The sequence below is a fragment of the Silurus aristotelis genome (genome assembly GCF_946808225.1).
Source record: "Silurus aristotelis genome assembly, chromosome: 24".
Lineage (NCBI taxonomy): Eukaryota > Metazoa > Chordata > Actinopteri > Siluriformes > Siluridae > Silurus > Silurus aristotelis.
In genome coordinates this window covers 2,714,774-2,965,274 of record NC_139597.1, presented here as the reverse complement: position 1 = coordinate 2,965,274, position 250,501 = coordinate 2,714,774, and the positions used below count along the sequence as shown (strand labels likewise).

Genomic DNA, 250,501 nt, shown 5'->3' with positions numbered 1-250,501 from the left:
CCAGGTATCTGCGTTTCTTTATTGTTAAAGTTGTATATTTAACTATTTAATAGAATATAATGCAATTTCAAAAACATATTAGTAGGGGATCATTTCAGTTCTCGTCCCTTCGCCGTTTCCGTATGGAAAATATATATATATATCCCGTCTCGCTCACCCCTAACCCACAGCCGAGTCTCACTACTCATGTGCACGTCTGACCCAGGAGTGTTCAGGCCCCAGGCTGTAGCGTGTCTGTCAGTGTGAGAGACGATGAGGCTTTTCTTCGGTCTGTAGAGTGGCTTAGGTTTAACACCGAGCATGGCAGTGCCCTCATACATCACTCTTTAATGTTGTAGAAAGGCTTGTGAGTGGGAGCCTGATAGCTACAAAGGCTCTTAAACATACGGGGGGGTGGTGTTAGTGTTGTATTCCTGCTGTCTGAGAATCGAGTCTATAATAAGGAGCAAAAAGACGAACCCCAGCCTGTGTGTGCGCGCGCGTGTGTGTGTGTGTGTGTGTGTGTGTGTGTGTGTGTGTGTGTGTGTGTGTGTGTGTGTGCTGTGGGGGTCTGGTTGAGGTTTTGTGGTTCACACATGGTTCACAGGGACTGAGCTTAGGCTCAATAACCAATCTTAAATAGTTGAACATGAGAACACACAGGGAGGACAAGGATGCACTGGCCTGTTGTAAGTAGAGAAGAATGTGTGTGTGTGTGTGTGTGTGTGTGTGTGTGTGTGTTCACACACTGTAGGGAGGCCAGTCGATTTTGTGTTGTGCAGGTGTGCTGTTGACGGTTTTATCTCCCGAAATCGGCTTCGGAGTGGTTTCCCAGAGCCAGACGAACGTCAGCTCCTCATTCCTTTTACGCAGCTCAAACATTTCATTAAATGAATCGATGTTCTAATCAGCCTTCCTACGCACCGCATTCCACAGATGACAGATCGACAAACACAGAAAGGGAGGAGACAAAATAAATATCGGGTCTATAGCGTACGACGACTATCAACAAGCTCCTACTCGCTCCAACCTTCTTTCCATCCAGCCGTCCATCCGTGCATCTACTTTTGTTTCCAGTTAAGTGCTAGAAGTATCCTCATGAATGTGAATTATATTTTTGAGAATGCTGTGTTTTGTTTGCACATAAAGCAGCTCTCCACATCATCATCATCATCATCGGTATATAAAGCAGCTCGATCAAACTACGCCGATTTCTAGACACGCACAAATTGCAGGCTTTCACCTGTCAGGAAGGAATGGAAAGCGGATCTGAAGGTCATTAGGAGCTCGGTCCTGCTGTCACACTGCAGATCGAGGGATTGGGGAAGAAGGAGGGGGTGGGAAGGGTGTCATGGGGTGGCTGGATGAGTGAGTGGAATGCTAAAATCCTAAACGGCAGGATTCCTTTTATAATCCTGTTTCGAACACTGTCAGAAAGCCTCTTGTGTACAGGTTTAGCATAAAGTCTGGAGCGCGGCGATAGCTACGGGGTAAAAAGTCTTAGCGTGTTCACACACTCGCGGTCTACATTACACCCTGCAGATACACTTTTACAAAGAGACCGAGACAGACAGAGACAGAGAGAGAGGATGAAGACAACTTGAGGATCTCCTCCAACAAAACCTGTCAATGTGAAGAGCTCCGACACACACACACACACACACACACACACACACACACACACACACACACACACACCAGCATGCAATCCTGAGCACAGACACAGAACAAAATCTGTATGAATAAACAAATTTCTAATTTCTATGTTGAAAAGCTGAAATGCATGGAAATGAGAAACACTGGATGCGTCTTCCTGCACAGCTCTGTATAAAGAAAGACGTGGATATTCATTATTTTGGTTCACACACACACACACACACACACACACACACACACACACACACACACACACACACACAGACTTCCATTCCCATTCGCCGAGTGTTCGGCGTTTGCCGTTTGACTGCGTCCAGATAAAAAGTTACACAAACACTGTATCACAAAATGTATCACAAAGTGCACAGACCGAGAGAGAGAGAGACCCTCTGACTTTATGGAGCGACTCCACATCCTGACATTTACACGAGTAAACACGAAGCCAAAAGCAGACATGAGCATTAACATGATTATAGATTCATAATAACACCGTGACAGCAGCTTGGAAAGATGTTCACATTGTATAGCGCAACCTACTGGTGGTCTGAAGGCTCTGGCATGGAGAAGCTGGTGTTGGATCTGATCACAAATGTTGAGCTATTTTATGAGTTGCTCAGAAGCTCCTAGTTTTATAGCCATAAAGACTGTAGAAAGAACATCACTTATAATCACACACTCCAGTGTTCATGTTAGTTCTCACTCTCCAGTGTTCTGTATTGATTAAAAGACTATAATCACACTCTTGATGTCACCCAAATGAGGATGGGTTCCCCTTTTTGAGTCTGGTTCCTCTCAAGGTTCTTCCTCATAACATCTAAGGGAGTTTTTCCTTCACCAAAGTCGCCACGGCTGCTCATCAGGGATAAACACACACCGTTCACCTTCACTGTTGATTTCTGTAAAGCTGCTTTGAGACAATGTCTGTTGTGAAAAGCGCAATAGAAATAAACTTGACTTGTGTGTACAGAACTTTATTATGATGGTTAAAGAGACATTGTTCTGAGGTTCTTCTATAGAGAGGTCTTTCCAAATCATGTCCAATCAATAAACTTTTCTACAAAGAAACTCAAGTCAAAGTGTAAAAACATCTCAGCAATGATCAACAAAACTGGAAGGCACCTGAGCTCATTTTCAGCTGTTCTTTCGCAGAGTCTGATTGCGTATGTGTACGTGTTCTATTGAGGTTGGTTTAGTTTTAAAAAATTTGTACACACATTTCCAGAATTCTGTTTTTCACTTTATGGGCTACTGAGTGTGGATTAATGAGAAATAAAATCAATATGAATGAGCGGAGTATCAGGCTGCAACTTTGAAAAAAGTGATGGTGGTCATTAAATACTATACACAGTGGTGTGAAAAAGTGTTTGCCCCCTTTCCTGATTTCTTATCCCTTTGCATGTTTCACACTTTAATGTTTCAGATCATCAAAACTAATTGAAATATTAGTGAAATATAACACAAGTGTACACAATGTGCAGTTTTTTAAATGAAGGTTTTTATTATTGAGGGAAAACTAAATCCAAAACGACATGGCCCTGTGTGAAAAAGTGTTTGCCCCCTAAACCTAATAACCGGGTTGGGCCGCCTTTAGGAGTAACGACTGCAATCAAACGTTTGCGTTCATTTGCGATGAGTCTGTTACTGCGCTGTGGAGGAACTTTTCACACAGGGCCTCAATAATTAAAAAACTTCTGTTATCTTTTACTAATATTTAAGTTAGTTTGATGATCTGAAACATTAAAGTGTGACAAACATGCATAAGAAATTACACCACCTTTTTCACACCACTGTATATATATATATATATATGCTTTTAATGATCTTAAGAACAAAACACTGGTCAGGAAATGATCAAGAATTCAGATCCTGCTGTCATCCCCGGTTTCATTCATCAACTTGGGCTCTTGATGGATTTTTACTTTGTGTTTAGAAGATTAAAAAAGTGATTTCTCCATTTCTAGCTTAATGGTCTCACAGGAGAATCCCAGTTTGCTTTTGTTTAATTCATGCTGATTTGGCAACCGATGGACGTGATTAAATGTTATTTGCAATATCATAAGCGTAATATTTGTCATGTGACACCCACATATAAATATATATATATATATATAAATTATACTAGATTATTTCTAACACCTTATTTTACACCATCTAGCTTCAGAAACACTTCTCCGCATGCATGTCTTAGTTTCATCAAATATATTCCAAATAATTATAATGCGACTAAATAAATTGTATAATCACCCATCTTCGCATTTATAACGTTCATAGCCCACACACCTTCATACCTGAAACCCGAATCAGGTGTGTTAAACTGGAAACGGATCGAATGCTACGAGAAAGTTAACAAACACTTTTTACATTAGAGGTCAACATGCTGTATAATGAAATACTTATAATATCATCGAATTTTCCCCTAAACCACCAGACGGGATGCAGATTTCTCCATCATAATCATCTGTACATACTGTGTGTAGAATTCTAGATGGTTCCATTCCAGAGGTTTCAGGTCAGTGTTTGGTTACAGGATTAGATTTTAACTCAAAGTCGGCGAAACAACAGTGTAGATGTTTTTTTTTTCCACTGCAGAAAAGGAGGCTGTCACTAAACTCGGATGGCTTTGATTAGAAATTAGTTCAGGAGAGGAAAAGTGTGTGTTCAGAATGAGGAACATCTGATTCTGAAAGTCTTGTTTCAAAGAAAACACAAGGATTTGCTTAAACCTGTAACCTAAATAGCACACATTTCTCAGTTCTCGGATACTAAAACACACACACACACACACACACACACACACACACACACACACACACACACACACACACACACACACACACAGAGTCCTTCATTCACTTTTTGGTTTAATTATAATTCAGTACAATCCGACAATAAGTCTGGAGGTCTGATTTGCCCGCTGGGGGGGGTTCGGTTCTGATCCATGGTGCAGTGTAAAAGGGGGATCAGATTCAGGGGGATGTGGATTAGAAAGTGAGAGTAGAAAAGTTTAGAGTAGAAGTTACGTTGAGCGCGCGCACAACGCGAACCGCTTTGACCACACACACACGCACACACACACACTGCATAGAAGATTAAATGGTGTACAAGATGAAAAACTTGTTAATAAAGTGTTTCTGAACGCACAGAATCTGGATCTTACTTGGTTCAGGAGGAACAGGAGGCGCGTCGTGGTTGTGCGCCGTTTTTCCAAAACTTTCTCCAAAGATCCACAGCTGGTCTACAAGATCTTCAGCGCTTTGAGACGGAAGCTGAAGAAAGAATAAATGATTCTCCTAGAAAGCTCTTACTAAAGCTTCTTTTTTTTTTTTGAGATGTTTGCCAGCTTTGTGTTTTCTTTTCTTGTTTGGTTGGAGGTCAGTGCGCCAGCAGGCAGGAGTTTGTGGTGTCAGTTGTTGCGCCTCAGCTCCGGCTCTGGATCTTCTGCAGTCCTGTCCTCTTTCCACGTTCTGATTCCCCACTAAAGCCCACCACAATCAGCTACTACCACGCAACAGGTGGAAACACAAAGGTGTGAACTTTCAGTGTTGGAGTTTGGTGAGGAGCTCTCCTGGCGCGCTCCCGAGAAAAAACACATTTACTCCGGGAACCAAAAGAACTTCAAGACTCATCTGATGTTCTTTCCGACCATCTCACCAAGCGATGTTCAGCCCCTCAAAGCAGCCTGTTCGATCTCAAGTTCCCCAAAGTGTGTGTGTGTGTGTGTGTGTGTGGAGCCGGGATAAATGCGCGTCCCCGCTTTCCAGCGCTTAGAGAACTGAGAAACAGATTGAATGGGTTTGGATTTGAGAGTTTTGTGAATAGGCCTGCCCTCTTCTTCTTCTTCTCCCTCTCTCCCTCTCTCTCTCTCTTTCTCTCACACACACACACACACACACACACACACACGCTCTCTCTCTCTTTTTCAGGTCGTGTCCCAAATCACACACTACTGCTCTAAAGAGGGTGAGTGTATAGTACTCATGGCCTGCATATGGTGCGCACTAGTTTGTTCAGTGGGGTGCAAAACCTTGGGAAAGAGAGAGAGAGAGAGAGAGAGAGAGAGAGAATTTAAAAATGAAACATTTCTGTCATACACATTATATAACCTATTTATCCACTTAAACACGAGAGATCCTGAAAGTAAAGTGAGATAGATAGATAGATAGATAGATAGATAGATAGATAGATAGATAGATAGATAGATAGATAGATAGATAGATAGATAGATAGATAGATAGATAGATAGATCATAAGTTACATTTATTTTATGATCTATTTCTCCACTCAAACATGAGAGAGAATGTAAAAGAGAGCTCGAGTGAGGGAGTGGGAGAGAAAGAGGGAGAAAGAGAGAAAGATAGCGATGGGGAACAGACAGACAGACAGACAGACAGACAGACAGACAGACAGACAGACAGACAGACAGACAGACAGACAGATAGATAGATAGATAGATAGATAGATAGATAGATAGATAGAAAGGAGAGAGACAGCAAAAAATTGAGAGAGAGATAGAACGTTTTATAAGTTATACACATTATATGGCTTATTTCTCCACTTAAACATGAGAGAGACAAAGGGAGAGATAGAGAGAAAGAGAGAGAGAGAGAGAGAGAGAGAGAGAGAGAGAGAGAGAGAGAGAGAGAAAGAAAGACAGAGGTCCTGAGGTATTTGTGTTTAATACGAGGCAGGAGCCAAAAAGGCTTCACGTGTGTCCTAAACTATTAGGATGTAGGACAGAGACGTGGAATGACAGTTTGGGGGAACCTGTAGATTAGTTTTACATCCCATAGACACATTATAAACACAGCGGTGTGTGTGTGTGTGCGTGTGTGTGTGTGTATACTCTATCAGTATAACACACACACACACACACACACACACACACACACACACACCTTTTTGTAATGTATAATTATGACTGATTTAAAGGTCTTGCAGTCTGTAGGAAAAAGCTTTCATCCAGCAGCCAGGGTTCCTTGTTTCGCTCCTTCAGGAAGAACTTTGTTTTTTTTTATTTTTATTGCTTTAGTCGTTTAATGTTTTATTTTGCTTCTGTGTACTTCCCTGATGTTCGGATCGGAATGATGTCATCTTAGAGCACTTTGAACCACACTACCTCTTGTCTCGTGATGTATAAACACTGTACAGGTGACTGGAAAACGTTTTCCCTGGAGGTGCACACCACTAGTGCTGCCACGTCATGGCTCCAGAATTCTCCGTTTTTGTCTGTGTGGACCTTCACACGTTCTTCATGTGATCTCCGGTTTTATTTCCACCTCCCGAAGACAAGATGCTAGTTGGCCTGGCTCTGAATTGTCTCTTGGTGTGAATGTGAGTATTAAAGTGTTCATTGTATTTCCATACAGCACCGTTTAAGAAAGTTACAACCCTTAATCATCCAAAGAGCTCTTGAGGAACCCTTCAACTTTCTGGGCATGAACACCTTTTGCCACTTAGTTTTGCTACTTTAGGCTACGAAGGACGCAGCCCTCGAGAAGCACTGCTTTACGTCATGGCTCCGTGAGTGATGAACAACAATGAGTCTTTATGTGTTAAGTTCAGATAGTTACTCATGTGGTTTAACAGGTGTAGATACACAGACAAGTCAGACAGTCCATGTCCACACACAGTCAGCGGTGAATCACAGCAGGCCGTCTTATCAGTCACATCCTTCTTGTATCATTACATTACATTGTTGAAAGATTTATGATCAAACTCTTGATGTCACCCATATGAGGATGGGTTCCCCTTTGAGTCTGGTTCCTCTCAAGGTTTCTTCCTCATATCATCTAAGGGAGTTTTTCCTTGCCACTGTCGCCACGGCTGCTCATCAGGGACAAACGCACACCATTCACCTTCACTGTTGTTTTCTGTAAAGCTGCTTTGAGACAATGTCTGTTGTGAAAAGCGCTATACAAATAAACTTGACTTGACTTGACTTGACTTACATTTATGGCATTCAGAGGGTTGTGGCATTCAGAGGGTTGTGGCATTCGGAGAGTTGTGGCATTCAGAGAGTTATAGGATTTGGAGGATATGGAATTTAGAGGGTTATGGGATTTGGGGGTTATGGCATTTGGATGGTTATGGGCCAATGGAAGGTTATAAGCTTTGCTCAAGGGCCCAGCAATGACACCTTGGTGGTGAACCCATGACCTTCAAATCCAACACCTTTACCACAGAGATAACACTGACCTTAAGCGCTCAACAGAAGCGCATGAAAATGGCTATAGGGGCGTTCATAATATGTGGATTTAGATGATAATGATGACAGGATAAGGGATGCAAGATATGCTTCTATTTATTTATTTATTTATTTATTTATTTATTTATTTATCCATTAGCATTTAAAAACTTCACAAAAAAGATTTTACTATTAAATATCTAAATTATTATTATTATTATGATCATCATCATCATAATTATATCCGGGATCCTAAATTTAGTAACCGTCCATAACAACACATGTATCATAATAAAAACATAAAATCAGTAAAGGAGGAATTGATCATTTGAAAGTCCAAGGAAACAAAGGACACCCATTGTGTACAAACCGCTTTCTTCTCAAAAAGATCAGGGGAAATGAATCAAAAATATTCACCAAGAAACTTCATATCTCAGCCATTTTTCATGTACGAAAATCCCAGGAGATCCATAGTTTCCGAAACACTGAAACCCATCTCATGTGGCAGAACCACGCCACAATCAGCCCCCCGAGATCACATTCACGTGTTCTGATGTCTGATGTGAACAGAAACTGTGGGCCAGAAATAAATTATTTCCGTTGTTCTATTGGTTTCGGATGGAACCACAAGAACATCCTGAAGAGCCTTTTAAATTCCTGAACATTCATGAATATACGCTAACATTCATCAATAATCAGTGGAGAAAAGAACATCGTGAGGTTTAGATCTTTCACAGGTTTTAAGTTTCATAAAGGGGTTCTACTTCGAAGCTTTGTTGGGATCTACACAAAACCATTTTGTTCGGGGACAAGCTGAAGAAACTTTCAAGAACTAAATTTTTGTCTACCCCTGCCAAGCCCCTACCACCACCACCACCACCAAGATCATACTGATATAAAATACACAAAATTCATAGCATTGGAGTTGATTTTACGTGAAGAACTGCGAGATTCTGAAGTGGTGTTGATGGTTTTCTGCCCGATTTAAAGGGACAGTACGAGCAGACGGATTGAACCTCAGGTCTGGAAAATCCAGCTGTGAACTGGAAAAGAAAAAAAAGAAAACACACCAGCAGCTCTTGGCTGCGCTGCCTGCCGACAGATTGATTTTTGTCATTGTTATCTTTAAGAACTGTAAAAATATTTACCCCCCCCCCCACCGCCCCACCGATGGGGACCTCAACACCCCCTAAATCACCTCCTACCCCTCAGCTCTCTCCTTTTATTCTCGCTCTCTTTCTGCTTGGCCTGAAATGTATAACATCCCCATTGTAACCTTTACATTCATGGATATACAGTATGTTTCTTTTATGATACTCGGGGAAGCTAAAAGCTTTTCCCATCTATCCTTTTCCCATTATTTTAATACAGATTTGTTTTTTTTTCTTCTTCACTCTTCTCTCTCCCCTCCTTTTCTCCCAATCAGTGTGTTTTTGGCCGCTATGGTTGAAACCACATCATTTCCACGCCCACACACGGTCCTCCTTATCCTCGCTCGCGCTCTCCTAAAACCAGATGCAGAGACGGGCTGCTATATATACACACACTTTAAACAGAGAGAAGGAGACCTCTGCAGCACCCTTCAGTACGGTTAGCAGGCTTTCGCAGGGCTGCACGGGTAGCGTGGCTATCGAGGACACGCAAAAAAAACCCCATACACGCTCCTTTTCTCTTGTTCAGCCTGGGAGTGATTACGTGCACAGAGAAGATTTTCAAGGCAAAGAAGCACAAATTTAAGTTTCTACATCAGTGGCCGTTTTCCTTGTGAACCTTTTCAGGATCAAAGTGTGTGGACACTAAATTAAACATCCCATTCCACATTTAGTCCCCTTCTTTTCTCTCTTTTCTCCACTCTTCTGAGAAGATGTTCCACTAGATTTTGTGGATATTTTTGTTCATTACAACAACACAAGGGTTATTAGTAAAATCCGGTAGTGATGTAGGTGAGATGAGGAGGTTCCTGGGGCACGTTCGTTATCTTCAATAGAGTCGAGGACAGAGCTCTAAAGCAGGAGATCTTTAATACACTCCCAACCCATGTAAGACATATCTTCATGGAATTGTCCTGCTGGAACGGGTTCGGGTCTTTAAGTTTAATTGGAGGGAATATTTCAGGACACCACGTCCTACACTATTGTGAGTCTCCAAGTTTGTATTTAACAGTTTTGAAAAAAGACCACATACTTCTGGTAAACAAAAAAAAAACAAAAAAAAAAAAAAGCAAAAAAAACCCAAAGGGGTCCCAATACTTTTGACCCAAGTGTATATTATATAATAAAATTAATTTACCTGCATATCACCATTTGTGTATGTTTCATTCATTTAGATTTTTCAGGGTCTTCAGGTGTTTCAGAAGTTTCTTCATACTCAAAATTTTTTTTAAATAAAATTAATAAAATTCATCTCCATCAAGAAGGTGCAACGATTCCCGAATGAACCGTCTCTCGAGGTTCTGTTGGTCACAGGTGTTATGGACGGCGTTCTTAATTTTGTTTAATTCATGCGAATTATCTTCATGATTTCATGGACTGGTCTTTAATGTCTAATAGGTTTCATAATTAATACAGAAAACAAAAAAATATACTTCACGTGGATGTTTTATTTTCGTATTTCCTTCAGTATCTTCAGTGTAAATAATAATAACAATGATAATGACAATTAAAAAATATATTTATAAATAGAAATGATAATTGGAAAAAAGAATTGGAAAAAATTAAGCAAAAATGTAATCAAAAATTAAGGGTGAAATTACATGCAAAGGAGCCCGAACGTTCCTCTGAGGGGTCAAAAACAAACGTGTTTGAGGGCCGTGGGCTGAAGATGACTGCGGCATTTAAACCAATATATCAGAATGGAAGTCTATAATGAGTGAATAAATGGAGAACATGATTCTGTAATCTGTTTATTTAATGCAGTTTCAAATTATTTTTATTTGTGTTGCGCTTTTAACAATGAACATTGTCTCAAAGCAGCTTTACACAGAAAATGTGGTGATAAAAATGTACATGTTCTTTATAAGTGTAAGTTTGTCCCTGATGAGCGAGACGGTGGCGACTGTGGGGAAGGAAAAACTCCCTGAGACGGCATAAGGAAGAAACCTTGAGAGGAACCAGACTCAAGAGAGAAACCAGTCCTCATCTGGGTTGCACCGAATGTCCATTTATTACAGATTCACAATATTGAGGTGTGCAGTGATAGTGATTAAGTGCAAACTGTAGTCCTGAGTCAGTGTAGCAGACTGTTGACATTAACTACAGTGTAAATCCTCAAAATCCTCCTTAATGGATCTTCTCCTGACTTTACTAGACTTTAGATGCGATGACACGAGTCTGTAACACAGACGAATCCCCTGTGAGGCGTAGCGTCTCCCTGAGATGAGTAGGAGAAATGGAATGAAACCACGAGGGTGTGGGATGAGGTCCTGTTAGAAAACAATATGAGATGGGATCGCCGATACGGAGGATCTGGACGGCCAAAACCGTTGCTGTGATACAAAGTGTGTGTGTGTGTGTGTGTGTTTGAGACCTTAAAGGAAGTGAAGGACATCTTTAAGCACCCGGCCTCTTCAGGAGATCAGTCCTATCTTCATCTCATCCTCACAGAGGAATGTGTCGAGTGTCGAGACCTGAAAAAAGAAACAAGTGCAAGACACCTCTAAGGCAACATACACACACACACACACACAGATTTATATTGTATAAAAGTAAAGGCTCGATAAGAAATCAGTCACACAAGAGCAGACGGCCCTGGTGAAAACAACACGAGTGTGTGTTTGTGTGTCGGTATGGCAACAGCGTGCAAAAAAAATAAAAAGAGCGAGACGGCAGATAATGAAGTGTTTATATTTACAAAAGATGAATACATTATGCCTAATTCGTTCTCTTTTCAGTACACACATCTCCAGAGCTTCCACTAGGAAGAAAGAGAAGAAAGAAAGCAGGAAAATAACCCAATGAAACCCAGGTCATGTAGGTGATCGTTTTGAAAACATCTTTTCCTTTATTAAATGTATTAAATTAAATTGGAAAGAGTTTTGGAGGGTGGGGGTGCGGGGGGTTGCAGGGGTGGGGGTCGATACCCTCCAGGACTGCGTCTGTGTGCTGGAGGAAAAAAAACAACAACATGAAAACTATAACAAAAGATTTGGATTCTACAGAGCCCTGATCAGTGCACTTCACAATGTGTGGTCTGATCTGTGCATTCTGGTGTTCGACACGTGAGACAGAATCCAACACCAGGGCTGCACACGTCTTTGGTTTTTCAGACTTCGCGACTCCTTCGGGGTTTCGAGCGCAAAGTGTTCACAGGCGCGTCAACTAAACGTGTGGAGAAAAAAAACAAAAAAAAAAACATGCACGTGTCCTGTAAACGTGTGCAGGGAAATATAGGGGCGGTCAAAAGTATTGGGACACCCTGCATTTTATAGAATATCAACGACCAGACAGAGAAGACGGCGTTCATCCTGCGTCGAGTTCCAGACATGTGATCTGTTCAATGTGTGTGTGTGTGTGTTTGTCTTTTTTGGATTTTGAACGAAACAAAACATCGAACTACTCTAATGATCGTTAACGTTAGATATCGTTCTCCTGCTCGGAATTTTCCATGAGTCCGGATCTTCACAAAGTGCTCATGATGTACGTGACATGAAACCGTAATACAAGACGACCCCTTTTCAGGCTTCGCGTCCTTCCTGAAATGAGTAGAAGAACAGGAAAGTATCTGTGATGTAACGCAGCACTGTTCCTGTTCTCAAACATAATCTTGTATAGTCAAAAGTATTGGGACACAAGGCTTTTTCCAGCCATACGTGGTTCTTCATTGAACTGCTACCGCAAGTTTGGAGGCACACGACCGTATGTCTGGGTGAAATTTTCACTTCTTGTGAACTAGGAGACCCAAACCTGTTTCAGCATGACCCTACTTCTCTGTCCGCAAATCCAGCTCCATTGATAGGAAGTGTGTTGAAGATCTCGAGTGGCTTGCTACAGAGCTCAAACACTATTAAACATGATGAGAACGCCAACTGCACCCCCTGGTCTCCTCACCTCACCTAAACCAGTACTTCACATGATCTTTTTTTAACACCCTTATCCAGGGGTCTCCAATCTTTTCCAGAAAGGGCCAGGAAAGATTGAAGACCCCTGCCCTTGTTTATGAATGAGCTTATAATAAGAGCAAATGCAGACTTAATGTGGAATGTAGATGTTAAAAAAAAAAAAAAGGAAAAAAATGCTGAGGTGTCCACATATTTTTTGTCCATAGAATGTATTTAATCGAGAGCGACTCAAAGGGTGGGAACAGTCGATCAGTCGTTTCTTACCCCCGAGCGTTAACCAAGGAAATAGAAAAGCTTCGTAAACGCAGACCTGCGATCCGGAGTCACAGTTTTAAAACCGTTATTAAGGGTCGAGAAGCGACATAGAGCACAGTCGTGGAGGGAGGACTTTCCCAAAAACACACAACACACTTACACAATAGTGATAATAAAAATAAACAGTTTAAATTTGACATGTTTGAACAGGCAGAAAAGGAAAAAACAACCCCAGATTAAGTACATAGCGACGGTACATCATCAACCACACGGTAACGCGTTTCAGAATGTGTGTAACAGCATTTATTTGACACTTAGAAAGTATTTGAGACACTTTTTTTTTTTTATCATCTGGGATTTGTTGTGTAAGATGTACGGCATTTTGTTCAGACGGACGTCTTCCCCTCCTCGTAGACGAGAGCGTAGAGGAAAAAAAAACACACAAACTCCGACATCTCACAGTTTAACTCTATTCATCTCACTTTATCAGCTAATATATAAATATAGATGCACGTGTGTGTGTGTGTGCGCGTGTGTGTGTGTGCAGGAGAGTTCGAAGAGTGCGGGGCAGAATTTCTCCGGCAGTGTTTTCACGCCCGAGCAAATGGACTAAATAAATCCGACGCTCAAAAAAAGACGAGCGTTGACCTTCGGCGTCACGTATTTGGGAGGGTAAAAAAACCAAAAACAAAACAACGTTTGACAGCGTTGATTTTTGTTTCCCCGCACGTTCGTTTCTAATCGTCCCCACCCCCCGCGATACCGTGGACTCTCCCGGACGCATTAAGGAGAGACCTGACGGTTGCACTCGACGCTGATAGATGATGGAAAAATTCCACCACGGAACGAGGAGACGGAGTACGGCGTCGCTTCGAATACGCGCCATTGGAGAACATTCCGAGTCTTCGCCTCTCTTATCGTACGCCCTTGGCGTCGAAGTGGGGGGAGAGAGGGGAAAAAAAAGAAAAGAAAAAGAAACCCCCGAAAACATAGCAAATACCTCGCTCGTGATTATTATATAAAACATTTGACCTGCTGCTTATCCGAATATACGCAAGGCACCGTGACGTAAAGTGCGACGTGTGACTTATAAAGAAAAAGTGAAAAGAACGAATGGCCTCTGGAGTGTATATATATATATATATATATATATATATATATATATATATATATATATATATATATATATATATATATATATATAATGTAATAGAAGCCCCCCCTTCCCACACACATATACACACACACACACACACACACACACAACAGAATATCTTTTACATTTACAGCATTTGGCGGACGGCCTCATCCAAAGCGTCTTAAAACTAAAGCAGGGCCTTCGTCAAGGGTCCAGCAGTAGCAGCTTGGTGGTGCTGGGATTTGAACTTGTGACCTTCTGATTCCAAAGTCCAAAACACTGCTCTACAACCTCCCACAATATCCTCTCAATATCCTTTCTCCCCTCCTATACCTTCACGTTTCTGATCTCGTTTTCTTAGTGAATAGGAAGGTGACTGGAGGATCAGCGTAAGAGTGCACCTCATAAATCCTTGCTGTATAAGTGTGTGTGTGTGTGTGTGTGAAAAAGTGAATGTGTAAGAGCGAGCATGTGCCTGTGTTTAGTCTAAGCTCCGATACTCAGCCACAGCCCTAAAAACGCAGCTCTATATTTCAGACACTGGAGACGACATCAAGCCAAAACACTGGATTGCACTAGTACGTGTGTGAGAGAGAGATAGACAGACATGAAAGCAAAAAGACGTAAAGGTAGGTGTGTGTGTGTGTGTGTGTGTGTGTGTTCTGTCGTATATCAAGGATTAATTGTGGCCATAAAAAAAAAAAAAAAAAAAAAAAAAAAAAAAAAAAAAAAAAAAAAAGAATGTAATAAAATCATTAGCGTTTGTGGCGTGCCCAGGCGCGAGGGCGTGTCCTGGGGGTCCTGCCAACACGCAGTAAAGCGAGGCATCGATACCTACCGCATCAATAAACGCTGGCATGAAGGAGCCTCGTTAACCCTTGGATCGTTGCCTATTAAATATACAGGAATATAGTTTGCACCATGATTGAAATTTTTGTCCTTTATTGTTTTAATTACATTTACAAAAAAAACTAAAACAAAAAAAAACTCCATTAAATTTATAATCAAAAAGTGGGTGTGTCTATTTAACTGAACAAAAGTGGGCGGATCCACTTAAACAAAGGAAAGGGGGCGGATCCACTTAAAGAAAAGTGGGCGGGTCCATTTAAACGAAGTAAAGTGGGCGGATCCATTAAACCGAAAGAAAAGTAGGCGGGTCCATTGAAATGAAGGAAAAGTGGGCGGAGTTAAAAACGAAGGAGGGTTTTTTTTGGTTGCTTTTGCTGTTGTTTCATTGACGTGCTGAATGCAAATGAAATGCTTTTTTATAATCTCTACCTCTGTTTGGTACCTGTGATAAAGATGAAGGAACATCTGTGGAATGGAAAACGCTTATGACCTGATTTAAGGTGTCGAAAAAAACAAAAAACAAAACAAAAAACACGACGCACAAACTATCGCGATTAAACAAAAGTAAAAGACTTTGGATTCCAAACAGTGAGGGGTCGCTCGGATCGCTCACGTGAGCAGCCTGATTTCACACGTTTGCTTTAATGATACTGCTGTGTTCCTACTTGAGGGTGTAAAATAAAAATTGTGTCGATGCAAATAGATTTAATTAGCGATTGTTCTGCGGACTGAGTGTCACTTCAGGAACAGCAGCTGTGTGTAGGAACAAACACAAACCAAAAAGAAGATATTACACGCTGCACATGCGTTCCTTCAATTAAAGGAGACACAAAACCACCAAAGCCAGCTCCATGAAGATATGATTTACATGGGATGGAGTGGAAGATCTCCTGCTATAGAGCTGCACACCAGGCCCCCTCACATCACCTCCATCAAATCTAAAAATCTAGTAAAACAACATCTCAGAAAACTGGAGATAATTGTAAGAGCAAATGGAGACTAAATGTGGAATGGTGATGTTCAAAAAAGATCTTATGGTCAGGTGTCCACATTATATATGATCTACTGAACTGAGGGAAATGAAAGGACCCCACCCCCACCCCCATACGTGAAATATTTCCATTTCCATTTACTGCATTTTATCCACGTTTTACAAATGAGCATTTCCGGGATAAGAGCTTTGCTCAAAGGCTTATCAGCGGGAGCTTGGTGGGATTTGAACTTGTGCCCTTCATATCCAAAGGTCAACATCTTAACCACTGAGCCCCCACCTACCCCAAATCCCAAAAACGTGCTCAAAACGTGTCTGTGTAAAACTAAATGCAATATTTTTTCTTTCTTGGAAATTCTCCGTGACTCACTCTGCCATGCCAGTCTGTGTTTGAGTTTAGTCAGAAGTCCAGCCCAGTGATGAGTTTTCCTTATAAGGGAACGTATCTGTCTCTGTGTGTACGAGGTTGGTGGCATGACTGTGTGTGTGTGTGTGTGTGTGTGTACGTGGGTTAATAAGGGAGATAAAACTTCAGAGATCACAGGCGTGGCAATATTCCACACGGCTTATCGAATCGCTGGAGAGGACCGGGCGGAAAAAAAATAAAATAAATGAGAGAAGAGCAAAAAGAGCAGAGTGCGAGTTAACGCCTAGTGTCATCCACATCCCTCTCTGGACTTTAAAGCGTATCCGAGCGATCGATGAGGCAATATTTATGACGAGCTGACCCTGCATTCATCGACACCCTTGGCCTGGAGATAGAGACTCATATAATCATAAATGGTGAGCGGATTCACCTTGTGCAGGGAGGGGGGGGGGTGTCTCTCTCTCTCTCGAGAGAGAGAGAGAGAAAAAGAGATAACAAGGAACATCAGAACAAACTCATCGTTAAAGGAGTAACAGGGAGAATAAAAAAATAAAAAAAAGAAAGTTATTTTTCGACAACCAAATGTAAATGTTTAGGCCACTTTTATATGATCCACTCTCCTGCCCTGAGCCTATAGTTCCTCTATATATATATATATAAAATGTATATTTATATGTAGTTCTCTGTATTTAAACCAGCTTACATGATATAATTACAACACAATTTCTCATTTCTGACTCGAGCAAACAGTAACGGTATTAATCCTAAACAAAACAAAAGTTTCTGTGTTTTCTGGGACATTTTTGTAAATGAAACTCTATAATGAAAAAAAAAACCCCACTTAAGTAGTAACAGTATATTGGATCGATCGAATTTTACGATCGAACGATTTGAGCGAATTCATTCGACTCGTTCGACGTGAGTTAGGAGGAACGGAACGAGAGGGTCGATGGCGAGTCTGCGTCCCATGCAGAACAGATTTATGGGCCCAGGAAGAGAGAACGAGAGCAAGAAGAAGGAGGAGGACAAGAGCCTCTTCAGACATGAGCACTTGTTAAGGGTGAGATGTTATGGTTTCACTCGTACTGATGGACTTAATGGACTTCTCCTTTAATACCGCACTTCACCGTGTGTTTATGCGTGTCCGAGTCGGCCGTAAACTTGTGGGGTTTTAAACAGTAAACCAGAAAAAAAGGGGGGGGGGGGGGACGATATGTAGGTGAAGAGAGACAGAGTCGGGAGAAGACGGATGTAGGGAACGACCCCCGCGAGGCTCGTTCAGCCGTGCCCCCGCGCTGATGTGCTGTTCATCCCAATTTACACTCCAGCTCCTGTCCTTCCTGTCTGGAGTGTCTGGGTGGAGATGCACAGATGTCCTTGAGCTCGCAGCAGTGAGACAGGAAGCTGGACGTGCTGTATGTCTGGATTTTTCCCAAACCAAAAAAAAAAAAAAAAAAGAGGGTTTAAAAAAAAAAAAAAAAAAAAAAAGGAAGAGCACACTGGTTCAGCACGACTCCTCCAGTGCGTTGACGACCTGCTCCAGGATGTCAGGGCAGTGGTCCGCGATCTGCTGCAGGACCGAATTGGCGTACTCCTGGAGCTCGGCGCTCTCTCGCTCGCACTGCTCCAGCTCCGATTCCAGCTGCAGGGGGAAAGAAGAACAACAACCGGCTTAGTCTACACGTTCTACTGTTTTATTCTGTGTGCAGGGAATCAAACACTCGGGCATGTTGTTACGGGATAAACTTTGATCTGAAGGTCGCAAGTTCAAATCCCAGCCACAGCAATCTGCCACTCCTGGGCCCCTGAGCAAGGCCCCTTTACCCCCAATAGCTGCTTAGTTGTATAAATGAGACATGCGCTCTGGATGAGGATGTCTGCCAAATGCCATAAATGTAAATGTCAAAAACATCTGGATGGTGACGCCGATTATAACATCGTGCCCCGGAGTGTTTTACTCCTCTTACACTGCAGGGTTTTTTCCAAATATTTAAAGAACAATGTATGCTTTTCATCTGTTTTGTACATTTGACCAAAATCATCAACAGAAAATCTGTTAATTCATGACATACACAAAAGTGCTTCAACGTAAATACATTTTGACTGCACTAATTTTCTGAAAAATGCTAAATAAATAAATAAATAAATATCGAAAGCTGAACGGTAGCTCACTGTTTACAATGTTGGGCTTCTGATCTGAAGGTTATGAGTTCAAATCCCAGCACCACCAAAGCTGCCACTACTGAACGTTTGAGCATGTAAATCTAAATATTAATGAAACCCTTTAAGAACTCAGAAAAACATCATCTGGAGAAATGAAAGTATTTCACAGGGTTCTGAGGGTCAGTCAGGTTTAAGATTTTCTTTCCATCCACAAAAGCTTCATTCGTGCAACTCTCACTGCCCATCTCTCTTCTGCCCTACAGTGCATTATGAAGTTCCCCGTGAACGTGAACGTCTGCGTGCCGGAAAACAAATAAAGAAAGTGCACGAGAACAGATGAGGTGCAAACAAGTTGGAAAAGAAGTGCGAAGTTCAGGAAGGTGCGAAGCAGCGGTCGTCCGGGCGACGATAATCTTCTTCACCTGCTTCTGACGGTGGAACTTCCCGTTCACACCCGATGGTTAAATATAGCGCTGAAAAAGGCCGTCTCTGCAAAGCGCATCGAACGCAGGCCTCGCTCCCGGAATCCGTTTCACCGCTTTTTACTTTCCGCTCGTAACAAGGATTCGAGGCTAAAAAACAACTATTTAATTGGGTTTTTTTTCACGGCATTCAGGGCGCTAACGATAATCACAGGTGTGAACGTCATTAAAAGATGACGGACGATTTTTTTCCCCGCACGATTTCTACGCCGACTTGGACCGAGAAGGGGAACTGAAGGGCCGGGGATACGCAATGCCAAGTGCTCTGGGAAGTATGTTATAACAGGAGCAGGTGCCTTAAACTGGCATATTCTATCTCACACACACACACACACACACACACACACACACACACACACACTGCTGAGAGAAACACTCTGGGCACTGGTAATAAATCAAAGTAAAAAAAAAAGTCTTTTTGCGCTGGGAATGCACCAGAATTCAAGCACAAGTGGCCAAGCAAATTAATAGTAAATAAATAATAAAATATTGGAAAATTAATAATTTTTTTTATGTCGTTAAGATATTAAAATAGTTTCCATAGGAAATGAGGCACTTATAACTTTTTCTTTTTTTATATTTATATGTAGTCTTATAATTTTAATATACAGAATAATTATACATTTAATTATTACATATTTACAGTATTTTATATATATATATATATATATATATATATATATATATATATATATATAAAAATTATATAATATATATAATAGACAATAACAAAAAGGTTAGAATTATATTATAAAAAATATATTAAATATATGGAATGATATAAAATATAATAAAGACGTGTGTGTGTGTGTGTATATATATATACATATAAAAATAAATTATTTTATTATTCGTATTATCATCATTATGAATGTAATTTTTACCATATAGCCTTTTTTCCCTCCCATTTTTTTGTCTGTCGTGTCCTACATTTCCCTCTCAGTTTTTCCTTCAGTCGTCGCTCATCACTCAGTAGGACCTTTATATCTTCCGCCTCACGTTTCCCGCCCAAACGTACCTGGGTCGATGTGAACAGGCAGAGATTTGAGGTGCTCCAAAAGTAGATTGCGAATAAAACAAACCCCGCAATGGCGTTTTCTTTGGCCGCCCCTGATTGAACGAGGTTAATGATAAAGACATCTGTAACAATAACCACAGCGCGTATATTCATACATCATAAAGCGCACTTCCCCTTTGTGTATTTTTCATACGTGCGCCCGGATTGGACGGCCCTTCGCAATTAATAAAGCGAAACAAAGTTGCGGTGGTTCAGATTGCACGACGCAATGCTACCTGTCAGAGCAGTGTTTGTACAACTGCAGGGTGAATACGCCTGAGCAGCAGCGAGAATGACAAGCATCCATTCCTGACACACAGCTAGTGCTAACGCTACGCTTCACTTGCTCGGGCTTGAGATGGGGGGTTGGGGGGGTGGGGGTTGGGGGGGGGGGGAATCCGTGACGGATATGCCCGGGAAAGCCTTTCCAAATCTGGGCCTCTGTGGCAAAACGAAATAGGGAAAAAAATGAAAGTGGGCCAAGAATGGGGCAGGGCCAGTTCTAGACTTTTGGATTAAAAAGTAAAATGTATATTTTTTTGCCTAAAAAAATTTATAATAATAATAATAATAATAATAATAATAATAATTAAAAAAAAAAATCACTGTAAGTTTCACTGTACATGGAAAGACACTTGTGCTAAACTCGCGCTTCCCCACAGCGGTAAAAAAAAAACCCAAGCAATTTTACATCAGTGGTACGACCTGCCAATAACAGAAATCTGGTTGGATGTTGCATCTTGGTCTCATTTATAGTCGTAATAAAGCAAATTATATTTGGACCAGCAAAAGAAAGAACTACAAAAAAATAAAAAATTAAGACCTGTTAAAAAATTATTTAAGACCCGGAACTGCGAATTTATCATCTAAATCAACTAAATTGTTGATTTTTTTATACTTTTTAAGACTCCGCAGAAACCCTGTGACCCAAACCTTGGGATCATGGGACACGTTAGAGGGGGAAATAAGGACACTGAAGACAGGAGCAGGTACAAAGGAGAAAGAAAGAGTGGAGTTGTGTGGTTGTGTGAGGAGAGTTAATGAGGCTCATCGGTGCCTGATATACGGCGGCCCAAGGTGAGGGTGAGGGGTGCAGTCATGCCGTCTATCCAAGCTCCATTAAGAGCACAGAGCAGGAAGCTAGAAGCTGGAAGTGCTACAGTCGAGGCTGTGAATTATAAAATAGCGATTAAAATATATATAAATTTAATCACTTAAACTGATGGCTCTTAGTGGACTAGATGGACACCTGACTTTTCCACCAATTTGTGGTTCTTCTTACAAACTTGCTAACATAAATTTTCACTTGAACTAGGAGACCCAAACCTGGTCCAGCATGACGATGCCCCTGTGCACAAAGTCAGCTCCATGAAGATCTGCTTTACATGGGTTGGAATGGAAGATCTCCTGTTATAGAGCTCCAACCCTATGAAACGGTAACTGCACCCCAGGCCTCCTCAGCTACGTGACTTTACTAACGCCCTTATCAATCTCCACAAACTCTAATGGAGCATCTTCCCAGAACAGTGGAGGTTTTTATAATTGCGAATGTGGAATGGGCTGCTCCACAAACGGTCCACATGGCGTGTCGCTCTCCTCCCTGTTTATGGAAGTGATGCAACTGTTCTATTTACGCAAAACGTTCTCCGTAAATAACTTACAAGATTTCCCACGTGTGATTTATTAGCGAATTAGTGTCGCGTTTATGATCTTGGTAAACGTTTTTACCGACTGAGCCGCGTTATAAACACGGGCATGGGATCTGATAGCAATGGCGCAATTTATAAAGGAAAAAAACAACCGAAAGTGTTTATTAATCCTGAAGAACGTTGAAACTTTGAGGCTAATTATCACAAAACAGAACATCCGTCGTATGGAAACAAACCTTTTGCTAGACACTGATTAGGACCAGAGTTCAGGGACGAATGATTTTTGAAAAAAAGAATCTCCACTGACAAGCTCATTTCTTCTAAGATCAGTCTAAGTCTCAGGGAAGGGAGTTAAAGTGAACGAAGCTCTTGGGTGAGAGCAGAAACGTTGCAGGGCTGCTGCTGCTTCTCTCCACTTTACTGTGTCTACTTAGTAAAGATCCTCTGAAAAAACAGAGCAGTAAAGATAACACAGTTCTTTAGATTAGAAGAAGGTATCTGTCTCTTTATCTGTCTCCCAAACTGGTTTCCTTTCTCAGCCTTGACCCTAACACATCCCCCCCCCCCCCCCCTGAATTGGGGAGAGGACGAGAGGAAAAATGGGGAGCGAAATAGAATGAGAGGATGTATTTTCCTGTGTGTGTGTGTGTGTGTGTGTGTGTGTGTGTGTGTGTGTGTGTGTGTGTGTGTGTGTGTGATACACTGTTATCATAGAGGTTTCTTATCAAGCGTTATCACACCTTTACTGCTAGGGCGCACTCTGAGCCCCAGATAAACAGCGCCTGGGTTATAACGAGCGCGGAAAGAACTCGACTCTCTCCCACGGAACAGGGGACGAGAACTAGAGGTCTGAAAAGTACGTACAGAAATTCCTAAATGAACGAGACTGTCCATGTAACGCCCGAGAAGATCCAAAAACGTCAACCACTTGGCCCATCCTCGTGGTCCTGACTTCCCTGACATTTGTCTTTCCACCTTCTACCCCAGAGAGAGTGAAAAAGAGGACGAGGAAAAAAAAAGAAAAGAGAAAGACGTGGATATAAATTAGGCCGTGAGCTGAGTGCTCCCCTGGCATGGCGGTTAAATGTTAAATCAGAGGTATGAAGATGACGACCATGGGCAAGTCCTGTCCTTGGCTGGATCCAGACTGAGTTTCCATCAGTGCCAGGATGGAGTCGAAGGAAAAGGGGAAGACGGGGTCTAGGGGTCTAAAAATCTGCAGATCTGCTAAAGCCATTAAATCTCTTTCAATGAATATATAAAGAAATTTGTAGAAAAGTGACAATGATTCTCAGAGTCAGACATTTTCAGATTAACTACATTTTAAACTAAGAGGGTTTTTTTTTTGTCTGTGTAAATTGCTTGCTTTTAGAAAGAACTCCCACTTCCATTTATCCCCACATTCAACAAACTTAGATGAGGTCACTGCAATCTTCTTCCCTCATTCTGTTGAAATCCCCTCTCCCCAAGCCAGAGCACTAAACGCTCCCCAACCCAGTTCCTTTACTAGCGCCGGAGAGGAAGAGATATCTCTACGGTCTGTCAGAGGGTCTCCAAGATCTCCCAAACGACACCTCAAGTCTTCATCACCAAGGGGCCAGCTCAGGTACAAGGGGCGACAGGGGTCAAAGGTGAATTCAAAATTTCAGAGTTGAGAAAAGAATTCAAGATCTGCATAATTAAATGGTTCGTAGGGGGCAGCACAAGGCTGCACGCACAGTCACAGGGAGCACAGGCCTTCATAATCCGAAGTGACAAAAGACATCGTCCTGTGTACATGGAAAGCTGTGCGACTGGTGCCATTCTGACCACGTGTGCACCCTGTCACCTCACACGTGAGTCTCTCGCCTGAATCAACGCAATCTCACTTCCGCACACACCTTTCCCGCCAGATTCAGCACAAAGGTTGGCGTTTTGACACCGTTGTGGAGATCCAGCATGAATCGCAGGAGGGGCTTGACGCGTTTCGGAAAAGTAGGCTCGCAGGACACATTCCAGAAGTGGCAGGAAGAATGGGGGACTATTTTGAAGGTGATAGTGTGAAGACATGGATAAATAAAGTACTTGCTTGTAAGCAGTGCGAGTCTCACTCAAGTCTTTGGAACAGGCGACCATATATACACACACACACACACACACACACAACGTATATTTTATGACGAATTGAACACTTTAGACTAAACCTAATGACGCTCCCTGTGAGAGAAGAAGGGACTCGGTGGAGACTGGACTTTGCCCTGACAGTGAAGGGTTGTGGTTGTTGCACTAAAGAGGACTAACCGCATCTGATTGGAAATGCCTGGAGAATGAGGTCCGGGCTGATCTGTGCAGCCCATCAATCAAGTCTAATTGTGTTTCTAGGCTAATGTGGCCAGGAGCGGACGCACAAGTCGCACCCGATGCCAACCACAACGCCGGATGAGGTCAAACCCGTTCGGTCGAGGGCAGTTTGCGCAGAGTTTCAAACACAATCACGACAAAAGCCTGGCTAACTTTTGCACACACACTCACCACATAATGACGAAAGTCCGCTTTTAGATTTTTTGCTGATTCTGAGTCTGAACCGAAAGGCGTACGTTCGTGTCTGTGATTGCGAAGAAGCATTTTTCACCACTGAGGTCACGTTTTTTTTTTTTTTTTTTTTTTTTTTTTTTTAAGTGCACTGAGAGAAAAGAGGTAGAGAAGGTTTGGGTTCATATTAAAAAAAACACAACAACAACAACAAAAAAGAACACCATTTGATCAAGATCGCACAAAATGATTTCAATTCCCGCATGCACTTCAGGGATGGAGAAGGTAAAAAGTTTAAGACGGTTCTCTGCATGACCTGGCATCCCAACACCATGATGCTCATTAGATTTCAACATTTCTTCAGGAAAGGATTAAAAAAAATGTTTTCGAGGTCGAGCAGGAGAGGAACGTAGGCTTGAGACGGTAAACAAATATCGTGCAATTATACAGTGAGGTCCGAAAGTGCAAACATTTGAATACAAATGATTTTATCAGCAACTTAAGTAGAAAATAGAGTTTTAGAAATAGTATTTGCCATTTTGCATTGGTGACCTCATGCACTGCAACACGTGTGCTTCAATAGAGGAGATACAACTCATAGAAAATTTTGACTTGTTATGCAGGAAGTTACATTTAAAATATAAATAATGTTTAGTAAAGAATTTAAATGAAAACAAATCCTAACATTGGGTTCGGTGTGGCTTCAGTGTGCCTGTAAATGTAATTCGTTAGTGTACATAAGTAGCTTTTTTATTGTATTTTTTATGTATCTGTATTTTACTGAAGTATTTCCATCTGGGGAGGAATTTTTTAACTGTAACTTCACTACATTTCAAAGTCAAATATTTGACTTTTTACTCAACTACATTTTGTAAAAATCAATTAGGATCGAGCGCACGCTCTGTTTTGAACTTGTTTTGATCAGCGCTTGGTGTATCTTTTGATCACCAACATTCAGTTCAACATCAAGTAGAACATTTAGAGAGGAAAAAAACCGATAAAGAAACTCCAGACTCGAACTCGCCACAACACACGTGACCTCATTTACACAATTTTTTAAAGGTTCGTAATTATTTTGATAGAAATCAGTGTTTGAGTCATTAATACCATTCAATTAATAGATCAGTGTGCTGAGAGTCACATTCGAGTCTTTTCACATAAACTGAGGTGATTAAATTAAGAGTCTTGTATCAAAAATGATAATAGGAACATTATAGTTATAATAAATCACAGTACTTTGGAGACATTTAAAGACAAAAACTTTCGTTTTTTTTTTTTTTTTTTCACTGAAGTGAAAATTTAAAGGGACACTTTCACTTTTTACTGGAGTCACATTCAAATTTTTATTAAATCTCTACTTTTACTCAAAAGCATGCTTTGTCTATTCGTCCACCACTGCATAAAAAACATGATCTTCATGGAACTGGCTTTGTGTGATGCTGGAACAGGTTTTGGGTCCCCTAGGTCAAGTGAAGGGAAAATTTCTTGCATCCAAAAACGTCCTACACACTTGTGCACCTCCAAATTTGTGCTAACAGCTTGGGGAAGAACCACGTCTAGCTGAAAAAGCCAGGTGTTCCATTACTTTTGTTCATATAGTGCATCATTCAGCAATACTTGTGATGCATGTATTCTGGGCGAGTTTCAGTGTTATTAGGTAGAAAAAAAACCAAAAAACTTAAGACTGTTTAAGATCATATCTTCTGAATAAGCTGACAGAGCAGCACAGAGCTTTTCCTCCTGCCAATCATCAGTTCCTCACTGGGCAGAAGTTTCAGCGCTGCTCGTGGCACTTTAAAAAGGACTTAACAGCTCACTACAGATGTGTAAAAATCCATTACTCAACCATGGGGGTTCATAAATGTCTTCTCTGAAGTTGACCTAATGGTTTTTATTAATATGATAGGCCTTGTGTGTGCTTTGGCGCGACAAATACGGTTGCTGACGGACTAAGCCAAAGACAGCGCACACACACACACACACACACACACAAAAAAAAAACCACCATGAGAGAAAACCGGAGCGATTCAAGAAAAGATCGAATGTGACAATTTTCCATGTCCGGCTTGGACAGAAATAGGCGTCGGAGCAGAGACGTGAAGCGGATGCCATGTTTGTTGTTAACAGCGGATATTATTCGACCAACACAATGACCCCTTTACGTGCTGAGGACATTTTGCTGGCTTTATGGAGAAAGAAAAAGTTGTGGACACCTGACCATAAGACTGGTTTGTGCATCCCATTCCACATTTAGTCTCCATCTGCTGTTATAATCACCTCCACTCTTCTGGGGAGATGTTTTTGTGGAGATTTGTGCTCATTCAGATACAAGAATGTTAGCAAACTCAGGGACTGACGCGGGTGAGGTGAGGAGGCCTGGGGTGCACTCAGCGTTCACATTCATCCCAAAATTGATCAATAGAGTCAAGGAAAGTGCTCTACAGCAGGCCGCTAAAGATCTTCCACCTTCCACCATCCTATGAAAACCATATCTTCATGGAGCTGGCTTTATCATGTTGGAACAGATTTGAGTCTCCTAGTTCCTAGACATCCAATACAACCATGCAGTCAGCATTCACTTTCATCATGTTCAATAGGATGGAAGTCAGAGCTTGAAAGCAGGAGATCTTCCACTCCTGGGTGAGAGTGAGACTCTCCTGGGGAAGGTACATTTTTTATTGCTACCGCTTCCAATGAGATGAGAAAGTGGTTCAAATTTGAGCCTGGTTCCTCTCAAGGTTTCTTGCCATCGCAGGGAGGTTTTTTTCTTCACCACAGTCACAAATGGCATTGGGGATAAACTTACAATTATAAGGGACAAACTTAAAGGCACTAAACTTTCTTTTACACAACTTTATAATCGCTTTGAGACAGAGTCTATTGTCAAAAGCGATCTACTAATTCAAATGAATGCAACTGAACATCGGAAGCACAACTGGCTGGAAAAGTACTGGTCTCAATAATTTCTGTATCAGAGCAGATCAGCTAACGTTCTCAGGAATCAGTAGGGTTGGGTTTGGGCTCGGTGGTATGCAAATGACACGTTTTTCACGCTTCTCATGTGGATATTTTTTGCACAAAATAAGTTTGCTGAACGTGTAATATAATGCACAGTTCGCTGCGGCCTTGTTTCTGCCATGTTTACTCCCATTTCCTGCCTGTTTAAATTAGCCTGCATTTTACGCTGCCCAGGATTCATGGCCCGTCAGCCAGCAGCTGGCCACAACAGGCATCCGGTAGCAGACTGCACTGGGAACAGTCACGTATCCTACCACCGCAGCTCGCAACCGCTCAGCCGGGGAGACACTTTCACACCAGACCTTTTCAAGCATCTACTCTGAATCCCTTGTTATTGGTGTTCTTACCCAAAACAGTAGGCAGGATGTTTGCAGCTTGTACAGAAAACTGTTGAACTGGATACTAAGCAAACATCTCATGCAGAGAAAAAATATGTTCATGCTCTCCATCAGCTATAGGAGATGCATGCAGGAGAACTTCTGTTTTCTGGTGTGACACTGAACACCATCAGAGTGTCTCTGACCCTGTGTGATGTACGATAGAGAAACCTGTATTCACTTAAAGGATCGTTCCTGAGTTAATCAAAGCAAATAAAATGTGGCTCTGAGAGACACAATTGATTAGGCTTTTTCGGATTTGGTAGCGTGAAATGTTCCCTTCACTTGAACTTCACTAGGAGACGCAAAACCTGTTCCAGCATTACGATGCTCCTGTGCACAAAGCCCTGCTCCATGAAGATCTGCTTTACATCGGTTGGAAGTTCTCTTGGTGTAGAGCTCTGATCTCAACACCTTTGGGATGAATTGGAATTGGATCTTCCCGAAAGAGTGGAGGTTACAGTAATAGGACATGGGGAGTAAATGTGGAATGAGATGCTCAAAAAGCCGTCTTACAATCAGGAGTCTACTAACATTTGTCCATTGAGTGCACATCGCTGACTACAAGTTATTATCTAACAAAATGATGTGCAGAAAAACGTCCAGAAAATGTGCTTTAAATGGAAATATATAAAAAAAATAAAGAAATAAAACTTGGAGCTTATAAACAGGGTAAAAATTGGTATCGCTGCTTGTGAAAGTCATAAATGTTCTGTAATAAGTTGCAGACCCACACTTAAGAACTGTCTCCAGGAACAATTGATCCCACTTCAGGGTTAAGAGTACACTCTGCGTGTTTGGCTTCCATGTCCTGGTGAATACTTTCTTCTTTTTTTCTCCGTTCATCCCTGATTTTTTTTTGTTATCGTCTCTTTTACTTGGATCCTTTGCAAATTCTGGACCTTTTTTCCCCCATCTTACAACTTCTTTCACATCTTTCGAACAGCTTTTTTGGATGTTCTCGGTTGTGATGTTTCTCCCCATGTTGCAAGGGGAGAAACACATTTGCATATAGACAGATGGATGGATGGATGGATTCATAGATAGAGAGAAGATAGATAAATCGATAGATATAAGAGAGAAGGCAGACAGACAGACAGACAGACAGATAGATGAATAGATGGATGGAAAGCTATGAAAAAGAAAATAGATAGATCGATAAATATAAGAGAGAAGGAAGACAGACAGACGGACGGACGGATGGATATGGTGGGGGTTATTGGATAGATAGATAGATATGAGAGAGAAGATAGATAGATGAATAGATGGATGGAAATCTATGAAAAAGAAAATAGATAGATCGATAAATATAAGAGAGAAGGAAGACAGACAGACAGACAGACGGACGGACGGACAGACGGATGGATAGGGTGGGGGTTATTGGATGGATAGATAGATATGAGAGAGAAAATAGATAGATGGATAGATTGATGGATAGATATGAGAAAGAAGATAGATAGATCGATAGATAGACAGACAGACAGACAGACAGACAGACAGACAGACAGATAGATAGATAGATGGACAGCTATGAGAAAGAAAATAGATAGATTAATAGATATAAGAGAGAAGACAAGACAGACAGACAGACAGACAGACAGAGAGATAGATAGAGAGATAGATAGAGAGATAGATAGATAGTTAGATAGATAGATAGATAGATAGATAGATAGATAGATAGATAGATAGATAGATAGATAGATAGATAGATAGATAGATAGATAGATAGATAGATAGATAGATAGATAGATAGATAGACTCTATATGGATAAATATAGAAAAAGAGAAGGGGGGGTCGTTGTTCAACTACATGACAGAATTGATCAACATCACAGAACACAGAATCGGTTCAGATCGGCTGAACTGGCGTCCACTAGATCATAAAAACTTTAATTAGATTTACTCTGTACACAAAAGGCTTTGTTCTGGTTTTGGTACATTTAATTCCTGATTTGACAAAATGCACTTTGGGGAGCTTATTATCTCTGCAGGACTGCTGTTTCACTGTGTGGTTCATCTACTCCTAAAACCCTCCAACAACAACGACAACAAAAAAAACATCGGAGAGAAAAAAAACAAAACAAAACAAAAAAACCCCACACAGGCACGTGGAAGGAGGCCATAAAACCGGCACTGACCACAACAGAGAAGGAACAGACAGTCTGGATGAATTGAGTAAATGCAGGGGTGTGAGATCATAAAAACAAAAAAAGTGTTTAGATTTACTGTGTGGATCCTGCTGCAGAAAATCTCCAAAAAAAATCCACTTGCATTATTTATGCACCACTAGATTCCACTATGCTGCATTAGAACTCATTATATACTATATGGACAAAAGCTTGCAGACTATAAGATGTGCTTTTTTTAAGCGTTCTATTCCACAATCTGGTTCCCATTTGCTCTTATAATAACCCCTGATCTTCTGGGAAGACGTTGTGGAGATTCATTTAGATACACAGACTGTTTGTAAAGTCAGGTACTGAAGTAGATGAGGTGAGGAGGCTCTAAAAAAGGAGATCTTCCACTCCAACCAATGTAAAGCAGATCTTCATGGAGCTGGCTTAGTGTAAAGGGTGATTTTCATGTTGGAATAGGTTTGGTTCTCCTAGCTCAAGTGAAGGGAACATTTCATGTTAATACATCCAAAGACGTCCTAAACAAACTTTGAACTTTGAGAACTGAAGAAGAAACTTTGAGAAGAACAACATCCTGTACGGCTGGGAAAGACAGGTGTCCCAATACTTTTGTCTGAATAGTGTATGTTCACACCCAGAATATAAAGGGTGGGGAACATTTGGCAACCCAAATACGTTTTATAGGCTTTTAAATTAAAGATTAATGTGTGGGTGTGTAATTTGTTTGGATCTCTATGGAGTTTCACTCATTTCACTCCTGTACCCCATGAAAAACAAATACACAAAGTATATATAAAATAAAAACAAATAATTATGCAGTCTTTTTTTTTTTCATGTCTCCAGGCACTCATGTGGATTTTAAACTTGACGGCAATAGAAGTGTATCTGTTCCGAAGCCAACTGACACCTAAGAAACACTTTGGTGTGAATTAGCCTCTAAAAATGTGTGTATTGTGCATGACATCACAATATGGATCCATTCCAGAAATACAACACGAGAAAAGCAGCCACAAATTAAAATGACCTGTTGGTCTCGAGGTACTCTATTAGAACAGCCAGAATTTTCCGATTATAAACACAATATTACGCTAGTTCAAAAATATGTATCTCTCTATAAATCTATCCTTCCATCCCATCCATATATCCAGTTGCTGTGTACCTGTACTATGCAATGTAAAAGGTCTGTCTGTCTGTCTGTCTCTACAAAGCTCAGGCTTTAGGCACTACAATAAAGCACATCCTCTTCTGAAACCTAGTTAAAAAAAAAAATGCTCCAACGAAAAATCTTAAATCTCCTGAATCTGGTTAAGACCACACACTGCACACACTGCTGCTCTGATGAAGCGACCGGGTTGAGTTGCACATCTCCTAACCAGCACGCCACTTAAAGTGCCTATCAAAATTCCTTCTTCTGATGTATCCTTAACCCTTGATAAAAACTTCATGTGGGAATTACAGCAGATCAGAAGACGGATGATGTACGGTGATCGTATTCTTAGCCGCTCAGGTTCCAGCGCTCTGCTATCGGAGCTCCATTATGTCATGAAGCAGATACCGATCTTTAATATAACTGCAGTATACGGTAATAAAGCATAATAAAGGAAGGACAATAAGCCAACAGACATAAGGGGATGAGTTACAAGTACGTAGATGAGGAGCGAAGTCAAAGAAGATATCAGTCAGACAACCAGGCTTCTTCCAATCCCCGCATCTGAAACTGATTCTGCGATTAGAGGAAGACTCAGAATCCGTACAGCCGAATCTCACCATAGGTTACACGCCTTGAACTGTACATATGGTACGCACATGTGCGGTATCTAACACGCGGAGGTACAGAGGACATTTTAAAGTGTCTGAATTGGCAGAAATTGAAATCTCCTTGTTTTAGATTTTCCAAAGGAGACCTGGCGAGTGTGTCTGAGGAACACGGTGTGAGCGGTGGTGAGCGTCTGCGCTAAACGTGACGTCGCAGTGGTAAACAGGCAGTGGTAAACAGGGAGCGGTAAACAGACAGTGGTAAACAGGGAGCGGTAAACAGGCAGTGGTAAACAGGGAGCGGTAAACAGACAGTGGTAAACAGGGACAGTGGTAAACAGGGACAGTGGTAAACAGGGAGCGGTAAACAGGGAGCGGTAAACAGACAGTGGTAAACAGGGAGCGGTAAACAGGCAGTGGTAAACAGGGAGCGGTAAACAGACAGTGGTAAACAGGGACAGTGGTAAACAGGGAGCGGTAAACAGGGAGCGGTAAACAGACAGTGGTAAACAGGGAGCGGTAAACAGGCAGTGGTAAACAGGGAGCGGTAAACAGGCAGTGGTAAACAGGGAGCGGTAAACAGACAGTGGTAAACAGGGACAGTGGTAAACAGGGACAGTGGTAAACAGGGAGCGGTAAACAGGGAGCGGAAAAACAGACAGCGGTAAACAGGCAGTGGTGTAAACAGGCAGCGGTAAACAGGGAGTGGTAAACAGGGACAGTGGTAAACGGGCAGTGGTAAACAGACAGCGGTAAACAGGGAGTGGTAAACAGACACAGTGGTAAACAGGGAGCGGTAAACAGGCAGTGGTAAACAGGGAGCGGTAAACAGGCAGTGGTAAACAGGGAGTGGTAAACAGGCAGTGGTAAACAGGCAGTGGTAAACAGGGAGTGGTAAACAGGGAGTGGTAAACAGACAGTGGTAAACAGGGACAGTGGTAAACAGACAGTGGTAAACAGGGACAGTGGTAAACAGGCAGTGGTGTAAACAGACAGCGGTAAACAGGGAGTGGTAAACAGGCAGCGGTAAACAGGGACAGTGGTAAACAGGGAGCGGTAAACAGGCAGTGGTAAACAGACAGTGGTAAACAGGCAGTGGTAAACAGGGAGTGGTAAACAGGGACAGTGGTAAACAGGGACAGTGGTAAACAGGGACAGTGGTAAACAGGCAGTGGTAAACAGGCAGTGGTAAACAGGCAGTGGTAAACAGGGACAGTGGTAAACAGGGACAGTGGTAAACAGGCAGTGGTAAACAGACAGTGGTAAACAGGGACAGTGGTAAACAGGGCAGTGGTAAACGGGCAGTGGTAAACAGGCAGTGGTTAACAGGGAGTGGTAAACAGACACAGTGGTAAACAGGGAGCGGTAAACAGGCAGTGGTAAACAGGCAGTGGTAAACAGGGAGCGGTAAACAGGCAGTGGTAAACAGGCAGTGGTTAACAGGCAGTGGTAAACAGGCAGTGGTTAACAGGCAGTGGTTAACAGGCAGTGGTTAACAGGCAGTGGTTAACAGGCAGTGGTTAACAGGCAGTGGTAAACAGGCAGTGGTTAACAGGAAACGGTAAACAGGCAGTGGTAAACAGGGAGCGGTAAACAGGCAGCGGTTGACAGGCAGTGGTAAACAGGGAGCGGTAAACAGGGAGTGGTAAACAGGCAGCGGTAAACAGGGAGCGGTAAACAGGGAGCGGTAAACAGGCAGTGGTTAACAGGCAGTGGTAAACAGGCAGCGGTAAACAGGGAGCGGTAAACAGGGAGCGGTAAACAGGCAGTGGTTAACAGGCAGTGGTAAACAGGGAGCGGTAAACAGGCAGTGGTAAACAGGGAGCGGTAAACAGGGAGCGGTAAACAGGCAGTGGTTAACAGGCAGTGGTAAACAGGGAGCGGTAAACAGGCAGTGGTAAACAGGGAGCGGTAAACAGGGAGCGGTAAACAGGCAGTGGTTAACAGGCAGTGGTAAACAGGGAGCGGTAAACAGGCAGTGGTTAACAGGCAGTGGTAAACAGGGAGCGGTAAACAGGCAGTGGTTAACAGGCAGTGGTAAACAGGGAGCGGTAAACAGGCAGTGGTAAACAGGGAGCGGTAAACAGGCAGTGGTAAACAGGGAGCGGTAAACAGGGAGCGGTAAACAGGCAGCGGTAAACAAAGTATGTAGTTAAGTAAAAGAGAAGACTGTAAAATGTGACTAAAGTAAAAGTGTCCCTTTTAACCTTCACTTGAGTAAAAGTATTTACATTCAAATATACTTGCGTATCCAAAGTACTGTGGTTTATTACGACTGTAATGTTCCTATTATCAGTTTGGTCACTAGACTCTTTGCATCTCGTTTCACGTGAAAAGACTCTAATGTGACTCAACACACTGATCTATTAATAGAATGATATTAATGAGTCAAACACTGATTGATTTCTATTACAAAAGCTACTTAATTACAGTACAAATATACAGACAAAAGTATTGGGACACCTGACTTTTCCAGCCATATAATATATGTTTCTTCTCCAAACTGTTACGACGAAGATGGAGGCGCACACATAGTCTTTGGATACATAGGATTTTCGCTTTACTTGATTTAGGAGACCCAAACCTTCTCCAGCATGACAACGTAATTGAGCGCACTCCAGCTTTCCTCACCTCACCAACACCAGTACTGGCATTTACTCCTAAATCTATTAGAGCAGCTTCCCAGAACACTGGAGGTTATTATAATATTGAATGGTCAGGTGTCCACAAACTTTGTCCATGTAATGTATGCGATATAAAAATGCTATCAATGTGAATCACTTGTGGAATCACCAAAATCACCAGTTAACTGATCGTTCAATCTACTGGTGTTTCAGATGAAGCTGATTCATAAGAGGATTCTATCAGAAGCACCTCTTGAAGTAATAACACAAGCTGGCACAAAAAAAAACAGAATCTCCTTCTTCGTTCTGATTTTAACCCCAGCAGGTCTCCTCTAAAAAGCCGGCCAAAGCTCTGTCTCAATTAAGTCACCGCAAATAATTCACTTTCACAGTGATGACAGGGAACCGAGGCCTGCTGTTTTTTTTTTTTGTGTCGAGCGCTCGCCTGTGATCTCTCCTATTCAATATAAAAAAAAAAAAATAATAATAGGAAGAACATTTCTTAGGGATGAGAAAAGTAAAAAAAGTAAAAAAAAAAAAAATAAACAAAAAAACTAAATTAAAGCATTTGTTATTAAGCCAAATGGATGTCATCGGGTAGCCTACATGTAAAAAATGCTTTTCAATAACGTAAAGTCGAGCCAAAAACCTGCCAGGAAGACGGTTTGACTGTGCTGAGAAACACATGAGCATTGTGCAGCGCTTGGCAACGCTGCTGCGTATCACTCTTCCTGAAGAATGAGGGTTGTTTTAACATGAGTATAATGCATATATATATATATATATATATATATATATATATATATATATATATATATATATATATATATATATAGAGAGAGATTTTCAGACAATTTATTTTTTATGGCGTTGCAAAAGTTTCAAAATGGATGCAAGATCTGGAAAATATGCCTCTGGAACTACAGAACCTACGTTACTTACTGTCTGCAGACAATTTACTTGCTGAATAACGGCTTAGAAAAGTGAGACCGAAAAAAAAAAAAAAAAAAGTTTTATCAGAGCGAGATGAAATCTTTCACGTGACATTTCCTTCTTGGCCCTGCTCGAATCTGCTCTTTCAGCTTTGTGGAAAAAAGTCGCATCTGTAAGAGTTTTTTTGAGAATTGAAGGCTTATAAAGCCGATATATTGGACTATTTATTTTCTGTAGGAACACATTTTACCCTATAAAGAGGCCTAATGGCATTTACACAGCCACTCTGATGCACAAAGCCAATAGGAGATTTATAGGCAGTGTGCTTTAGTGTCAGCTAGGGGCTCACTCACGGGCCAAGCCAGATGGATTTAATAATCGATGACGGCAAACCCGAGTATCTAAAGCTGAAGGAACCTATGCGGTACCGCGTCCACTCATTGTGCACATGGAATAAATGGCGTGATGCCCGACGATCGGTGCGAAACCGTCGCTCACCTCCTCCAGGCTCATCTTCTGAAGCTCCTCCTCCCAGGCGTCCCTCTGGCTGCGGTGGTAAGCTGAGGGCGGAGCCAGGTCCTGTAAGATGTGGGGGTCTCTCTCATGACAAAGGGCTGTGAGGTGGCCAATGTACAATTTCAGCTTACTGCGGTTCTGATTGAGGTCTATGAGAGGGGGAATAATCTGTACAAAACACACAAAAAAAAGAAGAGAAGAGTTCCGTTAGCAATACGATCCAGCCGATATACGTCCAGTGTGCGGCAACGGGTTCCAAGCAGGAAGCACGTTTAAGAAGCCAGGACACAAATGGAATATCGGTTACCATATGTGACCGGTACGGGAGAGCCAGTTTTGTAAAAAAGCAATAAACAGTGACACGACGTAAACGATTTCAGATGATGAAGAAAAAATGTGTAATATAAAACACATTACCGTATCACAGTAAATCACAATCACATAATGGCGCAATCAAAATTCTTGGTGGAAGAAGGAACTGAAAGAAGTGAAAATATTTTTCCGAGACCAGAAACCTTATCGTACATCATCGCTCAAGTTTGATTTGTAATTGTACAAACATTCCACACAATTACGGACTTTTTCTGATTGTCCTGTACTGCGGCGATAATGGGGAACCTTACGTAAACACAAGCTCAGCCCCGCAGTAAGTGATTCAAACTCAGCGCAAAAAGGAAACACACATCCGTAAAGGATGCATGAAATTTTCATTTGAACTCGGAGACCCAAACCTGTTCCAGCATGACAATGCAAACCCTGTACACAAAGCCAGCTACATGAACATCTGCTACACAGGGGTTGAAAGTGTGTGGAAGATCTTCTGCTAGAGACCATCCCAGAAGAGTAGAGGCTACTTTAAAAGAGTGGTATCAAAACGTTTTGAGACTAGTGTTGTAACACGCCAACAGATGGCAGCATGAGGCTGCACGCGCAGTCACAGGGAGCACCGACCTTTATAAGTCAGTGTGCCAAAAGACAGCGTCTTTTGCGAGAGCGGGAGCCGTGTGACCGGTGCTATTCTGACCATGTGCATTACCACGTCTGCTATTCCGACCACGTATAAATATATATAATGACCTGCCATACGCAGCCGATCTCACATGTTGAGTGAAATGTACACTCATTCAGACCATATGTGCCATGGAGTGCCTTTACATGGGCTTTTATAAGAAGTGAAGTTTGGGTATAAAAGAGATGCTCGGCCCAACACATTCTTCATTCCTGACTCCGTTTGATATTCTAGCACAGAGTAAAAGAGAAAGATGGACAAAATCCTGCCGCTCCAGAAAGGAGGGAGGGAGGAAACGAGAGGTGTGGGCAGACAGGAGATAGTGTGGAGTCATGTAACAGGATAGGCGTGCTAACGTACACCCAAAACTCGGCCTGCCAGAAGCCTCCTAACTGCCTGGCTCAGGCTTTTAAGAGATTGAGTGTTGCATCTGCTAAACACTCGCTATTGTCTTTGGACTGCTCGACAAAGAGAGGATCGTTTCCCTGAGCTTCTGCATCCAAGATGTGGCAAGAGAAGATTGACAGCTTCTCATCCTTTGTTAATGAAGTAGAGTAGAACTTGATGTCGAGTAGATGCTCCTGGCAGGCTTCATTTATCAAGCACACATTTATTCTTCAAATTGTTCCCAAGAGCGTTTACAGGAGAAATATGGTATTCGGGAAAATCTATCAAGTTTCGAAGAACCTTCGGATCCTAACAGAGAATATTAAGTTGGAAGAAGTACCTCACTGGTTAAAATGTTGGTGGAGGTGGTGGCTTCGTGGTTAAGGCATTAGACTTTGGATCTGAAGGTCATAAGTTTAAATCCCAACCAGACATATTTGAGCCCCTGAGCAAGACCCTTAACCCCATAGCAGCTCAGTTGTATGAATGATAAATGTATGTCGCTCTGGATAAAGGAGTCTGAGAAATGCCATTATTGTAAATGTTGGACTTTTTAATGGAAGATCTTGAGATCAAATCCCAGCACCGCCAAGCTACCATTGTTGCACCCTTAAACAAAGCCCTTAACTCTCAGCTGGCTCAGGTGTATAAATGATACCATTGTGAGTTGTTTTAGATAAAAGAAACTGCAAAAAACCATGAATGTAAATGTAATGTCAGTGTATGAGTTTTATATATATATATATATATATATATATATGATCACATATATACATATACACTTACAAGGTGGTATCAATGTGTTTTGTAACACACCAACAGATGGCAGCACGAGGCTGCACACACCGTCACAGTGAGCACCGACCTTCATAAGTCAGTGTGCCAAAAGACATCATCCTGTGTACATCAGGAGCTGTGCAACTGGTGCTATTCTGAACACGCGAGTTACCATGAACAGCAAGTTAGAACGCCCGGTCACCGAGCTCTCCTAACACGTGAGTATCTCCCCGGAAACAACACAACCTCACTTCTGCACTCACCCTACTCACCAGATTTGGCTCATCTGGACTTCGGCCTCTTACTCGAAGATCAAGATTAAGCTGAAAGGTCGCTGTTTTTGACACTATTGCGGAGATCGAGCACAGAAGGTGATCAATATGCTTCGAAAAAAGACTTCCTGGACACATTACAGGGGTGGCAGGAACGCTGAGAGCACTGTATTATATATATAGACTTTTAAACATAATACATATACATTATACATAAATGTACTTATTTTTTAGTCAGAAGTTAATCCATAAATGAGACTGTGCTCTGAAGTCTTCCGTTCTCTGCTTCATCATCATCATTTTTTGGAATTTTCAATGTGCATTTTATGGCCCAAATAAAAGCTACTTTTGCACCGTGAAGACAATTTACTTAACAGTTGCTCTTTCAGCACATGCACAGAAATATATAGAAATACTTGTGCAAATCTGTCAGGTTTCATTAGATTAGGCTTCGGTAAAACTTTTTTTTTTTTTTTTTTTTTTTACAGAAAACTGCATTAAAAGCTTCATAACGAGGCCAAGGGTTTGGGTTAAACAGCAAAATGTGAGGCAAGTGGGACAGAGGGATATAACACAAACAATGAACTGAAAAGCTAAAAGAAAGAAGCAAAGAAAGGTTACTTGCCACCAGTAATAATGTGCTCCTTTGAACTATAAGTACTTCAGCTTTACAAGACCGTATGAAAGTTGGGTTTTTATTGATAGCTAGGAATAATAGCGTACATGTGCGGATTCCTGACTCTACCCGAATGCTAGGTGCCATGTGCTCAGCCTCACCTAAAAACCTCAATCAGGGATTTATTTACCAGTCCAGGTAACACATGGAGTATATTTAGGACCAGAAGAGAAGAGATTGAGGATTTTAGGCAGGAGGATAATAAAAGACCTAAACCTCTTTAACTGAAGTTCTCCCAAAGCCAAGCTCTTAAGTGCAAAAAACAGACGCCTTCAAATCTCTTTAGCTGTAGCAGCCTCTTATTCTTTCCCCTCTCTCTTAGACAAACATTCTAGTTCACTTGAAGCATTTTGTTCCTGCAGGGCCAAGAAAATTTGTTTCCACTACAACTTGTTCCTCCTATAGCTTTAAGTAAGGAGGAAAGGGATCCATCGCTCATGCTGAAAACAAATGTCCTCCCGAGTGCTACGCCATTCTTCTAGCCGAGCAACAGCCGACCCGCTTCTTCTCTCCAGTGATAAACAGCTCAACAACACCGTAGCATACTGTGCTAGCATGTATAGTACACGCAGACGAGTGGATCGTTCCAGAAACGCTTCACGAGGATGGATGAGTCCTGCTCTTAAGGACGAAGGCAGTTATATTAGCAGTTAGCATCAATCTCACCGGTTGGCAGACGTTTTCCGGTCGCTGGAATTTGTCATCGGTGTTTTCGCTAATGTCATGTTATTCCGTTGAATTTAAAAAGCTTCGGTGGTGAAGCGAGGCCATAAATAACGGGGAAAAAACCCAACAACAAATATTATGTCCAGGCGGTAAATTTATGATGTTTTTTTTTCCCTCCGTTCAAAGGAACGTTTGTCGTTTTGTGTTAGTGTGTGTGTATGTGTGCATGTCTTGTAAATAACATTGTGGAAAAATGATGTAACACGATGGTCAGAATTTCATCTATCTTTATTCGGTGCTGTCTCCGCTCAAGTCCGTTCGTTCTCCACAAAAGTGTATTCAGTGTCTATTAGACTGTAATCCAAGATCGCAGATGCTGGCTTTGAGTGCTTCCCACAGATGGGTGAGGTATACGGGCAGTGAACCGGGGAACTGCGCTTTCGAACGTTATTCCCATTTTCCTGTCACGTTCTACTTTGAAAACCGCACAGACTCTTGGCTGAGAGTCTTTTGGCTTGTGGGTAGTGGATACTTAAGTATACTATAAGTGCTACTATAAGTGAGGAAGATGAAGTAGTCGCCTCTGGTTGTACAAAAAAATTGGACACCGAAACTCCGATGCGCTCTCTAGCTTTTCCAACATCAGAACTCCTCGAAGGAATCTTGCGCAGCCACTACTTCATTATGTCGTCTCTAAAAGAAGCTGTCTTCATGCTAGATGCCGGACTGAAGTACATGTCCACACGTACCTGGCACTGTCATACCTCGGAACCTCCCCCTACCTTTTTCCAATGGCCATGAGAAAAAAGAGCAGGGCGCTCAACACAGAGCCAGCCTCGCCGTTCTCTTCCCCCTTCATCAATCAGCCGTCAGTTCATTTGGCGCTATTTGATACCCGTGCTGAGAAGGATCTCGTGGATCAATGCTGTCAGTCAGGCAGTCCATCAGAAAGGAGCCTTACGATGGCTTCCTCCACATGGTCGAGAGCAAGGGGAGTCCCAGTGCGACAGAAACCCAAACTCCGAAGTCGGCCTACAAGGTGGGGGTGGATCTGAGGATCACAAAAAGGGGCCACCATATAGACCTCTTGGTTGCACAAGCCAGACCTTAATGCACATCCTTTCCTTATGGCTGCGACTTCTTTTGGGATATCCGCTTACAGCCGCACAGTGCTACTTGGCTAACAGAGGGAAAAAGATAAATGGATGGTCGACTGCAAAACCTAAAACCTGCAGGGCTTGACGAAGCCGGTGGGCCTGTGATCATTAAAGACATCTGATGAAAAATCTCTTCTCATTTCTAAGACTTTGTAGCCTTTTTAACCTATTTGGTGAGACGTTTAATTCTTGGAAACTGAGAGAGCCCTCATCCTCCGTCTCACTCCCGCTGGCAAAGAGATGTTGTTTTGTTTATGAAATTTGAGAAAATTAGGTACTCTTTAACGATCTAGCACTATTTATTTTTTTTTGCCAAACTCTGGCAGCCCCTTCGTGAAAAGTTCTAAGCTTTTCAGCCTGACCCTGTTCTATGTGATTGAGTCCCCTCTTGGCCCCCAATTCCCAGCCTAGTTTTGGATACGATTTATCTATAGCTTGGTCAACACACTGTAGAACTGTATTTGCTATATGTAGGCTTGCACTAGTGTTTTTTTTTGTTGTTTTTTTGCAGGTGGTGAAAAAGCAAACAACAAATCGTCATTGTTGGATATACAAGTGAGTTTCTGTAAAAAAAAAATACGGAAAATCAACTTACAATGGAGCAAAAAAACTCAAAGAAAAACGGCCAACACACACACTAGCGCACACAAACGTTCTCTGTTTCGCTCTCCAGTCTTGACCCCCTTACGTCCACGGCAATCTGAGCACAGAGCACAGATGTGGAATGGAGATTAAGAGCAGGTGAGTTTGTCTGTCTTCCGATGTGGTCGTATCGTATATTTGAGCGCCTCCACCTTTCTGCGCTGCCTCTCTCCACAGCTTGCAATATGCCTCTATTAACCATGCACGCACACAATCCATTCCTTTGCACAGCCTTATAGAGCACAACACACACACACACACACACACACACACACACACACACACACACACACACACACACACACACACACACACACACACATCAGCAGCATTCATTTTCTTTTAAAGACACAAGATTTATGTGTATTATGGTTTGGAGGCTGTAGTTTTTTACGAACTCGGAGCCTCGTCACCTATTTATGCAGGCGTTTTATACGAACGGCATTAGATTTATACACTTAGGAGTGTGTGTGTGTGTGTGTGTAAGGGGTTTTATGGCCACTGACATGCGCAGGCTAGAGCTGATTGGCTAATATAAAGAGCAGGCCTTTAATAGTACAGCAAGAGAGTAGAGAAGCCAGGGCAGGTCTGTGTTGACTCTGGAGAAGTACAGAGGGAAATTTCACTCCCGACTCGCAATGTCCCTTCCATAGCGCCAATTAAACAGACCATGAAGTCTGCCGTCTATAGACTTGTGTTCCATTCGTTTTGTGCGATGTGTTTGCTTCATAACAATTAGTAAAAGGTAGGATAGTCTGCCAAGATGAAATTTTAAGCGCTTGCCAAAAGGTAGGAAAGGCTGTTTGGGATTACATTCAGCCTCAGGAAAAGATTAAGTAAGTGTTGGTCAGGGTTAAGACCTTTGAGGTGCCACAGGTTAGGGTTAAATAGGTCAGAAAAAAAACAAAGAGATGGCACACGAGGTGGCATTAAAAATGTTCGAGACTAGCTCTGTTTACAAGAAAGTACTTTATTTGTTCAAGTTGATTTCTAGAGCGCTTTTCACAATGGACATTGTCTCAAAGTAGCTTTACAGAATTTAAGAATGAAAAGGAATGATGTGTGTTAATCCCTGATGAAGCCTGGGGGCGACTGTGGTGAAGGAAAAACTCCCTTAGGTGTTATGAGGAAGAAACCTTAAGAGGAACCAGACCCAAAAGATGAACCCATGCTCATTTGGGCGATATAAAGAGTCTGAATATAAATCGTGAAACAATACAAAATCGATGTTTCCACACAGCAATACAGCCCCCATCGTTCCTGCCATGTTTCTGGCGGGAAAACTCTCGGTGACAGGGTACGCTGGTGGTAAAGCACGTGTGCAGAATAGCACCAGTCACACAGATCCTAGTGTACACAGGATGCTGTCATTTGGCACACTGAGTAATAAAGGTGCTCCTGTGACTGTGTGTGGAGCTTTGTGCTGCCATCTGTTGCCGTGTTCTAAAACTAGTCTTGAAACTTTCAGAGACCACCTCGTACAGAGAGGAGAAAAGTTTTTTTATATACTGATAATTACGTATGCTATAAAAAAAAATCATAAAACAATGTATGCACTGTTATATAACCATTTCTGGTCCTGCACCAAGGTGGAATGAACTTCCCCTAGATGTCTGAACAGCTGAGTCACTGCCTATCTTCAAACAATGGATGAAGAACTACCTCTTCGTCACACTTTTATGAGAACACCCTACCATTACATCATTATGAGGACACCCTACTGTTAAACCCAAATGAGGACACCCTACAGTACCATCACACCCAAAGGAGAACACTCTACAGTACCACCACACCCAAATGTGGACACCCTACAGTACCACCACACCCAAATGAGGACACCCTACAGTACCACTACACCCAAATGTGGACACCCTACAGTACCACCACACCCAAATGAGGACACCCTACAGTACCACCACAACCAAATGAGGAAACCCTACAGTACCACCACACCCAAATAAGGACACCCTACAGTACCACCACACCCAAATGAGGACACCCTACAGTACCACCACACCCTACAGTACCACCACACCCAAATGAGGACACCCTACAGTACCACCACACCCAAATAAGGAAACCCTACAGTACCACCACACCCAAATGAGGACACCCTACAGTACCACCACACCCAAATGAGGACACCCTACAGTACCACCACAACCAAATGAGGACACCCTACAGTACCACCACACCCAAATGAGGACACCCTACAGAACCGTCACACCCAAATAAGGACACTCTACAGTACCACCACACCCAAATGAGGACACCCTACAGAACCGTCACACCCAAATAAGGACACTCTACTCAAATGTATTAGGATTTCCTTGAACCAAATGGCTGAAACCATCTCCAGCATGACAATCACACATGGTCAAGATCTCCACATATACATTACGTATTCTGGCTCTGATATATTCTTAGAACACATTCTTACTCAAGGGCCACGTTTCAGCTCTTGCCCAAAACTCTTGATACGTCTGCCCACCCTGCTACACAGGGACACTAATGCATCATGTTCACACAAAAACTCCCATGAGCACTTCAGAGACAGAGGCCTCTGGAACATCTCACAATGAAATAGAAAACGGAAAAGGAAGATGAAACTAGCTCTTTATCCTGAGGTCAATGTAGAATTCCCACCCCAGTACAGCCACTCATCACCATGAAACCCCTGCGGAGAGGCAGGGAGAAAATAACGTGGGGAGAACCAAAGGAAGAAGCCCCTTACATCCAGGGGCAGATGCATGTAACAGACCAGACACACAGAGGTGCAGAGGGTATAAAACATGACCCAGGCAGGATTTAGATCTAGATGAAGTGAGTGGTAGGCTCAGTAGGCCGGATAGACACACAGCGAAACTGTGCTGAGTGACTGACAGAAACATAGCGAGTGTGTCAGCGTGGCGAAATACAACCTCTTACACAAGGATGTATATCCCGCCGAGTAGCAAAGCATCCGACAAGCGTAAAGCACACATGCGGATTCAGCAAAGCAGAGTTCAGCCAGTTGTTGATAATCATATGCTAGGAGAAGGAGGAGGAGTCAGACAAAAGAACGGGATAAGCAGGGGTTGAGTGATGACGAAGTGAAATAGATGTGAGAATGGAAAAAAAGAGATCGGGGGAAAAAAAAAAAACGAGGGTGGAACGCTTCGGCTCTCCTTCCTTCTCCATTCTTCTTCATCTCTCATGCTCATGCTGTCCATGGATGGTTAAGTGCTAAATGAGCTGGGAGATTTAAGATGACTGTTGTACAGAGGAAGCTGAGGCCTGTGCTGGTGCTCTAAATCACACCAACTCCAAGTCTTGACAGAGGGGTATGGGTTGGGAGGGGCAGCTTGTACTGCCACATGCCTCCTGTACACATGCCTGGAAGGTTTTAGAGTCAGTTGATGGGCTGTTGGAAGTTTATTAGCAATTCAGGGGGATTTCAGGATTTCGGGTACAATTACAAAGCAACTCAGGTGTTCGCTGACTTGGTATTTGTCTTGTCCACTGATTCCGATGATCTTTTTTGTCTCAAGTAGAATGGGGCATAGTCGTTCACCTCCCTGCGGTGTCCCATGGAAAACCTGTACCCTCTCGTTAACACTTCTGGAGGAGAGTGGGTATAAGGGCTAAGAAACGACACAGAAGGCCACTGTAAAAATACGAGCCAAATTCTCTTGCTAGAGGGATTGCAACCCAGTAAGAGTCTAATCTCACGGGACAGATACAAAGTGCCGATAGAAAAATGCAAAGAATACGAATCAACTCAATTTATGTGAAAAGACTCTAACGTTACTCTCAGTGCTATTAATAGAATGATATAAATCAGTCACTGATTGAAATCTATCACAATGATCATGAGTCCAAAAACTGCAAAAAAAAAAAAAAAACCCTTCCCAAAAAAACAAGCAAAGTGTTGTGGCGAGTTCGAGTCAGGAGTTTCTCTCATCATTTATTCCTCTCAAAAAATTCCTCTCCTGGTTCTGTTGAACAACAATCAAAACAAGTTTAAAACAGAGTGTGCCCTCAACCCTGATTGGTGGTTTGCGGGGAGCTTAAACAGTTTTTAATCCACAAATAAAGAGGAACGACTGTTTTCGCAAAATATAGTTGAAGTTAAAGTAACCAACCCCAGCCACTCTTAGTGCCGGTCCCAAGCCCGGATAAATGGGGAGGGTTGCGTTAGGAAGGGCATCCAGCGTAAAAACATGTGCCAAATCAAACATGCGGCTGATCCGCTGTGGCGCCCCTTAACGGGAGAAGCCGAAAGAAAGATAGTTAAGGTTAAAGTAAAAGTCACCCCAAATGGAATTACCTCAGTAAACTACAGATATGCGAAAAAGCTACTTAAGGACAGTAACAAATTACATTTCATTCTTTTCTGTTCACTACTGGTCTTGGATTTGATCTTCATTTACTACTCAAATCTGACTTTATTACCATGAACAAAATGATCAGTCAAGCCTAAAGCAGGTAGTAGATTATATCTGTAATTTCAACATTACAATCCTGATTTATTGCCGTGTTCTTCTCATGCAGCTGCCAGAGTTTGTCAGGTTTTGAACAATCAGATATGTACGTAATCAATCTGGTGCCACGTTAAATCACACAAGCAAAACTATTTAAAACAAGTATTTACACTTTACTGGCCACAAGTTTCAGAATCCTGAAAACTGCTGTATGACTGTTTATTTACAATTTAAAAAACGTTCGGGAACTGGGACTACAATGAGCTGTCTGGCAACACATACAGTCCTGGTTTGAAAAAGATTTATAGCATTTAGAGTGGAAAATAAACACCGTTTGTAATGCTAGATTTATGATGCTAGCCTGCAAATGGAATTGCAATACGTTAGTCTTCAATAAGCGATAGGCAAAAAAAAAAAAAATCCATGCATTAAAGTTCATTGTTGAGGTTGCCATCTGATGGATGCTTACGTGCAGGAATGTTTGAGGCAACAATAGGCTTAAGCCATCATAGCAAACATTATATTAATTACAGCCCAAATCCATAATCGTAGTTCTTGAGTTTCACTATCCACAGTAACCTCATGGATGTTCAGGTTGTTTAAGTGGAGAACAGCAGCAGCAGCAGCAGCAGCAGCAGCACTCCATCCAGAAGTAGGGCATTGTTAAATTAGACAGGTCCAGAAATAATAAACGGACAAAATCAGTGGTATTGCTGAGGATGGAGCCGCCAGGAAAGAGGAAAAGAAGAAGGCCAAGGAGGAGGTTTATGGATGTGGTGAAAGGAGACATGCAGGTAGTTGGTTTGAAAGAGTTAATTAATATTCTATTAATAGATCAGTGTGCTGAGAGTCACATTCGAGTCTTTTCACACAAACTGAGTTGATTAAGTAAAGAGTCTTGTGATCAAAATGATCATAGGAATATTAGAACTGTACTTTGGATACTTAAGTACATTTGAATGTAAATACTTTTGTACTTTTACTCAAGTGAAAGTTTAAAGGGACACTTTTACTGGAGTCACATTTTACCGAGTGGATCTACTTTTACTCAACTACGTGGTTTGTGTACTTCATCTACCGCTGTTTAATACTAAAGTAACCCGACTAACAATTAATTCTCTCACCTATAATCAACAGCTGGGGAGGAATAAAGCAACCGCGCTGTCGAGGCCATGCCCTCCAATGTACGTTTAATTTGTGGGGATTTTCCACTGCTCATGGTCACGGTCTATTATTTAATGATATTATGAGTGATTTCCTTTCCCAGCCTGGAGAAGGAGAGCTGGTGGGCCAGATGCCTGGGGAAAAGGGCTCCAACATCCGCCTATTAACACATCCTGCAGTGTGGCACCCCGTGCCAGAGGCCCCAAAAAAAGTTCCACCGTCACAAACCTCAAACTTAACCGGTTCGTCAGCCCTGAATGTCACGTCTCCGCCGCGTCCTGCGAGTTCATGGGGTTCAAAGGAAGGATTTTGATCATTTGTTTCTCGGAATTATTATTTATGAAAGAAAAACAACAACCTGCATGTTCTGACCGCAGTTGAACGTTTTTAGTCGTGTCATTATGTGATCTCCCAAGCCAAGAATAACGGCAAGGATCGATCTCGTGGTAGCGCTAAGCTAACAAGAAAGGAAAACCAAACAATTTTTTTTGATCCCTTAATACCAAGGGAATGTGTTTTTCTCGACGATGAAACACCAGTAACACGGTGGTTAAACTGGCTACGACAATCTGTTTTCCTATTTTTACTCGGCACATCCTTCAATTGTTGACATCCAAGAGAGAAACCAGAAACGTGTTTGTGTCATTAAATTGTATTTTCCTTAGTTGACGTATCCCGGAGGGACGAGCCAAAGCCTTTGGTTTTTGCCGAGACCTTAAAAGTGAGGGAAAAGTATTCCGCAGAACGGCATCTTTATGCCAAGAAGATCTGAGAAGGGGCAAAACACACCAGCAGACAAAAGTGTGCCTATGCACGGGAGGCAACGAGATAACGGGAAAAAGAGGGAGAGAAGATTAAAGTGCTGAAGTTTAATATCTAAAGTCAGGGAGAAAAAAAAAGCTCGGAGGCCCCTTCAGAAATGAGCAAAGCGTGTCTTGCTCCACTTTTCCATGCGATTAAGGAGATAAATATCAGCCTGAGAGGTGTTGAACGGATTGCTGTGCTATTTATAGATGCAGGGAAAAAGTCGGATTGGAGATCTGAACAGCGTGAAAGCAGAATGTTAGGGGAGATAAAACCATCGCCGAAAATGAAATGACAAGTGTACATGCAACTAAGCGCGCACACAATTTCTAGCCAACTTGGCAGAGGACCTCACACTTCGCCCCAGGGAAAACGCAGACGTTCTGAAACTGAAGTGCCACGGCGAGTCAGCCTGATGTTCAGCAGGGACTTTATTTATATAGATCTTGGAGCACAGCTCGGAATTCCAGAGAGATTTTGAAAGTTCTAGTCAGGATTCCAGAGAGATCTATAGACTCCTGAGGATTCCAGAAAGTTCTTTTCGTAGTCTTTTCTGGATCCCAGAAACTTTCTAAAGTTTGATATAGGAACCTGAGATATATTCCGGTTTACAATGAGAATTCTGAACTCTATTCAAGATCTCAAGAACGATTTTTAGTTTATGTTTAGAATCCTAAATCAATTTTCTGGAGTTCTGTTCTCGATCCTAGATACATTTTTTAAGTTCTGTTCTTGATCCCTGGGAGATTTCTACATTCTGATCAGGATCCTAGGATCCTAAGAGAGGTTTGGGGAGTATCATTCAGGATTCCAGAAAGATCTATACATTCTCCTGAGGATCCCAGATTTTTTTCAAGTACTTTTCAGCACCCTAGAAACATTTCTCGGTTCTGGTCAGAATCCCAATAAGTTTGGAGTTCTAGTCAGGATTCCAGAGAGATCGATACATTCTCTAGAAGATCCCAGAGAGTTCCTTTCGGGTTCTTTTCAGGATCCCAGAAATATTCTGACGGTTAATACGGGAAACTTGGACATATTCAGGTTTCCAGGATGATTTCTGATTTCTATTCTGAACTTTTTAGGATCCCAGAGAAAATATTTGAACTCGGTTCAAGAGCTTAGGTTCTGAGTTCTATTCAAAACACCAAAAAGATTGTGGAAGTTCGTTCAGGAGAGAATTTATGAGTCCAAGTTTTGCAGAAGATGATTCCGAAGAGACTGTGCAGTGGTAATAAAAAAAAAAATGTGACCACACAGAGGACCAAACTCATCAGATCACATTTAGATTATCAATCCGTCCGCAGAGGTGGTGTGTGGTTCCGATTCAGAAGTGTCAACATTGCTAAAAAGAAATAAGATTCACCACAAAATCACTAGCATCTGTTGGTGGATGAGACAGATGGGTTTTTTTTTCCCCCTCTGTAAATGTGCGTCAAAGCAACTGTAAAGCAGCGAGGCACATGCTTGGTGTGAGAGTTACTGAAATAATAAGCAGCTTCTCCGTTCTTTAACCACAGAATCAGCGTGAAGCAAAAAGTTACTGCAACGAAAAGCAAATCTTTCATGTTGCGCATACTTTCCCCTTCACTGAACTGTTTTTTTCCCTGCCGGGCGAATTTTATTTGCATTTTGTCTGACTGTTGTTTTGTCTTAAAAGCCTGAAAGAAAGCAGCAGTTTACCAGTGGCTCCCGTATTGTCATGGCAAGCGGTTTACCATTCTGTCATCACAAGCCAAAATGGAACACTCAACGTCTGTCAACTGCCTTCGTCTTTCTGCGCGCCGTTGTATACGACAGAAATTCATTTCCCTCAGATATCATCATTGATGATTACATTTTTCCCTCCCCGACTCCTGAGCAACCCGTTTACGCCGGCGTTTTAGTGGCACGTAAAAACAAACAAAAAAAACTACGCTTACGAGAATAAAGTCGCAGCGCTAAAAGAACGAAGTCAAAATCACGAGTATTAACGCTGCATTTTGTGACCTTAGAGGGCGCTGTTGCTCAAATATGTAAATGATCCTTTTCCGTACAGTTCAATTAGCGCATCTGGTTCTCCATGATAACAGACTGTTCTTCAAAGTGCGTTCAAGGTAACGTGTACTTCGCCAGGTGCGTTTTCAAACAGACATAGCAAACTTTTCTGGGTCACCGATTTTAAGCTGCATTTGAGCAAATTTCCCTGGTCATAGAATTTGGTGTAAACGCAGACACACCAGTCCTTCAGCCGGTACTGCTACGACTTTTTTTTTGTAATCTTAGTTCAAAGCCGTTGTACACATTTGATGGACGAACTTGGGGAAAAAAAAGAAAAAGGTTCAGTGTTACAGAAGGAAAGGAACAGCAGAAAGTGTGCTCCATGGAACTCGTGCCCCTTAAAAGCCCAAACAGAGCGAGGGCCCCACAACGGTCTACCCTGCTGTCTGCACCGGGCCCACGGAGCCAGAGGCCAGCTTTTATATTGGACTCATATGGAAGGAGGAATGTTTTAACAATGACCCCCTGCGATTTCCCGACTAACACGTGTGTTCAATTTTAATCGAATTATCCATGAGTCAGAAAGAGAGAGAGAGAGAGAGAGAGAGAGAGAGAGAGAGAGAGAGAGAGAGAGAGGAAAAAGAGTCGGACCGGAATAAACAATGTGAGTACAAATATAAATCACATAGGTTTATATAAACGACTATAACAGAGCTGTTGAAACCGAGCGTTACTGAAAAACAAACTGTACACTAGTCCTTTCATTGCTATAATAATGAGGGTGGCTATGCTTCTGAATGAGTTCAGCAGAGGGCAAAAATGCTGACCACCAGTCCAGAGCACAGAGTACCCACTGACCCATGCAATAACAAGCGATGGCCAAGCTCCGTTTTATACTTTTCTATACAAATCCACGGTCCAAGCGGTTCGTAATGCTGAGGGTCACCCGAGGTGAGACGAGGTGAGATCCCGATGAAGTATTCATTACTTATATAACTGCTGTGTTCTGGATCCGTGATGACTGAGTCACTTTCAATCTCTGTGACAACCGAAGCTGATGACTTCATGTAGCGGTGAAATGGGGGACAAAGACCAGATGTCAACAATGTGACGGTGCTTCTTTAGCAGGGAAAGAGAAAGACCTTCAGACCTTTGGCGCTGGAACGACGACTGAGCTCAGACCGAGCGGTCAAAGTATCGGGCTGCTCATTACAGTGCTCGAGAACGTATAATTAGAGCTGAAGGTCAAGGAAAGATGCCAGGAGGAGAGCTTTTTGTCCAATCGTTTTAAGACCACCGGTAGTGATTCCTATTACAGATGTAACGTGTGCTTAGATAAACGTGTATTGCCGGCTTGGGGTTCTTTAAAAACGACCGATGAATCAAACAAAATGTGTCGCCTGGCTCGATAAACAGGAACGCAACATCAAAGTATGATAAGAGGCATGCTTCTGAAAAATAGATAAAACTAAAGGGGACTAAGACTCGAACCAAAACACAATCAAAAGTCCCTGGAGAACGACGGACAAAAGCAAGCTACAAGGACGAGGTGTGTCTGGTTGGTTAAGCATGGATGATTAAGGGCCTTGCTCAAGGGCCCCAAAGTGGCAGCTTGGTGATCCCGGGACTTGAACCCCCGACCTTCCTTACAGTAACCCTAAGCCTTGACTACTGAGCTCCCACTTTCCCAAGACTTGCAACACACTCTGGTCTTTTATTACCTCTGAGTATGAAGAGTCCTAGCGAGACACCTGGACACATTCCCTGTATAAACATCTGCACGTTAACTAAACAGCTGCGGTCCCCATAAACCAGGCTGTGACCCAGAACTAGCTCGTAGAAGAGTTTCAATACAGTTCTAGAAGAAAAGTCTATGAGTCTATAATTTTTTGTGTTTTGACCTTAAAAAGTCACAAAAATGTCCATATATCACAATCAAATGTAAATAAAAAGAGATTATTTCTAAAAGGTAACTAGTCTGTGTTGTGAAAAATGTTGGAGACCCCTGTACCAGACTGTGATTGACCAGCGTTCATCGCACCAAACACAGCGGACATCAGACTTCTGTGAAATACTGAGGTGAACAAAGATGAATTAAACGGGACCACCTGCAATCCGATATGAACAACAACAAAAAAGCCCCCGAGTCGTGATTCAGTAATTACTCATGCTAATCGTGCATGTGCACCAGAACTTTCCACATCTGGAACATTAGCGAGAGCACGGTTCCCTGAACTCGGGTCTAAATGTATTTACAGGTTTTGTGAAGTAATAGAAGTGAAGAGCTAAATTAGTTCGACAAGCGCGGCTTTAGCGCAGGAAGTCGGGGATCTAATAGAAATTCCGCGTTGGATCTCGTTAGAGCGAACAGCTTAACAGGTTTGTGATGTATTAGAACTGCTGCATTAAGTAGAACATTAGCAGATGAATCGATTTCTTTTCCTGGAATATAACACAGTGAGTGTGGGAAGCAGTCCTGCTAACCAGAAAGTTAAATATAAAGCAGGAATGCACACAACATCCTCATTGCTAAGAAGACAGATGAACATTGCTGCATGAATGGGTGCAGAGAGAGAGAGAGAGAGAGAGAGAGAGAGAGAGAGAGAGAGCCAGAGAGAGAGAGAGAGTGAGACAATGACTCAAACCTCTGGCTATATGGAAACAACAGCACAGGTTTTTTACTAATTATATTTACGGTTACAGTAGAGAATAATCCAGACTTGCGAAACATATTTATGTGTGTATGTAAACATATTTATGGCATTTGGTGGATTGCTCTTATCCAGAACAACTTCTCATTCATACAACTAATTAGCTATATGATTAAGGGCCTTGCTCAAGGGCCCAGAAGTGGCAGCTTGGTGGTGTGGCTGGGATTTGAACTCATGACCAAGTCATTGGAAGTGTGTGAACTCGAAAAAGAAGAATGCCGAATGCACCCCTGGGCCTTCTCACCTCATCTACCTGACTTTAACACCCTTGTGAACGTAAATCTCCATAAAATCGAGTGGAACATCTTCTCAGAAAAATAAATGTTGCAGGGATGTACAGATTGTACATAATCTTATGGTTGGGTGTCCGCAAACTTTTGTCTATAGTGTAACTTTAAAAATGTTAAAATTAATATTTTAGATTGTATACATCCAAAAGTGAACCAGGCTTTAGAAAGATTAATGCACCAGGCCCATGTGTGTGCTTTCTATGATGGATAAAGCAATACATTGATGGTATTTGGCAGATGAATTCATCCAGAGCGACTTACAACTGAGTAGCTGAGATTTAGGAGTTTTGCTTTAAGGGTCCAGCAGTAGCGGCTTGGGGGTGCTGGGATTTGAGCTTGTGACCACCTAAGGCTACAACCTCCCCTCCTTACCTGCATCGTACTTGCTCACAAAACAGCAGTCAAACAGCAAAAAACTAAATGCATATCCTATAGGTGCTGTAATCTAAATAACTGTTAACCTCAAGAGTTTGGGATATAAAACACATTCTAACATACACACAAATCATAAAGCACATTAAATAAAAAATAAAAAAGCATAGACAAAAGTTGACCAACCGTAAGCAGGATAAAAAGCACACACAAAAAAAAAACCCAGCAAGAAAAGAACTGATCTCAAGGCAGAAAAGAAACATGGAATGCCGGACAAACACCAATCGATGATGAGGTTGAAGAGAATGCAAGAATGATGGAGGAGGGGGAAAAAAGAATTGAAAAAGAAAGAAATTCCAGCTGGCATTGAAGAGATTTCTCACCCGTCTGAACAAAATGGCAGGAAGAGAGCATCTGGATGGCTATGCCCAAATGCCCTCCTCATCGTCCTATCGGGTTGTGAACGAATGCGGACGTAATCCAAGGCAGCATGGGATTGAAAGAAGAGTTAGTTAGCAGGATTAGTTGGAAAATATTCAAAGGAAATGCTGAAATTCTACAAATGGAGGAAAAAAAAACAAAACAGTAGAACAAATCGTTTTTCTAGGGTGGTTCCGGATTCACAGTGACTTAACAGTACCTGAAGTCTAGTGTATGATCTAAGCTCTGTTGTCCGGAGTCTGGTTCAGTCTCTAGTGCTGGAGTGTGATGGTGTTCGTATGCGAGTCGGACATGTGGAGGTGAATAATGAGGCCCAGCAGGACAAACTCACAAGAAGGCCTACTCCAAGTGTTATCTTGGCAATCAGAGACCAGCAAATGAGAAGAATCTGTGACAGGGATGACCCAGGATGTAATAGGATGTGTGTGTGTGTGTGTGTGTGTTCCCCCAAGCACTGACTGGTCTCTGTATGGGCTCAGCAGATCTGACTATACGTCTCCTGGTTTAAACAGTGGACAGTCGTGTGTGTTGTAGTCTGGGAGATGTAAGGCTTTTTTTCTGGATCAGGAGGAGGACTGGACAACTCTGAGGGAGATCTCCGACAGTAAAAGCAAAGTGTTTTGGCGGTAAAATAACGATCGATAAACGTCAAAATAGCTGGCTAATTAATCACGAATCTTCGCTGACTCTGGAGTACATTATCTGATGCGGCCAATCGGTTACACAGTTTGAGGCAGTAGTGAGTCACTGGTGAACGATTCGTCCATTTCGAACGAGTCTTTAATGTGACTCGGAGGAACGAGTCGTCTCAAAGAGCGATTCATTCATTTTCTACTGCAAAGCATCGCAAGATTTTGGCATGTTATGCACAGGAAACAGAACCGAGTCGTTCATCTCTCGACTCTTCTATTCCGAGTGTGTGTGTGTGTGTGTGTGTGTGTGTGTGTGTGTGTGTGTGTGTGTGTGTGTATATATTTAAATAGTATAAAAATGATTGGAATAATAGTCAAAGTTAGTGCTTGTTGGGGAGCTGCTAATTGAAAAAGTAACATTTTTTTAAAAATTTCTGATCAAAGGAACAAAAACCAAATAACAAAAACAAAAGATTTGTTCATTTCGATTAACGGGATTCAAAGAACCGAGTCGTTAAAATGATCCAATTAGAGATCTTTATTTATTTATTTATTTATTTATTTATTTAATGCTTAAAAATGTACCAATAATAATAGAAAAAGAAAAAATTAATAATATAAAATATATATATATATATTTAATTAAATAATTAATATATATATATATTTTTTTATTTATTTAATTATTCATTTATTAAAATATATGGCATTAAATTATTCCAGTCTACAGAGAAAAGACTCTATACAGCCACATATTCTAACCTTTTGTACACCACGGAGCAGAATTGTTTCGAAAATGTTCATATGTACTGTAAATGTGGACACGGGCTCTTGAAAAGAAATATCATGCAATATACAGTACTTCTTCTCCTCCATTGGCTAAACCTTTTGGGGGTCTCCACATCCCCTCTGTCCTCTACATCAGAATCTTTCAAACTACCTGCATGTCTTCCCTCACCACATCCATAAACCTCCTCCTTGGTCTTCCTCTTCTTCTCAGCATTCTTCTACCCATATCCCTTTTCTTCACATCTCCCATATCTATAGACATTTTCCTCTCAGAGGTTTCAGGATCTTCTCCGAGGCCCAGGCCTGCGTTGCATCCCGGTAGTTGGGGAACTCATCTTTATAGCATATGCACTGTATATGTTAAGTGTGTGTGTGTGCGTGTGTGTGTGTGTGTGCGTGTGTGTGTGTGTGTGTGTTTAATCATGCTTAGCTGTTTTGATGTGCCTTCATATGAAATAATATGAGAGATTGGACATGAGGGGCTGCATTTTATTGGATGTGAAAGATGTTTATGCTTTCTTCTAATGAGTGTGTGTGTGTGTGTGTCTTATAAAGCAGATCGAGGCCTTGAGGGATACATTAAACTTTATAAACAGAGCTGATAAAAAACAAAAAAACAAAACAATAAAAAAAATGCGTACGTCAAATCAGAAACCCGATACACCGAACCGTACACAGAGAGCAGGACAGCCAGTTTCCCTGCAGAACGGAATTTTATACCTGAAGGAGGTTGAAACTGGACCACTCACCTGATCTGGAGAGGGTTTGTGATTACTCTGGTCTGAATTCGAAGAAGTCTTCAGATGGTCATCCTCGTAATTATCGGCCATCAGTTTCATCCGGTTCTGCGTCTGGAGAACGGGGGAAAAAAATAAATAAATAAAAGCAGAAAATCAACAAAGAAAGTCATTCCAAGACCTCACACAGACTGAAACGGTTTCACATTCCTGATCCGAAAATGAATTCAGCACACTCTTTAGGCTTTTAAAAACCCCCTGCAGGATTACAGAACAGAAACCCGGAAAACATCGGGAACCTCTGCGTGAGGATGTTTGTTTAGGACCGGCGCTTGGCTTCCACGTCTCCGCTGAGAAGAACGTCGTCCTGAAAGATGGACCTGAGATCGGGAGTGTGTATTGAATGCTTACAGCCCTCAATGGAACTCATAAGAGAGGTGTGAAAGGTTTGAAACGAGGGTCTCCAGAGTGCAGGAGAAAGAGCAGAACGAGAGAGCGAGAGAGGAGGAGGGGGAAGATAAACATGAATATGCATGATTTAATTATACCGTGCCTTCAAGAGTGCAATCATACGTGCTCTGAGGTAGAGAAGATGAATGAAGAGCAGATGGGGTTCGCGTTTGAGCCGCTTTAGAACTCGGCTGGGTTTTATTGATCTCAGACTGACGGTGGTGCAGGATTTGTGTACATTTCAGATATTGTCCCTCTAGATTCATATGAACCGGATTAGCTGAAGTACCATAGCGAGGTGTGTGTGTTTGTGTGTGTGTGTGTGTGTGTGTGTGCGCGCTATTTTCCACTGCTAACAGAGACTGTGATTTATATTGGCAAGCCAACCATCACTCTTGCCTCTCCGCTGCACAGACATGAACAAGAAATAAAATGAATCAATAAGACATTAGAATGGAATGAAAGCCAGGCTGAGGGCCACCCCGCCTCGCCCCGCCTCTTCCGGGCTCCCAAGAGTGTTGTCTGGTTCGACCTCACCCAGAATGTGATGGTTCGGCTCCCTCTGTTTAGTTTTCGCACCCCTTTTTTCCCCTCCCTGCAATTCCCACTCTCTCCATCTCACTCCCTCAGTGTTCCCAGAACAAGCCTGGCGTTAATGGTGGTGAGCACTAAGTTCAGATGTTCTGTCCTTCCAAATGCTCCCTAATGTCTGAGATGGGACGGGGACGAATCTAAAAAAAAAAAATCCATTGGGGAGGAGGTACAGGAGACTGAAAATACGGGCAGGGGAGGGGACGATATAATGCAGGGATTCTATTTATTTATTAGGGGTGTAACAGGAAACAAAATTCACTTCGGTTTTTAACTCACAATTTCGGCACGTTAGAGGAAAGAGATGCAAAACATAAAACTATTTGCCGTTTTGATTAACTTTCTTATTATAAACGGGAAAGGTGGTAGCCTATTGGATAAGTTATTGGACTTAGCATCCGGGGGTTGGGGGTTTGAGTCCCGGCAATACCAGGCTGCCAATATTGGGCCCTTAAGCAAGGCCCTTAACCCCCTATGGGTGCTCAGTTAGGGGAAGCTCGGATGAAAAAGCAGCCGTTGGGCGTCGGTGCTAGCAACCCAACACGTAACAAAATTGGTACGGAAATGGCAAGTAAGCAGATCAAACCTTGGCGCAGGAGGATTTATAAAAAAAAAAAAACGAATAAAAAAATAAATACATTTTTTTTTTTTACATTGGGCAAACATCAACAGATATATATATAAAAAATACATTTAATTAACGCAATACACTTTTTTAATATTAATTCTATTTAAATTGACAGTGACATCACTAGAATACTGTGATAAACATGATTTTTATTGCGCATGTTTTACTATAGTCTAGCGATAATGACATTCTCTATTTAATCAATATAATAAAATAACAAAAAATTGCTTTTTTTTTTCATTTATACAATTTTATTTTTATATATTTTATTTTTGCAAGTGTGAGTGTTAAATGTGAGGTGGGGATTAAACAAAGTTGCTGTCCGCCACTTAATATATTCGCGAGGGAACTCGGATTTTGATTATATGCGCGTAAAAGGGGTTGCATTCGGTAAACCTCTAACATTAACATTTATTATCCAGATTATTCAGAGTTGCTTACAACTTGCTCAAGGGCCCAGCAGTGGACTTGGGACCTTTCGATTCAAAGCCCATTGCCTTAACCGCTAAGCAACCACCTTCACCGACCATCTGTACTTTGTGCTCCAAGTCTAAAGTAAAAGCATGATATGGATGAGAGAGCAAATATACACCTGAACCCAGCGCTGAAGATTCGAAAACCATCAACACTTAGCTTTAGGATGGCCAGGATAAAAAAAAAAAAAAAAAAAAAAAGAAAAATACTTTGAAAGAAACCTGTTCCAGCCTTTGGCATGTTAGTCGAGCTCTGAACAAAGCTCATAGGACCAAAAGTCTAGTCATCGCATAGTGGAGAAAAAAAAATCATCACAGATAGCGTGAAGTAGCGTCTCTATGAAAGGGCTCTGATTTTATGAACAAATTTCCACTCAAGATCATACATTTGGGTTAAGGGCCTTGCTCAAGGGCCCAGCAGTGGCCACTGGGATTTGAACTCCAATCCAAAGTCCAATGCCATAACCACTGAGCCTTAACACCTCCTGGTTTTACATTTAAGGCATTTGGCAGATGTCTTTATCCACAGCGACTTACAACCGAGCAGTTGAGGGTTAAGGGCCTTGCTCAAGGGCCCCAGATCCAGAGTCCAGTGCCTTAAGCATTGAGCCATCACCTCAAATCTATTCTATTTAATTCTATATAATACAGTTTCACCCTCATGGTTTTCTTGTGGCGCAATATTTGACTGAGAAGGAAAAGTGTTCAATGCTGCAGTAGGGGGGCACATGGAAGATGTTCTGGTAGCTTGTAGTGGTCCACATTTCAGCCACATACTTAAACACGAGACTCCTCCATTCCTCCAAACCGAAGAACATTTCCCGAAGCAAAGTTTCGTCCAGCAGGTGGCTTCATCTTCTACGCTTCAGACAGACCCTCGAGGATGCGAATGAGTTCTACGAAATCCACTTAATGTTTGCACAAACTCTCCGAAAACATGCCCCCCCCCCCTTTACCACACGGTGGGCAGAAACTTGCGTCGTGTCCGTTAACAAGACCCTCAGTCGCAGATCAAAGGAGGCATTGAATGACTAATCACCAGCTCCACTTTTCCAACACCCTGCACTCAGCAGCTTCACACCTTCCCACCAAACCCTGGAGACGACCATTCTTTCCTTTTCTCCCCCCCAATACACAGTGCAGAACACAGCTGCACATCAAAACCCAGAGGTCCTCTCCAAGATACAATACTGAGCCCAGTGTACTGTAGGTCTATATTCATTACCCTGCGAGGCAGAACTGATCTTCCTTCACTACAATTTGTTCCACATGCTGTCAGCTCAACAGTTCGGAGGCTTGTTCTACACAAACTCCTATGCTGAAATGAACTCGCTGAGAAAGTACAGGCTTTGGAAAGCCAGAAATGTAAGGAAAAGGAATGTAAGGGTAGATGGAGAAAAAAAAAAAAAAAAAAAAGAGAACAAAAAAACTGGGGAGGGAGTGAGCGTACACGGAGCACGGCGGCCTCCAGAGCGCACATCACTCACTCATTTGGAAAGTTCATACTTAAAAAATAAACACAGAGAATAAACTGTTTGCTTTTAAGCGCTAGAATTACGAGGCCTAAGGGAATTGTAGCACCTGTAAAGAACTAGCATCTATTACCGAACGGAGAAAAATAATGACGGATGTCAGGAGTTTACGAGAAAAAAGAAAGAAGAAAAGAAGAAAAAAGGTTTTATTATTTATATCGGGTTTGGATGCATTGAATGCGCAGACGTTTTTAAACGGAGAGCTCCCACCCCCGTCATACGGTTCCCTAGCGAGGCTTTATTAGTTAATGCGGGAGAGTTTTCGCGTTTGAATTATGTCGATCTTCTCGTTTAAGGAAAAGGACTGAAGAGTTATCAGTAGCAGTAAACGGTCCTGACAGGAAAAACGTTGCTGCATTGAAGATACATCCAAGTTTCCCTTCATTTGAACTAGGAGACCTCAAATAAATGTGAACACCCTTGTGGCTGAATCTCCGTCCATGTACACTCCAAAATCCAGTGGAACATCTTCCCAGAAGAGTGAACGTTATTTATAAAAATGTCGAACGGGATGTTCAAAAAGGAGCCCGTAGCAATCTTACGGCCGGGTGTCCACAAAACCTTTGTGTAGATATACGAGCCTAAACCCGATGACCTTCTCCACAACACGCTGAAAGACAAAATATTCTTATCATCTCGTCTCATCTTTCTAGACTGATGATGTTAGCAGAACACGGCTATATTTTAAAATCACCCTCAGAAGATCTTCAGCGTGTAATCTGGCATGGAGAACGCGATCATACATCTTCAACGTGTCTCTTATAGAATCATCTCGTACGGACCTCTGCTGCTGTATGCTGCGAAACTGCCTTTGACTTGCAACTTGACAGCTACTTACAGGAAGTTTAAAAATATCGGAAAACTTTAAAGCGCTTAAAAAAAGTTTACCGCTGAACTATTTTTCAAGGTTAAATTAAAATGCACCTGTTAAGAACATTTATTTTTTAAATTAATAGTGCTTGAAATTGAGTGCAGACACCAGACGGGGCTCTGGGATACCATCTGTTACCATCCATTATACATCTACGATACCGGTATGGTTTGTGTGACCTACAGGAAACTTTCTCGGATGAAAGGAGTCTCTTTCCACTATAACGCCGCAAGAGAAATTCGACCTGTACCCGAACTCCAAAATAACTGTCTTCTTCATTTATGTGTTGTGAGAACAGGTGAGGTTTGGTATACGAGGTGGTATCAAAAAGTTTATAGACTCGCTCTGTTCACAAGAAAGTGCTTTATTTACCTATTTTTACGCAGTCACCTTTAAAATGGTCCCCTTGCACACCAATACAGCGCCCGGCGTTCCTAAATGTGTCCTGGAAGTCTTCCTTTCGAAACGTGTCAAACACGTTCTGCGTTTCGCGCCAGATCTCCGCAATGGTGTCAAAAAAACCCAACGAAAAACCAACGGTGAGCTGGATCTTTATCTTCGAGAAGAGGGCGAAGTCCTCAAGAACCGAATCTGGTGAGTACGGTGGGTGCGGAAGTAAGATCATGATGTTTCACGTGTGAGGAGTGACTCGGTAACCGAGTGCACACGTCGTCCGAATAGCAGACGTGGTAACGCACGTGGTCTGAATAGCACCAGTTGCACAGACCCCGATGTACACAGGATGACGTCTTTTGTCACACTGACTGATAAAGGGCGGTGCTCCCTGTGACTGTGCGTTTAGCCTTGTGCTGCCATCTGGTGGTCTAGTTTCATCTTTTTTTTGTCACCTCATGTTGTTTTCTTAAAAAGAGGACAGGGGTCCAACACACATTTTTCTTTTAAAAACTCAATGCATTTCCAGTCCAGCGTTTTGACCTTCCGTCCACACTGAGACAGGGTTTTCAGCCAATGAAAACTTTCTGTTGGTAGCTTTCTGAAAACGCTCTTCAAAGTGGATACATTTGAAAACGCTGCTTTTGAAAAATTCCGTAGGAACCTTGAGAAAAAGGAAAGTGGGGGCACCGTCCGTTAAGTACTGGAGTAAAATATGGCGATGATGTGGTCCGGAGACAAATTGCTACAAATGTCTGGCCTTTGAGCTCGGCCAATGATCCGGTATATGACATCATGCCTGCTGTATATCTATGACTTATTTGGTCCGAGCGGCCGGTCATGTTCGAGCCACGCTCTGGAACTGTGGATAATGAAAGGATGTGGGAGAGAAGGATAAAGCAGACAGAATGAGGGGGGGAGAAAAAAATCTCATGTTGTTGGGCTTCAGAAACAAAGCGTGTATGAGCCGCTGCAAAGATTACAGAGGAATTCGGGGGAAAGTTCATGGGGAGATAGCGAAGACTCCGGTTAATTGTTGGGCCGTAATGTGTGGATATGTACAACACACTTTTACAGGAAACAGGACTCCTGGTCTCTGTGGCTTGTGTGTTTTCATTGGTTCGGCTCGATGCCTTGTGCTTTTACAGGAAGTGAGCTCTGATATAACATTGGTAGAATAAAGCGCTGAGAAGATAAACATTCACTTTATATCATCCACAATCGTTACATTTTGCTCAGGTTTCGACTGAGTCACCTGAAGCTTTGGATGAAGACCAATTGCGTGGTACACCGACATTATTCCTGGCGCTTTTTTCATACTCTTTAGCTTTCAGGATACATCAGGCTCTCGTTAGAGTTCTCCATTCAGAACGGAGATAGCAGCTGGCAGGAACTTTGCCCGCACGTCTCTGGTTTCAGTCTTCATCTAAAGAACTTACTCTTTCATTTAATCTAATCGCTTGCCTTCACCAGCATTCAAGCGCTTTATTTTTTTTATTGCGAAAGAGAGAGAGAGCTAATTGAAAAGGTGCGGATTCATAATTTCACAAACTTCCCTAAGAAATAAAAGGTTAATCTTCTAATTGGGGTCAGAACGGCATCTTAATGAGAGCCTTTCTTATCCGCAGGGAGACATCTGACCCCCTTCACGGCATCCCGTGACCCAGAGAGAGTTCGTGACCTCATACTAAATTCCTTTCCCCCCCTCCTTTTCCCAACCTTCTTCTCTTCCCCCACATGAAGAAGACTTTAATAAGGACAGTAATTATGCAAACCGAAGCTGTAATTCAACAATGTCAAGTCGGGGCAGTTTGATGGTTCAGGGTGTGCTTAAACAACCGGATCATGAGCTTCCAGGACTGGCAGGGATTGATGGAGGTTGATAGTCTGTGAATGAAGGGTCACCCGGTGCCGTAGTCACGTCTGACCGCGGTTGTTTGTGAGGTATTTAACCCCTAACTGCTCCAGGGACACTTGAGAAGTCGACCTTCTGCTCTGACCATGTAATTACTTCTCTGTGCGAGAGAAGATCAAGACCAATTATTCCACATAGAGGCTTAAAGAATGGCAAATGGAGATGTAAATCAGGATAATGCTGCATAAGTTATAGCAGGCTGGTGGTTCTCTAAATGGGGGCCACAATATACACGAGATATGTTGATATGAGGGGTGTTCAAGTCAAACCGGGACTTTTGAGTTTATAAGATAAAAAAATTTGAGTAGAAACTGCAGATATTTTTTGACATACTCCCAAGTTACATTTCATTTCTTCACTTATCCCAGCGTTTAACTGAAGCCTGAACCATCCTGGGACAGCCGGCTTCACTACGCCGCCATCAGGGAACCAACACGACCGGGATCGTCATCTTTAGGTCAAGTTTATTTCTAAGAATTTAACAGTTACTGTAAAGGATGTGTGTTTATCCCTGATGAGCAGCCGTGGCGAAAAACTCCCTTAGATGTAATGAGGAAGAAACCTTGAGAGGAACCAGACTCAAAAGGGGAACCCATCCTCATTTGGGTGACATCAAGACTGTGATTATAAATCTGGAAACAATACAGAACACTGGAGTGAGAACTAACATGAGCACTGGAGTGTGTGATTATAAGTGATGTTCTTTCTACAGTCTTTTACAGTCTTTTGAGTTTATGGAACCAGGAGCTTCTGAGCAACTCATAAAATAGTTTAACATTTGCGATCATCAGATCCAACACCAGCTTCTCCATGCCAGAGCCTTTAAACACTCAAGGAGATCCAGTGTCCAAACTCTACATGAAGTGGAATCCAAACGACGCTGGTACGTCTCTTGATGTTTGCGGGGGTTGGCATCTACTTCTTTAGAGGTCCACAATGTTCATAAGGTGGGACGTGACCGTTACACCATTCAAACGTCTCATCACTGTACTATGAATGAATGAATAAATGAATGATGGAAACTAAATGTCAATCTTGTCTCGAAAGAACAACGTATGTCCTTCAAAATGCATCGAACCGAACGCCCTGGACTTACTCGCGTCCGTAATATTTGGCGATCTTAGTTTTAAATTATGATTATTACGACGACGACGACATTGTTAAATATTGCATAAGCGTTTTGATGATGTAAACGGCTTTCGACTGCCCTCTTCATGTTTATGTCTGGATTTCAGTGTTCCATGGAGCCATAATGGGCCACCGTAGAAGCCAAACGTATGAATGGTGGTACTTATCCTGCTTATTAATAAGTGAGTGAGGTAGTGGCTGTATAAAAGCGAAAGTGCGCAAACGAGCTCAACATGTCTGGAAAAGTCGAATATATATATTTTTTTATTAATCCTCGTTTAAAGGTGCACGTTTAACTCTCACCCAGGTCTAGTTTTATTTTTTTTAAAGGGTCTCAGCTCGGGCGGTTTAAAGACAGAGGAAGGGACGCGAACACACCATTCTGCGCTGACTGTATTCATTAAAACATATACAAATCGCCTGTTTTAACCTGCTTCTTTTCACCACCTCCTGTTGGGCTGCACAGGTTTTTTTTTTTTTTTTCCACCCAAACCCGACAAATACTTTCCTTCCATTTTAAATGAATGTTAAATAGGCAGCCGAAGAATAAACACCTAAGACATGTAAATGCATTGGAGGTAAAAAAAAAAACAAAAAAAAACGAAAGCAATTTATCTGTCTGTATCGAGACTATTTAAAGCAGGAAGATGGCACGATGGACCACGAAAGACATTTAAGTCCTGACTCGCATTAAGATGATGTGGAGAACAGATTTCCTGCTAGTAACAGAATGCAGGTGAAGAAAGGTGGGAAGAAAAAAACCCCATGAAATGAACCAGCATTTGAGGAGGTTAACGTTCTTTCGGCATGAGTGAAAATCAGGTTCATGTTGACTGAGAGAGTTTGTTTCCTCTACAGTGACTTGGTGTTGTAGTGTCGTATATGCGTTTGGAAATCCGAGTGTCGAAAATAAAGTAGAATTGTCCAAGCGTTTCCGTGACGCATCGCGATACAGGACGTGGACGATATTGCACCGCCGGAGAACGTAATCGATTAAAGTCTACTGACGGCATTTGTCGGGTACGCGCTTCTCATGCCAACTTCAAATGGCAGACGGAGGTAAAACAGTGAAGCGAGTGCTAAAAATTAAGAGCACCCAGTATGATAATATCCGAGATCTGAGCACATTTCGTTTTTTATGAACAAACCGGACAAGACGCATGCTGTGTATAAAGAATGTCACATATAAATAAAATACCACTAAACACTTAGCTAATAAATATTAATAACAAATATCCGGATATTTTGTTTTTGGCCTTCACACAGTAAATCAGCTCAGCGTCTACTATTGTATGATATAGAATTTAATATTTACAAATTTTTTTAACCTTTACATATTTTTTCAAAACCCGTACTACACTATATGTAAGTACTTAAATACAGTATTCGACAGTTTCATGTGCTTTTAGTATTTACTAGTGTTTATTAGTTTGAAATGCACCTGCTGTCTGTTGTGTTCTGCAGTTTTGTTTCAAGTTTTATTCAGGAAGCAATAGAAGGGAGTTTCATGTATCTGACTGCTTGGATTCATTGATGAAAATGCAGCCATGTGCGGTAATATGATAAATCGAGGATGCAAGGCGTCGTGATGCATCGTAATAACGAATCGAACGGTTGAAGTGATAATTATAATCAAACCGATTCGTGAAACCAGCGAAGATTCACTCCCCTATTATACAGTTTGGATTATTAAAGCGGATTCTTCCCAACGTTTACCAACTTAATTCCAGTTCTGGCCTTTAGGGAGACACTTTAAACAACCAGGAGGAACATTAATCTATTCTTATTCATGCAAATGGGTGCTACTGTTTATATATACATACATATACAGTAAACACAGTGTGTGTGTGCGTATAAGTACGTTTTGACTTTTTTCTTGATGTATTTTGTGAAGTTTCTGATTGTGATGTTTTCTGAAGCTGAATAAGAGTCCAAAGAGGCCATGCATCATAATATTTTTTCTTTCTCATGATCTCGCCATAACACAAGTCGCTTTCTCGTGTTATCGCTACAGAATTTCTAGCCATAATAAAATCTCTCATCACGACTTCATTTTCTTGTGATCTCGACACAAGATTTGTTTCTCGTGATCTCGACATAGAAAAGTTGTTTTCGAGTTAATTTTCTTGTGATCTCGAATTACGATTTTTCTCGTTATCACGACTCGATTTTTGTGTATTCGCCATAAGACCATGTTCTAGAGGCATCGTGGATGATCGCATTTGCTTTGTTTTTTTTGTTCAGGGACTTGTTTAAACTGAAATAGCTCTGTGTCTGTCAGTGACTGACAACTTATAAGGCACGAGATTTTACAATTACGTCGTGAGAAAACGGGTTTTTAGGCTGCGATAATGAGAAAACAGCATCTGTTGTGCTGAGAAAATGAAGTCATGATAATGAGAACTTTTGCGATCACGAGAAAACTTTTATTATGCTGTGATTTGCAGCCTCAAAGGCAAATTTTCAATAAAAAAAAAAAGTAACTAATGAATGAACTCACCACCTAATTACCCTGAGAGAAAACGACAACTGAAACACTATCAGAAATGTCACTTACACAAATATTCAGTTTCCCCTTTACCTCAACATTTTTACTGCTATTTCTGCAACGGTAGAAAAAGAACCCCAACGCTCTGTGAGTGTGTTATAGTGTCGTGAATCCTATAATCCTGTGCATCAGCTCACAACATATTTCTTATTAAGGCACCAAAGATTCATTCAATTATACAGAGCGGGATTTTATTTTGTCGAGCCTAATGGACTATTACAGTGAATCAGCCCGAGTGCACGCTGGTGTCTCGGAAATCTCATGACGTACTGTCGCCTTTAAAAGCATGGGGTTTTTTTTGGGGGACATTTGTATCCAAGTGCTGCCTTTTCAAACACTTTCTTTCACAGATTTTAAACAGGAAAGCATTAAAGGAAAAAAAGAAAACTCCATTCTGGTGGATGTGCATATTAGCCTTCAGCGCCAATGATTTATTTAGTGATGATTAAATTTTGAGTCGAACTTTTTAAGGTTCTTGCATTAATATGTTGGCGTATTTTCATTTAGTGACAATTTCTTGCATTTCGTTGATGCAGGAGGTTTTTTTGGACTGTCCAGTTCTCTCACCACCTCGTCTGCACGCTCCTCTAAAGTGGATTAGCTGGTTGTCTTCGCTATGTCACTAATACCACACTGAACTTTCCTGGAGAAGGCTGAGTGAGGAAAGAAGCAAACCTCCTTTATACTCATCACCTATTAAACTCTATGATAGCTGCTTACATCTGACTAACTTCTGCACCAATGACTAACTTCTGCAACATCTGACTAACTTCTGCACCAATGAACAAACCAGGCACCAAATCATTAGGAGACCCAAACCTGTTGCAGCATCACAAAACCCCTGTGCACAGAGCCCGCTCCGTGAAGATCTGCTTTACATAGGTTTTGAATGTGTGGAAGATCTTCTACTATTAAGCTCCAACCCTATTGAACATGATGAATGTGTACACTGACTGCACCCGCAGGCCTCCTCACCTCACCTCACCTCACCTCACCTCACCTCACCTACCACATCCGAACCTGACTTCACTAAAACCTTTGTTTCTGAATGAGCACAAATCTCCACAAAATCTTTCGGAACATCTTCCCAGAAGAGTGGAGATCATTATAAGAGTAAAGAGGGGAATTCATGTGGAATGCAATGTTCAAAAAGCAAAAAGTTGTTGGGAAAGTTGATTTTAACGAGTCGTGTGTCAACCGAGACGGCGTGAGATTTATTTTCACTTGCACCGCCGGTAAAACGTAGAACGTGCGGTTAGATAGCGAAAATTCCGCGCAACGAGGTAACCGCGATGCGACAAAAGTGTAAATAAAAAGTTTACAAATGTACCGCAAATAAACGGCAAGCGGTCGCGTCCGAAGGAATAAATCCGATCGTCGGAAATGCTTCATCGTAATGCGAGCTGAATGGAACATTGTATGTTCGCACGACTCGCTCAAACAGCCGTTTCGCTGCTGGTGTTTTGAGGTCTGAATGTTCCAAAAACAGCAGCTCTTTTTGGCCCGCGAATGAGCAGCGAGATTTGCCCCCGAGTCCAAGACAAATCCAGCACGGATGGCTCAGTAAGCCTCGGGGCTCAGGCACAACGCTGCTGGATCAGCCTCAGGCCTCCAACCCAACAAACTCCCTAATGAATCCAATATTTGTTGTTTTTGTTTTGCCCTCTTTTCCCCCCTTTCCATGCTTAACCGCCCACCCCTCCTCCTCCTCCCCGTCGTTTCCTCCAGGCCCTCGTGTGCTAATTTAAGGACTCGGCTCAGTGTAGCCACAGCTGGGCCACGAGGCGCCTGCAGCCCTGCCCATGCACCAAAACGCCTGCATTTTCAGCCCAATAAAAGGATGCTTTCAAACATGGACAGCTCTTTCTCTCTAGGGAGCAATTCTAAACCAATTGGACACACACACTTTTACTTTTCCACACTCCCCCCCCCGCCCCCCTCTCTGCTGTGTGGTAGCCTTGGCAGAATCGAGGCATTTCGACATTTTATGTTTTCTGCGGCTTTCTTTGGGACAAAATGGTTTTATTCCGCCAGCGTGTGCCCAAACCATGGCTCTGCTGAGGACCAGGGAAAGAAAAGGAAAAAAAAAAAAAAAAACCTAAAACAGTAGCCATGTCAGGACCATCATCTCCACTGTGCCCACTTTACAACAGCTTCAATAATGTCCAGCCCGTCTGAGGCATGGCAGCAGATGATCGGGAAACAAATCTTCTGACAGGATGTAATTACCGAACCTCCGTCCATAACTTGTGCTCAATCTGAGGTTAGTTATAAGCAGACTTATTAACGTCGTCTCAGGAGTCCTACAAACACTAATCGGCTGCATCATTAAAAGCCATTTCCTTTCACATGCGGACGGAAACAGAGGGCGAGCGGTCATGGACAACAATAAAAATAATGATAATAAGAAGAAGAAATGTTAAGACTGAAGGCGGTAAAAGAAAACTGATTTTCTTCCTCTCTTTCTGATGAGCCATGAGTTTCGGCTCTTCATTACCGGAGTATCAGATTTTTTAATTTATATTTCCAGGAAAATGAAAACGCTTTTCATTATAACTTCATATTAAACCTTTCGAGCACTTGGTACAAATTTTAAAGGCCAGAATGTATACTTTAGTTTCCTGCACTTGCGCTCTTATAATAACTTAATAAATATTTTTTTCCTCTTTATATCCTCATAATCGATGTCGTAGACTGTTGGGAAGATTCACAGAGTAAGAATTTCATTGTATGATTAAACAGACTTCTTATGATAATCAAACTCTTGAATCTTGAATCATTTCCGTGGACTCTATTAAGATTTTTCAGATTTTAGTCCCGTTTAAAGAGCCTAAGCCAAATGTTGACCCCACCATTAACCCTGATCTTTCACTTCAAACTGAATGTGTGTTTTAGTACCATTATTTATTTCTTGGACATTTAGAATTTTCAGTAGCTACTTCCATCTTACAACACGTGATATTTTGGATCTACTGTGTTTTGTGCTTTGTGTGCAGGTTCGACTCCCGGCTGGCGTTTCAGCCTGCGACGATCTGCTTCGATCCCACTTTAACATGATGGCATCAATGAATGGCAACCATATTGAAAGAAGAGGAGAACAAAATAGAGGGATTAGGAGAGGAAAGGATGAGGGTCACCCAAAACGAGTCTCCAACCTTCTCTGCTCTAAAACATCCCTAACCCAAGTTTGACTGTGGGGGTGAGGCAGTCTGTTCTTCAGTTAGAGACAAAAATGTCACATTTCGATTACAAAAGATCAGACAGAACATTGATATTATAACATTATGCCTGGTGAAGTGAGGAACACTGATTATCTTCATCATGGCACCTGTTAGTGGGTGGATTTATTAGCCAGCGAGTGAACATTTTGCCCTCAAAGTTGACGTGTTGAAAGCAGGAAAAATGGGCGAGCGTGAAGATTCGACAAATCGTGACGTCTAGACGGCTGGGTCTTGTGGAATGTCTATTAGGCCTTGCTAACATCTTGTGACAGACCAGTGACAGGCACTGTGTATAAACCTCACGTTTTTGACGCTGTTTTTTTCTTTTTTTCTTTTTTCGTATTCTTTTACGTCTTTTAGATATTTTACACAGCGACCTACATATCAGGAGTCACAATTCAGTTTCACTGTATAAAAGACAAAAAAAACCTGCTTTCTTCCATTTCATTTTTATTTTCCATCCCATTCAGTTTCACTCTGTTTCATTCCTTTTCGTTCGGTTTTATTCCGTTCCGTTCCGTTCTCGCTTCCTTCCCATTCCGTTCTGTTCCAAATCTTTTCCTCCCCATTCCATTCGGGACTTTTCCATTCCGCTTCATCCCTCCCTTTTCCATTCTACTCCATTCTACAACACAGTAACAGTCGATCCGAAACTCGCACATCCTCCGTGTAGCTGGTAACCAGCTACTAAACGAATGAATAAGTCGTGTCTATAGTTATACATTTTGCATATATATATATATATATATATATATGCAAATATAGTGTCATGGAACTAAACGGACCACCGGCTCAGCACACTTCGGCTGTTCCAGCACATGGTTTTAACAAAAAAACACACAAAAAAAAAAAACAGACCAACACCATTCCTCTTTCCCTCTGAACCATGTCAGATCAGCCACAGTCCATTAACCATGCACACTGCCACATACACATTCCTCACACCTCACGCAATACACACACACGTCACATGAAGCATTCGGTGGCCCTTGAGAACATATATAGCTTACACAAACCAAACACTCGCATGGAGCCTGAAACGACTACTGATATAAGAAATGTGAAATCCCTACTGTATACCCACACACACACACACACACACACACACACACACTGCATTCTGACATACAGTTAACATGGGAAAAGTCAGGAAGTCTCTGCTGTGATCCATCAGACGGAGGCTGAGCATTATGACGCAGACCACACTAACCATCCCACACCTCACCTGTGAGACAGAAAGAGCAGTGTGCAGCCTGAGAGACTCGCTCGGCCACTGGGGTGTCATAAAGACGTCAAACACGAACAGGAGGGCCTGCCGAATGATTAATGTGCTGCGTCGGGCTTTGGCTATAATTCTCCGGATTAATGCGGCTTCTTCACTGTGTGGAGACGGTAAAGATTTTATATAGCGAATATTTCACAGACGCGGGTGGGAGTACGATACAGGCTGGAGGCCAAGACTGCTTTTAAAAAAGTGACAAAAAACACAAAAACCTGCTGTAGAGATCTTTCTCCTACATAAGCTCAGCATCCTGTGGTAATAACGTGGTTATAGCTCAGATGTGAGACTGGTATTGCAAAACCAGACTTTTCTAGCCATGTTTGGTTCTTCTCCAAACTGTTTGCACAAACTTGGAGGCACACGATCGCACAAGGACGCGATTTACTTTCCTTTACTTGAACCAGGAGACTAGAAGCCAGCTCCATGAAGATATATAGGATGGACTGTAAGATCAGCTGCTATACAACTCTATTGGGATGAACTGGAAAAGACCTGGCTTTACTGACACAGTTGAATCTGAACGACATCAAAGCTCTACAAAATCTAGTGGAACATCTTCTCAGAAGAGTGGAGCTCATTATAACAGCAAATGGAGATGGAAAAAAAAAAAAGCAGCACTATCCGATCTTATCAGGTGTCCACAAACTTGTCTTTTTGTATGTTTTATTATATGAAATTCCTGCAGCAGGAGCTCATGGATGATCCATGTTACACTTTGTGGACACCTTACTATTAACTCATAGTGACCTCCACTCTTCTGGGAAGATGTTCCACTAGATTTTGTGAAAATTTGGCATGAGGGTGTTAGTAAAGTCAGGTGCTGATGTGGGTGAGATAAGAAGGCCATCGTTTTCACTAGGAACAGCAGGAGATCTTCCACACACTTCCAACCCATGTAAAGCAGATCTTCATGGAGCCGTCATGCTGGAACTAACTAAACACTCATACAGTTGTGTGCCTCTGGATTTTAGGTGAAGGAACTGCATACGGCTGGGAAAAGCCAGGTGTCCCAATACTTTTGTCTGTATAGTGTATTTAGTTCTGAATGAAAAGGAACACATTTAGTACAGAACCTGGAGAAAAGTAAAGAAAAGTAAAGAAAAGAAAAGAAAAGAAAAGAAAGGTAGAAGCTTAGAAGTTAAGGCATCGGTCTCCATTGGAAGGTCATGAGTTTAAATGCCAGCCACACCAAGATGCCAATCCGGGGCCCCTGAGCAAGGCCCCTTGGCCTTAGCCATAGCTGGTCAGCTGTATAACTAAGATCAATGTAGGTCGGTCTGGATGAGGGTGTCATGCCAGATGACATTAATGTAAATATCACTGTGGAAAAATGTACAAAAATAAATAAATAAATAAAAAATTCCCAATATAAACATGTTCAAATTAAACCACTTGGGGGGAAAAACAAACAAACAAAAAAAAGAAACGATGCATTGATAATTTTTTTCTTAAAAAAAAAAAAGGAGTAATTCCGGATATTTCTATTTAAAATAAAAATTAAAAAAAGGGCAGAGGTTCCCGACCTTTGGGTCGCGACCCCACACGGTGTCCTCCGAAATGCAGATGGGGTCTGAGGAGATTTTTACCACGTTACAACAATTGTGCTTTAAACACAGCAAACACAGTCCGCTAGCCTGGAGCACGTTTCCTGACCAGAACCCCGAACCCTATTTGACACCAGACCCCGGCGGTGCCGCTCCAAACCGCTCTCTCGCCCTCCCCCGAGCTCACAAAGCAAAGTTCTGCATTAGAGTGCATCAAGAGCATCGTTTCAGACAGCAGCACACTTCATGCCACTGATTACAATACACCCGGGTTCTGATTCGGCCCGATACCAGGACAAAATGGTGGATCGGATATCGGAGTGGAGAAAAAAAAAACACGTTCATATACTGTACAATCCTCTAACAAGACCGGACAGAAGAAAATGGAAAAGGTTGGAACTGGTTTAAGAAAAGATTTTCATTGGAACGGGAAATGTTTACATATAAAGAGACATGCCTGTGTTTTTGTAAGAGCTGTTTTTTTATTTGATTTATACTTTATTGTATTTGAAATGTGAGTAATTTTTGTGTAAAAGAGTTTAACTTAATAAACTCAACTGTGGTTTTGGCGCAAGTCTGTTTTTTTTTGTTCCCCTTTTGTTTTAGTGTTTAAGCTAATTTTTATTTTGAAAGCGGGAAAAAAAATAAATAAATGGAGCGCTGATTTAAAAAATATATAAAAAAACACCGATCAGGCGAAACATTCTGACATTGAGCGCTGAAGTGAATAAACACCGATGATCTTTTCATCATGTTAGCGAGGAAACGTTTTGTCCTCAAAGTTGACGTGGTAGAAACAAGAAAAATGGGCGAGAGTAAAGAATTTGAGCGAGTTTGACAAATTGTGACGTCTAGACGTCTGGGTCAGAGTGTCTCTTGTGTGATGTTCCTGGTCTGCAGTGGTCAGAATCTATCAAAAGTGCTTCAAGGAAGTAACAGTGGTGAACCGGCGACAGGGTCGTGGGCGGCCGAGGCTCATTGATGCACGTGAGGAGCGAAGGCTGGAGCGTGAGGTCCGATCTAACAGACGAGCTCCTGTTGCTCAAACTGCTGAAGAAGTTCATGTTGTTTATACTCCATGGGTCAGGAATGTTTTAGCAGCAAAAAGGGGACCAACACAATATTAGGCAGGTGGTCAACTGTATATTATACAGCATAAAGTATAAAAGTATATAGTATTAATGTATTTAATATTACATTTATATAGCCGTAGTTCTTTGCTCCCATTGGCTGGTTTGGTTTGGTATTTATAAGCAGATCCCTGACCAGAAACTAAAGATTGCAGTGAGATTTGTTCTCTGTATAGTTATAGAGGTTATACATTGTAAAGGAAATGACTTCCTCATTTATTTATTTAGTATATAAGTTTATAATAAATACTTGAGGACTTGGGCTCATACTGCGGAAGTGGTGTTTCAGTGGTTAAGACATCCTCAGCAACCGCAAGCTTCCCCTGCTGGGCCCTTGGGTATGGCCCCTTAACCCTTAATCTGCTCAGTTGTAGATTGTAGCTGTATAAATACAACACATTTTATATACACATATGGAAGTTTCCCTTCACTTTACAGAAATCTTAGTGAGGTGTACATCTTAACTAGTTACAGTTTTAGTGTTTTGTGTGTGTGTGTGTGTGTGTGTGTGAGACCCCTCTGAGGGTTTATTGGGACCTGAGGAGAAGGTGAGTAATGGTAAAGCTGATATGCCAAATGGATGTGAGGTTGTACATCTGCATCATATCGGCGTGCTCTAATCATCGCTCGATTCCGTTTCGTTTTTCATCCATTTGATCCCCAAATTAATGCATGAATGATAATTAGCTGGAAGAGGAAACCGGTTAATGAACACTTTTCCATGAGGTAACTGTGAACTCCACAGCGAGAGCTCTTACTGATGCTGATAAAGCACGCTCTTCTCCGAGCCGAGTGGACGTCGGACTGTACTCGCGATCTTACCTGCTGTTTGAGCTGATGCACCAGTCGGTCCTTCTCCCTCTTCAGCAGAGCCACTTCATCCTGAGTCTTCTTCTTTTTAGAGGAGGACAGCTCCAGGAGAGCGATGTTGGCATCCTTCTCGCTGATGGCTGCCAGCAATGCCTCCTGTCTGTGGAGAGAAAAAAGAAAGAAAGAACACACGATCAGTCATTTCACCCAAACAAGAACCCAAACGGGCGTGTTGAAGTTCCACCCAGCAGTTCCATCAGGGTGGGTTTCCCAGTGGTGGTGCAACAGAAAAGCGTATCACTGAGGAATTTTGATGCCAGCTGGTACTACAGCAAAAAAATCTAATGTTTTAACCCAAAAACAGATCAAGTCCCTTTTAGAGATGGTCTTATAAGAGCCCCTTCAAGAGAGAAAGAAAAACCTCCAAGAAACAACCCCCCCCAAAAAACTATTTAAAGATCCTCAGTGGTTAAGGATCTGGGTTCAAGACCCAGTATTGCCAAGCTACCCCTCTTGGGGCAATTGATTAAGGCCCTTAAACTTCAGTGCTCCAGGGGCGCTGTATCATGGCTGACCTAACATGACGTCTGAAAGTGGGTTAGGATGTTGGACTTCTGTTTAAAAGGCTGTGAGTTCAAATCCCACCTCCACCAAGCTGCCACTGCTGGGCCCTTAAGCAAGGCCCTTACCCCTCAAATGCTAAGTTGTATACCCGATATAATTGTAAGTCACTCTGGATAAAGGCGTCTGCCAAATGGTGTAAATATCATGGATATGCCAAGAAATAATTTATACATAAACGCACTTATATATTTGTATTCCCTAAGAGAAACGTCTCCTCAGGACAGAGCAACAGAGAACCGTGCATCACTGGTGGTCTTGTGAGGCTGCAAAAAAAGGGATACATTAGAAAACAGCGTTTTCGTCTGGAAAACAAAAAACAAAAGACGCGTTCGATCGCTTCCCGAAAGTCGCTCATCCCCACTGAAACGTCTGAAGAAACTCGGATCCGTTTTCGCAGTTTGCACTGCGTTTTCAAACGTATTCACTTTGGAGAGCGTGGAACGCTAAGTTACGACTCAAAACGGCGCCTCCGTGTGGACAGGAAGCGGAAAAAGAAAAATATGCATCTTCTTTATATTCTTAATTATATTTATTCATTCTTAATAGAACTAGAACTTCTTGCGTTTAAGTTCACTGACAAAAATCTATTTGAACGTATGGGGCTCATTTTTCATATACCGCCATTTTCCGGAACCACTAAGGCAGCTGTGTTGGTAGGCTCCAGAAAACTTCAGTATGAGTTCTGGGATCAGGTTCAGTTACAGAAAGAGAGGAGGAGAAAGTGCAGCGACACGCCGCTCGACCTCTCTGACAGCGGCGATGGAAAAAGCTGATAGCGGAGGCAGGGGAACGTGTGCAGCAGCGGTGGCGGCCATGATGACTTCCAGAGTAGCGGCGGTGAAGCTGAGAGAACACCGTCAGCTCAGTGTGTGTGTCGAGCCTGATCCAGCCTCTGCTGTTTTCCATCACAGCGGGCTTCTTCTGCGACTCTTTCCTCGCCGCACACATCTCCGCCGCAGTCCTTTCAATCTCTCCATTTCTAACCATGACCTCGCTTCCTGCTTTTCAGTTTATCCCCCGAACCCCCCCCCCCACCGGTCAAAAAGTCATAACTTTGTATTGTCAATACATTTTCTGAAAATGCGTCCAGTTTATAAGTTCACTTGAGGAAATCACTGATGGGAGAAATTCCTTATTATGATACGACACGTAACCTTTATACGTTTTTTTTTTTTTTTTTTTTTCGTGAAATTTTTTACAAATATTTATTTCAGAAAAAATGTTAATGTATGGACAAAAAGCATGTTGGACACCTTATTATAAGATTGGTATGTGTATCTTCTTTAACATTCTCTTTGCTCTTATAATAATTTCCAATCCTCTGGTAAGATGCTCCTCTAGATTTTGTTCCACTGAGCTGCTCGATTGGTCCTGATGCCCTATCCCTGGATGGAGTTCTCTTCAAGTAGAGATCACTCTTTGCAGCTAGGGATGGTGTCCACATAAGCAACCTAAAGATCTGTGAAGTTCCTGAGCAACTTCAGAACTTTGAGGCTGTATTTGGACTGTTATAAATATCTCCATCTACTACAATAACTGTAATGGACTGTAATGAATGGACATTCGGTGCTACTCGGATGGGGGTGAGGTTCCTTATGAGTCTCCCAACGTTTCTCGAAGTCTCGGACAGATTTTCCTTTGCCACATTAGTCCACTGGGCAACTCAGAGTTAAACTTATAGGCACTAACCATATAAATTAATATTTTATAACCTATTTATTTTTAAAGCTGCTTTAGGACAAATTCCGCTGTTAAAAATGTCCTACAAAGAAAAGCGTGGGTGAAAAATGTCCAGTAAATTTCCAGAAACTTTCCGGAACTTGCAAATATTCAAAGTTGGAAATTTACCAGGAATTTATAAGAATTTATTAGAAATTTGGGCAAATGTATATGAACTGTATCATATACAAACAAACGTTTTGTTTGGTCATCAGCTGACATGCATGCAGACTAATACAGGTTTTAAAAAATTAAATTTTGAAACAAATGGATGTAATATTTATGTAATTTATGGGAATAATCGCAAAAAATGTACTTAAAATTTTACATTATTTTGTGTTCATGAGTGTAGAAATGATGTGTGTTATATTATGGAGGAACGCACAGTGCATGAAGGGGGCGTGGCCTCAGTAGGGCAGAAATTCTACTGAAATTGCGTTAAATCTGGTTGTTTAAACAAAAATGATCCTGCGAGATTTTTGTTCCTACTACATTTAAGATCCGTGTTAATGGCTAACCTGCAATTTTGTAAAATCCCATATATTCTCATTAATTCCCATGGAAAGTTTCCAGTCTTGGAAATTCCTGGAATTGTGCAACTCTAGTCGGCGTTCACATTTATTTAAATTGTATTTATTATATTTATTAAAATATTTAATTATTTACATGTTCAACAGGGTTGAAATTTAGAAGCTCTATAGCAGGAGATCTTCCACTCCAGCCCATGCAAAACAATGGGTTTTAAGTCCAAATCTCATGTCACAGGATCCAAAGACGTCCTACACAATTGCGTGAATTCATGGTAGCAGTTTGGTGAAGAACCACGAACGTCTGGAAAAGTCGGGTGTCCCATTACTTTTTACTGCACTGCATATATTTTACGTGCCAAATTAATCCCACGTTATTTTTCGGGTTATTTATTAGGAAGGCCATATCTATAAATATATATAAAATAAAATGCATGCGTACGTATGAACTAATATTTCGACATTTGTGTGAAGTTGTGGACAGGGTTGTAAATTAACACATTTTTATTAAAGTTAATACCCGGCCATCCATTAGAACGATGACCAGATTGTGATTGTGAGAAGTAACAACACGAATATAAAGTCTGGACACACACACACACATTTACACGTGAAACGTAACAATTAAACGTGTCTCGTTGACGCCGTGTGTCTATTCTCTCACACACTCCTAAACAGGGTCTTAACCCTCGTCACCATTTGTGGTCAACGGTCTCTAATTAATCCTGCATTTGTTTGAGTTCAATCACTTCAACCATCAAACAAAGTAAAAATACGGTGGTGTGTACACAAACACACACACACACACACACACACACACACACACACACACACACACACACACACACACACACACACTTAACCCAGTGCTGCCAAAACCACATTGCTGTAGTGTAAACTAATATACGAGCTCTGGAGATGTTCCAGCCTCCGCCTCACCAAAAGCACGTTTCCTCAGAACCGCCTTTTAATACACTGCCCTCCTGACTAGCAACACTCATTACGTTCAGCTGCAGACCACAGGCACCAGCCGAGCTCACGTACAGACCGTTTACTCAGGATAAACGGAGCTCCGTTTCTGCTCCACGGCCTCTCGGTGCAGCCGTGATGAGCATCCTGCAGCATGAGCAGATAAAAGGAACGAGGCGTGAATGCTAACCATCGACAAAAAAAAAAAAAATGTCTGAAGGAGAAACCAGAGGACAGAAATATGTAGCTTAAACACCCAAATACTTATTTCTGTCACTTTTTTTTACCAGGTGAAATTGTACATACACTATATGGTCAGAAGTTTGTGGACACCAGACACTAATATATAAGTTATATATTATATTCACGTTCATAATAAAGGTGTTCAATAGGGTTGAGGTCTATATCAGCTTAAGATCTTCACCTCCAACCCATATCTTCATGGAGCTGGATTTGTGCCCAGTGGCGTTTGGGAACTCCTGGAAAATGTTCATACTCCCACATCTAAATACGTCTTGTGTAATTGTGTGTCTCCAACAGTTTTTGCAGTAGAACCACGTGTGTGAAAAAGTCAGGTGTCCCAATACTTCTGGCCATATAGTGTTTCTAACAATATGCCCTGTTTTCTAAGAGACTGTGTGTTAGATCTTTGTCATAATTAAATATATTTAAAAATGTATTCAATTGTATTAAAAAAAACAAAAAAAACAAAAAAATCTAAATAAAATAAAATATAAAGGCATGTAAATTAAATTAATTGTTCCAATCAATGTTATATATATATATATTTTTTATTTTTAAACACAAAAAACCAATTACATTTTAAAATTAAATGCCAGAAACATAATTTCATATTTTTATTTTAAATATATGTTTTACTCATATCATATTTGCATTCAATAATAACGATTAGCTTTGAAAATAAAATTTCCCTTCAGTTATTAATCGGGGTTGAGGCACCAAAATCTATTTGGAAATTTTCAGACTGTGGGACAAATAAAGAAAAAAACCTCTCATAGTTTTTCCGGGTTCCAGTCCACTGTCATTACGAGAGCGGCCTCTAGAGGGGAATCACTGACGCCGCGTGCTGTTTGTTTTTACACGCGAAACTGCGTGCTGCACGGAGAGCGCTATATTATATTTATTATTTATGATTTATTAATTGTAGAATTATACTTAGTAATATAGTAATATTTATTTCCTTCAGCACATTTTCATGATTCAGTACTTTTTTGTAATAAAGTACAAACTCTATTACACTTTCGGTCGACCTCTAGTTATTAACGTAGCCTATTTATTTTTGTTAGATTGACCCACCAATCATACGAACAGGCAGAAGTCAGTAAGTGTTTTGATTTTAATAACAATGAATAGGAAAAATTTCATTATGATAGCAATAATGCTCTTTTAATAAGCGATATAGCTCTTGCAAAGTAACGCTCATGTGTACGGTGCAGAACAACATAATAAACTAATCCAGCGTTAGGAGGCGCAATAATAAATGCATTTCAAATCATAATAAAATCTCCACAATAATACTGGTAGTCACTCCTGCCCATGTCATTTTCTGTTACAGAAACCCCCCCTCTCACAGAGAAAAGTTTGGGGACCCCTGGTTTAGACTAAACACCATCTCATATCTAAACCACACGTCGGTAGGGCGTCGGCACCGAGACATTCTTAGGGAAGGTGGTAACTCAGTGGTTAAGGCATTGCATTCTGAATCGGAAGGTCATGATTTCAAATCCCAGCACCACCAAGCAGCTATTGCTGGGCCCCCGGAGCAAAGCCCTTAAACCTCAACTGCTCAGTTGTAAGTCGCTCTGGATAAGAGCGTGTGCCAAAAAGCCATAAATAAATTCTCTTCTCACCTCATTGAGATGTTCGGTGAGAAGTCAGGAGTCGGGTTAGGGATGAGGAATTTGGAAAAGAAAAACAACAGGGTGTAAGAGAAAAGTCTGTAACGCGTTATCGCGGGAATCGATCAGCAGGTGAGTATCTGATACTGCCTCATTTGGCAGGTACAAATAATATACAGATATACGGTGCAGCTGGGGGTTAAAGAAACCGATAGGCTGGAGATTGGATTACTTCAATACATCTCACTGGACTTGATTTTAAAGGACACTGTGTGAGTGTGTGAGAGACAGGAAGAGGTAAAGGTGAAATATCGCATCTGCTCTCTAGTAACAGGAGGGATCTGGCTCTCAGCTCTCTCACCGGAGAGAAACCGCACGGCATATTTAAGACTTATTAAATAAACAGATCCACTCTTCCATCATTAAAACTAAAGCTGATCTACGAAGAGCGATAAATTTGACTGTGGAATCAGTCTCACACTACGGGGCTTCACACTACATGCTGTGGCACTGCGAACCTAGAAAAGTTCCGAGGAATAGAACAGAGATCAGATGCTAAGCCAGAAAACACAGAGCTCATAGCACAGAGAACAAAATAAACCCAACATGGAGGTGTGGCTTATTCTGAAGTCAAATCTGATTGGTGGAAAGGTGATGTGTTGTACGGTATGATTATACAGCACTCCTAGTAATACGTTATTGTTTCCATATACAACAACCTGCTGTTAGTTGTAAAGAGGCTAAACCGTTGTTGGTTGCCAAGGAAACGCATGTGTTTGCTCATACTCGCACTAATCAGGACAACATGCTCTTTCGTTGTTAACTTGTTTAATGGACGCGTTTAAAATCTGCCTCCGTTAATGGAAGGAGTCTCCAGTGTCAGTACTTCCTTACAGTCAGTTTTCCAGCATGAGACAATCTTCAGGACAGACGTCTTTCAGTAACATGGTAACATTTTTCCTTTTTTAAACTATCTTTATTCTCAAGCCTTTAACTATACATTTATTTTCCTTTTATCTCTGTCTGTCTGTCTGTCTGTCTGTCTGTCTGTCTATCTATCTATCTATCTATCTATCTATCTATCTATCTATCTATCTATCTATCTATCTATCTATCTATCTATCTATCTATCTATCTATCTACAGTATCTGTCTGTCTGTCTGGCCATGTGTGTAAATAAACAAATAATTGTGAAAAGCAAACCGGAAAACAGGACTCGCACTAATAGGACATACACGCACACACGCACACACACACACACGCACACACACAGGTACACGTTCACGTGTGTATATATTATATATATATATAGGAATGCCCACACACCCTTTGCCCTCAGAGGAGCTCATGACTTATCAGCTCTTCTTCCTGTGGCTGACAGTCCAACCTTAATTAACACTGATAGCAGCAGACCAGCGTTTCTCTGCCTCCCCCAACCGCACACAGGCACACCACACACTGCTGCTATCTCCAGCAGAACAGCCTCCCATGGGAACAATTACACACACACACACACACCTACACACACACGCACACACACACACACACACACAGCGGACAGGACAGTGTTCCATAGATCATATCACCAGTGTGTGTGTGTGTGTGTGTGTGTGTGTGTGTGTGTGTGTGTGTGTGTGTGTGTGTGTGTGTGTGTGTGTGTGTGTGTGTGTGTGTGTGTGTGAGAAAGAGTGGGGCAGAGAGAAAGTGAGAGAGTCGATTTGAAATTCTTGCTGCCTCTTGCGCTATGTACAAAATAAACGTTATATATATTCTACATTTCAGTCATCTTTCAAGAGACTCTTACGAAACCCGTTTCACTGCATGTTCCCCCCCTTCCCATTAAAATTCAGCTGCTTTTTACACTACAAACGTGTCGAAAGCCAATCCTGGGAAGAATTAACATCCACACACACCAACGCATAGCCCTTTCACAAACACGCCTTTGTAGTGCAAAAAAAGAGCAAATAAATCCAGACGTTCTTTTCACAATCCTGTTGTGTCTGTAGGAAGTTACAGCTCTACCTCTGCCATGTTATTCTGTATTGTACGTGACTCTCAGGACACGCCTCGGCCTCCGTAGCGTTGCGATGCGTCATATTCACGGAGCGAATTCTGAGAGAACGCGCTCGAGAAACAGTTTAGCGATGAGAAATCCATCTGAAATATTGCTCACAAATTACCGGTCACTTTTTAAATAATAAAAGAATAGCAAATCTACTGATAATATATTAATAAATAGTTTATGCAGATATGTTAAAAACAATATATCGTGATACAAATGCCCACTTGTATCCGATGCACACTTTTTAAAATCGATCTCCGAGAATGAATGCAATTCAGAAATAAAAGAAATGGCGGATTAAAAAAAAGAGGAAATTCGGTCGCAGCGCACTATTTATTGCAAAAGCCAGGAAATAAGTGAAGGGAGAGCGCAGGAAGTGAAGCGGTCTGGTGATGAACGCTTGAGATGCGCTAGACAGAGCTTGACCACAGATGTACACCATAGACACGCACCATTCGCATTTACCGGAGCCCTCGGAAAACGCTTGTTCCTATGGCAACTACGGCTGGGGGGGAATTCTACCCAAAACACAAGAGGGAGACAGTGAGGGTTAGACCAACAGTACCCTTCCTGGGAAATGAAGCTCATGAAGCAGACCCACCTGTGGAAGCCATTACTGAAACAGATGGAGAGGAAAGATGCATAGCGATCAGGAGGAGTGGAGACACGAGGCTTAGGAAAACACGGGAAGGAGAGAACATGGAAGCAACACCATGGGACCCCAAACAAAGGATTAAAGATGTCAGTGAGACATACGGTCCTTAAGCCCGATGCTGTTGGCCGAACGCAGCAGCTTAGTGGGATACTCGACTTATGGCTTATGACATAACTACAGTGTGGGTTATTGAGATGTATTTTTTTTTTGCCACAGCTGGTTGGCTTAAGAATTTCCATTGTAAATAACATGTCAAGGACAAAGACCATAATTTATAAAGAACGGTGAATTTCTGCTGAAATACCACTGCTGTGTTCAATTAAATTCAGTCGGAATTGCGCAAGTCCTGTGGTAGTTAGGAACGTAAGTGTATACTCTGATCTGTGTTCAATAATTAGTCGCTGGAGCATCCATATTTTATGACTTCAGTCCACATGTGCTTTCAGCGTTTCGAACGCACACTGCAGCGAGACTCAGTCTGCACCCAGGAGGGGGGGTGGGGAGCAGGGGAGCTTTTGAAAGAAGCGTGTTTGAAAGGGGTATCGCAGCGGGTTATTATTGGAAAGAGAAAATAATCATAGAAAGAACTGAGAGCAACCACGGTAAACTGATCCCATCTCACTCTCAGACACCCGCGGATTAACTGTTAGATGTCCACTGTCCACAAAGTTGCAATCTGTTTGCAAATGAGGATTCGAGGACTTGTCATGGGAGCAGATTGGATTCTGCAGAAATTTAGGGGCATAGTCAACTTTTCTGCAAGCACAAGACGGATCAGTCCATTTTTCTACAGGCACAAGACGGATCGGTCCATTTTTCTGCAGGCACAAGACGGATCGGTCTATTTTTCTGCAGTCACAAGACGGATTGGTCCATTTTTTTGCAGTCACAAGACGGATTGGTCCATTTTTCTGCAGTCACAAGACGGATTGGTCCATTTTTCTGCAGATATAGATGGGACTGGTCAAAGTTTCTGCAGGCATAGGTCTGGATGGTCCAAAATTTCTGTAGGAGCAGGTGGAATTGGTCCATTTTTCTGCAGGCACAAGTGGGAGTGGTCAAGATTTCTGCAGGCACAAGACGGATTGGTCCATTTTTCTGCAGGTATAGATGGGACTGGTTTTCCGCAGTCACAAGTGAGAGTGGTCAAGGTTTCCACTGGATAAGGTGGGATTGGTCAAGGTTTCTGCAGGTACATTTGGGATTGGTCAAGGTTTCTGCAGGAGCAGCAGAAGGACAAACTGTTTTTCATTTCTTCACCCGAAACATGCCGAAATTGAACCGGGCCGTGACTTAAAACCTGAGGTACAAACCGAACCGTGAATTTTGTAAACCGTTACTGAATGGTGATGAGCTCAAATGCCAAGTTGCTGATTTATAAATTTCAAAGGCGAAGCTTTGTTTGTGTGAAAACAGACAGGCATGTATAAAGGTGAAGACACTGCTGAGGTATGTCAGCTGGTCTTTGTGGTCTTGGCTGGGTATTATTACGTCTGCCATAAAACACAATGTCTAGATAGAGGGTACGGAGGCACTGCTCCACTCTGAAGACACTGATAGACACAGTACTATGAGTTTACTATGAGTACAGGATAGATGCCAACTCTCATCCCAAGGTAAACCATGGAAAACTTGCATGCAGCACACATCAAGGCTGCTTTTTATGGCACCGCGCAAATGTTCCTACGAAGTTATGCAGGCTGGCACAATCTGTAAGGAATCCGGGAACTATGTGGTCACCTTAATTACACAATATTTCTATTAAGCTCCTCAGCATGATAAAGATCCTCAGGATCAGACCATGCTCATGTGGATCGCATTTGAAGGCTGGTTAGATCAGGGGTGGATATATGAAGAGTTGGTTTCCTAAACAGAAACAAGGGGGTGAGGATCCCACAGACCAAAATGAAATGCCCCTAGGCACCACCAGCCACAGTCTAGTTTCCACCCCATAGAATGCTATAAAACAAACACAGATGCCCTTCGTTAAAGCCTTAACTACCAAACCCAGAGGTGAATACTGTATCTGCAGCAGTGATGCAGCTCAAACAAACACGTCCAGGTGATGAGTTGAGCCTGGCTTAAAACTTCATGAAGCAACCTGCTGCTTTCCTCATCGGACCTTTGTTATTTATGAGCGCACCACAGACGTCCTACACCGGCTTGAATTTAGGCCTGTCAGTCTTTTTACTGCTCTTCTTTATGACTGTGTCTCTCCCCCCCACCAGAGATGGCAGTATTTCAGACACTTTGTTAAAGGAGAAGTCCTACATATGACTTCAGCACATCTGTGAATGACATTCAACTCCCAATACATCCTCCCCCCAACCCCCTACTCCCCCCCAACTCTGATCATTGTTAACCCGCCCGTCGTAAATACGCAGATAACATATTTTAATAAAATATTACATGCTACATAAAACCAAAGCATGCGTGGCAGTTTTATCCAAAAGCACTTCGTCTTTCCCCCCGATGTCCATCGCAGAGATTTTGCACTCTTTTTCTCTCGCGAACTTTGCTGGCCTGCTACATTTCGGTTCCCCGCAGCTTTAGGAAAGTGGATTTACGTGATTCTGTGACCTCCATTAGCTCAGAGCGAGAGAAGCAACAAATCCAGCAGACAAAATGCCTCGGTCTGCCACACAAGTTACGAACAAGAGGGAGTTTTGCTGTGTGCTCCATCAGGTGGCGGTCTGGATTCCTGATGTGTTTAGCAGCAATTGACACGATTTCCATTCATGTGTCCAACATAGTACTAAAAACTCAAAACAGGGAATAAATTACCCTGAATCTTATTCCTGTCTAATGCACAGTAAGACATCAGATCCTGATTCCAGAGCAAAAAGCACGAGTCTGAAAACGAATGGAGAAAAGATAAGTGCTTGGAGGGGCAACAGAGTGCAAAGGATGACTAATTGCTGAATGTATCCAAGCAATCAGATTACATTTAAATAGACAAAGAGAGATTATGATCAATGGCCATAATCCACTCTAGATCCATCCCTGAGAAGATCCAGCATGATGATGACAGAGCAGAAACACCACACCTGTCAGGGGGCGTGTTGACAGCTTCTTTCCGCTCCCCCCCAATGTGGCTTTTTTTCTTCAGCTCTCCTTGCTCTCTTAGTGGATACGGACGGGTGGAAATTTCCCATCCCTTTTTTTTTTTGCTTGGACGTCATGATGTCACCAGGGCAGCGAGTACGAGTGATACAGAGCAGATCCGGGAGAGCCCACTCAGTCCTGCTGACCTCTAACAGCCTGATAACAGCCAATACGTTTGCTATAAAAATAAAAGAAAACACTTAAAGGCTGTTTATCAGCAATGCTAATGCGCCTGCTGTAATCCGCCACTACAGAATAAAAGAGCAGCTGAAAAAGTCCCGCACCAAAATCTTGCATTTCACCTTCCGCCATCCACTCTGCTCTGGCAGGACGCTCCGTTATCTGACCCCGGCTCTGGATGCCTTGGTGCTTCTGACGGCTACTTGTCATAGAAAAGCAGACCGCTGGAAGGGTTTCCTGTTCCCCCTCCTCTGCGTTATCGCACTGAAGACAGGATGAGTTCGAGGGATGAGTGCTGAAGCTGAGTTTTAAAACCTGTTCTATAATTTACAACCAGCACACAGAGACGAGCCTGTTATATTAGAGAAGACCAGCTTCTTTCTCTCAGGGATGACATGGATGAAACTGAAGACCGAAAAGCTGCCCCTCTAAATTCCTGAAAGATCCAAGACTGAGCAACTCAAGAACTTTAAAATTAATCTCAACAAGTTGCTACAAAGGCTCAGGACCACAGTTTCTATGAACAGTTTTGCACTGAAGCGGCCATCACTGAACACCTCAACAACGCAAAACGAGACATTCGGTGCCACCCAGATGAGTCTCTCAAGGTTTCTCAGTCACGAAGGCTACGCTAATCTAAATAAATTAGAAAATCGCAATTCCGTCTAAAAACGCTCCGTGTACATGCTTTCATTTTCAACCGATTCCTAAAAAGTCGCTTGTCCACACTGATACGAGCAAAAAGCAAGATGCTCAGAGCCAAGCGCAGGTCACCCATGATACAGCGCCCCTGGAGCAAAAAGGGTTAAGGGTCTTGCTCAAGGGACCCAAAAGTGGCAGGTTGGCGATACCGGGGCTTGAACCCCAGGACCTTCCGATCAGTAACTCAGAGCCTTAACCACTGAGCTCCCACTTCCCACAAGGAAGGACAACTGTGTGAAAGGTTGTGAGTTTCAGTAACCCAGAACCCGAACTTACAGGCACTAAACTTGTTAACTTTTTTTTACTTTTGTATCTCTGTAAAGCTGTTTCGAGACGATGTCCAATTCAATGCCCAAAGAATGAATTGAATTTAATCTTCCAAAGTGCAGTAACTCTGCTTGCTTTTTCCCCACAGAAACCTGAGCATGAAAACATTCCCCACTCTCAGTTAGCTGTATGAAGGGGTAAAGGAAGGGAGGTAAGAGTAGCCTAGACACAGCGATACACTAAACAAGCAGTACATGTGCCACTCTAGCTGTGGCCGCTTTGGCTTCGTGCCGGAAAGCCACATCAGCGATGCCCGTAAATGCCTGCCTGCCTCGCTCGAGTCGCTCTGCTCCGTTTAACAAGCAAGACTTTTTTCTACCCCGCAATGCCCCGTGCCAGTTCTTGTAACCTGGCTTTACAATGTTATTATTTGCCCTTCTCCTGTTTATTTATTTCTTTTAATTGGTGCAGAGTTTGGGTGCAGGAGCTGTAAGCTGGAGAGCTGCGGTTTTAACACGGCCCACAGCGCTCGTGCTCGGCTTTCGCACTCACTCAGAGAAAGTGTCCACTACCCCATACTGCTCATCATTCTTTAAGACTCACGGGTAGGCAAGGCCATGCCTCGACTTACAATATTTTGGATCACATTGCCATCGTAAGTCAGGGACCACCTGTGTATAGTCATCCGACAATTAACGTTAGGCCGAGATGCTCCTTCTTGGCATCACAACTTTAAAAGTCATTAGACAGGTTTATTTAACAGTTGGGTCAAACGAGCTCTTCCTACGAAAGCAGGGGGCTTCTGACCATGTTAATCTGACTACAATTTATGTGAATAAAATGAATTTAATGAATTGACAATTGATTCTCATGTAGCGTCTCATCTGCCACATGTACAATCCCCAGCAGACGAGATGTTTACTGCCTGCATTAGTGCCCACTCAAAACAAGAGAAGAGTCCTTCTGTTTTTCAGAAGAAAAAAAAAAAAGACTCTCACAACCTGTCGGTTTGCATGTCAGGCATCCAGACGCATGTTTTTTATTCTGTATTTTTTCTAGTTTTCCCTCCTCTAAGTGTTTACCCCTATAACATATCCCAGACATAGCCTGTCACTTGGAAAGAATTTGGGTTTTCTACCTAGGCCTACGTTCTCTTTCTATTTCAGCAACACTACTTCGGGTATTTATTTTGCACTACCTCGCTCGGCTAACAAGAAGGAGGAGATAAATCTCAGAAATATGAATAAATCATAAAATCATCCCGTAGCAAAAAGTCAAGAACCTGAAATGTATACCATATGCGATATAATAAAAAATGTCATTGTTCAAATGATAAAAAGAGGTTGGACATGTTTGTAAAGGCAAATATTGTTACGCAGTTGAATACATTTTGTGTTGGTATGTCTATACTGTGCTGTAAAGCCATTCTACTCTCCAGTCTGGACCTTTCTGACTCCAGCCTAATGATGCCATGTCTACTGCCCCTAGTGGAGCGTGTACAAAGCCGGGGACTGATGCCCCAAGTCTCAAATCAGCACCAAAATCCAGCAAAAGATTCACAAATCCGGCAATTAAAACCGTCCGTGTGGAAACATAGCAAAAGTTCCTTTTGGTGTCCTGATGATTTCCGTAATTCAAAACACCATCGTTACTTTAGATCAGGGGTCACTAACATGGTGCCCGCTGGCACCAGGTCGCCTGCAAGGACCACGAGTCACCCGCGGGCCGTTTCAAAAAATATCTGTTTCCTACCTTGTTAAATCATTGTTGATAATTATTGTGTGAAATCATTAACATGATCAGTGTCTTCACATCGATCAGGGGTGTCAAACTTAGGCCCACGGGCCAAATCCGGGCAGACGCACAATTATATCTGGCCCGTTAGATGATTTTATAAAGATCTATTATTATTGTTATTAATGTCCAGGCGAAATAAAGCACTAATAACACAAACTACAGATCCCATAATGCAGCACTTCAGCTGCCTCACTGAACGCTAGACGACCTAGGAACATTCCAGCATCAATCAAGTCGAGCTCCTGTTGATGTATTTAACCCTATTGTACAGGTATTGTGAAGCCCATCACAACGGTGAAGAGAAAAGTTGATTCTGAAAACAGAGCCTTTCAAAACCGATGGGATTCTGAGTAGATGTTTACTGACACTGACGGTAAACACGTGTGTCTTATTAGTTGAGCGAATGTGGCTGTAATTAAGGAATTGAATCTAAGAAGGAACTACGAGACAAAAAATCAGGAGAAGCTGAAGAACCTGAATGCAGAGCAGAAGGTACAGAAAGTAGAAGAGTTAAAGAAGGAATCTGACACTTTTGCCCTCGTCCGACTCGGCCATTCATGAGTTTCTCCATGCAGAAGAAGGACTCTCCTGTCACCCTGACTCAGGAGAGAACTCAGGATCAAGTCCAAAGGTCTCCTTTTTTATGGACCTCCCACTCACTACATCTGTCAGAGCAGCTGGACAGATGTGAGCACACGGCAGCACGGGTCACTGAGGGTTGGCTTAGTCACCGTGACTGCATCACATCCTGCTGTCTGCTGCTGTGTGTGTGTGTGTGTGTGTGTGTGTGTGCGGGTGCATTGGAATTGAGGTCATTGAGGAAGAGTGTATCAGGGTGATCACCCACGGACATCAGGAGCACACTGGGATTATAAACAACTTTGCGGCTTGGAGCTGAGGGGCAGGTTAACGAGTTGTGAGTGTAACCATGGTGGTCTTATTCGTGTGTGTCGATTTAAGCGTGTGGTAATGTGGTAAGTTCAGAGAGTTAGAAAAGCTTCCAAATGGCCCGGCCACGCCCAACTCTTCCTTTACTGTTCCCTCTATCTCAGAAGAAAAACCCTCAGCTGTGTCTCTCAGCATTAACCCAACACAAGAGCTGTAATACACGCACAGGAGAAGACAGCACACCATGGCAGACTGGACAGAGGGACACAGGAACTCAGGAGGAACATGGCTTCCTCAGTAAAAAATGGTTCTCTCTCCCATGCAAATAAACACACCTGAAACAGAGCACACACACCAAACATCCCATGATCTTTCCAACACTGGGAAACTGTTCTGGCCTGCCACAATATCGGGAACAGTGAGCCTTCACCCCAATAAAGCACCAGAAAACCTGGATCTGAAAAGCAGGAGCACAAACCCACCTAAAGAGTTCAGAAGAAAACAAGACACTAGCACCAAACCCTCCTCAATATTCCGTCCCAGACGTGGACAGTTTTTAAAATATTTGTACTTAAGTTATGTTTTGTCTGAAGTCGTTTTTTTTTTTGTTGGTGTTGCTGCTATAAAATAAAAAAAAGACAAAGAATTTTTCTTAACTACAAAAAAAAAAAAAAAAAACACAAAAAGGCACCATGTAAACTACTGCACTGATCGTTTGATGGGCGGAAAACAAAATGCGCTAAACTCAAAAAAGAAAAAGAAAGAAAAAGATGGAGATGGACTGGACAGCTGCTGGGGATGGAGACCCAGCTGAAAGCGAATCGCTGTTGAATTCTGATGAAACAAAACCCTGGAAATAAATGAGGACTTGGGGCAAAATTGTCAATGCACAATGAAGCTAGCTCTTAGCAATAAATAAAAAGTGGAACACTTCACAGTAGAGCTGCTGATGTTACTTTAGATCCAATCACACACACAAATCGTTCAAACCATAAACTCTGACCAGGTCATGACACCACTGAATGCTTCCCAGCATGCACTGGGTTTAAGAGTGTAGCTGTCATGCACAAAAAAGAAAAAACACAACTACCTGATCGATTATACTTGAGTAGAGACTGAACGTTTCACTGTTTAGGCAAAAGGAACAAAAACTTGGCAGACACCTGAATGAACCAAATAAATTTCAGGCAACGGTATGACAGGAATTCTGGGGGGATACTGAAGAAGAGGGGGATACTAAAAGCATCACAGCGCATGCCACTTATATTAAACCTCAAACTCTATTGGTTCGTTTCGATTTACTTTTAAAGCATGTCGAAATCTAAATTAAACTAGTGAATAAATAAATAAATAAAACTTATAACAAACTCGTCTCGTCTCAAATCTTCACTACACAAAAACACCTGGTCCTTAAGTCGCTCCAAGAATCATGACTTTATATAAACCCTTTAGAAACCTCTAATCCTGACACCTCATAACCCCCTATAGGCAACCCCACGATGCTAATACACGTCGTCCCCTAACGTTAACGTTACGACGATTTCTGCTCCAAACTGATGGCTTTCCTCTTCTTTTTTTTTTTTTCTTTTTTTTTTTTTTACCACAAGCAGGAGACGTACGAAGACACGATTTTATCACTAAAATTGTTGGAAACAGAAAAAAAAAACACACTGAGGTAACTTTCCTCCTTCAAACGCTAGCGGGAGCGGGGCATCTTACAGGGCGAGGGGTTTGTATCGTATCGTACATCGTACGCTGCTGCCTGTTGTGTGAAATGTTAAATATTTGTACAATGTTGTCGTATCGCTATCGTCGTCGAAAGATCGAAAAGTCGAACCGTCGTAACTCTGGGATTATCTGTACGTTACACTATTGCTAATACGACACGTTATTCGATGATTAAACATTTATACTCAATACATTTATACATTTTTATTAACTTTAACATCAAATTTACAACCTAAACATTGACCTCGTGTGTGATGTCGATGTCGGACTTGAGCCGAAAACACGATCTATGCCGGCGACATTTCCGCTTTCTATGGGGTTTCATCGGAGCCACTTTAACCATATACTATTATATAATATTAAACAATATAAAGCACGATGCTTCCTTGCATTGGCACCACTATTAAGAACTTTATGCGTAGCCATGGCAACAAATACTCACGTCACAAATGTAGTGTATTGGAACACAAGTCGGAGAGGAATGGCCGTGAACAAGAGCGCTGGAATTATGGGGACCGAACGACATGGAAATAACAAGAATATGCTGTAAGATACAAACGAATTACATGTACTGTTACACTATTTGGATAAATGTATTGGGACACCTGACTTTTCTATGTCATATGTGCTTCTTCCCCAAACTGTTACCACAAAGAAATTGTCTAAGGATCGAACTAGGAGATCCAAACCTGTTCCAGCAAGACAATGCTCATGTGCACAAATCCAGCTCCATGAAGATATGGTTTCCATGGGTTGGAGTGGAAGATCTCCTCAGGCATAACTGTGACCTTCGAACGCACCCCAGACCTCCTCACCTCACCTTGATCACGACCTGGCTTCACTAACACCCTTGTATCTCCACAACATATAGTGGAACATCTTCCCAGAAGAGTGGAGGCTATTCTTCATGATTAGATACTTTTCCTGCAATAACATCACCGTGTTTCATTTCCTTTTACAGCATTGTAATATTGCTGTGGAACATCCAAGAAACTAATCAAGTTCCTGTTATCACTTGCACTATAGCAGCTATATTTACAGTATATATATAAGCAGTCACTCGCAGGAAGGCAAAATCGCAAACCCCCTATTTAGTCCTAAAGACCTCCGAATTCTTCTGCGCGTGCGGAAACATTAAATATTGGCACCCTTGCCTTTATTTGGACTGCTAAACCATAACCACGTGACTGAAAAACCTTCATCAGTTTGCAGGTTATCATCTCTGGATTCACAGAAAATCAGGTTTACGTGTTGAGCAGTGGTTTGTGGTGGACACATTTCCTGCACTTGAACCCATTCCTTATTCTTTAGACAAAAACAGCCATGGTAGCATGTCAGATCAGCTTCCTGAGTAGCCAGGAGTGAGGATGCGAGACAGCCAGAGAGTGTGTGTGTGTGTGGGGCTAAATCTCGACCAATGTGGAGTGTGTGACGGGCAGAATAAGTGTAGAGAGAAGGCCAGGAGAAGGGGAGGTCAGAAATCCTGGGACAGACAGAGATTAATGAGGCGCCTCACCCTCCTATACCCTCCACCTCCACCCATCTCGAAGGCCTCCAGCTAGCTGCAATGCTTCCTAATCACCTGGGTGTCGGGTGCTATTGTTGAGATGCCTGTCCCCCCCCACACACACACACATCTGCCTGATTAAGTGTGGCGCTCATGGCAATGCATAATCACAGTCTCGAGCTGAGAACTTCGCTTTCTTCCTCAGTTTTGGTTCGTTCCTGTGAGCCCGGTGATCATGGAGACACCTGTTTTTATTTAATGCTGATGTTTAGACAGAAAGAAAAGAAGGTTTTTTGCTTTGAGAAAACCGTAGCAAGGAACTTGTTCGGAATCAATTGTGCGAATAAACAAAGAACATACGCTCATCTATCACTGCCAGCGCACCAGCACTCTCAGCTGTTCTCCCCGGAGCTTTCCTGTCTCCCAACATCCCTGCGTACGGACAGCCGTCATCACTCGCTCGCTCGGAGGTCAAGAAACCCCCAAAACTTGGAACGAGATTAGATGGTGCTCGGACGGAACGACAAACATTTTTTTACAAACCCGCTGCCCTTCGGCGTCGATCCTTATGGTATATTCAGCGCCCTGACGGACGCCTGTAATGTGACGGCTTCAAAAGTCTTCCACATTGAAAGCAGAAGGACGAGAGGGAAAGCCAGAGCTCGTGCGTCCAAGTTATAAAATAATAATTGAAAAAAGGGGGGGGGGGGGGCGAGCGAGAGAGAGAGAGAGAGAGAGAGAGAGAGAGAGAGAGAGAGAAAGACCCTGAGTGATCAAATCGTCTTTCAGATGCACAGATTTTGATACACCTGAGAGTGTGAGGGTTCAGTGTGAAACATTCGATATGTTCTTCTGACATAGAGAGCCTACAGAAAAAAGAAGAAAAAGTCATGGGAGAAACTTTATCATCGAATCATTGTGTGTGTGTGTGTGTGTGTGTGTGTGTGTGTGTGTGTGTAAGAGAAACAGCACGAGAGCGTCATTTTGAGAGCCACCAGGATGAGCGCTAAGTGGACGACTTGTCAGGAGGAGCTGAGAAGGAATATCATCTCATAGAGAGAGAGAGAGAGAGAGAGAGAGAGAGAGAGAGAGAGATAATAGCACAGATTATCAGACTCCCTGCATCTCTCCATCACTGTTCACCCCCCCCTCAATTTGCTCTCCGTCCCCCCTCTCCCTCACTACGCTGCTTGTCTGGAAGAGGAGACTGACGCTTTGAGTGATGATTATAGTCTCCAGAAACCAGGAGGACTGAACACGGATCTACTGTACACTCAGAGAGAGAGAGAGAGAGAGAGAGAGAGAGAGAGATACATATAAACGGGAGAAAGGAGGATGTGAGTGACAGAACACAACAAAGAAAGAGAGAGAGAGAGAGAGAGAGAGAGAAGAGAGAGAGAGAGAGAGAGAGAGAGAGAGAGAGAGAGAGAGAGAGAGAGAGAGGATAAAGCATGAAAAGAGAGCAGACAGCCAGAAAAAAGCACACAAAAAGAGAAAGAGACAGAGAAAGAGAAGGAAGTGAGTTAAAAATGGATAGAGAGATATAGGGAGCAAGAAAAAGAAAAGAGAGAGAGATTCCTTTCTGCGTTGCTCATCATGAGAGACAGAAGTGAGAGAAAAAGCAGCTGTGGTAAAAATCAGGAGAAGTAGTGAGGTGTGTATGAGTTGTTGACCTGGATCATCACTAGACAGAGTCTTACACACACACACACACACACACACACACACACAGTGAGAAGAGGTGGGAAACAGAGTCCCGGCAGGAGGCGGCTGTAACGCGGCTTCATGAGACCACACAGAATAAAGAATGTGGTGCTGCTAAAACCGCGAGCGAACTGCACCAAACACCCAACACTCGCTCTGCATACAAGTGTGTCTAATAATCACATTCAGGTAGAACACACACACACACACACACACACACACACACACACACACACACACACACACACACACACACACACTCCCTGTGGAAGGAAATGAAGAAGAGTGTGAGTTTAGAGATGGTGTGAACGTTTGACTGACAGCTGGGCATCATGTGTCTTTTAACTGGAGTCAAAACTGTGTGTGTGTGTGTGTGTGTGTGTGTGTGTGTGTGTGTGTGTGTGTGTGTGTGTGTGTGTGTGTGTGTGTGTGTGTGTGTGTGTGTGTGTGTGTGAAGACGAGTTAGAGATTAGACAGCAGGGGTCTGATTGGTAGACTGGCAACCACACCAGTCTACATTTCCTGCAAACACCAGATAATTAAATACCAGTGAGGGAAAAAAGTGTTTCTTTATGGAAAATGTTCACAGCCTGACTGTCAGATCACACTCTCTTTCTTCTTCACCTCCCTCTCCTCCTCCTCCTCCTTCACCTCCCTCTCCTTCTCCTCCACCTCCTTCAACTCCTGCTTCTCCACCTCCTTTTCCTCTTCCTCATCCTCCTATTCCTCCTCCACATCCTTTTCCTCCTCCACATCCTTCTCCTCTTCCACCTCCCTTTCCTCAAGTCACAACAGACATTGTCTTAAAGCAGTTTTGCAGAATGCCACCTCCTCCTACTTAAATATATTTAGAAGGATAAAGTCCTGGAACATCTAATCACACAAACACAAGCAGAGTTTTACTGCTAAAAAAAGGAAGAAAGAAAGAAAACACACACACACACACACACACACACACACACACACACACACACACACACACACACACACACACGGTATATAAATGCAGGCTGCACTGAAGGGTCCTGTGAGACTCGGTGTGTTTTATTGCACAGTTTGGCTGATTTCACTTTCTGTGCTTTGAGAGAAACAGGAAGAGGAAAATCAGAGACAGGAAGAAAGCCAGAGAGCGAGAAGTTTTACTGCGTCCTGGCACGACTCGAACTCCACACTCACACATTATATGCACAATTTCACTAAAAGTGCACCCGCGATTATAATTGAAGGGCAGAAAAAGAAGCGGAGCAGATTTTTTTCCTGTTAGTCGACTGGAACAGTGAGCCGTGTGAACACGACCTGTACATTCTTCAGCTCACAGAACAACAGGGTATTTACACTCGTCTGTGCACTCTGTCTATTCACACAGCTCATACCTGCTCACAAACAATGACGAAGGTTCAATAAATATAAAAGCTGGAACAGTCAGTCGCTCTCAGACCCAAATCAGCCGAGTCATCTCAAAAAGTCAATATTGACTTCTGCTGAGGCGTAAACAGAGTTCAAATAAAAATGGAACTGAAATAACAAAACCAGAAAGACCCAATCTATACTCAGTGTGTGTGTGTGTGTGTGTGTGTGTGTGTGTGTGTGTGTGTGTGTGTGTGTTACCACTAAGTAAGAGCAGGTTGATATAGAGCAACATGCATCTATCCCCAAAAGAAGAAAAATGGTAAAAAAAAAATTAAGAAAAAGAAAGAAAGAAAGAAAGAAAGAAAGAAAGAAAGAAAGAAAGAAAGAAAGAAAAACAGAAAATGGTAAATAAAAGAAAGAAAGAAAATGGTGAAGAAAAAGAAAGAAAGAAAGAAAAGAAAGAAAGAGAATGGTGAGGAGAAAGAAAGAAAGAAAGAAAGAAAGAAAGAAAGAAAGAAAGAAAGAAAGAAAGAAAGAAAGAAAGAAAGAAAGAAAGAAAGAGAATGGTGAGGAGAAAGAAAGAAAGAAAGAAAAAAGAAAGAAAGAGAATGGTGAAGAGAAAGAAAGAAAGAAAGAAAGAAAGAAAGAAAGAAAGAAAGAAAGAAAGAAAGAAAGAAAGAAAGAAAGAAAGAAAGAAAGAAAGAAAGAAAAAGAAAGAAAGAAAAAAAAAAGATGTGTGTGAGATGAGAAAGAGAAAAATGAGAAAGAGAAAAAGTCTCAGAGATCCACACACACACACACACACACACACACACACACACACACACAAAGCATCCCACTCTCCTGTGGCTTATCGGATGCTGGGATGAAAGTCTCTGCAGGGCGGAGGGCGAGACGTGTCGACTCTTTGTAGGCGACACGTGTTCTCATTGTCGGGATCAATGAGCCGATCACGCCTTAGAGACAGAACGCTGCGGAACGCGCCATCACGTGAAAGACAAAAGGAAACCGGGACGGCGCCGCCAGACGAAGAGGAGTGGAAAGAAGAGTAATAAAATAAAAAAAGAAGAGAGATAAAAAGAAGGGAAGGGAAGCGGGAGGAAAGATGTGAAACGTATACATATCCATTCAGGAATGCTTCTCATGAGCAAAACTATGCAAAATCAGGCTGATCAGTGGCTCGTGCAGTCGCTCCAATCACATTTTTCTTTTTTTTTTGACACAGACAGACATTTTTTTTTTTTCCAGGCACCATATTAATCTGCACAGGTACGCACATGAAAAGCCAGACGGGAGCAGGGAGGGGAACGTGGGGGTCCCGGATACTGAAAGCACAGCCAGAACAAAAAATATATATATTTGGGGATGGAATGGTGAAACTAGAGAAGTGAAGGAAAAGGCATGCGAAAGATGAAAAAAAAAAAAAAAAAAGCCGTCTACGATCAAAGACGGCTCTCCCACAGCGGGGACAGAGGGAGAGAACCGGAGCCTCCCTAAATAGATTGATTTCTCCACAGAGCATCCGGAGCCAGGAGAACAGCACGAGGTGAAAGAAATTAAACGTTTTACGCTGTCGGAGTTTCATCTCCGCATTAGAACCTTTCATTTCTTGTGCGTGAGCTCTGAATCATCCAAATTCCAAAAAAGTTGGGATGCTGTGTAAAATGAAAATAAATAAATAAATAAAAAACGATTTTAAGGAAGAGATTTTGAATTTAGTGACACGTCTCACGTCTCAAAAAGGCTGGGACAGGGGCCACGTTTACCACTGTGTAGCATCACGTCTTCTGTCCGTATACATCTGGGAATTAAGGAGACCAATTGCTGAAGTTTTGGGAGAGGAATGTTGTCCCATATGTGTCTGATACAGGATTCTAGCTGGTTAACAGTTCTGGGTTTTCTTTGTTGTGTTTTTCGGTTCATAATGCACTAAATGCTGAAGACTGCAGGAAGGCCAATTCAGCACCTGGATTCTTCTACTTCGAAAGTCATGCTTTTTAAGGTTTAAGGGTCTTGCTCTATCTATTCTCTCATTCATCCATCCATTCTCCCATTCTTCCATCCATCCATCCATTCTCCCATTCATCCATCCATTCTCCCATCCATCCATCCATTCTCCCATTCTGCCATCCATTCTGCCATCCATTCTCCCATCCGTCCATCCATCCATCCATTCTCCCATCCATTCTCCCATCCATCCATTCTCCCATTCTCCCATCTATCCATTCTCCCATCCATCCATCCATTCTCCCATTCTCCCATCCATCCATCCATCCATCCATCCATCCATCCATCCAAGGAGAGCCCCGACTTTTATAGTGAGAACGTTATGGTGTGGATGAAGAGACTGTAGTAATGTCATCCTGTGGAAGCTGAACATCATCAAAAAACGCCCACCCTGGGATGCTTTCACACACATCCTCTCACACAGCTGCTCTCGATACACACGGACGCAAACGCACGTGCATGCAACACACACACGTACACACCAGCTCGAAGCCAAGTATGGCCTATAGCCAAAACAAACGCATCCTGCACAGCCGGCAAACAAACCGGCTTCGTTGCTGAGTGTGGTGAGCTCGCTGCTTCACATTAGCTTCCTCGTTTCGAAGCGCCAAAACGCAAGGATTTAATCTCCTTTTGTAAACACGCTTCAATAACGCTCTTTCAAAAAGTCCTTCAACAGACGTTTCCTCTGCCTTAGAAGGTCAGGATATACAAAGTGCAAGAGATCTGCCGGTTTGTTTTAACGCATGCGTCGGGCTGCCGTACCGTGTGCCACGTTTCAATTCGGAAGATACGCTTATATTGCGCCGATAATGTATAATAAACCACGCATGTCGTTTTCACGCTCTAACTAATCGAAGGCAGCACCGAAAGGCTCTAAGAAGCCATTTCTTTCTCTCTTAGGCTGTATCAGTGTATCGTTGCATCTCTGGGGCTCCTCTTTCAAATGAGGAGGTTCCATGAATTATTCAAAGAACTCAGAGCTTTAGTTAAAAAATAAAGAAAAAAAATAAAGAGAGGAAAAGCTTCTGTGAACGCCGCGATCTTTTCTGCCTAGGTGGGGATTTCATTATAAGCCTAAACAAAGCAGACCCCTGGAGCCATTTGTACTGGATTAGTTTTACATTGAGGAAATGTAATAAGTGACGGAGCGCTTTAGAATGTAGACCTATAGGAATCTGTAACGTCGGTATCACGTACACGTCTGAACATATACAAATATTTCTTGTGGTGGGGAGTTTTTCTACTGTTACACCAAAAAAGGAACAAAGACGCAAACGGAAATTCTACATTTAACTCTGATTCCAGCAAAGCTCCAGCCTACATACAGGCTATGGTCATGTGACCTACTAATGAGCAAGTGCATGTAGTGCATGGTAAAGGTGAAGGTGCTTGTCACATGTACTTTACGATGTACACGAGACGTTCTTTCGGTACACTGACTTATGAAGGTCGGTGCTCCCTGTGACTGTGCGTGCAGCCTCGTGCTGGCGTAACCCATTGAGATTAAAATGAGCTACGTCGTCATTTCCGACCTCTTCGGTCACGTACACCCCTGATTGCTCTTCCTCATCGCTCGGTGAGGTAACAGTCCAGAAGACGAGACTCAATCTGGAAAGCATGAACGTGACCCCTGGATGTCCTGAAGGACAGACAGATCGTTTCAGCTGAGCAGCCGTAAAGCAGCCGGAGGAAGCTTCAGGAAAATGCGCACTACCATATGGATTGTTTTTTTCTCTCTTTTTTGGCTAGCGCAGAGGCAAATTTATCAGTTTTACCTTGAGATGTCGGCATGCAAGTTTTTTTTTCGAAAGCCTACGCTGCGTGTGCTGTTTCTGATCGGGGAGGGACGATCACCTGAGAGGAAAACAGATAAGCAGAAGGAGAAAAAGCGATGGAGGAAAGGGGGGGTCTCAAGCGTTAGCTCGACTCACCGTGGGGAGTTAATCAAATTCAACCTCATCGGATTACAGTCGAGTAATAAGGGTCAGGCTGCTGGTTCTGTGTTACGATTACGACGCGAGTTCACGGTTATAGAGCGTGTATCAGGGACGGGTACGGCCTCCATGAACGAGGGGATCAACACTGGATGGATACAATTTGGGGTTTGAACCATTTCTTTTAATGCATCAGTGATGCTGACATGGAATGTGTGTGAGCTTATCGGATGCAGCAGTGGAGTTTGGATGAGGATTTTAAGCACCATGTGAAATCTGGTCATTTGATTACATTTACATCCAAGGAGGCAAAAGATGGACAAAAAGTTGGCTGGATTTGTATAAGGATGGATGGATGGATGGATGGATGGATGGATGGATGGATGGAAGAAAAGTTTTTTAGTGTCTAGATGAAAATAGATAAGTAATTGGGTGAGTCTGCGATGGTATCAAAAAGTTTTAGCTCTGTTTACATGAAAGTACATTTATCTATGTTTCCACTCTATTACCTTCAAAAGAATTTTCAGGAATGTGTCCTGGACCTTTTTCGAAGTGTGTCAAGCACCTTCTGTGATTCGTGCCGGATCTCTGCAACACTGTCAAAATGGTGAGCTTTGAGCTGGATTTTTATCTTCGGGAAGAGAGTGGAAGTGCGGAAGTAAGAACAGGAATATTTACCGACGATCAGCATTAACAAGTTGCCTAATGTGAGATATATATATATATATATATATATATATATATATATATATATATATATATATATATATATATATATATATATATATATATACATATACATATACACACACACACACACAGTATATATACCCACACACACACACACACACACACACACACACACACACACACACAAATCCAAAAGCGTGCCAGAAGAGCTGGATCATAATGAGTGAATGCTGGCCCAGATTGTGGTGTGCGAGTGCATGCTGGTGATTATGTGCCTGTCGCACATTAAATTAGAGCCCGAACGAGGTCTTTGTTTACCTTTTTACAGCCAAAAGTAACAACGTGGTCATTTTAACATTCTCCCATCATTAAAGAGACATTTGGTTCTCACAAAAGACCGAATGTCGCCTTTATAACTTAGCACACAAACGCACGAATGTCTTTGAACCGACACAACCACTGGCAAATGTCTGAGCACAGAAATAAGGAGCACATATAAAAGAAAAGAGGAAGGAAAAAAGAAAGAGTCAGGAAACATAAGCTAGTCATTTTGCCTGGTGCCTGCTCTGTGCATCGCATGTCGCCGGTGAGTCGCACTAACATTCAAGTCGTTACTATCAAAACAACAGCGGTATTTAATGTCGGTACGGAACACTGAAGCGGCAGGGGTCCTCGCTATCCTCTTCCCCAGATACAACGAGACTCTTTCAGCCGGACCAACATCCGTCTCCGTCTTCAGAGAGGAAACGTGACGGGGCCCCCCGGCGAGAGACGTGAAACACCTGAGAGGTCCATCGATTCGTTTTTCCATTGTAAAACATTCGCCTCTTGATTGGGCCGCGGAATCTTTCAGTTCACGTGTCTGGTGCCGAGCCCTGATTAATGTGAGGTCACCGACGGCTCCTGCTTTTCCAGAAGACTGCGGTAAAAACGATACTCCGGTTACAAGAGGAAACTTATAAAAGCCACCTCCGGGGCTTGTTAACACGGGCGTGCTGAGAGATTTATTTAGCTGTATTTAAATCCAGAATAATTTTAATAATTAAAAAAAAAAAAAAAAAGATGAACGATATAAAGCAGAGACCGGGCTGGTGAAAGACCAAGCCTGCTTAGATGGAAGTGAGAGAGAGAGAGAGAGAGAGAGAGAGAGAGAGAGAGAGAGAGAGAGAGAGAGAGAGAGAGAGAGAGAGAGAGATGCAGGAAAAGAGGAAAGGCAATTGAAAAACAAGAGGAGATTAAATAAAGGAGTGGAATCTATTTTCCTGTGTGGAAATGAGATAATACTGAGAAGTTCAGCTCTGTTCTTACACCTAACTGTAAAATAGCTAATATGTATTCCAGCACTGCTGTATGCAAACATTCATCTACTACTAATCCTGCACTATCTCCACTACTTTCACACTTACAGAACAAAGCACATAAATGATCAGGATAACAGGATACACACTGTACAGAGAAAAGTTTGTGGACACCTAAATTCACATCATTATAATACCCTCCATTCTTCTGGGATGATGTTCCACTAGATTTTAAGGAGATTTGTGCTCATTCAGATACAAGGGTGTAAGTAAAGTCAGGTACTGATTTGAGAAATGATGAGCAGGAGATCTTCCAATCCAACCCAATGTAAAGCAGATCTTCATGGAGCTGGCTTTGTGTGAAGGGGCACCGTCATGCTGGAACAGGTTTACATCTCCGAGTTCAAGCAAAGGACAAATTTCATGCTCTCACATAAAGATTCGTCCTACACAATTGTGTGTCTCCAAACTTTGGGGTAATAGTTTGGGGAAGAACCAGATATGGCCTGTTAGGTGTCCCAATACTTTTGCCATCTCAGGAAACAGCTACCAAGTTACAGTTCCTCGACCTCAACGACATTACTCCAGTTTATAATATATGTTTCAACTAAAACAACATGTAGAACTCTTCAGATTTTTTGCTTTTTTTGTATCTGCCAGCATTTATTTTTATTTCCACATTGTAACCCTGACCAGGCAGTTACTAAGGATGAGAAAATGACCACCGTCTTTCGGCTTCTCCCATTAGGGGGCGCCACAGCGGATCATCCGTCTCCATACCCCCTTGTTCTCTACATCTGCCTCTTTCACACCAACTACCTGCATGTCTTCCCTCACCACATCCATAAACCTCCTCCTTGGTCTTCCTCTTTTCCTCCTTCCTGGTGGCTCCATCCTCAGCATTCTCCTACCAATATAATTCACGTCCCTCCTCTGCACATGTCCAAACCATCTCAATCACATCTCCCTCACCTTGTCTCCAAAACGTCCCACATGCGCTGTCCCTCTAATAAACTAGTTTCTAATCCTGTCCATCGTCGTCACTCCCAACGAACATCTCAACATCTTCAGCTCTGCTACCTCCAGCTCCACCTCCTGTCTTTTACTCAATGCCACTGTCTCTAATCCATACAACATCTCAGGTCTCACCACAGTCCTATAAACTTTCCCTTTCACTCTCACAGATACTCTTCTATCACAAATCACTCCTGCTATCACTCTTCTCCACCCACTCCACCCTGCCTGCACTCTTTTCTTCAGGATGATGAAATGACCACTCAGATGATTCTGAATATCTTAATACTTGTTATAACCCTTACAATAGGCACATATACTGGTAATGTACGAACCTTCGTCCATTCAAACATGCAGCCTTCAAACTGTATTTTCACCAGACATATTTAATGTACTTCCTATAATAATAGAAGAGAAAAAGAATCTCTTATGACCATGCAGTAGTCCCGCAGCAATTTCATTAATCACAGTAACATCTAAAGTCTACCACAATGGCTCAGGACCACCGGATGCACGAAGAGTTTTGCATTAAAGCGCCTGTCGCTGAACAACTCAACAATGATGGAACTGTGATGAATGGACAGTCAGTGTCGAGGATGAGGTTCTTCTCAGGGTTCCCATCCCAGGGAGTTTTTCCTTGCTATGGTTGCCACTGGTTTACTCATTAGGGATACAATTTTTAAGGAACAAACTTACAGGCACTAAACTAAGACACTCTTTTACACAACTTTATAACCGTCTTTACCTCCGTAAAGCTGCTTTGAGACGACGTCCATTGTAAAAAAATCGCTCGACAAATACAAATTCTTCGAATTGTACTTGCTATGAAACTCCATGAGATGGGAATGAACACACGAGCCCATTTTTATCATCTCCACTAACACCGTGCTCTTGGAGTCTGCTGGTGCAGGGTCTTATAAATGACACGTCTCAGTCAAGACCGTGCATCTAATAAACAGGTTTCACGTCTCGAAAGGTGACTCGGCTTTTGTAGACACATTGGACCACGGCTGGTCCTGGTCCTGGTCCAGATCTTTCCGCAGATTTCATCTGTCGTTACTTGCACAATGATAAACATAATGCAGACCAGTGTGAAGGAAGGAAACGCCGCCAGGACGAAAAAAATGCTCGAGAATGACTTCTGGAGTAAATATGTAACTACCAGGTGTAGAGAATATGATCTATTTATGTGCTTAAATTTAATCCTTTAGGTGTTTCAGGTCTTTTTATATACGTCCATCACACAAATAAATCCTGTAGCTTTTTGAGAAAAAGAACAGGACAGGTGCTCCCGAAAACAAGCGTTTAGCTCTGATAATAAACAGGATAATAAACGATCGTCTTCTATGGACGGATAACGTATAGATATATGAAACGAGTACTGGTGACCGCTTTCTTTTCTCCGCTCGTCCTTGTGCTGTGTAATTTAAATAAAGCCATAGTCAAGTGGGTTTAACCGCAAATGGGTGTGAAGAGAAAGAAGAAGAAAAAAAAAAAAAGTCTTTTTTGAAGCGTCTGTTGTATTTGGCTTGAGAAGGCAGGACGGGTTCGCTTGATGTTTGCCCAAAAGCCTGGCTACTTTCTGCGTTTAGACTTTTCACCTTATCAGCCACCTGCCTTCAGCTTTATTAGCGCCCTCCTTTTCCCGTTCCCCCTTTTTCCCACTTCTCTCTGCCTCCCGAACAACCCCCTGAGCCAAGACAAACTGCTGGAAGAGTAGCGAGGGGGGGGGGCTTATACGGGCCAGATAAAGGTGTGCGTGTGCACACTGGTCATGCATAAATAGCCCGATGAATGAATTCTTGGACACGAGTAGAGCTCGCCTTGATTACACGCCACTTATAATAAAGTCGGCGCTGACGACATGCGGCAAAAATGTGCTGAAAATGCAGAAAAAAACAAGCTCCATATTAAAGATTTTTTTATAAAAAATATAAAAAGCTATTTAACAACAGACAAAAAAAACAGATTTCTGTTGGAATCTAATGGTTGTGGCTGTATAATGGAGCTTATAATGCTACATAATGGAGGTTGGGTTGAGGTTGTGCAGTAGTTGGTGGCTTGGTTTCTTTGACTCAGACCCCAGGTATGGCACAAGCTGAAGGATTATAGTGTGACTATGAGGGAGCGTAGGATCGGGTCGGTGCCAGGACGTGGAATGTGAGACTCTGTAGTCAGTGGTGGTGATTTATCGCTAGTGGGAGTCGGCAAGGAAGGAACTCCCTAACTTTTACTTCGCTATTGATAAGACAAACGGATCCACAGCCTGACATTCCGACCTTCGGCATTCCCAAGGACGTTGCGCAAACATGCGTTGGATTAAATAAAAATCTGTTTCTCACTTCCCTTTCGCTTTCCTTCTGTTCTTTTTCATGCATATAAAGTTTGGCTGTACGATCTCTCTTTCCATTTCAGGATGCCTGCCCTTTCCTCCTCACAGAATCTCACCAACGTGATTATGAATGTGGAATTGTTCTCCAAGTCCTGGAGAAGTTGGTGCCATTGGGTGGGCAGAGGTTCGTGAAATTGGCTGAATGTTAAGATCCATCATTCCACATTAAGTGCTCGACAAGTGTAGAGCTCAATGGCGTAGAAGATTCATCTGCATTTAGACTCAAATTGGAGGAGATCTCATGTTCTCACGTTTCTCATGTGTTTCTTACATTTTTCTCAAAGAATTGCTTGAGAAACGAGGTGCTCTTTCAGACCTTTCCAAAGTTTGAAAATAGAGATGATATTTATGATATTTGGATACCTTATCCACGAGGATGACTGAGCAGAAGAAGGTTAAGGGCCTTGCTCATGGTGCCCAGCAGTGGCAGCTTGAATTTGAACTTGTAGTAAATGAGGTGGTTTATATGTTGATCATGAGTTTATATCCCACCAATACCAAGCTGCCACCCTCGGGCCCCTGAGCGAGACTATATTTCTAAAATATATATCTTAGACTACATTTAAGATTCAATCGATGTACTTTTTACTCCACTATATTTTAATTGACACTGTTACCAATTACATTTTGCACCTGTTGAAGACGTCATTAAGCCACAACACCCCCCGACTCGCATCTGCTGCCTGTGAGCTGCCTGGCCTCGTTTTTAGTCCAAACAAGATCTCGAATAAATTACAGAACCAGCTTTTGTTGAAGTTCTCTCCAAAGAAAATTAGTTTTTTCATTTATCTACAAATGATTTGCTTTTATTGTATTTGTCCCTAGAAGTTTTATGGTTGTTCTTTGTGACATGACCCCGTCATGTTATTTGTTCAATAGCTTAAAGATCCTTTTTTGAAAAATTGCTTTACAACTTTCTTTTTTTATTTTTGACCGAATTGTATGTTTTATTCTGGCAAGTCAAAGAGGCTGTTGTGTTGTTGGTTAATGAAGTGTTGAGGCGGACAATTTGATTCGTATTTTAAGGAAATAAAACCTTGCAAATCAACCGTTTTAGGCTTTTTGGCAGACGTGTGTCTTAGTGCTGAGGACTGGCGCATCTGTGAGCCTACGTTCAATACAAGTCAAATACTCAAGCACTGTTCAAATTAGACACTCGAAAACTTCTACTCAAGTCAGATTGGAATCGGCGACTTGTAAGGAAGTTTTGCAGTAAGGTATCTGTACTTTTACTCGAGTATCATTTTCAGAAGTCCAGAGTCCAAATCCACTGAGAAAAGCGACATTACCTGACGCTACATTCACTCAAGCCAATCGAATTCTCTTCACAATAAAGGCAAAAAGCCTTAACAAAGCTACACCAATCATTATGGCATCTGCTTTAGTGTAAACAATAAATCATATCTATAGAGCCACATATTGTAGTTTGCTGATGCTAGAACCGGTATTAATAGTGTTTGCAGTGCTTTACAGTTCAAAGGAACCTTATTCGGTAAAACACACAACTTCGTAACCCTGAAAACAAATCAACAACCTGTAACCAAGGTTGCATATTTGCGCCATCTGTACAAATGTGTGTATAAACTCGGGCTAATCCTTACAAACGAGCCTCCAAGAATGTGTATACACGAAATTAGCCTGCAAATGATTCCAAAAACCAAGAGAGGAAATGAACTTTAGAGAGTTCGTTGACTTGATGGACGAGTCTCAGAATCGACAGCTGTTCAACCCGGATCGAGACTTCGACCCGAAATGCGTGCAGCAGCTGTGTGGCTGGGATCTAAAGCAATGCTGAGAATTTAACCATCAACTGATGGAAAGGAAGATGAATATGATACGTTATACTAGTTAGACTGATGAACCTGGATAAAGGCAGAGAAATCGTATAGAAGCTGCATCATATACTGTAATCGCTGCATTTGGTGGTTTCGCCTGAAATTCAGCCTACAGTCAGTTTCATTCCAGACATGATTCATACCCGGAGGACTATAGCACTGTTGTATTATAAACCACACTTTCCAGTCAGTGACCTAAGTGGAGATCTGACACCAAGACAGAGTGGAGTGGGTTTTTCTCTAAGAAAAGAAGAACTTTTCGAATAATTCAACTCGATTTCATTTTTAAAGAACTTTTTATTATAGATTACGATTATTGTCCCAAAGCAGCTTTAGAAAAATAAAACGCTTACAAATGCCTTTTACACCAGGGGTCCCCAAACTACCGCCCCCACATTTGGAAAGGCTCTCTGAACAATGCCAGACATATTTAAAAGATTTAATTTGAAATATACGTATTACTCATAACTATTTGGTTTTTGATAATAAAGGCTGGATTTTAAACAAAAACTTCCCCTCAGTTATGAATAGAGGTCGAGGCACAAATTGTTGATCGGCGAAAATCAATACGAATAGTTTTTCCGGTCTGCTGTCAATACGAGAGCGGCCACTAGAGGCGAATCACTGATGCCACATGCGGTTTGATTTTATTACTATTCTTTAGTAATGTTTTATAATAATAAAATAGAGTACTATTTTACATGGAGTGTTTGATTTTCTATTCATTTTAAAAACAATCGGTTGATTCATCGGTTATCGGCAAGTACGATTCATACTAGCCTCCTTATCCAGAGCAACTCATACGGACAACCTTATTCAGAGCGACTTATAGGGGCACCATTATCCAGAGCGACTCATTCGGGCACCCTTATCCAGAGCGACTCATACGGGCAACCCTTATCCAGAGCGACTCATACGAGCACCCTTATCCAGAGCGACCCATACGGGCACCCTTATCCAGAGCGACCCATACGGGCACCCTCATCCAGAGCGACCCATACCGGCACCCTCATCCAGAGCGACTCATACGGGCAAGCTTATTCAGAGCGACTTATACAAGCCTTATCCAGAGCGACTCATACAAGCACCCTTATCCAGAGCGACTTACAATCGCATTCATACAACTGAGCAGCTGAAGTTTAAGAGCCCTGCTCGAGGGCCCAGCGGTGGCTGCTTAGTGGTAGTGGGATTTGAACTCACAACTTCCTGATCGGCAGTCCGACATCTTAACCACTACGCTACTCCTCCCCACACTACATCAGATCTTAAAATCTGTGTTTAATCTGTTTATTCCACACCATGATGTAAGCGGTTACTATAGAAACAACAGCGTATTGCATACAAGAGCATTAATATGAACCTGTGATGCGAATTACAGCTGGCTCTAACTGCGAGAGCTGAAATTACAGGGAATTCATTGAAACGGTTTCGACAGCGCTGTGGTATAAATATTTTATAGTAACGTGTATTTGCACCCTTCGCCCTTTAACAAGCATGTCCAACTCTTTCCTATCCTCTGGGCAGCGTTTGGATCCTCTTAGCTGTAATAATAACAATGTTGAAATGGGACTGTTTTGGCCAATCTTTGTCTTTTCTTCTTCTTGACATATCTGCTGCAAATCTGCCAGATGTTGTCCACTCCGCTTTCAGAAATCCGGTCTGGTGACTGAGGTTTATGGCGAAAACTTTTGCCTTTGATTAATCCTTATGTTTCTGATTGTCTTTTAGTCCTCGAATGTCATGTATAACTTCTTGGGATCGTCCGGTTTGGAGCAAAAGTGCAAAAAAAAAAAAAAAAAAGGTAAGTTTTATTTTTTGCACATGACTGACTTTCCATGCTGTGATAAAAAGGTTTAACACGTAGGCACAAAGTGTTCACTCTTTTCAAGGAGGGCAGGTGACGCTACCAATCTCCTCCCTTTTATATCACTTCAGGTGCGAGAACTTTGTCGACTGCTATTACATTATAACGACCGCTTTAGAATACAGCTGTGGGAGGATGCGGATTCCAGCCTGACCATCTCCACTATATAAATATCACTTTATAAATCGCTGCAGGTCTCCTTCGCGGTTACATTCTTGGCACGGCTTTTGGAATTTCTCCCGCGATGCCGACCGTCCTCCTGGCTTTGTGAAAAACGCTAATTAATGTTTAGCTGTTCCAGGGTGCTCTCGCTCTCTTTCTTTCTCTATATCTCTCAGACCCAATATGGCCGGTTTAAGGAGCTGTGGCGGATTAAAGTGCACCGCCTGGGTGGTGAGGCAGCAAGAAGCTGACATGATGCCTCTGAGAAGCCCTGAGCAGTCAGAGGCCATAAAGTCCTGGCCTGGAGATCATAGGAGCATGTGAGAAGCTCTGGGATTAAAGCATAAAGGCAATGAAGCTAGAACTGTGTGAAAGACTCGGGCACCATTTGACTTTAAACAGCACGTAATTAGCTCTGCTCTTCTGTACCCCGTTACTTCCCAAGTCCTCGGCTCAGCTCATAAATCCTCTTTTACACCGTAGGCATGAATGTTGGTGTGGGGGATATGATCTAAATAGCAATTATTTCATTTTATATACATGCATTTACATACACACATGCATATCGATGGACAGACGGACGGACGGACGGACAGACAGACAGACAGATAGACAGACAGACAGACAGAGGAAGTGGTAGCTTTTGATAGCTATAGATAAATCTATCTGAAGGAAGCTGTACCTCAGTGGTTAAGGCTCTGGGCTACTGATCTGTGTATTGTAAAAATGCTCACGCGAATCATGATATTTCTGTCATATCGCCAAACCAAACGGGGAGAATTGATTGTTATTTTTCCAGCATTCATAGCGTAACACTACAGGTCTTGTCTGAAGAAGTTACATTTCCATGGCTTTATTTGATCCTATGGGCACGCAAATTTTTTTTTTTTTTTTTTTTTTTTTTTTAGCTCAGTTGTTGATCTAAAGACAGACTCCTACAAGCTTGGGCTTTGCATTATAATAAAAAAAAAAGGATAGCTAGACGACGATCCCAATATGGCGGGAAATAAAACGAACCGTCGGAGGAATTTTTCATTAAGACTTATTCTCCTGTCAACAGCCGTCTCCCATCAGGCAGTCGGACATGTTCCTCTATCCCAAACAAATGTGGGACGAGAATTAAACATTTGTTGAAAAGGAGGACGAGTGATCTCCGCTAACACTGAGCTAAGACTTTGAGTCGTGATCTGAGAAAGACAGAGAACAAAAGGATAAAAGAATGCGAGTGGGAGGGTGGAATGGAGTGAGAATAAATAGCCACATCAGACGAGCTCGGAGTACAACAGGATCTGACCGCGTCGCATCTGGAGAACAGGGAACGGAGAGGTGGTGGCATTTAGACTGGGTGAAGTGGAGAGAAATGTGCTCATGGTTTACTGCAGCTTTTCTCATCTCTGCTTATACAACCCGAAAGCTGGCCTGAATAGAAGATCTTCTGGTTAGATGTTCCACTAGATTTGTGCTCTTTGAGATACAAGGGCGTAAGAAAAGTCAGGTAATGAGGTGAGGTGAGGAAAAGCATCAAATAGCTGGAGATCTTGAACAGGTTTGGGTCTCCGAGTTCAGAAGTGAATCGCATCCAATGGCATTCAATACAATGGTGTGCCTCCAACTTTGTAGAAGAACCACACAGGAAAAGTCAGTAGTTCCAATACTTTTGTCCGTATAGTGTATAACTGGTGGCTCTACAGTGGAGAAGGAGGCTCACCTGACCTCATTTGTTATTCTGGAGCAGGTTTGGGTCTCCTAGTTCAATTGAAGGGAAAGGTTTGTGCTCCTGCATCCATTACTACAGTAACAGTTTGTGGAAGAGCCTCAAGTGGCTGGAAAAGTCAGGGGTCCCCATACATTTCGGCAAATTGTTTATTACCAGAAGACAGAGCTTCATCAGTGAAGTGCCCCACCACCAACCACCCCTCACACACCCTACACACAACCTCCCAACCCCTCCCCCTCTCTGGATACAGGTTGTATTAGACCAGAGCATTCATGACTCTTATTTTCTCTTGGCGAAGACGTTTTTATTTTGGAAGTGAGGGCGGAGGAAATACACAGCGCTCCCTGTCTGACTGAAGTCGTCTCTCCGACAGTCTGCGTTTGGGCGGTTGCTTCTGGGGGCTTCTATTTTTCTCTCTTTCGGAACGAAGAAGCAGAAAGAGGACAGGGGGTCCTGGTTTGATTTTCTGCGGCCACACCGAATAGAAGAACCAGCATAGAACGCTGGTGTGTGTGAGAGAGGAGCCGTCACCCAAAAAAAAAATCCAGACCTTAGAAAATGGCTGGAAAAGTCCTTAAAATGCCAGTTCTGACTTATTTTGTCCCCGAACGAACGTTTCTACACGTTTTCTATTCGCTCCGTACACCAGCCGGCGATGTTGACACTTCCTTGTCTTGATAATAATCAGGGTATTGTGTGTATAATGTCTATTGAAAACGCCATTCCGATCGGTGGTGCCGTCGCCAGCTGTTTTTAACGACGTTTTGTGTCCAGCTCCAAGAATTTCTCTTAAAAGAAGAAAATCCTGACAATGAAACGAAATATTGAGGAACATGTTTGATTAAGTCTGCTGTGAAATAATTGGAAAGTCGGTCGTATCTTTAAGTTTATTATTAAAGGTGAAAACGCACTTTCAGATGCACATCTGTATTACCTAAAAATGGGGTTTGATAGATGTAAACTGATGAATTCTTGCATTTCTTTGATCTTTAGTCCATCAATTAAATTTGTGGCAATTTATTCGACTGCTTAACCGAACCAATATAATAACATAATATAATATATTAACAAGTGCATCGCAAATCGCATTAATTTGATTGATTATATTTATTCGAGCAGGCATTTCGTTTAAAACTGGTTTAAAAACGTTAATAACAATAAACTGCGATACCCCCGCAGATCCCCCACCACCCCGTGAGAGCGAGTCGCAGTCGCCAGGTTTAGTCGAGGAGTTTCTTTCTTACCACAGATAAGACAAGAGAAGCACTAGAGAAGCGCTGTCATAACTAAGAATAAGGCAAGATTAGAGCTGAGCGACAGCGATAGATGAGTGTGTGTGTGTGTGTGTGTGTGTGTGTGTGTGAGAGAGAGAGAGAAAGGAGAGTCAGAGAAAATGGACAGTTAGGGAAGAAGAGATGCTTAGATTGCACTTTATGTGACTGCTCGTGCAGCGTAGGAGGGAAAAGTGCGGTTTAAAGCGTTTACAGCTCCTATAGAGCTTCTTTCCTCTCCAGACCGCCAACACTGTGCACTGCCATGGAGTGAACGCACGTCTCGGGACTTTGCGTAAATCGGGTCGATAAGACGTAGAACATGATCATCTGGAGATGAATCCGATGCTCAATCAAATTCACCTTTTTTTTTTTTTTACGCGTTAAATTGTGAACTTCTGCCATGTAAAAATAATTATAATAAAAAATTTTTTAAAAAAAGGGCCCTTACTTCATCTCCAGAACCTCCTCCAGGTGCTTCCTGCGCTCGGCTCTCAGTGTGGTCAGGTGGGCCTCCTTCTCCACCAGGGACTGCTGCGTGGACGAAAGCTTGGCCTTCATGGACTCCAGCTCCTGCTTCACTTTCTCCATCGCTCCGAGCAACTCCTCCATCTGCAGAGACACAAGTTATACATGCGGAATTAAGCGACTGAGGAACCTGAAAGGATCGCAGTGACACAGATACAATATATGAACAAAAGTATTGGACACCTGACATTTTCCACAAGTATGTGGTTCTTCTCCAAACTGTAACCACAAAGATGAAGACACAATGTTGTATTAGAGGTATTTGGATGTGGTTCACTTCAACTAGAAGACCCAAAACTGGCCATGAATATATGCTTTACATAGGTTGGGATTTGATGGACGATCTCCTGCTATGGAGCTCCAACCACATTAAACATGATGAATGTGAACACTGACCACAGCCCAGGCCTCCTCACTTTAACTACATCACCCTTGTATCTGAATGAGCACAAATCTCCACAAAATCTAGTGGAACATCTTCCCAGAAGAGTGGAGGTTATTAAAACAGCAAATGGAGACTACATGTGGAATGGGATGTTAAAAAACTCATCAGGTGTCCACAAACGTTTGTCCATATAATGTATGAAAGCAAAGAAAAATGTAGACCATATGGAATAAGAAAACAAAAAAAGGGAACTCAATGATGTTAACATGAAACATAAATAAAAAATAATATTCTATTCTAATTTTTTTACCTAAAAACATATAAAAAAAATAAGTTTTATTTTAATGAGATCAAGAAGCAAGTTTTCAAGAACCCAAAAGTCTTGCATTTTCAATGCACCATAGGAACTGAACACAATCATGTAAAAAAAAAATGGTACTACAGAGACGATATTTCAGCAGTGATTTAAAGCACCTGAGATGGTTACAATTAGAGGTCAGCCGATTAATCGGTACAGATAGTTGATTGCACTGAGAGTTGATCGATAAATCTGTCGGCAGAAATCTATACCAAGAAATCCAAACTAAAATCCATAGTTTTTCCAGGTTCCGCTGTCATCACGAGAGCGGCCTCTAGAGGCAAATCACTGACACCACGTGCTGTGTGTTTATACATGCGAGAATGTCCAGCCCAGTAGTTTCCGTTCCACAGAAATCATCACATTTTACACGACCCATGGTTCAAGAACTGAAAATGAGTCTCAACACTTCCTGAGAGCCTGAAAAAAGTACCTAAAAAGGTTCCTGGGTTGAAAACGCGTCTGAGGTTTGAAGCCGAATAAAACCTTCATGACTCAGCACTGAGGTTTTGCGATTTATCGGGCACTTCGGTCGCTTTGCTCGGTTGTGTATTCGTAAAGGTGGGTGATCTCCAGCTCGCTTACACCACGGTTTCCGCCTCGAGATCCCGCCTCTTTTCCGCAGTGCGAGGGAATGCGACGGATAAATCACACAGCCGGTGGCGGGTTTATGTGTTCGTGTGAGGAGAGGTCTGGAGAGTTGGCTCGGGACGCTTCTCACAGACTCCTCTGTGGTTTTGGTTCTGATTCTCATACTTTCTGCTGAAGTGACAGACGCTGGTGTCGGAAACCAACAGTCCCTTTTTTTTTTTTTTATATCACCCTTTTGTTCAATAAGAACTAGTGTGTGAATCTTAGTTGTATTACTCTTTACAAACTCTTACTGGCCGAAGCAGCACGTGGTGTGACGAACCAGGAAGTGATGCAGCTCTCAGTTCGGCACAAACAGCTGTTTATAGCTCGTGCAAAATGGACTTTGTTTACAAAAAAAAAAAGAAAACAAGGGGAAAAAAAATGGACAATCAAATAAGTTGTTTTATCTGAGATTTGCACAAAAAGCAGCGATGTGGAAAATATTGTTGGGGGCGGAGTAACAACAGAGACATGGAGCTCTACATCTGTAGGTTACAATAAATCTCCCTTCATAGTTTTATACCATGTTATAGGTTTTATTGCCCGTTTGTTTTTATAAGAGAAATGCTTGAAAAGTAAGTGTGTGTGTGTGTGTGTGTGTGTGTGTGTGTGTGTATTGTTGGGATTGGAATGACCGCACATCAATATGAATGGCCATGGCTGTAGAACATTAGCTTCTCTGGCTACCTGGCCATCAATATGAATGCCAACTCAACATCAATATCCAAACATGTAGAACAAAAGCCTTTAATGGTCAGCCATTCATCAATATGCAGACTGTATGAATCGAGTATGAATGATCAGCAGGTGTCTCTCAAACAGAGGGAGGGAGAAAAGGATCAGACAGTCTCAGATAAATGTTTGTAGGAATCTCATTCATCATGAAAATCTTCATAAAATTTGAAATATAAACTCATGAGACATGTGGCGTTCAACCCAGTACTTTTCTAGATTGCTCCAGGACTGATTTCATGTATTTATATATGAAATAAAAATAATGTTCAATGCAGGAAATGTATATCTATGGGACTTCATCATCTGTAACTTAATATCTTTTTGAGCAAGATCAACTTTGATGATGAACAGTAAAGCTCAGAGTGTCTTCTTTCCAAAAATATTTTAACTGTGTATGTAGCACATTTTTATCAGGAACTGTTAACATTTAAAGTTAGCTAGAGCATTTTCAGCTGTGAGTCCCGAAATCTGTGGCGCAGGCTAACAGGTTAAAGCCAGCGCCTTTTGAGTTACAAATAAACCATCGATTTATCCAATAAGATCTTGTGTATAGAGCGGCGTTTCTTTAGAACCCGGATAAGGTTTCTTCGGCTCACTCCGAGGCCCACGCGGTGGAACTCTGGCTCGCTTCACTATTACAAACACAAAGCACCGAGTCCTGACAAGCGGCGTAAACTCGAGAGGGGATGAAGGAGTCGGCGTGAGGGGATGAAGGAGTCGGCGTGAGGGGATGAAGGAGTCGGCGTAACGGGATTCTAGTCTGCAGGACTGGAAAGATTACAAACGGATTCCGGTGGGCGTGACTATGACATAACCGATACTGTAACTGTTTAGGTTTATTTCAGAACGCTAATCTGATTGACTTTCATGCCCATCCTGACGTGGATCTCCCTTCACTGTAAACCAAACATCATCGCTTTTCAATTAGAACAATCACAATCACAATTAGAACAAGCCACTTGGCCTGAAGCGCCACCGCTAAGCGATACTGCAGTTCCTATGCTGAAACATCTTGTTCACAATCACCCCGCACCCAAACCCATGATTCACCAGGGTTAATGAGGGTATAAAGAAGATCTCAACCCTCCTGGACACCAGTGAGACACTTTGGAGTAACACATTCCAAGTCCATTATTCTAGTAAAGTTTAGGAGACGTGAAAAAAAGACTCCAAGATCCACAGAGGAGTGAGGGGGCCGTATATATATATATATATATATATAATTCCTTATCTAGAGCAGCCTTCACTTATCTCATATATACAAATGAACAGGGGAGGGTGGGGGATCTCGCTCAGGAGGACCTACAGTATACAAATCATTTGTATACTAACACACACACACACACACACACACACACACACACAGACAGACAGACAGACAGACAGACAGACAGACAGATAGATAGATAGATAGATAGATAATGAGACAAACAGACAGACAGACAGATATATATATATTTATTTTTAGGCTGTCTGTTTGTCTTTTAGGATGATGTGTATGTGTGTGTGTGTGTGTGTGTGTGTGTGTGTGTGTGTGTGTGTGTGTGTGTGTATATATATACACACACCACACACACATCATCCTAAAAGACTTTCCGACAGCCGATTCGCTCTGAACAATGGCGTCTGTCAAAATTCCATAAATGTAAAACGCAGATTGTTTTGCTGTTTATCATCAAGCGCATCCATTTATTTTGCTCGTATTATAAAAGCGCCATGGAGTTGACAGACTATACCGTCACAGACACTCAGGCCTCTCACTCCAAGAATCACATTTTTGTTAAACGACCTTCAGTTCAGCCCCCTGGTGGTTGGAGGAAACACATGAGCTGGCAAAGCACTCGGAGCAGCAGCCCGGTCGTCTCCCATAACTCATCAACCTAATATACTGTACCACGGCCAAGCACTGAAACACTAATGTCCGGTGCTACGGATCAACACTGGAGCAAAATTTATACCTGCCGGTGCCTCGCTCCCTCTGCTGACCTCATTCCTCTCTCACATTTGTCATCACACACCATCATCCGTGACAGACAGAGAGAGCACTAAACAGTAGGACCAAATTCCTAGTGATGGGAAACTGACTTGAGCTGAAGATGATGTTTACAATACGAGGTCTGGAATAGCTTATATATTTCAGATGCCTTGGAAAATGTTTTATTTTTTACATTTTATACAAAGAAAGCACGTAGCATCAATTAATCACCTCTAGAGGCCGCTTTCGCAATAACAGCAGACCGGAAGCCTGGAAAAACTATCGGTATGGATTTTTGCAGATAGCTGATAGTTCCAGCAATCAAATATTGGAAACAATCAATTAAAGCATAAGACTCTGGATCGGAAGGTCATTTCTGGGCCATTGAACAGGGCCCTTAACCATCAAATGCTCTGGATAAGGGGGTCTGCACAAGCACACGCCCTTCCTGATAGGAACTAACTGGAGTGTGTGTGAATTGGCCGAGAATAAAAAGTGAGAAAACTGGGCTATTGTGTTATACCTTGGCTGTAACTTGTTACATTAGCTGTGAGCTTTGCGACCAATTTTAATTGCTCGACATCTCTGGTAATCGGCCATTAAATCTTGTTAGGGGAGCACCTCTGCCAATATTTGTTTTTCCAGGCTGGTCAGCTAATACCAGCCAAGCCGAGGCCTGTGCGATACAGAGCTGGCGGAATATTTCTGCACAAATGGCAGAAATGTCTGCCCTATAGAAATAGGTTTTGCTTAGCGAGAGAAAAAAAAATAATTAGAGGGAACATTGTTCTCTGGAGGAAGCGAGTCGAGTGGTCCCCCTCCTTCGGGCTTCCCAGACGCATGGAGAAACGTTTAAACTTCGCCAGCTTTAGTTTCATGGGCTACAGGCTGTGGTGAGATGGAGAGATGTAAGAACTGCCAATCAGGATTGAACTTCCCATGAGAAGTGTGCGAAGAAACGGATGAAGGATTCCCGAGCGGGGACTTCTCAAAAGAAAAACAGAGTTGCACTCAAACAAGCTTTCGTAGCTTTCAGGGACACACACACACACACACACACACACACACACACATATATATCCATACAGATCATGATCCTGGATTAATTGCTGGTTTTTTAATTTGCTGAATGAATCTGGATTTTTTTTTTTTTTTTTACGATCGCAGAGTGAAAGACTTTTTCGGAACTGCACACAGCAGTCGTGTGTTCACGTGAACGGGACGTGTTAATCAGACAACAACAACGACTAGCAGAGGAACTGGGAGCATTTCCTTGATGTAACATTTCTAGGAATAAATGGATTTGATCACCTTTCCCTTATTTTTAAATGTATACACACACACACACACACACACACAATCAGCAGAACAGCTACGTAATGAATCCATGATGTGCAGCGGCAGATACGGTGTCACTTTTCCCCACAGGGCAGATATGGAAACCAGAGCAATTTTCAGTGACCCAAATAGTCTTATTCAGTATGAAAGGATGTGATGGTTTTTACAGTAGAAGCACTCGGCTAAGGTTTGCTTCGTGCTAAAGATAAGTCGTTCATTAAGAGATTAAACGACGCCACGTCTGTTATTCGTGCGTTGAGCATTCGGTCGTCTGCCAAATGCGAAATCAGACGCACGTCTAAATATATGGAAATGAGAAAGAAAAAAAAAAAACGTTCGAACTGATCAAAAGTGAGCTTTCGGCTTCTGAGACGCGAAATTTCCTCCTGTAGATGAAGCATTTGAAGATATAAATGAATGCAGCTCCATGCGCTGATTTGTTTTCTCAGGGGGATACGAACCAACATGCGATGTGAGCGGGCGGGCGGGGCCACGCACCGATTTACTGCTTATTTATGAAGTGCTGGACTCGTGCCTGCGTGATGATTGCACCGGTCGTCTGGTGGGCTCGCGGCTTTGCCGATGCTATCGGGAATCGCAGATGGATTCCGTCTTCCGTCCTTTTCACCGCCAGAAAAGTGTCCGAGTGCACGTTTTCTATAAAAGGGACGATGAGTCTTATAGGAACTCGCACAACTATCCAAATCACTTTGATTTCATGCTAAACTGAGAATTTCTGAGAAAGAAAAATTCATATCTAGGACGCAGACAGAAGTATTGGGACACCTGGGGATTCCAGCCCTATGTGGTTCTCCTGCAAAACCGCTACCATTAAGTTGAAGCCGCACAACTTTATAGGACGTATCTGGATGTGGTTTACTTGAACTAGGAGACTCAAACCTGTTTCAGCTCCATGAAGATCTGCTTTACATGGGTTGGAGTGGAAGATCTCCTTTTATTGAGCTCCAACCCAATTGAACATGATGATTGTGAACGCTGACCGCACCCCCAGGCCTTCTCACCTTCTTACATACCTCAGTACCTTTACCTTTACTAACACCCTTGTATCTAAATGAGCACAAATCTCCACAAAATCTAGTGGAACATCTTCCAAGGAGAGCGGAGCTCATTATAAGAGCAAATGAAGACTGAATGTGGAAATGAGATAAACTTTTACCATAAACTTTTGTTCATATAGGATATTTTACCAGTTAATGGTTCTGGTTTATGGACCCAATCGGACCTTGAAATAGAAACTAATAGAATAAGATCAAAAAGCTTTAAGTAACAGATAAAAGCTTAAGAATATGCATTTATTCTAACGCAAATATTAAAGGGAGGTGGTAGCTTAGTGGTTGAAGCATTGGATTTTGGATCCGAAGGTTGAAAAGTTCAAAGCCATATAGCGTATTAAAGGGATCTGCGTATTTTAGACGCACCCCCGCAGCCCCTGTGGTACCTTAGTGAATTCATCTACAGACATTACGCCAGTAAGTTGGTCCCATTTTGATGCACTGAACAAAAAAATGTGAAGTAATGGCCACAAATGCTTTATTTATCACTTAATATGAATAATACAATAATGTGTTTAAAAGAATTGAAGACATTTGTGAGTGAAAACTGTTTAAAATGTTCTTCCCAACGTTCCTGAATTTTACGATAATCCGCAATTTGTCGTTAGTCGGGTTTCCGAATGAGAACCCGCGATTTTTTTCCGAGCTGCGAATTATCAGGGGGTTGACTGTATGTACAACGTTGTGTTTTTTTTGTTTTTTTTCTCCAACTGGAGATGTAAAGATGAGACAGGTAGGAGATGAAGAGAACTCAAAAACAGAAATGGAAAGACAGAGCTGAGAACAGGCTTTCTTTAAGCCATGAGCAGAATAAAAGAAACGAAATGGTGAGTAGACGAATAAAAAAAAACAAAAGAGAGAAAAAAATTGCAACGTTGGCAGAAAACTTGAATGGAAAAAAATTAAAGGGGATGAAATTAAATCCGATATATTATTTTTTTTCCCTCCAAGTTCCAAATAGCTGAAAACGCTGATTAAGAGCAACGCATGGATTCCAATGGGGTGAAGAAAAGAAAAGAAAAAAAAATAAAAAATAAAAAAAAATAAAAGCTGAGCTGAAGTGTTGCGCCTGATACGCAGAGACGATAAACCTGCCGGTGTTGTTCGTGAGATCATGACGCTCCGGATCACATCCGCTGAAACTACAGTGGCGTCCTGCTTCATTCTTTTACGATCCTCTCATGGGGTTAAAAGAGAAACTCGACCAGTTTGTCTTCGGCAGAGCTGAACCTCTGCTTCCTGTCCTCTTATCGAACAGGGTTGAACTAATTTGGCTTTTAATAACAGGAGCTTATGAGCATCAGGACCATCAAATGCCCAAAGCTTTAATTTATATAAGACGTATTGTGAAGTATGAAACCGATTTCTTTTTTAAGCTCAAAATGAACGATAATAAAGTGTGTAGTCGGACAGGTAACTACATTTGTGGACACCTGACCATATAGGCTTTTTGATCATCCTATTCAATTTAGTCTCCATTTGCCTTTATAATCACCTCCAATTCTCCTGGGAAGATGTTCTACTAGATTCTGCAGTGGGTTTGTGGAGCCCCGAATACATGGTGCTTTGAAAAGGCAAGACTTTTGAGTTCCTATTGGTTTTTTGAAACCAGTTTTTAGTGTAGGGTTTTGGGGTTTTCATATTTCAGCTGTCACTAAATGACCCTACATTTGTCTTTGCTTTTATACACAATATGGACAAAAACTATATGGACCAGAAGATTCATATGTGCTTTGTTATGAGGTGAACATCTTATTTCACATTTACTCTTCATTTGCTTTTAATATGAGCTCCACTCTTCTGGGAAAATGTTCCACTAGATTTTGTGGAGATTTGAGGTCATTCCACCACAAGGGTGTTAGTAAAGTCAGGTACTGATTCAGGTGAGGTGAAGAGGCCTGGGGGTGCAGTCAGCGTTCACCTTCATCAAGGAGCTCTACAGCAGGCCAGTCAAGATCCGCCTCTGTTTTCTACCCAAACACGTCCAGATGGACAGAAAGCAACAACAGATTGCCTCCAAGGCTGATTGAGTGTGCGTGATGCCTTGGAGACGACCGAGCTCTCATTCACTAGGATACGAGGTTCCTAGGATTCGCTACGGATCCAGCGCAACTCGATCCAGGATGAAATGACAATAAAATGAATGGAGAATGACAAAAAATATTTTTTTACATGACTTGACCCAGATTGTGAGCTCCTGATTTATTTATTTTTACTTGAATGAAAGTATGGGAATATGTAAGTTAATGAGAGGTGACTACAGAAGAGGAGATGGTAGCTTAGAGGACCCAAAGGTCGTGAGTTCCAATGCCAGAAACACCAAGCGGACACTCCTGGGCCCCTGAGCAAGGCCCTTAAACCCCTATAGCTGCTCAGTTGTATGAATGCTCTGGATAAAGGGGTAAATGTAAATGGAGGAATCCTTTACAGTACCCCAAAAATGAACCTTTTGACAATTTGACAACAATAAAACCTCAAAAAAAAAAAGGTCACTCCATTGGGAAGGTGAATTTGACTTCTACATAAGAGAATAAGAGAATTTGCGAGCCTGAGACACCGATCAACCAGGGATCATCTTCAGGGAACAGTCAATAGAGTAGCAGAGTGATAGTGGTTAATCTTCCTATCATAATGTTTGGGTTGGAGCGAAACCAAAAGCCGCAAACTTCCACTTTGCAAAATAATAAAACGAATGGGGAAAAAAGAGGGGGATAGAAGAGCAGATGGGAATTAAAGTACATAAGTAAATGGAATGGAATCATCCCTTGATTTTTTTAAAGAAAGAAAGAAAGAAAGAAAGAAAGAAAGAAAGAAAGAAAGAAAGAAAGAAAGAAAGAAAGAAAGAAAGAAAGAAAGAAAGAAAGAAGGAAAACAATCATTTCATACCTTGAACCATTTAAAGTTGGCGTGGTTGGAGTCATGCATAGGCTCATGAAAGAGCTTCAAACAGGCAGCGAGCAGTGGAGAAGCAACACAGAAAGAGAACAGAGTAATTACAGAAGAAGCCAAAAAATCAAAGCTTTCTCTACAGAAAAAAACAGAAGCAGACGAAACAGAACCGACCGGAACGTTCTTCGGACAAGAATCACGCAAACGAAAATTGGAAGCAGAAAAAAAAAAAGAATAGAAATTTGTGGGAAAGACATGGCTGTTTGGGGTAAACATGGAATTGCTGAGACACCACAAGGGGGCGCTTTAGGGCCAAAAGGGCATTTGAGGTGCGAAGACGGAGAGACGGAGACGTAGTGTAGCAGGAAGGGATGAGAGCAGCAAAGAAACAGGAATACGGGCGGCTACGAGACCTCTGATCAACCCTGCAGGACGTGCTGAGGCTTTTCTTTGGTCTGATGCCTCGTGAGAGAAGGTTATGAAGTATGTCATTTGAGTGCTGAATCATGTCTGGAGGCTAGACGCACATTTTCATGTGGTCTCGGGGAAAAACGCTTTCACCAGGCCCGCTCGAGCAGCTGGTTGCGTTTGGACGGGCCGGCTCGGCTGTAAATCCTGCCCCTGGGTTAAGTGATCGGTGTTGCAGCACAGTGAGAAGCTTGTGTCAGAGGAAAACGTTGCTTTCTTCCTGAGAGGCCAGAGTCTGCCCTTAATTACACACACCCATTACACTGGCTGGTTGAGTGAGGTCTGGCATGGTGCAAAAAAAAAAAACTCATGAGAGCATCAGCTAAAATAGGACAGGCCTGACCCTGCAGTGCCAGCGTAGTGATTTCATTAGATTAGGCTTCTCTGCTTTCAGAGCGACTAAAGCGTGGGTCAAAATGAGCAACGGGGGACGGAAACGGAAAAAAAAAAGAACGAGAAACGGAGACGGAAAGGAAGAGGGCTATCGGGTTAACAAAGAACAGCAACACACTCTTCCACGAACAAAAAAAAAAAAAAAAAAAGGCTGGCAGAAATGTGTACAGAGCCTGAATCCAACATGTGTGCTACAAAAATCGGAACAACAAGAAAGCAGCAATTAGACGAAATTGAAACCAGAGTTACGAAGACGTGTGTGTATGCGAAGATGGGGTGTGTGAAGAGCTACGGGCAGGTTGTGCGTCTGTGTTTTACATGTCGGACTGTTGCGTTCACAAGTAGGTCTGATCATGTCTTTAATGCTCTCCATACAGCAGAGCACACAGCTTCAACTCCGATCCGATCCGATTTGACGGAAACGATACCGTGTGATGATCTTCAATTGGATATGGTAAAGATCGTTCGCGTTTATTGCTTCGGTCCAGATGCCAAATCGTCAATTTACTGAAGTGACTTCTGAATTGTAACGCATGGCCCCTTCGTGGTGCAAAAAAATAAATAAATAAAAAGATGAAATAAAACCAGACGTTCTTTTCCTGTCGTGTCTGCAGGAAGATGCAGCTCTACCTCTGCCATGTTAATCTGTATTCTATGTGACTCCCAGGACACAAATTCGATAGTCACAAATCGTCGAATAGCCTATTTGGTCACACATTATTGGTCATTTTCTATATAATGAAAATATTGCGCATCTACTGATAATTATATCGAAATCGTTTTTTTATCGATGCATCACATTGTTAACTTTTATACTACCAGTCCTGATGAAATCCTACTCGAGGTGCTGGTGCTCCCATTAATGTCACTTTTCTCCATCACTTTTGGAAGTGGTAGCTCAGTGGTTAAGATGTTAAGACTCCTGATGACAAGGTTGTGAGTTCAAATCCCAGCACCACCAACCTGCTAATGCTGGGCCCTTAATCAAGGCTCTTATCTCTCAAATGCTCCAGTGCATAAACGAGTTCATTGTCGGTCGCTCTGGAAAAAGGATGTCTGCCAAATGCCACAAATGTTTGACCTTCCCGATACATCCGGATGTCCTAATTCTGGATGGACTCTTTTCAATTGAAAACTACTAAGTGCAGCTGATGGTTCCACGTAACCAAAAGATCCATGAGGTTAATATGGAGGGTTAAACCTAAGAACCCTGAAGATGGATTTGCACTGTATTTCAGATAATCAGTTTCCTAGGATGGTTTATTAGAACAACGGCTGCAATGAACAATTTTGCACAATAAACTTAAAATTGATCCGTTCAAAAACGTTAAAAGTAGAGATACAGTAGATCAAATGTGACTCCAGTAAAAGTAAGTGTCCCTTTAAACTTTCACTTGAGTAAAAGTACGAAAATCTTTGCCTTCAAATGTACTTAAGTATCCAAAGTACTGTGATTTATTATAACTATAATGTTGCTATTATCATTTTGATCACAAGACTCTTCACTTAATCACCTCCGTTTATGTGAAAAGACTCGAATGTGACTCAGCACACTGATCTATTAATAGAATGATATTAATGACTCAAACACTGATTGAGTTCTATTCAAATTATCATGAGCACAAAACCTTCTTTTCAACTACTTAAAAAAAAAACAAAAAAACACGCCAATGAAGTCACGTGTGTCGTGTTGAGTTTGAGTCTGGAGTATCATAATTTATTCCTCTCTAAATGTTCTGCTTGATGTTGAACTGATTCTGAACCGAATGTTGGTAAAAAGTAGATACACACCGAGCGCAGATCAGAACGAGTTTAAAACCGAGCTCGCGCTCGACCCTGATTGGTGGATTGCTGCGTGTTTGAGCGGTTAAGTTTTTTTATTCGCTCAAATATAAAGGATTTTACAAAATGCAGTTGAAGAAAAAGTCAAATATTTGACTTTGAAATGCAGCGAGGTTACAAAAAGTCAAGTTTCGTTAAAGTCTTCTCAAATGGAAATACTTAAGTAGAAAAATGTGCCATCGATTTGCGTTGCGAGATAGAAAGACCTCCATAAGGTTCTCCATAAGGTTCTCCATAAGCCACGCCCACCAAAAACGAGCCCAAAAATCAGTTCTTAGTGCGGCTTCAGGTTCTGGAACACACATTAAAAAGCTCAAACAATTGACATTCTCGGAGAAAAAAAACATTTTATCCAGAGACATTATGGGGCACGGAGTCTTAGTTCCAGTTCAGGTCACTTAGCAATGGAAGCGCTAATGAGTGTGTAGATGGGTGATGAGGGGTTTAGGAACAGTGATGCAGAGTTTGGCAGCCATCCAAACATCCTTTTTTGACTTCCAGAGGACTAGACCAGGCTTAGCAGCAGCACTGGCTTCCTTCGAAGCCCTGTGCTAATTAACCCCATAGGGGATCTGAACAGTAGACCACTCTGGCCAAAGCCAGGAGTCAAAGGAACTCGAGCATGACGTGTTCATTGCCCTTAAGACTGTTAGTCTGCAGCAGCTGGGTGAGCGGTATTCATGTTGACTCACGGGCACAGGGAAGTCTCATTCGGTGAGAGCGGTTTCTTTTTGATGCCATCTCTATTCCAAACAGAACATTGAAACAGAAACGGTTTCAATGGCATAAAAAACAAAAAAAACACCAAGTGACCCATTTTGGACGCGAATGAGACATGCCTTGTGTATATGTGTATGGAAAAAAAGGAACAAGGTTCTCATTTCGGCATACTTGCTATACAGGAGTGATTTATTTTCCAAATGAAGACTGACTGGAGACACAAACACGGGCGGGCGTATGCCACATGAATGCTGTTAAATGGCCCTGTGTTGGCAGGGTGATGTGAGGTTGGCATGATTCACAGTGCTGCTGCAGTGATGTGATGTGCTACGCTGTGCTGTGACAGGGCAGCCATTATGCTAGCAGCTTAGGAGATGCTGGTCTTCCATAGGAGTGTATTAAACACTTCATAAAACAGCATTCGGAAATAAAGGAAGTCAGGAAGCCATGACTTAAACGAGCATGTTCCACTACAGAGCAGCGACACACTTCACTTTAATCGTGTCAGCTTGTTTTGGAGTTTTCAGTGTTTGGGGAGGATCTGAATAAATTATCTGGATACACAGCAAAAAAAAAAAAAAAAAGTTTTGGAAAATATTTAATACCATACACTGATATGGGCCGCATTTCTTTTTAACACTTATTCATACTACGTTACAAGATGTAGCAAAAGGCATGGGTTGATTTGTAATAATTATTTTTATCCTTCATCAGATTACAACCCGACTTCCAAAAAAAGTTAGAAGACTGTGTATTTAAATTTGCATTTACAAACCTCATAAACCCATAAAGTGTTGAACCTGAGTAAATGTACCATATTAAAGACAAAAATAAGTTAATTCTGAATTCGATAAAGCTCATTTAAAATGAACTGTGGTCAGATGGAATTTGTATTTCTTTTTGGAAAGCATTGACTCCGCGTCCTCCGGAATAAAGAGGAGAGGGACTATCCGGCTTGTTATCAGCTCTCGGTTAAAACAAAAAAAAAGAGAAAAAGTTGCATCTCTGATGGTATGTGAGGACAGGAGCGTGCACCGATTTATATACAGGTGTCTTTTTTCAGGAAAGGCCTTGCATATTTGAGAAAGATAAACTGCATACTACATTGATTCCAAAAGCATGACTTTGTATTTTGTAGGCATGTAGTTTTCACCATTTTAAAACATTTGGCGCATCATGAAACGAAAAAAAAACAACAACCCAGAACTGTTGAGCATCTAAAATCCTGTATCAGACACATATGGGAGAACATTCCTCTTCCAAAACTTAAGCAACTGGTCTCCTCACTTCCCAGATGTATACGGTCAGTGGCCTCATCCCACCACTGCTGCAGCCAAAAAAATTCTAAATTACCTTATTTTTTCTTCAAATGGTATAAATTCCCAGTTTAAACATTTGATATATATATTGTTTTACTTTGAATAGAATATGGATTTAGAAGATTTGCAAAATTTGTTTTTTATTACTATTGGAATCGGGGTTGCAAAAGAAAACCTGATCTGAGTCTTTGGTGAAAAAGCGCACCACTCCTGCATCACAGCACCAATAAATATCATCTGTTTGTGCTGTAATCGATATATAAAACACATACATATAAATAATTCTATTTATTATACGTGTGCGAATGTGAGCAGGAAGTTCAGGGGCCGCGATATCGCCAGCCATCTGAACCTCTCCTCTGACCTGTTTCTCCGCATGCGTCCGAGCAGCTTCTTCTTGCGCCAGCACCATCTCTCTCTCTGCAGTGATCTGAACGCTCTCGCGCAGGGCCTCCTCCAGTTCCTCGATTCGCTCGTCTTTCTGCTTCAGGGAGTCCTGTTTTTACAGGAAAAATGGGGTAATTGGGACAGACGATAAAACGTACCAAAGCATCGGATTCACAGGAAGAAAAACACATGAACACACGTGAAGTGAAGAAGAAGTAGATGAGTAGGACCAGTAGGAGCAGGTTGCTGGTCAACAATAAAATAAGGGTGTTTGGGAAGCTCCGGTGGTTTTAGGTCAGGTGCGGTTTGTTTTATGACTCACCTAAAACCCACTGAAAGAAAAAAAAGTGGGTAGTGGGGGAAGGAGGGGGGGGGGGGGGGACGACACTTCTTTTCTTTCTGCGTTTAGTCATCAAAGAAACATCACTGAGCCAATCTTCAGCCATTATGTCTATGTTCTGACTTGGTATTAAGATCTAACTATGGTGGACAGCCTCACTGGATGTTTGTTTACAGCAGGTATTTTTAGGGTCGATCTACGGAAACCTCCGTCTTTATAAAAGCTGAGGCAAATCTCACGAAGAGAAACTGTGATTAGAGGAAAGAAGAAATCATGGAGATCCTTCGATCTGTGCTTTGACCAGTATTTCTATAGCGCTTTTCACAATGGACATTGTCTCGAAACAAAAACAAAAATGTACAAACATTAAAAAAATAATGTAATACATATAATAAAAATTTCATAAAATGTAAAGGAGGCTCCCTTAGATGGTATGAGGAAGAATCCTTGAGAGGAACCAAACTCATCTGAGTGACACCAAGATCATTAAAACCGCATTCCAAACACCCCAGAGTGAGAAAAGTGTGTAGATTAATGCAGCTACTGCATTGCTGAGGTTTGAAGGATTGTAGCTGACACACTGTAAAAAGATCATCAAAAAGTTATAAACAAAAACCCTGTTCCACATTGAGTCCTCATTTGCTTTTATAATAAGCTCCATTCTTCAGAGGGGGAAGATGTTCCATTTGTGTGAGAGTCTGAGGTGCAGTCAGCCTTTGCTTTCATTGTAAAATAGGGTTGGAGGTCTACAGCAGGAGATCTTCCACACCAAACCATGTAAAGTACATCATGGAGCTGGCTTTATAAACAGGAGAATTATTCTGGAACAGGTTTGGGTCCCCGAGTACTCAAGCGAAGGAAAAATGTCATGCCACTGCATCCAAAGATCTGATACAATTGTGCGTCTACAAGTTTGTGCACCCGGTTTGAAGGAGAACCACAAAGAGCTGGAAAAGTCCGGCATCCCAATACTTTTTCCATAGAGTGCACTTTAGATGAAGGTGGCTTCTTGATTTATCGCGTGACGAAATAATTCTATCCTGGTAGGTGTGGTCACGTTCAAGAGGATGACTCCGCCCACACTCAGGACATGAAGGGGGTTTCATGCTAAAAAGCTAAAGGTGTCATACTCCATAGATCACAGCCCAGTTGGACTCTAATGGAAGAGTCTGGGGTTCGGAACAGCGAATTCATCATCATCATCATCATCATCATCTACTAAGGGGAAAATCTGAAGAGCAGTGACAATGTTCTGGTGGTTTGCCGTAGTGACACAGTGCATTATGTTAGGCCTCCATGTAGAGATTCATCTCCCTTCTGCACAAACACACTGAAAGCAGGCGGTGTGATCATCTTCTGGAATGCCTACATCTGCCATGAATAAAATCGCTTTTCTTTTTTTTCTTTTTTAAACCGAAAGGCAGCAATTACGGGAAGTTGAGGCCTGTAGGGTGTCGGGTGAAAGGTGAGACCAAACGTCTATATGTTCTCCGAGCATCAGCTCCACATTCTTAAGACACAGCACAATCGGTCTGGCTTGATTTAAAGTGACGCTAATCCTTTTTGTACGGTCAATATCTCATTACGCTAATGCTCCCGGTGCCAAAACTGCACAACTGATAGAAAGAGACACCTCAGGGAAGACCAAATTAAAGCCACATGGAGGAGCACTGGGAGTGGATGAGCTGTGAAGAAGCTCAGGGAGAAAGCGAAACCCCCAGAACACTATGAGCAGTAAAGCACGTTTTGAATTGGAACGAGAAGGTGCAAAACGTCTCAAGAGCAGAAATTTGGTGATGTTCATGGGTCCCACTGTCATTGAATGCAAAGGATTTACACCCAAGTTCTTACTGTACATGGACAAAAGTATTGAGACACCCAAGTTGTTGTCCTTCAAACTGCTCTACAACTGTGGATCTTCAGCCCAAACATAGAGGCACACATTTCTATAGAGCGTCTTTGGATGTGGGAGCATGAAACCAGATGTAGGCATTCCAGAAGATGATCACAACGAGTGCGTTTCCGCAGAAAGAAGAAGAATCTCTAAATAGAGACTGCACTTCAGACCAACATAATGTGAGTCACTATGGAGCCACTATGAGCCACCAGAACATCGTCACTGCTCTTCAAACCTTTTAATTTCCCCCCAGTAGGTGTTTGATGATGATGATGATGCCACTGTCCTGTTCCGAACCCCAGACTCTTCCAATAGGGTCCAACCGCACTGCAATCTGAAGAGTGTGGGAGCCATAGCATATGACAGCATTGTTTACATTTGCATGAAACTCCTTGTGTCATGCGTGTGGGTGGAGTCATTCTGAACCTGACCACGCCCACCAGGATTATTTTTTTTTTTACATCACGCAAATAAATTTGCAGCCGTTTGTTCCTTTAACTGGACAAATCTATTAAACCTTGCTATGTTATGTACCCGCCAAAAGTATTGGGATGCCGGACTTTTCTAGCCGTATGTGGTTCTTCTGATACCATCAAGTTGGAAGTACACGATTGTACGCACGATCGAGCCGAGGGGAGACGTACCATCTTAATGTCAGGTGAGCGCCAAACTTTTGTCCGTATAATGTATGACGGATTTAATTCATTTCGAGCCTTTTAAAATTGAAAGACTATAAAATAAACGATTTATTCCTAATAAAATGATGCAATATTTTGTTAAACCCCTTGAAGAAAATGTCAATAATCCTAAAGTTGATCGAGTTTTGAAATTAAACTCAAAAATTTTAATATAACGATCTGAAGTGTATCGTATAAGAAAGAATTCGCTCGAGGAGAGTGCCACAGAACGAAAAAAAAAAAAAAAAAACTAGGATTTTTGTTAGCCGCGTGTTCCCTAGAGCAAACCGAGTGTCTCGCGAAGCAGATGCGGTATAAAACAGCCGGATTTCTCTGCAAGGGGTGAGAAAGCGCTTTTCTAGTGGTCTTGGCACGAAGAGGAGAAGAGTCGCTAATGTTTAAAGAGGAAACGCAAAAGAGCAGCGGGAGTCTGTCTCTCCTGGCTCGGGAAAGGCCTGAGCGTAGCCAACAATTCTGCAATTTCGAGTGTAACTACCCTACAAACAGGCCCAATAAAAAGTGCTCGCGAGTCTATTAGGAACAAGAGCCTAGGGCTGGAGAAGCTTCCCACCCAGGCATCTAGAGCTCATGAAAAGATACTATGATCCTGGTTGCGTCAAAGAAAAATACGCAAGTTTACGCGCTAGCAAACGGCGAGTCGCTGCTAGCTTTCCGTTGCCATTTGCTTCTGATGTGAAAATCTGGTGCAAAAATCTAATCTCCAAAAGAACACCCGAGGCCTCCTCACCTGACCGTTCTAAAATCCTTGTGTCACAAATCTCCACAAAAGAGGTTATTATAACCGCAAAATAGGGACTATATGTGGAATGGGATGTTCAGCAAGATGCACATAAGAATCATAATAATCGATTTCCAAGATTAATTGGCACCGATAGTTTTTCCGGTCCGCTGTCATTACGAGAGCGGCCTCTAGAGGCGACTGCGGTTCGTTTTTACACGCGAGACTGTGCGCCGCACAGGGAGCGCTATATTATATTTATTGATTCGAATTTATGTTTTGTTTTTATTATTAATTATATAATTCTATGTATTTATTCATATATTCATATGTATTGTATTTAGCACATTTTTAGCATTTTTTGTTCGTTTTTATAATAAAGTTCAGTACTATTTTACATGGAGTGTTTCTATTTTGATCCAGTATCCATTTTTAAAACTATTGATTGATTAATCGGCAATCAGCAAGTACGATCCCACCAAGCCACCGATACCGAACAATCCACTATCTAGTAATAGGTTTGGTGTGTATGCAAATCAGGAGCGAAAATCCAAGAACACATTTGGAAAAAATGAGCTGACTGCAGTTTTTGTATTAGTCTACCTGTGTGTACACTGGAAGCCCAGAACTCTTCACATTTCTTTTTGCATATTAACTTCATAAAGACAAAGTTCATCTTGGCTGAGGTTCTTTTGGGGCATGTGGTTACAGAGAATGTGAAAGCTGTGTACAATGTTCAACTTATTTTACTTGCTAACCAATTTGTTTTTTTTTTTTAAGCTGGCTTTGTCTCTCTTTCCATTTCACTCCCTCCATCGTTTTCTGCTTTTTCTTCTCTGAATGGAATTTATAAAGGCATAGACCTGTAAAGAGCAGTTACCAGAATAATACAAAAATAAAACGTAAGGAAAAAGATAAGATTCCATTTTAATCTTCACGATCATTCCATCACGTTTATACCCGGAGAGGCCGAGCTCCAAAACCGACTCCCCCGGCAGGAGCGATGTTCTTCAGGGCAATAGAAGAAAAAAAGACCGGGGGGCAGAAAGTCATTACCATCAAAGCATCTCTGGAGTCACACTTTTTGCCCTTAGCAAAAGTGTAGTGCTTTCCAAAGGCCCCCTGTTTAGGAACATGGGGTTCAGATGAAAAAGATAAGAGAACGAGAAAATCTCAAAACAGCCCGAAGCAAAAGGATAGGAAGGATAAAAAAAAGGAAAAAAAAAAACGCATGAGCATGAGAGGAAAACCAAACAGGAATGAGATACGGTGTTAAAAAGGCAAGTGTAAACAAAGAGCTTTGGTTCTGATGACTGGACCAGAAAAAAAAAAAAAAAAAAGCAACAACGCAGATGATCGGATTCAGATGAAGTTCAGCTCGGGGCAGGGACATTCCTGGAGCTGTGGATTAGACCAGAAAAGCGGCGGAACTGTACACAAGAGCGTGTGATGAAAAACTATTAAATGTGCCATCACACAAGGTAGACGGAGAAGGAACATAGCTGAGTACAGCAGGACCAAACAGATGAATTGATATGGCAGGTTTATTCATGGAACATCTAGAATTATAGAAAAACAGGAAGATAGGTGAACATCTGGACACCTAAACCGGCCAATTCTTGCAATTTTAAGTTGGCTCGACCGATCTCAAGCCAACACAAGCCTGAATCCTGACAATCGCATGTCAATTCTAATAATCAGGTGTATGTTGTAGGACATTTAAATGAAAACCACAGGAAAAAAGTTTTTTTCCAAATATCTGCCCCTCTCCCCTTTTCTAAAAATGGTTTACTCCGATCCGACGGTCTTATTGTCAGAAGCCTGAATGACGTACCCCACGCAGACCACTGCGAGCAACGTTTTCGTTTTTCCGTCGTTCGTTTGCTCCTCAAACAGTGCGAGGGAGAAAACGACCAGACAGTCTGAGGAAAAAGCGTTTGCAGGAATCTCATTTTTCATGATATCTTCATCAAATTTGAAATAGAAACCCAGGGGACATGTGGCTTTCAATTCATTACTGTTCTGGACTGCTCCGGGTCTGATTTCATGGATTTTATTATAAAGTAATAAAAACAACTTTCAGTGCAGTACAATTTTTTTTCAAGGCACTTCAGCATCTAATAGTTATGTTTTTGAACATTAGCAACTCTGAGTGATGGATATTAGAGGTCGACCGATTTATCGGTTTTGCCAATTAATCGGCGCCGATAGCTGATTTGCTGGAAGTATCGGCTATCGTCAAAAATCCATACCGATTGTTTTTTCCGGTTTCTGGTTCGCTGTCATTACGAGATCGGCCTCTAGAGGTCGATCACCAATGCTACGTGCAGTTTGTTTTTACACGGGAGACTGCGTGCTGCACGAAGAGCGCTACGTTATATATAATACTTATCTTATAATTGATTAATTATACAATTATATTTATAAATGAATACATATTTATTTTATTCAGCACATTTTCATAATTCAGCACTGTTTTTTTATTTCATTTATATATATATATATGACTGTGCGTGCAGTCTCAATTACTCATGAAGGTAAGTGCTCCCTGTGACTGTGCACACAACCTTGTGCTGCCATCTGTTGGCGTATTGCAAAACTAGTCTCCAAACGTTACCATTAAAAGTTACCAGGCTTATGGAAACAAGTATAGATTTTATTTTCTAGGAAATGTAAAAGTTAGGTGAAGGTAAAAATTAGTGGTTAGGCCATACGTGTTTCTCTCTCAGAAAGTCATAAAAGTCTTCCGTTTGACTCTTTTATATCCTCATCCTTATTAAGGCCCATAAAGACACATCCCACCCTGAGCACTTCAGCTTCATTATCTTCAGTGTTTCTAGCATTACCAATAGGAATTATTTTCCCTGCACAATGTGTGTATGCGGCGGTATCAAAAAGTTTCACGACTAGTTTTGTAACACGCCAACAGATGGCAGCACGAGGCTGCACGCACAGTCACAGTGAGCACCGACCTTCATGAGTCAGTGTGCCAAAAGACATCGTCCTGTGTACATCAGGAGCTGTGCGACTGGTGCTGTTCTGACCACGTCTGCGATTTCATCATGGACGTTCATCAGTAGAACACCATGTCACCGAGCTCTCCTAACATGTGGGTTTCTACCCGGAAACAACACCATCTCACTTCCACGCCCACCCTACTCGCCAGATTTGGCTCCTATGAACTTCGCCTTCTTCCCGAAGATGAGGATGCACCTCGCTATTTTGACACCATTGCAGAGATCCGGTGTGAATCGCAGACTTCCAGGACGCGTCGAAGAAGTGGCAGGAACGCTGGGAGCGCTGTAGTGCTGTGCAGGGAGACTAATTTGAGGGCGATAATAAAAGATAAAGTACTTACTTGTAAACAGAGCGAGTCGCTAAACTTTTTGATACTGCCTCGTTTAAAAAGTTACACAAGAACTCAAATTAAATTTGAAGCATCTCTTCATTGTTTGTTAGGTCCGTCATTTCAAGGTCTTGAAGTATTAGTTAGGTCCTCAGACAATTCCATTAGGTCCTCACAGGTAGCTTATTAGTGCCAAAAATAGACCTGATGGCAATGTTTAAATCCCAAACCATGTCAAGTCATTCAGATCAACAAGCATGGCTCAAATTCATTTGCTTCTCTTCATAGACACGCTTGCATCAGGATTTTGCTATACTGCCTCCCAGGTGGTAACGTAACCTTGCTCTGACTATACAACAACCGAAACCTGTGTTTTGTATTTTTTAAACACAAGCTAAAGGTATTAGTACACGGCTAATTCATGCTTTCACTGCTGACACTCTATTATATTTACTTATTTATATAGCAGTGATGAATAAGGTACATAAACCATGTAGTTGAGTAAAAGTAGAGATAAAATTTGACTCCAGTAAAGAGGCTCTTCTTTAAACTTTCACTTGAGTAAAAGTACAACGGTTTTTCCCTTCAAATCAACTTAAGTATCCAAAGTACTGTGATTTATAATAACTATAATGTTCCTATTATCATTATTATCACAAGATTTAATCAACAGTTCACGTGAAAAGACTCGAATGTGACTCAGCACACTGATAAGTGGCGATTTCGAGTCTGGAGTTTCATCATTTATTCCTCTCTAAATGTTCTGCTTGATGTTGAACTGTATGTTGGTGATCAGTAGATACACCGAGCGCAGATCGAGGTCACGAGATCCAAACGGAGCGAGTGCTCGACCCTGATCAGTTTTAATCCTCATAAATAAAAAGAAACAAACGATTTTGGAGTAAAAAGTCAAGTATTTGACTTTGAAATGTAAAATTGAATTAAATATTACATTCACTTCCTTATTGTCCACCACTGATTCTATGAACTTCAAACAGAAAGAAAGGTATTGAGGAAAAGCTATTTTATACGCTTTTTGGGACCCTGATCCTGTTTGTCTGAAATGTAACCGCTGTCAAAATGATTACGACGGCATTGTTGAAGAAAAAAAACGATTGTTCAATGTGCTCTCTCTCTATATACAGTGTACATCTCTACACTTATACTGTATATACTAATGTACAGAATCGGCTCCATCAGCATTCTCTTTCCTCTCCTGCGGTGCTGCACCAGGGCCCTCTTGTGACAAAAAGTGATGGGAACCGTGTTGTTTGACGTGTAGTTTAAAAAAAGGTTCAGACTGATGTCATGCTCTAAAGCAGGTATTTACTGTTCTCTATTGTTTCATCAAATCATCCCGCTTCCTTGTCTTTCCCAGAATACGTGTCTAGACTCGGTTGTGTCAATATTTACTCTGCGTGTATGAGAAAGACGGGTGGATGATTCACTCTTCATGTGTGTGTGAGATTTTTGAGGTGGAAAATGTTGTGTTCTGTTGATGTGGAGGATCTAAAAACTTAAAAAAGATCCAGTCTTATGCTTGGTTTCTCTTCGGACTGTTTCTTGACACGCACACGTCCCTGGGTTCAGTATGCTGAAGCGATCTGGATCGATTTCTCACAGGTCTGAATTGTCCGGGACATTGTTTGTTCGGGAGGAACAACCCGACCGTGGCGAGCCTCGTGGTCGGAAATTACGGCGGTCTTCCTGACCACTTTACCTTCTCCAAAGTTAACAGCAGCTGCCCCGAACATGACCACCTTTCTTCGAGGCTTGACCCCCGTATCCCCTCCGTTAATTACCCGCAACACAAGAAGACCCTTTTTCAGAGCCTGGAGAGACAGGAAACGAGGTTTATTGCTCTGTGGGCTTGTGACATCCTGTTGTTAGACCAATGCCAGTCGTCAGCTGGATCTCTTTCCAAAACGCAATCCACAATCAGTCGAATAGCGTACATAAGGGTTAGCGCTAACGATCCCGACTCCAGCGCTGTCTTTGCCTCAGGGCTTGTGTGGTGTCTCTAAGCGGGAGGTAATGGCTGCTAGTCTTGGATGAGGAAGGCGATCGGTGGTTCTGGGTCTGTGCATCACTATGCACAAAGTGGGGTGTAGAAAGCCACATTGTGGCCTCTGTAGCAACATGATCTCATAAAGGAACCTGGAGACCTGACTCATACGCGAGTTACACCAGATCTGTAGCTGTATCACGTAGGACACGCGAGTTCAAGGTACCTCGTGTCAAAGTCTAAAAAACGTAAGAAGAAAGAAATGAGACCAGAGGTGAAACTGGAGTTAAATTAAAAAGGGGTCCCAACCAGGAGTCTTTTGTCCGACAGTCTGTTAAAAAGAAGGAAAAACAGTCCTTCTGAACTGCCAGTGTCTGAGATTTTTTTCTTCACATAATAAGAATCCAAGCTTTCAAAAAAGTGCGCTTTCATAGAAAACATATGGTCGTATCATAACAACACGTCAACCGGTTTTCTCGGACAGGACGATTCCGGCTTAACGAAACGCCATGTTTCTGTGTTTTCCGCACGTTTGTCATCGTCAACCCGAAAAAGCGCGGAGGAGCTACGTTCGAAAGTAAACCGCTGCTGGACCGTCAGCCAGGAGCTTCTGGGTGGCCGGAACGTTCTGAGAGATCACCACAAGATCGAATCAAAGTTCAAATCCGGGTGATGTCATAACCTCCAGAGAAAGCATAGCATTACTCTGCGCTCTGTCGATCGAAGCGACACTGGCCAATCGTGGGTGTGGAAGCGGTTCTACTCCAAACCCTAATGACTATAAAATGACGAGGTGGGCTTCACGGGGCTTCGGAGGAAGCACGTTCTGGTCTTCTTCCTCTACCCTGGTATGTCGTGAGAAAGCTAGTGACTAGATCATGAAGAGAAATGTGCTTTAAAATGACTAGTATTGGGACACCAACTCCTCTAGAATATGTAGTTCTTCCCTGAAATGTTAGAGGAACCATGTTCCAGCATGGCAACGATCCAGGAAGATTTGGTTTACATGGGTTGGAAGATCTTGAGTGGCCTGCTTTAGAGCTCAAACTTTATTGAACATGATGATTCAGAACGCTGACAGTACTCCTGGCCTCCTCACCTCACCTACAGTACAAATATCCACAAAATCTAGTGGAACATCTTCCCAGATGGGTGGCAATTATTCTAACAGCAAATGGGGACTCATGTGTCATGTGGAATGGGAAGTTCACAAAAATACACACACTGATCCAGGTGTCCACATACTTTTGCAGATATATCGGTATATTACTAAGCGAATTTATTTGCTTCCTAAATGCTAGAACTACCTTGATCTGTTGAGAGCTTTCACTGATGTTGTCCTCCCGCTTGCGAGCCTCCTCCATCAGCTGGGCGTTTCGGTTCTTCTCCACCTGCTCCTTGTGTTTCAGAGTGGCCACCTTCTTACTCTGGTCCTTCATTTGCCTGCAAAATAAAATGTCAGAAACCAGTTACAGAACATGAGCAGAAGAAAAAACACAAGTCAGTGCGTGAAAGAGAAAAAGAGAACAAGCAGCAATTACAAATCAGTGGAATTTCTTCATTACTGCCCCTGTCCAGGTGCTGAAAGGTGAGAAAAGCCTGGTGGGGTATGACTCGAACAATCATCCAAAAGCAAAAGAAATCTTATCTGTAGACGGCAGGATGGTTTCGTTTGAGGCAAAAGGGAAACTCTGAGGCTCTGCAGCCGCCGAACTCTACTGAGAAGAGCGTTGCAGGCCTGTTACGAGCGTCGTAATGTTTACACGAATTCTGTTCTCACAGCGTCGGAGGCCAAGCGAGTTACTAATCACAGAAACGATCGAGGAAACCTGATCTCTTATCTCTCTCTCTGTACACGAAGCAGATGGAGATGTAACTAAGCCAACACGAATCAGTTGATGGAGAAGAATAATACACCAACCCTCATGGATTCGCTGCAACCCTCACCAGACGAGGCTCGTGTAGGTACGTGCTCCAGAAAAGCTCTACCTACGGCTCCCTGGAGGACCCCCGATGTCTACAGCTACACTGATCCGGGTTACAAAACAGAGTGGAAAAATGGGTAGTGGAGGACTAAAATCTCACGGGAAGCATTAGAGAAGTGTAGGGTGAGTTCCCGACATAATTAAATTATGACGAGGTGATCCCAAACAAGGACAGGTGACTGCGAGCCAAGCCATTATACCTCCGACACCTGATCATTCTTCAGGACTAGCAATCAGAGCACCGCCAAGGCCGTGTTTAATGAGAAGCTGGAGAAAGCCGCAGCCTCCTGGCGCTCAGGGTGAATGTCGGTGGAAAGACGTATCGCAGTGTGGATCGAAATCGAGCCAAAAAAACTGACACTACCGCATGCAGTTCCATAAAGATCTGTATCTGTACATCATGTAAATATGGGTTTAGAGGAAGATCTCGAGTGGCCTGCTAGGAAGGATGGTAAGATTCACTGATTCGTATCGGTGCATCTGTAGAAAAGTTAATGATGCAATGCATCGATTTGAAAAACTGTGCAGACGGATACAAGCTGGCATTTGTATCACGATGCATCATTTAATACATAAGTGCATCAGTAAAAAAACAATTTATTTATATATAATTATTAGTAGATGTGCTTCACTCATTATTTAGAAAGTGAGCGATGATTCGTGACAGTTATTTGTTTGATTCCTTTTACACCACAGTCATTTTTAAAGTTAAAAAGAAAAGTTTTTTATACGTTGATTATCAGCTTTTAAGTTTTTTTTTTTCTCCCTCGTTCAAAGTTCAAACGTTGCTCGTCGTTCTATTAGACCACAAATCTATACAACGATGACAATTCTTTAGATCAGAAGGTCGAGAGTTCAAATCCCAGGCACACCAAGCTGCCCTTCCTGGGCCCCTGAGCAAACCCTGACCTGAAAATAAAAAATAGATGCAATATGACTTTATTTATTTATGTTGTATTTCTCTCTGTTATAAAAAATAAAAAAAACAATTATAAAGTAAAATTCCACTTGATCTTAATTTATTTCTATTTATTTTTTATTTTTTACCAGGATAGCTTTTATGATTTCGTATTTTTGTGCTGTATTCTGTGATGTTTATTTACTTATTTTATTTTTCTCTCTCTCTCTTTTTTTTTTTTTTTTTTTACTATTATCAATTTTATTAATTTTACTATTATTTTTGTATATTTTTTTAATCTTTATTTAAATAAAAAAATGTATATGTTTAGAAAGCGTTTTGAGATCATTATTATTATTATTATTATTATTATTATTATTATTATTATTATTATATTTAATAAAAATGTGCAACTGGAAGATTCGGTCACCAAAAGGAATTCCTCGTAGGTGAACTAATACTTGGCATTAAAGTTCTTTCTGATTTCTGATTCTAAAAACTGTCCTATGGGGGGTGGGGGTGGGAGTAAATCTACTCTAACACGGCACTGATGCGAACAAAAACATGCTAATTATTACCTCACGGGAAAAAACGTCATTAAATTGATTTTGTAGCTGTTGAATTCATTGTAATGAACTATTTGCCTTGAAGCTGCATTAATCCACGCATTCTGAACAACCGGACTCATCGTTACTGTGGTACCATCTTTTAACATCCGGAAGGTGACGCGAGTTATCAGAAGAATGGATCGAGCGCTAACCCGCATTGGTATGACAGACAGAAATAACATTAATTTGGTTGGATTTTTTGTTAGGTTTTGACTTGAGTGAGGTTTAATGCACTGTGACACCACTTTTGGCAGGAGCCGGACGAACCGAACCAGCACAAACAGTAATTTTATGGCACAAATTAGCGGCAAACGAATGACATACGTTTATTACATTTCTTTTTCAGATGCTGCGCCAGCTTCCCGGAGGTCTGCGAATACGGTTAACTACTACACGACTCCGTCCGCACAAGCGCTCGGTGTGCCGTACTGCGCTCGGCTGCGCCCATGTTCCTCAATATCCAGGCCTGGCAGGCACCATGTCATATTGTTCAAATCATTATTCTGAATTGGTGGCGTTGCAAAAACCCCAAAGCAACATCACACACACACACACTAACTGTATAAGAACAAAAGACCTTTCCTGTGCGCACACACACGATAGGTCATAAACTGGAATTTTCCCAGTTAGGCTCAGGCCAAGCCATCTGCTTTGGCACTGATGGAATCCTTAATAAGCAGCTGACTGTTATGATTCCCTGTAAAAGATTCTCTAATTCGTGATTTTTTTTCTTCGTGATCTAACTCTGAGGTGACCTTCCTCTATTGAGTTCAGCAGGGAAAACAATTACTGTAAAACCGGGGGCCTGAGAGGGGCAGATGGACGCTGGGCTGGAGTCTGATCGACGTCGGATTCGGTGAAGCTTGACCGGCTCTGAAACGTTCGCTGAAAAAGCAGCACGAGTGTTTCCAAGATCTGGAAAACACTCCGTAAGGACTGGCGCAGAGGAGACCATTAAGAGTCTTCGTATAGTAGGAGGTACCATTAACAGTAAATCTCAAGAAGCAGGAATAAATCACAATAAGCACAATCGCACGTGAGGCTTTCTTTTTCGTCAGTGTTTCCAGTCAGTCTCTTTATGGGAAAAAATGACGGTTTGCGATTCAGCAATTTGGACTTCTAAAGGTTTCTTTATTGGTCTCGGGGCACATGTCGTCTTCTCAGACACAAAAGCGTAAGAGCAAAGATACAGACAATGAAAATAAAGGTGGGGGACAAAATTGCCCCTGGTGTCGTTATAAAAGACAGGTAGTGATGTAAGAGGTAAGGAGGTCTGGGGTGCAGCCAGCATTCATATTCTTCATGTTCAATAGGACTAAGATCAGAGCTCTAAAGCAGGAGATCTTCCACGCCAAGCCATACACAGCATATCTTCATGAAACTAGCTTTGTGCACAGGGGTATTGTCATGCTGGAGCATGATTTGGGTCTCCTAGCAGAAGATCTTCCACTCCAAACCATGCACAGCATATCTTCATGGAGCTCAATAATGCGCAATTAATAAGAAAATGTCATGCCACAGCTTTCAAAAAAAGCCTATACAATTGCATTGCTTCAAAAATCTGTTTTCGGAACCACATCTTGTAAAAATTCAGGTGCCCCGATACTTTTGTTGAAATAATGTATCTTTGATGAGCAAACCAGAGAGGTGACCATGGCAGAGAAGAAAAACACTCCCTAAGACAATAAGCGTAAAGAACCTTGAGAGGAAACAGACTCAAACGGAACCCATTCTCATCTGGCTGACTTCAGAACTCATAAAGGCCTTGCATGGCGTCTCCCACTGTAAATTGAATCCCGTTGAAAATTTACGGGGAATTTCGTGAAGAAAATTGCGAGTTCATCAAAAGGACCCTGGATATCGCAGGAAATTGAAGATGATTTGCCAAAAAAAAAAAAAAAAAAAAAAGCGGGCCAAAGATTCAACCACAATGGCGCAAAAGAAAAAAAAGAAAACACTACCGTAGACGTTTTGAAGCCGCAATCGGCAAGAACGGCTTTGTCCTGACGTTGGTCATTTGTGGTGTCTGAATACCGTTCCCCTTACAATCAGATGTGTATTTTTATGAATACATGCTGGTGATTTTTTGCCGTTTATGACTGTAAAGTCAGGAGGCTAAACATGAAGTGAAGAGAGATGCACCTGGATACTCGTTTCCTCTCACTGTACAAGTCTCGTGTCTAATGCAGGCGACTGGTACGCGTGTGGAAAATCGAACTTCATTGTATTCGAGAAAGAACAACCGAGTCGAGTAGTCCAATTATTCAATCAATCACTCGGTAAGTATAGGGGCGAGGAAACATGATAAATATAGGAGAAATTTGGAGAGACTCACTCACCCTTTTATTAACGCAGTAGGCGAGTCTGTACACACACACACACACTCTTGGATGTTAAATGGAAAGATCTCTACAAAGCCAGTAATTATGTTAACAGACGAGTTATTGGGGTGAAAATTGGAAATCTTTTCCTGAGAAGGTGGAAGCCCGTCAGGGTTAGCGACTGCTGTAAAAACAAGCCCAGCGGACGGATACCGAAAGAACACAGCCGGAGTGAACTCTGGCACTGAGACCTCCGTTTACATGCTGTGGAGAAAACCTGCTTCATTTCCAACATTAACATTTTCCTTTAAATAAAATCCAGCATAGAACGCATCTTCCCAGCTTTCTCATCGCGCGGCTGGACGCTTCGTTTAACACAAAACAGTGGTAGCGTCGGAACGGGGGAAAAAAATTAAACCCGCATTTATCTATCTGTCCAACTTCATGTCATACAGAGAGCAGAACAAAAGGTTTTGTTAAGAGGGGAACAAAAAAAAAAAAAAGATTTGCGGGCGAGAAGACCTTCTGAAGTTTAAGAAAAACAGGTTTGCGCTTTGATTTCCTTGTCAACGTTTTCCAGGGCTCGAGTACCTCCCAGGAAGAAGTGCAGGCAGGGGAGATCTTTCAGCACCACGCCGTGCCAAAGACAACCCGCTCGGACACGTGAATAAACACCGACGCACACGTATGCGTGCCCGAATACACGTTTAATGACTAACAGATATCCACTATCTCACACTCGTACACACACACACATAAAAGTGTGCTAATGAATCATTCCATCGAACTCTGATTGGTTTATGATTCGTTTCTTTTTCACAAATTACCTAAATTCATTTCATGCATACGCCATACAGACAAAAGTATTCAGACACCTGACATTTTTATTTATTTCTTTTGCCATATGTGATTCTCCACTAGAGGGCGACTGATTGTAGCTAGGTTGGATTGTACTTGTCAATAACAAGATTAAACTAATGATAGTTTTTTAAATGGATTAAAAAAAGAAAAAAACACAATGTAAAACATCACTAAACTTTATTACAAAAATTTAAAGTAATAAATAAAAAAAATAAATAAATAAAACTGGATCATAAAAATGGGCTAAATTATAAATATAGCGCTCTCCGTGCAGCATGCAGCCTTGCGTGTAAAAACAAACAGCATGTAGTGTCAGTGATTCGCCTCTAGTGGCCGCCCTCGTGATGATTATCGATCTCGCAATTATTCGAAAAATTAAATGATGAATCGTTCTCCTTCTATTGAACACCCCCCAGGCCTCCACACCTCAACATCATCATTACCAGACTTTAATAACACTTCTGTGGCCACCGAATCTAGTGAAACATCTTTCCAGAGGAGTGGAGATTATTATAAGAGCGAATTGGGACTCAATGTGGATGTTCAAAAAAGAAAAAAAAAAAACATGCACATACAGATCTTATGGTCAGGTGTCCAAAAACTTTTGTCTAAGAAGTGTTTATTAAGCCGTTACTTATACAGGCATCAAACGCTAGAATGGGAAGTATTTTAAAGATTTGCTGGAGATATTAATAATTGATATTTAAAGACAGATCTGGGTGAGGTGTTGCCTGAGTACGACTTGAAAAGGCATCACAATTCTCATGATACGAGTTCAAGCAGAAGAAGGTTAATACCAGAAACTAGTGCAAGAAGTTTCTTCAAACAAGCGTTTGAAACTCGCACCAAGTAAAGACCTCGTAAAAAAAAAAAAAAAAAAAAAAAGAAAAAAAAAAAAAAAAAAAAAAAGAAAAAAAAAAGAAACGTGAGTGCGGCAGGAGGGCGAGAGCTGATTTGTTCTGGATGTGTTTGCGTATGAATTTGGTTTCGGTAGGGGATCTACAGTAGCCTGTCCGGCGCTGTGTGGTGTTTTACTGGGCAGAGAGAAAAAGCTTGTTATGAACTGCGGTTCAATTACGAGCGACACGCGATTGCGGGGAAAAAAACTTAAATGCTCTTATGAGCTGTTGCAGGCTAGAAAACAGAAAAACCACTAAAACTCACTAATGTGCTGACGGTGTGGATGCCATCGCACGCACACACGCACAGTCACACACACACACACACACACTCCCCAACATTGATTACTTGATATAACTGATATATATAATTGATATAAACCATGTATATACAGTGAAGTAAAGGATGCAACACAGATGATCCAGGAGTGGGTGTGACTTAAACCAGACCATTAACGTTTACGGCATTCGTCAGACTCCCCGTTCCAGAAAGACTTCTCATTTATACAACTAAGCAGTCGAGTGTTAGGAGCCTTGCTGAAGCTATCAGAAGTGGGAGCTAGGTGAGATCCGAACTCATAACCTTCTGATCAGCTTTTCCATTTCCATTATTTGGCCCTCATCCAGAGTGACTTACATTTATCTCAAGCATACAACTCAGCAGCTTTGGTGTGATTGGGATTCGAACTTCGGATCACAACCTTCGGATCCAAAGTCCAATGCCCTGACCACTAAGCTACCACCTCTGCATAATCTGTACCACTGATCTACCATGTACGAACAAGAAAAGGGAACCCTTCATCATCTACATTTAAATTTATTCCCAGATTGGCTTGCGATGATGTAGTTTATACACCTGGGCAGTTGAGCATCAACAGTAGTGGCAGCTTGAACTCATGACCTTCTGATCAGAAGGCTAACATCTTTATCCCTGAGCTGCCATGTTCACACCAGAAGAAAATGATGTCATTTATACTAGTGAGCAGTTGCTCGTTTAGAGCCTTGCTCAGGAAACCAAAAGTGGCAGTTTGGTAACACTGGGATCTGAACTTACAACCTTCTGATCAGAAGCCTAACATCTTAACCACCAGAAGAATTTACGGCCACACTAACTTAGGAGGATCTCAATTATTCAACTAAGGGTTCAGAGCCTTGCTCAGGAACCCACCAATGGTGGCTTGGTAACGCTGGGAATTGAACTCATGACCTTCTGATCTAAAATTCAACATCTAAATAAACCACCAGTATTGTATCTTTGTCTATGAATCGTGGTTTTTAATAAGTACATGACACATATACAATTTTTTTTCATACCTGCCTATAAAACAGTCTATTTTAAACTATTTAATAATAAAAAAAGTCCCAATTTTAATTATTTTCTGATAAGATGTTATCTGGTAATTCCAGGCTGCTCATGTCTGTTTTTTGGTCTGGTCTGTAAGGGTACTGTAGACTCCTTGTTTCTTGTCTGATCACGTTTCCCAGGATGCCATGGGAAAGATATTGTTGCAGCTCTGTGGTGTTGCTGTACGTTCTTCCAGATTACGATATACGGAGGCCAAAGCTCCGCTATTAGCAGCTCCGTCTGTGGTAAGTGCCGCTATTGAAAACTGACAAGCGCTGGACTTCAGAGCTGCCAAGACGAAGCTGTGAGAAGGTCCGCGGGCAGGTGAGCGACGGGGCGCCCGTTTACACTCCACACTACGTGCCAACATCTGTCCGTTTTCATCAGTGTGAGCAGGAGCGCGTGAAGAGCTTCGGCCGGACGACCGCCCCCTGCCTCTCCGACTAATAAAGTAAATCACGCGGCCTCGCAGTGCGCTGAACAACACAGATACCCTGCCGGGACAGCAGACAGGACCAGAGGACCTTCAGATCCATCTTCTCTCACCTACGCTCTTACACTCTCAAATATATCGATAATAAAGTCCATTTCTATCTTAATGAGAGACAGAGAGAATGAGAATGAGAGAAAGAGATAGGGAGGTAGAGAGAGAGAGAGAGAAAGAGAGAGAGAGAGAGAGAGAGAGAGAGAGAGAGAGAGAGACCAAGACAAAGGTAGAGAGAGAGAGACAGAGAGAAAGAGACAGGGAGGTAGAGACAGAGAGACAGAGAGAATGAGAATGAGAGAAAGAGATAGGGAGGTAGAGAGAGAGATAGGAGAGAGAGAGAGAGAGAGAGAGAGAGAGAGAGAGAGAGAGAGAGAGAGAGAGAGAGAGAGAGAGAGACCAAGACAAAGGTAGAGAGAGAGACAGAGAGAAAGAGACAGGGAGGTAGAGACAGAGAGACAGAGAGAATGAGAATGAGAGAAAGAGATAGGGAGGTAGAGAGAGAGATAGGGAGAGAGAGAGAGAGAGAGAGAGAGAGAGAGAGAGAGAGAGAGAGAGAGAGACCAAGACAAAGGTAGAGAGAGAGACAGAGAGAAAGAAACAGGGAGGTAGAGAGAGAGACAGAGAGAAAATTATAAAATAAAGTAAAATGTTAATACAGTTCTGTAAACATAAAATAGCCTTTTGGGGGGATAAATGGGGGATTACTGTATATGATTAAAGGGAATTGATTTCAGAGCGCCGGGAGATTGTTGTGTTTTTCTGAGACGCCTCCTCACTGCCCCTTTCTCTGAGTGAGGTACTGCATCAGAAATGAAGCCTGGCGTGGAAAAAAACCAACTCCAGAATGAAGAGGGAAAATAATGAGTGTGAGAGAAAACCACACACTGAGTGAGGAGAGAAGGAGACACCGGCGTCACACGCAGGATGCTGAAGGAACAACTGAAGATCCATACGCTCTAATTAAAGGGTTCTGACACCTTCTCACTCTTACAGCTTGTACGGATGTCATACCGAGGCAGAGAAGTTCATGAAAGTTCATTTTTTGAAAGCAAAAAATAAAAAAGGCACAAACTTCAGCAAAAATTATTTTCGTGAGCAAATACCGACACGCACGTGAAAACGTTTCATCTTATTCCATCTTATATGCATTCACTCTAAAGGAATATATAATACACGTTTCTATAGCAACTGCCATGGTACCATATATGGCCAAAAGTCTGTGGACACCTGACCATGAGATTCCTGTGCTTTTCTTTTTTTTTTTTCTTCCCAATTCCACTTTTGGTCTCAATTTCCTGATATTATAACCTCCACTCTTCTGGGATTGCGTAATAAACAGGAACTAGAAGACAAAAGACAGACGTGATTCTGTTCGTTCTTGTGGAGATTTGTCTTCATTCTGCCTCAAAACTGTTAATAAAGTCAGTTACTGACGTAGGTGAGGAAGCGAGGAAACCCGGGGTCCAGTCAACGTTCACATTCAATAGGGTTTGAGATCTTCCACATCTTCCAAACCATTAAATCTTCAAGGAGCTGGGTTTTGTGCACAAGTCGCATCATCATGCTGGAACAGGTTCAACAACATCGTGTGCCTCCAAGTTTGTGGGAACGGTTTGGAGGAGAACCATGTTGAAGTGGAAGATCTTCACTGTTTAGAAATGCCAGGTTTCTTCACCTCGAGTACATCAGTACCTGAATTATCTAACAACCTTGTAGCTGAATGAGCGCACACCTCCACGAAATCAGGTGGAACGACATCTCGAAATGTGGAATGGAGACAAAGAATTCTTGAGGTCAGGTGTCCACACACTTATGTCCTGAGAGTCTGAGCTACATGAATTCAAAATACAGCGTGAGCTGGAGAAGGAAAGCGGGTGTACTAACCTTGAAGCCAAACTGAGGAGATGAGTCAGTGTTCCAGGGCAAAGTTAAATCGGAAAGTGGGGGGAAAAAAAGAGGAGAAAAGAGAAGACAAAAGGGAAGAACAGACACAGCGTGAACAAGGTTAGCATTCATTATTGTAAATGAGCAGCAGAAAGAGTCTGTGAGTGACGACACGTTTACAAGGACAAAGGGTTTGACCCTCATCATGCGGTGGTGGATGAAGTACACAAACCATGGAGGTGAGAAACTACAGAAGTATTTGCCTTCAAATGAACTCGTGTAAACTCGAAAAAAACTCGAATGTGACTCTCAGCTCATTGATCAATTAATAGAATGATATTAATGACTCAAACAATGATTGATTTCTTTTCAAATGATCATGAGCACAAAACCTTTTCATCTACTTCAAAGAAAATCGCATTTAAAGGGTCATGTGTGTTGTGGCAAATTCGAGTCTGGAGTTTCTTCATCATTTATTCCTCTCTGAATGTTCTGCTTGATGTTGAACTGATGCTGAACTGTATGTTGGTGATCAGTAGATACACCAAGCGCCAATCAGAACACATTTCGGTGATGGAGGGATTTTCTCCTGCGAGTATCCCAGGTTCCAGAGGTGATTAGATCTGCTTATACATGGTGCTGCAATTCCAAAAATGTTCTTCGCTTCCACGTAAAGGATGGTGGAGCATTTCAGATGCGGAGACAAACAGACGGATCGAAGCGCTTGACCGAAACCAAACGTTTCTCATCATTGTGAAGCATGTGGGTGGAAGCGTCAAGTTTTTGGGGATGCTGTTCATCGTCTATGTATAGTGCCTTTAACCATTACATAAACCATTAACATGACCTAGAAATCCATTCTTCTCTCTCTTTTTACATCATCCCGTCTTCTCTTCCTCCCTCTCGACCTACACATGCTCCTGAGGTACCACCTGTCCCTTTTCTTCTTCCCAGACCTGTCTGATCTAGCCTGACTTCTGGGTGGAGATATGTCCATTTGAAAACCGCTCGCTGTTAAAAACGTTCTACAGTTTCCATAAACAATTTTGCACTCGTGTCCATCAATGAACAGTGGAGAAGATGAGGACGAGGTTCCCTTTAGGGCCTGGTCCCTCTCAAGATCTTAAGATGTTATTCCTCAACACATTCTCATACAAATGCCTTTCGAAGATCAGCAGAAACTTCTAGATTGAGGTATACACATTATATTGCTAAAGGTGTGCGGACACCTGGTCATTGGTAGGGTATGTGCTTTTTGAGCCTTACTCTTCTGGGAAGATGTTCCACTAGATTATAGACATTTGTGTTCATCAGCTAAAAGGGTGTTAGTAAAGTCAGGTAGTGATGTAGGTGAGAAGGTGAGAAGACCTGGGGGTGCAGTCAGTGTTCACATTCATCATGTTCAATAGGGTTGAGATCAGTGCACTAGAGCAGGCCACTCAAGATCTTCCTCTCCAAACCTTGATCTTCAAGGAGCTGGCTTTGTGCACAGGGGCACTGCCATGCTGGAGCAGGATTGCAATCGTGTGCCTCCAGCTTTGTGGTAACCGTTTGGAGAAGAACCACGTATGGCTAGAAACGTCAGGTGTTCTTAAACTTTTATGTGAATATCTCAAATAAAATTTCACAGACACTTAGAAACACACACACACACACACACACACACACACACACACACACACACACACACACACATGCGTACTGTAGATGCTATTCCTTACACAAGTAGACACACATACGGCAAATCCTCCTAACAGTTCATGAAGAGTAATTCTGAGGCTGTGTAAAGTAGTAGGTGTTCCACAAGTCTGAGAGCCCGCAGTCGGTTTCTCGCAGCTCGAGCTCCGTCCCTGCAGGGCAAAATCACACACCCTTAAGCGAGAGCCGCCAGGAAAGCGGATACTCCGCAAACTCGGGGCTCATGCTGCGATTCAGAGTCAAGGACTCCGAGCTGTACAGGACTGTGGCGTGTTTCTGTGGATTTGAAGAATTAGTCGGAGATGTTGACGCCAGTTCTCTTTTAGACACAGCTGAGCGTAAAAGTTTGGGTGTTATTAAAAAAAAAAATAAAACACGTCTCGGTTTTCACGATTTATCCACAACAAAGGAACCGGAGCGCCGAAACAGTGACGCCATAACGTACGAGATGTCGAGAAAGATGTTAGAGCTGAAAGAATCCACAAGCTGCTCACGGATCCACATGTGCTGTGGTTACACAGAGGTTTGAATTCCATACACCAGATCATGAGATGCCTTCTGAGCATTCCATTCCACACCAATTTGCTGTGAGAATAACCTCCGCTAGATGTTCTACTAGATCTTTATTGAGATTTGGGCTCATATAAACACAACGGAGTTAGTAAAGTCAGGTAGTGATGTAGGTAAAATGAGGAGACCTGGGGTGCAGTCAGCGTTCACATTCATCATGTTCAATAGGGTTGGAGCTCTATCGCAGGAGATCTTTCACTGCAAACCATGTAAAGCAGATCTTCGTGGAGCAGGTTTTGTTCACAGGGGCATTGTCATGCTGGAACAGGTTTGAATCTCCTAGTTCAAGTCGAGGTTTCAAAAATCTTTGCACATATAAGTGTAGATCTTCACGGTCATATCGAAGATACCAGCTAGAAAGGGTGAAAGCTGTCAGGTGTTTCTTTTGAAGCATGTGTATCCAGAGCAGATGAACACACTTGGAGGAGAGGGCTACCATTTCAGTATTATAAATACCGGATTTTCCCGATACCATGGTTGGATCGTACGTGCCGATAACTGATTTAAAATTGTATTGATAAAAAAAATAGAATAATTAATCAATTATAACAATTAAACATAATATGGCAGCGCGCAGTCTCACGTGCACAAACAGACATCGCGTTGCATCAGTGATTCACCTCTAGAGGCTGCTCTTGTAATGACAGCAGCCCGGAAAAACTATCAGAGTGGATTTTTGCGGATGGCTGATCTACTGTCGGTGCCGATTAATCGGAGAAAAATGATAAATCGTTCGACTTCTAATACGTCATTTTCAAGAAGGGACTTGGAACTGATATAATTACATTTTAAAAAAATCTTTATATTTTATTTTATTGATATTATTGTGATGCTGTAAATATTGCTCTGCTTATCTGCGATCATGAATGAAAAAAACGGAAACAATTTTTTTTATAATGTGTGTCGTTCGCTACACTTTGGATGGAGCGCTTATTCGTTACCATGACGACAAGAGCGATAAAAAATTGCACATGAATACCAGAAGTCTTTCTGACAGCATCGATGTGCACCTGAAGGATCTGAGATGTTTTCTCAGAGCCAGCGATACGGATATGCAAATCAACCTTACTTACACACACGTCATTTCTTAAAAAGCCTGCGTGACCTATATACATCCACGGTGTATAAGTGTGTACCTCTCCAGTTCGCTGATCTTGCGGTCTTTGTCGTTCTTCTCATTCTCCATCTCTCGGAGGATCTCCAGCAGACGGTCCACTTCGGCCTGGGATTTCCCGGCATCCTCTCTGTGGCGCTGCACCTCCTGTTCGAGTGCGCTGATTCGCTCTGACTGCTCCGTGTTTGCCTGAGCCTCCGCAGCCGCCGTCTGAGCCTAAACACAACACACACCACGGGGTCAGAGGTTAACGCTACGATACAGCTGCCTTTTAAAAAAAATTTTTTATGAGAAATTAATAAAAGTAGCGTTTGGCTCCATATGGGACTTGCGAGTGCTAACGTCTGGCCTAAGCCTGGGCAGTGTCAGGTGTGTGTGTGTGTGTGTGTGTGTGTGTGTGTGTGTGTGTGTGTGTGTGTGTGTGTGTGTGCGTGCGCGCGTGTGTGTGTGTGTGTGTTTATTAGACTAATGCCTTCCTTGCCACTGCATCAGATGACATCACAACAACCCAAATGCAAACAGAAAAAAAAAAAGTGTGCTAAACCGATGCCAGATAAATTAAACACTCCTGCAGCGATCAGGCTCCGAGGCCACACGGTCTTCATATGAATATGGTTGTCCTGTTTCTTATCCTGAATAACAATATTTAAAAATAAACAGCAGTAGTAATAATAATAATCAACAAATAAAATACGTTGCAAATGACCTATTCTATAAAAACAATCAAAAAAAAAAACAATACAATGAATGAACAAATTTGAATAAACAAATGTTTGTAGACACCTGACCATGTGTATCTGTTTAAACATCCCATTCCCAGTCCTGATTTGATGTTATAATAACTTCCACTCTTCAGGTAAGATGTTGGAAGGGTGTTAGTAAGGTCAGGTAGTGATGTAGGTGAGAAGGTGAGGAGGTCTGCGGGTGCAGTCAGCGTTCACATTTATCATGTTCAATAGGAATGAGATCAGAGCTCAAAGGAGGAGACAGGTTCGGGTCTCCAAGTTAAAGGCATGATTTAATGCATCCAAAAACGAACAATTTTGTGCCTCCAAATTTATGGTAACAGTTTGGGGAAGAAGCGCATATGGCTGGGAAAGTCAGGGGTGCAAATACTTTTTGTCCACAGCGTGTGTATTAATTGCCATTCTGAGGAGAAAGTTGAGGAAGTTTCCACACTAACCACCGAGACAAGGCGAGGACTTTCAGACGTACACCTGAGGCGGCGTGTGTGTGCGTGAGTGTGTGTGTGCGTGTGTTTTGGGTTTGCAGTCTGGAAGAAAATGTATTATATAGCCGTAAACATTTATTGAGTACGCATAACTCTGCAGCTATCATCAAGAACTTCTGGAGTAAATCGGATGCCGGGTTCAGCACATATGCAAAAGTCATACATGCGCACGCGCACGCGCACACACACACCCACACACACACAACACGCGCAGACAGAAACGAGTATTTAAAAAAGTGCAAACATGGAGCAAATTGTACCATGAAGTGTGAAAAGTAAATGAGTACATACACTAAATGGACAAACGTGTGTGTGCATTATAATAACCTCCACTCTACCCAGATCGCTCAAGAGTTTATCGGGTGGTGCGTCAGCAATAACGGTCCGTGGGGAAACACGGTGCTTAGTTAAATGGAATGAAAGAAGCATCAAGGCAAATCTTTTGCCTCGATACAATTTTGTATTCGAATTACTTGAGTCACTCTGGAAATCGTTTCAGCCCTAACACACACACACACACACACACACACACACACACACACACACACACACACAGGTCATCTGTGATTCAAATTAAAGAAGAATAGACCTTTATTAGTCACATTCATTACAGCACAGTGAAATTCTTTTTTTTCGCATATCCCAGCTTGCTCAGAAGGGGCCATGATACGGTGCCCCCTGGAGCACAGAGAGGTTTAGGGCCTTGCTCAAGGGCCCAAAAGTGGCAGCTTGGCGATACCAAAGCTTGAACCCCGACCTTTCGCTCAGTAACCCAGAGCCTTAACCACAGAGCTGTAACGAGCGTGAATATTTACGCCAATTGAAATATTTTCGGTGGTTAACTTCTCGGCGTCTCAGTGTGTGCGCCGCTGGGCCACGTCTTATAACACGAGAGCTCCGTGTTATAGCGTCTCGTACCCAGACGCTGTCATCGCGTTATCGCGTACACGTTTTTTACGAGACCTGTGTGAGCGATCGAGCGCGCCGCCAACACTTTTCATTGCTTTTGGACCACGGGAACGGCATCTGGACGCGTCCACAAAGCCACTGAGCACCAAGAAACATAATCCGCCACTGTGCAGGACTGAATTTCCCACAAACCTTTTCCAGTGCTGGGAAATGACAGATTTTAAACGCCGTCTTTACGGTGGACACACAATACAGCGTTGATAAATAGGATCTGTGTGGTGTGAATAGATACAGGGCAGATATGCTATAAGGACAAAAAGTTTGTGGACACCTGACCAATTCCACATTATAGTCCTCTTATAATATCCTCCTCTCTTCTGGAAAGATGTTCTACTAGATCTGGTGCTCGTTCAGAGACAAAGGTGTTAGTAAAATTCAATAGAGTTGGAGACCTAAAGCAGGAGATCTTCCGCTTCAATCCATGTAAAGCATTCATGGAGCAGACACTGTGTACAGAAGCACAGGTTTGGTTCTCCTTAGGAACTGAACCCGAATCAGCGTGAAGCTTTAGATAAAAGATGAGCTCATGCAGGTAGGACTCAAAAACACGGGGCAAAGCTGAAATCTCTCTCACTTCCTTTGTGTGTGTGTGTGTGTGTGTGTGTGTGTGTGTGTGTGTGTGTGTGTGTGTGTGTGTGTGTACAAAAACAAACATCAGATAGGCCTGGAGCTCATGCAAGAGGAGCATTACAACTCACAGATTTGGAAGATTCCTTTGGCAGCCAGGCGTACACACACACACACAAACACACACACACACACAAACACACACACACACACACAAACACACACACACACACAAACACACACACACACAAGGAGGCAGGATTTCCGACATCGGGATGCACTTACAAGATTGGAGGAATATCCTGATATAGGCTCAGGGTGCTTTAGGAGAGAAGGAAAAAAGGGGGGGAGGAAAATAAAAAAGATCGGGAAAGAAAGTGATGATCACAAGAACGTTAAGATTATGGTGCACATGAGGAAAAAAAGAAAAAGGCATGAAAGTAGTGAGAGGAGAAAACGAGATCAATAACAATGGTGTGATGCGGCCTGATGAAGAACATTTCCCATCCTGATGTGTTTTATTCCACTTATACTACGCCCTCTTTTTACAGATATTACAATTTAATTCTAGATGAATGCGGTAATTTGTATTCACTTATAATTGTATTTATTGTTAAATAACGTCTATTAAACAATGTAGCTCCTGTTTATATATATATATATATATTAGGGGTGTAACGGAACACAACATTTACAATTCGGTTAGTCGGTTTTTAAGTCACGTTTTTTTATTTTTTATTAACGCAATTTATTATTTTTAATATTTGTGATCAACATTTGAACGGTTTAGATTTTAAAACAATTTTAAATAAAATGCCTGCTTGGTTCAATAGTTTAAAAAATTTTGTATACAAATTAAATAAATCTAATTATTGCGATACAATTTTTTATTATATTGATGGAATTGCGAAATCAATTAAATTGGCACTAATTAAATTAAACAAACTGAAATATAAGCTGTTTACATTTGTTGGACCCTGATTTAATATTTAATGCTCTAAAGATATGATCTAATTGCAGCACTACCGGAACTGCGGCGAACTGAACCCTCAACTGCTTAATTGTAATGCAGGTAGTGATGTAGGTGAGGTGAGGAGGTCTGGGGTGCAGTCAATAGTAGATCTTCCATTTATTGTATGTAAAGCTTATTCTCATGGAGCTGTCTTAATACCGAGTTTGGTGTCCCAATACTTTTGCCGAGAAAGTGTACCTCTAGGGGAGTACAAGCCGAATAAAAAACAGGGGCTTTTAACTTGGCACATGTACATTACAGCATAGTGAAATTCTTTCTTTGCATACCTCAGCGATGTTAGGAAGCAAAGATCAGCCATGATACAGTACCCCTGGGGCACACAGGGTTAAGGGTCTTGCTCAAGGACCCCAAGAGTAGCAGCTTTGCAATACTGATGCTTGAACCCCCAACCTTGCGATCAGTACCCCAGTGCCTTAACCACTGAACTCCCACTTCCCCAATACCTACGATCAATACGTTTCAGGACTTTTGAAAACACATGCTTGACCTTCAATTGTTCAGGATATCAGCCCAATATTATTATAAAAAGCTACTTCATTATTCAGAACAGCGATATATATTTCTAGATGTTCACATATCAGGTTCTCGCTCACCTTTTTGAGATGACTCTCCAGTTTGATACACTCCTCTTTCTTCTGCTCAAGTGCAATCTCCAGGCTCTTCAGCTTGGAGTCCTTCTTCAAACCCGAGGAGGCCAGGGATGAGGCGTGCTCCTTCAGATCCAGCAAAGATGTCTGGGACGGAGAGCAAAAGACAGAGAGACAGAGAGATTACATCAGGTGATCTAATACTTGAAAAACTGTACAGCGACCCAAAAAAAAAAAAAAACGGAGGGACGCGAGGCTGTTAATGGAAACCAGGGTATTAGCGGCGAGGCTGCCATCGAAAACTGAAACCAGCGTTTTCGTCTCAAAACGCTCCGCGTCCACAGTGTTTAGTTTTCAATCGTTTCCCGGAAGTCAATCATCCGCACCGAAACCGGAAAAAAAACGCTTACGTCACTGTAACGTAAGACGTTCGATCCTTGTGGCGGTTTCGAAACGTCGCCACTAAAAATGCAGCGTAGCTTTTTTCTAAAGCCTTCAATTTTCGCAGAAAACGGCGTTTTCCAATTGTATCTGCTTTGGAGAGCGTGTGGACGGGGAAGGCAAAAAAAAACGTAAGAATATGCGTTTTCAGGCGAAAACGTATTCATGTGGACATTAGGTCCATTTGGGGGGAAAAAAAACGCAGGAAATAAACTAACACAAAATTTGCGCTTCAAAATATCGTAATGACGCGGTCTGTCCCGTACGTTCTATCCATCAATAACGTGTTTCACGTTCAAATACAGCCCGCTTTTGGAATGGCCCTCTGCACAATGCCAGGGACATATTCAGAAAATCACATTTTTAATGATATGTTTTACTCGTATTATATCTGGATTTGATAATAAAGTTGCTTGAAGTCCAGTGTTAAGTTTCCACAGTCTGTGATGATTTGAGGTGCTGCTGTTGGTCCACTGTGCTTTTTTTTGAAAACCAAAGTCACTGCACGTGTTTACCAAGAAAGTTTAGAGCACTTCATGCTTCCTTCTGCTGACCAGCTTTATGGAGATGCTGATTTGGCACCTGCTCACACTGCTAAAAACACCAAAAGTTGGTTAAATGACCATGGTGTTGGTGTGCTTGACTGGCCAGCAAATTCCCCAGACCTGAACCTCATAAAAAATCCCTAAAGTATTGTCAAGAGGAATATGAGAAACAAGAGACCAAAAACTTGTAGATGAGCTGAAGGAATGAAGGTACTTGTTTATAGTATGCTGAAATAAGTAGAGCAGTTACCTTTCAAAAATTTAATATTAAACAAAAAAAAATATATATCCAAATAGGGTCTAAGATTAATTCATTAATTAAAATGTTCGTTTTTTCATCATTCAATTTTAATAAATGATTCAATTTAATCAAAACAATAAAAAAGTGTATCGCATTAATTTGATTGATTCCATTTTATTTGTATATATTTTATATTTTATTCGAACCGAGGAGACGTTTTATTTAAAATTGTTTTAAAATACGAACCGTGTCGAAATCGGACCGAACCGTGACCGTCACTTTATTACCCCTTAATCACAACAAAACGGAGTTTCAGATCCGATTTTTAGTATCCAATGAATTTTATTAATTTTTTTTCCTTTTCCCGAACCCACATGCTGAAAATACACACGCGGTCGATTGAGTCAGAACGGCAACTAAAACACATGAGTAATAAAACAATTATAGAGGCTGGAAGCCTTTATTGTGTTTTTCGTCATTAAATACGAGGCGTAAATCCCAAATCTGGCAGGATTTTTTTTTTTTTTTTTAAATGGTCAAACTGTGAGAAGAAAGAAAAAAAAAAAAAAACATCTTTAAATCCTAATGAGTTTCAATACACTTGGAGTCCCGTAAGCATTTCTGGCCTGAAATTCTCATCAAAGGCTTTTTATAAACCATCGTTGTGTTCTACGTGTCAATCATATAAACGGGCTGTCGGAGAAAACGAGCTACAAGCAGACCTTCGGAAAACAGTTTCAAGAAGTTTGGAGTCATGGGGACGTGTGTGTGTGAGACGTTTAAATGTTTAAGCATTGTCCATGAACGGGCAACTGCCATGATTTAGGTAGAAGTGTATGTGTGTGTGTGTGTGTGTGTGTGTGTGTGTGTGTGTGTGTGTATGAATCTTACCTCACGGTCAGACAGGTCTCCCTGCAGCAGGCTGAGTTTCTCCTTCAGCTCCTTCAGTTCTTTCTTGCTGGCTTCCAGCTCTTCTCCCTTCTCCCGCTCATCTCGATCTCTCTGCTCTTTCACGCGCTCGATAATTCGCTCCTGCTCACACAACAAAACATCATCAACCTCGCCGTTCACTCGGACCTCAGAAGAAAAGCATCCGTTTTTTGTTTTTCGCATGAAGGCTTTTTTGTGCACGGTGTTTTCCTTTTTTTTTTTTACTTCAGTAAAACAAAACTACAGATTCTAAATGAACGCTATTCGTGTTTCAAAATCGTTTTACGACTTGCATCATATTTATAGGAAAAACTCGTAACCGGCTGCATGTGTGGATTACGGCCGCGGACTTGCATCATATTCCAACAGGAAAGTAGAGTTGAGAACACAAAAGGACTCGATGCGTCTCAGACGGCAGTACGCCATTAGAAACGCAGTAACTCATAAATAAATGCAGGTCGTCGTCATTAGAGGCCGACTGGTAGTCGATTGCTGGAACTATCAGCTATTGCCAAAAATCCGTACCGATAGTTTTTCCTGGTTGCGTTATAGACGAGAGCGGCCTCTAGAGGCGATCCGCTGAGTTGTATCATGGCTGACCCCAGCTTCCTATAATCGCTGGGAAATGCAAAGAAAGAATTTCACTGTGCTGTAAAACACCTTTCTTTTTTGCTTCTGCTGGTGTTCCAGTTAATGAGTTACTACTTTTGTAACACGCCAACAGATGGCAGCACAAGGCTGCATGCACAGTCACAGGGAGCACCGACCGAAGACATCTTTCTGTGCAACCGGCGGTGTTCTGAACTTGTAACCACGTCTGCAATAAAATGGATGCTCCACAACGACAATGCATCCTGTCATCAAACTCCTCACAATCAAGTTTGATTTGGTCCACCTTTTTAATAACAGCTCGTTCTTCTATTCCATTTGCATTTAGACGGCATTTGGCAGGCCCTTATCGAGAGAGACTCGCAGTTATCTCATTCACACACCTGAGCAGGTGAGGTTTAAGGGCCTCGCTCAAGGCCACAGCAGCTTGGTAGCAGTGGGATTCGAACTCACGACATTCTGATCAGAAGTCCAACATACTACATAGTATATTATTATGATGCAGTTTCCTTACACTAGTATCATGGGGCCAGAAAGAAAAAAATACAATTTGAGTGAATATATATATAGAGATAAATTAAATTTTTCAATAAGTATTAATGCGTCTGCCATCCGTCAGTGAGCACAGAGACTCGCTTGTGAGCCGGATTGCTGTACTGGAGCTGCTCTGAGTGGAACCGGCATGTTCACTCTCCAAATAGATGGCTGACAAATTCAATTTCCGTCCCTGAGCCGATGCAACGCTGGTTCAGGGAGATGAGGAAGAGGAGGAAAGAGAAAGAGGAGGCTCGAGTCCTGGAGAGAGAGAGAGCGCAAGTGTGTGTGTGCGAGCGATGCGAGGCCGGAGGAAAGAGGTTTTTACGAGCCAGACCGCAGATACCTTAACCGATGTTAATAACCTCCAGGGTTCAAAGTCATTCATATTCATCAGGCAGGAGATGGCCAGCATTGGGACCGCTGCAGTTCTCTACAGGGGTCAGTCTGCAGTGAACAGCCTGCTCGCTTCGTTTCAGGTGATACAAAAGGCTGTTTTGGGGGTTTTTTTCTTTTTTTTTTTACTATAAAAAGAATCCTTTCAGGAGAAACCAGAACCTGGTTTTAGTTCCAGAAACGATTTAAGTTCCCGCTCAAGTGAAAACACCGGGAACTGATTTTGGTTGAATTGAACATTACTGATTTCAAACACTGAGCCTCTTTCTGGGAAGTTTCAAGTCTTGTTTTTACCTAATTAGCAGTTTTTTAAGACTCATTTGCAAAAAAAAAATACTTCCTTGACCCAGATTCTACTTTGGGATGTATGTTTTAGCGTAGAAGCACCTGAGAGAAATCTTGGACCATCTCTGAGCAAAGCGTGATTACAATCCAGCAAAACAATAATATCACCCACACCATATTTACTCCAAAATCACATTTACTCAGGGTTTCTGCAGGTTTCACACCAAGTCACATTTAAGACTTTTTTAGGAACATTAAGAATGAAATATCTTCATGGAGCTCCATAGTGGAACAGGTTTTGGGTCTCAAGTGAATGGAAGAATTTCATCCTCCTGCATCCAAATCCATAATGAACGATTGTGTGCCTTCAACATTTTGGGGACAGTTTGGGGAAATAATCTGATGTCCCAATATTTTTATCCATGTAGTGTATTTCCTAAAACTATGTTTCCTTGCTGATGTTTTTCAATAGGGACAGCATGGTTTAAAGTTTCAGGACTTCATGCTCCTGCAACCAATCAGACTCAAGATTGTCAGACAGTAAAACATTACAATATTCAGTACGAAAGCGTCTGGTGCTGAGATTACAGACAGATTCACTGACTCATGCAGCATTGTGGAGTGGGATTCAAAAGTCTGCTGAAAAACAGTATATCAGACGGTATATTTGACCTTCAGCTCAGCCACTGTGCAGGAATCTGAAGCTCTGAGCGAAACTACCCGAATCCTATGGAGATGCACTACAGAAGCTTTACTGTCATCTCTATCTCACAGCACTTTTGATAGATACTGACCACTGCAGACCAGCAACATCCCACAAGAGCTGCAGACACTCTGACCCAGTCGTCTAGACGTCACAATTTGTCAAATTCGCTCGAAACCTTACGTTCGCCCATTTTTCCTGCTTCGATCATCCACTTTGGGGACAAAATGTTCACCTGCTGCCTAATAAATAAATCCACCTGCTAACAGGTGCCACGATGAAGAGATCATCAGTGTTCTTCACTTTACCACTTAATGTTACGCCTGATCAGTGTTCATACACACTGGAGACACACGACTGTATGAGACCCAAAACATGTTCCAGCATGACGATGCTTCCAGGTCTAAGAAGATAAACTTCACATAAGCTGGAAGTGTGTGGAAGATCTTGCGTGTCCTGCTATAGAGCTCCAACCCTGTTGAATAATAAATGTGAACACACTGCACCCCAGGCCTCCTCACGTCCTCACCTACAGCAGTCCCAGACTTTACATTTTTTACTAACATCCTTGAATTTAAAGGAGCACAAATCTCCACAAAATCTAGTGGAACATCTGCCCAGAAGAGTGAAGCTCCATTATAACAGCAAAATGAAGACTTAATGTAGAAATGAACTTTGGAAACACCTGTAGTCACATAACGTAAGAACTTTCAAACTGCTCCAACCCTACCATCAGTCCTGCCTTCGTGAACCGTGTGTGTGTGTGTGTGTGTGTGTGTGTGTGTGTGTGTGTGTGTGTGTGTGTGTGTGTGTGTGTGTGTGTGTGTGTGTGGTACTCGCCTTCTCAGCCAGTGCCTCCTCGAGTGTAGTGAGAGCTGTATCAGTGTTGGAGGTATCAGCCTGCAGGGATTTGACCCTCTCTTTCAGACTACTCATCTGCTTCTCTTTATCCTTCAGCTGCTCCTGCAGGTTCTCGATCTGTCGAAGGAAAGAAATAAAAACGTGAGCAGATCATGAATATGCATTATATCATATTCCCCCTATTCCGATGCAGTCTCGATTTCCATCAGATTCGACACGATGCACTGGAAACAAACACGATGTTCACTTTTATTTCTTCAATTCAGACAGACTGCAAATCATCAAAGTGTCTTTTGAATTCGAACGCATGGCCCCTTTCACAAACACGCCTTTGTAGTGCAAAATAAAACCAGACGTTCTTTTTCCTGTTGTGTCTGCAGGAAGACGCAGCTCTACCTCTGCCAGGTTAATCCGTATTCTGCGTGACTCTCAGGACGCGCCACGGCCTTTCGCGGAGGAGAAATCGAACTACGTATCAAAAATCGTCCGCTTTCTAAATAACGAAACTTCCGCCCAGAATTCTGCGTTTTATAATTATTTATGACGCGCATTAAGAAACGAATCGGCTTTAAAACCAAAAAAATAAATAACGGGGAAAAAAATTTTTTCTGAAAATAAATAACGACCTCATTAGAACGATATTCCGAGCTAATTTCGCTCAAAAACTTTCCTTATCTGTCACGGCGGCCGCTGTGAAGCCTGCGCGAGCCGAGCGCTGATAAATGACAGCGGAGATGGGCATTCCGCAAACTCGATCCATTCATCACGTCCTGACAGCTCAATGAAAAAGCTCGATGTGCCTATACCCTCATTTCACATTCAATTAAACACTGACGGATTTGATAAATAGTCACCATTCATTCAAACCCCACAACCCCCCCCACCCCCAATCACTTTGGGGGGAAGGAAAAAAGAAAAAAACAAAAACAAAAACAAACCGCCATCAATATTCCGTCAACTGTGCACGTTTTTTTTTTGTTTTTGTATTTTTGGGACTCGTGCCTCGAGGTGATAAAGATCCCGAAAGGCAAAGAAACAATAAACCTGTTTATCAGCGAAGCAGAGAATCTGGGATTTTTTTTTGCATCCCTTCGGGGGACTGGTTGTCGTAGCAACCCGAGAACCGAGGTTAAGTCGTTAAATGATAATTAATAGCGACGGAGGAAAAGCAAACACGACGCGAAAAAGCATCCTGCAAAAACGAGGATTTATGTATCTTTTTTTTTTTTATTAATTTCATGGCTTTTTTTTTGACAAACTCAAAGGGGCAGAAAGAGAAAAAAAAAAGGTTTGCGTCCTCGACCCCCAATTCTAACAGAGAGCAAAATTGCGTCAACTTGTGAATTTAATTAAAAAGAGAGATGTTTTGGCAAAAGGAGTTTTATAGAAAAACAAATGATGGTGTTGGGAGAAAAAAAAGCGAGGAGAAACCCGATAATGAATTTGCCCTGGTTTGAACAACTGCACTTGTTTCTGGTGTAATAAAAGTACAGCGAGGTTTGTTGTTTCAAACCTTTGCAGACATGTTTGGACAGATGTCTTGGGGCCCGAGTCGCTTTAATAGCTGAGGTGGTTGGTGTTTCGAAGGAAAAGCCTGAAAAGGTGTTCGTCAGGACGTTAAAGGCTTCGGAATACGTCCAGCGGAGACGACGTTCGGCTGGCGTCCACTAACAATATGGCGTGATGGTGGAGGGGAAGAACGTGTGGAGGCTTCGCTTGACGTGTGTACGTGCCAGCTGGGTGAACTCCGTGGCTCTGTGGCCAAGATTATGGCCAAGTAGATTCGTTCCAAGATTTCACTTATATGGATATGAACATACCATTGCACTTTGAGGCCCCATTTGCTCTTATAATAACCTCCACTGTTCTGGGAAGATGTTTCACCAGGTTGTAGAGTGCGCTCTTTCAGCCTCAAAGTAAGGTACGAAGTGAAGTGAGGAGGCCCGGGGTGCACTCGACTCCATGCCAGCTTCTATGGCTACGTTCAGATATATAAACCTTAGGATTCAATTTGGATCAACTTGATTAAAAAAAGGTTTCTTAAAGAGGTAGATGACGACGTTTGTTTCTTTGCCTTTTGGGATCTTTATAACATGCTCCTGAGGTGCTGGTGACCAGTGTAGTTCTTTGGTTCGTTCCTGCCTGTGGATGGAGTTGTGTTCGATTGGAGGACACTCTGTGAAGCTGGGGATGGTTTTGCATCAACTGCATGGGGAACCATGAAATCCATGAACACAAGAACTTTGAGGAATGTAATTTATATCAACAGTCTACTACAAATGGCTCAGAACCACAGGCTGCGTTTAATCACCTCAACAACGATGAACTGTAATGAACAGACATTCGGTGGTGAGGATGAGGTTTCCTCTTGAGCCAGGTTCCTCTCAAGGTTTCTTTCTCACAAAGTCTCAATTACAAGGAAAAACTAATTGTATTGTTTCCGGCGAGAAACCCACGTGGTCGGAATAGCAGACGTCTCTACACAGGACACAGGACGATGTCTCCTGGCATGCTGATTAATGAAGGTCGGCGCTCCCAGTGACTGTGCATGCAGCCTCGTGCTGCCATCTATTGGCATGTCACAAAACTAGTCTCGTATGCTATCGGATTGGGTTATAATTTGGGCTGCATCACTTTTTTTTATAAAATAAAAAAACAAATAAATGAATAATAATAAAATAGATTCAAATCTTAATACCTTTGTATTAAACTGTAACAAAAAAACAACAGGAAACATGGGTTACATGTAAAAAATAAATAAATATGCATGCACTTTAACGTACAATTACTCTTTATTTAGTGTTTCAACATTTTCGCAGCAATTTGGGAAGCACTGCCGCCTACGGGTGAATTTCAGAACAGCAGCATATGAAAACCCGTATTAATCTAAATTATGGTCCCTAGTAGGCCACGGACACGCTCGCAATGCATTGTGGGGTTTATTTCCAGAGCTAGTTATATTCCTGTATGTTCTCAGACTTAGTCTTAATGGTATAGAAATGTTCTCACAATGTGTGTGTGTGTGTGTGTGTGTGTGTGTGTGTGTGTGTGTGTGTGTACACATGAGAGCAAAAAATGAGAAGAGATATGCATGCAAAACCATTTCCAGATCCTCATTAATCAACTCTGCATCTGACAGCCGGGCTGACACCACCACGTGTTTGTCATACAGACACACACACAAAATACACTCAGCTGACCGCCCCACTAAACACACACACACACACACACACACACACACACACACACACACACACACAGAGAGGAATCGGCTCGCGCACTTGACATTCTAGGAAAGTATTTCCCTTTGATGGTGCTTGTGGTTGCTCTGAAGGCCTAATGAAGTCCAGGTCCTCTCTTCTCTGCTCTAACCTCGCTCGCTTCGGTGTCTCCCTCCTCCGCACAGCTGGCCTCCGAACACAACGCTCTCATGAATATTTCATCCAGTCTGTATTGTGTGTGTGTGTGTGTGTGTGTGTGTGTGTGTGTGTGTGTGTGTGTGTGTGTGTGTGTGTGTGTGTACCAAGTCACATGATGACTGCAATTATATTTCAGGTCAGCGATTCAAGAGAGGACCAGGCGAACTCACAAAACCGAGCTAATAGTGGAGGAGAGAGAGAGAGAGAGAGAGAGAGAGAGAGAGAGAGAGAGAGAGAGAGAGAGAGAGAGAGAAAACGAACGAACGAACGAACGAACGAAAGAAAGAAAGAAAAAAAAAAGAAAGTAGTGGTGTATTATTGAAAAATGTAAGTACAATGAAGATAGAGCTGAGGAATAAACAGACAGGGGACAGATGATGCCGTGCACACAAAATACACAACACACACACACACACTGAGTGAGCGAGCGAACAAACGAACGAATCCTAGTGTTTTGGCTTCATCCAGTGATCACTGTTTGGATAAAAGACTTGGAATCAGAAGAAGAGCCCCTTATTGCCTCAAACAGGGGGATTTAAAGGGATTGTGTGTGTGTGTGTGTGTGTGTGTGTGTGTGTGTGTGTGTGTGTGTGTGTGTGTGTGTAAGAGTGTGTGTGTGTGTGTGTGTGTCAAAAAAGAAAAGGGAAAGAGTGAGCAAGCGGGAGAAAGAGAAAGTAAGAGAGAGAGAGAGAGAGAGAGAGAGAGAGAGAGAGAGAGAGAGAGAGAGAGAGAGAGAGAGAGAGAGAGAGAGAGAGAGAGAAAGGAGGGGTTCCTGAATTAATAAAGAGTGTTTTGTTTCACTTAGTGATCTGCAGCTTGTCAGCATGGCATGTGCTCTGGCAACACACGACGAGACGACACCGACACCGACACACACACACACACACACACACACACACACACACACACACACACACAGGAGAAGCTGTGTATTTACACAAGGTTGCATCAGAATTGTATTCGGTGTGGAAAAGCAAATAACACCTCCAACGTCTTGAGGAGAGAGAGAGAGAAGTTTTTCAAAGTTTTTTCCTTCCTGTAATTTGAGTAAAAAAAAAAAATAATAATAATAATAATTAAATAAATAATCACAAATATCTCGTTTGTGTCATTTTTTATCGAATAATTAATTAGTCTTTAACTCGTAAAATACCTGCGTCTCCACGTCACCGGTGATCCGTTAAACAGAAACGACAAAACGACGACATTATTAATTGTGATTACGTACGAAGTGTGTGTTAATAAAATGATTATTTTATTTTATTTTCTAATTGTTTTGGGATCTAAGGAGCATCAAGTGACTTCAGTTTATGAGATTATGAGTTAATGAAACGCTATTAATACTTTAGGGATTATTAAAAAGTGCTAGCAACTTGAATATAATTTAATTTGTATATATATATATATATATATATATATATAAAAAGCTCTTTTTCATTGCGTTTCTCTCAGATGTGCTGTTTATGTTTTTATCTGATCAGATTGCAGATTGTTATATCACATGCTGTAAAATCCTAGTTGTTTTTAACCAATCATCTTGCGAGCTGGAGTCGCCGAGGCTATCTAGCAGGCGTCCGGTAACTTCAACATCTTCCCGTCTTTTGATTGGACGGTCAGAGGGCACACTAGTTATTCGCTGTTTTTTATTCTTTAAACGGCTGACAAAAAATTTATTTGGTCGCACGTACGTGTACGTTTACAAGACGGACTTTTGAAGAGAACCTGGACACCGTGAGGAAAAGGTGGCAAAAAGAAAGAATGGTTCATGAACCATTTATTCTTTTGCGAATTTGCACACAAAAAAAACCCCAAACAATTTGCCCTCGTTTCAAATCCTCAGGAAAAGCGTGATGCACAAAAAAAAAATGCACCTGCAGTCGTACTATGAGGTGAATATCGATGCTTTCTGAAAGAGATGATTATATGTGGCCGGTTCTGCTGTGGCTCCAGTGAAAGGAGACGTGTTCATAGTGAGTTCTTGCTCCAGGACCCCAGTTGGAGAAGGAGTGTAGAGGAGGAGTGTAAAAGAAAAGTGTAGAAAATTGTAGAGGAGGAGTGTAGAAGAGCATTGTAGAACACGAGTATAGAGGAGTGTAGAGGAGGAGTAGTATAGAGGAGGAGTGTAGTATCGGTGTGATATGGGATTATATGGTGTGATATGGGATTATATGGGATTATATGATGGGATTATATGGTGTGATATGGGATTATATGGTGTGATATGGGATTATATGGTGTGATATGGTGTGATATGGGATTATATGGTGTGATATGGGATTATATAGTGTGATATGGGATTATATAGTGTGATATGGGATTATATGGTGTGATATGGATTTATATAGTGTGATATGGGATTATATGGGATTATATGGTGTGATATGGATTATAATGGATTATATGGTGTGATATGGGATTATATAGTGTGATATGGGATTATATGGGATTATATGGGATTATATGGTGTGATATGGGATTATATAGTGTGATATGGGATTATATGGTGTGATATGGATTATAATGGATTATATGGGATTATATGGTGTGATATGGATTATAATGGATTATATGGTGTGATATGGGATTATAATGGATTATATGGTGTGATATGGGATTATATGGGATTATATGGTGTGATATGGATTATAATGGATTATATGGTGTGATATGGGATTATATGGGATTATATGGTGTGATATGGATTATAATGGATTATATGGTGTGATATGGGATTATATGGTGTGATATGGATTATAATGGATTATATGGGATTATATGGTGTGATATGGATTATAATGGATTATATGGTGTGATATGGGATTATATGGGATTATATGGTGTGATATGGGATTATAATGGATTATATGGTGTGATATGGGATTATATGGGATTATATGGTGTGATATGGATTATAATGGATTATATGGTGTGATATGGGATTATATGGGATTATATGGTGTGATATGGATTATAATGGATTATATGGTGTGATATGGGATTATATGGTGTGATATGGGATTATATGGTGTGATATGGGATTATATGGTGTGATATGGGATTATATAGGAATATATGGTGTGATATGGGATTATATGGGAATATATGGTGTGATATGGGATTATATGGTAAAATCTATAGAAAGGGCACATAATGACATTACTGTGATTATTACAAGATTCTATGTGCAGTAAAAAGCAGAAGAAGGAAATAAAAACAGTGTTCTGTGTGAGATGTTTATATAAAGTGCTGCTACACTGTAGATCTGTATTAATGCACAGCTGGGCTTCAGTCAGGATTTGTTGTATTTTTGATGAGAGCATAACTGAGACCTCACACACACACACACACACACACACACACACACACACACACACACACAACTCAGCAATGCAAATGAGCGTGAAGCGTCTGGCACTCGAGCGGCTGAGAGGAATCTGTGATAAGTAAATGGCATCCTGCAAGCGTTTCTGCCTTTTAATTAGAAATTAGGATCATCAGGAACGTCAGAAAACTTTTGCCACGGGCGGGAGGGAAAAGAAAAAATAAATAAATAATCCATCCCTCCTCCTCCTCCTCCTTCTTCTCTCTCAGACAAGAGAAAATTCAAGACTTAATGTAGGAGTTATTATTAATTGAACACGGTCCTTATTAACATTCAAACTCCATGCAAAAATTTGTGCACTTCCTTTCCTTTTTCTCTCTCCCTTTTTTTTCCCTTGAATAAATAAACACCAGATATATTCTCGGGTTTCCTTTCCCCAAAAAAAAAAAACAATGTCAGAGGGTCGACTTTGATCATCTATATGATGTTAAAACCAAGAAGAAAAAAGTAAAAGCTCCTCCGAATATGCAGAGATCAGGGCTGATTAAACGTGGAGCAACGACGCCAAGAGAGAGAGAGAGAGAGAGAGAGAGAGAGAGAGAGAGAGAGAGAGAGAGAGAGAGAGAGAGAGAGAAAGAGAGATGTTTTTGTCTGTTAAATAATACACATTGTATGAGCGAGAGATCTGGAGACGGTACTGGATAAACTCACTCGTGTTCGGGGGTCTAGAATAGAGGTCGGAAGTATGGGTAAAAATCCACACAGATAGTTTTTCCGGGTTGCGTTATTTAGTACGAGAGCGGCTTTTAGGGCGAATCACGTGCTTTTTGTTTTAACACGAGCCTTTGCGCTGCACGGGGAGTGCCATATATTTATTATTTGTGATTTATCACTTATGGAATTATATTTATTTGCTATTATACGTGCTATATTTATGTGCTATTTCATTTAGCACATTTTCATGATCCAGAACTGTTTTTTTTTTCTTTAAAATAAAATTCAGTACTATTTTATATGGAGTGTTACATTTTTATTTTATTTTATCCTGTATCAAATGTAAAAAGTTGACTAATTCTAGCTCTAGCTAAGATCTAGCTACCGGTATCAGAAAAAGCGGTCGACCTCTAGTGGAGAATATTACTGCAAGATGAACACTGAATAAGTGTATATGTATATATAACATCAGATGTCTGTTTTTTTTGTTTAAATGAGAACATGTAATCTGCGCAGTCGTATAACGCTCGATCTGAGCGTTGCAATGCGACCTATACGGCACAACGTCTCGCCGCAGGGATCTGTGCATACCTCGGCTGCGCTGTCTCAATGTGTTATGGCCATTAGGAGCATTAGCTCTGGGGCGATGCACGGCGGCCGTGGAGCTTTAATGGAAACAAAATGTTTCTCTTTCTGTGGCTGGGGAGCCGGGGCTCTGTTTCAAAAGAAAACCGTATTCGCCATGCCCCCAATGACTCCGAGATGCTTTTTAGACTCTGACTGTGAAAAGAAAAAAAAAAAAAAGGAAAGACAGGGGAGAGGCTGCGAGAGGGGGAGAGGCTGCAAGAGGGGGAGAGAACAATATCCGATGAGAGAGAGAGAGAGAGAGAGAGAGAGAGAGAGAGAGAGAGAGAGAGACAGAGACAGAGAAAGAGATTTACAGTGACAGAGCAAGAAAAAGGGGTAATACATAGTGGTTGGAATGTGCATTAGGGGGAAGTAGGAAGGCTATGATGAAGACTATGGTGAAGGCTATGATGAAGACTGGTGAAGGCTATGATGAAGACTATGGTAAAGGCTATGATGAAGGCTATGGTGAAGGCTATGATGAAGGCTATGAGGAAGACTATGATGAAGACTATGATGAAGACTATGATGAAGACTATGATGAAGGCTATGGTGAAGGCTATGATGAAGATTGATGAAGACTATGATGAAGGCTATGGTGAAGACTATGATGAAGATTGATAAGGACCATAATGAAGGCTATGATGAAGGCTACGAGAAAGACTATGATGAAGGCTATGATGAAGACTATGGTGAAGACTATGGTGAAGGCTATGATGAAGATTGATGAAGACTATGATGAAGGCTATGGTGAAGACTATGAATAAGATTGATAAAGACTATGATGAAGGCCATGATGAAGGCTATGATAAAGGCTATGAGGAAGACTATGAGGAAGACTATGATGAAGACTATGATGAAGACTATGATGAAGACTATGATGAAGGCTATGATAAAGGCTATGATGAAGACTATGGTAAAGGCTATGAGGAAGACTATGAGGAAGACTATGATGAAGACTATGGTAAAGGCTATGATGAAGGCTATGGTGAAGGCTATGGTGAAGGCTATGATGAAGATTGATGAAGACTATGATGAAGGCTATGGTGAAGACTATGATGAAGATTGATAAGGACCATAATGAAGGCTATGATGAAGGCTACGAGAAAGACTATGATGAAGGCTATGATGAAGACTATGGTGAAGACTATGGTGAAGGCTATGATGAAGATTGATGAAGACTATGATGAAGGCTATGGTGAAGACTATGAATAAGATTGATAAAGACTATGATGAAGGCCATGATGAAGGCTATGATAAAGGCTATGAGGAAGACTATGAGGAAGACTATGATGAAGACTATGATGAAGACTATGATGAAGACTATGATGAAGGCTATGATAAAGGCTATGATGAAGACTATGGTAAAGGCTATGAGGAAGACTATGAGGAAGACTATGATGAAGACTATGATGAAGACTATGATGAAGACTATGATGAAGGCTATGATAAAGGCTATGATGAAGACTATGGTAAAGGCTATGAGGAAGGCTATGAGGAAGACTATGAGGAAGACTATGATGAAGACTATGATGAAGGCTATGATAAAGGCTATGATGAAGGCTATGATGAAGACTATGGTAAAGGCTATGATGAAGGCTATGATGAAGACTATGGTAAAGGCTATGATGAAGGCTATGAGGAAGACTATGATGAAGGCTATGATGAAGGCTATGATGAAGGCTATGATGAAGGCTATGAGGAAGGCTATGAGGAAGGCTATGATGAAGGCTATGATGAAGGCTATGATGAAGACTATGATGAAGGCTATGATGAAGGCTATGATGAAGGCTATGATGAAGGCTATGATGAAGGCTGATCCCGGGGTGAGGACGGGACGTTCAGCTCGGTTCCTGCTGGAAGGAGACCTGGTGACCCTGAGCACACTGACAGGAGGAGCCCTGCTCAGAGTTTCATATCCATCAGAACTCTCACTGAGAACTGCACACGAGCAAAAAAGAAACGAATAGAAAAAAATAAAAAGAAAGAAAAGAGAAAAGAAAGTAAGGAAATGGAAAGAGGAAAGAGAGAAGAGAAGAGAAGAGAAGAGAAGAGAAGGAGAGGAAAGGAAAGAGAATGAAAGGAAAGAGAAATAAAGAGAAAGAGTAAGAAAAATAAAGAGAAAGAGAAGAGAAGGAAAGGAAATAAAGAACAGATAATGAGAGAGAGGGCAGAGACACGTAGGTGAACAACTGAACTGAACAGCTACATGGAGATCCAGCAGTTTCTCACCCATGAGCACATTTCAGAAACATGAGAGTGAAGGAACAGAGGCTGAAATCGCCATCTCGCCGACCATCATCTCATCTCACACATCACATCACTACAGTTAGCAGTGTGGTGAAACAGTGTTATGGAGAACGGAGCTGCACTACAGTTAGCAGTGTCATTTCTCAGAACAGGAGACTCTCTCGCCATCAAAAACACAACCAGTCCCCTACTTATAGACACCAACAAATTAAACTCCTGCCTGGTGTGTGTGTGTGTGTGTGTGTGTGTGTGTGTGTGTGTGTGTGTGTGTGTGTGTGTGTGTGTGTGTGTGTGTGGATTCGAACCAAGTCAGAAAAACACAGAGTTTGTGATCCTTCACTGCCATCTATAGGTGAGGTGAGGAAAAAGGTTTGCAAATTGTGTGTGTGTGTGTGTGTGTGTGTGTGTGTGTGTGTGTGTGTGTGTGTGTGTGTGTGTGTGTGTGTGTGTGTGCGCGCTCATACGCTACCTTTTTCTGAAGCACGGTGACTTTGCGCTCTTTGACATCCAGCATGTCTTTAAGGTCGTGGATTTCTCCGTTCAGTGTGCCTTTCTCTTCTGACATCTCCTGGATCTGCTTCGTCTTCTTATTCAGCATGGCTTCCTTTTCCTCCAGGCGCAGGCGAAGGGCATCCACCTGACACACACACACACACACACACACACACACACACACGGTTACACACAAAAACCACAAATACAAAAAAAAAACAGAAATACACACAAAAAACTTAAATACACTAAAAAAAAAAATATACACACAAAACTGAAATACACAAACAAACCGAAATACACACTAAAAAAAATACACACAAAACAGAAATACACACAAAAAAACAACACACAAAACAGAAATACACACCAAAAAAAAATACACACAGAAAACAGAAATACATAAAACAAACTGAAATACACATAAAAAATACACACAAAAAACAGAAATACACAAACTGAAATACACACACAAAAAAATACACACCAAAAAAAAAAAACTGAAACACTAAAAAAATACACACAAAAAACTTAAAAATACACACAAAAAACAGAAATACACAAACTAAAACACACACAAAAAAATACACACACAAAAAAAAAAAAAAAAAAAAGACTGAAACACTAAAAAAAAATACACACAAAAAACTTAAAAATACACACAAAAAACAGAAATACACAAACTGAAATACACACACACAAAAAAATACACACCAAAAAAAAAAAAACTGAAACACTAAAAAAATACACACAAAAAACTTAAAAATACACACAAAAAACAGAAATACACAAACTGAAATACACACACAAAAAAATACACCAAAAAAAAAAAAAAAAGACTGAAACACTAAAAAAAATACACACAAAAAACTTAAAAATACACACAAAAAACAGAAATACACAAACTGAAATACACACACACAAAAAAATACACACCAAAAAAAAAAAAACTGAAACACTAAAAAAATACACACAAAAAACTTAAAAATACACACAAAAAACAGAAATACACAAACTGAAATACACACACACAAAAAAATACACACCAAAAAAAAAAAAAAAAAAAAAAAAAACTGAAACACTAAAAAAAATACACACAAAACTGAAATACACAAACAAACTGAAATACACACTAAAAAAAATACACACAAAACAGAAATACATAAAACAAACTGAAATACACATAAAAAATACACACAAAAAACAGAAATACTCAAACAGAAATACACACTAAAAAAATACACACAAAAAAAACAGAAATACACACAAACAGTATTTGAAATATAAAATAGTATTGTGTAATATGTATTTGTAGGGTTGGTTAAAATGGGTTCATATTTTGTATCAAAATACTTGTGTTTTGTATTTTTTTATTTTTTAAATACTGTAAAATACTTTGTAAGAAATCGACATGATGACATCATAGAAAATGCAGCCTCTGATTGGTCAGTATTTTGCTCAGACTTGTTGAGATCAGAACAGAAATTTGATTCATATGGAAGAAGATGGTGAAGGTAAGAAACCTGCAGGCTGCCAAATAGGAGTCCAATGATCCATAAATAAATATACCTTCATCTGGGAGATCACAGGGACACGTATGTGATATTTGATCTGATAACTGGTTGCGTGTGTCAGATTTATCACGTGACTCGACCAGAGAAAAGCTGCTGCTATCAAACGTTTACGTTTACTAAATCAGTTGGTGTGTAATGCTGAAGAGATCAAACATTCCAATTGATGGAAAAAATTTTATAATATAGATACTGATTTATAAATGTCACTAGGAATAATAATGAAAGGCTTGAATTATAAATCAGTGATATTGCAAAAAAAAAATAAAAAAATCTAATTTTAATCTAAAATTTTATTTACTGCTTGTCAAACCATTAAAGCCTTTTTATTATTATCATTATTATTATTATTATTATTATTATTATTATTATTATTATTATTTACAATGTCTGAGTATCTTCTTTCTTGTTGCAACATTGACCCCTACTGGCAACTGCCTCACATGACAACACACGATCCTAAAGAGCCACTGCCAATTTCACCAACCCCGTACCCCCATATTCTGCCCCTCTCAACAACCCCACCGCTCCACTCATCCCTCCGTTCTCTTCCACCGCGCCACTCATCCCTCCATTCTCTACCACTGCTCCACTCATCCCACCGTCCTCTACCACCACTCCACTCATCCCTCCATTCTCTACCACTGCTCCACTCATCCCACCGTTCTCTACCACTGCTCCACTCATCCCTCTATCCTCTACTACTGCTGCACTCATCCCTCCATCCTCTACCACTAAACTACATCTCCCAGGATTACGTCACATGCTGTTAATATAAATGTGTGCATGTGTTACCTCTGTCTGTAGAATGGCAGCTCGCTGTTCTTTGGCGGTGAGCGACTCTTTAAGCACGTCGATGTGCTGCTTGCTGTCTGAGAACTGATTTGCGAGCGTCTCGAGTTTGGTCTGCAGGCCCAGAAGTTCGGTGTCCTTCCTGGAAAGGTCCTGCTTCAACTGGTCAATCTGCACAACACAGACAGCCGGTTAGTTCATGTGCTGAACATTGTTTCATTTGATTAATCTCTATTTTTTTTCTTCTCTTTTGCCATCACTCTCTTTCAGACACACTGTATGAACCCTATTGAACATGAAGCCTCCTAACCTCACCTACATCAGTACCTGATTTGTCTGCACGCACACACACACACACACACACACATGTGATCTGTGTTCAAAATGTCAGTGTGATATTAAGCACCTGTTATTCATCATACACAATAAGATCAAGGGGAAGAACCACATTAGATACACACACACACACACACACACACACACACACACCACACATACACACCACACATACACACTCCATTAGCTTCCAGCATGCATGCTAGAGAGCAGCAGGTTAGCAGAGGCACTAGCTGCAGTCACCCTGGGGAGAAAAAAGTGGACAGATTACAGCAGCACACTAGAAGAAAGGATGGGAAGAAAAGAAAAAACAAGGCGAAGGGAAACAAAATAGGAGCTAGTGGGATTATTAGTGTTCAGGGACCTTCTCCAACCAACACTACAGGGACGAGAGTGGAGAAAAAACAGGAGGGGGAGGGGGGGTTAAACAGTGGCAGGAAGTCTAGCGTGGCATCCGACCTTTCAGCACAGGAGCAGGTGAAACCCTGCTTTCCTGATCACAGCGAGAACGAGAGGAACATGATGACTCAGTCTTAAAGCCCACGTGACTGCCTCCTCTGGCCGGATCTGGCTATTGCGTCCGGACGTGAACTGGCGATGAGGCGCAGGGAATCTTTAATTCACCTCCAGTCTGTTTCCATCCACTGCAACCTACCAATGCCCACTGATCCCACTGATCCTCAGTCGATCTGTTTTCTTTTGTCCTCCTCTGTTTTTGTGATTTCGTTTCAAAGAGGCAGTGCACAAAAACTCTGTGGTGCGTCGACATGCTTTAAGTACTAAAATTGGTTTTCTACTGCACATAAAAAAATAGCTAAACGACAGAGGATTGTTTTTCTATACTGAAATCCTGACGTTATTTCATCGAACCTGTTCGTTGCTGCATTTCACGCTGCCAAACACCCGTAATCACTTACGCTACAGCAGCTACAAAACGGTCATTCTCCCGCATTTTCTGTGTTACTGAAACACAGAGAATATATATAATTACAGTTTGTGACTAATAAACTACAAAAGGTCTGAAATTGTCTTTCACTTCACATAAAACTACCAGTTTAAAAACCACATGCACTAAAAGACTCTTCTTCCATTCAAGAGGAGCTACAGGGCCATTCGAACCTGAACCAGAAGCTTCCGGGCAAATCTTTTTTCCTCCAACAGCCCCCTCTGGAGCACAGAGGGTAAGCAGCCTTGCTGAAGGGCCCAAAATTGGAAGCTTGGCAGTGCTGGGGCTTGAACCCTATATATCTTTATACACATTAGTGGCACAGGGAAAGTGGAAATTTTGGAGCTATTGGTTTTGGTAATTGACACCAGTGCGAGTTCGTTTTATAGCCCTCAGCATTAGTTATAATGGAGCGGTGGCGAGGTGCACAACAAACATTTGCTGTGAAACCTTTTAGAAGAATTATGGGTTGATAATTACGATAGCCGTGATATTATCTGGAGCGCGGTTCCGTTCCAACACCAGCAGGGGGCCTTCTTTTCTAAAACAGACAGGATGAGCAGACGGGACACGATCCTGGCGGCGAAATTTCCTTTGTGCAGCAATCACACCATCACCATTCTTATAAAAGGTTTTATGCTAATATAAAACTAAAGGAAACGAGCTTGCACCGGTTCCAAACAATCGCCAACGCCCGCTAAGGGTCGCCAACTCCTAGTTCCAAAATTGCCCCATTCCATGTGCCATCCTGTGTACATGTTATTTGGTCAACAGTTTCTGCACATACACACACACACACTTCCCATTGCCTATGTATTTATGCGTTATACATATATTTACATATTTATCTGACTTGCAGCTACCAGAAGTGCTAATAGTAACGTTATGCAAAAGAGCTTCACTTTGTTTCTGGGCATCGTGTGCGCATCCGATCAGCGACAACATCCAGTTCTGCAAGCCCCGCCCACTCATTAGTTCGTTATAATTGACAACCATAAAATATAAAACTATTCTTCGAATCATTAAGAAAATGTTCCCTATTTGTTTTGCAGTAGAAAACTAAAAAGGGATAGTGGTTGTGGTGTTCTCTCTGTGGTGAGGAAAGCAGGACGCTTTAAGCCGCCTCTCCGTGTGTCTTACTGCAGAGAGCTCCCGCTGCAGCTCAGCCGTTCCCTTTCTCAGCTCCTGGGCCTGGGCCTCGCTCTGAGACAGCTCCTCCTTCAGCTGCTCTACCTGTCAGGAGAGGGCGCCGTTACTGCAACAACCACCGACACGCCGTTCCCATAGCAACGCAAACGTTTCGCTCTGCGTGCGAACGCTCGGCATGCAGGTCGTAGGGCAAAGGCTCTTAACGACCAATCGGCATTCGCCATGCGGGGCAAAGGAGAAGGCGTCGATTAGCCGGGGGGTGGGGGAAGGGTTGGGGGGGGGGGCTGGAATCGAGGAGGGGATTGTTAAGAAGAAAAGTCATAAACGGCGAATCGGATCACAATCGTTATGTCTGAGGTTCTCAAGGTGTGTACAGCCAGGGACTTCCAGAATCACAGCACAATTTCTGATTCGTTTAATATCAGTCATGTGACTTCTCATTTCCGATATCTTAAGGTATTGATTTCCATTCAATATTATAAACACAATTACCGTATTATAGCTTTGCAACATGGACAAACGTATAAGAACACCTGACTTTTTCCAGACAGGGGGGCATTTGGTAGACCCCTCATCACTTACATTTATCTCATTCATACAATCATGGGGTTAAGGGGCCTTGCTCAGGGGCCCCGGAGTGGTTTCTTGGTGTGGAAGAGATTTGAACTCATGACCTTCAGATTTAAAGTCTGAACTGTTACCACGAAGTCGGAGTGGAGGCACACGATTGTACAGGACATCTTTGGGTGCGATATCATGAAGCATTTCCTTCACTTCAACTAGGAGATCCAAACCCGTTCCAGCACCATGGGTTGGAGTTGAAAATCTCCAGATTTTGCACAAAATTGTTGGCACCCTTCTATTAAAGGAAGAAAAGCCTACATTTGTAACTGAAATAACTTGAAGCTGAGAAAAATAATAAGAAATAAAAATTTACTAAAAATTAACTAATGAATATCAGACATTAGAATTGTGGTTCAACTAGAACCAAAAAAAACGAATGAAACTCTCAAAAGCTTTTGCACTTGGCGACAGGTAATATGGCCATGTCTCAGGTTTGAATGGTGCCTCCTTCAGACTGCATGTTTCATCTCTTTCCACAGATGTTCAATAGAATTTAGATCAGAGCTCATAGAAGGTCGCTTTAGAATAGTCTAATGTTAGGTTCTTAGCCATTCTTGGGTGTTTGGGGTCATTATCCTGTTGGAGGACTCATGACCTGCGACTGAGACCGAGCTTTCTGACACTGAGCGGCACATTTCACTCCAGAATGCCTTGATAGTCTTGATTCAGTCAGATTCAAGACACCCTTTGCCAGGTGCAGAAAAGCAGCCCCAGAACATTATGGAGCCTCCACCATGTTTCTCAGCAAATACAGTGTTAATGATTTTGCATGCTTCGCTTTTGCGTCTGTGAACATAGAGCTGATGTTTCTTGCCAAAAAGCTCCAGTTTTGCCTCATCTGTTTGAAACAACATTCTCTCAAAGGCTTGGTGGCTCGTCAATATGTGTTTTGGAAATTTTCCAGTCTCGTTTTTTTTATAATTCTACAGGCTTCCTCTATTAAGCCCACTCTGGATCAAACAGTGACAGATGGTGGGAGTTCACATCTAATCTCTTTGGAAGTTGTTCCTGGGCTCATTGGTTTCCGTTCATATGATCCGTCTGCCAAACTTCATCAATTTTCCTCTTGTGCCCACGTCCAGGGAGGTCGGCTACAGTACTGTTTCCGCAGGAACATCAAGCTGCTTGGAGGTGGTCTTATAGCCTTTACCTTTAACATGATTGTCTATAATCTTAAATCGTGACAATTTTGTCCACGTCTGTACTGAACATGACGAACGAGTACCTACATCGGTACCTGATTTTACTGAGACCCTTGTAGATGAACGAATCTTGACAAATCTCCACGAAATCTAGTAAAACGTCCGTCTCAGAAGAGTGGAGCTTATTAGAAGAGGAAACCACTCCCCCCACACACACCTGAAAACCTCCGTGTTACAGCAAACTGTTAAAAGTTGAAGGAGAGCAATCAGAAAATAAAGATGTGTGTGTGGGTACAGTCCTGAAATATTAAGATATGAAGCATGAAGATCGGGCGCGGCGCCGTTACCTTGTTCTTCATGAACTTGGAGTGACTGCGATAGACCTCCATTTGCTTCATCTCCTCCTCCCTCTCCTCTGTGCTTAGAGCTCCGTTGGACTTCAGTATCTGCACCTCCTCCTCCAGGTCCCTCAGACTGCGCTCTAGAGAACTGACTTTAGAGTCCTGCAGGAGGGAAAAAGACCACTATAAAACACCTAAAACTTTTTTCAGGCCACGGGTTTACCTTGTCAGGAGTTCATTTTGTGACATTTCTTGCCTTCCTAATGGGCTTTAGACTATCAGCTGTCTTGTGCAGAGGAAAGTGTGAGTACAGAGTCAAGATCCCTATTAGTGCTACTACTACTACTGTACAAATCCATATTATGGCATAAAAAAAAAAAAAAAAACTCCTGCTTAGGTAACGAGAAAAGACAGTCCATCATTACATAAAGAAATTACGGTCAGTTAACCTTAAACAATTTCAAGAACTTTATCCCCAAAACCTCAAACGCTGTGAGGAAAAACAGACCAAGAGCTACCTCTGCTGCAGAGGATAAGTCTAGTAAATCCTGCGATTTAAATAAAAGCTTGTTCAAGTGTCAGATTTTGGTGGTAATCAGGTGACTATACGGAGTTCACATAAAAAATAGACAAAAGTGCAAAAAGGGAAGGAGGAGAATAAGGTATAAAGCAAGTACCATGGCAGAGCAAATGACTGTCTTTCGTTTTACCCAAATAAACCAAGTGGTGGGCTAATTGTTTCACTTGCATTTTAAAAGAAAAAAAAAGCAAATAATAACATTCCCCCCCCCCCACACACACACACACACACACACACACACACACAAACACAAACACAAACACAAAGACTTGCCTTCATTTCGATGACAGTCTGTAGGGCTTTGGTCTTGGCAGAATCAGGCGCTCCCTCGTAGCGTCGGTGGAGCTCCTGAGGAGGAATCACAAGACAAACGACATGAGACGGTGGAGTCTTTTTCCTCCACTGATACTCGCTTTAACATCCCACATCATCCTAACACAAAAGTTGAAACTGATTTTAAGAAGCTCCATCAAATTCTGTCAGCATCTGAGGCTATTCTCATGGCAGAAAACTACAAAAGCACAAGAAGTGCAAAAATAAAAAGAAAAGAAAAAATCCCAAAGCAGAAACACTGAGACGGAGATTATATCAGATGTTGAACTTTTCTATGTGGTAAAATGTAGATTTTTCTGTTGATATCCTACTAAGTGAGGTATGGGATTTTACTGCAGTCTACTGAAATTTAAAGTGCCAAAGTCCAATAAAAAGGGGACTTTTGTAGAACACACACAGGGTTGGGTTTTCTGCAAGTACGATCCAAACAATTTATCGGATTCGAGAAAATCAAGCTAGAATTAATAGATAGAACTTTTTCTTTTTAAACGCAGTACCGCGTTTTACCACTGTGTGTCAGTGTTCTCAAAGAGCTGTAAAGTTGAGGAAAAAGTTTTCCTGTCTGTGGTACAGAGAAAGCAGAAAGAAGAGCGTAAAGACATGTGGCTTCTGGTTTAGGTTTATGAAAGCAAGTTCTCCCAGTGGTTGGTTTCATATGGATATCACAAGACAACCCTCCAGCCTTAGAACTCGCCAGAAAACAAGGAGGTGATTCTGATCCATGGATGTAAAAAGAAGAAAAACATTTTTTATTTCTGGTGCAATATTTCAGGAAAACAAACGTTTCGAAGCTCAGTGGGAATCGGTACCAGTGAATGAGACAAATCTGTCCTGAACTGAGTTAACAAATTTTGGCAGGCTTCGACATCCGTCTCTTTTCATCACCGCCCTCCTCCGAGTCGCCGGTTACCATAGCAACTAACGAGCGACGCCTTCAATCTGTCTGACGGTCAAACCGAACAAAGCGATTTCGAGAACGATAACGGTCACGCAAATCTACCGTGTCCACGCTAATTCAAATGCTAATGCGCGTCACGTCTTACCTCCCTGAGAGCGCACGTCTCCTTGTCCCTCTGCTCCAGCAGGCTCTCCAGATGGTGGATGTGCATCTCGGCCTCTGCGAGGCGCCGCGTGCGCTCGTGCTCCTCCTCGCTGGCTTTGGACGACAGGCCTTTGCTTTGCAGCATCTCCAGAAGTTTCTTGATGGACTCGTCCCGGGCGTTGAGGGTCTGTTTCTGGGTGTCGATGCGCAGCTCCATCTCCTCCAGAGTCTTCCTTAGGAGAAACAGCTCTTTGGCTTGCCTTTCGTGTTCGCTGTGCAGCCGATGGAAGTTCTCCTCGGTGAGCTCGGCGGAGAACGGTTCGCCCGGCCGTGCCCCGCCGCAGTCTTGCTGGAACAGCTGGTTGAGGTCGCGCTGGATGCGCAGCTCGTCCTGGAGAGCCTGGATGGTCATCTGGAGGTGCTGAAAGAGACAAAGTGACACTGTAGGTTTATGACCACTAAACATTACACAGAAACATTTTGTTCCACATTTAGTTCAATTTACTGATATAATAACGTCCACTTTTTCTAAGATGATGTTCCACTAGACTTTGTGTCGTGAAGTTTGCATGGTGGAGCAGAACATGGGAGATAAAAGCCTGTGAAAATGAAGGTTGAATATGGTCCTCAGGGGTCAAACCGTGTGACAACGAGGCCTCTCAATGGTGCACAATGGCAACTGTCCCTGCCGTGCCACAGGCCATGCCATTGCTTAGCAACAGCAGATAAGATAAAGAGGAAGGTGTATACACACACACACACACACACACACACACACACACCATAAAGAGTGAATATAGGGCCTGGGGGAACGGACCAAAACGCTCACAATTTTATTGCTGGAAAGGCAAAAGATCAAAGTAGTAACAATGTGTGTGTCATTCAATCTACTTTTTTATTTTTATTTATTCGTGACTTTTTTTTGTTTTTTAAGTCGACGCATACAAGAGGAATGAGTGTGAATAATTATTTAAAAAAATAAATAAAATAAAAATTTTTATACCATGTGATTTTAATGGAAGTTTTTTTTTTTTTTTATATATATATATATTTTTTTTTTTTTTCATAGAAAATCCCAAATACCCATTATACCCAAAAGTTTGTGGACACCTGCCCATCACATGCTTTTAGTGGTGTCTTAAAACGAGGCTACAGCAAATATTCAAAAAATAAATATTAAAAAAAATTTATTAAACAGTAAAGTGAAAAAGGAAAGAAAAATTATTTTATAATTGGGCAAAAAAGTAAAAATTTATTTTTAATTGTTAATAATAATCATTTAAATTATTTATTTATTCATTTATTTAGTGTGTGCAAAAGTGTCATATATATATATATATATAATTATTTAAATATTTATGAGATTAGCATGAGGTATCTTTATTTAAAAAAATCTAAAAGTCGGAGGTGTAAAAGAAGAAATGTACATCTTCTAGTAGGTGTGTAAAGATATACAAAGACACATAGATGTAATAAAAGTGCTACAATAGTACTACAACAAAGAAGAAAGGCTCTTGAAACATCTCCAGGAAGCGTCTGGTCCACTTAACGAAGATAAACAAACAAAAGGGGAACCGAGAGCGACGTGCGAACGCTCCGGCTGGCATCGCCATGACGACGTAGGGCCTTCCTGTAAGTAACGGCTAACAAACAGGCGTTGAGCGTCATCCAGAGCGCGGGTCGTCTCCGGCCGTCTGTTCTGTTCTTCCGTGGTTTTTTTCCAAGCCTAAACGCTCGACCCTGAAGCGTCTTTCACTTTCGAGCACCGTTTCGAAAGAGGAAGGTGAACAAAAGAGACCGAAATAGAATGAAGACGGAGGAGAGGAGAGATAAAAAAAAAAGTGAAGGAGAGAGTGAGGAAAATAAAAGGAGATGACCGGAGAACAGATTAGGAAGAAAACAGAAGGATGAACAGACTGAGAGAAGCACAAACAGAAGGCAGATTGTCACCGGATGATTTATGCTCATTGATGCATCGAATCAGAGGCGTTGAGTCACGACGCAAAGTGTTTGTCCTTTTTTGACAATAAATGCAGCTCAGCATGACAAGGGGGTCTCACACAGGACAGAAAAATACAGGAGAGAGAGAGAGAGAGAGAGAGAGAGAGAGAGAGAGAGAGAGAGAGAGAGAGAGAGAGAGAGAGAGAGAAAGGGGGGGGGGTGTAACACCTGTAAGTATTAACCCCGGGTTCTCAGTGCTTCTTTAATTGTACCATGGAGACTGAAATCTACATTATTCATGCATCTCAGCCTGCTACTCTTATCTCTCTGTGTGTGTGTGTGTGTGTGTGTGTGTGTGTGTGTGTGTGTGTGTGTGTGTGTGTGTGTGTGTGTGTGTGTGTGTGTGTGTGTGTGTGTGAGACTGAAAGAGAAAGAACAAAAAAGACAGAGGCAGAGAGAGAAAAAGAGACAGACAGACAGAGACAGTGACAAGAAAGAAAGACAGAAAGAAAGAAAGAAAGAAAGAAAGAAAGAAAGAAAGAAAGAAAGAAAGAAAGAAAGAAAGACAGAAAGAAAGAAAAAAAGAAAGAAAGAAAGAAAGAAAGAAAGAAAGAAAGAAAGAAAGAAAGAAAGAAAGAAAGAAAGACACAGACAGAAAAAGAAAAAGAAAAAGAAAAGGAGGGAGACAGACAGACAGACAGACAGACAGACAGACAGACAGACAGACAGACAGACAGACAGACAGACAGACAGACAGACAGACAGAGAAACAAAGAAAGAAAGAAAGAAAGAAACAAACAAACAAACAAACAAACAAACAGGGAGACCGATTAAAAGAGAGAGACAGACGGAGAAAAAGACAGAACAAAATCAAGTAAGATAGCTAGAGAGAGAGACAGACAGGAAGAAAGAAAGATGGCCAGAGATAAAAAAAAAAGATAGATAAACATTCAGATAGAAAGAGAGAGAGAGCGAGAGCGAGAGAGAGAGAGAAGTACTTTCACTAGGACCGCTCACAGCTAGAAATAAACATCTCTGGATGGTGTTTCTGTCTCAGTGTCTACAGCAGTCAAAATGTAATTATTGACCTCAAAAATATGTTACAGGATGTCCTCACTAGATCTAGAAAATATCAGTCTAGACAATTATCTCACACTGATTATAAAATACTACTACTGACGTATAAAGCACTTAACGTTCTCACTCTGCAGTATCTAAATGAACTTCTGTACCAGTATGATCCTCCAAGCCTACTTAGATCAAAGGGTGCAGGCTATTTGTTGGTACCCTACATACAGAAAACTACAGCAGGGGGCAGATGTTTGTCTTACAAACCCCACAGTTATGGAACAATCAGTGATCGGGACTCAGACACAGTTTCAGTGTTCAAGTCGAGGCTGAAAACAGTTTTTTGTCAGTAGGTCTTCCTTAGGTCTTAGATCTTTCCTCTGCAGAGCCCCAATGTACACCCTGATCACACCGTATAGTGTCCTTAAACACAAACAATCAAAATAATTAACAACCTTTATTCTCTCTCTCTCTCTCTCTCTCTCTCTGTGACCTGTGTTCCTGTCCTTTCTACTCTTCGGAGGTGCCTGTTTCATCCTACATCTGGATTTAGTCCTTCTCAATATGTGTAGCTGGGGATGGGAAGCTGCTGAGCAACTCAAGAACTTTGAGAACTGATTCGGAATGTAATTCAGAACGGATTTCTAGAAATAAAATACTTTTCCCATCATTTGTCTGATTAAATCAGACTTTATAGTTTCCTTCTCCTTTACAGGATCGGGTGTGTATCCCTCACTTCTGATTGTGTGTGTGTGTGTGTGTGTGTGTGTGTGTGCGCGCGCACTGAAGAGCAGAACACGGTAGGACACTGCTCACACACTTCTCTGTAGGTTATGAAACACACTATGAGTCATGATGGCAAAGTGCTTTGAATCAATTTATTTAGGACACTGATTTCTAACACGTTCATACACACACACTGGGTATAAGTGCTTCAGTGAACGTACTTGCCCCTGCTTCCCCTGGGTGTAATTAAAACTCCACTAGGGGGCAGATCACGCCTGCACCAAAACCACTCCCCCTCTGACAGAAGCTCTTTTTTAAACCGGGATCCATCTACCCATCCATTCATCTACCTACCTAACATGCCTATTCATCTATCCATCCATCCATTACCTGTCTACCTATTTATCCATCCATTCTTCCACCACCTACCTGTCTACCTTTCCATTATTCCATCAATCCATCTATCCACCCACCTACTTCTCTACCTTTCCATGTCTCCTTCCATCCATCCATCTATCTATCCACCCACCTACCTGTCTACCTGTCCATCTCTCCATTTATCCTTCCACTCACCTACCTGTCTACCTATCCATTATTTCATCCATCCATTATGCATCCATCCACCCACCTACCTGTCTACCCATCCATCCATCCATCTATCCAACTACCAACCCATCCACCCACCCACAAAGCTGTCTGTCCGTCTGTCCCGTCTGTCTGTATTATGGCTGGATGACTAGAAACAGAACATTGTTTACCCATGATTTCCTGTTTTACAGGGGTATTAATGAGGCAAAAAAAGGCCTTGAGATGCACATCACAATGAGCAAGACCTTTAAAGCTGGGATGTTCATCAAAAGGTTGGTGAGATTTACAAAATGGGATGCGACTATAAGAAAATATCAAAAGCATCAAAAATGCCCATTTCCACCATGAGGGCAATTAAGAAGTTCAAGTATAATGTTCTGAAGGACCCGCAGGACAACACCCCTGTGCACAAAGCCAGCTCCATGAAGATCAGCTTTACATGGTTTGGAGTGGAAGATATCCGGCTCTAAAGCTCCAAACCTACTGAAGATGATGAATGTGAATGCTGACTGCACCTCCAACCTCCTCAACTCACCTACAGCAGTACCTGACTTTAATAACACCCTTGTAGCTGAATGAGCACCAAACCCCCACAAAATCTAGTGGAACATCTTCCCAGAAGAGTGGAAATGTTCAGGTTTTTTAAATGAATTTAAACACAGTCAGATCTGATTTGGTCGATTTCCAAATATTATTTCTCATAGAGTTAGAAAAGTTTTATTAGAACAGATTTCCAGGTCACGAGCTGAAAGCTGCATGATCGAGTATTTAGATCATCATCATTTTGTGATCATCACGTGAATCCTGAACACACAATACATAATATAACATTAATCCCAGAGCACAAACCGGCAACGTCATTCCCGAAAACAAGCTGAAGGAACATGACTGCTCAAGAGAGGAAAAGTAGGACTGCACACGAGAGAGAGAGAGAGAGAGAGAGAGAGAGAGAGAGATGAGGTGAATCAGAAGAAAAGAATGAGAGCAGCAAGGCACAGAGATGAATATAAAAAGACAGAAAGAAAAGATCTGAAGATTTGAAGACCTTTATGAATCCGAGAAAACAAACTCTGAAGTTAACCTGATTCACTATCTGCCTGTCCATTGTGTGTGTGTGTGTGTGTGTGTGTGTGTGTGTTTGTGTTAGTTAAAGAGAGACAGAGAGACAGAGAGAGAGAGAGAGACAGAGAGAGAGAGAGAGAGAGAGAGAGAGAGAGAGAGAGAGAGAGAGAGAGAGAGAGAGAGATGGAGATGGAGATGGAGATGAATGAAAAGCCTCAGAGCCGGAGTAGCATGGCGTCGTCTCTGGGGTTTAGGGAGTCGCTATCGTGACAAGGCAGAAAAGACAGCGCAGAAGTGGAAATTCTGAGAGGTGTGTGTGTGTGTGTGTGTGTGTGTGTGTGTGTGTGTGTGTGTGTGTGTGTGTGTGTGTGTCTGAGAGAGAAAGCAAGAATATATCCTTGAGTAGAGGTTTAAAAATAGAAGCAGTATGAACTGCACACACTGTGATAGAAGCATGGCATGAGTGTGTGTGTGTGTGTGCGTGCGTGCGTGCGTGCGTGCGTGCTAAACAGGGATGCACACGTCAATACTGAACTCCGCTACCAGATCAGATATGACGCTCTGTTTAATTACTTTTTTATAAACCAATTCATTTTTATCTGTTTGTAAGAAACTCACTGTGTTCAGGTTTTTATCCTTTTATTTACACTTTTACATAAATATTCATTATATTTGATTCAATAAAAATAAAATCTCCAACATGTTACAGAGGGTCATATCATATATGGTGGAGATCAATTAAAAAAAGAAAAAAGCTGGAAAGAAAAGAAAAGTAAAACAGTACAGAACAGGAAAGGAAAGGAAAGGAAAGGAAAGGAAAGGAAAGGAAAGGAAAGTTCTTTATTTTTACTAAACACCTCAAAAATGATGGAAGTGTAATGACTGGATGTTTCTTTCTCAAGGAGACTTCATTAGGAAGAAATTTTGCCATAGTCATCACTCGCTCACACACTCGCTCACACACTCGCTCGCTTACTCACAGTTTATAATCTGTTTATTTGTGTAAAACTGCGTTGGCACAATATCTATATATGAAAGCACATTAAATGAATATATCTGTGTTGAGCATGTGTTGAACTGTCCTGTTAACACCCTGAAGTGAAGGTTTAAAATCTCTTCTGATACTCAGAGCTCTGAAACTGTTATATCAGGAATAAAGGGGTTTAAAGCATTGAATATCAGAGTGAGATATGAGGACGTGTAACTCTCCTGATTTTACTCTAAGGCAAAAAAAAAAAAAACATTCTGTACAAGTATGAGCCTGCACAATCCTCTCACTCTTTCACTCTCCACCCTTTCAGCACTTTTCACTCTGTTAGGTCATCGCTCTCGTTCATCTCTCTCCTTCACTTACGACCCCCCCCACCCCCCGTGCCTCCTATCCTGGCTCGACCCATCCTCAGGCTTTCCATCCATTTCCTCTGTTCCGTCTCTCCTCAGGGCTCCAGAAGATGACATTTAACTAAAGAACAGATGGAGGCCCCCTGCCTGTAACCCCACCCCACCCCACCCCACCCTCCTGACACACTGCTGGACGCTGATTCTTCCACATTACTGCCGGATGACGCTGAGATCTCAGAACAGGTTCGGAGCCATTCTGGAAACGAGCCATTTTCACGAGTAAACAACAGATTTTTCTTTCACATTTCTATCACAGGGAAAGATTTCCAGAGATTTCAACTGTACAGCAGGATGTGGAATATAACATGTTGCCTCTCAGTCCCATTGCACCCCCAACCACAATTTAGATTTATTTATTTATTTATTTATTTAACACACGAGTAAAACCAAGGTATATATGGGAATATGGGAAGTAACCAGATACGATTTATTTCTATAAAATCATTGGATATTTGATATGTAGATGGATTTCTCGCCACTAAACCGTTTCTCGAAGCGCGTTCTCTACGTGAATATGACGCATCGCAACGCTACGGAGGCCGAGGCGTGTCCTAAAAGTCACGCAGAATACAGATTAACATGGCAGAGGTAGAGCTGTAACTTCCTACAGACACAACAGGAAAAGAACGTCTGGTTTTATTGCGTCTTTGTTCTTCATTTTCCTTTGCACTACAGAGGCGTTTGTGTAAAAGGGGCCATGCGTTAGAAGTCAGAAGACACAAGTAAATTAATGATTTGCTGTTTATTATGCCGTACCTGTACTACTGTAACGATACTGTAACAATCTGTACAATATTGAAATGCATAGAATTTTTTCATTGCGTCATAATTAACAGTGTTGACTCGAATCTAAATCGTATCAGTAGCTGCTTCATATGCATCTTTTAATTATCGTAGCTATGCATCACAGCTAAAGTATCGTAGCTGTGCAAATCGCATCACCTCAGCCACACGTCCTATTCATCATGCTCATGTTTTTATCGAGCAGTTCAAATGTGGTGCCTTTGAGTCCAATTCTCTCATACTGACCACTGGATGTTCAACATGGACCTCATGGTAAAGAGTCTCTGAGGATCTAAAAATTAGAATTGTTGCTCTCCACAAAGATGGCCGAGGCTGTAAGAAGATCAGAAACACCCTGAAACTGAGTAACAGTACAGCAGTCAGGGTCATACAGAGGTTTTCTGAGACGAGTTCCACTCAGAACAGACCTCACAAGGGTCCATCAAAGAAGTCGAGTCCTCGTGCTGTGCGTCAGGTGCAAAAGCTGCTTCAAAAAACAGACATTTGTCCATTTAAGTTGGTTGTTAAATAAGTGGACACCGTATGCAAACAGTGTTCGCTTAAAGAAACTGTATTAAAACCCTGTACGTACTATTAGACGATTTATAAGTAGTGGCTAAATCGTTAATTCTCACCCTCTTCTCTTCCTCCTTCATTCTCTGAATTTTTCTTCGCTGGACAGAGAGGATTCTGCGAGGCCAGCGCCCACACATGAAGTGTTCAAGGAATGCTTAGCCACAAGGGCGAAAAGGAGAGCGGAGGAATTTGCCGGAGATTTCCACCCAAGCCGCTCAAGACCCGTAGCTATAATGAGAACCGAATGAACCTCGTAGAGGGCAGAGGAGTGGGTGGTTATGGGAGTCGTGTTGTAACAAAACCGAGACGCTTTAAACTCGGATCTTTTATAATCTTCACTGTGCCCTTGCACGATTACATAAGCACATGCGTGTAGAATGGAGTACATTTCCCGTCCGGAAGTAGGTACGCATCACGTCAACTTTTTTTCCGATCGTGTAACGCGAATGACAGCGATTTTCTCGATCTCTTTGAAAAACCACAAAACCACAAGGTGCACAAGATCGACATCTGATGCTCTCCTTCAACTGAGTGAGCTCCACAGAACTCATTAATAAACCATTAATTATATTTGCATGAATGTAACAGCCGTATCAGAAAACACAATGGTCAACGAGTGCAGTGCAAACAGAAGAGTGTCAGGTTCGCCTAGCACTGTATTCCACTTCCTGTCTTTACTCCTTTATGCAATTGTTACGTTCAAATTCCTGATTATAAAATATCGATTTCGCAGCGGCAGCAAACGGCAAAATTGAGTGAAAAAGTTAGTCGATAACCAAAGTGCGATTTCCAGGGTCCAATCACTGGCAATTTTATATACAATTAACATCACACCAATTCAAATACATTTACAATAAAAGGTCGACCGATTCATCGGCACCGATAGTCGATCGCTTGCATTATTGCCAAAATCCGTACCGATAGTTTTTCCGGCTCGCATCCATTACTGGAGCGACTGAGAAGGTCCGCTGTCATTGCGAGAGCGGCCCCTAGAGGCGACTCACTGATGCTAAGTGATACATAGATTATATTTATTTTTCATAATTTATTAATTACATCATTATATAAATTAATATTCAGATTTATTTCATTTAGCACATTTTCATAATTCAGTGCTGCAATTTTACATAGTGTTTTTTTTTTATTTTTAATAAGTATCCATTTTAAAAACAGTTGATTTGAACTCACAACCTTCTAACAACCTCTTCCTTATAAAGTATAATTATAAAGACACCGAGAACAATAGAGATGACAATACTTATCAAGATTTGTGAAGGTCTGATTCATACAGAATCTAAAAACTGGTGGGCGGAGCAATTCTAGAGAAGATACATCTTAAGAACAAAAGTTAGTGGACACCTGACCATAAGATCGGTATGTGCTTCTTTGAATGTCCCCTTTCACATTTAGTCTCCATTTGGTGTTATAATAGCCTCCACTCTTCTGGGAAGATGTTCCACTAGATTTTGTGAAGATTTGTGCTCATTCAGACACAAGGGTGTTCAGTGTTCAATAGGGTTGTGATCAGAGCTCTACAAAAGGAGATCTTTCACTCCAATCCATTTGAACTAGATCTTCATGGAGCTGGCTTTGGGCACAGGGACGTTGTCATGTTGGAACAGATTTGGGTCTCCTAATTCAAGTTGAGTAAAAAATTTCGCTATACAGTTGTGCACCTCTGAGTTTGTTTTACCGTTTGGTGAGAAATCACGTGTGAAAAAGTCAAATGTCCCAATAGGTTTGGCCATTTAATGTTTTTCACAATAAATATTATATTGTCATATGGTCCAGACCTAGAACATCACAAATATATACAGGTTTAGAGTTTGAAAATATTTCTTATTTAATATTATTTCTATAGAAAGTAACAGGTAGTTCAATGCCTCGGGTACATTAAGTGAAACCGAGGTGTCAATGTACCCATTAATATCAAAATGACACGACAAGCAACTTTCACAATCATGTCTGCGTGTCAGATGAGCTTCTGGTGTGTTTGCAACATCATCCTCTGAGAGCTGGAGTCACCTTTCACCTAAAGCAGCACACGCTGCAGGCTGAGCTCTCAATTTCCTACCACACAGTGAGCTCCTTCAGACTGTCCGGCTGAGACGGACACATCACAAGAAATGAAACGGATACACTGATCCTCATCCACCTGTAATAATTTGTGCCTGTGCCCGTCCATCTCTTGTCGATCTCATTTGCATAAATCGACAAAAATTAACAAATACAACATTTAAAAAAAGATTAGAAAGGTGCTTTATACTTGTCTTACACACTTGTACAGCACAGTGAAATTCTTTCTTTGCATATCCCAGCAATGTGAAGAAGCTCAGGGTGAGACTGCAGGGTCAGCCAACGAAATAGCGCCCCTGGGGCACAGAGCGTTAACTGCCTACAAGTCGGGGCTTGCCACCAGGAACATGTATATTTAAGCCCTACCTGGAATAGTCTGTAGTCTCCTCATGCTTTAAACTATCCATCATTGTTCCTGTCCCGAAGAAACGCACCTGCCTCAACGACAACTGCCCGGTAGCCCTGACCTCAGAAGTGATGAAGTGCTTTGAAAGACTGTTCAGAGTTTCCATCACTGCCTCACTACAGGACACTCTGGATCCTTTACATTTCATTTACCACCAAAACCGATCTACTAAGGATGCCATTGCACATCATCTTCACACACCGACGAGCCACCTGGACTGCAAAAAAAGGAACCACGCGAAAATGCGGTTTGTGGACTACAGGTCCTGGGACTCACCCGTGTCGATAGAGCTCTAACTTCCTGACAGACAGACAGACAGACAGACAGACAGACAGACAGACAGACAGACAGACAGACAGACAGACAGACAGACAGACAGACAGACAGACAGACAGACAGACAGACCACAAGCCGTACAGGTGGACAAACACAACTAATCCTCGCTCACTATCAGCACTGAAGCTCCTCAGGGTTGTGTTCTGAGCCCCCTCCTGTACTGACTGTAAACATATGACTGTGTGGCCCCTTCCAAATCCACCACCATCAAGTTTGCTGTGGCCACTGTTGTGGTGGGCCTGATCTCCAACAAGGATGAGACGGCCTATCTACAGGCAGTAAAAAAAAAAAAAAAAAAAAAAAAACAACAATGGATTATTTTCTCTGTTGCGTTCAGGGAAGCGCTTCGGTTCCTTGAAGGCAAACACAGAGAGAATGAGGGGGCGCTCCTTCTCGCAGGCCTTTCGGAGTTTAAACCAGGAAACACCCAGCAACTAGAACCTTTCCTTTCTTGCACAATTACCTTGCACAAACTGCACTGGACGGGGCACAGCACTTTAACATTAGCACATGGACACTTTAGTGGCAATCACACTGGGACACTTTAATCTGAACTTCTGCTCATATCAGTCATATACACGTTTATCTAATTTGTGTATAAATATATTGTGTATATAAATTATATCATTTTTAACCCTTTCTTTCCCTATTCTGTTTATACTTTCAATATACTTTATTTATCTGTTTTTATATTCTATTTCCCAAGAAGCATTTCACAACATGTCGTACTCGATATGACTTTATTCTTTAAATTCCTGAAGTTATCATAAGATGTTCTAGAAGTCATCTAGCAATAAAATAAGTGTTTTTGATTGGAAATATTCAAATCTCGAAAGTATAATGAAAATATAAATGGGGGCAAATGTAAGGATTTGAACGTTTGAAGACGTTTAAACATGTTATTAGGCATGAAGTCACACACTTACGAGCTCAAGAAGGATACGTTTACAGCATTTGTTAGATGCCGTTATCCAGACCGACGTATCATTCGTACTTGAGCGGTTGAGGGTCAGGGGCCTTGCTAAAAGGGCCAACAGTGGCATATTAGTGGTGCTGGGATTTGAACTAATGACATTTTCTGGGAAGAGAGGTCCAATTTCCTATTTCATTAGGGAGCAAGATGGAGAAACAGACACAACACCTGCTGTATTTTAGATACGTGAAGGTTTTTTTAAACCTGTATCGAGAGATCATTAGAAACCTTGTGTACAGAGAGGCAGGGAGCGAACCTGACCCGAAGCAAGCTGGAATAAGTTCAAACAGGATTCCGCACACATTCCAGGGACTGTTCAGGGCGGGGCTGAATTTTGTCCATGCTGAGAGTGCAGCAAAGCTTTCCAAGAAGCTCACCCAACACTCACATTTATATCATATCAGTCAGAGACGCTGTACCAAAAGTGGCCAAAACTGTGAATATTACATTTTTATGTTTAAATATATTTTATTTATTTTAAATTTAAACAAACTTCTTCAATTGGTATTTTGGACTGCATTTATTTGTATATTTCCACGCACACATACACACCTCCACCCGTCCATTTCTGTCTAAAAAAAATTAATAAATAAAAGTCAATAACACTACTAGTAAACACCCTGAAAGTGGGCGGGACTCCTGCTGCTCGAGAGGAAGCTTTGAGCCAATCACAGGGGCTTAATCTTAATGCAGTTTGTCAGAGGGACCATCTGCATGACCAGCAGGGATCTGAGAAGTGGGTAGAGAAGTGGACAGACCTGTCCTGCTGTATTTAAGCTCTCATCTTCACCACGCGTGAAGAAAAGGAAGAAAGAAAAACCCTGATCGGCGATATGGGAAAAGCCTTAGAAGAGCACTTTCACTTAGAGAGAACATTAACCTCAGCGTGGTGAGACTGACTCTGCTTCATGACACATACCTCCATGGATTTATCATATCTGTGCACAAAGCCAGCTGCATGAAGATCTGCTTTACATGGAGTGGGCTGGTAGATCTTCGGTGGCCTTCGTCATCTCACCTACATCAGTACCTGACTTTACTAACACCCTAATGTGGTTGATGAACATAAAAGTTCTTCTCAGAAGAGTGGAGGGAATTATAAGAACAAATTGGCACCGTACTTATGACCAGGTGTCTGCAAACCTTTGGCGATTATAGTGTAGGTGCAGGCGTATAGATGTTCCTAATGAAGTGCCCAGTAAATGTATCTAAAGCACATCAGGTTCAGGTAATCAAATAATAAGTGGAAAAAAGCCGACACAGCATTTTCTAAGCAATCACTCCCATCAGCATTTCTTCACATCTGTCTTAGGTAACAATATGAATGGTGCCTGATGATCATAATGATTCTGTCTGAATAATAAAAAAAAAGAAAATCTCTTGCAGCTGACTCTGATTTCTCCCCTCTCCTTCCAGCTTTTCCTCATTTTCCACTTTTCATTCCGCACCTTTATCACGTGACCACGGTGTATGTGAGGGTGTGTCTCCCAGAGAGAAGCTCCTCCTAGTCCTGCAGTGAACAAGAAAAAAAATATGACCGGACTCGACTTCTCCTCACTCGGACTCGACTTCTCCTCACTCGGACTCGACTTCTCCTCACTCGGACTCGACTTCTCCTCACTCGGACTCGACTTCTCCTCACTCGGACTCGACTTCTCCTCACTCGGACTCGACTTCTCCTCACTCGGACTCGACTTCTCCTCACTCGGACTCGACTTCTCCTCACTCGGACTCGACTTCTCCTCACTCGGACTCGACTTCTCCTCACTCGGACTTCCCCTCATTCATAATACACATATTCATCTGTATATTATATTTTTATTCATAGTGTATATATATATATATATATATATATATATATATATATTCATCTGTATATTCATAGTACATATACATCTGTAAATTACTGTTTATAATCCTATATTCAATTCTATTTAATTTATGTAAATCGTGTAACACCATATATCCTGCACTTGCTGTTATTGCACTCTGGTTAGAACCAAACTGCATTTCGTTGCCTTGTACTTGTACATGTGTAATGACAATAAAGTTTAATCGAATCTTATCTAATCTCAGACTCCGACTTCTCCTCACTCAGACTCCGACTTCTCCTCACTCAGACTCCGACTTCTCCTCACTCAGACTCCGACTTTCCCCCACTCAGATCCAGTACGAAGTGAAAGAGAACCGAAAGTAAATGTTTCAGCTACAGAGTTGTGGAGAAAAAAAAATAACAAGAATGTCAAATGTTTGCATTTCCCTCATCCTACCAACTGTAGCAGGAGGGAGGTGTAGAGAGACAGGGGGAGAGAGAGAGAGAGAGAGAGAGAGAGAGAGAGAGAGACACGCGAAAATAGATAGCCAGACAGACAGACAGTAAACGACAATGTAAGAGAAAAAAAACCCACAGAGTAAAATAGAAGGACAGATAGACAGAAAGTGAGAGTGAAACAGAGAGAGGAAGAAACAGACAGACCGACCGAGAGTAAGTGTGTGTGTGTGTGTGAGAGAGAGAGAGAGAGAGAGAGAGAGAGAGAGAGAGAGAGAGAGAGAGAGAGAGAGAGAGAGAGAGAGAGAGAGAGAGAGCAGGTGTTCCACACGACGATGTTACACATATAAATGATAAGTTCTTATGATCATATTATCAAATCTGACATTTGTAGGGTTTTTTTTTTCTGTGAATCTTTAAACCTGTTCCATGTGAACATCTGTTTATAATCTAAGAGGGTGTGGAGTGAAAAAAATAACTGCAGTGGTTGAAAGTTTCACAAAGCTGAGAGATAAAGAGAGGAACAGAAAGGAGAAGATGCGGCAGAAGATATCAGAGATCCAGAACAGCTGGAGAAAACCACAGCCTGCTCCATGCTACAGAAGACACAGAGACTAGATACACTGTAGAGCCAAAAGTATTAGGACAACCCCACCCCCCACCTTAGAAACTACAAAAACCTGTGTGTGTGTGTGTGTGTGTGTGTGTGTGTGTGTGTGTGTGTGTGTGTGTGTGTGTGTGTGTGAGAGTGTAGATCAGTCTCTCTGTACCAGGGGCCATGTCCTCCATGACTAGGCTTTCTGTTATAGGGTTGAGTTGCTGCCAGTAGTGCCCAGGGACAATGACAGTAATTCACTCACACACACACACACACACACACACACACACACACACACACACACACACACACACACACACACACACACACACACACACTTTAACTGGTTCTAGTGGCTTGAGTGGTACAACTTTATTGTGCCCAATAAAATTATTTCCTTGTCTATAGAGTTAATTAGAAGTTGCACATTATCTGTCACACCACTGTGCTGTTTATCATAATGTCTCAAATCTGATTGGTCTAACGGTGTTCATTTGCATTATATAATAAAAGACACAAAAATAGAGTGTACATGGAGTGTAATCTTGAGTGGAAGACCTCCTGCTGTACAGCTCCAACCCTATTGAACACTTTCTGAACCCCAGGCCTCCTCACCCTATATTAAGTTTTGAAACTGCTCTAACATAAGTGATAACAGGTGCCAAAAGACAGTTACTGCAACTATAAATAGATAAAAAAAAACATATGCTTTAATCATGCATTAATAAATGAAGATCTGCCAAGTTAAGTTCTACAAGCGACTCACGCCATCATTTGATCGATTCCTTTCCTAAAACTGCACCACGTTTTATTTCCTAGTAAATTTGTATCCGGGCCAAACATGAGACGAGATTTTATCGGATCCGACACTGAGGTGATCTCGTCTGATGATTCTGCTTAATCAGACTGGAAAAAACGAATGTTTAGAAACCCGCCGCCGGATTCGGGCCCAACACCAACACACTTCTGACTGCACACGGTTACCATTAGCATATTTTCCATTACACACGTTCCCTTACTTTACATCATGAGAACGAAAACCGGATAAAAACAACACGGAAAAAAAAAGAGCACGGATTCTGAAAGAAAGAAAGAAAGAAAGAAAGAAAGAAAGAAAGAAAGAAAGAAAGAAAGAAAGAAAGAAAGAAAGAAAGAAAGAAAGAAAGAAAGAAAGAAAGAAAGAAAGAAAGAAAGAAAGAAAGAAAGAAAGAAAGAAAGGATTGAGAATGAGAAAGGGGAAGAAGTGAAAGAGAGAGGGAAAGAAAAAATTAAGATGTAAATAAGAGAAATAGAGTAATGGAGAAATAAAAAAAAAGATAAAGAGAGGTAGAGAGAAAGAGTATGAAAAAATGAGAAAGTGTTGCGTGTAAATGAGAGAGAAAAAAAAGAAGAGAAAGAAAAGGAGAGAAAGGGGAGAGAAAGAATGAGAGAGATAGGAGAGAGACAAGGAGAGAGAAAAAGAGAGGGAGAGAGAGAGAGAGAGAGAGAGAGAGAGAGAGAGAGAGAGAGAGAGAGAGAGAGAGACTGAGAGGAAGAGAGAATGAAAAAGTGGAGTGTAAATGAGAGAGAGATTGAGAGAGGAGATAAAGAAAGAAAATAAGAAAGTAAGAACAAAAAAGGAAAAGGAGAGAAAGAGAGAGAGAGAAGGAGAGATAAAGGGAAAGAGCGCTTCTAAAAAAGGTAGAAAAGTGCTTTATACTCGTCACATTTCCCAGAGATGTTTGAAAGCCGGGGGTCAGAGTGCAATGGCAGCCATGATACAGCGCCCCCTAGAGCACAGAGGGTTAGGGGCCTTGCTCAAGGGCCCCAAGAGTGGCAGCTCGGGGATACCGGGGCCTGAACCCCCGACCTTCTGAGCTCCCTCTTTAGCACAGGAGGTTGACAGATCGCATATTTTGACTTTATTCTTTTGCGCGTTGAGGCGATGAAACAAACCGCTTGTGCTACTGCTGCTAGCGAATACGTTCACGTGTCACGGTTCACAAATCGCATTGTTCTCTGCTCTGTTTATTAATAAGTTCTTCCTTCTGCTCAGGATTTCTTTGTGGATCCTCATCGGTTTGTTTTTCTTTCTCCATGTTTTTGACAAACTCCCAGCGCTTTTTTCTCAGTTAGCCACGCCCACTTATTTACATTAAAATTATACATGGAAATGAAATTTTAAAAAACTGTTATGGTTGAAGATGTCTTGCGCAGTAGCGATACATACCCGTTTCTCCTCCCGGTGCACGTGTCCATCTGCACTAAACACGTCTGGTCAGTAATCTGACCCCGAGTGATGGCGCGTTGGCCCTCGCAGCGGCAGGAGCTAAATAAAACGTCACGACGTGATGACATGGTGATGGATTAAATCCAGTAGCCCGGAGCTCAAAATGCTAACACAGACCATATCTTCACCTCAGACGTCAAGTCACCTGAACAAGTCCCCGTTAGTTCCTTTTGAAGGAAGTTCCTCTTCAAAGCTCGTCAACTCAAACTAACCTTTCCTACGCAAATTCGTTGCTAAAAAAATATCACGTCGAAGTGGTAGATAAAACAATTACTGTCTCACGCTGAGAGTAACGAGTGAAGTGGGAGTTTTTTTAAGAGCGCATGAAGACGGAAAGGTGTCCTCGGTCCGTCTGATCTGGCGACATTCCAGAATCAAACAGCGCGAGTTGGTAAAAACACACTCCTCTGAAAAGTGCCCGTTACATAACCGACAACTCGCACAAATTCTTTCCCAAACAAAAACATCTGCGACCGGATTTTTTTGACCAGAAGAATAAAAAAGGAACAGTGTCAGGGAAGTTATAGAATCAAGCTATTTTTCCGGGTTGATTTAAAGACCTTACCTGCGTTTCGTCCTGCACCACACGGAACTGCTCCTTCCACACGGCCATCTTGGAGACCTCGTCCTTGCGCAGGGCGCGTTCCTTCTTCAGCTCGGGGCTCCAGAATGTCTTGATAGAGTTCATGGACGAGCTGAGCTTGCTCTCCTTGACGTCCACTTCCTTGCGCAGAAGTTCGTTCTCGCGCAGGACTTCTTTCAACTGCGCCTGGAGGTCTATGATGGTGTTGTCACGGGCCTGGCGCAGCGAGTGCGGCACAGTCGAGGCCATGGCCGCAGGCACGTGGTGATCCCCGAAGGCAATAGAGTCGCTGGCGATGTTGGGGCTGCTGCCCGCCACGGTGGCACGCGTGCCGTAGGGAAGCCGGGCGCCCGGGCGGCCCAGGGTCATGGTGCTCTTCGGCAAATCCGAGACCGAAGCGGGGACGGTGGCGTCGTTGTCGCTCAGGTAGGTGGGGCCCGAGGTGGCGTAGGCAGCATTCAGAGACTGGATGTTCTCCATGGAAAGCGTTTTGCCCCCTGCGCCACCTGTGCTGTTATTGCGCCGGTGGCCCAGGCGAGGGGAGCGAGGCAGGCGTGGAGAACGCCCAGGGCTCTGATTGTCCTCTGGTTTACCCACTGACCGGGCGCTACCGTACATCTCGGCGGAGCTCTGGGTACGGGGGCTGAAAAACCTGTTTGAAGATCTCAAAAAAAAAAAGGTGGTTCAGGTGATCCTCGGGGCTTAACTACACAACAAGAACCAACGTCTCATGTTTGGAGTTCCTGCCTGATTAAATTCGATGACTTGGATCTGCACTCCACAGGGTTCTCATTGGCTTTAGTGCATTAGCTGTTGCTTCACCCAGGATTAGAGAACGCCGTGACCTGCAACAGAGAAAAAAAACAATCAAAATCTGAGAGAAACATTGATAGAAAACTATACGGACATCATGTTCGTATACGCAGTGCTACTGTCAGTCCTGTAGTATATGTGTGTGTTTTGTTTTTCCTCTCAGGCTGGAGCTAATGAACAGCTCTGGCATAATCAGCCTTTTAACTTCCTTCTCTGGTATCTCGATGTGGGTCGCGCGATGCCTGGGCGCGTCCACTTGGCCTTAATGCTCGATTCTGTACTAATTCCATACCTACACCGATTTATTGCTCTAATCGGGGTCCACACAAACACCAACATACATCCTTATGTTCCAAGGCTAGAATTGCAAAATTCCAAATTCAAGACTGGCAACTTTCCATGGGACTTATATGGAAATATACAAAATTGCAGGTTAGCCAATAACTTTTTACTTAAATGTTGTCTTGGTTGTAAATGCAATTTTGGTCGAATTTCTGCCATGCACATTCATCAATCGCATGCACACTTACTGCAGGGTTACTGAGGCCACGCCCCCTACAGTGACACGTGTCGTTTCCTGAATCCTGCACGCACAATATCGATGGAAATGTCAATCTTGGCGAGGATTCGCGTAAATTACATAAATATTACATACATCTACGTGTACGCTTTCCTTGCGCTGTAGCTAATTAGCTGTAGCTACAATAATTGTAAGTAGCTGTAGCTAATTACAAATCAAAAATTCATGTTTGTATAATGATACAGTTGAGATCAATTTCCACAAATTCCCATAAGTTCCTGTAAATTGCCTTAAATTCCTACTTGGAATATTTCCAAAATTCCCCAAGACGAAAATCCCATTGAAAGATTCCAAAATTTTTTCCAACCCACAAATGAATTAGAATTAACCCCGTTAAAGCCTGCGTAGATTTTGCGTTTTTGAACGAATGCTACGACTGCAGTGCAATCTGATCCAAAACCACGATCTATGGCGCTATCCGACTTTTCCCAGAGTATGATCGCTGCGGCGCTAGGGACGTTCTTCGTAACCATGGAGACAAATAAGACGCTACGTGGGTATGACGACAGTACTTTTACAATTCTTCAGCTTGTAAAATTATTTTCGATCTCACTGAACCATGAAGAAGAAGAAGAACTCCATAGGTCACGTTACCGTTGTCGTACGCGTCGGTATAATCCGACGTGCATTTAGATCAAAGAGGGGCTTGTTTGTAAGGAGTTCGGCACTGGTTTAGCAAACAGCCTTTTGTTTCACGTGTTTATTTCGGTTGAAAAAAATGAAACCCTTCATTGTGCTTTGTGTTGTGCGTCGCTGCGTCATGTGACTTCGTATGACCAGAACGACTTTTTGTACTTTTTATATCTAAGAATAGTATGTATTGTTAGAACTGGAACCGTGCCTGAAGGAAACTCGGATGTACGGTAGTTCTGATCTCTCCAGCGTATTACTGTGTGTTTGGAGAGAAAAAGAGAAAAAACACTATTACGACACGTTGCTATTTGCACACTTGTCGAGACGAATGTTTACATGTACAGTATTTATTACATTTTATACACAATCCATGTGCACGAGCTTCCGTGCCGTACTGATCGGTGCTTCAGGGTCACTGTGTTTAATGTTTTTGACAATACATGTGTCTACACAAAATTCACGTTTCGGTAGGTACCTCGGGTTTTTAAATGGATGTTTAACGCTCAAATCGTCTCACGATTATAGGCAGCGAGATCACATTATGTTCCACTCATTCAGATAGAACTCTGACTCATGTCTGGATTATGGGGGGGTCGAGCCTGGGTATCGGCAAGAGTGGAAGCTCGTGGCAGCTTGGCGATACCGGGTCTTGGACCCCCGACCTTCTGATCAGTAACCCAGAGCCTGTATCACTGCTAAACCTGCCCTGTGATCGCAGCTTCCTAACATCAAGTTTCACTAGGTATACCTAATAAAGTGGAAAGTAACGGGTATGTCTTTTACAACAGAATGATAATGCATTTGGACAAACAATTATGATGAGCAGCCTGAACTACTATCCTACTATCCTATTGGCTGTTACAGAAAACCAATCAGCACCTTCTGACCAATCAGAATTGAGCTGTCGAGTACAGTACACCTCTGAAATCCACTATATTGCCAAAACTATTGGGACACCTGACTTTTCCAGACATATGTGGTTCATCTCTAAAACCTTGACCACAAAAGGAGACCCAAACCAGTTCCAGCACGACATTGGCTCAGTACAGAAAGCCAGCTCCATGAAGATATGCTTCACATGGTTCGGAAGTGTGTGGAAGATCTCCTGCTATAGAGCTCTGACCTTCAACCCTATTGAGCCTCAACACCTTACCTACATCAATACCTTTAGCACTTCTCCACAAAGTCTAGTAGAACACCTTTCCAGAAGAAGGATCCTTTCATTTAGAGGTGCAGTCATCAATCACACACAGACCACAAAAACCTTCTAGATAACACAAGAGACCAGATATCTATTTTTTACTATTGCATAGGTGGTAGCTGATCAGTCAAGGCACTGGACTTTGGCTCTGAAGGTTGTGAGTTTGAATCCCAGCCACACCACCCTGGGCCCCTGAGCGAGGCCCCTAAACCCCCATAGATAAAATGTAAGTCACTCTGGATAAAAGCGTCTGTCAGCGTCTGGGTTCAACTCGAGTTTCTCGAACATTGACTGCGGGATCTGACTTTATCTCGGAGCAATTATCGAAAGCTTGAACAACAACACGTTATCAGGACGCTCGTTTTCTCCGGGGGCATCTGGGTCAACCGATCAATCAACGTTTCTCATACCTGCTGTGAGAATGGATGATCTTTTCTGCAGACCCGAGAGGTCCTGCTCCCTGACTGTGTTTGCTCTAATTAGGTCACTATTATCGGTAAATGGCGACACACACACACACACACACACACACACACTCTAAACACACACACTTGAAACGTGTCAGATAAACAGGAATGGTGAAATCCAGCAGGAAGGTCAAGAGATTCAAAAATGAGCTTCTGAGACACTTTATTTCTATCCTGTAGATAACTAGCTGACCTTATAAATAAATAAATAAATAAATAAATAAATAAATGAATGAATAAATGAATAAATGAATAAATAAACGAACAAACAAATATAGATTGGAATGTGCTTTTGCCCATACACTACTTAAAACTTGTCTGATAATCAGGAGTGGTGAAATAGAGCAGGTGGTCAGCACTGTAACCATGTCAAGATCAGAGAGCAGAGAGAGAGAGAGTGAGATCGGACAGGACATCTGTTTGAGAGTGAGATCGGACAGGACATCTGTATTAAAGAGCGAAATCGGACATCCGTATGAGTGAGCAAAATCCGCCAGGACGTCCACATGAGCGAGCGAGATCAGACAGGATGTCTGTGAGAGAACGAGATCGGTCAGGACGTCCACATGAGCGAGCGAGATCAGACAGGACATCAGTAGGAGAGAGCGAGATCGGACAGAACCTTAATAGAAAGTAAGAAAATCCACAAAGCTAATAACCCTGACATCGAATGTGTTTTCCCCCAAAATGATCTTCCACACACATTTCTTGCGTGTCAGCTGCCCCTCTGTGCCACCCCCCTGAACTTACCCCCCTGAACTTATCCCCCCTGAACTTACCCCTGAACTTACCCCCCTGAACTTATCCCCCCTGAACTTATCCCCCCTGAACTCACCCCTGCTCTATTCAGACTAAAATAATAATAATAATAAAAAACTCAAAGGAACCTGTTGATTCAGATGAAGTACAGGCCTCTTCTCTGCTCACTTCTTCACACACAAGATGAACTTGTTTCCTCAAGCAAAGTGAATACAAATAAATAAAGAAAAATAATAAATAAGTTAATAGATAAACAATAAAATGGGGCTAGCACACACTCCAGCGGTTACAGCTGGGGAGGGAAAGGAGGGGGAGTAGGGGGTGTTGGGGCTGGAGTTGGTAGGAGTTGGGTGGGGGTCTGCTGAGGATAGGAGGGGGGGTGTTGGGGGCGATGTCAAGTTGGGAGAGAGGGGGGGGGGGGTGGAGGTGGAGAGGGGGGGGGGTGGAGGTGGAGAGGGGGGGGGGTGTAGGGGGGGAGAGGAGGTGTGGGGGGGGAGAGGAGGTGTGGGGGGTGTAGGGGGGAGAGGGGGTGGGGGGTGTAGGGGGGAGAGGGGGTGGGGGGTGTAAGGGGGAGAGGGGGTGGGGGGTGTTGATTAGCCGAGCTACGGCTTTTCTACAGCTGGCTTTTAAAAAAGGCGGAACTCCGCCGTGTCGGAAATGTAAATAAAAATAATCAGAGGCTCGGAGTCAGACTCAGACTTAGACTCAGAGTCAGACTCAGGGCTCTTCCCTCTCTAAAAGACGAGAAAAAGAAAGGAAAGAAAAGAGGGTGGAAAAAAGGCTGACACCGCCTGGATACACCGCGACTCCTGTTACTCCTCCTGATTTAATCCCCTGTAACACACATCCATGACACCGCTATGACTTTAGCCTAGATGTAGAGCTCCAGAGCGGTCAGGAATACCCGGGAGAGCAGTCAGGAATACCCGGGAGAGCAGTCAGGAATAACCGGGAGAGCAGAATCGTATCCTGGTGTCGAGCTTTTATGTTTTCGCCTTTTTTCCCTTCCTCTGGTTCCTCTGGTTCCTCCTCCTCCTCCATTGCTCTCTTACTCACTGGCGCAACAGCATTTTCTACACAACAGCGCGACGAATTCCGGCTTCTTTCCTGCACACTTTCTACACACAATCACTCCATAAATCACCTCCAGGGACATGTTAGTGGACATGTTAGGGGACAGGAAGCCACACCGGGACTCGGTGAGACTGTGAAGACGTGGACTTCACAACCCGAACACACTGCTGATGGACACTTTCACAAGCTGCTCTTACCGTCTCAGGGATCCAGTTTAACCGGTTTGGGGACAACTTCAGCCCTGATTCTTGTCTCCCAGACGGACCGTTAGGACTCACAGATCCGCTAAAGGCGAGAAAAATCCTCTTTCCAACTAGTTATTCGACATGAACCTCTCCACTACCTCCCTCTTTCTCTCCACTACCTCCCTCTGTCTCTCCGGAGCGCCACTACGAGCAGATCCTCCGCCAGCATGGGCGCTCCAGTGACGTCAGCATGAGGGATGCGCGTCCCCGCCGCCGGCCTCGATGGCGCCGTGCGCGCTCCCGTTCGCATTCCCCTTTTCCCTCACTTTTTTCCCTGTTTTTATGAGATTCTTTATTTTATTTGGGTTTTTTTTTACTTTCTTTTCTCTCTCTCTCGCTCTCTCTCTCTCCCTCTCTCTCTCGTATCTCCCCCTTTCTCTCTCGCTCTCTCTCTCTTTATCTACAATTCTCTCTCTCTCTCTCTCTCTCTCTCTCTCTCTCTCTCTACAATATCTCTCTTTCTCTCTCTCTCTCTCTCTTTATATACAATCTCTCTCTCTCTCTCTATCTATCTATCTATCTACAATATATTTCTCTCTCTGTCTCTTCATCTCTCTTTACCTCTCTTTCACTTTTCAGGTGCTTTATACAGGGTAAAAATAAAGAAAGACATGACTTTGTTTGGTATTTATGTTGAATATTTAAGTGTGGATGAAATCCTTTTTAATGATTATTATTATTAGCATGTTGAACAGTTTGATAAGATTCTCGTCCTTTTACAAAAAATAAAAAAACCTCTCAAAATGACTTGAAGTTTCTTTTAATGTATTCAATGCAACACAAAATAATGCTTTTACATCGTATTGTATAATATATACAGTGAGGAAAATAAGTATTTGAACACCCTGCTATTTTGCAAGTTCTCCCACTTAGAAATCATGGAGGGGTCTGAAATTGTCATCGTAGGTGCATGTCCACTGTGAGAGACATAATCTAAAAAAATAAATCCAGAAATCACAATATATGATTTTTAAACTATTTATTTGTATGATACAGCTGCAAATAAGTATTTGAACACCTGTCTATCAGCTAGAATTCTGAACCTCAAAGACCTGTTAGTCTGCCTTTAAAATGTCCACCTCCACTACATTTATTATCCTAAATTAGATGCACCTGTTTGAGGTCGTTAGCTGCATAAAGACACCTGTCCACCCCATACAATCAGTAAGAATCCAACTACTAACATGGCCAAGACCAAAGAGCTGTCCAAAGACACTAGAGACAAAATTGTACACCTCCACAAGGCTGGAAAGGTCTACAGGGAAATTGCCAAGCAGCTTGGTGAAAAAAGGTCCACTGTTGGAGCAATAATTAGAAAATGGAAGAAGCTAAACATGACTGTCAGTCTCCCTCGGACTGGGGCTCCATGCAAGATCTCACCTCGTGGGGTCTCAATAATCCTAAGGAAGGTAAGAAATCAGCCCAGGACTACACGGGAGGAGCAATGACCTGAAATGAGCTGGGACCACCGTTTCCAAGGTTACTGTTGGTAATACACTAAGACGTCATGGTTTGAAATCATGCATGGCACGGAAGGTTCCCCTGCTTAAACCAGCACATGTCCAGGCACGTCTTAAGTTTGCCAATGACCATTTGGATGATCCAGAGGAGTCATGGGAAAAAGTCATGTGGTCAGATGAGACCAAAATAGAACTTTTGGGTCATAATTCCACTAAACGTGTTTGGAGGAAGAAGAATGATGAGTACCATCCCAAGAACACCATCCCTACTGTGAAGCATGGGGGTGGTTGCATCATGCTTTGGGGGTGTTTTTCTGCACATGGGACAGGACGACTGCACTGTATTAAGGAGAGGATGACCGGGGCCATGTATTGTGAGATTTTGGGGAACAACCTCCTTCCCTCAGTTAGAGCATTGAAGATGGGTCGAGGCTGGGTCTTCCAACATGACAATGACCCAAAGCACACAGCCAGGATAACCAAGGAGTGGCTCTGTAAGAAGTATATGAAGGTTCTGGCGTGGCCTAGCCAGTCTCCAGACCTAAACCCAATAGAGAATCTTTGGAGGGAGCTCAAACTCCGTGTTTCTCAGCGACAGGCCAGAAACCTGACTGATCTAGAGAAGATCTGTGTGGAGGAGTGGGCCAAAATCCCTCCTGCAGTGTGTGCAAACCTGGTGAAAAACTACAGGAAACATTTGACCTCTGTAATTGCAAACAAAAGCTACTGTACCAAATATTAACATTGACTTTCTCAGGTGTTCAAATACTTATTTGCAGCTGTATCATATAAATAAATAGTTTAAAAATCATATATTGTGATTTCTGGATTTTTTTTTTTAGATTATGTCTCTCACAGTGGACATGCACCTACGATGACAATTGCAAGTGGGAGAACTTGCAAAATATCAGGGTGTTCAAATACTTATTTTCCTCACTGTACGTTTGTTAGATCCTGAAAACACTCGTTCCCTCAGCTTCATCTGATGATCACTGTGGGAAGTGTGCGACTTGGTGAACTGTTCTGGTGAACTGAAGAGAAGACTCCATCAGCATGGACCTTAAAATGTGAAAGACCTGGAGAAAGTGTATGAAGTATCTGGGACTAGAGGAGAAAACTTCCACATCTTCCGACCCATGTAAAGCAGATCTTCGTAAACCTGGCTTTGTGCACAAGAGCATTGTCCTGCTAGTTTGGGTCACCAAGTTCAACTGAAGATGCATACAGTTGTGTGGTTACAGGTTTGTGTTCACAGTTTGGAGAAGAACCACATATGGGTGGAAAAAAGATGAGTGTCCCAATACCTTTGGCTATATAGTGTGCGGTACTGTATATTGTTGCCTATAAAGAGTGATTAGTGTAGGGGTGATTCTGAAGGAAGAGTACAGTAAGAGTGTAGTGGAGGTGAAGAGAGTTTCTGATAGGGTGATGATCGTGAAGGTGGAGGTTGAAGGGATGATGATAAATGTCATCAGTGCCTATGCTCCACAAGTCGGCTGTGAGATGGAGGAGAAGGAAAGATTCTGGAGTGAATTAGATGAAGTGGTAGATGGTGAACGTAGGAATGAAAGATTGGTGATTGGGTGAGACTTTAATGGGCATGTAGGTGAAGGGAACAGAGGTGATGAGGAGGTGATGGTAGGTATGGTTTTAAGGAGAGGAATGTGGAAGGGCAGATGGTGGTAGATTTTGCTAAAAGGATGGAAATGGCAGTGGTGAATACATATTTTAGGAAGAAGGAGGATCATAGGGTGACGTATAAGAGTGGAGGAAGGTGCACACAGGTGGACTATGTTCTATGTAGGAGATGCAACCTGAAGGAGATTGGAGACTGTAAGGTGTTGGTGGGGGACAGTGTAGCTAGACCGCATCGGATGGTGGTCTGTGGAATGGTTTTGGAGGTGAAGAAGAAGAGGAGGAGAGTGAGGACTGAGAGAAGACTAAGATGGTGGAAACTGATGGAGGAAGACTGTAGCGTGATGGTTCAGGGAAGAGGTCAGACAGGGGCTTGGTGGTGGTGAAGAGGAGCTGGATGACTGGGCAACTACTGCAGAAGTGATAAGGGAAAAGCTAGAAAGGTACTTGGTGTGACATTTGGAAATAGAAAGGACATGTATGAGAATGATTTCTGATTGCAGTGGTGATGAACAGGTTGATGAACGAGGTCAAACAGGAGTCTCTGTGGACTATGATGTTTGTGGATGATATTGTGATTTGTGGTGAGAGTAAGGAGCAGGTTGAGAAGAGCCTGGAGAGGTGGAGGAGAGAAGTGGAATGAAAGTCAGTAGGAGTAAGACAAAGTACATGTGTGTGAATGAGAGGGAGGGTTAGGGACGTGAAGGTGGAAGAGTTCGGGTACCTGGGGTCAAGAGTGCAAAGTAATGGAGAGTTTGTTAGAGAAGTGAAGAAAAGAGTGCAGGCAGGGTGGAGTGGGTGGAGAAGAGTGATAGCAGGAGTGATTTTTGATAGAAGAGTATCTGTGAGAGTGAAAGGGAAAGTTTATAGGACTGTGGTGAGACCTGAGATGTTGTATGGATTAGAGACAGTGGCATTGAGTAAAAGACAGGAGGTGGAGCTGGAGGTAGCAGAGCTGAAGATGTTGAGGTTTTAGTTGGGAGTGACGACGATGGACAGGATTAGAAACTAGTTTATTAGAGGGACAGTGCAGAGCCGGGACATGGGGTATATAAGACATGCAGGTAGTTGGTTTGAAAGAGGCAGACAGGGGGGTTATCAAGACGGATGATCCGCGGTGGCGCCCCCTAATGGGAGCAGCTGGAAGAAGAAGAAGAAGCAGGAGAAGAGAAGAAGAAGAGGAAGAGGAAGAGAGCGATTGGTATTAACTGAAGAAAAAGGTCTTGTGCTGGGTCACATCTAAAAATGTTGTATTTATTATGTGTGTGTGTGTGTGTGTGTGTGTGTGTGTGTTATATTAACTTTTGGTAAACAGTACATCGTGTAAACTTGTCTCCACATGTCTATACATTTGTTAAAACCATAAGTAGGGAAGTGGTTAAAATGAATCAAAACAAATAGAAGAGATTAAAAGGTTATCAGGTATATGACTATAAGGTTAGTGAGTGTGAATGACTCTCTTTACTCTGTGTGTGTGTGTGTGTGTGTGTGTGTGTGTGTGTGTGTGTGTGTGTGTGTGTGGGTGAGTGTGTGTGTGTGTGTGTGTGTGTCTGTGTGTGTGTGTGTGTGTGGGTGAGTGTGTGTGTGTGTGTGTGTGTGTCTGTGTGTGTGTCTGTGTGTGTGGGTGGGTGTATGTGTGTGTGTGTCTGTGTGTGTGTCTGTGTGTGTGGGTGGGTGTATGTAACTGAGATACAGCAGCTGGAATGCTGTTGAACGACACAGGGCATCAGTGTGTCCAAACAGTGATGTGAGCACAGTGACAGTGTGTACTTCATACACAAACACATACACAAACACATACACATACACATACACATACACATACACAAACATGTACACAAACACGTACACATACACAAACACGTACACATACACAAACACGTACACAAACACAAACACGTACACATTCACAAACACGTACACATACACAAACACGTACACAAACACGTACACAAACACGTACACATACACAAACACGTACACATACACAAACACGTACACAAACACGTACACAAACACATACACAAACACGTACACAAACACGTACACATACACAAACACGTACACAAACACAAACACGTACACATACACAAACACGTACACATACACAAACACGTACACAAACACAAACACAAACACGTACACATTCACAAACACGTACACATACACAAACACGTACACAAACACGTACACATACACAAACACGTACACATACACAAACACATACACAAACACGTACACAAACACATACACATACACAAACACGTACACAAACACATACACGTACACAAACACGTACACAAACACAAACACGTACACATACACAAACACGTACACAAACACGTACACAAACACAAACACGTACACAAACACAAACACGTACACAAACACATACACATACACAAACACGTACACAAACACATACACATACACAAACACGTACACAAACACAAACACGTACACAAACACGTACACGTACACAAACACGTACACAAACACAAACACGTACACATACACAAACACGTACACAAACACGTACACAAACACAAACACGTACACAAACACAAACACGTACACATACACAAACACGTACACAAACACGTACACATACACAAACACGTACACATACACAAACACATACACAAACACGTACACAAACACATACACATACACAAACACGTACACAAACACGTACACATACACAAACACGTACACGTACACAAACACGTACACATACACAAACACGTACACAAACACGTACACAAACACATACACATACACAAACACGTACACAAACACGTACACATACACAAACACGTACACATACACAAACACGTACACAAACACGTACACAAACACATACACATACACAAACACGTACACAAACACGTACACGTACACAAACACGTACACATACACAAACACGTACACAAACACAAACACGTACACATTCACAAACACGTACACATACACAAACACGTACACAAACACGTACACAAACACGTACACGTACACAAACACGTACACATACACAAACACATACACAAACACGTACACAAACACATACACATACACAAACACGTACACGTACACAAACACGTACACAAACACAAACACGTACACAAACACGTACACAAACACGTACACAAACACAAACACGTACACATACACAAACACGTACACAAACACGTACACATACACAAACACGTACACATACACAAACACGTACACAAACACGTACACATACACAAACACGTACACAAACACAAACACGTACACAAACACGTACACGTACACAAACACGTACACAAACACAAACACGTACACATACACAAACACGTACACAAACACGTACACATACACAAACACGTACACAAACACGTACACATACACAAACACGTACACAAACACGTACACATACACAAACACGTACACAAACACAAACACGTACACATACACAAACACGTACACAAACACGTACACATACACAAACACGTACACAAACACAAACACAAACACGTACACATACACAAACACGTACACAAACAGGTACACATACACAAACACGTACACATACACAAACACGTACACAAACACGTACACAAACACGTACACGTACACATACACAAACACGTACACATACACAAACACGTACACAAACACGTACACAAACACGTACACGTACACATACACAAACACGTACACATACACAAACACGTACACAAACACGTACACGTACACGTACACAAACACGTACACATACACAAACACGTACACAAACACATACACAAACACGTACACGTACACGTACACATACACAAACACGTACACATACACAAACACGTACAGATACACAAACACATACACAAACACGTACACAAACACATACACGTACACAAACACGTACACAAACACAAACACGTACACATACACAAACACGTACACAAACACATACACGTACACAAACACGTACACATACACAAACACGTACACAAACACGTACACATACACAAACACGTACACAAACACAAACACGTACACATACACAAACACGTACACAAACACGTACACAAACACGTACACATACACAAACACAAACACGTACACAAACACATACACAAACACGTACACATACACAAACACGTACACATACACAAACACGTACACAAACGCGTACACAAACACGTACACATACACAAACACGTACACAAACACATACACAAACACGTACACGTACACGTACACAAACACGTACACATACACAAACACGTACATGTACACATACACAAACACGTACACATACACAAACACGTACAAATACACAAACACATACACGTACACAAACACGTACAAATACACAAACACATACACAAACACATACACAAACACACACACATACACAAACACGTACACAAACACGCACACATACACAAACACGTACACATACAAAAACACTTACACATACACATACATACACAAACACGTACACATACACAAACACGTACACAAACACATACACGTACACGTACACAAACACGTACACAAACATACACGTACACAAACATACACGTACACAAACACATACACATACATATACACAAACACATACACAAACACATACACATACACGTGCACAAACATACACATACACATACACATACACATACACATACACATACACAAACACAAACACATACACAAACACATACACAAACACGTACACGTACACGTACACAAACACATACACAAACACATACATATACACAAACACATACACAAACACATACACATACACGTACACAAACATACACATACACATACACAAACCCATTCACATACACATACATATACACACACACAAACACATACACAAACATGTACATGTACAGTACATGTACACATACACATACACAAACACATACACAAACACATACACAAACACAAACAAATTCACATACACATACATATACACAAACACACACAAACACATACACAAACACATACACAAACACATACACAAACACATACACAAACACGTACACGTACACGTACACAAACACGTACACAAACACATAAACGTACACAAACACAAACATGTACACGTACACAAACACATACACAAACACAAACACGTACACAAACATGTACACAAACACATACACAAACACATACACATACACATACACAAAAACAAAAACAAAAACATACACAAACACATACACATACACAAACACGTACACGTACACAAACACGTACACAAACACAAACACATACACGTACACAAACACAAACATGTACACATACACAAACACGTACACAAACATGTAAACAAACACATACACAAACACATGCACAAACATACACATACACATACACAAACACATACAAAAACACATACAGAAACACATACAGAAACACATACACAAACACATACACATACACAAACACATACACAAACACATACAGAAACACATACACAAACACATACACATACACAAACACATTCACATACACATACATATACACAAACACATACACAAACACATACACGTACACAAACACAAACATGTACACATACACAAACACATACACATACACAAACACATTCACATACACATACATATACACAAACACATACACAAACACATACACAAACACATACACGTACACAAACACAAACACATACACATACACAAACACATACACATACACAAACACATTCACATACACATACATATACACAAACACGTACACAAACACATACACAAACACATACACGTACACAAACACATACACATACACAAACACATACACATACACATACACAAACACATTCACATACACATACATATACACAAACACATACACAAACACATACAGAAACACATACACAAACACATACACATACACAAACATACACAAACACATACACAAACACATACACAAACACATACACATACACAAACACATTCACATACACATACATATACACAAACACATACACAAACACATACACAAACACATACACAAACACATACACAAACACATACACGTACACAAACACAAACATGTACACATACACAAACACATACACATACACAAACACATTCACATACACATATGTATACACAAACACATACACAAACACATACACAAACACATACACAAACACAAACACACACAAACACAAACAAATTCACATACACATACATATACACAAACAAACACATACACAAACACGTACACGTATACGTACACGTACACAAACACGTACACAAACACATAAACGTACACAAACACAAACATGTACACATACACAAACACGTACACAAACACAAACACGTACACAAACATGTACACATACACATACACAAAAACAAACACATACACAAACACATTCACATACACAAACACATACACATACACAAACACGTACACGTACACAAACACGTACACAAACACAAACACATACACGTACACAAACACAAACATGTACACATACACAAACACGTACACAAAAATGTAAACAAACACATACACAAACACATGCACAAACATACACATACACAAACACATACACAAACACTTAAATGTACTTGACTCTGGAGAAAAAAATGCTTATATAATTGATACTCAGTAAAACTAGAAAGTACTTTTGAATAGGCTTAAAATTATAACATTTAAAAAATATATTATAAGGGCTTATATATATATTGTAAAAAAAATCCAGACTATTTCTAAATGGCCGTTATCAACCCTAAGGCCAATATTAAATCACCTTTATATCCAAGATTTAAAAAAAGTTTGGAGCACAGCAGTTTTGCTCACATCTACTTGGGAATAACATTTTCTAAATGTATCAGTCAGGATTAGGCCTCATCATAGCACAGAGACGGCGCTAATTAAAGTAGTAAATGACCTGCTATTGGCCCCTGATCAGGGTTTTGTCTCCTTGTTTAAACTTATTGCAGCTTTTGACACCATTGATTATAATCTCCTCCTTGCTAGACTAGAGAACATTGTTGGAATAAAGGGAACATCTAAAAGTAAAAGGTGAGTTCTCCAACCAATCTGAGGTAAAGTTTGGTGTTCCACAAGAATCTGTTTTAGGCCCACTGCCTTTTTAAATGCTGAATCTGGGTGAAATGGTAAACATGGTATTTACTTTTATTGCTATGTTGATGTTGCACATTTGTATATTTCAGCAAAGCCAGATGAGAGAGATCAGCTTAAAAATGTTGACGACATTAGACAGTGGATGCTTGATAGCTTCCTTCTGCTCAACTCGGATAAGACAGAAGTACTTTTACTACTTTTATCAGGACCACATGCAGCTAGAATTCTGATTACTGTACATAAGATCTCTGGATGGTGTTTCTGTCTCAGTGTGTACAGCAGTGAAATACCTTGGTGTGATTATTGACCCGAGTCTTTTCCTTTAAGGCTCATGTGAATAACGTTTCCAGGATTGCCTGGTAATATTGCTAGAAATAATGCTAAAATTAGAAACATGATGTCATTACAGGATGCAGAGATTAGACTACTGTAACACTTTACTGTCTGGGTGTTCGAGTAAGTGCATAAATAAGCTTTAGTTAGTCCAGAATGCAGCAGGAGACCTCACTAGATCTAGAAAATATGACCACATTACTCCTGTTTAAAACAGTCTACACCAGTGGTCCCCAAACCCCGGCACCGGTCCGTAGGTCAATTGGTACCAGGCCGCACAGAAAGAACACATAACTTACATTATTTACGTTTTATTTATTATCTGATTCTGAACGATGTTTTATTTTGGAAAATTACCAGATTCTCTCCACCACATCTGTCTATGACTCACTCCTGATGCATGTGAAGATTCCTCCCTTGGTCACATGACTTACCTCCATCCACTACCTTCTTAAAGGGGCTCCGGCCGCTAACACATAATACATTACCGCTAAATTCAAACCCCCTAACGAGCAAAATGACCAAAAAAACTACAGAGTGGATTCACGTTTATTATTATATTAAAAAAATACCAGTTTTTATCGTCGTATAATTTTATTTTGTTGTATTTATCCCCCACACCTTAAAGGCCGGGCCGTGAAAATATTGTCTGACATTAAACCGGTCCATGGCGCAAAAAAGGTTGGGGACCGCTGGTCCACACTGGTCCCAATTACATCTCACATTGATTATAAAATACTACTACTGACGTTTAAAGCACTTAACGGTCTCACGCCGCAGTACCTGAGTGAACTTCTGTACCAGTATGAGCCCCCACTCCCACTTAGATCAAAAGGTGCAGGCCATTTGTTGGTACCTCAAATAATGAAGACAACAGCAGGGGGCAGAACTTTCTCTTATAAACCCCACAGGTTGAAAACTGGGATATTTGTATATTTTGTCATCCTGGGGATGGTTTCACATCAACGAACTGGGGATCCATGAAATTACGGAGTAAGACCGGAGCTTTGAGGATGGTTTTGGACTGTACTTAATGTCAACAGTCTGCTACAATGGCTAAGGTCTAAAGGTTGCATTTGATCACCATCACTGCACCTCAGCATCGTTGTTGTTGGCTGTAATAAATGGACATTTGGTGGCACCCAGATGAGGACGAGTTCTCTCTTGAGTCTGGTTCCTCTCAAGGTTTCTTGGTCATGCCACCTCAGGGAGTTTTTCCTTCACCACAGTCGCCCCCGTCTCACTCATTATGGACACTTATGAAGAACAATCTTTTAAAAACTTTATTAATGCAAATCAGAATTAATTAAATTGTACTGAATTAAATAAAATTAAAAAAACGAATGACGTTTAAAATCAAAGTAGGATTATTTATAAGATGTTTAATACCTTATAAAGCAATCTATGACAAATATAGAAAGGATTGAGCATAGTATAATACTGTAAATGTATTATTATTGATTAATTATTAATTATTCTTAACCTAACAATGTCCTCTGCAGGCTTCCTTGTTTCCAAGGTGATGATATTTGTCCTGCAGCCGAACAACACACAGCATATTATGTGTAATGGTTTCATTTCATTACATTAGCAATGTTTTTATCAACAGAAATTAACCTGTAACATTAGTTTAGCAATCTGTCATCTTCAATTAAACTTCAATTCCGATGGTAGAGGCCGGTCTTCTGCACACCGAATGCGGTGATGAAGATGTTGACGATGACGGTGAATAACACGAGGACAGTCGCTATGTTATTCATAACATCAAGCTTTCTTTGATTGGCGACAACATTGAGGTCTTTGCGTGCTGGTAAGAGGGAAAAAAAAGAAGGAGGTTTCTTATAGGCGAATATGCATAATATAAAGACAAAAGTATTGGGACACCTGACTTTTCCATCCACATGTGGTTCTTCTGCAAACTGTTAGGAGGCACACAAACCTTTTCAAGCATAACAAGGCAACGAGATCTATGAAGATTGAAGTGGAAGATCTGCTATAGAGCTTATGGTCAGGTGTCCACAAACATTTGTCCAAATCTGCAGCTCCCTCCGGAAACACGAAGAGCCACAGCATATCTAAGAAATCTTAGCTTGCTTTATAAAGCTGTATGGCAGAAAAAAAAGCAATAACGCTCCATTCCTTACCCATGAGAATGAAGAAAACCCCAGCGAGCACTTGGAAGAAAAGCGAGACTGCAATAAGCACAATCACAGTCATGTAGTACTTAAACCCGGGCTCTTGTTCCAGCACGGCTTTCAGCTGAGAAGCGTTGGCCATGAGCAGAGCCACATCCAACATGCCTTCAGCCATCGTCTTCTTAGTGGCGTAGCGGTTTATGTTGAGACGCTGTGAGAGAAGGAAATAACACATGACCACATTACTCTATTAGTAGTAGTTATAATTCCAGCACATTTAATACGAGCAAAGGATCTGCAAAAAAAGATAAAGATATATATGCGACCAAATACATTTCTTCTTCTCTGTCAGCCATTGTAGAATAAAAAAAAAAGCTATTAAATCCACACAAATATATTTAAGTTTGTGCAGTTTACTACAAACGAAGTGTGGACGTGAAAACGCCGACGTTACTGGATGCCTGCTAGATGGCCCCGATATCGGCAACTCGGAATCTGATTGGTTAAAGACCAATCAGGATTTATTGTCATGTATTTGAAGCTACAGACACCCACACTGTTGATTCTGAAGGCCTCAAAGCAGATTTCCTCGACCCTGGAAACACGTGACGGCTGAATTCTGATTGGATAGAAACTCTAACGTAAACATACACTACTGGAAGCAGTGCAACTGGGAGAAAATCTTTCAAATGAAAAGTACATTTCCATGAAAAATATATGAAAAAGTAAAAGATTTGGATAGTGTTTATTAAGCCAGAAGAGAAAACCTTGTAGATAACTGTAAGAAACTTCTGTACCATTGAATTTGCTGAATTTATATTCAGAATGAAAAATATTACCTTTTCGTGATTCACCTGCAGGGGGCGGCAAAAACCCGCAGAAAGCTAAAAAAGTTGTGGAAATGATGAGGGCTCTGAAGAACATTCATGAGAGAAGACCAGTGGTGAACAGTAATGAAGTAAATGTAATTGGTTACTGTATTTAAGTAGTTTATTCCACTTATTTCGTACTTTAATCAAGTATTTCCATTTGGGGAGACATTTTCTGTAACTTCACTACATTTCAAAGTCAAATATCGTATTTTTTACTCGACTACATTCCGCAAAAGCAGTTGTTCCTTTTTATTTACAAGCCAATAAAAACTTAACTGGTTAATCACGCAGTAAGAAAACAATCAGGGTCAAGCCCTGGGTGACGTCAGTAAGGAGATCCGAATCCAAATTCATTTAAATTTTATGGATGACAAAAAAGGTTTAAACCCTCAGGAGCCCAATTCAGAAAAAAAGGAAAAAAGTAGCGGGGGAACGTGTAATAGATAAAGGTGTATATGCAGCTCTATCGATCTTCTCGTTATGAGGATAGTAAAGACTAATGCATTTAATGAAAATCAGGTTAATAACTGTACATCACGTAGGTCATGCTGTGTTTCCTGCTATGCTTTTACACATAGAGCAACATTTCTATTAACATTAGAATTTATAGTATGTAGTTTATTATAATGTGTGTAGCAACAAAACAATAACACCCTCACTAGTGTAGTTGGATTGTAGATAAACTCCTGTAGCACTAATAGATTTGGTTACCTTTAATTGAGGTGATGTCATAAAGGTTTTCTGTGATTGTACTGAAAAGCTCCTGAACTGAGTTCAGTAAAAAAGAATCTCCAGTCCTGCTGTTAAAAATACATAAAACATATTTTGCATTTGCTGCAATTAGCGAAGGGGTTTTATGATTCTTGGTTCTGAGAGTTTAATAAATTGTGCACAATAACATGTATTTAATTGTGCAGTAAATGCATTTAGGGTGAAATTCTCCATGAAATAGAGCCCTCAGAAATGTGTTCGAATTTGTGGACTGCTCTGAGAATACGTTTTACTCATCCAGTGACGGAAGCTGAAGCAGAGATGTTGGGACATGGTGTGGTTCACCCAGGCAGTCAATCGAACTAGAACCACTATTTCATCTATGGCATCTACTTGGCATGAACATAGAGTTTAGTGTCAGTTTAACAGCACGCAGAACATTTAGAGAGGAATAAATGATGGAAGAACAGATTAGATTAGATTAGATTAAATTAGATTAGATTAGATTAGATTAGATTAGATTAGATGAATAGATCAGTGTGCTGAGAGTCACATTATAGTATTTTAACTTATACTTAATTAATTAAGTAAAGAGTCTTTTATTTATTTAAATGATAATAGGAACATTATAGCCATAATAAATCATAGTACTTTGGATACTTTAGTACATTTAAATACTTTTGTACTTTTACTCAAATGATCGTTTAAAGGCAGCAATTTTACTGGAGTCATATTTTGCATACTGCATCTCTATTTTTACTCTTACAGACAGGGGGCGCTCTCTGCCGTTTCTGTCATCTCTCTTCACAGACACATAAATAAAACAACCTGAATCTCAGTGAATATTTGGCTTACAGACATAATAAATAGATGTATCAAAAGCTCAAAATGTCTAATTTGAAATAAATTACATTCACATCGAATACAAACATTTTCTGATTATGTCATTCATATGAAAGTTAGAAGAGGAAAGGTTTCTTCATAATTTAAAACACCATACTCACTTTAAAACATTTCCATATATTTTTAAATATTTGATCTTCATGCTCTATGTTGAGTTTAATTTCACTAATAATTAACATACATTTGAAAACTTGAAAAGTATTAATGTAAGGTAAATTGAGAACAGATAAAAATGTGTGATTAAGTCGCGATTAATCGCACGATTGTCACGCGTTTTCTCGCGATTAATCGGCAAGTAATCACACAGTTAGAACAGAAAAAAAGTGCGATGAAGTTGCGATTAATCGCGAGTTAGAAATCATGTGATTGATCGAGAGTAACTATTTTAATCGCGCGATTGACACACGTTTCCTCACGATTAATCGCAAAGCAGTCGCACATTTAGAACAGATAAAATTGCACGATTACGTTGCGATTAATCGCGAGCCGCCGCGTGACAATCTTGAGATTGATCACGATTACATATTTTTGATCGTGCGATTGTCATGCGTTTCCTCGCGATTTATCGGCAAGTAGACGCGTATTTAGAACAGATAAAAATGTGCGATACAGTTGCGATTAATCGCGTGCAATCGTGTGATTGAAATATTTTAATCGCGATTAATCGCGAGTTGGTGCGTGGCGATCATGCGATTGTTTGCGATTGAATATTTTAATCGATTGACAGCCCTAATATTAAAATACCGTGAGGTCCGATTACCAGCATGACACCAAAACAGGTAGAAGTAATGACTACTTTTTACTGAAGTACATGTCAGAGCCCAAACTTTTCACTTTAACTTAAGTAAAGGAGTTTAGTCTTTTACTAGAGTTTTTTAAAACATCAGTATCTGTACTTCTACTTAAGTGAAGTATGTGTGTAGTTTTGCCAAGAAGAAAGAATTCATGTAAAGTACATGACAAGCAAAAGCCTCACTTCTATTCTATTCTATTCTATTCTATTCTATTCTATTCTATTCTATTCTATTCTATTCTATTCTATTCTATTCTCCAGCAGATGGCAGCACTAGTATCTGTTTTCTATTAATCTTCTTGTAAGTACAGTATAGTTTTTTTAATAGTATTTACAATAAACTCCACTGATTATGTTTTGTGTGCTAAATGAATATCACATTTCCTGGATTGTGGCGGTTTACTTCCATATTCATAAAATATGAATCAATATTATGTTACAAGTTTAGAGACAACACCATTGCATTTAAATAACACATGTACACATGTACACAGTGTCAGTGATAATGCCTACAACCACAGTGTCAATTTATGATAATTCTTTAAAGTGTTTCAACAACCAGACGGAGGAATTTGTTTCTTTACGAAAATCCCACATTTTCTTCATCCATGTCAATCTCAGACCATGTACAGTATATATATAAAAATATACACAGTATATATGCCTGGAAAAAAAAAATAAAAAAGAAACAAATAAAAATAGCAGCGTTGGAAACCCGAGTTGTAAATCATTCTCTGGCGAAAAACGAGAACGTGGCACGGTTCCAAACACCGCACGTGCCACGTCGCTGGGCCCTTTTTTCACTTCTCCCCCATAAAATAAACACCACAGGAGAGCTCAGGAGTGTTTCACAGAGGCTCTGCATGCAGCATGGCGTACAGGAAGTCCACCTCCCCGTCGACCCATTGGTCGAGAGACTGTCCAATAGTGAATACAAGCAGCAGAGGAGGTTTCACTCAAACTTGAGAAAGGTTTGGGTTTGTTTTCTTTGTTTTTTTTTTTTTTTTGCTTAGACATGTCAAGAGAAGGAGAAGGATTAAGATGATGTCTAAAGTGCAGGAGACAGAGAAGATGTACACGTATATAAAGGCAAACGTGGCTTGACAGGATGACAAGCAAAACAGCTGAGAAAGTTCAAGCTATTTTGTCTCAAAGCAGCTTTACAGAACGTAAAAAAGATAAATGAATACAAGTGAATTATGTGTATTAATCCCCGATGAACAAGGCTGAGGCCAAAATATCGTAGTCTTCATTCGACCCTGGAGAGAGGATTAGTAATGTAAAGGAAAGCAGGAAATGGTTCACGTCATCGATGCCTCCGTTTCCTGTCTTCACAGCTATGCAGATTTCTGTGGAAAAAAATGTGAACATCGCATTCTACATTTATTTGCCATTTGCTGTTATAGTGTCCTTCAATCCTCTGGAGAAGGTCTGGGGTACAGTCAGATCAAGCTCTGTCACAGGAGATCTTCCTCTCCAACCGATTTAATGCATGTCTTCATTTTGGAACAAGTTTTTCCAATGCTTTCATGCTCCTGTATACAAAAACATCAAATACAATTGTGTTCCTTTGGTTTTTTTGGTAACACTTTAGGGAAGAACCACATGGGACTTGTTGGGTGTCCCAATACTTTTGCCCATATATTGTATTTTTAATGTGTCTTTTTCCCCATTAAGCTGCCATGTTTTCTTCAGTTTTAGCGGTAGTGCTGTAAGTTGGAATGCTCTTGGCCTTCCTCAGGCAATGTTCAAGCGTTTGACTTGCTATGTGATGAATTCAGGGTCTCTGTTACCACCTGGCAAATGAGAAACATTACTGTCAAGTGTGATCATTTGTTCTTTAGGGAGCCCTGGGCTACAAACGGCATATGGCACAGCTGCGTCTCGAGCATTGAATTCCTGCAACGAGGTGGAGTTGCGACTTATTTAGGTGCTACTGTGCTACAGATCTGACTGGTATCTTGGTATCTCCATATAATTATCTTCAGCTTAGTAAGTGGACTATCCTGATTGTGAATGTATTAGCATTGATGTAGTGGTTTCTAGGATGAGAGAAAAAAAATCTCTCTCTGCTCTAGCGATGAGTCGTTCATGAACGAGTCTTTTAATGTGACTCGTAAGAACGAGTCGTCACAAACAGCATCTCAATTCAACAGAACTCTCCGAATCTTTCTTTTGTCACGTGACTCCCGTAAACGCTATGAAGTTTTATCTGCTTATTGAAAATGTAACATTTAAATTTATTTCAAAGGAAGGAAATAAACTAAATGAGCCAAAAAATATCAAGGAACCAAGTCACTCAAATGATTATATCTTCTCATCACTACTTGACGTGATAGAAACAGGAAAAATGGGCGAGCGTAAGGATTTTAACGAGTTCGACAAATTGGGACGTCTAGACGACTGAGTCTCCAAAGCTGCAGCTCTTGTGTGATGTTAATGGTCTGCAGTGGTCAGTATCTATCAAAAGTGCTCCAAGGAAGGAACAGTGGTGAACCGGCGACAGGGTCGTGGGTGGACGAGGCTCATTAATGCACGTGAGGAGCGAAGGCTGGTCCGTGTGGTCCGATCCAACAGACGAGCTCCTGTAGCTCAACCTGCTGAAGAAATTAATGATGTTGATGCTCGAAGGGTCACGACTGTTTTGGCAGCAAAAGGGGACCAACACAATTTTAGGCAGGTGGTCATAATGTTATGCTGATCAGTTAATAGCACACCTAGGAATTCACATGAGTTAACATGTCCGTACATGTCCGTATTCTCATTGATATCTGACTTTTTTAAGTACACCAGGGTGACTAGGAATAGTTTCACAAATATGAGGTAAGACAGGCCGAATATCCTTTCAAACCAATAGGTAAAATCAAGGAATATAGCTGTAATGTGCAGCAAAAGGTTGTTGAGCTTAACAAAAAGAAAAATGCACTTTGTCACTATCAGGGCAATGGTTAAGAAGCTGATCCATAGGTGAATCTTACAGACGGAAAATGACCCAAAAACATACGTTAAAATCAAGACAAAAATAAATTACTGACCACCAAATGAAGCTCTTGCCATTGTCATCCCAGAGAATACCTGTACAGGGTGAACTGAAGAGAAGAGTCCACCAGCGTGGACCTTAGAAATGTCCGTATGCCATGTATTATCCAATTCATAAAGAATTATAGGATGAGGCTCAGAGCAGTTTGTTGACAAAATTTATTATGTTATGTTTTAAAAGTTTCTTTTTTTATTTGTATTTCAAATTGAATTAGAATTTTTTAATTTTTTAATTTTTTAATTTTTTAATTTTTTAATTTTTTAATTTTTTAATTTTTTAATTTCAAAATTTTTTAATTTTTGATTTTTTGAATTTTTTAATTTTTTAATTTTTTAAAATTTTTTTAATTTTTTAATTTTTTGAATTATGTTGTTAAAAAAAGGGAGGTTGCATAAAGTATTGATCAAAAGGGTGCCAATACTTGTGTCACACACACATATGTAAGAGATTTCTTACTAGGGTTTTGTGTTTTCAACTGTTCCATGAGAATCCATGAAAGCTCGGTTTTTGGTGAATTCTTTAGAGAAAAGATCAAAAATGGTGATTTTTTTACAGCCTTGTTCTGCTCATATTTACTAAACGGTGCCAATATTAATTTCGGGCACAGTATTTTACATTTTGAAAGTTTTTTCGTATGTAAAAACGCCTTCACAGCTCACGAAATGAATGTCAAGATCTGTTGGTTATAGATGACAAAGCCGTCCAAATATTCCAGAACATTCCAGCACAGCGTATATAATTTGCATAAACATGAGCTTAGCACCGAACGGTTATATTTTACCCTGAAATTCTAACATGCCGTCCAATCAGGAGCCAGACTGTGGTAAGTTTCTCGCCTATTACTGAGTGGCGCGAGGGTTTGGAGATCTGCTCACCGGTCAATACGGGGCCCCTAAAACATAGTGAAAAGTCCACTTTCTAGACTTCTCCAGTGGTTCTTCAACAAACTGTTAGCAAAAAACTTAGAGACCCAAAATTGTATAGAGTGATTTTGAATGTGTCCTAAAACATGTCTTAACAATCTGCTATGAAGGTTTGATGAAATTCTTCATCAAAGCAACCTCCATAATGCAGCTCCTTAACTTCACCAACCGATATTGAGTCTTCATTTGGTTTCATGTGTTCATCCTGAATTATTTTCCCCCCACGTACGAGACAAATCATGTGTCATGTTTGGTGGAGCTTCTTAGAAGACTGAAGGTATAGTTCTGATAGTCCTCCTACACCATACTCCCAATGGCAAAGACCATCATAATCCTAAATGCAAACAACAGAAGAATGTTCTTCACAGGTGTTTATTTTAAATTTTTTTTTTTTTTACAGTTTGGATATTTGCCCCATTTTAAAACCTGTATTTCATTCACATGCTGGACTTGATGGACCTGTGGCCTTCATGTTCAAGTTCAAGTTTATTTCTAAAGCGCTTTTTTCACAATGTAAGAATTATAGAACAACATTTTTGGAATATAAGTGAATTATGTGTGTTTATCCCCAATAACTGTTGCAAGAAAAAAACTCTCTTTGATTGGATGAAGAAGAAACCTTGAGAGGAACCAGACTCAAACGGGCACCCTCTCAAATTAGGATGAAAAGTATCTTAAGTAACTTTTCCAGTCATAGTTGGAGGTTTTTGGATGTGATAGAATGAAATGATTCAAATGATTTTGAAGATGAAGACTGCTTTGGAGATTGGAAGTGTGTGGAAGATCTCCTCTTACCGAGCTCTGACCTCAACCCTGTTGAACGTGATGAATGTGAACTCTGACTGCACCCCCCCAGTCCTCCTCACCTTCTCACCTACAGATCTTCTAACAGCAAATGGAGACTGAATGTGGAACGGCATGTTCAGAAAGATGCTTCACAATCTTTTGTCTGTATAGTTTACATGTTATTGCATGTCGCTGCACACAAGTGACACTCAGACTCGAGCTAGAGAAACTCCAAAAACGCCAGAGGAATAAGAACTGTCAGATGGTTCGACACTTTTTTTTTCCAGCATTGTGCAACATGAAGCTATGAGGAACGTCTGAGAGCGTTCCCAAATCTCGAAAAGAATGACAAGAGTTGGAGGGTAAATAGAAGGTGTCAGTCACTAAACTCCATGCCTGTAGGAAACAATGGCCTTTTTCTCCACACACACACACACACACACACACACACACACACACACACACACACACACACACACACACACACACACTATACACTAAAGTACTTATAATAAAGAGAAGTTCGCCTGACACGTTGACCTCCGTGTTAAATTCCAACCGGTTCACACGTTATGGTTTTGACACCTCGTCCTTCATATAAACGGGCTTTAAAAAAAACGTGTATGACGTACGGATAATAGTATACGCCGCACTCCGTCTCGGACCAATTATCGGATTTACGAGAAAGAGAGATAGTTTCTGCATGTAAGAGGCTGGTAAAAGAGAAGGAGTGCTTTCTTCTTTAAAAGACTGTTGAGTCGTAGATGAAGAAGATCGCTGGGTAGAGGCGGATCAGACGCTATTTGTGATGACAGTTGCTATAAACATGGGTTTCTCTTCATACCATACTGTGGTGGGGGTGGAAGGGGTGGTGGAGAGGAGGTGAACTAACATGCCCCTTACTTTCCTTTCTCTCTGAGGCTTCTTCTGCAGCTGTTGTTGCACACACACACACACACACACACACACACACACACACACACACACACACACACACACACACACATGTATTCGTTCCAGCATTGATGTGCATGAGATTCGTAATTAATTTTTTGTGTAACGCAACAATACGGTTTATATGCACAAACGAGAATTCACACACACACACACACACACACACACACACACACACACACACACACACACACACACACACACACACACACACAGACACACACACACACACACACACACACACACACACACACACACAATGTCACCTGTGCAGATTTCCTGGCACTTGGTGTGTATATATATATATATATATGTGTGTGTGTGTGTGTGTGTGTGTGTGTGTGTGTGTGTGTGTGTGTGTGTGTGTGTGTGTGTGGTACCGTTTCCTGCTTCTGCTACAAAAAGCAACACTGCTTGTTTTCGAGGCTGGTGTGTGTTCGCAGTGTGGTTGGCTTCATTTGAATGCATCACACGGATGTGGCTGTATCTCCAAATGCTCTGGGAAGTGTGTGTGTGTGTGTGTGTGTGTGTGTCTGTGTGTGTGTGTGTGTGTGTGTGTGTGTGTGTGTGTGTGTGTGTGTGTGTGTGAGTGTGTGTGTCTATAAATATATGTGTGTGTTTGTTGTGTGTGTCTGGAGTTCAGCCTTGATTCCAGAGATGGGGGATGTTGGACGTCACTCTTCTTCTGATGATGGCGGTGAACCCTCAAACATCACGCTCTTACTTTTTCTTTCCACACACACACACACACACACACACACACACACACACACACACACACACACACACACACACACACACACACACACACACACACAATAGAAGCTGGAGATTATTTTTATACACAAAGCAGCTTACCTCTTGGGAAGAAGCCAAATGTGCCCACAAGGTCAGTTCTTTGAGATATTCCTATCTATGTGGGTACATTTGGTTTCCAACAAGAATGAAAAACATGTACATGCAGACACACACACACACACACACACACACACACACACACACACACACACACACACACACACACACACAGTGCAGAAGATATCTGCCCAAGTCCTCTTACACACGAATGTATGAAGTACAAATTGACTTTATACTTTACCAAGTATGCGTATATTCAGAAGTATTGGCACCCAGGGGCTCTGTATTTGCGCTTCTTCATGAGAGCAACCTACATTAAGCAGCTCCTGACCTTCACCAACCATCATTAAATCTACATTTGCTTTCATTTGTTATGTTTAGATGAGAGGAAGATTTGACTTTTTTTTCACAGCCTGGGCTGACTGTGGCAAGAAAAAACTCCCTTAGATGGTATGAAGAAGAAACCTTGAGAAGAACCGAACTCAAAACAGAACCTCATCCTCATCTGTGTGACACCAAGATCGTGATTATAAATCATTAAGACCTTACAAACACCAGAAAGGGAGAACTATCATGAGCACCAGAGTGTGTGATTATGAGTAATGTCCTTTCTACAGTCGTATCCAATCAGTTGGAGTTGTGGAACCAGGAGCTCCTGAGCAACTAAAAAATGAGATCAACATCTGAGGTCATTATAGATTAAACACCAACTCCTCCATGCCAAAGCCTTCAAATGTTCAATGATGGAGAAACATCATATGTAGAATGTTATTTTATGAGTTTGTTTATCCTCAAAGTCCAATGTCTGAAATCCAACTAGTGGTGGCACAAGCTCTAAATGCCTTGGGATCCTCGTGGGTCTTCTAACATACGGCTTGCATGGTTTGGAGTGGAAGATCTCCTACAACAGAGCTTTAATCTCAACCCCATTGAACCCCTTTAGGATGAATGTGAACACTGACTGCACCCCAGGTCTTCTTACCTTCTCACCTACATCACTACCTGACTTTACTTTACTAACACAGCTTTGTGGCTGAATGATCTCCACAAACACACTCTAAAATCTAGTGGAACATCTTCCCAGAAGAGTTGAGAGTATTATACAAGAAAATGGAGACTAAGTGTGGAATTAGATGTTCAAAAAAGATCAAAAAGAATCTTTTATCCGGATGTCCACAAAGTTTGTCCAAATAATGTATGAATAATGTCAAAGAGATCCTTTTCCAGAAATGTTTGTATCTTGTAATCATCTTAATCCCAGAATGTTTTTCTTATTAAAGCCCTTTGATATGAATCAACTCTATTTTGCATGGAGGAACCACTAGGAGTATCTCCAACTTTATTTTCACAGGAGGTTTACTCAAAAATTGCCTTATCCTACATGTATTGTATGTATTGATGCCAGTATGTGGTTTGTGAAACAAAATGCCATGAGTGTTGTCTATAACAGTTAAGTTGCCTGCAGTATTATATACAGTAGTATACATACCCTATAGTGTATAGGATTGTATACAAGACCAAAAAGTATATAGTAGATAGTAAGGAGATGTTCATGGTATAAACATATATCCTTTTAGAGCGATCCAAAGGTCTCCCCTGAGCTCCATAATCACTCTGTCTTCTATGTGAGTGCTCTCTCTAAGCTTTACTACTCCTCTCTTCTCATATTACACTACATATTGCATTACTCACTCCACAGAGCTGGAATATGGAGGTTATTATAGCCAATAAGAGGGCGCACATGACCTCATTCTGACCTGTCAACATGTCTGTAAAACCTCATTCCACTTTGTAAATGACGAGGAAGTAACTCGCCCTGCTGCCCGATCTCTACACGTGATTTCATCATGCTTGTGATATCATCTGGATATGGAAATGGGATGTGATGTGATTAACTCACTGTGATGGGCTTAGATCAGTAAAGGATGGTGTAAATCCGGAAGAGATCCTCTTGGCTTAGGATCAGCTGCATACTTTTTTTGCATGTATATATTAAAAAGTCATTTTAAAGTGATATATATGTAATATATGTTGTAATACACACACACACACACACACACACACACACACACACACACACACACACACACACACACACACACACACAATTGTCTAAATCTTTACATTATTATTAGTTTACTATTTTTTTTTATTGTCTTTATAGTTTTAAATATACTAAACATTCTTCTCTCATTGATATCAATATATTTGTGCCAAAATTATTTACACCCCTAAAAAGTCATGAATATTCCCATATATTGATATTTTATTATATTTATTTAGGGTATATTTATGCTATACATTCTATTTTATATGTTTTATATATATACATATTCATATATAAACATCATGTTTCCATAAACGCATGTTTTATTAATTTCATAGATCACCATCCATAGTCACAGAGACATAGAAAGGCGTTAGTGATTTAAAGATTTATGGTGGTCTAGTGGTTAAGATGCAGCGCTCCCACCGCTGCGACCCGGGTTCGATTCCCGGTCAGGGAACCATCCCCAGCCACTCTTAGTGCCGGTCCCAAGCCCAGATAAATTGGGGAGGGTTGCGTTAGGAAGGGCATCCAGCGTAAAACATGTGCCAAATCAAACGTGCGGAGGATCCGCTGTGGCGACCCCTAACGGGAGAAGCCGAAAAGAAAGTAAGTATATTGTTCTGACGTAAATTGTTGGATCAATGCCAATTAGCCTGAACTGAATTCATGGGTGTTTTGCCGGCCTGCAGTGTAGCAACAGGTCGGTCATTTCCCTTACAGCAGGACATGATGTTCAACACCCATCCAGAGACACTGTCCAGCTGTGACCCCATGTGTAAAACACACATACACACATACAGTTCCAGTTTTCTTTTCCAGCGCCATCCAATCACCTCATATCACTCGTTATCCCTTTCCCTTTTTTCTCCCTCCCTCTCTCATTCTATATCTCCCCTGAGTTCGCTTTGTTTTCTTTCCTCACAATAACATGGCCTCAGACAAAACTGGACTCAATTGAACTGGTTGCATATGTTTTGAAACAGCAAGGCCAATGGTATTTTTCTTTGTGTTTGGGAGTTTAAAAGATGTTGTTACCTCAGAATTTCATCTGTTATTCCCTGAAATTTACATCTAGATGTTTCCAACAACTTAAATCATGACCTGGTGAAAAATAACCCAGATTTTTGCCTAAAAGTACCGGTAATATCTAAAATTTTTGGTTGTATATGTATGTCTACATCATACCAAAGACCCACTAAGCAGGGGAGGTGGTAACTTAGTGGTTAAGGCTCTGGGGGATCGAAAGGTTGGGAGATCAAGCCCTGATATCACCAAGCTGCCACTCTTGGGGCCCTTGAGTGAGGCCCTTAACTTTCTGTGTTCCAGGGAGTGCTGTATCATGGCTGACCCCAGCTTCCCAACATTATTGGGATATCACCAGTCTATATTTGTCAAGTAGTCAACTAGGCTTTATACTTTAAACTAACTAAAAAAGAACATGAGGAAAAGAAAAACAGTAACACAGTAGCACCAACCAGTACAGAACAGAAGGTTGTGGAAGTGGAGTGTTCGAATTGTTGTTGGGTTGCCATTGATGTGTGTGTATGTGTGTGTATGTATCAGTCCAGTTCCCTCATGTTGAGGAGACTGATGGCTTATGGAAAGAAACTGTTACACAGTCTGGATGTTGAGGACCCAAAAGCTCCTGTGATTCTGTTTTATGATTATATCAGCTGTTTCTGAAGGTTATCTACAAAAAAATGCTCGAATGAGTGAAGGTCTGGTGGTTGACTTGTTCAGTCTAAAACTCTACTCATATTCACCTTTTGATCTCAAACTGAAACATGTTAAGCTGTAAAACAGAAGAATGAACTTTGCCGTTCCACTTGTATTGGAGGGGGAGTGTATATACTGTGGATATACGTCTGTACATGTTGAGCTCTATTGCAGTTGGGATATAGAACCTGACACTGATAAACACTAATCCTTGCTTGACAGGACTCTGATAACAGCCATGTAGAATGCCGTCTCCTTTTAGACCGTATCGCTCGTTGCATGGCATCTATGGCAACTTGTTTTCGATAAGAGTCCATGCAGACGTACAGCTTTTTTTTCCTCTTTATGTTTATGGTCTCATTGACCCCAAATAACAAAACACAAACACAAAATAATGAGTTGTTGTTACAGACTCAAGGTCCAATGAATCGGATTTTGACGGTACAATATAATGTTTTGTCGTAGTACTGTAGATCTGTTTCTGGTGTGAATATCAGGGTGTGCCCTGAATAACAGAGATGGGTGCATCGGTTCTGGATTGGAAGAGGAACAGCCGCAGAGCTGGTGCTATTGGAATTGGAAAGCACCCGAATGCTCGGTTGCTTGCGTCATTGTTCCTGTGGCCCAGTGGGCTGGAATGCCTTTCAGTCTGGATACAATTAAAAACAGGAATACGAGAATGCATTCCTATTGCTCTCGCCAACCACCATGGGGGGCAGTGCTCTGTAGACCTCAGCAGTTTGTGTGTGTGTGTGTGTGTGTGTGTGTGTGTGTGTGTGTGTGTGTGTGGGTCTGTGTGTGTGTGTGTGTGTGTGTCTGTGTGTGTGTGTGTGTGTGAGCCACAATCTGTGCACAAAGAAATGGGATCAGATTACCTCATGATCCATCACTTTGCTCAAGAAGGCATACAAATCCCATTTGAATCTGGAGTCCAAAGAATCAGCAAACAAAGTCGCTTTCACACTTAGAGACACTTCGGATTCCTCAATGAATCTATTTTTGAGTTTGATGCGCATGTGCTTTTCTTTTTACATGCTGGAAAAGTGTCCCACGACCATACAGTACTGTGTTCACCCTTAGGGGGAAGTTAGTGTCAGGCAGAATGGACTGCATGTGGACTGTTTTCTTGTATCTCGAGCTTCACTACATGTTGTACTAAGAAAATTTGATTGATTTGATGCAGATGAAATGACCAATGATTACCTCAAATGATTCCTCAGACCAATTATATGCTGCATGTTGCATCTTATCCTGTCATTTATAGACCTCTAATTACATGTTTAAGCCTTAAGATTCGATTGTTAGAAAGAAAGAAAAAGAAGTGGAAAAAAAGAAAGAAAGAAATGGGCTTTATGTTTGTCACATCCACTTCTATACCACATTGTAATTCTTCCTTCGCACACTCCAGCGTTGTTAGGAAACTGGGGTCTGCCATGATACAGCACCCCTAGAGCACGGAGGGTTAGGAGCCTTGCTCAAGGGCACCAAGAATGGCAGCATGGCGATACCGGGGGCTTGAACCCCTGACCTTCTGAGCAGTAACCCAGAGCCTTAACCACTTTTTTACACAGTACATTAAAACATAATGTTAAAGATTTCTTACTCTGTGAATCCCCCATGCAGCCTACACCATTAATTGGAAACCACATGAGGAAACCATAAAAAAAGAACACATAAATTACAAATGTACAAAGTTATGATGCAGGAAATAGAACAGTGTGCATGTATAAAGAGAGCAGTATGTGATATAACCGTAGAAAAGCATGTTGAATTTTGTATTGAAGGGGTGTACGTGTGTTTGCAAATTATGCAGAGGTAGTATGCATATGTGTATACGTATATATATATATAAAAAAAGGAGTAGCAGTAGACGTGCGCGTGTTTGCGTTTCTTAGTTATTTCACGTCTTTTACTTCGCTTCGGATGCCGCTGTTCTGCTTTTCTCTGGACTGTTATTCCTGTTATATTATAGCAAGTAAAAAAAACAACTTACTCCTGTGAAAAGTGACACACCATTTCAAAGGAATAGAAACACCCCGGCGTGACGTATTGTTTTGCAGGCTGCCGGACAGACGAGCTTCATTTTCCAGCCTTTCACTTCCCACTATAAAGACGTCAAAGCGTTTAATAATATGTGGATCGAGTGAGTGCCAGATATGGAGCTTGTCTTTTAGAGATGTCATTCGATAAAGAGGCGTTTTGACGGTTGGCGAATTTGTTGACTTGTTCTCACACATTCGCACATATCTGACACACTTCTTATGCTGCTTTCTTGTTTTAAAAAACGCTTGATTCATTCTACATATTTACACACACACACACACACACACACACACACACACACACACACACACACACACACACACACACACGAGACTGGTTTCAATCACCATAAACTCACACTGCTCAGACGAGTTTTTGGCCTCAGAAGCACCACTAATGAGAAAAAGGCCACTGGGCCCAAAATGAGTAATAAATCCGCATCATGTCATCCCAGTGTTCAGCCCACGCCTGTTATACACAACTCATCTCGCTATATAGACATGTGTCGACTTCCAAACCGGCTCCATGTCATCCTGAGCGCAACAGCTGACCAGCACATTCCCACGTCGGAGGACCCTGAATATGTCACCCACCAGGGGAATAAACAGCAAATGCTGTCTATAGAGTATCAAATTAATCAAGGGCATGCCATTCCTTTTCTCTTCTATCAGGGGGTTGATGGTGTCTAAGGTAGGTTTAAAGATTTATTAGGTATATTAAATATATCAAAACATTCAGAGACTCTCTGTTCACAAGAAAGTACTTTATTTATCTACGTTTGTACACAATCACCTTCAAAATAGTCCCCTTGCACAGCAATACAGTGCCCCCAGAGTTCCTGACATTAATGGAATGTGTCCTGGGAGGTTTCTTTTCAAAGTGTGTCAAGACCTTCGATTTGCGGTTAGGGCCGGATCTCCTCAACGGTGTTAAAACGGCGAGCTTTGAACTGGATCTTCAGCGTCAAAAAAAGGGTAGAGTCCGCAGGAGTCAAATCTGTCGAGCACGGTGTTGCCAAACGGTTTAGACATTCTAAGGGGTTGAGCTCGTCAAAGGTTTTCCTGATCTCTCGTCGTTATTGCCAATATTTTTATGTCAAATATACAAAAAATGGTATATACCAAAAACGCCCCACTTTGCCCAACTTTCTGTCATCAGCAAAGTTGCTGCAAACATGCTCATCAAATCAAGTTCCACCAATCTTACTGGTTCCTGAGGAGCTCCAAAAAATTTTGACATGAACATCCAGACATTGTGAGTCCTAAGATTGCATCCAAAGGAGGTAAATTGTCTGTGTGTTTCTGGGTGAAAAGCCTGGCATACTCATTGCCTTGTTAATCACAGTGACACCAGCCAATCACATGTATCTTTGAGCTGATGTATGTAGAAGAAGGTAGACAGCTCCCTCCTCTGAGCAAAATCTCTAAAGAGGCTTTGTGTTTGGGTGTTAGCCTTCACCCTCCCTTGTTGGTAGTTGTTGTTTGATCGAGGAACTTACAGGTGACCAAAATGGGAAGAAAACATCATGTAATATAATAAAAAGCCTTAATAAAACACTGGACTTGTGGGATCTGGTTGAAATGTCTGATAGCTATTTAAATGTAATCAGTCCAGTTATCATCCCAGAACATGAACCTATGCATAAAAAAAAAAAATCTAGAAGCATAACATCTAGCAAACCACCAGAAATTGCTTCTATATGAGGCATCTTAGCATGGGATATCGCTCCAGGGGTTTCCGGTCTTTCATAGAGAAGCCTCCTGCTGGTTTCTCCGCCTACTGCACACTGCTTTTCCTTCCTTTCACTTTTCTGGGAGAGGCCAAGAAGAGACACAATCGGTCCCTAGAGTCCAGCAATGGGCCAAACTTCTCGCAAAGTCATTTCAGAAAACTCATATCACTGCAAACCAACCACCAGAGACACAGAGAGTTAAAAAGAGCAAAAGAGAGAGAGAGAGAGAGAGAGAGAGAGAGAGAGAGAGAGAGAAAGAGAGAGAGAGAGAGAGAGAGAGAGAGAGAGAGAGAGAGAGAGAGAGAGAGGAACAACCAAGAGCATGCTAACTACCAATATTGAGCAGAACGGGATTTAAAGAGATGCGTACGTGGCCAGATATAGTGGAAGGATATGCTAGGAAGAGCACATTGAAACCCGTGACTCAGAAGTGCAACACACGTCACATCAGAAGCCAGGTCAAAAGTGTATAAACATTTCAACCTACTCAAACCTACTGTGAGCAAAGATTTTTTGCTTCTCTCATTATTGAACAGTTTAAAAGGACAGACGTTTTTTTTGGATGCAGCATCAAATTTTCCCATCGCTTGAACTAGGACACTAGAAGATCACTGTCAGCAAAAGTATTCGGACACTCGGATTTCCCACACACTTCCCCAAACTTGGAGAAATACCATTGTATTCATTTATTGTAACATTTCCATTTCCATATTGAATTTTTTTTTTAACCTTCATTTGATTTGACATACAAAATCACATGGTGAGGTGTCCACAAACTTTTGACCTTAGTGTATATATTTACAAAAAAACCACCAAAAAAACCCAACACAGTCACACTAAAACATGTCCTCAATTAGAGGTTAGGTTCGAGGTCCAGGCCTGAGATCGTCACCGAGACGTGAAGTTACGGATCCTGTGACCTTATGTTCAACTCTAGAGACGATACGAAGTCACAGATAACCTTAAATAAACATTCGGCAGAGAACCGAGACGTGTTGCAGTTGCATTTACACATGACAGCGGTTCAAAGTTTCAGTTTCCTTTCAGCTGTTACTTTTTAACCGGCTTATCGTGGCCCGCTGTAGCAGCCTGGTGCAATGAGTTGCGTGGACATGTTACAGACGGGTGCACGTGAGCCGTGTCACTGAGGGGCTCAGTAGGGGGAAAAAAATTATCTTTTTATTTTCTCTCAGGTCACTCCATAGGTGAGAAAGTCTGCACTCCAATGTGTCCTAAAATGGGAGTCAGACAGGGCTATTAATGTGCTATCGGTTAGCCTTCAGCTGAAACACCTCGTCTATGTTGGCACCCCAGAGGAAAACAACACGCAGCTGGTTGGATCGGTTTAATACGTCGCTTCAACCAGGAAGGAGCGGGGAAGCTGGACTACAGACATCTGGAGCCCCTGCTGTGACCAAGTGCGAGTTAGGATTTCCCTTTCACACACTCTACGTGTGAAATAAAATTAATATACCCCCAATTTCAACACCAAAAGTTTCCTTACACCAGATCACTTGGGGATGTGGTAGATCAGTGGTTAAGGCTCTGGCTTAGTGATCAGAAGGTTTGGGGGTTCAAACCCTGGTATTTCCTAGCTGCCACCATTGGGGCACCAAATGAAAATGCCCAAAAGTGGCAGCCTGTCAATACTTGGTCATGAACCTCAAACTTTTTAATCAAACCCAGACCTTTAACCACAGAGCTACACCTTCCCCAAATTTGCTATCATAATTGAATCCACTAATTTTATGAGTGTGCTTGTGGAGATTTGAGCTCAAGGGTGTTAGCGCAAGTAAAGTCTGGTAGTGATGTAAGTGAGGTGAGGAGGTCTGGGGTGCAGTCATGGTTCACATTCATCATGTTGAATAAGGCTGTGGTGAGAACTCTATAGCAGGAGATCGTCCACTGCAACCCAGCTGGATTTGTGCACGGGGGTATTGTCATGCTGGAACAGGTTTGAGTCTCCTTGTTTAAGTGAATAGAAAATTTCATGCTCCCACATTTGAAGACTTCTAATGATCTGACTGTAAGTCAGTGGGGACTCTTTTTTTGGCTGACAGAGTCTCTTGCAAACCGAACCTTGTTTCTGACCATCTGTAAAACGAATAAAGCTCGCATTTTATGGTGCAGAGGCCCCGCATCGGACTTTCCTCAGTTGAACTCGACTGAATCGTTTTTTAAGACTCTGTGCTAAATTCTAGAAGCATAGCACAGCGATTCTGCTTCTCCTGCCTCTGTAAATCTCATGATCTCAAACCCAAATATGCATAACATCAGCGGCCAGAAATAAAACCCCCGAAATGCTGTCTAATTTCATTAAGCTAGATGTGGGCATGCAGAGGGACATTACTAACAGCTGGGAGAAGAATATAACATTCTCCAGACCCCCAAAAAAATGATCTAAGACTCCTGCAGAGATTCTTCAGTACATCTGACCCTGAAATGGTCTGGAAAAGAACTTAGGAGACATATTTTACTGCTTATCTCACACCATAGGAGAATTCTTCATCCCTCCGTTGCATTTTATGGTTCACATACTAAAGTTGGATAAATAAAGGTTTTTGATAGAGGAGTTTTCGGAGCTTCTCCTACATTTTAGAAGTAGGTCGAGGAGCTGTAGGAGGAATGGATTTGTATGCAAACCGGGAGTATTGAGGTTTATTAACACCTTATTATCCTTAGAATGAAATTATAGGTTGCATTGCTTAAGGAATCGAAACCAGAAAATAAAAAACAGAAAAAAACGAAGGCCTCAGACTCATTTGCTGAGAAATACAGTAGCCACGATCACGTGCTTCATCCCCCATGGTGATTACTGAAACTAGATAAATTTGGTTTAAAAATTTATTACTCAGGCTAATGAACCTAATTGCTAATTAACGCTAATGTTCAGTATCCCACACTTATCCGCTACATGGCACCGAGTGTTTACTGAGCCCTTCATTAAGGCGGCTCAGATGTCCTTGTTTTAGAGCGCTAGTAAAGCTAGATGTTCAGCTGTCCAGCAGAGGACTGTTTTGTCGGTAAGGCTTTCGGGGGGGGTTTCTATTAGGGGTCCACAAATTAGGGCCCGTGGGTTAAATGCGACTCGCCCCAACATTTGGAATAGTTTGAAAATGTAATTTAAAATATATGTTTTACTCATATAATTTCTTTATTTAATAATAAAGGTTGGATTTCAAGCTAAAATTTCTCCTTAGTTATCAAAAGAGGTCGAGGCACAGAGGCATCGTCTATCGGCGAAAATCCATACCGATAGTTTTTCCGGTTTTTGGTCCGGCTGTCATTTCGAGAGCGGCCTCTAGAGGCGACTCGCTGATGCCGCACGCTCTTTGTTTTTACACACAAAACTGCGCGCTGCATTAAGAGCGCGATATTTATTATATTAATTCATGAATTTATATTTATATTTATTGATGAATATATTCATATTTATTTCATTTAGCAGATTTTTATGATTCAGTACTGTGTTTTTGGAATAGAGTTCAGTACTATTTTACATGAAGTGTTTGTTTTTTTATCCAGTATCCATTTTAAAAACTATCGAATGATTAATCGGTTATCAGTTAGTACGATCCAACCGAGCTATCGGTTAAATAAGATATAGTTATTGATAGAAAATCCACTAAAAAGAAAACTATTAAAACGGAAAAAATTATGTGTCCCTTACAAAAAAAAAGGTCTGTGGTCCCCTGGTTTAAGGAGATTTAAAGCGTTTTACCAGATTGTCACAGTTGGGTTAGAATCACAGTATAATTGTGGAATCTGGAAGCACTGTCTTTTTTTTTCTTGGATTATTACGGTGTTGTAGCTGTCCGGGACATCTCTAAATCCTAAACCAGGATCCAGACTCCATGAAACAAAACGCGTGAGACTGATGACAATACGTTATTTCTCAAATCTCAACAGAGCACTCGCAGGGAGCAAAGGACCTCTGTACAGAAGGAAAAGAAATAAAGTCGAAAAGGAAAAGAGGGGAAAAAATCAGCATGAACAATTTTCATTAAGCTTTGGTTTTGAGTTTTTTCCGGTGCTACGAGAAATGCTGACTCGAGCTCGTTTGCCCACAACAAAGCGGACCCAAAGTGGCACCAATGTGCCAGGAGAGGCCAAAAGCTGAGCTGGCAGTTCTCAGAAAGCAGCTGCCACTGTTCTGTAACTCACAGAGACGGTCAGAATGTTTCAGCAGCCCAGGAGAAGACAAGAAAAGGATGAAGGAATTCAGGAGGAGGTGAGAGACTCTGGGAGATTGAAAGGAAATGAGAATGCAACTAGGAATACACATGAGCAAGATATACACACTCAATGGCCAACAGTTTGTGGATACCCGAGCACAAGATACATATGAACATCTCATTCCACATTTGGTCCCCATTTGTTCTCATAATAACCTCCACTCTTCTGTGAAGATGTTCCACTAGATTGTGCATGTGGAGATTTGTGTGAGAGGCGTTCAGCTACGAGGGTCCTAGTAAAGTCAGGTGTTGTTGTAGGTGAGTCGAGGAGGCCTGGGGTGCAGTCAGCGATCACATTCATCATGTTTAATACGCTTGAGGTTCATGATCTTCCACTCCAATCCATGTACAGTATGTCTTCATAGAGCTGATGTTGTACACAGGAATACTGACATGCTTTGAAAGATTTGGGTCTTCTAGATTTGGGGCTGTAAGAAATCAGGTATCCTAATACTTTTGTCCATATAGTGTATAATGTATTGCTGGGGATTTGAAATGAAGGCAAATTTTATGTTTTTGTGGAAATTTTACAAAAAAGAAAAAAGCTCAACTGTATAAACAGATCACTGTTTTGAACCGTTTTGACGGACGTTTCCTCACGATGTCCTGCTTTTCTTCAAAAGTCCGTCCTGTAAATGTCCTTGTAATTGTATCTGCGCCCAAATCGATTTCTTCTCCTCTGTCAGCCGGTGTGGAATTAAAAAAAAAGCTATTAAATCCACATGAATATATTAAAGCTTGTGCAGTTTGCTACAGATGCGGGTTGTGAGCTCTGACTCGTGCGCTCTCGGTTCAACGCCTTTAAGGGGGCCTTGGAGTTGTCAAGTCGCAGTCTGATTGGTTAAAGTGACAGCTTTAAGCAACGTGGATTTGAATCTTAATAAGAGCTCTCGCTGTTCATTTCTACAGGCCCTACAGCAACACGTGATGTGACGTCTGAAATCTGATTGGATAGAAGCTGTTGCTGAAACTTACACTCGGTGGAGAAGTGTACCCCAGAGAAACGCTAGGAAATGATGGACTACTGGAAATAATTTAATACATAATCATGGACAAAAAAATGTTAAAACATAAGAGACATTCTAAGAACGAGAAGCAAAAGGAGGAGGCCTTCCTGGACAACCAATGTTTGGAAGATCAGATGGTTTTAGTGACTTTGTTCTTTGAATCTCGTTCATCAAACACGTCTACATACACCAACTTTGGGTATTTTTATATATATATATATACTTAATATACATACAGTATATCATGCTTATGTGTATATGTAGAGATAGAGAGAGAGAGAGAGAGAGAGAGAGATAGATAGATAGATAGATAGATAAATAGATAGATAGATAGATAGATAGATAGATAGATAGATAGATAGATAGATAGATAGATAGATAGATAGATAGACAGATAGACAGACAGATAGATAGATAGATAGATAGATAGATAGATAGATAGATAGATAGATAGATAGATAGATAGATAGATAGATAGATAGATAGATAGATAGATAGATAGATAGCAGATGGAGATGACGTGCTCTGCAGTGCAGAAGCAGGATAATGGAGAAGATAAAAAGGGATCATCAGCAGTAAGGGTCGATCCTGAGTGTTAGACACGGATTAATGATGACCCTCCACCCCATCTCCAGGGTTCTGACCCATATATCTGGGACACATGAAGTATGAGCATGTAACATTCCTGGATCTACAGCTTCATTGCAGACCAGTTGCTTAAATCCGTTTTGATCTTATCACATGTTCGTGTTGAGATTCGTACCACGTCACGTCTAATATCTTTACTGCCGCAGCTGCTGAGCGTTACGCCGATGTCAAGTCCTGGGATGAACATTAGCAGATGGTGTTAATGAATTTTTCACTTACAGCATGGCCAAATGTATTAAATGGGAAAAAAAAAGAGGTGAAATTTAAATCCACTAGGAAATTGTCTCGATTTAGAGAATTTCACTCGCATTATGTTAATTTCTCTTTAGATCAGAATTATTCACACTCCTTATAGTGTACTTTCATCAGTTCTGCTTCCATAAAGTCTCATTCTGTCTTTTCCTGTTAAACGATTCAATCCCAGAGACTGACATGCTCATTATATATGTGTATCACAACTAGTGGTGGGAAGATCAGGCCATTTAAGGGATTTGGTTCTTTGAATCTCGTTCATCAAAATGAACGAATCTTTTTTTGAGTCATTCGGTTCATTTTGGTTCGAAAGTTTTTTCGAATCTTTTATCAGAAATAAAATAAAATGTCACATTTTCAATAAACAGATCCCCCAACACGTCTACACACTAACTTTGACTATAATTTAAATGATTAATGGGAGTCACGTGATAAAAGACAGAACGACTCGAACTCTCGCTGAGTCGACTCGTTCTTCTGAGTCACATTAAAGACTCGAACAAGACGAACAAATCGTGCATGAACGATCCTTCACTAATCCCACCCATTTCTGGTGTAGGTTTATTTGAGGTTCACTCCAAAGACATCCTATACAACTGTGCAACTAAAAGTTTGAACCCCAAAATTCAAATACGTTTGTCCGTATAATGAACAAAATGTCAATACGTAGTGTTTTCCTAGTGTTATGACCCTCTGCCTGGGAAAAGCAGACTGTCATAGGACCGCGACAATCCTCTCAGCTCTAATAAGTGTTTGGTAAAGCCATGATCTTTTGATCTTAAGCAGAATTAAAGGTCTGGCTGTTCCTTGCAGTCTGTATCTAATTAATATTTTGCAGTAGAAAAAGAGAAGGAAGACCCTCTGATCGTCTCCTCCCAAACACATAGAACATACTGCACCTCTGTGTGAAAACTGAGAGAAGGACAAAGAGAGAAAGAGAGAGAGGAGACCACAGCAGAATGAGAAGAAAGACGGCTTGTAATGAGAAGAAACCGAGCGTAGATGTTCACAGCCTACCTGCAGGTCTGCTTGTCCGCTGGCTGTCGACATGGCTGGCGTTGAGAGTCCCGGCTTCCTCCGTCTTTCCAACGTGTCTCTAGTTTCTGTAGGAGAAGCAAACAGGGGGTCGCTTAGAGAGGAAAAGTTGGCAAGACGCTTCTGTCAGAGCACACAAGCGTGTATTCATTATTTTTTTTTTTAAACCCACTCATGAGAGCATCACACAGGGACAGCACAGAATGACAGAAAGAAAAAAGCCCTCTATTTTCACTAAAACCGGTCTTGTGTTGAGAATAATGGCATCATTTGCAGGCCACAGCTCACATCAGACTTGTTATCAGAGGTTAGATGCATGCCAGATGACCAAATAGCTGTATTGTAATTTCACCATGTGATGATTTTGTGTGGTCGACTGGGACAACCCCAGAGCAAAAATTCTTCTCATATGACCAACAAATAAAAACGTTTAACCATAAAAAGAATTCATGTGCTCGTTGGCATCCGTTCTAGCTGAGAAACACCTACCTGTTACGGTGATTTATTTACAACAGGGATTGGAGTAACTCGATAATGGGTGCCAGACCTCTCTGACGCCAGATCTACATTCTCAACGCCTGCATTCGGCTGCTTGGATACGACTGGGTTAGAGCCAAAAAACACACACTGTATGATGATACCTTCGGGTTTTATATTCAAAAAAACTTTATGATGATGTTGCTTGGTCACAAAGCTGAACCCCGGCCCCCCCCCCCACCTGAATGGATTGATGGAGTTATTTTCTCTGCATTAACACCACCGAATCAGTTCCACTCGATTAAACAGGAAGAGAAACACCACACGAGGCCGTCTCAGCCATATGTGGTTCTTCTCCCAAGTGTTACCAATAAAACAATTGTATAAGCCAATGCTCTTGTGCACAAAGCCATGAAAATATGCTGGAAGATCTTCTGCTATAAGGCTCCAGCCCTATTGAACCTCTTTTGGATAAACTGGAACGCTGACTGCACCCCAGTCCTCCTGACCTCACCTACATCAGTTAGTAACACCTTTGTGTCTGCATGAGCACGAGTATGTATTTTGGCATATAGCATTTTGGAGAAGAAAAGAGAAAACTGGTTCCTCTCTTTGTAGCCCCTTTGACTTTTTAGTTATGAACATGATTATTAGGAAAAGTTTTTATTTTTGGTAGATTACATCTGATCTGAGTTGATGTTTTCGGAATTTCTCAACTGTGGGACGAATAAATGTATATCTCATCTTATGCTTGGCCCCCTACATATAATAGCTCTGGTCCCCATTTTTTACGCTGAGAACCACTGTATTTCAGCAAGAATGTGTTTATTTGACTTATTCATGTACGTGATCAATTTAAATAGCACCTTTCCAGAACCCGTATTTTTTTTTACCGGTACGCAAACACGAACAGGAGTCGCTCAGAGAGTAAAAAGTTGGCAAGACACCGTTGAATAATTTCAGGTCACCAGTGCAAACATTCGTCTGGAAAAAACAAGCTTCATTCGCTACCTACACAAAAAGGACTGAATATTCAGGTCCGCTTTAACACGTTTATTTATTACAGGTTCAATCATTTTTTTCTTTTTTCCCCTAAACCTTTTAAATTGTGTTTGGAAGATATTTAATTGATCTTGATTTAAAAAAAAATCAGGACACCTGAATTTCCATGTGTTTTTTCACAAAATGTTTTAGAGGCACAAAGTTGTAAAGGTCTTTGGATGCAGTAGATTGAAATTTTCACTTCACACAAACTCGGAGGTCCAAACCTGTTCCAGCATGACACAAGGCCCCTGTGCACAAATCCAGCTCCATGAACATATGCTTTCCATGGGTTGAAGTGGAAGATCTCCCGCTATAGAGCTCTGCTCTCAAACCTATCCAAGACCCTTTTGACCGAATAGGACAGGACAGGGGGACAAAATCAAGACGGTACCAACGCCATACAGGAATAATACGCATGATAGTGGTGAAGATGTTGGATTTCTAACTGGAAGGCCATGAGTTGCCAATGCTGGACCCTTAAACTAGAGATGAATGTTAGTTGCTCTGGATAAGGGTGTCTGCCTAATGTAAACATTGGAGGTGGTACCTCAGTGGTTATATTGTTGGAATGGTTGTGAGTTCAAATCCCAGCACCACCAAGCTGCCCTTGGTCCAAAACCCTCAACCCTCAACTGCTCAAGTCATAGAAGCAAGATAATTGTAAGTTGTTCTGGGTCGTAAATGTGAACATCACCAGCAGAGTTTGCTAGCTCTTAAAAAGATTATGGTGGTTAATACTCAGTGGTTGGATGGTGGTTCAGTGGTTAATACGTTCTGATCAAAAGATTGTGAGTTCAAGTACCAGCACCACTAATTTCCTGCTGCTGAACCCCCAAGCAAAGCCCTTAACATATAGCTGCTCTTATACTGCCTTTTCAGAGCACATACAGCTGCTGTGTACATGTAGCGTGTTATTTTCAGCATAAGAAGATGAAATCTTTTAAAACATGGTCATTTGAAGTTTATGGGTGCCCTATAACCCTGCGTTCTGAGATAAAAGTTTATATTTTGTACTGTAACGAAAACATTGCACAGTTCTTGCTCATGGAGATGATGTAATGGTCTCGGGTGGTGTTGAAAAAACATTTTTGAGTCCTTGTAGGTTGAAACCCGAGACGAGGTTCACACGAGTCCTTGACAAGAAGGAGACCATTGATTTCTGGTCTCAAACTCGGTTTCAAGTAGCACAACACAACCATACAGCCTGTAATCAATAACATGTTAAACCTATTATACTGGTTGCTAGGAAATGTAAATGTTTATCCTTTTTTTATTCCCATGGTTTTTTTTTTTATAGCAACCCGCCATATCACATGACTTGTTTCGTGATCAATGTATATTCCTGTTCACAATCACGACTTATGAGTATTGAAATACACTCACAATCACGTAAACGTACTGGGATTTACGATCATTTAAACACACTATAAGGACGAATGTTTGTGGAAACCTGACCATAACATACACATGTTCTTTTTTTATTCATCCCATTCAACATTTAGTCCACATTTGCTGTTATAGTAACCTTCACTTTTTTCACAGTCTTCACAGTCACAGGGAGCACCGACATTCACAAGGGAGCAGGGACCACTAACATTCATATGTTTTGCCCGGAAACAACGTGATCTCACTTCCGCACCCACCCTCCTGCAAACTTCGCCCTCTTCCCAAAGATGAAGATCCAGCACAAAAAGGTCACCGTTTTGACACCATTGCAAAGATCCAGCGTGAATCATGATCAGCGATGCTTGACTTCACAAGACATGTTTAAATGGCAGGAACACTTGTAGAGCTTGAGGCAATGCATTGATGTGCAAGGGGACTATTTAAAAGGTGATGATGTATATAACGTAGATAAATAAAGTACGTTTTTGTAAACAGAGCTAGTCTCCACCTCGTGATAGTGATACCACCTCGTATGAGTTGGCGTGGAGGACTGGAATTACAAGCTATTTTTGCACCAGGCAAAAATGCTGGGTCTCATCTGAGCATGTTCCAATCCTAATACTTATCAGATAACTCCATGACCTCCACCCCAACCACCTACATTTACATATATGACATAAAACAGATGACCTTTCTCAAAGAAGAGCTTTGTAGTCACTATCAGAAACATATCCTATGCTAGTTCAATCACCGTTTAAGGCCAGACATTCTTTTAAACAGCTAGGGGAAGTGTATTTCACCACCAGGGAAAGGAGAGGATGAGTAATGATGAGTGGCATCAGTATAGCAGTGGTATGTAAACCACTGTGAGGTGATGAACTCTCAAAGAGAGTGAGTAATAAAGGTTAAGGGTGAACAGATGAGGACCCAGTACTAAGCCTTGGACGCTAGTAAAGAGTCGGCATGGAGCAGATGTGGATCACCTCCATGTAACTTGATATGAACAGGTCAGAAGCAAATGCAACAGGAAGAGACTTCACAGGAAGGGACAGACTTTCACTTTTTCAATTTTTATCACCACAATATCTGTGTAAAGCTGCTTTGAGACGATGTGCACTGTTAAAAGCGCGACACAAATGAAAATGAATTGAATTGAATTAAGTTGAATAGAAGTGTCTTGAGTTCGAGCCATTTCCAGTCAAAAGTTTTTCCAAGCGGTAGATCACGCAAATCCTCTCAAAGAGAATTAGCTTTTAGGCAGGAAGCTTTTCTCTTTTTTAGAAAAAAGCTTTTCTGGTATACATATCACAATATTTTAACTAATATTTGTCTGTTCAGAATCAACTGCACCCTTTTCATAACCCAGACCCACTTTAGTTGTTTGAAAAGCGAAAGTACACAGTGAAACGCATGCATTCTCCTGTGCATTGGTGGTTTTGACTCCTTGTTCTTTCTATCGCTTTTGTCTTCGCCTTGTCCCGTCCATTTCATCACCTGACCCGATGCTTGCATGAAGTCTTTAAGAAATGGTTTGCCATTTTACAATCGATGTTCCACGAAAGATGGGACGCTGTGTAAAATTTTAATAATTCTTTTTTTTTACAAATTAATATTCCATTCACAATAAAACAAAACAAAAAAAACATCTAAAAAAAAGTTGCGACAGGGCCGTGTTTACATCTTCTCTCCATAAGCTGTACATCTGGGAACTGAGGAGACCAATTGCTGAAGTTTTGGGAAAGGAGTTTTGTCCCATATGTGTCTGATACAGGATTCTAGCTGCTTAACAGTTCTGGGTGTTCTTTGTTGTATTTTTTGTTTTATGATGCACCAAATGTTTTCAAATGGTGAAAGGTATAGGCTGATTTCCGAAAAGAAATAAAAAATTTCGATTCGTCTGACTACAGAACAGTTTTACACTTTGCCTCAGTACATTTTAAATTAGCTTTAGCCCAGAAAGGTTGGTGGCCCTTTTAGATCATTTCCACGCATGCCTTCTTTTGCATGATAGCGATTTAACCTTCATTTGTGGATCACATGGTCACATGATCAAACTGTGTTCACAAACTGATTTCCAGAGGTGTTAATGAGGCCATGCAGTGATTTCCATTAGAGAATCTTGACTGTTTTATATGCAGCGCCTCAAGATCACGGCCGTCCAATATTGAATTTTGCCACTTTTAAAGATATTATGTACTGTTAATGACCGTTTTGCAATTAAATGTCGAGGAACATTATTTTGAATAATTTCTATACACAGTCTTTCATGGGTTGATGAAGAGACTCTCTAAGATACACTGTTTATACTCAATCGTCTTACTGACCTGCAGTCAATTAACCTCATTAGTTGCACAATGCAAATTCTAAATGACCTTATTTTTCCCCCTGAAATGCTACATTTCCTCAGTTTAAACATTTGACATGTATTATTCTGAATAAAATTTGTAGTTTATGAAATTTGCAAATCTTCTAGTATTATTTACATTTTACACAGTGTCCCAACTTTTTTGGAATTGGGGTTGTCATTTGGCTGCCTCGATCTATTCAAAAAAAAAACAAAAAAACCTGCCCTTCTATCCAAACTCCATAGATTAGAAATTAAGTAGATCACTGAAACTGCATATCTTGCAAATTTTGGCACACACTGCACATGTAAGCAGAAACCAATATTCACGTCTGGTTCAACAATGAACCTATTTGTTGTGCATTCTAAAAAAAAGAAAAAAAAAGAAGGTATATTCTTCTATTATGCAGCAACTCTAAGAAATACACACACAAGCACACAACAGAAAGTAATCCACAATGTAATTATGTGTTTTCATTGTACGTCCACTGACACAAAGGATCAAAGAGGGCCATTTGGAGGTGAAGACTGGGAACTAAGAACGTCTTAAATGATTGTGTAAAGCTCAAACTGACAGAAGAGCCTTTCAGAAGAGCTGCAGTTTGGCTCAGGTATGTTAAACAAGCTTGTGTTTGTGCAGGTTAGGAGACTTTTCTGTCTAAAAAAAGTCCATAAAAGGTTGAGACTGTTCTGGATGTTGAAAATATCTGAAGTTAACTGGGTGCTTTAATAGCGATAAATAGTTACTTAGGTTTAATGGAAAAAATGCATTTTAGTTTTTTTGGTCGCAGAAGATTAAACAGTCAACAGCTAATATTCTGCCAGGAAAATTGCTGTGCATGCTTTTATAGTGTGTCTTCAGTGTGACAGCCTGTGCAAATCACTCATTCTGGGCTTTTTTCAGCTTTATAAAGAGCCTTTATGTTCTGCAACAGTGACTGACAAGTCAAAGGCTGAGGCACATTGCAGCTGCACTGATAGCAGGGTCATGACCTTTGGGCATAAAACTCATCCATACTAACACACTGCTGCAGAAGCAACAGGGATACTGTAAAGGGGAAATCGAGTCGGGCTGGACTGTTTCAAACTGCATTTTAAATGAACTGAAGAACTGGAATGAATGGATTCCTATTGCACAATCAACACATAGACCTCTATAGGTCTCACGTATGTAAACATAAAAAGCTGCACCCAGCTCCTATAGGACATGATTGTTAGCATTGCACAGATGTACTGAATTTTTAACAGACACATGCATGTTACTTTTGTTTCTATGCAACAGACTAGCTAAAAGGCTAACACACACAAGAACTGGACCATGAATGACTGGAACAAAGTTCTTTGAACTTCCTCACATCCAGCGGTTGTAAGGAATCCTTATCCAACATATGTACTGTTCCATACTTCAATTCCATCTGGACTGCGGTTCATTGGATCCAACTTCATCATACGACAAACAATCGTCTGGAGTGATATCTATCATGGAACGGCCCAATCACTGCACCTAAATCCTATAAAACTGTTGACATTTGGGGAGTTTTACAAGAGTGTTTTAGCTGAATGTTTGGAGAAACAAAGTGTCCGGATTTTAAGAGTGTGTAAAGCTGATTTTTATTCTGAGTATTTTTGAATAAAAATAAAGTTTGCACATTTCATATTAGTTTGGTCAAAGTAAATCTTCATAGCGTCACATTACCGAGTTTGTCTCTCAAAAACCATTAAACACTACGTGTTTCCAACCCCATTGACAGGCTCTATAGGTGTAAGACTGTATCCATCTATAGCGAATAATATCTCAGTGTTTAAGATGTTAGACTTTTGATCTGGCCCTTAAACAAGGCCCTAAACCCTGAACTGCTTAGTGGTAAGTAGTTCTGCATAAGATCGTCTGCCAAATGCAATAAATGTAAATGTTTAATAAATACTGTACGTCTTTACAAATTTAACAAGCACCAAATGTATAAAAGTATTTCGACAATCGTGGAAAAATTCGAGATGTGAAAATGTATAGACATATGCTTTTCGTTAGGTCAATGCCAGACTCGAACTTAAACTCCCACTCTACACTGAAGCCTTCAAACATGGCCGCCGTAGACTCCAACTCCCAGAACACACACACACACTCTGCCTCTCTAGCTTACAGATTAAACCCACTTTGCGCCACAAACGCAAACAATCACAAACACACACTTTTTAGGACCTCCGTTCAGGAAAACAATGTGAAGTAACATGTAGTGACTGTTGTTCTTTGACTGTTGCTGAGGGATCATTTGTTTGATGCACAAATTGTTTCTGTCCATGTTGTTTTTAATTTTTTATACCTGTTCCAGCTCTGGAAAGATCTGCTTTACATGGGTTGGAATTGAAGATCTCCTGCTATAGAGCTCTGACCTTAACACCTTCATAAGCTCACTCCAGACTCCAGACTCTAGAATGGAGTTTGTTACAACCTCAAATGAGTTCTGTATTGTGGAATTTGAAGCTCAAAAGCACATACCAATCTAATGGTCAGGTGTCCACAAACATTTGTCCATATTTTTTATACTATTTTGCAACAGATATACTTATGAATATGACCATTATGAAATATATCCTTGTATTTATGTAGGCCACATTTTCTTTTGCATACATTCTTGTCTAGTTTGTCACTGTTTGACTGCTGAAAGTGGCAAGATTGCAAACATACTTTAGGGCAGACTCACGTCCTCCAAGACTTTGGTGTTTGCGTAATACATGCACAGCGGTGTAAAGAGTACCTGAAAATCAAACTTGAGTAAACGTATAGATTACTTTCCTAAAAAACATACTCCTTTACAAGTTTAAATTTACCAATTCCAATATGACTCGAGTAAAAATCTTCGAGTATCTGATTTGAACAGAACTTGGGTTTTTGACTCGTACTGAACGTATGCACAAAGGTGCACAAGTCTGCAACACCAAGACACACGTGAGTGAAAAGCCAAAAACAGTCGAGTTGTGAGGTTTCACTTCCTAAAACGCAAATCAAATTGTACACCTCAAAACTGCATTAACCAACAACACAACATGCCAGAATGAAACAAACAAGTCCGTCCAAAAATAGACAAAGTAGTGAAGCAGTCTATTGAAAAGGGATCTCCAATCAGCCAATAAAAAGACAGTATCATGTCACAAGTGTAAAAGAAACATTAGTATTCAACTGACAAGTAAAATACAAGTAAATCATTCTAAATAAATAAACGCGAATATTCTGGGATTTTTTTGCAGCTCTCAGTCTCAGAGAGGGGCAATATTTGTATTCGACTTCAATAAAAGATGCTTCTCGAAAATCTTGGAATTTATTGAGATTTTTTCGCACTGAAAATCTAGAGGCTTAATGACACCATGAACAGAGGTGAAAAATATAATTGGTAATGACCATTATCGATTAAACAGAGTGGAGTAAAAAGTACATCTATTGAATCATAAGTGTAGTTGAGTAGTTTGATACTCAACTACAGTAGTTCGAAAAATGACTTAAGTACAGTAATGAAGTAGCATAATTTCCGGACTATTAAGCGCACCCAAATATAAGCCAAAGATTTGACAAAGATGTTTATTTTGAACATAAATAAGCCGCACCTGTCTATAATGCCTACACTGAAACTAATGAAATTTACACAGGCTTTAATGAAAGACAGTGTCTGTTACATGGCTTGTATCTAAACAGTAGCCTACCAAGAAAGTCATTGTTCACTGTTTTCCTCCTTCCTTTCACAACTATTTCTCTCGAGAATTTATCTTTTGGCGTCGTCGTGCGTTTAAAAATCACCATCGGTGAATCTTCTCTCCCGATGCCGTGCAGCTCAGAACACAGGTGAAGTGCGTTTTCATGGCCGGTTGTTTTCAGCGTGACGAATGATTCGCATTTCCAGTTCCCAGTCCGAGTGAGCGGCAGGTCAAACGTCAGAGGAACATCATCCTCTACATCAACAAAATCAGTGGGAGCGCATCTGATTTAATATAAAGAGTTTCATTGGTTCACCTGAACCCGTTCAGCAATTTCATTGGTCTAATGTTATGGGGTTCAGTTTTTTGGCTTGAAGTTTGTGAAACCAGGAAAAACCCAGGAAAAATCCATAAATTAGCCGCTTTGTTGTTTAAGCCGCGGGGTTCCAAGCGTGGGAAAAAAGTAGAGGCTTATAGTCCGGAAAATACGGTACACAAAATGTACCACCGTACATATGCCACACACATATTGAACACGTTAGCAGGCTCTGAAGTGTAAAAGA

The 250,501-nt window shown here is 41.6% G+C and overlaps 3 protein-coding genes and 1 long non-coding RNA gene across 4 annotated transcripts in view; all 4 read right to left on the bottom strand.

Moving 5' to 3' along the window:
- The window catches only part of wnt5b (wingless-type MMTV integration site family, member 5b), a 118,889-nt gene extending 113,405 nt beyond the window's left edge, over positions 1–5,484 (bottom strand). The window contains exon 1 of the mRNA XM_083528018.1: positions 4,793–5,484. The gene's annotated coding sequence lies outside the window, so the exon portion shown is untranslated. The remainder of the gene's footprint in view (positions 1–4,792) is intronic.
- An 11,735-nt stretch (positions 5,485–17,219) lies between these two features.
- Positions 17,220–204,099, bottom strand: erc1b (ELKS/RAB6-interacting/CAST family member 1b). Its single transcript, XM_083527937.1, has 19 exons — positions 203,716–204,099; positions 197,974–198,836; positions 180,338–180,757; positions 179,235–179,309; positions 178,388–178,543; positions 176,266–176,358; positions 173,847–174,014; positions 171,458–171,625; positions 160,636–160,773; positions 157,230–157,370; positions 155,118–155,258; positions 150,747–150,940; positions 137,362–137,497; positions 127,028–127,159; positions 112,459–112,619; positions 74,190–74,337; positions 55,674–55,775; positions 35,678–35,863; positions 17,220–18,117 (listed from the first exon to the last, which is right to left on the bottom strand). Exons 2-19 carry the CDS (start codon positions 198,607–198,609, stop codon positions 17,980–17,982), a joined length of 3,333 nt encoding a protein of 1,110 aa, XP_083384063.1. The 5' UTR covers positions 198,610–198,836; positions 203,716–204,099; the 3' UTR covers positions 17,220–17,979.
- LOC310718936 lies at positions 142,748–145,465 on the bottom strand. The gene is made up of 3 exons (XR_014531319.1): positions 144,684–145,465; positions 144,042–144,527; positions 142,748–143,974 (listed from the first exon to the last, which is right to left on the bottom strand). It is a non-coding gene; the product is annotated as an uncharacterized lncRNA (long non-coding RNA).
- Positions 204,100–215,569: 11,470 nt separating the features above from the next.
- Positions 215,570–241,191, bottom strand: ninj2 (ninjurin 2). The gene is made up of 4 exons (XM_083528062.1): positions 241,173–241,191; positions 240,983–241,068; positions 216,452–216,653; positions 215,570–216,114 (listed from the first exon to the last, which is right to left on the bottom strand). Exons 1-4 carry the CDS (start codon positions 241,174–241,176, stop codon positions 215,966–215,968), a joined length of 441 nt encoding a protein of 146 aa, XP_083384188.1. The 5' UTR covers positions 241,177–241,191; the 3' UTR covers positions 215,570–215,965.
- Positions 241,192–250,501: the final 9,310 nt, after the last annotated feature.

Bases quoted from the DNA above. Each gene is read 5' to 3' on its own strand.
- erc1b (XM_083527937.1), bottom strand. From the start codon at position 198,609: ATGTACGGTAGCGCCCGGTCAGTGGGTAAACCAGAGGACAATCAGAGC. The intron at 127,160-137,361 runs GTAGTTCTAGCA...CTGTAAAAACAG, and splicing joins AAAGCTCTCAACAGATCAAG to GACTCCCTGAAGCAGAAAGA. The intron at 74,338-112,458 runs GTAAGGGCCCTT...TTCTCTCCACAG, and splicing joins GAGGAGGTTCTGGAGATGAA to ACAGGAGGCATTGCTGGCAG.
- ninj2 (XM_083528062.1), bottom strand. The intron at 216,654-240,982 runs GTAGGCTGTGAA...CTTCTCTCACAG, and splicing joins GCGGACAAGCAGACCTGCAG to CGTCTCAACATAAACCGCTA. The intron at 216,115-216,451 runs GTAAGGAATGGA...CCCTCTTACCAG, and splicing joins GGTTTTCTTCATTCTCATGG to CACGCAAAGACCTCAATGTT.